We start from the raw sequence: 288,358 nt of genomic DNA, 5'->3' as shown, positions 1-288,358 counted from the left end.
TTATACTGTAAGTCTTCAGAAAGCCAACTTCTATTACTCTGTGCCTAATGTTTACAAATGACACAAACACACACGTTCTTTCTTTGCTTTCATTGCCCTGTGCCTAAGTGTTAGATGTGTTAGGAGTTTTTAGAAACAAGTGTTATTTTATACGAGGCTCAATCAAAAGATGGGTCTTCCTCAATATACTTGCACATTTCAAGATTACATACTAGAATGAAGAAATAAAGATTAATCCTTTAAAACAACGGAAAAGAAAGAATAGATTTTGCTTCCTGAGTTTTACCTTGCCCATGAACTGCTTCCTGTAGATCTTTGCAGTACTGTTTGTTTCTAGTTTAATGTGGGAGGTAGGACAGGGAGGTTGATCTGCCTCTGGTGGGTCTCTAGGTTCATGATTGGTCCCCTCAATCCAGTAGCCTCCAAACTGGGGCAGGAGTATGAGTGGAAAAGGACTGCTGCGACCCAGAACCTGAAAGTCACAGGAAATAATGATAACAGAGAAAAGTAAAGTATAGTACCATTATTAATAGTGAGTGTTTGGCACCATGCACTGCATTGCTTTCACTGCCTCAGAAACTGTGTATTCCCATTTGAATCTTTAGCATTACAGTTTCTGACATCTTTAAAATTGCTTTGTAGTGTGTAAACTATTTATATGGAGGATATGTGGACTATACCTCATGAACGCTGGGATAAGGGATGTAGTCTTCTTCTGTCTGCAGGGACAGAAATGAATATGAGTCAGGCTGACAAACAGCCGCTTGTAGTCATACTTTCAGTTTTGGTTCTTTGGAAAACAACGATGAGCACAGACACTGTGAGAGAATATTAACTACAGTAGGTTTCAGTTCTGCATTGTTCTGTTACTTTTTCTTATTCTGAAATCACGAAAGAGGCCACACTGTCAGCCTTCTTTGAGAAATGTCTTACATTTCACTCTGGAGAATAAACGCTTTAGCTCTTTTTGTTATTCAAGAAACTGTTATCTAAGGCTTCAGTCTGTATTCATTGTCCCAGCTTTGATTACGTAACTATTGAAACTATTTAAACTTGGCTGTCATCTGGCAAAGGTTTACATATTTTATAACCTCCAGTATCTGGGTGTTACAACCCCCCAGGGTCAAAATGATAACAGGACAACCCTTCACCCACAGTTATATTCATCTGGATGTCTTAAAGTTGACATTATAAAGGCTTACTTTCAGTTATTGGTAGCTAATATTTGCTGCAATGTGTGGTAAAAAAAATCCCTGAACAACACGTAATAGCAAATATTTTCTCTCATTTTATCCTCTTACAGTTGTATTCACTTGCTGCAGTATTAATTTTTAATGCTTGTTGCACTCCATACCAACATTCGCTCAATTTAATATACTGGTTTTCTCTTTTCCTCAAGAACGTTTCCAGCAAAGCATAGCAAGATTTCTTTCATTACAAGCTACGGGCAACATGTGGCAGAAGTGACACTGAGAACTTTGTGAAAAGTGTAAATGAAGGTCACACTCCCTTACATAACAGTTCTTGTGACAATGCACAGAGGGAGAGGTCAGAAATGAAGAAACTTGGTGGACCAGTAAGAATGTAAGCAATTTTATGGCAATTTATAAATAGTGAAAGAGTTAACTGATAGATGCTGTCATTCATACATCAAGTGCAGGAACAGTTGATGGAAAAAGCAACTCTCCATTGATGGTCTTTTACATGGCATAAAGATTTCCTGGCTAATGAATTTACCCAAAATATGTTTCTGTTGACATATGTGCAAATAATTTGGTCTCTGTTTGTTTTCATGGTATGAGCTAAAGTTAGTGGGAGAAGTTAATATTAAATAGAGAGCCTAGTACAACGGACATGATACCAACATGATAATACAAAGAAGGCTTGTTTGGCACTAAATAATCACTTGTTTTTTTAATTTCAAGGTATAACCAGATGTGATTATAAAAACCACAAATATCAAAAGCCTTGCATAATTAAATTCTGGCCATCTTCTCGGCCATGTCCAGACAGCTTCCTGCACGGGTGCTATTTTTAGATCGCTCCCTGGATGTCTTGTTCAGACTTACAAGTTATGTGTTACAATTTTACCATGAAACTCAAACATGGGCAGAAAACAAATATGAACTTCTGTTTGACCCAAAATTTATGTGGAGAACTGTCAGTAGTGATAAGTGCTGGGTCCCTGGCTATGACCTAGTAGTTTTCCACAGTTTTTAGCGGAAAAGTCCACAGTTTCCAAGCCCCAAAGGCAATTAAGCAACTGAAGAATGAGAGAAGAAGCATATGCTTTTGTCCCCACCCCCCCTTCCCAACATTCATTGGGTTATGCACCACAGATTCATTTCCCAGGGTGAGACTGTAAATGTAGAGTTCTATTGTAACATCCGGAGGCATCTAAAAGAGATCACTGGGAGGAAATGATCTGAACTGTGGTTTCATGCCAGCTAGCCATCGCCTGCTGTTTTTCTGGCCATGACGACATAATCTTTGCCCACCACCTTGGACTGCTTGCCAGGATTGACACTATGGCATACTGCAGGAGATGCATTGCTTATCACAGAGGAACACAACAAAGCTTTAAGAGGTTTTTTTCCCCCCTAAGAGATCTAAAAAAATGCAGCTGCACTGAAAACAGTCCAGAGGTGCATGAGAATACAACCCTGAACTTGAGAAAGGCCAAATTTAAATCATGCAAGGCTTTTGATTTTTATGCACCTGCTCTCAGAGGTTTTTTAACACACATTGTACATCATTGAGTTTGGGGTCTCTTAAACATAAATCTTGGATAAATACAGTTGTAGCTTGAATCAAAAGATAATAGAAGAGATGTGTGATTCTTTATAGAGATGGTACTTTCCTAAGACGGACTAATAATGATAATTTGTGCGTTCCTAATTTGACCGTAGAATTGTTTTACAACTAAGCTGTACACAGGAGAAGTCAGCCAAACCCTGACCAAATTACAGGGTTTTGCAAGAATTTATGTTCTTCTGTTTGCTGATTACCACCTTTTGTGTGTCTTTTTTTTTTGCCTTGAATAGTACCTGCATTAGGCTGTCTAGGTAACAGGAGGGTAACAGAAGATTTTGCAGTGCTAGTCCCCGTCGAACTCCTAACTCACCCAGTGAGCACCCTAAAGCCTGTCTGACAGCCGATAAGGAAAAGGTTTATAACTTTGCCATTACAGATGCTTTACCAGACTGCAGTCTACGAGGAGATGTGAGGATTTACGACTCACTTTGAGGGGAGGAGGGAGGGGACATCTTTGCTCATCCATTCTGTAACCCTGTTAAGATGAGAAGGAAAAAATAGACAGGATACTGATGGCACAGGTAGGATATCTAAGCAGCTGGTTGACACATATACAAAGAAATACAGATTCAGGACAATGCTGGCTGTCAGTACCTTATGCAGCAGCATAATGCAAGGTAATTTTACAATACGTTCAACAGTTCATTGTGACAGAAAATAATCTAGATCACCAGAGAAAGGTGATTGAAATTACCAGAGAAAGAGGAAGTAAAGAGGACCGAGGAATTAGAAACTGTAGTAGACAGAAAAAGCAGCAAGAACAGAAAGAGTGCTTCCATCAAGCTATACAATTGATTTCACTATCCACAATTCTACTCAAGGGCCATAATAGGGTTATAAATAATCTCTCTCTTCTTATTCTTATTCTTTCATTGACTAACACTGACAGTTCCTAAAACACAGAAATATTTCCTGATCAGCATATCCAGGCAATTTTTTGTCTAAAGAAGACAAATCAAAGGGAAAGTGCACGTGTGTTCACTAAATCCATTCTCTGAAAGCTGTTCATGTTTTCACTTCCATCATCCACTTGACCCTTCTGTGGACAGTACAAAAGACTATATAAGTAATATGTATCTCACCTCATGCTTTTTATGCCTGTGAGTCTTTCAGCACTACAGCTTCATGGATAAACCCGTCACATAGCCTTTATAGCACTTTTGTAAAGCTAAATAATGATTTTGCAACTCTTGGGAATAAGATATTATCACAGTAGACCATTCAGATTAAAATAGCTTCCTGTGTTGACATACTTTGATCCCTAAAGAAAAACATCACGTTAGATGAAATACCCTTTCTCATTTTATAGACTACCTATTCAATGCTAAATAATGTGGTTGATGCCTACATAATTAGACTCTTTTTGAACAACCTGTTTTAATGGTTTTGCTTTCTTTCCAGTGGCTTACTCAGTATCTGGAGTACTTGCTTATAGTTTGTGCTACACTGAAGCACTAGCTCATTGGCTATAATAAAACCTAGATTTCTACAAGTCAAGCTACTTGATGACACAGAGAAAACTACCCAGCTGTGAAGGGAAAACACAAAGGACCTGTTCAGCACATTCAGAAGAATAAGGCTTCTTGAGATAGCCAGAGGCTATCTCTGCTGCAAGAAGACACATTAATAGTAAATACACAGATACATGGACACACACGGAAAGTGTTCCTGTATAGTGGAGTTACAGTGCTGAATACAAAAATAGCAGGAAAAACAGAAAAAAGTGGAGTCTCAAAATAGAAGTAAATAGAGATTTTATGTCCAAAGTGAAAATTCTGAGTCTGTGAGGGAGAACAGGTTTAAGCAGAAAGCTGAGCCAGTAGAACATTTACAGTACCTGCAACCTCTCGATCATGGCAAACAGGTCCGAGGTCTGGAGGAAAGAAATCCAAAGTAGTACATGGTTTTAAAAAGGGTATATTTGTGGTGATATGCTTTCCTTCTTGGTGTTTACTTTGATTTCATCTCTGCTGAGTGAAAAAGCTTCCTGTGCACTCTCAAGGCAAAAAAATTTCCTGTTGGAATCTCTGGCACTATTTAATGCCTCATTTTAGTACACCCTAATGCATCCCACTTGACACCAATATCACTGAGGCTCCCTTCAGTGCCTGGAGAATCCCTCGCTCCTCCACGCTTCAAGACAAACACACTGTAAACAAGTAACTCTTAGGGGGAAATGAGCATCAAAGCTCCATGGTGCTTCTCTCTGTTGCTAAGGCCAACAGCTCATCTGACTCTGTGCAATTAGCTGGAAGACACTCAGGTTTTGGTGTATGAAGCACACAGTCACATTACATGTGTGAATGAGACACACTTCACACTACAACCTATCAGGCAACAGGAAGAGTGTCCAAAACATGACATTAAAATAAATTATCATGCATGATCTGGCAACTTGGTTTGATATCAGCCATGGTGTAATCATGATGCTTGGTAATGAGCATGTGTCCAGTTAGGGAATTGATACTAATATCGCTAATTAGACACACAGATTTCAATGCCACTACTGGTTTTTCATTACACCCTAAATAATTCACTTTTGCTCAATTAGGAGAATCACTTGTTGAGGTTAAGCAAAAGAAAATGCCCTTAGGCATGCACCTTCATCTGCAGAGGCCACATTAAGGATTTTAAGCAGCTCCAACCTGAGCTGAAGGAGGAGAGAACTGCAGCAGCCCTGACAGCAGTGCCTGTTGTGGGGCGAGCCCTCTGTTCACCATGTAACACAAGTGGACTGAAGTGCCAAGCTGATGTTTCCACATGACAGATTAAATTTACTGAGGAGCACTGCAGGGGCTTGCTAAACACATACACACACACAAACACCAACACATACACGATGACAGGATAGAATACACATGTATGCATATAAACATTTCACACATGCATGTGCTAAAATATACTTGTAAACTCATACATATATACGCCTCCACCCATGAAAGCATGCTTCACAAATGCACACACATCTGATCCTGACCTAGTAAAGCCAAAGGTGCAGCCCCAGTCTATTGTTCCATGTGAAAATAAACAGTGCCATATGATATTCAAGGAGATACTGCTCTCTTGACTGCAAAACAAACACCAACAAACACTGTCCTAGGCTGAACAGATTATCAGTGAACCACACAGACTCCACAGCAGCCACGTCAGTGCCGAGTTCTTTTTTTTTGAGAGAGAGAAAAAGAAGCAGTGCACTCCCAAATTGTGGAGGCACTCTATGAGCACAGCAGCACACAAACCGTAACTATGCAAGGAAAACCACCTTATTACGGGACATACAAAATATTTACATAATGAAACCAGGTTACTAAGGTATTTACTATTAACAGTTCCTTCCTAAAAAAAAAAAGATCAGTGAAGTGTTATCTGTCTGTGCAATTAACACAATTTCATTACTTCCTTTTCTACAACACCACACATACTATATTTATATTTGTGTTCCCGAGCAAACTTAAGAATCAAGCAAGATAACAGAAATGACAAACTCAGTTCCAGCAAATGAAAAATACTCACATCACTTAAGCATCGTCTCTTGAAAACAGGCTTACTGGGGGGACTACTGAGCAGTCTATCCAATAAGACATTCTCAGCCATCCTGAGCTCCGTCATTATTCCACAAGTACAGATGCAGTCAAGCAGACAAGAGCGAGGGTGTTGATGTCACTGTCAGCCACAAGGAGAAAGGCGAGCCTGACAATGACACTTTACATTCACTGTCGCTCAGGCAGTGGATTTGTGGGGAAAAAAAACTGATAGCTGTCCATCAAAATCCATATCTGTGTGTGAGGTAAAAGCAGCATGTGCTGTAATGTGAGGATATTATTGCCCTTCCTTCCCCTTTTCACCCCCCACACCCAACCCTCCACACCCCCACACCCATGGCAAATAGAGCTATGGTAAAGGAAGTAGGACGAAGGGAGGAACAATGTTGCTCCCCTCCCTTTGTACTCTGTGAAACCGTCTTCTCTTTTTCGTGCACACACACTTGCATGTGGACTTAAAACTGCATAGTTCTCTTTTTGCTGTATCACAATATGAGAACATTCTCTTCCTCTTTTCATTCATCTCAAATTTCTCAAGTCATGAGTCTCATCATCTCTTTCCCGTTATATAACTAAAGACAAACCTTACAGCTCAAGTTTCCCTGTGGTTTGCACTTTGAGAATCACTTCATTAAAAGACAAAGTAGCCCAAAATAAATGAAAGAGAAAATCAAGAAAAAAGACGATGAACAGAAAGAAAACAACAACGTGAAAGCTCAAAGCTTGCCCCAATTGGGGTAAATAAGTGAAGCTAAAATCTGCTCAGCGAACCTCAGCAATTCTAAAAATCATTTGTGCATAGTTAAAGATGGGTATGACACAAGAGTACAAGAGAAAGTAGAAGAGAGAGAAAGAGATAAAAAGACCAGGGGAGCACACTGGGATGAAAGGGAAGCTGTTCCTTACAAGCAGAACTTTTTCTTGGCTTGTCTCTTGATCAGGCCCTCCTCCAGTATCAGATATCTGCACTGACCCACTTCAAAAAACAGAGAGAAGCTTTCAAAAGGATACATTTTAGCAATATACAGTATAAAAAGCATTTATATTTTACGATCAAGGATGAACATAGCCACTGGTCTTCACTGATTTCCTTTGAGGAAAACTAAAGAGTATAGGGTGACAGGATGATTCTCTTGTATACAGAGGTATACATTCAGTAGAGTGATACTGCACCATACAATTTAAACACTATCCCGAGGGTGCATTTTATTACTTTATTTATTTATTTATTAGTTAATCTGTTTATTCAGGTCTAAACTGGCTTTAGCACTAGTTCACTTACAAAGTTACACACTTGCCCAAATGTCATGTAACAGTGGTAGATGACAGCAATGAAGTTGTGGGCAGAGAGTAGTGAACGCTATTCAGATTCACAATTAGTGTTAACATTGTTTCAGTTACAAAGCATACTGACTGTAAAGTCATGCTGGTGTGTGCAACATTTTAGCTTAAGTCGGTGGGAAATTCAACAAGCTGTTGCATAATCTTGATTTTAATAAGTGCAGTATTTGGTGTGATTTTAAGGAACAGTGTTTACTAAAAAAATGCAAAGACACTGTTGGTTGTACTTCCACTCTTCAGGACCTTCACTCTTTTAAGCTGCTCTTTTGTCTCTGCCCTTAGAGACGGTTTGGAGCTGCTGCAGTGAATGTACCGTTAGCATGAGCTACACATCTCTTTTTCTTTGAGTTGATTATAGCCAATTGCTGGGCCTCAGATAGAGTGTGCAAGTGAAAGAGGCTGAATAATCAACAAATTAATTGATTGACTGATTTGATTGAATGGCTGTGTACATTTAACCCTGGAGAACCCATGGGGTCAAATTTGACCCCATGGTTTCCCTAGAAAACCAATGGGGTCGGCTCTGACCCCATGGGTTCTCCAGGGTTAAGTGTAGTATGTCCATGAAAACATGTACGGTCTATTTACATCAATGACCCATACAATCCAGACTTTTACCCCGCTCTGATTCAAATGCTTACTTCTCATTCTAACTATTCAAAACTAGAGTGCCTTTTGGATTTTGACAAACAAACTGCCAACATATGAGTCCAAAGCAATATTCCCACACCTCTTCACACTCTTTTCATTTATACTCTGTGGGTTAGCTGCTTTCTCAAAGGCAAATCCTTGAGTAAAACAGAAAACTAAACTTCAAGAGAGTCGATCAATGGGCAGAGAAGCCTAGTATTTCAGCCAGAGAAAATCCATTGTGGTCCATTCATCGGGTCTGGCACAAACTAGCCTGACCTTGCTGTGGCCACATGGCCTCAGGGACACAAATGGAGTTCACACAGATGGCCCATTCCACTCCATCAACGCCTCAGATGAGTTGGTTGATTGCCACAGAGGTTAAGGTCTGCAGAACTTCTGCTCAGTTCTCTGTAAGTCCAAGCAGGTTTCCTACTGTCTCACTCCAGTAAAAAGGAAAGAACAAAACATTTAGACACAGATATCCAGCAAGAAAAAAGACGGCAAAGAAAATGAAAATTTCAGCATACAAGAGTTTAATTAATTAGTGCTCATCTATTAATGTTAAACATAAAGAGGTTAATGACATAATTAAAAAAGTACTCTACCAACGTAGCAGTTTTTATGGCGCTTTTATATGAGATAAAGTTTTATTATTCTAATCATTCATCTACCTGTTGCACTGCATCTTGGCTGCAGAGAGTGTATTAACATATTTGAGGGTAAGAGGGTGTTACACTTGGAGCAACTAATGTAACCTCAGTCACAAATGAGGAGTAGGTCACAGAGGTCTGCTAAGCATTTTTTTTTTTAAATGTCAAAATCTTCAAGTTTTTTCCCCCTTTCTTAAACTAGTACTTTTTAGCTCCCTGTGCAACGTGACATTTTTACATTTATCACCTGAGGCTTTTCCCAGCTCCCATTGGAGTCCTGAGGCTTTTTTTGGTTTTACCTGCGTAATATTCTTATATAAGACCTGCAACTGTACCAAATCAGAGTTTGCAGCTATGTCTGTAAGCAAAGCTTAACAGGCCACCATTAGTGTATTAGTATACCTCATATCAAATGAAAAGACAATTTAAGCACTAAATATGTACTTAATAAGTTGCATTCATTATAATGTACTTCTGCATTTCTGTGATTCATCTAATGTGGGTTTGTTTTACTTAAGGAGCTTTTAACTTCAACCACTAACATTTTCTATAGCAATAAAAAAATAAAGCATTACAATATTAATTACCTTCATTGTTTTAACAGCACTAGTGAGTTGAACCTGTTAAACTTTATGTATACATACTTCCTGTAAGTAATCCATTTTGAAAAAAACAACAAAAAATAACAGCTCACTCTCACTTCTTTCCATTTGAGACTGTGGAATTATAAATAGCTCTACATTTTGACACAACAAAACACATTAAGAAACAAGAACATCATTTAAATAATTTGAACAGATGAAATTCTAAATCTATTCCTGAAACTCCATATGTAGATTATTAATGCCTTGCAAACTGTATTTCCCTTACAAGCATGACAGAAATACCCCCACTGTGCCTACACTGGTATGTATGCTATTAGAGAGGAACAACTGCCACAGATCTATATTTGTCCCGTAAGCCTGTGACAGAGGGCACAGACTGTCAGGCACCACAACAGTCTGCCAACCAGAGCTACCGGGGGTGAAGGCAACAGAGGAACTTTTCACCTGGGGGTAACAGTTAAAGAATTTGATGAGCCAAAAAGAGAGAGGACACCAATAAAAAATTAAAGGGCTAGATATGTTACATATATAACATTTCATGTTATATATGTAACATATATATCATATATACATACATATATATCATGTAGCCCAGTTTCAGAGTAACTAGTTGTTAGTTTTATTTCCAACTGTGACAGAATTAAGATGTAAATAACCTGCAAGATGTAAAATTAATCTAAGAAGTGTAATGACTTGCAAATTATTTTTGCAAATCTCATAAACCAGGGGTAGGCAACCCCAGGCACGAGTGCCGGTGTCCTGGAGGTTTTAGATGTGTCCATGATCCATCACAGCTGATTTAAAGGGCTAAATGACTCCTCAGCATTTCTTGAAGTTCTCCAGAGGCCTGGTAATGAACTAATCATTTGATTCAGGTGTGTTAACCCAGGGTGCGATCTAAAACCTGCAGGACACCGGCACTCGAGGCCTGGAGTTGCCTACCCCTGTCATAAACCATATAAACTGTTTAAACTGAAACCATTACATTTTAAAGAAAAATATCAACATCAGGCTGCCAATGTCAAAATGTAAAGATTTTGAATATCTCATCATCTGCAGTGCACAATAACATTAAATAGAAGAGAATCTGGAAAAATCTCTGTGCAAAAGTGGAAGGGCTGAAAATAAATATTGGATGAAGATTTGCTTTCATTGCATTCTGTTTGTATGTATGTGTAGATTTTAGTAAATGTAATGTCAGATTGGTCTTAAAAAACTGCAATGTTAGTCATAGTAATATGTCACTCCAACCAGTTGTCACTGCGAGCTCTTCATACATTAATGCCTGGCTGGAACCATCAGATTTCATGGTGCTGGTATTTAGTTGTACCAGTTTGTGACTACTCCCTACTCCCTACTTACTCCCCATGCCTTGACATGGATTTGAGATCAGAGTGATCAGAGTGAACCCAAATTCAGGATAACTAAAGTATACGATGTACAGAAAAAAAGAGCCTTTATTTTGCTCATTAATCACAAGTCTGGAACAAAGGAAACACACAGCAGCTCTAGAGAGAATACATGTCAGCAAGACAGGAAGCACAGATAAATGATCTGACAAGATAAAAAGGGAGACAGACGTATTAATACACAGTGGGCTGGTTAGTGAATGTCCAAAAGGAGGATAACAAGACACAGGTGAAAGCAATCACACACAGGTGAAGACAGTCAATTGGAGAGACGATTGGGAGGAAATAGAGAGGAAGCAAAACTAACACAGGACAGGAAAGATAACAGATCTTCAAAGTAAAACTGCAAATAGCCAAAGGAGACTGAGAAAGATATTCACAATAACGCAACAAGATTTGCAATTATACACAAAGGAACCAAGGCGCAAACACAGAAATAAGACACGGGAGGCACACTTGATACTACAACTAATAGATGAGGTGTGAACTCAGTATCACAAGAACTACAATTCACTGTAATTAGAATAATAAATCCTGAGTGCACTCTCTGGTTGCTACTGTTTATTTCTAATGTGATAGATGCACACTAGAGCTCTGAAACTTTAAACTGGTTACATTTAAACATTAAAGTCACATAATAAAGGAGAGATGGAAATAGTTTTAGTTTGTTGCCAGATCAAATGAATTAATTTTATTGATTAAGCAGGTATTCTCAGTGTGTGCTCTGTTTTATAAGAGCTGCAATTCCAGCAGCGTAAAACAAACTCAGCAACAGATTAGAATCAAGTAAACTATAAAAACATTCTTACACATTCTGCATCAGCACCTGAATGCATGTATACACCAGTGACAATGCAATCTATAGTTGTTGCTAGTGCTGGGCGATATGACGATATATATCGTGTGGACGATAGAAAAGTGTCTATCGTGCCATTTGTCTTCTATCGTTTCTATCGTTTCTAACCCGAATTTTACAAATTATTACATAAAATATATCATTAACCCTTTACAACCGGTCAGAGCAGGCACACTCCGTTTTCCCTAACTATTTTTAAATCCCTGTAGAACTGTAACCACGTAAGGTAGTGCAATAATGTTTTTTTTTTTTTTGCATATGAAACCGTAGGGGTTGTACTTACATCTTATTCCATTAGCTTGCCCTAGGTCACGGTTTTCTTCCACATATAGCTTTGCAAAAATTGCATAAAAAGCACTTCCAGCAACAAAAACATAATATTCCAGACTTGCAGCAACAAAAACATAATATTCCAGAAACAGGCTTTGCCGATCCGATCAGCTGTTCATAACACTTCCTAGTTGGAATATAAGTCAGCGCAACTATCGCATGTCCGCCATTACCTGTCCGAAACCGGAAGTGACGTCACTTTCGCGGAAAATGTAGTTTTTTAAGCTTCAAAGTCTATGTTGGTGTTTTTAAAAGTCATGTTTGACTTTATGCTCTTCTGTATCGTTTCTGGGATGCTTAGAAGTCAAATTACACTGTTGGAAATAGTTTATTTTGATGCACATGCTGTTTTTTTGCAAATTTGCATTTATTTATTTTCATTTATATATAAAAATTTGTGTATCTCAAAAATAAAACTATGAAGACACTGAAAATAAATAAATGTAAAGATAAGCTCTGGCGGACTTGGTTCTATGGTAGGTCTTAAAGGGTTAAATAGCCTGTGCAAATATATTAGTGTTGTCTTCTCACTATACATACTCTGAACTTTATGCAAGAGAAAATAAAGTATAAAAAAATGATATTTTTCGCAAAGAAACTGTCTTGTGGTTTTGCAACATGGTGCTGCTTTACGTGCACCCGGATTTGCGACATACTTTACAGTAACTCAAAACAAAGACTGCACCCTCTCCACTCGCTGTTTACAGACTTCATACTTTCCAGATGACCACAGGTCAGGTGGTATATCGTGATATATATCGTTATCGTGATATAAAATAATTCATATCGTGATAAATATTTTTTCCATATCGCCCAGCACTAGTTGTTGCTGCTGTAACTTTACAGCTGGACCTCATTTCTGATATTAGAGCAAGGCACAGCTTAATAACTTGCACATAGAAAATATATTTGCACAGCAAATCTTTGTTGCACTTAAAACATGCTGCGCATAAAAGAAACCGTGAAAACATGGTGCTTTCAGATGGTTTCCAAAAGCAGCATGAATCAAATTTCTGAACATAACCTGCTCAAGACCAGGTTATGTGTTCAGAAAAAGGGAGCCCCTTTTCATACGCAAGGTGGACCAGCACACTTCAGTAAAAGTCCTTCAGTTTCTAAAAAGACACCATAAGCCTACAGGTAAAAGCGTTCTGCTATAAGTGCTCTGCTCGTGTTGTCACTGCCTCAGGATGTTTTACTGACCTAAACCAATAAAGGGAGAAGTTTACCTTCTAATGTACGCATTGTAAGAAAGAATATTTGTACACAATATTTTCCTAAATCTTGCAGTAGTTAATTAGCTCAACCTGAACAAAAAGTAACAGAAAAAAGGAGATGGAACATAAAAGCAGTGGTATCAGACAGGAGTCACATTCCTTTCTTCCATCCCAGCTTCCCAGTCACACTCCTTTCTTCCATGTCAGGCTCTCTTTTTTTTTTCCATTGTTATTCTTTCTTATCCAGTAAAACTGTATTCCGGAGCAGTAAACTGCACATCGAAAAGTGACAGAGGTCTTGACCAAGCGTCAGTATGTGAGAAAATGAGAGTGAGAATGTGCTTGTGTGAAATTTAATAAAAGCTGAATCACTAAGACTTCTGTAGCCGTACATACTTTTAAAAATAATTTTCAGTTTGGCCAAGCAGAAATTGCAACAACCTATATGCGCCAATTATTTCAACTGCTGTCAAACTCTAAAACTGTTTCTTTATCGGCTGCTGTCAGCTGTCACTGCGGTGTCTGACTGATGCAACCAACTCCACCCCATTGATCTCTAGTTCCATCAGAGCCAGCTGTCCAGTGGGTCCTTTCCATAAGATAAAGAAGTGTACTCGACACCACATCCATAGAGCCTTACTCAGTCTAGCGTACAACTTCATGATTGAGTTTAATCACATTCATTTCCTGCAGTGCAAACTATGTCAAATGCACAATTACTTTAAATATATTCCAAATGAAAAAAAAGGTCTTTGGAAAACATATAGCAGGATTAAATCATCATTTGTTTGCTCTTCTCACTGAAACATTCAGACACACAGGGGGATCACTAGGAAACAGTAATGTCATTTTTCATGCCGACAGGTTAGTCTATATGACAATATCTTGACACGACCTTTTGACTTTTAATACCACCATACTCATAAGTGTGACAGTATTAATTAAAGCGATATTAATCAGGGCTCTAATTCTTATCCCAGTAAATGCTATTAATCAATCATGCATAGAAGGGGATGACACGTTATGCCACAATTACTAATGTTATCAATGGCACTGAGTTAACCGTAACTTTAAGTGGTAAAACCCTCAGTTTCACATTGTTCATGTGGGATTCTTGGCACTGTGTCTGAATGCAAATGCAAACCTGATTAAAGAAAAGAGTAGCAGCAGCAGGTCAAAGCCTTGTATTACCTTTGAAAGTGAGGGAAAAAGAAATGGAGGGCGGGAGTGTGCTAGTGGGGGCTCTACTTCATCAGAGATACGACGGATCCTTCCATCTTGTTTCCTGTAAGTCAAAGAGGGTGGAGGGAGGTATGGGGACAGAGAGAGACAAAGAGGTTACTAGTAGCCATAAGTCAAGTCTCTAACTTAAGCAATAAGTGCATGGGAAAATGCCTGCAATGCAATTGACACTTCCCACCAAAGCTATTATTACACCACAGTGTAATCTTTTTTTGGAAGTATTAGAAAGCCCCCATCCATTGTGTTTACTTCTTGTGCTCACAAGCAAGGTTGAATCTGGTGAATGTATTCAGAGGCAAGACCTTGAATCAGAAGACATTAGGCGAACTACACAGAGGAAAATGTAAGAGTGGAAATGAGGTGAAACCTGATGAAAATGGATATAAAGCAGAGGAAGAAAGTACCCTTCAGCTTTCATCTGCTAACCCACTGCTTCTTCTCTGTTCTTCTCTACCCTTTTTCTTCTTTGTGTGATTGGAGTGAATTACCAGTCTGACCAGGATCCTGGTCACAGCATATTACTTCACACTTCGTCTCACACAACAGTCAGTTGCTAGAACTGGCAGCCCGTCTGTGCATGCATCCTGTTCGCAAACCTGCAGCAGAGGGCATTTCTAAACACTGCTTGGGAGCAAAAGAAACAAAGAACAATAGCACAATCTGATTCTTTGTGAGAATTCAGTGAGAAATGGTGGAGATGTGTGCACTCACTCTCACATATTTCCATCATTCTGCCATTTTGGCACACGCCACAGTGGTTTAATGCTGCAATAAAAATGATTTACACAGTGCTCTTTCTTCCGAGACAAAATCTGTTATTAGATACTGCAACACCTTGCCTATGTTGTCTGAGAGAATCTATAAGTCTGAGTAAACAGAGCTGCACTTTTATGACAACAGACTGCTGACCTGGAGCTGAGGTTAGGAAATATATTTATAACATAGCACAAAAACAGTGCTTTGTTCTCTGATATCTGCTGAATTCAGGGAAATAACTGAAAGAGGATGCCTGATCTTTTTTGCTGGATCCTCAGCTTCTTAGAACTGACATTCCTTTAGAGTGTGAACACTGATGTTACATCTTTCAGAAAATACAGCTCGAACACAATAAAATATGTCAAATGCCGCTTGGAGCAAAGAGTGATGTATCAAAATCTGATGTATCAAAGAAATGGCTTACTGAGTGTATTAAGTCAGAAATCTGCATAGGCTAAGGTGACATTTTTGCTCAACTATCCGTATATTAAAAGACACAAACACACACACAGACTTTGGAAGGTGTTTTTGTTTTACTTCAGAGAATATTCAATTATTTACTTTACATTCATGCCTTTGCTGAAGTTTCACTTAATATAAATGAAAGCCACCAAGCAGTGAACCTGGCTGCAGTTATGCTCTTGTCTCTCTAAATAAACTTGCATCTTATGCATGGGAGGTTTCCGTTATCAGTTAGCTGTCTCCATGCTAAATATGCACGAAGGTGACTCGAACCAGTAAACCAGGAACAAATAAAAAAAAAACAGCCAAACAAAAATAAGTTGTGTGTGTCAGTTTCTACCATCACCAAAATGATTTATAAGGTAGATAATCAGCGTACATTTACTGATGGGGTAAATGAGGTAAGCTTGATTCAATGAGACTGGACTGCAGCATTCTATTAAAGCAAGCACATGTTATCAAATATCACAATCCTGACATGTGACATGATAACACTGCTGCTGTGAAGGCCTGAGGTTCACTGGTGAAGGGAACATTCACCAGGGATGTTCTGCATTCTCTATTTGTCATTTTGGTTAGACTCTCATTTCTGTGAATTTTGGCTAACAGAAAGCTACAAATTGGTTTGTACACATTGTATGTATACATGTGGAGTATATATATGTACTCTAAATCTTGTAAGTTGAAAAAGAATTACTCAACAATTACAATACTTGGGGCTGTGGGGTTTTTTGGTGAACAGTTACCACCGCGCTATTCATTCATTCATTCATTACTGCGATAATGTTCTTAATGTGGCATCTCAATGTGTTTTAGCGACCAGGATTTCACCAGTTTCCTTTCAGTTTGTTTGATCTTGTTCCATTTCACACACTTCTTTGACCGGGGAGCAGTACTGTTGCACTCTTGGTGCAGGAGCACCTGCATGGTTGTAGTGTACCAGGATGGACCACAGCTTGGTTAAAATCTTTCCACTGGTTCTTGGGTGCCATGGATGAACACTTCCATCTGGGAGATCTAACAGCAAGTGCTTTGTAAAGCAATCAGGCTACATTTGACAGACATGTCTGCGTCGATTTTTCTGAATTAGAGTTGCAACGGTTGCTTGGTGTGCACAGTGTTGGCATACACAGGTGCTTGTAAGGTGGTTGAGCAGACTGACACAGAGGATTTGGTGCAAGCATTTCATCTGAAAGGCTTTAACCTTGCCCTTCTTGTCCTTCTTCAGTAGGATTCAGCACACAAAAGCATAAAGAAGTGCAGCAATAATAACTGTGCTAAAGACTCACATTTTTGTTTGCATAGAGATGTTCACGCTAGAACCCATGCAGTAACGGAAGTTGAAGAAAGCATAGACTTGTCTTTGCCAATATGACTACTGATCTCATCAGAGTTTTGTACTTAAGATGTTGGAGCTTCCTGGCTACTTCAAGAGACTCTGGGGCTAGAATGATGGCAAGTACTGCCAAAGCTAAGAACTTTAATCTTTAGGGAGCCAAAATGACTCAAGGCTGTTTCTAATTGAACACTAACGGTATGCATGAGCTGTATCATCTCTGCAAGGAAGGCTATATTATTCACATAGTTCTTCTACATCACATAGCATCTTCTACGTGCATAATTTTTTTAAAACTCTGAAGGTGGCTACAGTGACTGAACTCATGACCTAGTCAATTAAAACATTAAAGATGTTAGGAGAAAGGGTAGAGACAGCTATCTTGTCTCATAACTCATGATCCTGCAGGGATTACATTACGGATATATTTGATACAATTTTATAAATTAATTTAAATGTGACCAAAAGTCCAAACTAGGTGACTTTCATTTACTTTTGTAGAAGACAGTTAGATGTGTTTAGTGATGACAACCCCATGGGAGAAGACACTGAGTCACAGAAAGACTAGCTTTAATAGAGATGACAAAAAAACAACTTCAGAAACACAAAATCCAAGAAAACAAAACAAAACACAGGGACTACAAGAGGTAGAATAAACATATAGACTCACAAAAGACTGAAGGATACCTACAGAGAGCTATAATTACACAGGGAACTTTTTAGGAATATGCAAACCAATTAAGGTAGGGCAGAGAGGCAAGGGCACAAAAAGCAGGACTAAATGGGGGATTGAGAAACACAAATAAATGAGTACAATTGAAGCCACTAAATATTTCAAGGTCTCTGACAGTGGATTATGCAGAGTGTCAGACAGACATTCAAGAGAAAATAGATGGTGATCCCTTTTTCATCAATTGAATGCCCGTTCAAGCAGTTTGCTACAAACAAGTGTTATTTCTTAATATTAAATGCTACACAGTTTCTCTCATTCATTACATAAAATGGGCCACAGTTACACTAAATACTCTGCTATGTTTGAATGAGCTCTGGATGAAGAACAGGTCACGCCTTTGAACAGCAGCTGGCAGATGTGAGGGTCACTGTGTCATGGTGGTTGGGTGACTGGAACACAGGAAGCTCAACCCAAGAAACACCTATCTAGCTAGGTTAAACAGTGTGAGCTGCCCTGTCTATTACCAAACAGCCAACCGATGATCCCAATTGAAGGGTTTATTCTTTATCTAATTAATTATTTGCACACTCGTATTATTTAGACATATGTGTATACAAAGAAAAGGGGGGAAAAGACAGAGAAAGAAGGTAAATCATGACTTATCACTTTCTCTCCTCTGCTGAGCAAAACACATTGCTCATACCAGTGTTAATAAAAGATCCTTGATCATCTGCTTTTATGGGCTGAGCCTACAGTCACCACCACAAACATAAATTTGTCATAGTTTTTTCTTCTTGACAACACATTCATCTCATAGTTACACCTATTTCTCTGTGGCATACATGCTGTACACAAAGCTTCTCTTTTTTTTCCTTTTTGAGGTTGAATTCTTGTTACAGCTGGAACTGTATAAATGTGTGTGTCACCTAGCAACATCACCTAACCCCTGAATCACTCTAAGATGCTCCATTTAAAAAAAATAAGCCCAAAATCTAGGTTACACATGAAAGCTGGGAGAAATGAAAATAAACATGGGCACTATTAATAAAAATATTTTTTATTTTTTTTAAGTTATCCAAGTAAAACATATTCTTAATTTGCTGAATATTATATAGGACACGTATAAATGATAAATAATTATAAATAATTACCCAAATATGCCAGCTATGCATTTTAATTTCAAATTTCTTTGGCTAACAGACTGTAAAAAGGAAGCAAAACAGCATGACACACAGCCACTTTCGGCTTTCATTTTTGACACGCCGATAACACCTAATAATAACTGCAAAATGCTCAGTCTATGCGACACTACCAATGATACCATAGACAAACAGTGAATCTGCATAAGAACTGATATTGACCTTCAGGCCCTTTAATTTCTGGATTACAGTGTTATTCTAATTTTATTCTTCATTTCTGCTCCCAGAAGTTTCTAAAATAGACACAAAGCATTCTGAATCTAAATCCACCAATTAATCCTGTGTTTACCAGCAGCAGCCTCCACGGACTGCCAGGTCATGAGCTCTGATAAGCATTCCAGCTTCCTGTTCTCCAACCAAGGCGCAGGCTGTGCTGCACCTGCAAATGCCAATGAGCGGGGCAACACTGAATGCTCTACAAACTGGATTTAAAATATTATTTTGAGTAGTTTGTGTTTACAGAGGTACTGTAGTCACAGAGAGCATGCAGGGTCATGGTCAGACAAACAGAGCAAAATGCATTTATTTAGTTTATCAAATTAACAGTGAAATGTACTGGCCACTAAAATATGATTTCTCTTCTCTAAAAGTCACATTTGGATCCAAGACTATGAAACCATACCAGCAAAACTAGATGGGTGCCAAACTTCACTCAAAGAAATAATACATAAATACAACACAAACACACATCTAAATCTTTAAGCAGCAAAATAATAACATCAATTTCACATTAATAGTTATTATAGCTCTGTTACAAATGCCCGTATTCTCAAATAGCTACAGTTCTTTGCATACCCTCCTTAGTGCGGCCCATTAGGTATTTTTTCTAGAAAAACGCAACTGATCTATTCATATAACGAGAAAAGCTGCAGATGTAGTTAATGTTAGTTATTACAAAATTATGAAAAAAAATCAAACATTAACCTTTTGATTCACACCAAAATAACTGCAATGTGCCCTTACCTTGTGCTATGACCCTCTAAAGGTTTAATTAAAATTGGAAAGATTATTTTTTGTGTAATCTTGCTAACAAATAGACAACAGGACAAATAAACATTATTTTATAGCTTGGCACAAAAGTTAAAATATACTGACAATTTGTCTGTTTATCAGTTGTCTAACAGCTCTGCCTTCAGTCAGCCTACGGTCAGGTCTACAAGCATGAAAAAGCAGAAAATGGTTATCTAAAACATTCATCTGAAGGGTCATCTGGGAGGCTCATCAGCGATGATCTACAGTGGTTATCAAACAAACAGTAGAGACCCCAGGCTAAATACTGGCTGAACATGAATATTGCACATGTCCGGCTCAATGATGCATTGTTTTTTTTGGCAAACAAACGATAACCACGGGCACTGCAGGAGGAGTCAGATATCATCTGGTCGAGTGCTGCTATGGTAGAGTAACCTTGCCTATTAATAGTACAGTAAGTTTATCCATTAAAGCTTACCATAATGGGTTTAGGAGACAACTTATGCACAGCAAGGAGACCTCGGTGCATTTAAAATGAGATCACAAATGCTACCCAGTGCTTTGTAACTAATGCCTAAATGAGGTAGGATTAATGTATGCAACAAGAAGAAATCAAACTTTTAAACTTACCTAAAACGAGAGCATCATAATGATCCACCCAGTTGTGTTTGGTCCAATTAATTATTTTAGGTCATATAGTTACTGTCTTTGTAATTAAAACAAAAACACCCTACTATAAATTATCCAACTACATATGCAATTTGCACAGACAAATATAGAGATGCATTTCAAATGCAAATCCCCCAACAAAAAGCAATAAAACAAATAAACCACCACTAAATAAAGTCAGCACAAGAACAACAAGCCCATAATCTAAACCGCAACATATTTATTTATCCCGCTTTGCTTCCACTAGTACCGGGTGTAAAGCAGTAACTGTGTTTTGCTAATATGGTGATCAAAATCATCATCATCATGTCAGCTTTTCCCTTGATGTGTCACCACAAAACAGAGCCTGGAGTTGCTGCAAAATGAGTGAACTAGAGACTTTGCTTTGGCAAAGCACAAACTCTGCAGACACGCTGGCACATTTTCTGCTTGATAACTGTTGACATTACAGTCAAACAAAGCTCAAATGAATGTGAGCGCTCAAACAACAGAATGCTATTTTCCAATTCATCGTCCTTGGAGCGGCTTCAGGTTTCACTCTTCAATAGCTCTGCAGATTAAATTCTTGCTCTTGGCTCGGGCTTCGGAGATTCATAAATACTGAACAAAAATAATATCAGGATCACGTTTTAGCTTTAAGAGTAATGTCCTGCTTGGCTGCATCCTTCCTTTTACCAACAACAACACAGACATGGACATGCAGACACTGGATGACACACACACCCACATGCACACACGCGCAGCCTCAAAGAGACAAGTACACATAAACCCCTAAGCTTTGCAGGTCCACTTAGTAGAGAGCAACTAATCTAATCAAGTACAGCAGCTAATGCACAATGAAAGCAGAGTCATTTACTCGAGATGCCAGTCAGCCACTTCCTGGGTGGACTAGAGAGAAAGAGGGAGGGAGATAAAGAGAGCGAGAGACAAAGTTCAACATTCAAAGTGGCATTTGATAAAGAGATCAATGCAGATCAGGATCAGATGGAAACACCTACACAAGAGTAAGACTGTTCTTTAGCTGTTTCTATTCTGTCATTCGCTTTCTTTCATCTGTCTATCTTGGGTTGAGTTTGGCTCAATTCATCTATCTTTCAGCAGTTCACCCTAACAGAGCCAGTGTGCTCCATCATCTCTTTCCATGCTTACCCGCCCGTAGTACTGGCTCACTTGCAGCTCAATCTCTCCTCAACAACTTGGTGTTCCTCTATGTATCGCTCTCTCCGTTTGTCTGACTCACTCTCTATCCTCCAACACCTGCTGTCGGAGATCAGCCTCTCTTCTGTCAGATGATGCTGAGAGCAGCCCTCCCTTATCCTCTCTCTCCGTCCTGCCCTCCCTGTTTTGCTCTCTCCCTCGCTTCCCATTCCTCACATGCATGCCAGCGTTTTCCTGTCTGGTTTTATTCCGAGGCAAGCACAAACGCTCTCTTCTCTCTGTTTCTTACTCTCCCTCCCTGCAAAGTATCCCCTTTGTTTTTCCGCCTTCCTCCCACTTTTTCTGATGATCTATGATCAAGACGTGTCCATCCAAGTTTTGAGTGCTACTTTGCTTTGCATTTTCCCCATTGCTTGTTAATAACAGATCCTGTTAATTCAAAATGACCAAATGCTGCAGTCGGATGTTGGCTTGAAAGCAAGCTTCTATTTTTTTTTTTTTTATAAAGAAAAGGGACATTACCTAATCTGAACCACAATATCAGATCTCTCTGTCCTATTATCTGCCTCACTCTGACAGCTTGTTTCAACATCATAAAACCCCTGCTGTACAAATTAGCCTAACCATTCCATTGTCCATTTGACACAACAGTGGCAGGCAGTTAGCTGAAAAGCTCTCCAATGTTGCAGATTTTGTAGCAGACTCACATATAATGGAGAAAATCACTGGCTCAGCCCACAGAGGAATAAGCACAGGCACTGTTGGCTAATGCATTACTGAGTAATCACATTTTCCTTTTTGTTAGGAAGCTAGAGACATGTTACAAATCAAGGTACAAAATCTCACACGGATGTTTGAACAACTTGAGTTATTTTCTATCTATGTATTTCACAGGGTATAGTATATGATATATAATGGCAAATTTTCATACTCAAATCATTCATTGACCTTTCAGGATTACAAAACCTCTATCAATGAGGGACAAAAGACACAATTCTGGAAATAAACATTTCATCAGAGTTCATTCAGAAATTTTTTTGTGACTGGCAGTAACACTCCCCTCTACAATGATGAAATTTTACTCTAATTTGGACTGTCACAATGTCCTCTTTTTGTTATTGCCAAAGCGAGGTTTACACTATCACAACATCTGTGGGAATTTTCTAAATAAAAGCTTTCAAAATCATCTTTAAATTGAGCACATTACTGGGCTGACCACAAAGTCAAGCTCAGTCTGCAATCCCAGTATATCAGCTGACAGCAACTCAGCTTAATGCCAAACTACATCAACTGCTGCCTCACTTGCTACCATTCTTTATGCCTTATTGGCAAACTTCACATAGACCTACATAGGTAAAAACTGCTTAAGCCTGACGACAGCTGCTGCTCTCTGCACGTCATGCTGTAACCCAAGACCAAACGAACTCCACCTTCCATATTGTGTCGGACTTAATCTGCTTTGTTCTTTGCTGGAGTCTTGTTCCTGTTCTCCATGACCCAAAGCAAGGTCATAGAACCAAATGCACCAAGTCTTCTTCTGATCAAAGTGTATTTGTCTCTTTTGGAAATTAATTACACTCAAAATGCTAATGTAGAGTGGTGACCTAAGAGTCAGTGTTTATTAAACTATGATGCTTATTATCAACACAACCTAAACATAAACAACATAACAGAACTGACTTTTCCCCTCAATCTAGTGGTCTAGTTTTCAGGTTTTTCCTTTCCTTGTGTCCTCCTGCCCTCATCCTGTACTTTCCTCCTGTCTATAAGACAGTAAAGGACAACACTATGGCTACCGCACGCAGTCACAAAAACTTCTATAAAAGGCATTCACTGGATTTCGTATAATTTCCCAGCTTCTCATGTCCACCTCTCTGCACCAAATATAGAATAGTAGAAGAGAAGTGTTCGTGCTTTCAGATTTTAGAACAGAAGTTATTATTCAAAATGAGTCACAGAAATTTTTTTTGGAGGGGGGGTTGTGACTCAGCTTTCTAACACTCAGTGCTATTTATACAAGACTATCCCACACATACAGCAGTTAGGAAGGTCTGATAAATGATCGAATATTTTAAAGAGAAATAAAGAAGGCTCTACTTTTAGAAAACATCACTGTCTAACTGCTTACATATTTTCTATATGAAATATAAGCCAGGCTGCAAGTATTACAAAAGCTGCGAGAGGATGTGACTCAAGGCTTTTGATGGTCGATGCTAGTTCACACCTACCACACCCATGAGAATATAATGTTCCGGGTAGCACATACACACTTACACAAGCCAGGGTGAAACAATGAAATTAACACAAAAACTCAGTTTTCATTTACTGCCCAGGAGATACTGTTGCACTAGATAACCTATATTTTGGTTTTGCAGCAGATGAAGCTGTGCTACCAGCCACCAAGGAAAGATTCCCCAGGGTTTGCAGGAATCACCTAGACATAGTTGAGCCCCAACAGGTAGAGCAGAGAGGCAGCATGAAGCATGCAGGTTAAGTACAATCAACACCTTTCTGCCTGTTAAAGCCTCTGAGCTGCCAGCGGGGTGGAGCTGGAGATGAAAGAGGATCTATGCTTACATGGAGCACAACAAATGGAAGTCAGCCTAGAAGCAGGTTGACTATACACATTATGACTACTTTTTTCTGCCCCTCAGAGTTAGTTTATGGGAATTCAGTAGTGTTAAGTTAACCATACAATTTGCAATTATGGGAGCAACTATATGTGGTTCATGCTGACTCTTTTTTTTTTCCAGTTCCCCTCTATGTATTTCTCACTGTGACTCTGTGTCTGCACTCAGTGCCCTCCTGAGGCAGCCTGACTAAATTTAACATTTAACATTTACACACCACACACTGCACAGAGTATTCAGCATTTAAAGCAACACTGCTAACGTTTTAATTTAAAAGATTTTTTTCCCCCTTTTGACATGACATATATACTAGCAGACAATAAGATATACTTGACTTCCTCCCTTAAAATGTTATGCAGCCACGTCAGTGTTATTTGGAGCTATCCTCCCTCCATCAGCCTGCAGTTTTTAATTCTCCAGCACCTCTCATGTACAAACTTTACTGACCAATTGAGTATAGCTGAAATATTTTTAACAGTACCTTCTGGTGAATTGTGGCTTTGAAAGTTCCAAAATCAAACCTAGTTTCTGATGTCAGACTGATCTCAGTTCTACCAGTGGTTTAGGGGCTCTGTAACCAGCACAAATATAATGTATGAGGCAGAGCTGTCAGCTTTCACGCCCCTCTTCTGCTGTGGAACCAGCTCCTAGTTTGGATTCACGGACAGACACCATTGCTGCTACTGAGATTAGGCTGAAAACTTTCGTTTTTGACAAAGCTTATAGTTGAAGCAAGTGACCCTCAGCCCTCCCTTACTTAGAATGCAATAGGCCTAGGCTGCTAGGGGTTTCCCATGATGCACTTCTTCTTCACTCGCCTCTATTCTCTCTCTATGTGTTTATACACCACTTTACATTTAAACATTATTATTGATTTCTAGCTCTCTTCCACAGTGTGTCTTTTCTCCCTTACATCACAATGACAGCAGATGGCCATCCCTCCCTGAGCCTGGTTCTGTTGGAAATTTCTTCCTGTTAAAAAGGGGGTTTTCCTCCCCACTGTTGCCAAGTGCTTGCTTATTTGGAGTCGTCTGATTATTAGGCTTTTCTCAGTATTTTGAATATAAAGCACCTTGAGGTGACTGTTGTTGTGATTTGGTGCCATATAGATAAAAATGAATTGAATAGTATCACATAATTATCATTAGTAGCATTAGGGTGCAGGACGTGGCTTTGAACTTTTTTTTCTTTGTAAGGTTGGAAAAGGAAGCAGTCCTTTCACAATAACAGTGTTGTCAGCACTCCCAGAACCCCACTGGCTCCCATAATTACTTAGATATTGTGTGCCCACCTCTATTGATTTTGGCAGTCATAATCTGGACTCAAACTGAGTGTAAAATCACATGACCATGGTGCGGCAGGTACCATATGGTTGACAGATTACAGCTCATCCACAGCTTACAATACTGCAAGTCTCTGTTTTTCTTTTCTCTGCATAAAGTCATATGCTATATGAAGGACTTTAGATTTAAATGAATTTGTATCTCCACAAAATTAAACTTTTACGTTCAGTTTAGGCAAAAGTGGTTTTAAAATATTGTAATTTGTCCCTAAATAATACCATAGCCATGTATGGCTCTTGTTAGTATTTTCTTCTATTTCCTCTATGCATCGGAATGAGGAAGAAAGATGATTTAAGTGAATTTGAATGTGCCATTGTTGTTGTGCTAGCTTGAGAACTTCTGCAACTGCTGACTGAGACAAGTTTCTATGCAACCTTGTCTCATTTCCAAAAAACAATCAGTTAGCGGCAGTTCTATGGGTGAAAATGCCTCACTGATGTCAGAGTTTAGGGCAGAATGGCCAGACTGCTTTAGGGAGGCAACAGTAATTCAAATAACTCGTTACAACCAAGATATGCAAAAGAGGAGTTCTGAATGCACATCATGCTGAATCTTGAAGCAAATGGGTTACAGCAGCAGAGGCCTCCTGTAGCCTATACACACTGGGTGGCACTCCTGTCAGCTAAGAACAGGAAACTAAGGCTGCAGTCCACATGGATTCACCAAAACTTGATAAAAGAGACTGGAAAAAGGTTGCTTGATCTGATGAGTCTTGGCACACTTTGGGCCTCTTACTGACCATCGTTTAAATGCTGGGACTGACCTGAGTATTATTGCTGACTCTTTTTATGACAACAGTGTACTCATCTTCTGATGGCTACTTCCAGCAGAATACAATAACACACCATGTCACAAAGCTCAAATCGTATCAAACTGTTTTTTCAAACATTGAGGTAACTGTATTGAAACATTATCCACAGTAACCAGATCTCAAAACTTTGGGATGTGGTCTAAGGCGAGGTTCACATCATGGTTAAGCAGCCACCAAATGTGCAACAACTGCATGATGCTGTCACATCAATATGGTCCAAAATCTCTGAGGCTTGTTTCAAGCTCTTTCTTTGATTCTGTGATGCAAAGAATTAAGGCAGTGCTGAAGGCAAGAGGGGCTCAATTTTAGCAAGGTGTACCTAATAAAGTGTACCTAGTAAGATTGCAAACTTACACAACTACAAATAAAGTTTTAAAAAACCTTACACTTTCAGGGCCCTAATCATGAAGGAACAGAATCATAAGTGGATTGAAACAAACACCACTCCTAAGTTTCTGAGTGTCTCTGTGACTAATTGGGTGATTAGAGCTATTGGGATTTTATTGGCTTTTCCCTGTGGCACAAAAGGGCACAAAAAAACAAAAACTAAACAACATAGTTAACTTCAAAAAGAGAAGGAAATGATACTTAAAGGATATGATGTGAAAAGGAAGAATATGAAGGAAACTGATGTACCACATGATAAAATGGTGATTCAGGCGCACAAAATCAAGGTAGCACATGATAATTAGAAGTTGGTAAATTTACATGCATAATAAAAGTACGGAAGATGGAAAAAAAAAAAAAAAAGCTCAGACCAATTATCACTACTGACGACATCAAGTGATTATGAGTCATTCTAGAAATCTCATCACCAAACGACATTGTCTTCCCCATTTTACAGACAAAAGAAAGTGCCACGCTTCATCTCCAGTGACAACCTGGGCTTTGGAAATTAGCTTAGAAATATGTGACACTAATTGCATATACGTCATTGGATAAGTGTGAGGACTGATTTGATAGTGTCATTTAGAAACAATACACATAACTGTCACGAAGCAAACCATAGATGCATACACTAGTCAAACAGTTATACTGTTGGTATGATGCATAATTTCCTCCATCGTCATCATCATCATTCGGCTTTTCTTTCTTTCATCCTGCTCACAGAGATATATGCAGGGGCTAATTGATGTGTCTCCTGATGTGAGATGTAATAGAGCTTGATTACATGGAGTTGACCTTCTGATAATTCGAAATGACTACAACATCAGGCACCATTACCCTCTCAATAAGGCCAAGCTTTTCAATTAATTAAATAAAAATGTCTTTATATTGAGACAACAGGGAAGAACGTGAACAAGATGTTTTTGTAATGTTATAAGAGATTTAAAGAGTAGATATTACGCTCAACTCTAAACATTTATTATTGTAATCTCCTTGAGAAGCTTTACCCAGTTTACAGTTCTTCAACTTATACAGGTCCTTTGTGCGAGCCTTCAGTCTAACAAAAACAATTTTATTCTCTTCTGTGCTACAAGAAAATTATTTGAATAGTGAGCAGGTGGGCAGTACTTTAAAAAGATCCTAACATACAAAGTCGTCATTTACCATCCACAGCTGCATGCTAGTATCTAATTAACTGAAGAGGCGTACTAAATACAATAAATAAGGCAACCCCCATCTGGTACTATCACCATCGCACTGCTGCTTTCTGACTTTGGCCTCAGAACAACCTCAATAAGTTGACCAGATTCCAAACACACTGAGTTGTAATTATCTGTGAACTTACTGTGGAATAGACACACAGGGTTGCAGGAGAGGTCTCTTTTTTGATTTGGATACCAGTCAAAATGACACATAGTCAGCCCATAAACAAACAAAAACAAAAGTCAATACCACCTCTTTTTACCCATGATAAAATAGAGCTGTCTGATTTCTGTAAAAAAAAAAAAAAACCAAACCTGTTTAAACAAGTGCTGTGTCACCACTCAAAATGATACAAAAAAGGTTGTGAAAGGATTTTGTTCTGTTCTCACTGAAAGCCTCTAGAGATAATTAACATTAGTCATACTAATTGTATTATGCAAGATATGAATAATAAGATAAGAGGTTCTTATAAAACAAAAGCATATTTGGAGAGGCTGTTTTGGAGTGTGATTTTTTTCTGTTTTAAACTCGAAACATTTAAATTGAATATTACTTTTATTTTCTATCTTCGAGGCATCCTTTAATAATCTCTTTTTCCATAACTGGAAAATCCTAATTGACAGACCAGGTAAAGATGAGGTAAGTATAGATAATCAACAAACCACTGTAAATAAAACTAAGTGCACACAGACTGTGAACACAACTTCAGTTTGGTTACATCAGACTTGTGCAAACCTGCATGAGGCTTGTGTTATGCTATGCTGGTAGAAGCACTCTCCAAAGTTAATATTATATGTTCATGGTGTCAGAAAAGTAAGCAATTGTTAAATTACAGTAGAAGCACTGATAGTTTTTTTCTTTTTGTTCTTTTTTACTGAGATGATTGGGTTCAATGTAGAAAGAGCTGATCACTTACTTGACATATAAGAGTAGCCTTTTGGGCAGAACTGACCCTCTATAGGGCGCAAAACAAGACAGGCAATAGCATGAATGGGGCAGAGTGCTGAAGCTCAAGATGAAGGGAAAAAAGGTCAGAGGAGAGTGACACCAGCTACGCAGAGCAACTGATATTCAAACCAAGTGACGATCTGGTCAAAGTGGTGCTAGGAGACAACCACTGAGCTTTCAGAGTGCACTAGCATAATTTAGAGCAAAAAAGGAACACAAGAGAACAAATAACCTTGTGCACTTCATATTATATATATAATGACAGGAGTTCCAATGTGGAAAATATAAAAGGTTCAACAAGTTTGTTTTTCCATCTGACAGTCGCTGAGCTGCAGTTGGCTACGCTCTCTCTTCCTGTTTGCTTTCTCCCCATGACACTGACCACCATATTAGGATGAATACTGGCCATTAACAGCAATCTGAAGTGGCACGGATACCCAATTAGAGGCCTCTTCGCCTCACTCTTTTTCATCTTTTAACACTGAAGAGCACTTCATTACCACTCATCTCCTAGTGTCAGTCAAAGGCTTGATTAGCCTCATAGCACTTGTACTGTTCAGATTAGATGGCTACAAGGCAACAGCTGTGCACACACACAATATAAATATATCCCACTATCCCAAAATAAAAGCCCCTTCAGGTGTGTCCTGTACCAAATGAGTTAACTAGTAGTGATTTTAATTTATAATGATAAATATAGATGCAGTATAAAAGAAGTACTATTTTTCCAGTCTATCTTCAGTATCACAGTCTGCATACATCACTCCAGCATTATTCCAGTGCTTTCCCTCATTAGTGGAAAACTGAGTTGTTAAGAATGAAAATATGGCCAATTTCAGATTGACAATTTCTTGCAGAAATGCCATGGCATTTATTCTGGCCTGCTTATTGCAGCACAACAGGATCTTTAGACTGAGGAAGATAAGCACCACCATTATTCAGAGCAATCAAGTTAATGAGTGTTTAATTGGGAACTGTGCTGTGAGCAGTTTAGCAGTAACATAAGTGTTTTCTCACTTTTCACAAAGTGAACCTCTTTGTCCAAGTGATTCAGGGCTCAACACGAGCTGAAAGTGCATTCCAGAGTACGGTGACGGAGATACTGGTGCTCGTTAAGAGTGACAGAAAAGTGTGGACGCTGCATGTTTGTCCACCGTCACACTCACTCACACCGACAGTACCCCTGGCTGGTTGAGAATAATGTGATGGATTTGAGGCAGTGGTACATGGCAGGGAATCCAAGAAACCCAGATTTAATGACACACACTTGGAGCTCATATCGTAAATCTTCCCGACATGGTCCTGTGCCTCTTACAATAGCTGTGGGACAGGCTAGGTAACAGAGGTGGAGAGATGCAATTAGTCACACACTAACAATCAAAAGTTTGGAAATATGTATGTATTGAAAAACAGATTTAGTTTTAATTAAAATAAATTAAATTGATTGGGAATGTTGCATATGATAATTAATGATTAATGGAGTCAAATATGAGGCTATTGCATTAACCTCCGTAAGGTTAATGGAATAACTGTGAGCATACAGAGGCTAAGCCTCATTGGCCATCACCACTGTTTTCTGATTGACACATTGTGTTACCTGTTCCAGGTGTGTCAGTTTAAACGTGATTAATCATTCGAGAAAAAAAAACCATTCGCAATTAAACAAGGCTAACAACTGTCATGCTTATTTTAGATACAATACAACAGCGGTCCCCAACCACCAGGCCACGGACCGGTCCGTGAGTCGTTTGCTACCAGGCCGCGAGAGTTGAGGCTCGGGTGTGAAATTTATGGTTTTCGGGGTTTTTATCCTTAACTCGGTTTCCCTGGGTCTTTTCCCATGTGTTATGAATAAATGTTCTATATATTTTCATGTACTTTATATTTGTTTTGTAGTTGTGTGTCTTATTTTGAAAGAAATATTTACACGTTACCATAGCGACCAGAGAACATTAAGGCACAAAGAGGAGGCTGTTACTCTCAATGTTGTTGGCGCATTTCAGGAGGACGCTGCTAATAACGTTACACAATTACACAGTGAATTCGCATTTATTATTATATTTACAAAATGCCACAGTTTTTCTCTTGGTCGTATCATTTTATTTTGTTGTATTTATCTGCGACACCTGAAAGGCCAGTCTGTGAAAATATTGTCTGACATTAAACCGGTCCGTGGTGCAAAAAAGGTTGGGGACCGCTGCAATCCAATCCAAACAACATTATTCCATCAGTGAAACTGATAGTGGGCCTTTAGATCAAAGCAAAGAACTCTGAATAAAAAAAACACTTGATGCTAAACGTGGAAGATAAAATAAAAACGTGATGGCCCGAGGCTGCTTTTTGATGGTAAAGTGGGACATTTATCCAGTATAAACAGGATCTAAGTTGATCTTTCCATTTTGCAACAGCATGACAAAAGCACAGTTCCAGACTATGTAAGCGCTATTCAGACAAGATGTAGCCAGCTGGTTATCTGCTACAGGATATTAACCCTATTGACCTACTGTGTTAGCAAGTTAAATGTGTTTCCTATCAAAATAATCCAAATTGCTCAAACTACTTTATAATCTAAAACTAATTTCTGCAGATTACAAAAATAAATTCACCCCAGAATACTGAAGATCTAAAATGCTGCGCTGCAAATGAATTAAACTTTATTAAGCCTTTAATAAGCAAACCTTGCACTTGCATTACGTTTTTTAACTGATCAAAATGTATAATTTGCTCAGTGACTGCAAACTTTTAGGTGGTTGTGCAGATTTTTCCAAGTATGCAGAGCTGTTAGAACAAAATGTAGTGGACAAATAAACTCCTCAAGAAATCCCTCATTGTGCCCCAAATAATTTGATAGTAAATATCTTGCTGATATCTTGCTTTTTCCCCTCACTTTCTAATCTAAATGCAGCCTGAGACTGATGGAATACACAATTGGCATAATGACTCAGTGATTACAATCACAAAGCAGTGCTGTGGATAACTAGTACCTGCATAGCCCTGCCCTGAGGCGCCATTAGCATCTGCTTCAGACCTGTTTGCAACCGAGAGAAATTGAAATCCTCATAATGAGATTCAGCGGGTGTGCGAGGGTGTATTCTCCTCCAATGAGCTTGAATTATCCATGCACCTTCAATTTCCTCCTTTCAGTATATCCATCTATTGTCCTTTCCAAACTCATTATGACTCAATTTTTGTCTAATTCTAAGGCCTAGGCATTTTTTTTGCAAATTCCCCCTGAAGAAAAAACAAAGAAAATAAAAATGCTATTTTCATGTGCCACATACACATTAAGAAAATCTAAATAGTATTTAGCCTGATTATAAAAAACAAATGATATTGTAAACATGTAAATGATTATTGTATAGTAAACAGTTTGTGATACTGACCTTTGTTTCCTTGGTTTAATGTTTTACGAAACTGTAAAACATTTACATACGAACTTGCATATAAACATAAATGAATCTCAATCCAGTAGAGAAACCTGGAAAGATATACTTGTGTAAAAGTGGTATTATCAATTGTTCTGAGAACTCTCGATGGCTGAGATCTCAGAGGCGTGTGCTCTACATGGCCAGCTGGTATTACACACATTTTTATGCTTCCTGTCTCCTTCCATCTGTTCTTGCCCCTGTATTTCCAGCCGCACATTCCCTGTACATGCTGTGAGACTACCTGCCAAGTATGGAACATTACAAGCTCCTCTTTGATCATATACAGATGTCCAGAGTCATCATAGCAAACAGAGTTTTCCAGTGACAATAAAATTACAAGCATATCTGTGACTTTTATAGCTAGAGAGGAAAGCAGCCTTATTAGCCATTACCATCTTTTACTGAGATCATCACTTTAATATTCTGAAATTATTAAAGTGGATAAAAGTAAGTTTGTGGGTTTTTTTTTCATGTATCTTTTACATTCAAATTTTTATTGCTGCAGCATAATTGTGTTGGCCATGAAAAACTACTGCATACAGAACAGATCTATTCATGTTTAATTCTCTACTGAGACAACTGATGCTTCATATGCATTAACATTTTTGGTTGGCCGTGCTGAATGGGAAGAGAGTCGTAAAGCCTCAGTCTCCTAAGGTGCTGTAAATGCAACATTGTGAAGTGGAGTGCATGGGACCAGTGAAGTGTGAAACTAAATTTTCTTTGCTTTTCATAAGGAGGGGACTTACCATAAACTTCTGGTCCTGGAAAAGGTCTTATCAACTCTAGAAAGAAACAAAGTGACAATATGTTACTTGATAATGATCCTTGATTTTCCTATGAATAAAAAAGTTTGCAAATGTAAACATGGATATTGCACCTTGCTCTTTACTCAGATGTTTTGTACTGCCCCCGTGTGGATATTTTTTGGCCACTTGTAAACACAGACTTGTCAAATTGTTTATTTGCACATGGAGAATATCAGAGCTTTTCTTAACTGTACTGATTCCTCTTTAATTTCCTTTTTACTCTCTGTGAATTTTGTTCCAGAGCGCTTTTTCTCTACATGTTTTTTCTTTTTTGCTAAATTATTGATCATCTAGAACAATGCTTATCACAACTATAGCATGTGGTGTAGCATACTGATAACAGGACCATTAATCTGAATCAGAATAACTTTATTGTCATTGTAACAAGTTCAACGAAATTAAGTGCAGTCCCTGCGGTGTCAAGAAAGAAAAGTTTAAATATAATTACAAAAGAAACATTTAAAAAAAAAAAAGAGGTAAAACACAGTCATTCAGCAATAAATAAAAACTTATTACACAGATAACACTTAACTTCATTGTACTTGTTACAATGACAATGAAGATATTCTGATTCTGATTCTGAAAATAAAAACAAACAAACAAACAAAAAAAAAAAACACTCAAACACACATTCTTATCCTCTTGGGTGATAATTCGCTGTCCCTACCGGGGACCACTGTAACAATACATTTGATCATTCGATACATAACTAATACAACAAATACAAAAACTGTATTGTAATGTAATTAGCACAGCTTTACTATTTTAAGTACAACACAGTGGGCCCACATTAATAATGATAACAATAACTTCATTTATAAAGAGCTTTCAAACAAAGTGCTGAATGGCTATTTGAAGATAAAAAAAGATAAATAAATAAAAGAATACAGAAAAAACAATACAGTTTAAAAACTGATAAAACAAAAGGGAATAGCAATAAGAACCAGTAAAAGCTTTAGGCATAGAATTAAGACACATAGGATAGGGTGAACAAATAGTTCTTTGCTTTGTAAACCTCCACAGGTTTACAAAGCTAAACCTGTGGCCTAATATCTTCAGCGTGGTTGTTCCACAAAGATGGGGCACAGAAAGAAAAATCACGCTCCCCAGTAGTCTTTTTTCTGGTTTTAGGAACTTTTAGAAGGCCAGTATCCTGAGATTGGAGAGCAGGGGGTGGAACATAGAGGTGCAAAAGGTCAGAGAGATATGAAGGTGCCAAACCATTTGAAGCCTTATAGGTGAGCAACAGGACCTTAAATACTGCAAGGCAAGCAATGAAGAGATTTCAGTACTGAGGTAATGTGCTCAAATTTCCCAGTTTTGGTTAAAATGCAAGCAGCTGCATTTTGTACCATCTGTAAACCTCTAAAACTTTTCTTCGGTTACCCAGAAAGCAGAGCGTTACAATAGTCAATGCGTGAAGACACTAATGCATTGTTACGCCCCTCTGCAGCCACTAATCTCCTCAGTGTGCTCAGCTGGTGCTAATTGACACCTAGTCAGGTGTCTATAAAAGCATACCTGAAGCAGGTTTTCAGGGAGGCTCACTAGCCCTTGCCTTGGTAATACCAGCTATTTTAGCCAACTTGCTATGCATTTTAAGATAAAACCTCTTCTCACCTAAATTCTGCTGTTCGTCTCCTTATTTATGTTGCGGCTTTTGAGCTGGATCGTAACAGCATGCACAAGAACCTCTGCAGTGTCAAGTGATAAAACTTGTCTGATTTTAGCTATGTTCTTTAGGTGATAAAAGGCAGTCCTTATTGTCTCTTTTACGTGAGACTCGAAGAGTGCATCGGGTCAAACCACATGCCCAAGTTCATTACCTTGTCGCTGCAATTTATGACATAGTCATCAATTTTGAAGGTGATGTTTTGGGACAAGTACTGAATTGTGACCATCAAATCTGTATAATCAGCATTAAGAACACAAATGCAAGGCAGAAAATGCTTAAAGCTCACAAAGCTATTTCAACAACCACCAAACAGCTAAAACAGGAAATGAGAGCAGGTAAACGGATCCTTAAAAAAGATGTAAACACAAAGCGCCGACCTGACGCATCAGAATCTGTGAGATGTCGGCTTTCTCACCTGATGGCAAATTGGTGCTGAAAGCCGACATTACAACTAACATTACAACTGACAGTCTGAGATCTTCCAGACAGGTAGGATCATAGCCATGATGATACATTTCCTGTATTTCCAAAATAATGTTTTATGTTTCTGTAATGGTTAATCAGAATCAAAATCAATCAGAATCAGAATATATAGAAATTATGTGGTCACAGTTGCTCCAAAACACTAACCAAGTTAAATTAAATAATACTTTGAAGGTCTTAGAAATTAAGGTTTTAATGCTAAAATATAATTATTGTTGTTATTTTCCAATGTACTGGTTTACGAAAAGCAGAAAAAGTACAGTAGTAAAACACATAAAGATGTCAAATTACAGTCATTGTGTAATAGGTGAATCTTACTTTTAATTCATTTCAGTTCAGCAAATTTAGTAATTAAAACTTTTTTTCATTGTAAAAGTTTTTCACAGGTTTCTAAGATAACTCTGTTTCCTTGTTTTAAGGACAGGTGGTCTAATACATTCAACAACAACAATATTTATACACACATACAGAAAAATCAAAGAATTTTGTATGACGTGAATGAATACTTTCATAATAACACATGAACTTAAAAGATTTCATGTCGGTTTTCTTTACAAGAACTCTTTTTCATTACGAGTTCACAGTAAGAATCAAAATCAAATCACTTCACAGTCAAATTCAAGTGGACGTTTGTGCCCAGTCTGAAGAAATTCCCTCAAGGTTTTCCTGACATATCATTTTCACCAGAAAGGGAGGGCTGTGTGGCTGTGCAGGCATCCTCACAACCCAAAAATATCAATCATGTCAAACATAACTTATGTAAAGCTTAACTGCATTAATTGTGGACTGTTGCTGTTATGTGCTAATATGAGGAATGGCAGAGAGAAAGATGGAGGAAATGTGGATTTTGGTCAAATTAGTTGCCAGGGACAGAAAAGAGGAAATATGAGATAAGAGAACAAAGTGGTGATTTTCTTCTGCTGGTTTTCTTCTGCTGGTACATTATAGTTAGTCAACAAGTCAGGTTTTCTGTGTGGTTGGTGTGTTTTTTTTTTTTTTTCATTCATTATCCTGAAATCAAATGATCAAGGACAAATTCCAGAACCAGATGCTAGAGGTGGACAATCAGCCTACTAATAATCACTGCTTATCCCTTTCTTCCCATGGCTAAGCCAGTCAAACAATTACTGTGGTTACTTTATGCCAACACAATCACAGGCATTCATTCCACTTATTGGTAAAGAAACGGAAATGGAAAATATCATCAGGATAATAGAAGCCGTTCTGCTGTTTCTCTCCTTTAAATTTACAAAGAAAAAACCAACTCAAGTAAAGTTCAAGTATATAAAAAGATGATAAAAATGATAAATGAGATTTCTGGGTTTAGGATGTGCAGGTATTAAATGCAAAGTCTAACCCAGTTTTTCTACTGCAACGTATTCCAAAAACTGGTTAAATGTCAGAATCACAGAGGTAGTGCACTTGCCAATGGTAAAGAAAACATTTTAATCCTTGTCTCCAGTAAAAGCAGAAATACTGCAATTTAAAATACTCTATTTCAAGCAAAGCATGTAATAAATATTAGCATATTAACACTTGTATCTATACATGAAAGAGCACTTATGTGTGATATGAAGTTTAGAGTGATTTGCAAGGATGTGCAAGTATCCTCTCTGTTTTGTTAAAGTGAAAGCCTTCTATATATTTGGTAGTTCAACAGAATAGAATATTATTCATATCTTTTATATTCAGCCCTGCAGCTGCCTTTAATACTATCAATACATTTTTCATAGTGCCTTTTTTTAAATGCAATGGGTTGATATTTAGTAGCATGCCCACACCACTGGGTGGCAGGACAGAACTAAGTGGTAAAAATGGAGGTAGATGTCTTATCTGAGTATTTGTGCATGCCTCTGTCTCCACACTGGTGTCTCTGTGATTCCTCTACCTGTGTAGTTCACCAGTCTGTTACTAGCTTAACCTCTGCTTCTCTCCTCCTTCAATAAGCATGTGTGTTGTCAGAATATTGGATAAACTTGTGTGTGAGACGAGGGGTATGATGTAAGAAAGTGAAACACCATCACTGCAGTGTTTGATATATCAAATACGTTATTGCATTTAACATTTGCATGGCACAGACTGCTAGCCTGTGGTTCTGACATTAGATACATGTCACTTTTGTTCATGACTGTAAACTTTACGTACGGAGGACTTTGTTCTTTTTCTTTGCTTGTTGTAAAGGGGAATGGAAATATTTCCATCAGCGATACGCTTGATCGATATCAATGATGTCTTCCTACTGACTCAGCAACATGCTGTTTTGGTAGTAACAGAAGGGGTGAGAAACTAGCCATAACATAAACAATTACGCCTCCATCTTTTGTAGAAACACAAAACTTACTCAAGGGCTGACTGATAGGAGAAACATAACAAAACATCCTGCTATACAGGTTAGTATAACAACTCAAAGCTATGAAACAGACTGAGAGTTTCATTTTGGAGGCTTTTAAGTAGAAACATGTTCCAAGAAATAGCTTTATAACCTCCCATTTCATATCATTTTTGATCTTAAACATTAAACACTGCAGTTGGTTATTTTAATTTTATTCTCACAAACATTTTCATATAGTGTTACACAAATTCCTCAAAGCTGAGAGATTGAAAATGATGCTTAAATCATGGCATATTAACACTTGTGTCCAGAGCGAACATCTAATAATACATTAGCCTGATCAGACAGAAAGCTCTGTGGGTTATTTCCAATATGTGAAATAATCTAAAGTAAATAGAATGAAAGTTATTAATCACTCTTTACTAGTCAGAACCACATATCTTTACAACACAATATCAATAACCATCTGCAAACTTTCAGCTTTGTGATGGTTGTGACTGTGACCTAGAGCCAAAATTTGTCCAAACACCCATGAACACAATTTTAACATTTTGTTTTCTGGTTTCTGTTAGTATATAAAGCTTTGAGACATTACATAATCACACTTGATACTTATGTGCGTAGGAATTGGATACATTTGATACTGTCTATATGTTCTGATACATAATTAATAAAATGTATTTGTCTTATTATATTTGAACGTTTCTCCCACTGAAAACGCTACGTCCAGATGAACAGAATCAACCTTTTGGGATTATATTGAACAGTTAACTGCATTTGTGTTTAAGTTGTTAACTGATGATTTTATTTTGGTCTGTTACTGGTTTTTGCTTTATCTGCCCATTGACTGGGTATAGAAATATATTGGTTGCAGTTTTTTGGGGGAATATATAAGGTGGATAGTGTCCATGTGGCTTTTATAATTTTAGCTGGGCGCTTTCCGCAGTTTTTGTATAAACTAAAGTTGATAAAACAGAAGATGTGTTTTTATGCATTTCTTTCCATTTACAATTTGATCCCCCCAGGGACTGCAGACCGAAATTAGCTCGTAGCTAAACCTCATACAATGCAGCTTTTCTCGAAGAAGATTAATGTTTATTTCTGTTTGTACATGGTCCCTGACAAATAAAGTGAAAATGAAATGAAATGTCTCAAACATGCTAAAAAAAGTTTCTTTAAACCAGTTATTAAATAGTAGTATAGTAGTTATATTGGCACACACATGCATACTGAAAGACACACAAAGTAATACAGTGATAATGCAAATGGTAAACACGTTACTAATATAAACAATGAATCATGTGAATAATAAATGGGAACAAGAGAATGTCAAAAAAAAAATTGAGTGTGCCAATGCACGTGCTGCTGGTTGAGCTGTGAGCAGTCAATAGGTTTCTGGAGGTTGCAGGAATACTGGGAGAAAAATGTAGGCTGCCTGAAATAAAGATAGATAAAGAAAAAGAAGCACATGTTGAACAGATGTTTTAATCTCAAGGAAATTTTATTTTAAAGGTCAAAACATTTCCAGGCATCCTATCTTTACCTATAAGCGTTCTTATCCCAAAAGACTAGCAGATCCCCCTCAACTCCCGGTCTCACAGATTGTTGTTAAAAGAGTGGCAAATATGTCCCTGTCTGAACTTTTCAGAGATGTTTTGCTGGGGTTATAAAATGACTACTGAAGCATCTTTTAGAGCTTCCACCCTCAGCCTTTGTGTTTTCACTTTGTTTTTTCATGTAGGCAGTATAAACACACATTACTAGTTCAAAACATGACTTCATTAAATAGGTGGACATTTTTAAACGGGATATAGGCTCCAAATGCAAAGGTTTTAAAAATGGCACATTAAGAAAAGCTGATAACCCTCGTGTTCACCCACTATTCACTCGTCCCTCTGAACAGGTCATCCACTTTAACTGTTTTCTTTAGTGAAGTCTGTCACCTCAGTGTAATGACTAAAGAGACTCCTAAGCCAACAATCCTGCAAGGCTAGAGTAGTATAATGATCATAGTTTGCTCATGGGTTTTCATTATGTTATAAGTTTAAAAACAAACAACAACTATCCAAAAAACGTATAAACAAATAAAGCTCTACTTTGCATGATGATTAGCATTTTTGACAGTTATATTGATTTTTTTATTTAAATGATGCGATGGCATTTGTTTTTGAATCTTACTCAGAAAAATCATCCTAATCCAAATTGACTAAACAAGTTTTTGGTTTGGCTATTTTATGTGAGGCTGTTCACTTTAAACCCAGTGACCTCTCCAGGTCCATCTCTCCGATCTCTCTGACCATATAACCTTCAAAAGAGAGTAGGAGTTTGACTGTCCAGGCTCTATCATTTGGCTCTACAGTGATTACCAATCTCACACAAAGCACACACACAATCATAGTATTCTCAAGTTTTTAATTTTATATTCATATTTTCTGCGATTTTCTCTGAGGTTTAAAATGTGTAGTATTGATTTAAGAAAAGCTGATTTAGCAATATTTCCACCAGAATCCACAAACAGATTGTGGGTTACTGTATGTGATCACTTTTTAGGGTCCTTAAGAAACAAAGCAGTAACCTCCCCATCAGATTAAGCACAGCCACACAAAAAAAACGACATTACATAATGTTGGAGGGGTGAAAATAGCAAAGAACGAAAGGTGGGCTGTTTGTACAGTCACACTAGCCTCCTCAACACCATTTTCAGGTAGCTACCGTATAATACCTGAAAGGGAAATTGTAACAGAGCAGTCAGATATGTGCACAATCCAATCATCTTTCACATGGCTGAACCGTTGCCATTTGTCTCTAGGCTTAAAGCAGACTTTACTCACCAGCAGGAAACCAACCATCTGTAACCTAAAACCTGTAAACATACCAGCATCATTGGCTTACTCTTTCTGGCTTCTATATTTACAATCACAAGCTCAAATTTAGGAAATTTACTCATCAGCTTGGTATTATATTGTTCAAAGTTCCCTATAGTAAAGTTAAAAATAGCTCAACCATAATCAAGTCTCTATTTTTTTTTTAAATCATCTGTCCTACTTCACATAATTGCTTGCTTTAAATTTACATAGTTCAGAAAGGAAAAAATATCAGCAAGGAAGCTGGCACAGGAGATAGTAAAATTGCTCAAATGGGAGGCAATTTCCAGTTGTTTTCCACCTCGTCCATTTTTCCTTGCAGCTGTTTACAAGCACTTTAAAGAAATAGCCATGTTGCTATCCGCTAACAGCAATTACCCTTAAATTGTATGCGGAAATTAATCTGCTACAAAATAACTTCTTCAAGGACAGGTCATGAAACAAATGCAGAATGGTAATGTTATGGTCTAGGTCTGGGCTCCATCCATTTCTGTTTAAGAATCCTTTCAATGTTATTCATTAAGAATTTATTTCCCCAGAGATACGCTTTTCAACAACAAGGCTTTTAAGAACAGAGACAGATTTCCAAAGCAATTGCAAAACAAACCAAATTAAAATGAAAAAGCTCATTTCTTTTCTTGAAACAAACACACACTAATTCATCTAACACAGATGCATGCTTTTAAAGGATCCCCACGCTACTTTCGATTGTACAGAAGCACATATAAGACTAGACTGGATCACAGATGGCTGGGAAGAGTTGGGGCAAAGTGAATGTGTAAGAAACAAAATCAAATACCAGATAAACACTATACTTGACTGTTCCAGCAGTGCACTGCGAGGACAAAACTGGAGTGGGCCACCTTTATGTAACAACTCAGCCAAGCTGAGTGTTACAATGCACTTTAAGAGTCAACCACTGATTTTGCCGCTTTTATTCCACAATTCGTATAATAATATATAGTTCATTCTCGTGACACCCAGCCAAACAGAGCTTTCCTACAGATTCAGGTTTGGTTTGTGTGAAAAAGAAGAAGACTTGTGAGCACAGTGCTACAAATCTCCTGAATTTAAAATCAAATGTCTCTCGCTTGCTCTAACCAAATTATTGTAACAAACTGAAACAAATGCAAAAGTAATGTTTATATAAATGAGATTTAAAACAGCTGAATACAGCATTTAGTTTTCAGGTGATAGTAACAATTTCATTTGCACTTGTTACAATACCAGCTTACAAAAACCAAAATGTCAATGACTTAGTAGCTTAGCCAGCTTATAATTCAACAAATTACTGTAATGTGTCAAGTACAGAAAGGAAGTGATAAGCTTTTCTTGTCGTTGAATGGCTGTATGCACACACTACTGAGGATTAAAAATCCACTTCGAAGTCAAAGAGTCATATGCCGAACAAATTAATCCCATTCACCATCAAATAAGATTAATTTGTCCAGCAAATAAAAGTGTTTGAGTTGAGGAGTATTATGACAGTAATACAATAATATGACAAATGCATCAGCATGTCTTAAAATCATATTACTGATTGTAGCATGACAGTGATAGTGTCAACCAACAGGACCACTCCCTCCAAAATAATAACAGTATCTAACTTTACTTTATGTCTATCTTTCCTATCTAATATGACATATCAGTATCTACGGCACCCTCCTTCTGATAGGAAATGCACATTTTTCCCCTAAGGAGATAGAGATGCTCTCCATTTCTGGTTTGTGTCACACTCTTCATAGTTACAGTATCACTCAGTGAGCTTGCAGTGGTTTCAAGACAAGATGTTATCTGTCATGCAAACACACAAGTCTGCTAGCAATCAAAGCAATTGCCAGACGTTTTTCAGAGTAACACCATGCACATTTTGTGACCAATTTCACCATCAACAACAAGAAACCTCATGCCACCTGCCTACCAGTTGCAAGTTTATTTTTCTTTATCATTTTGTTCATTATAAATGTATCTCAAACTCTGGTTTTATGTTAATAATTTTACAAAATGGTTTCAACTGAATATTGTTCAGTACTTTAGGAGTAAGAATTTGGTGACATTCCAAATAGCGTGCATAAAGGTTATGCTGTGAAAATGGAAAAGTGCCAGCAAATATGAATTTGACCTTAACCTTGAGCTCAGCTTGGCTGAATCATAAGGTAATCATCGTGTGTAGACCTGATTAACATCTGAACAATACTGTAGGACGAGTGGCGCTTCTTGAGAATTGTGGATGGATGACAGGCGCCTCGTCATGGAATGAGCTCATTCAGCTGGATGAACTAACATCTAAGGTCTGTGAGCATTTTCTCACATACACCCAAAAAACTGGAATCATATCCCATATTAAACTAAAACAATCTCCTTTAAATATGTTAAACAGGCATATAAACACTGATTCAACTCATACAACATCTTATTATTTAAGTCATGCCGTCATCTCTGTGTTTATGTTTTGGAGTTGTTCCTTCTTGGAGACTGTTTTTGTTTCCTCTATTGTAATCTGACTCCTGCCCTTTAAGTCTGACAGAAAAGAAACTTAAACATACAGCAATGTTTACATTAACTTATGTGATAATATGAAAACCATCAAGTTAAATAAAACACAAATCTGTGGTAGGCTTAATAAAAAAAAGAATCTAATGAGTGCAGTTCAGGTGACAGTGAGTGCACTTTCATCACACCACTCCATATCTATTTTGGACCATTCCTTGAATCTCACTGCTCATCTTATTACAAAAAGCCTGTTGCTGTTTCAGAAATGCTGTTTCTGTGCCCCACAAATGTTTCCTTGCCTGCTATTGGTTGCCTGTGTCTGCTTGTGCACTCAGACTACCTTTCAAACTGACTTCTACAACAAAAATGTCAAATTTGGGTCTCATGAGTGTTTTCTAGGCTGACTTGGCAGAACTCACAGGCTGCAAGACACAACATTAAAATAATTTCTCTGCCTCATGAATTGTAATGCACTATTCGTTGTTCATAAACCAAAGCATATCTCACATATCCATACTCTGACTGCTTCAAAATCATCTGTCACATTAATAAAAGTGTGGAACTATACAAAGTCGAGATAATTACCTCTACTCACTGTTTTACCCATACTGATGAAGTATTTAGTTATTCCCTGCCACCAATCACCGACTTCCTTATTCAGTATCAAGTAAGCATCACAAATATTTAATTACACACCATTTAGGTTGATGACAGGCAATCAGTGCTTTATTTGCTGGAATAAAAATGGTTTGCACTTTGAATAACCTTATCGATCACATATCTGTATGGATTTAGAAGCTCTTTAAAGCTACCAGTTATATACATTTAGAATGCTGTGTTGACTATAGTCACTTTTAAATACCTTACAAGTAGTGAGGTCTTTAAAAAGACAGATGAACAGATCACCATGACTGAGACAACCATATGCAAATCTCCCCTTGTGTCAATTTTGTAGCTTCCCCTACTAATGGTTCACGGTGTAAATTAAGAGTGCACAGTTCTGCCAGTCAATGACCTTGTTAGCTAATTCAGCAGCTGCTGAGCAGATGCAGTACTAGTCCCAGAGCAGTCACACCTTCCTCTCACTACTCCAGGGCTGGCAATACAATGCAACAGGTACATGTACACTGCTGTGACAGCAGTGTCAACTGTCAACTGGCAAACTGCAAAATCAATTGATGTTCCGACAGATTAGTCCTCTATTATCTTACCCTCCATAAGCTCCAAATGTGAAACTCCTTTTCCTCTGAGACATCCTGCTGAATGGCTGATGAGGCTTCCCAGTGGTGTGCAGGATATCAGAGCAGACTACAGCACAAGGACTGTCATACCTCTTCCTTTTTCTTTTTCTCTTAGCTTCTCTGTGCGCCTCTCCTTCCTTTCTACACCTCTAACTCTTTCTCTTCTCTCCTCCCTCCTTGACTCAGCCCTCATTGAGTGTGTGTGTTTTTGGTATTTTATGTGTGTGTACACACAACCCAGCCCTCCCTCTTTGTGTCTCCTCTGTGCTCTCTGACTAAGTAGCTCCTATCTCTGCCAGATTAAGAGAAAGGTGCGTCCAGCTGTCTTGTTCTGTTGTCCTGGAAACAACCACAATGATTTCTTGGATTCAAACACACCGTATTCATTCCCACTTCTGACAGCAAGAGGGCAAAAAATCCCTACATTTGCCAGTGTCCCACAAATGGCATCTTCCTCAAGGTGTTAAACTAAGCATTGTTTGCTCAAGAATGGAGGAAACAGCTATGGACACATGTGAATGTGCATTACTGTTACTCCTAAAGAGCTTTAATTATATATATATTTTTAATAGCTATTATGTTCACCCACCAAGTTAGAGGGTCGCTGGGGTAATTTGTACTCCTTCATTTTGAAGTATTCTTGGCCAAGATACTAAACCCCAATAAACTGTTCCAAGCAAATTTTTTGATTTGCTATTTAATGGCAGAAAATATTAAACAGTGTCATGGCTCTGGAGTTTAGTTTTGTCACTTTCTCTCTTATTTTCTATTCTTTCGTTATGGGGGTGATCGTGGCTCAAGAGTTGGCAGTTCGTCTTGTGATTGGAAGGTTGCCGGTTCGAGCCCCGGCTCGGACAGTCTCGGTCGTTGTGTCCTTGGGCAAGACACTTCACCTACCGCCTACTGGTGATGGCCAGAGGGGCCGATGGCGCGATATGGCAGCCTCGCTTCTGTCAGTCTGCCCCAGGGCAGCTGTGGCTACAACTGTAGCTTCCCTCCACCAGTGTGTGAATGTGAGAGTGAATGAATAGTGGAATTGTAAAGCGCTTTGAGGGTCTCGAAAAGCGCTATATAAATGCAATCCATTATTATTATTATGCCAACTCCTGTTAGGTTTACTTCTAGTGTTTTTTAGGCTTCCCTCCAATTTTCTGCTACACCTGTTCCCAGTGCATTGATCATTCTTTTGCCACTTGGTAGATCTTGTGCTTTCTTTTCCTTTTGTTAGACTCCCTATGCTACTTATTCTTTGTTTATAGCCCAGTCATGATTATGTATCGTCCTTTGGAAAGTTCTCTGGAATTTGCCTTTTCCCTGCTGCTCATCTGGTGTGTTCAGCTGACTGCCTCAGTGTGTATGACACACCTGAATATGCGAATTCTGAGATTTACTATGTAAAACTATGCCACAGTGGGGGTAGTCACAGATGATGCATTAATAGTAGCACCTTAATTATATATTTACAGAATTTAACATCTTTTCTAATACTTTGAAGTGAAAAATGTGAAGTGGCATGAATTATATATATGTTTTTCAAGGTGCTATTCCAGCTCACGTCAATCACTCATTTGTCATGACTCATACTAATTTGACTGAGGTCTGACAAAATTATCATTTGCCACCATGAAAATGATTACTTGAAAGCAAATAAACTGTTTGAGTTCTTGCAACTGAAAAAATCTCAAAAATCAAAGTAAAAGCTGTGTAAATAGAAAACTAATTTTGCTCAAGAATATCTTAGTTATCAAATTTCCAGGTCCACATCTGAGCTTACTCCCTCCCGAGTTAGACTTCAAAAGAGGACGAGATCTGATAGATGCAAGTCTCTCATCTTACTTGATCTATTTTTGGCCTGGCAATTCCAGCTCGAAAAAGACATTCACGTGTTTTTCTGTGATCACACATCTCCCAAAAGACAAAAAAAGTCAGATATCGTCACTAAAACCAATATAATTCTACTTGATCCTGCTGAATATTTCAAAAAGAGATAGGTGTCAAAGTGACACACATTAGGATATGTGGAAAATTATATCTCTGCCAATCTGCTGGAACAAGTCTGCTTAAAATGACTAAAAAAAAAGGATGTTCTCTGATATCTCTTCCTCCTTGTCCCCTCTCATTTTCTTTCCTCTTGACTCTCTTTCCTTCCTCCTGTCTGGTCTTGATTCCTCTTACATCTTATAGCCTGTTTATCAGACTTAAATAAAAAAGGTTTCTGCTATGATGACACTACACATAAACACATATACCCTGTCAGGTACACATGCACTGACCGTCCTCATCAGTGCTAATGCTGGAATGCCTTGTCGACCCTTTCGATTAGATATGACTGGACTCTTGCCAGACATGGGCTATAAGATAAATCAGAAACTTAGAATAGTCGACACAGGAATGAGTCATATATATCCAAAGTGTACCTACCAAAATCTATCAGCTAAGTTTTTGATACTGGGTTATACCCTCAGAGTCAGTGTTAAATATATTTGACACTGACTCTGACTATTATACATTTTATTAAATAATCTATAATATATATCAAAAATTAGCTTCTAGAGAAAAATGTTTTATAGAGGCTGCTCCTCTATTACAGTCAGCTCGCCCTAGTTCCTCTGCTGATAATGACATGACACGTCTCTCACAGAATAATTCTCCAGAGTCAGACTTGTGCTAACAAACTTATTATTGGTGACCAGAAATGTAGTTTCAAAAGCTCCTTTTACTGTTGCTTTTCCCTCGTGTCTCTCAAAAGATGCCCTTCGTGATGATGTATTACCAAAAAAAGGGAAAAAAGAAAACTATTCACTCAGACTGATTTGTGTGAGACAGGTGAAAGGGAAAGGGCAGCCAGGTGTAATTAGTCCATGTCTGTCGCTTCATTCAGAGGACATGGCAGGCTGGCTAAACAACGAGCCTGCCTTGACTTTGAGGACTTGACTAGCAATGGAAGGAGGTCCAGAGTAATGAGAAGGTGCCCTCTGTGAGATGAGGTTCAATCCACCCCATCCAGCAGTAGAAAAATATAAATCACCTCCAGCACAGAAGACAGAGTAAGAACACTAAAGACGCTTGTTATCCACACAGTGCAGGAACTTAGTAGCTTTGCAGTTTACATTGCAGTTAGCAATGTTCTTGCTGCAGGCAAGTGTTTTAAATCACCACCTGACATGCGGTAGTTTACCAAGACTCGAAGTTTACTGCTATGTTAGTGGTGCTCTGAAGCTACGCTTTGTTCCAGTGGTGCTTAAAGGTAATGATGAACTGCAAGTCCTAGAATGGCACTGGCAACTGTTCAGGGTTTGATTTTCTTTGAACTTTAATAAGACTTAAAGTGGCACTGTACATAAATAATACAGAAATCAAAGTTTCACAGGTGTTAAAGTACAGCTGGGTTTAATGGGAATAATTTTGTAAGTATTCTTGCCTGTGTGCAGGCTGTAAAATTCCTCTAAATAAGGAAAAGGTTTGACACGCTGGAGACAGTAAAATGTGAGGATCACCAAATCAGATAGAAAAGACAGACAAAACCACTTATGTTAAGTTCTGTTGTGAAGAACCAAGCTGAGCATTTTCAGTGTTGCCATGTTATTATTTTGAAAATGGTCGTGGATCTGACTAAGTAACCAATGCTATCATGCAAAAGTACTGCATGATAGCAGCCTGTCAGTCATAAGGTGAGCTCCACCTAAACCAAGCCCTGCTTTATCATCCTAAATGATTAAAGGAGGTTCTCCCTGCTGGCCATTGTAAAGACAGCAGCTTCACTTTCCAGACCCACTGCTATGTATACCTTTATATAAAAAACTGTGGTTTTGTTAAAACAGACATTTTTATGTTATTGAAAAAATATTTATTTTAAAATGAACCCAAATAAAAAGATCATGCTTTTTTAAATTCCATAATTTAGTGAGGGCAAGCACATTTTGCTCTGAAGCTCTTTAGACATCCAAACTCTATGGGTGAAAATATTTTAAGAGCAGCAAAAGTTCCTCTTAAATAGACTTAAAGGTTTAAGGGGCTATTGCATTGTTACAGTACAGTTCCTCACCAGTGGGAACAGCAAAGCAGGACACCAACACATTAAATATTTACCAGCTGTGCACACAACTACACCCCTGACAAGCTCGTAAGGACACTTTCTGCCTCTGTGACTTGAAATGCCTACATTCATGTTTGCTCTTCCTTCTTGTCAAACTTTCTGCACTAAAATTTGTTTTTGCTATGTTTTGAAAAGCACTGTTAATCTTTTTTTCCTTCTTTTTTATGTCTCTGCAACCGTACAAGGTCAGCAACACAAAAACATCAGCAGGGAATAAAAATTTTAAAATAATAGCTCTCTTTATTTGCATTTTGGAGGCAACAAAAATGACAAATTTCTAATTTACATATAGCACACATTATTCAGTACTCTGTGTGCAACCGAATGATCAACAAAGAAGTGAGAATTTTATGCAGGAACTACACAAAGGAAAGTGAAAATAAAGGGAAGGCATAAGATTAATGAAGTTGGATTGGAGCAACACTACCCCTCACTGTTAGCCAGGGGAACTACTTTTCATCCTCTCAAGCTTCTGAGTGTCTCAGGGGCTGTTTGAGAGCTCTGTTTGACACAGACAACTTTGAATTTTAAGCAGATAGACTGCTCCCTTCAAGCAACAGTCTCTCCCGCCTACGATGAGTTTCACAGCAACGAGAAGGAGCGAGAGTAGGACACGCACTAGCTGATGAACAAAGCATTAAGATTTTATCTCCTTATATCTTCATAACAATGTCCAATATTCTGTTTCAGGCTGCGGACAGATTACTGGTCAGTACAGTTGTAAGGTTACCGAGCAGAAACAGGCAGCACAGAGGTATCCACTCTTCCGTAACCAAATGCAACAAATGAGATTTTCTCTCTACTACAAATTAGAAGAGCGAGATTATCAGAGGCGCTGACATTGAATTACTTGCTCATCAAAGACAGACTGATTCCAGAAGGATCTCGGAAGACTATTCTTGTCCTCCATCATCCTGCCCCACTAGATCTGAATGTCACGAATTTCATAACTTCTCTCCGGGCGATGATAACAGAGGGATGTGGGGGAGTCTCCGGAAAAAGAAAAGAAAATCTGGGAGATAGTCAGAGAAAAGAAAGATGAGAAAAGAAATGGAGTACATGTCCAAGATTGGCAACAGGGGTGTGGGTATATATGGCATGATTAGGCATGACAGGACCCAGTTGTCTCTATTTCTACTCTGTGTCTTTTATACAGTCCATTTATAGTCATTAGACTTGGATTGGAGAGGAGACAAAGAAGAAATGTGAAGTTACAAATCACACCATAGGAGTGGAAGAGTCTGTGAACGTGCCCTTGGAGCAATGTAGACTGAATGCACAGTGTAGCAATTTACAGGGCATTGACACACACAATCCCACTGAACATCCCCAGCACAACACGTAACTCATCCTCCGGGGTGAAAATCAGGAGCAGGAGCCCATTAGAACAAATAAAAGAAAGATGCAGACAGTGGAGGAGCGGGAGAGAAACCAAGATTATTTTTCATGTAACAATGACTGAACCAAATGGGAGAAGCCTGCCCGTGGGTCACATCCTTGGATTAATGACTTGGCAGATGGAGAAGCAACAGATACCCCGCTAGGGCCGGACTTTGATTTATACACATGAGAGGCTTAGATAAGGACCAAGAAGAGGCAGAGATAGATTTCTAATGATGCAGCCACATCAAAATAATCATTTACTCAGACCTCAGGTTCTGTCCTCTGTCAACAACACTGAAATGACATGGACAGGCTGATTGGAGGTTCCGTTCTTTTTGCCATTCAAGTTGTTAGATGTCAAGTAGTAAGCAGAAGGAAAGACCACAGATTATCAGAAACATATGGTTAAAGTTCAATAGAAACTGCTGTGGCTATGAAGTTAGGTTGTTGAAGCAAATGTATTTATCAATACAAAGCTTTACTTGTTCCTTTTCTTCTTGGCATTTTTAGATGTAGCCATGCAAATGACCTGTCACTTTGCAGTCGCCCTACTCTTCTTCTTCTAAGACAGAATATATCTGAATGGTGGACTGTCAGTCAGACTTAAGGACAACAGGGAATAATTTGAGAATATAGTCTTGAGGCTAATTTCTGACAAGCTTTAGGACTGGCAATTTTAATCAAATCCTTTACTTTGAATGAGTTGCTGGAGTTTATCCAAACAAATCTTTTAAAACATACTACACTGCAGCGTACACTCTTGCTAATAAACCCCCCCAAAAACTCCAACTTCTAGAGATAATTTATCAGAATTTCTGGAGTGGGAACACACGTCATACACTCCCCTTTCAATTCTCTGTCCACCCATTTCCATATTCTATTTCAATATAAACTCAGCCCTAAACTCTCACAAGCTATTGGTCCATTATCTCCAGTTTTAATGAAGTCCCAGCATGCTTCACCTTCAGAGCCTCTGTTTATCACTGAGTCTGGCTACACAGCTTCCAGATTCAGATTCCTCTCACTCTTTTGTTGCTTGGTATTTCGCTTGATCTAGTGGCACAGCTACAAATGCTTTCACAAAGAAATCCCTGACCAACTGATCAAAGTTGTGGGAACTATCATTCATATTACATTTTTCAAGACCTTCATAATGCACAGTCTTTCTTTTGGGGGATATCTTCTTTGGCGATCTGCATGGCTCAGGAGCTGCTGCCAGTACTTTCTGAGGCCTTTCCCAAACCACAGCCTAAATTCATGCTGAATGTGCTCCCGGATATTCAATTGGAGATAATTTCTCTGAATTTCAGGAGTGGGTCCACACTTTATAAACCCCCCATTTTGGTTCTCTGTCCTGCACAACAAGCTGTTCCTATTTTCACCTCTCATTAGATGCTTACTCCATCTGCCAAATTAACATGCAGATGCGGTCCCAGCTACTGACTAGAAGAAGACTGTAGTCTGATTAGACCTTAGATTTTGTTCTGATTTTCACAACTAATCAGACATTTTTTATCTTAACAAAAACTACATCTATTTCATGAAGATGCCAAGACAGTCACTGACATCCTGCTTACAAGAAGCAGTCTCATAAAACGCTACTGAAAGCGAGGATGCTGCTGTCTCCCAGCAACACTGGACTTATGAAGCATTTGTAGTCTGTAGTTGCTGTCCACGGTACTGAGAGCGGCAGTACCGTGGACAGCAACAATAATAAGCTCCGATAAAGGATTCACTTGACACTTACTGCAGTCAAACTGTGCGCAGCAAAAATGTTCAAACCCACTTGATGTGATTTTAAAAATGGTTACAAACCTCTATGCTGAACACCAGTATGTGGCCGCGATAGGCAATTCGGATAGATAGTTAAACTGATGGTTAAGACATCAGTTTAGTCAAAATAACATACATTTAATTTTAGCTCCAATTCCAGAATCGCCCTCTTGATTGTGTTATAAGAGAAATAAAAAAAACTGATTGCTGGATTTCACTTTCTTATAAAGAATTCAATGAAACAACTTAAATGATTGAAATATACAGCTTTACAGGCAAATGGCAGCTCATTTAATTTATAACAGACAAAGATGTGTTCCAGCTAAAAGCTAATTTAAAAGTAAAGACATACACATATCCAAATACAGAAGCTCTCACAAAAACTGCGCTGTACATGGATGTTTTGCTTTTAACACACTGAGTTTTTATTTTTCTTACAAATTACAACCCCCTGAGTTATGTTGAACTGTAACAGCATCTGAAGGTAAATGTCCTTTTCACTCCAATGTCTCTGTGAGCATTCACACAGCTTCATGAACATTGGCCATGGCCCTCAACTTCAGTTGCAGCATCAAAGGGAAAAACAGCTCTTTCATTTGCCTTTGTTCCCACTGTGACATTTCAACAAATCTGATGATGCAGGCGATGTCCGATCCCTGACCCTTGTAGGGCTCCCAGACTCCAGCTGGGCATTTGTACAGTTGTTCGAATAAGAAAACGTCTGAGCGTGACACAGTCACTGGGAGAGGTTATCAGTCACCGGACTGTTAGTCAGATCCATCAATTGGACTGTTCTGATTTTGTGCCTGGATATATGCACCGCTTATTTCCCAGTGGGAAAAAAAGGTGCATATGCGTAAAAAATGACAACTCAAAGTGTGAAAATAAATATTACATATCTAGTGAGACAAAATTGGATGTATACAAATATTCAAAATGAAACGTGCGCCACAGGAAAATGTGATTTTATTCAGTAAACAGGTGCTTCTAAAAACAGCTCGCCTGGTGGGAGTTGTTAGAAAACACAGATGTCTACAAGGGCCCTGTGCAGTAAAGTCATAAACAAAACAATCCCCTCCATTCTGCATCCAAACTCTGAAGTTTCGCTGGTAGTAATCCACCAGAGGACAAATGCTTGCAAGGGTACATTAGAGATATAGTTGTAGGACTGTTAGATGAGCTGCTTTCAACATGCATACATTTTTTAATTCTGGTATAAAAACCCATCTCTCTACTGTTCATACAAAAACTAAAGCTCATCCACCATGTCTGAAGCGTAGAGTGATGGATAACAGATAGCACAAGGTCACATCACAGACAGGAGGGGAATAAATGTAAGATTAAATAAATTTTAAATTCACTCTATCCCCAGTGTCTGAGTCCCTCAGTAAAAGAGCAGAATTTAAAGTATGTAATGCACCTATTTAAATAAAGAGCTTCATGTAAATGAAAATAAGTGAATGACGATGAATACATTGCTTTGAGTCATTTCATACAGCATAGATGTAGCATAGATGGGTGTAACTGCAGTGCACATTTGTTCTGCATCCGAGAGATTAATGTGAAGAATGCTCATTTCAGGACATGCAATTAGTGGTTAGAACATAATTTTCAACGCATATGTTTCCTCTTGGAAATAGCTTTCATTAAGGGAATGTAAATTTATTTCTACAACAATAACACCCACATAGATTCGCATTACATGCTAAAGTGTTCTATACTCAGAGTTCTTTTTTTCTTTCTTTCTTTTTAACACCTCAGATTGGTATACTTGCATATGTGATCCTACATCATAGTCATTTCTTATCTCTACCTTGTGACAGCTGTTAATACCCTCAGATCAAATCTCACTTTTCTGTGCACCCGGTAAAATATACATGGCAGAGTGAAGAAAACCAGAGACAAGAAAGATTGTTGGAATCTTTGACTAAAAAGCTGGACTTAGGTGCCTTTGCATTCAAGTCCAATGTCACTGGACCTGGATGTTGCAAGAATTATACTGTTGTTGCACATGGAAAACAAATACAAAACACATTACAATATACTGTATGGACACAAACACCTGACACTTAACTCAATTTTTTTCCTGTCTTTCTTTTCTGTGTATGTCCATGCATGCAGCTCACATTAGATATAAGTTAAGGATGTGTGGTATAGAACCTCAGTGGAATCTTAATGGATATCTATACTAATAAGTACTGTGAAATGTATTAGGAAAGAAAAGAAATCCACATCGTTTGATTGAAATGAAAATGATCAACCTACAGAGGGCTGAATTCAAAGATACCCTGAAAATCAAAGTGAAAAAATGATGCATCAGACTAGTCCATTCTGCAGCAACTCAAAATGGTTTTTCCTGTGCTTTTATGTATGCCTGACAACACTGGGACATGCTCCTAATGAGACAACAGATGGTGTACTCAGGGATCTCCTCCCAGAGCTGGATTATGGTGCCTGGATAGTCAAAGGTGCAACCTGGCAGCGTTGGATGGACTGAAACATAATGTCCCAGAGGTGAAACATAATGTCCCAGAGGTTTTCTATTGGTTTAAGGTAGCGTGAGGGCCAGTCAGTGGTATCAATTGCTTTATCCTGCAGGAACTGCCTGCATACTCTCGCCATTTGAGACCAGGCACCGGGAGGAACCCAGAACCCTCTGTGCCAGTGTACGGTCTGGCAGTGGGTCCAAGGATCTCATTCCAATACTTACTGGCAGTCTGTGCATTGTCGCCTAGAATTAGAGGTCTTTGCTTCATCTACTGGTCATCCTGAATAATGATGCAGGCAGCATGATGTTCTCCAAGGCTTCCTCAAACCCTTCCATGTCTGTTACATTATAGTATTCTATAGCAAATACCCACTGGGCTCCACGGTGCCGGGCAGTGAGCACAGGGCCGAATACAGGATGTCAGACCCTCAGGCCACCCTCACAAAGTTTGTTTCTGAGTGCATGGTCAGAGACAATCACATCAGTGGCCTGCTGTTGGTCATTTTGTACGGATCAGAACTCAACGTGCTTCTTCACACAAAGGAGCAGATACTGGTTCTGCTGATGGCCAGTCAAAATAATTAAATAAGTAAAAATGTCAGTGGCCTCCACCTGCAAAAGCATTCCTGTTTTAGGGGTTGTCTCACTGTTGCCCCTCCAGTGCCGTAGCGCAGCTGGAAGTAATTAACAACCCCCTCTGCTATTTAACTGACCAGATCAATATCTCAGAAGTTTAACTAACTTGATACCTTACTCTGATTAAAAAGTGATCTTTACATTTTTCAGGCACTGTACATATATATATTTGAAAACCTTTTTGCTGATATCCTCAGTGCCTTATTCATTATCTGTTTTACCTGCATCTTAAAAAAATGTGTCAACCCTTAAGGGAATCCAAGCAGCCATTTAGATAACTCCCAGAATAGACTCCACAACATCAGATATAGCTGCTCAGTCATTTATACACACAGTTTATCTTCCAAGCAACAGGCAACATGCAAATTTAAAAATGATGAGATTGTTGCAATTGACTTTAGTTGCTTGCAGTTAAGTATGTTTTATTTAAATATTACACTCAACATAATCCATGGATTTTGGCTACCTGAACTGATCCAGTGTTATTCAGAAAAAAGGTTGATATAATTTCCATAATGCACCTCACTGCTAAGGAAATATTGTCTGGATTCCAATGCTTACAAAAGACTGACAAACTGCCATTTTTAAAAAACATTGGTCCCATATTATTACAGATAATGATATTTTCCTTTGCTTCTTTGAATTTCATTATTATTTGCTTATAGTCTGGCTGGTGGTGAGGCAAGGTTACGCAATCTGTCTATCAGAAAAAGACTAAATGATGGCAATCCATAGAACAAAAATTAGGGGGCTATTTTGAAGGAGGCAATATTCCTCAGAGAAGCCATAACCTCGCATAGTCAAGCCTGTAATGAGTTTAACTCAGACTCTTAGAGGGTTCCTTTGGGCTGCTGGCAATAATGGTGAATTATCAGTGATTCCTTTCACAACCACAAGGCTTTATTAATGACTGTCTGGGGGAAGTGCAGCATTATTGTCATGGGCACACTCAGCATATTTTGGTTAAAATAAAATAGCTTATAGCTGAATAAGAATTTCTATAGAGAATTTGTGAGAAGTGCTTATGACAAAAGACTGCAGCTAACCATTGTGCGTTTAATTTGTATGTAACAACAAAATAAGAAAAGCTTCATCTTTTTATTCATGGTATAATGTAAATATCAATTACCAAAGATTACTTCTCAACAATCAGTTTATGTGTATGTTAGGGAAGGTTTGGGTGAGTATTGAGCTATTTACATGAATGATGGGATCAAACGAATACTAATGGCAAGACAAAAGTGAAATACAGGCATTTCATTGTGCCTGAACATTTGTAATCAGCTTCTGCTGAAACAAAGAGCAACGCAGATTTGTAACAACCTTACACTTCAAATAACACATCCTTCAGCTACTTCACTGCTGGGTGCAGATATTCCCTGGTACACAGCCATATTAACTATTACACAGAGAGCTAGATGGGAATCTAGTACATATAGAGAAAAGAGCTGTCCAGCGATCTCCTATCATTTCAATGCATTGTGAATTAATGTTTTGTCAAGTTTTGTACTACTGTTTTTTTTTTTATATTTGGTCCTGGAATTTATGCAGACAAATAGTTACACATTAATATTTGAATACTGGAAAAGTCAAATGAATAAATGCCAAAAAAAGCCAGAATGTTATTCAGAATTGCACTTTGACAATGTTATTGGATTTTCTGCACACATACCACATCTTGTAATGCAGCCCAGACAAAGAATGTGGCTGCAAATGTGTGAGAAAGCTTTACAAATTAATACTGACAACAGAGATTCATTCAATAAACTGATACCCCTCCTTGCCGAAATGCCTCGTGGTGGTTTATAAAAAGATAAGTGAAACAAATGTGGCTGCCAAAGCTTTAGCAGAAAGTGACAGAAGCACTTGATATTACCAGACTACTGATAGAAAATTGTCCTAGTGGAATTAAATAATCTATACTAAGATGATGCAGTGCTAATCAGCTTAATTATTTAAGATTACTCAATTTTTAAACTAGAAGCATACATTTTCCTTAAAAAATTACATCTGAAGGATGTTCCAATTTTGTCTACCTTGGCTCTGCTGAAGTCCTTGATTAATATTAATTAATATGAAGTTGTATTAAATATGAATTTGAAACAGCGACCAAGACAACAAACTCATCAGGGAAGTGTTTGGTGAGGTCACACATCAAAATACTGTAGCTTAAAAGTCGTTTTCCCATATACTTGAATTAACCAAAGATGCTGCCCCCTACTGCTCACTCAGAAGAATACAGCCACATAATAAAACTGTGTTGCTCTAATAGTAGTCAGGGTCATAGGTCATCTCTTTCTGCTTTACATCCTGGGGATGACACTAGATGAATGGTTACTCCTTAAATAAAAGCAGCTTCTTAGCTCAGAAAATTGTGCAATATGTACATCTACACGGTCTGGTGTAACTGATACTAAGGCAGCTAAAGTCACCCTGGACTGAGACTGAATCCCAGAACATGCAACATATTCTTGACAGGCTCATCTATCACATCTGTGCCAGGTACAACATTTCTTGACCCAAGTTCCAGAATACTTGACTTTCCCTTAACAGAGGTCATAGCCAACTGGGAGAAGTGGGCATTGCTGAGCAAAAATATAGAAGATAACAAAAGATAGAGGCAACATTTCTGGACATACAGTAGTGTATTACTATCAGTCACAGCCCCCCGTGCATAAACTGTCAAGAGGACACTGGGCATTAAGCAAGATAAAAACACATCAATAGTCAAGTCATTTATCAATTTTTTTTAATACACCACTGAATTAATGCAATGATATGTAAAACTCCTTAAAGGTTAAGGAAAAGAGACAGACAACAAAATTCTGCCAAAAACAGGAAATGAAATGTATGAATATCACGTTCACAGATATTACATAAAGAGCCAAGAATAGAAAAAGCCCATTTAGTGTTGACCTCATTATCTGAAAAATAGTCCATGTTTAATATGACAAAAAATATAACCGGTCCAAAACAACATCACATAAGTGACGGCTAAAGGTGGATTTTCTAAGATTTTATTGTCTGTTTCTTTAATTCGGCTTAAAGTACCTCCTACCTTGGTAAAAATGATACAAAATAATAATAATTATAATAATAATGATAATAATAATAATGATGATGATAAATGTAATTTTTCATTAAAACAGTGTTACACCAGCAATGTCTAAATTAAAGCATTATGGCTGACTGTAAAATAACAAAACACAAAATAACAATATATGCAAGTGACAAATGGCAAAATGATTTCTGTCCTAGCCACTTTGTCACACCATTCCATGTAGGAAATAGTATTTGCACTCTGCACTCTGTTGGCCAAATCATGAATTATTTACGCTGGTAATCTATACAGGTTGTTCTGTTGTTTGCTAGAGTGGTTTCCACTACATCGGCTTTCAGTGAATCAAGGATAAAGTCACTCAACTGTAGTACTGAAAATAATATGGAGCTTATAAAGTTTGTAAAACTGTCTATAGTTAAAAAAACAAACATGTGATAAAGGAGACTGACAAAGAGAGCCTGGTTGATGCCAATATTGCATGAATTATACAGTATAGATATAAACTGAGCATAGAATTACTCATTTTATATCATGGGAAACATACAGCCCACTTGGATCTTAAGTCCCTTTTCTACATGCTTGTAAATATTATTATAAGAAAAATAAGTGCAATTTCAACATTACATCTCAGTTTTTCTACATGATAAAGAAATGCTGCTGTAGTAAATAAGATTAATCCCTCACCATGATTTTTCAGGTTTAAACAATAAATTAATGTGAAAATTACAGAAAAAGAAGCTCATTGCTCATCTATAATTATAAAACAGAAAGTTTTTGTTAATTTTCAGGAGGATTCAATTAAAAACAAACAAAAAAACCAAAACATAAATGTTTATAGTAAATAGTGAAATCAGGAACTTTTCTGTCATTTAATTGTTTATCTATTACTTAATTACTTTGGTGTACTGTGAATGGCTATGGGGGAGGTCTTTATCAGTAGCAAAAGTTTTAAATGTATGACAATGCAGTAAGATGTTCAAAATTGATGCCACTTTCATATTTTCCAAAGCCGTCCCATCTGCCGGATTGGAGTCCGTGCTAGGCCGATTCTGGCCCTCAGGCCTTATGTTTGATACCCCTGGTTAAGGCCAACCACAGTCTGCTGGGCTCCTGGCAGATCAACTCATCTCAGAGCGAGCCCACATTATCTAACAGCTGAGCTGATATTGTTCCACGCAAATATCTGGAAAATCTCATATAGTGTGTACTATTTAAAGCAAAAATGAGTTGCATTTCTATTCATAAATGTGATTTAACAAAGGTAAAGGGAACACATTTAACCTGTTTTGTTTATATTACTTGCAAATGGGATGAAGTAGACATCTGCTGAGAATTTTAACAAAAAAGGTTTGAATATGTTGAATTAATAGCCCCAAAAGTCCACCAGACCCAGCAAGACTCCCTGTGTAACCAAAAAATGAAGACCGTAGCAGGGTTAAGTTTAATCATTTGAAATGATGACAAGCAGTAGAAGAAATTAGAGTTTGTCATTAAGGCTCCGGCCTCATTAATCCCTACAAACACATCACACATAGAGTTATGAAAAAATATCCTCCTTGAGCCTGCATGTGGATGCTGGGGAGGTGGAGGGGTTGAAAGAAGCAAGCACTGTTTTACAATTATAGTATATTGTAAAACAGTGGTCAGAAAAGCAGTTAAGTTACTGTAGATTGAAAAAATAAAGCCATATACAGGACATCAATAAGTAAAAATGTAAATGAAATAGAATACAGTTAAATCCTTTGGTACAAGTTGAATGTAACATGTTAAAACTACCTACCTAATGTAGCAGAAAATATCTCTTGGTAGTAGAAGTGCTCAGTATACAGAGTGTAACGTGTTGAGAATGGTCCAGGTTTGTTATGAAACTACTGCGATGAGAATACAGATGATACCAGTGGTGTCTGAATTCACTGTCAGTTCATCTTGTCAGATCTTTCATGATGACGTATGTCTGCTCTGTTATGCAGAGGATGTATTGCTTCAGTTCTGCTCACCTATCGATTTCCATGTATACACATAGCAAAGGATACTATATACTGGGACATTCCATCTGCAGCAATAGCTAATTTGGCGCTATATAAATCAAACTGAATTAAATTAAACTGAACTGAAATAACAGTCTCAATTCTGATTGGGTTCCCATAGAAACAAAAGATTCAACAGCCGCAACAGTATCATCTAAAAAAAAAATATACACAGATCATTTTAACTTTCTCTTTCAGTCTTATCTGTGTGCCCATTTTGTTCAAGATCATTTCAACCAATGCAGCAAAGGAATACATTCTTTAACTGGAAAGTGCAAAAAGTGGCAATTATCAAGATGGGAAATACACAAAGAAGAGGAAGCCAATACGTTTAGTGCAAGGATCACAGCAATGTAAATAAGTACTGTCGCTTTAATAAAAACCACAAAAAGAAGAAAACTTACAATGCACCCTATGAATATGTCTAAAGTAATGGTTCAATCTATTTAAAGTCTTTGCTTAAATGAAAAAGCGAAGAAGAAATTGAACGGTTCATGGAATAAATGGCAGTAAAAGCTCTGTCTAAAGACAAATGCACTGCATAAAAGGCTAGGCAGTGTTTCCTCCCTAATCAGCCACTGAATGGCTCTGTAATTATAAGGCTATGCACCAAAGCCTTTATAAGTATCACATCTTTGTCAAGGTAATTCCAGCACTGAAGCACACATTTTGTATGAACACAAGATGGTTTAAAGAGCTGTGTGCTGCTTGCACAGGCAATAATCTTAACAGATGTCTTCAACAGCCATCTCAAACACCATAGGAAACTACCTGAATCATTACCACTATATTGTAGCTCTTCAAATTCTACTTTCCCTGTTTTTTTCTGGAGTGAAAAATGTAGATGTTTGAATAGCTTACCTGGAAACTGCCAAATATTCTGCTTCTCTTGTCAGCCGATCCTTTAACAAAGAGAGAGGAGATATCTAAATCAATTATGTAAAATAAAACAAACTTTTTTTTAATGTCAGTAAGAGTAAGCAATGTTTTCAGTTAGAGCACTCCATTTCATCACTATGCAGTTTGCTGGCTGAAACTGCCCATTTCAAATCAATTAACAGCACATTACTTGTCAGTATAATACACAGTCATTTAAAGCCTATGTGCTATAAAGATGTGTTCATTACAAATATCACTGCAGTTTGGCTGAGGCTTGACTGATTTGTTGACTTAAATATGGCACACATTCCCAAGCAGATTAAAACACCCACCACGCTTGAGTGTGTACACTGTGCTTAACTAGCAGCTGCAAGAACATACATCATGAATATCAATTATTACTAAAGTGGAGCTGTGAAAATTAGTAGGGCAGTTCCATTGTGTAGGTTAATGGAAACTCAGACAGGCATTTAACTGGAGGGTTAATGCCAGTTCTAAGCCACCGTGGCAATTCTGTCCTTGAGCTTGAAAAATAAATTGAAAATGTGTGTGAATTCATGACTGACTGGCAACATGCAGGAAACATCAGACTCGACAGAACAGAAAAGCAACAAAACACATCATCTTTTCAAAATTATTTATCTCTGAAGAGTTTTGCTTCTAAATTAGGCATCGGTCATTTGAAAACCAGCTTGTAACCAACTCCAAAAAATAAACTGAATCTTCAGGTACTGCTGTTCTTGCAGGCTAAACACACTGCAAACTGAGCCACTTTAACCCTGTCATGCATGAATTATGACAACCTCAATCAGGATTTTTTCCTAAGCATTTTTATTAATCTTTTCATGCCTGAAGATGAATAAAAATACTTAAGAAAAAAAATCCTGATTGAGGTTGTCATAATTCATGCATGAAAGGTTTAAATAACAATAATTACAATGAAACACGTCATACATCTATAGTAACATTAAACAACCAGTGGGTGGCAGGGTATAGAGTGACACATCAGTGTCCAATGTAGTGGTTTATGTGCAAGTATACCATCAACACTGACACAAATACAAGAAAACAGCCTCTGAATAGCTGTCCACTGTAGTGACCACTATGTGTGATAGGGTTAAAACATATTATCATGATTATATTAAATTCAGAAATAATCCATCTGTTTACATTTTTGCTGAAACACAAGTCCATATTACATTTTTTTCATGAAAAGATGCCGACCAACAAAGGGTTTAAAGTCTGTAGTCATATAAAAAATATGGAAAACACATCAGTGACGCTTTGTTACAACAAACACAAGTACGATAGCTTATTTTGAATTCTACATTGTTGTGATCTGAGGGGTTTTTGCTGTTCTGGTAGGCTGAGGTTTGTATTCCTATTTTATTTCTTTATTACTCTCACAGTGAGTTTGATTCCTTGATTGTGATGTCTGTCTTTACCACATGGTGTCATTAGAATTAGTTCATGAAGTTCACTGATTTGTAGATGCCAATGTTTGATTCACTGTTCTGGACGAGTTTTGAATTTTTAGTCTTTATTTAGCTGCAGTTTCTATTTTGAGTTTATTTGTCATCTGTTTAGTTCCTTCAGTGCCTCCCCAACTCTTCTACCTACTGCTCGTCGTTCTGTTGTGTCTTTGTGCTCCAGTGTTCCTTTGTCTGAATGTGCGTTTCCTTGTCTTTGTCTTTTGGTTATTTCCTGTTTTTCAGACCTCTGTGTATAAATAATCTTGTCTCTTTCCCTTAGTCTTTGTCGGAGTTTGTGGTATGTTTCTAGTGTTTGATTCTATAGCCCATTTTACTTTTAGATTTCTGTTGGCACCTGTAGATTTGGTGTATTTATAGGATTACCCTGGCATTAAATAAACATGTGTAAAACATTTACTTGCGGTAAATGTTCAAATTTTTAAGAAGTACATCATAATCTGCAGCTAAAAATACTGCACAGAGCAAATTAGCCCTGTTTAAGTAATGTTAACTAAGCCTCGGTGCACTGCTGCTTTTGGAAATTACAGAGTCCTTCCCAAACTATTCAGAACATGATTTTGAATAAGCAAGTCTTCGGTAAGAATCAGACGGCTTAGGCCACTGGCAATTTAAAATAACACAGGGAGAGACCTACAGATACTGTATGTCTACAGACATGTCTCTGTTTTCATGAAATTTGATGAAAAATACATAAATACAAGGAAGGTTGAAGATTTGGACTGAGATAGTTAGAAAGAAATGGCAGAGATGGTTTGGATATGTGCTAAGAATGAATGGTGGGTATACTGTACTAGGGATGTTGAGTATGGAGCTGCCAGACAGGAGGAAAAGAGGAGACTGCAGAGAAGATTTAACAGACGTATGAAGGAGGACATGCAGAGGTTTGATGTGACAGAACAGGACGCTACGGAGAGCGTACGATGGAGGCATATGATCTGCTGGGACGAACCCTAAAGGGATCAACTGAAAAAAGAAGAAAGAAGATACTAGCTTAAACCTGTCAAAGAGAAACTCAGAAGTAGGTGAAACCTCTTATCCTTTATCCCCTCGGAGTCATTTGAAACTTTGCCATTATATCATTTTGGATTTGAGCATTTATGGTTACTTTATTCAGATACAGTATGCAAGCAAACCCTCACTATGACTTTAACAAATAAAGTCACACTTTCTTAATTAGATTTTAATACTTACAATAATTTATATTTCATTAAATTATTAACTGCTGTTCTGTATTTACCACAGACATACATTCTCACCATTGCCATCAGCAACAGCTCTGCTGGGAACACTAATCCTAATTAACAGTAGGCGGTGATTCTGATGACCCAGTCCAGTTATCTAAATGTACCTACTGAGAAGCAAAGAGCATAATTACGCTAACCCCGACTATAATCGCACTTTCTTGATGAGAAAAATGGGATAATCATCTCTCTTACAGCACGCTTTCAGGCAGAGGGGGAACACAGTAAATGACGTAATTGTGAATAGTGTGATATAACAAATGAACAAAATTACACTATTTTGGAAGCCAAATCTTTGAGCCTTGAGTTTGAGAGAATATTTCAGAGCAACTTGCAGGAGACAAACTGACAGCGCTTCTAGCCATGCAGCTGGGGAGAACTGATCAATAGCAACAAAAATATTCTGCTACCTGCACCTCAAAATACATCTAGTGAACAGTGTTTGTTTGCATAAACAACTCTCCTCCACAGTGCATTAAAATAGCTTTGCTTTATTGGATTTCACCCCCGGCTCTCACAATCTGAAATCAATACATCTGCACCATCTAAACATATAAATTTAATAGTTAACATGAGAGACAGTAAAAGTCTTTCTAAGATGTTTTAACTGCCTTTTAAAAATCTTAACACTGACTAACACACAGTACTAATATTTTCCACTCACAGTAAAGCAAATTCATGCTCACAGGAACCAGCTTGCCTACAAGAATCTAACATCTCAAGGTAGATTTTCCTAACACAATGCAGTGTGTGATGCAGCAGGTAATCACTCTTAGAAGTGTAACAGTGTGACGAATGGATGATGTCTGTAGTGGTCTGTCAGGTGTTAGGGGTAGTCTTGCATTAGTATGCACAAGCACCACTTGATTTTTTTTTTAGCGTCGCTGTTTTTGTATCACACATTAAAGCAAACACCGATCAGGTCAAATCATTCGGCTTAGCTACTCTTGCACTTGTATTTGCAATAAAAATAATTCTTTTTCCAACTTATTGGACAGCAAAGCCTGATGTATGATGATCATTAAGCTATGACACACAAGCCACACATAAAAATCCCACTGTAAACCTCTCCACATAAATACCACCTACACTAAAGCACAAAGCTCAGAAAGCACCGCTCACACATTGGAGCTTAGCAGAAAGCTGTTCTCATCCCGCTCAGAAAGAAACATATTCACAGAAGAATGGAGGATGAGGATAAGAAAAGCATCCCAAAGACCCCAAATGCTACAGTAAACATAACACAGGATCGGTGCAACTGTCTTTGAGACACAACTAAACCATAAGCTGTTAATCTAATACAGCACAAAAGAACAAAATGAGACACACAAAGCTTCCGTTCTTGTGTCTATAGATACTGGGTTACTGAATATGTGTTTCAGTAAACTCACTCAACTGCTCAATTTGAATAAGAAAAATCAAACGTTTTTATGTATTTCTGACACTATGCCGTGTTCATCATTCCCTGAGGATCACCAGAATGTAACAACATGTTAAAGCATTGGTTGGCAGGGGCAGATGTCCCTGAAAGCTGCAGGCATGGAAAACATTTGGAAGATGAGAAGGAGAAACAATAACTAGCCAGAAGGTAGACAACAGAAAATGGAGCACTGGGAACTAAACAAAGTCTTCACAATGTAATGTTCATATTTGCAGAATGCAGGACCTGAGGGTCTTATAGAGAAAAGATTAAAAAAAAATTAATGTAGCAAATGTTGTACAGATTGCCTTTTTATGTATGTTTTAAAGTGGAAAATTATTATAATTGCTTATATTGTGCATAATTTCTATTTATATTCCCACTGATAATATGAATATAATATTCTAATTACAAATTTAAATAAAACCTGAAGAACTACCAGCAAGTTTCCCAAAACAACATATTATATCCTAAAATTCATTTTACAAACCCTCTTGTGGCCAGTTTCTGATCCAAACCACATGACCATGTTTATTTATAAGTTTGTTTTGCGGCCACATGATATCTTAATTATATTCAATTTGATTTGTTTTTCCGAAGTCAGGAGCTGTCCTGCTATTGAGAAGGTCAGATTTGAATAAAAAAATTATACTATAGTTTATTGCTTTTTCTTCTGCCTGACAATTTCGAGTCAAATGACATGCTTGCCTGCACCAGCTATCACAGCTATCTCAAGTTGTCACTTTGGACAGACAATCAGGAGACTAGAAAACATTAAAGACATTTTATAGCCATAGCTCTGGACTCATCTAGCACCTTCCTGATGTAAATGCTGTCTCGTGTAATCTAAATAGAGGCAGGGTTTGGGAATGAGTTTTCTAAGGTAGGAGCTGGAAGCTACAGATGCTAGACCAAAAGGCTGAAAGCAATTCAGACAGTATGAATTTATAAAAAGAAATAGGTGGTAGATTTTATTAGCTGCTGGTATGAGTTACAATTAGGGCATGCCTTTCTAAAAAGGACATTATTACACATTTAATGTAAGTGCACTATTTAAGTTTTCAATCACGCAGCTATTAATGGAGGTCTACCGAATTATTCAAGTGGATTTTTCCAGAAAGACTTGCATAATGTGAAGCAGGTCTGGTTAAAACACCAACATAGTCACTAGTTTACCAATTCAAAGACCTAATACATACACACGGCAAATGTCTCCAATTCTGTTTCATCGTCTAATAACTTAATTTGATGTTTCTTTGCTGTTATTGTTTTTTTATTTCATTTTCTTGTTAATCACAAAAAAAGAATTTAATCTCTGGTTAAATGCGTTCACCAAATCAGGTTTCAGGACACCTGGCTGTCAGTGAGACAATCTTTCTCTCGGTTTTCTTGAACTCTTGAACTGAATGTACCTTCTCATGTTAGACGGGTCTCCTCTCCGGGAGGAGAATAAATTACAAGCAGTGGTACTGACTTGAAGTACTCTGCTGGAGTGAATCAGACGGCAGGTCAGTGAGTTCAAGCTGAACATCACTGAGTCTATTATTCACTTTGCAAGTCGTGATAAAGAAATCATGCTCCCACTCTTCAAATCTTCAAACTGTCTTGTAAACTGACCATGCGCATGGATGTGTAGATGGTGGGCGGATGGTGCGATATCTCTCAGCTTTGGGATGTTGTCTTCATTTGCCTTCAGAGAAGCTCATGAAACCTCTGGCCAGACTATGTATTTCATGTGCAAAAAGCCCCTTGCCTGTGTCCTTGGCCTAAGGCTAACCAGGACACAAGATGAAGTGGTTGCTCTTTACTCTGCTTCTAGCCTAGGGTTATGATTCTCATATGGGGTGTGAAAGATCCCGTGTCCAACTGCAGAACCAGCCACCAAAATTTGTAAATTCCTGGTTTCCCCGGATGAGGGATGGAAAATCTTGCAGTTATGAATATTTAATTTAGCAGTGCTGTTACACCAATAGCAAATGCAAAATCTGCCATCCAGTCTGTATCAGAGAGCTCAGGGAATTTTTTTTCCCCTCACAAAACACCCAAATCTCTGGGTTTTGGTCTTATATTTTAGTCCTCTGCTCAGACTGAGCCATCTGTAGTCTATATCGACATTCTCAGTCACATCCTCAACAAATCTGAAACAAACTATCTGTCATCCAGTGCTCATTTCTTTCTCTTTATCTTAGTTGCAAGAACAACAACATGGTTAACTTGCACAAAACCTCAAGCAATGCCAGCAATAACCATGGGACTACCAGCATTGATGACAGTCTCATTCTTGTCTCAAAGTCTTTCTTCACGAAGACATAAGGATATAAGAAAACAAGTAAGTGGACTGAGTTAAACATCATAGCATTTGTTCAGAGTCAAAGAGGAAAAAAGAAAGTGTCCTCTTTATCTTTCATTTGATGCTCTGGATGTTCTGTGATGTCCTTGTTCGATCTTCAAGCATATCAGCACTGCAGAGTCCACAGAAAACACTATGATAAACTTCCACTCGACTTGTTATTCTTGCAATTTCACTGGATGTTATGCTATGTTAGTCATAGCTAGACCCCATTCTGACGACTTAATGATGTTTCCTTGTTTTCCCTTTCATATTCAGCAACTTTCCTCTGTCTGTTTTTTTCTCTCTTATTTTGTGGATCCTTCACCTGGCTCCCAGTTCTGCTCATTCTGCACACCTACCAGTAATCAGCTCATTAACCTCCCAGCCAGCTCACCTGCCTTCCATCATCTCACAATAAGTAGAGTATATCTAGCCTGGCTCTCCACCCATCTCTCTCCATATTGCATTTTCTACTTCAGGCCACTCTCAGCCCATTTAAGGAGTTGTCTCTAGTCTAGTGTTTAACCACTCTGCCTAACTATTCTCTCTTGTGCCCTGTCACTTTCCTGTCCATCTCTGCTTTCTCTATTCTCTAGAAATTGTCTCAGCTTCCCACTCTGTAGACTCATTCCCCAGGCAATCCAGCCTTAATCATCTCCCTCATCATCTAAAGTTAAGACTTCTAATTTGCAAAATCTCTTGTTTCTGTCCTGTGTTTGGATTGCAGCAGAAACAAGCTGCACTATTCCAACTACAGATGTGTGAAGTTTAGTAAAGACGCTTTGCTGCTTATGCAGCTTATTTAATAATGCTCAAGATGAATTTGATTTGATAAATATTTAAAAATTTATATATATCCTTCTCTATGGTCGCTAAGAATATAGCTGCTATAAAATATAGAAAAAAAAAAAACATAAATCCATGTTTGTTCTGTCTTTAGTGTGAGTTCACATATTTCATAAGTTAAGTAACTAACCTACAATCACTTGTGTCAATGCATAATATTGCTGCATTAAGTGCACAAGAAAAGAGAGTTAACTCTCCAGTCTTGCTTTAAACTTATCCAAATGTTATTAAAGTTTGAAGATGTTTCATTACTGACTTCCCATTGACCTAACAGGCCAATCAAAGATAGCCTGAGGGCTGGATGTGGCCTGTGGGCTGAACAATACCCTGGTCACGATAAAGGTCTACCTGCTGCCGTGAGACTACAGTGCAGACAACCCAAACCCATCATTAACGTAATTGTGTTTTCATCCCCTCTTTGCTCTCCAGTGAGCAGCAGGGCAGCGTTGCTTATCTTGCTGACATTTCACAACAGCCTTGTCTCTGCATAGCTATATGTGTGTGTGTGTGTGTGTGTGTGTGTGTGTGTGTGTGTGTGTGTGTGTGTGTGTGTGGTGAGAGAGAAAGCAGGGTTCTGCATGAAGTCTGACAGTTCCTTGAGACACAAATGCAGTCTTACTACTGCCACTTTGCGAGTTCTGTAAGTAGCTGGCAAAAAGAAAGCTGTATATACAAACACTAATTAACAAACAAATCACACTTTAAATATCCCCGCTGGGTCATGAATACAGAATGTGAATATGACTCTTTATTATCCTGTTAGCAATTGCAACCTTGCTGCTTGTCTTGTTAAACCAGATTTCCCACGTGGGCTCTTTATTTGTGGATAGAGACACTTGTGTCCCTGCATAATTTAATTATGTGATTTGGAAGTACAAATTTTCTGGTCATTTGAGTTTGCTTTTCCTAATCTTTCACAAAAGGCAAGCTTCATCTTTTTACTTTTTCCTAACACTAAATGCATTGGTTTGATTATGCATATCAAAGCATATGACATGCATATCAAAAACATTGTCTTTTCCTACGGCTTCAAGATTAACACGGTCTAAACTGTGCATTTTTGTGCAAGTGAAATAGTAACACAAGATACTGAGAAGTTAGAAATGTATGTAGCGATTGCTTGAGACGAAGGAAAACAGGTCATCACAGTCGTGGGTTCTGACTCATGTCTCCTGAAGGCTTGTAAGCAATTCACTGAAGTCCAGGCTTTCCAAACCCAAAATGTATCTCATTACGTCATCATAATGCTGCATCCCCACGCTGGTCTGGCCCTGGCCTGGATGTCGCATCCATTCTGTCATTTCATTATTTCTGACAAGCTGGGGTTTCAAAAAAAAAGATGGGTTGGATTTATACCACTGGCTTTCCCTTCTGTTCATTAATCACTGCACCATGGAGGCTTTGGCCCAGCTTCCACCAGCTCTGAAATCACTTTGTCACAGAATTAGGGTTGAGGTCTTTTCTTACAACAGAATGACATCATTTTAGTTGTTGTTTGCCTTTGCTTTGGGGGACACAATAAGTTCAGTGTCTAGCTATGACACTAAGTATTCCCATAGACTGTATATAAAAAAAAAAAAAAACAGATGAGGCTTCCAAGTCAGAACACTGCAAATCTCCAATCAGGCAGGCAGACCAGCTGCATGCTTACTAGCTCAGCTGTTGTTACTTCTTTAACCTTTTTTCACAGTGCTCTGTGTCGTTGTAGGACCATCTCCTGAAGCCCTCTCGTTTTCCTCTGCATTTGGAGGCATCTACATGACCCTCAGACTTTGTAAAACATGTACTAACAAGTTAACCCTCAGGTCTTGTTTAAAATCACTACCCTTTCAGCTTGATCGTGGCCAAAAGTGGCCACCTACAGGTTAGGCCTGTAATTTTTTGTTGTTGTTGTTTTTTTGCCATTTTTTCTGCATAAAGCTTTTAAGTAACTTCAGTTCTTTCCATAAATATAAAATAATTATTACTTTTTTATTTTTTAACCCTTTAAACACCAGTTTGTTTGTCCACTGCACCAGCTGGACGACAACCTCAAATCTCGCAATTTTATATAATTGCATTGCTACTGAAATTTCTTGTATTATTAATAGTAGAGTCTGGGGCATATAATTGATTCACATCAACATTGATAATAATGCATTGTTATTTTAGTGCAGAGAGAGCAAAAACATAAAAACTCCCTCTCAGCTTGTTCGTGGCCACAAATGGCCACCCCTTGTTTACATTTACAAAATGCTATAAAATTCATATATATTAAAAAAAATGTCCAGTTTTTTTTACTTGATTTTTTAGATTAGCATCAGTGCTGTTCATGAAAATCAAAATTCCATTCAAATTCTGAAATTTAACCCTTTAAATACCAGTTAGAGCACATAATCATAACAACTCATAAATAGAGAAAATCATAAAATCCCAGTTTTTTTTCTAAATAATACATGCCATCTGATTTATTTGCTAACCATGATGAAGGTTAGATGCATAGCAATAATTAACAGCATCAATGACATTTATGCAACATTGTTTTTTTAGTGCAGTGGCAGATAAACAAAAAAACTCCCTCTCAGCTTGTTCGTGGCCAAAAATGGCCACCCCTTGTTTACATTTACAAAATGCTATAAAATTCATATATATTAAGAAAAATGTCCAGTTTTTTTTACATGATTTTTTAGATTAGCATCAGGGCTGTTCATGAAAATCAAAATTTCATTCAAATTCTGAAATTTAACCCTTTAAATACCAGTTAGAGCACATAATCATAACTACTCATAAATAGAGAAAATCATAAAATACCAGTTTTTTTTCTAGATAGTACATGCCATCTGATTTATTTATTAACCATGATGAAGGTTAGATGCATAGCAATAATTAACAGCATCAATGACATTTATGCAACATTGTTTTTTTCTGCAGTGGCAGAAAAACAAAAAAACTCCCTCTCAGACTGTTCGTGGCCAAAAATGGCCACCCCCTGTTTACATTTACAAAATGCTATAAAATTTATATATATTAAGAAAAATCTCCACTTTTTCTGACTTGATTTTTTAGATTAGTATCAGTGTTGTTCATCAAGACCAAAATTTCAAACAAATTCATAATTTTAACCCTTTAAATACCAGTTAAATCACATAATTTTAATGATTTACCTAGGGATAAAAGCATAAAATCCCCATTTTTTTTCTAAATAATACATGCAAACTGATTTATTTTCTAACCATGATGGAGGTTAGATGCATAGCAATAATTAAAAGTATCAATGAGTTTTATGCATCTTTGTTTTTTTGTGCAGTGAGAGAAAAACAAAAAAAAATCCCTCTCAGCTTGTTCGTGGCCAAAAACGGCCACCCCCTGTTTACATTTACAAAATGCTATAAAATTCATATATATTAAAACATTTTTCTACTTTCATTGACTTGATTTTTTAAATTAGCACCGCTTCTAGTCATAAAAACCAAAATATAATTCAAATTCTGATATTATACCCTTTGAATACCAGTCAGATTATGTATTATTATAGTAAAAATAGTAATAAAGTTCCCATCTTTTAGCATATAAATGGTGAAACCTAATATGTTTTTTATCATCATTGCAGGTCAGTAACAGTAACTGTTACAATGATTTATTTTTTCTTTCTTTCTTTCTTTCTTTCTTTCTTTCTTTCTTTCTTTCTTTCTTTTTTATTTTTTCGGGGGGTGGGGGAGGCAATGAAAGGCCAAAAGCAATGTCACACATGGTGTGTTAGTGGCCAGAAAGGCAATTTAATGACCAAATAATCCCTGCAATCCCCAATAAAATGATCAAAATTTATATTCCAGTATCTGTGTGCTTCTGTGTGCATCCTCATTTGCAGCAAGATGTACTAACTACATTAGAGTGGTTTTTGTTGGCACACTTTCTACACCTGGTTCAAGGGGCTGCTGTTCGGTTCCTTTCACGCATCCTTTGTTCCCCATCACCGACTGCTGGTTCCTTCTGTGTTGCTGTCAAAAGAAGCATATTCCTCCATTGCTTTGGCATGTGGGATATTGCTGTGGTAGTTTTGGTGAAGCCAAAGTCAGACAACAAAATCTTCCTCTGTTGCAACTGGAGGAGCTGAGGAGGAAGCTCTGGCCCTGTGCCGGTTTTCATCTGAGGAGTTCCTCTGCCAATGTGACCGAAGGAAAGACGTTGTCCTCGGAGCTCCTCCGTCAGTTGGAGTCTGAACCCCATGCCTTTTTTACTTCCTGAGAACTTCCAGTGTTTTCATCCAACATGCTATGTATTGCTTTATTCTGGTGTAGGTTTTATCTCCACTTCATCTATAATCCTCCAATCCTCACACCTTGGCCTCCCGTGCAGGTTTGTAAGGGTGCACAGCAGCTAAAAGATCTCCTTTGTTATAAAAAAGTCAAAAGTAGATCTCAGGCTGCTAATGCAGGACTAGGGTGACCCCTAGTGGGTACTGGATTGTGGTGCAGTCTCCCTTCAGTAGTGGGACCCACGTGGTTTTCCTTTCATGGCGGATCCACTGAGTCGCCGGCTCCTCGGTCTCAGAAAATGCTCCTATGTTCTTTTTTTTTGGGGGGGGGGCTCCACCTCCATGCCCCCCAACCCCAGAAGAGGATTCGGGCACTGGCTAGAACTCAACATTAGTGGTGATGCAGTCAGCCTCTTTGAAGATTGTCCCCTCATCTTCTGGAGAGGAGGTTTCTTCATCTTGGGCAGATGTATTTTCTTCCAGGGCAGAGGACTGCTTGCTGTCCTTGCTCTCTGACCAGATCATATAGGCAGTTATTGAAGCAGTGATGATCTAATTGCCATATTGCCAGAATAAATGATCTGGAAGCTGTTAGGCTTACTTACAGCAGTAGCACTGTCTGCACCTGCATAAACTCCAGGACACGTTTACAAATAGTGTTTGTTGTTGTTTGTGCTCCAGCTGCAGCTGCAGGTTTGAACTCTGCAAAATGTCCTGTGATTGGGGTTTTTTTGTGTTTTTGTTTTTGTTTCTAGAGTTGATATTTTGGGTATGGTATCTTTTGATGAAAAATACAAGAGTAAAAGTGCTTTTAACATGAGCTTCAAAGCTAAGTTTGACTGGGAACCTCAAAGCTCAATATCCTGCATCCACAGAAATTCACTGCAGCCTATGTAATGTTTGAATTTATTCCAGTCTATCTTGCAAATACATGTTTGTACTGCAATGTCATGCACAAACACAAACTATTAGATCCTTAAGATCAAACCTATGTCAAAATTGTTTCATTATTTTGGTCCATTGGAGTGTGGTAGGCCATCAAAGGCCGCTACTAGAAACTCAGAATATTACATGAAATTGCTTGCTTGGCCAAAAATGGGTAAATAATGTAATTTGGTAAAAAACATTAAAAACTACAATTTTCATGTGTTGAGTTTAGAATGAAAGCAATTTTACCTAAATCGCATGATATGGTACTGTCAATAACAAGGAATCAAAAAAGGTGGTTATAATGGGTTTCAATTGGCCACAAATGGCCACGATAGAGCCAAGAGGAACAATTTAGTATATAGTGAATATTATTGACATTATTAAGGAGCTGATGTTGAAAATTAAAAAATCTGAAAAAAAATACACACCTTTGGGAAGTTTCATTCCATTTGCATTAACAGAACAAAAATGGTTGAAAAGCGAAAAGCAAAGTGGCCACAAATGGCCAGGATAGAGACCTGAGGGTTAAGAGAATGTGTTAAGAAGATACTCTGAAGAGCTGATGATAGAAAGAGCACTGCAGACAGCATGTTTGCTTTCAGACTGTTAATAGCGAAGATGGTTTGGACAGGTAGACGACAGAGAAGGTTCATGGATGCAGTGAAGGACATGCAGAGGGCTAGGGACAGGGTGAGATGGAGACAGATGTTCCCCTGTGGTGACCACTAAAGGCAGCAGCTGAAGAAGAATAATACATGCATCTATAATTACAATTAAACCTATTTGCTACCACAACCTGGCAACCAACAAGCTGATTCAAGAGCTGTGTACACGGCTAATCTCTGCACAGACAGGCAGACCAGCTGCACTGCCCACTTACCTGCTGTTGCTTTGCTACTTACTTACTACAAACGCACGGTCAGGCCATATTAAACAACATTGGAGGTTCTAAACAGTCAGAAGGCAAAATGCTCCAAAGGTTTGAAGACACGACTTCATGACAGCCCAGAACACAATGACACAATTTCTAGACATTTTTTGAAACATCAAGAAAGTGGAAGAAGGGACGGTGAAGTTCAACTGCTAAATACAGACACCAAGCACACCTGTGCTCTCTGATGGCTAAAACATGTCCGAGTGGTGAATACCATGTCTTTAGTTACTATTTTTCTCCTTTTTGTGAGTGATAAAACTATTTCTACCCATTCGTTTTCTTTTCCCCAACAAAGGTGGGTTGAGATTAATCACCTGAAAGCAAAAGTACAGCCTAATTGATCAATCACCTGCTAAGCTAAATCAGACAGACCCTGACATAGCTCATCTTGTTGTCTTTACTAGATGGCCGCTTAAAACAATTATTCATTAAAGAAGTGGCCCTTTCTGTTTGATGTTGTGCCGCTGCTCTTTTTCCCTGAACCGTGACAAGAATAATATAATTTTTGATAAAAAAAATGTTAATTTTTTTCTGACATTAACACTCCCTGTTAAAGGCAAGGTGGAGTGCTGCTTCTATAAATTGTTATGTATTACAAGGCGCTTTCAGAATAAAATAATTCTACTTTTATCACCTTTATCTGCACCTTTAGAGTTTTCTTTGTCAACCCTTTAGTGGTGCCATAGTGTAGTAGTTTACACATTCACCTAACAATGTCACAACTGCAGCATTAAAAAAAAAAGCGGCCAAATCAAATATGTGGCGCTACGTGCTGTGGTGACCTCTTGTGAGTAAGGCGGCAGCTGAAATTGACTTTCTTTCATTCTTTGTTTCTTTTCTTTACTTATCTTTGTGTGATTTTGTTCCAAGTGTTCCATTTGGCACATGTAAAATGTATGAACTGCTTATTACTGCCAAAGGGTCCATTTCTGAACGTATGTGAAAAATTACAGAAAAATACAAGTTGAAAAGATTGCTTGGAGAGTAAGTGGTGGTTTTGATGCTCTGCGGTGAGTTTTCGACTGCTGATTTGTTTCATTTTTGCTTCACTTTCTGGTGTGTATATTAAAAAAAACACACATTTGGCATAGCTTGCATAACTGATGCAGCAAAATTATGACTGATCTATTCAGGAAGTTCACTTTTTAATTGAAGAGCCTGTTTAACTGGCTTTATTCACTGTATTATGAAGTCAAGAGGGTTAATATTTGCATTTGTTTTCTCTGCATTATAAACTTATTTATTTTACTAAAATGTAATACTAATAATATATTATTATACGTATTTTTGTGTGTGTGTGGAGCTGAAGGTGAATGTCACGTCACACCAGAGGTGACAGAACCGAGGTTTGTGTGCTGTATGAGTAATGGGAAGGTTCGTGCCACCAATGATGCCAGTCAACCCCTCAGAGCACGATGACTCTTATCACTAAACTCGTTTCTGCTTCCTGACCTTTCAACAGTCAACTGCTAACCTTTCTCAACCCCCACAGAACCCCAGCAAAAGAAACCATTTCTTCTTTGCATATGAGGTATGCTGCAGAGAATTGAAGTACAGAAAGCCTGCCAGATCGAAGGAAAAACTCTCAGGATAAAGGAGCGGCTCAATCACTGTTAAATCAAGAATGTCTAGCTGTTGAAAATTACCACCAGACTCTCTTCAGCTCTAAAAGATTTCCATCATATTTCAGTTATTTGGGTTTCGTCACTCAAACATGTATTGTTTGCTTCTTCAGCATCACCCCGGAGCATCAAAGGCCTGTGTATTCAATGTATAGCTTTGATATCACCTCTGTACTACAATGACAAGTGTTTAACTAGCTGGGGGAAATGCCATGAAAACCAATACTGCTATAACAAGTAAATTTAAAAATGTCATAAGAATGAAAATGTGATGACATTTGTTTGTTGTCATGATGACAACATGGTAAACAAAGTGGAATATTTAGCTCTTTGAAAACCAGATATTTTTCTTAGGAGTTGGCGGATAATAGCCTGAAACACAATTCCCAAGTGTTGCTTCATGTCCACCTCAATTACTTTAAGGTCAAAACATATCACTCCATTGTTGACAGCTTTTTGTATTTCCCTCAGGTTACGACAACCATCTTAAAATTTTGTTTTTACTTATCGTCAACTTCCCTTGTTGCAGTCATGAAGAAACTGACTTCAGATTGTTTAAGTGTATTAAGACAATCATCATTTGATGTAATCAAAGATGCAAAAATGCTATTGATATTACTATTATTACTACTACTCCTACTACTACTACTACTACTACTACTACTACTACTACTACTAATAATAATAATAATAATAATAATAATAATAATAATAAAAGGTTTTTATGGTATTAAAAATATATATAAAATGAAGCAATTAATTCAAAAAAAATCCCAGGTTATTTCTGAAACAACTCCAGCCGAGACTGCATTTTTGCAGTTTTCACAAATATAGATGACAAGGAATGTGTCATCCTCCACCGCAGCACAAACCCCAGTCTGCAAATGCTTGTGTTGTTTTATAGTTCCTTCTGTTTCTCTGTACTTCTACTACTTAATTCAATAATTTATCATTGTATACGTTTTAAATTCCAGTAAACATGGCTGCTTAGAGAGATTTGTGAAACATACTGTAACTGATGTCATTATTACAATTTGGAAATGCAATTTTTATTGTTTACAATGTCCAACATGGAAAATTATCAGTAAAAAGATGCAAAATGTAATCTTGCAGTTATGTCTAAATATTATTATTGATCTAAACTGTTAAAGTTTTTCTTGAAACAAATATTAAACTTCACTTCGAGCTTGATTTTCTGGCTGACTCCTAAGAGACCAAAATGACAGTTTGAAGATAAATATTGTGCAGCAGCAAACTGCAGAGAATAAAGTCCCTCTGTTTGGCAGCCGGTCCAGTCATGCATGTGTGTTCCATTTATGCAAAGACAACAGTTAAAAATATCATAAAGGGAAATTTTCAGACAAGTACTGTATAATTTGTATAATTATGTGCAATAACGTCAGCTCAGTGGAGAGTCTCTAGTGCATGTTTGCTGGTATCCTCTGCTCTTCATTTAATAATGGCTCTTGACAAGCCTTTATTCAATCTGCTGGTATTAAAAATGTACAGACAAGATACAATTATATTTTAAATAAAGACAAATATTTAAGTTGGAAAAATAACTCCAATATTTCCAATATTCTCCATCTACGACACGTGACATGATCACATGACACCTGTCCTAATCCACCAGTTTATGTGTGTACGTGTGCGGGTCATTATAATAGCTTCTACTCAAAAATATGCTGACTTTATGGCCCAGCTAGTCTTTTCTTCCCAGGAAGGTGAAACACCAATACCAGGAAATGGTTACCAAAGTTGAAAATTAATAAATTTTTTTGGTCATTCATTTTCCTGGCATCGAAAAGGTGCCACTCTTGGCAGCAAAAATTTCCTCCTCAGTTGCCATATCACAATGGTGAGCGCAGGAACACCAGAGTGCCAGCTTTTAAAACTAGATGACGTTCAGCTGTTCTCACTTTTCAAGCCGCTGGGCTTCCAGAGCATGAGCATCATTAACATGTTTGAGAAAACCAGCACACATGGATTAATACTCAGGTCGATCATGGCACAAAGCAAATTGCAGTTATTTAAACGGGGGTTCCAGGCAGCTAAATTCTGTTTGCTTTTCCTGTAAAGTTATCATATCCCATAAAGTAACTAAAGCTACATTAATGGGAAATATAAAAGCATAAAACACATTTTTATTGGATGAGATGTGCATATAGATGACCTCAGCAGGTTAAATGGACTCCACTTCTTGGCTATTTAATTAATGAATTGCTGCTGCTCCTATTCCGCTGGTGCCTAGCACTGCTCCTCTAGAGCTCTAAACACACCATCTGACATCATTTAAAATCTGGCTATCTCTCAGTGCATCGGGGCTGATGCTTCTCAGGAGGACAGAGAGGGAGATGACTTGGCTGCCTGTAATTCAGGATGAAACTCATTCTCAGTAATTTTCCAGCAGAGAATGTAAAGCCACAGGGTTTTGTTGTGCTTGCAGAAAAATGTGAAAGTGTGATAACATACTCTATAATGACAAAAGTGTAAGTGGAGGACGTTTTGATAACATCACCTGCCTCTGCAGGGGTGCGGCTGACACCTGGATGCTAATGGAAGTACAGCAGCAAAGGCAATCAAAGAACAAATCAGTGGCTCAAGGAAAAGCGAGTCCTCCCAGATGCTTATCTCAGACTGGTCTTTGGGGAAGTGCAAAGTTGACTGGTTGGCATCCATTACATGTGCAGACAAGAGGTGAATGATCAGAGTGCTACAGCACTTCTAGCTGGTAATAAAGCAGCAACATGAAATGGGATCTGTGATAGCAATAAGGAATACTAAACAAGCTTCCTATTATAACATCCCACAAAGACTCTATATTTTACAGTTCTAGAATCAACAGAGTACAAGGAGTTTCTTGACCAGGTAAATATGGACTGTACTGCTAAGCATTAAGGTAGGTTTATCTCATCTGTTTTATCTGTACTGTTTATCAATAATGGCATAAGTTAACTATGTGAAAAATAACTATACAAATGTTACTATATCAGACTTCCACGTGAAAACGAGAGCAAATCAAGTTGTTAGCTTTAGAGAAGCGGCTGTCTATGGTTTGTAATGACACTGCACTTGAGTCTTTTGCAGAGCTCCACAGATAGCTAATATACCAGCTTCACACTCAGACACCTCATTAAGGTCAATTACATGTAGGTGTCTGTAATTATGGAGAATAGAGGGCATTTTTTAGAGGCTCTCTCAGCTTTAGATATTCTCTTCATTTGCCTTGATTTATACTGGCATGAAACTAATCTGCTTATGAGGAAAATTTTAAAAACCCAGTAAATGTTGGAGTGGAACAGAATCACCTTGTTTAAAAATACGTGATTAGCAGAGGACGCATTCTCTGAGTGCTCTTACAGCTCAGTCGCAGCTTCAGTCATTTTGTTTTGTAACTCTGCAGTTTCAGACAGTGTGGCTCTCATCAACCTGCTTTCCCAACCAGTAGTGTCACCTGACATGGTTCCACTTTCCACTTACCTTTCTACTCAGCTAAAAATCCTGCAGTCTACCCAAAGGTTATATATTTGGTTTTTCCACTAGTTCAGCATATAGTCTCCTATCCAGTGAATCAGCCAATTTCAAGTGCTATAAATGTTATCCACTACATGCTGCTCTACACAAAGGCACATTACACACCAAAAAGTAGGGCAGAGAAGTTGCACACTACAGACATCAAACAAGACCTCATGCACTTACATAGAGCTCCTGTGACTCTTCTACCAGCTTGAGAAATGTGAACAGATTTGTATTTTTATTCTAATGTTGTGGAACGAGATATCATCTATAGCACTTGATTATCCAAAAAATGATGGCACAAAGTGAGTATGCGAGTCTTAAATGTAACAAGGGTTTCCTAGGGGGGTCCAGTTCAATTCAATTCAGTTTCATTTATCTAGTGCCAAATCACAATCGCAATCCCCTCAAGGTGCTTCGAAGTATGTAGCAAACATTATATTGACACATTTACACAGACCAATAACCATGTTACAATAATGTGTCTACTATTTTGGATGCGTGACAATGTGCCATCAAGTGAATAACACTCCAATCACAGAGGCTTAGAGACTGGTCAGTGGCCATCTGGCAACTACCTGTTGCTAGGGAAAAGCATATATTCTGTCTTTGTGATTGATTTGGTTGCCAGCATACTGCTGCAATTGTACTTTGAATGGATGGGATGAACTTGTCAACAAAAAGTAGTGAAACTGTGAGAAGTGTGACACGAAGCAACAATAGAGAAGTTTTCCCTTCAAAGTTTCAGTGCAGTGTCGCAGCCAACATGTTTCAACAAGGTGTCACTTTTACTTTGAAGGTGAATCTTTTCCATTGCCAGTTTGTGTCGCACGCTTTTACGTGTTATTACTGCTGGGGCGGTAATTAGCTAGTTCAGACAAACGTGAAAAACTACACCCAACCACATTATGTGATATACATACTTTAAAAAATGAGTGTTATACTGTATGGAAAATAACCTTTGTTCTGTGAATTGGTTTCAGGAGTGGGTAAGACTGCAATTTTGTTCCATTAGGAAGCCCAAGCTAAATACAGTCTTGAGGCAGTTTTATATATCCATTCGGAAAAGCAGCAACTGCTGCTTTGGGCTTTAAGTTTGGTCATTGAGTTGTTATTACTTGTTGGAGATTCAAGGAATTTTGCACACAACCTGGAATTCTAATCTTCTAATGTTTTCAAAGAGGTTAGAAAGGCTGAAAAGAATAAAGCAAATATACCACCTTGAAATATTTTCCAACAACTAGTCTAGGTGAAATATAAAAGGTTCACTGCATCAGTATTTGATATTCAGATGTACTGTACTTTGAATACAGGAGAGGGATGAGCATCTTAAACTTGACTCATTCATCCTGAAACGTCACAAGAATAAAGCTTTTTCATTAAATGAATTATGACAAACTAGGGGCACCGTGTTTAAGAAACAATAAATTTCCACCTGGTGCAAAAGTCCTCTTGCAGCCCAGCAGACTAAATGCTATGACAGTTACTGCTCCCATGGAAGTAAGGCCCAGAGCCACAGATGTTACTCGGGATACAGAAAGAGGTAGGGACACACATGGCTTACAACTAACAGAGCCTGAGAGCTACTGGTGTTCAGAAACTGTGACGCAGGACTCGAGGCAAGGAAGTTCAAGGCAGTGAGTGGGCATTAGTGAGATGTTTTTTTTTGCTGGGAATTCTGATTACTACTTTAATGGGTTATTTGCAGAATATAAGAAAATAAATTATATTCCAAAGCTTATTTGTCTTTCTCATCTGTAAGCCCAATAAAAGAAATTACTGCAGACGAAGAGGAGAAAATGAATGAACAACATTGTACACACAAAAAAAATGTCAGTCAACATGATAGAAAGCAGTTGGGCAGCAATGTTTAGACCCACACCACAGACTATATAAATAACTAACTTGTGATTATTAATGAGTTTCATGTTTTAGTCAATAATATTAAAAACTAGAGATTGAAAAGGAATCGTGAAATTGTTTAGGTTACATTTACACTAAGGAAAATGAACTGATAAACTATTGTGACCAGGTGTGATCAACTTGCAACATCCATCTCTTTTCAAGTGGTTTCAGGTCTGAGACCACTAACCAATCAGGTGCCATCTTCAAACCAACTTTGGTCTATCAAAACGGCCATAAAATAGGGATAAAAGAGCAACAATACAGAGTCAACTTTGTATAACTTTTTAGTTTAAATGGGTCAAGTGGGCAGTTACATTCAATCTGTTTGCGATAATACCGCGATTAATTGTGATATATCACAAATCCGTTGTCGTCTGTTGCCAGCCAAGAGTGGACTCGCAGAATCTGCAATGGTTGCGATTTTCTCAACCACAGACTGGGTCAGATCTAAAGTGATCTAAAATACTCCTGAGACTTGGATGGAGCACAGGATTTATCTGGAGAGTTACTTTGTTACAAACTATTCTACTGTATAAACCTGAAGTTTGTGTGTAACAGATGACATGTACGATGTGTAGACGAAGACAAAGCAGTATTAACAGATAATGTCAGATCCAAAGCCATCTGTGTGTTAATGAATTGTGTGAAACTGAATTGGAGTTATGCACCAGGGCTGCTGTCCCACTTTGTGAAGTTTGAAGCTCTTTGCAATAAAAAAACCTTTGCAGAAATGTTATGCACGCAGTTTGTTGGTTTTGCAACTGATTGCACATTTGCTGTGATGGGCCAATAGAGAGGAGAGACAGACATAGAGAGAGCAGCCAGCCTCGTGAGTGAAAAGATCTTAACCTGATTGTTAATGATGCAGTGAATGACAGTTACAACTTGCAGTCCATGATGCTGAAAATACATTACAGAGCCGAGTCATTTTTGCATATTTTTTAACTCTTAAATTCTAAAGTCACCTGTAAATGGAACAAGATGCTTTCTTCCCTGTAGGGAGATTTACAGATGTTGATTTTTTTAAAGGGTAATGTGCAGCAGATGAAAGTCTGCAGGGTAGAAGAAATTGTCATCAAAGCAGACCATTTTCTTAGGAATTACTGTAGTGTAACATTTAATAATTGTTTCTTTGAACAGACAGGATTTTGTGCTGTTTTGATATTATTTCTTATAAAATATTGAAGTGGAACAGCTGGTCAAATAATGCTCAGTGGATGGAGGGATTTAATTCTGGTAATTCTAAATCATTTGTATTGTAGTATTTGACTGCAAGTGTCTAAAGGGGAAAGCATAAGACTGGGAACACTAAGCGTATGAATTCAAGTAACGCTAACATCTTATAAAACAAAGGTAGAAACATGAATGTTGTTCTGTGTTTGCACACTGCTGAGAAAAGAGGGAAGGGGGTGTAGAAATGAGACTAAAAGTGTGAAACACTGGAAAATAAGGCTGCGTTCACACTGCAGGTCTTAATGCTCAATTCTGATTTTTTGATCAAATCCGATTTTTTTTGTCTGCTTGTTCACACTACAAATAAAATGTGACAGCAAACGCGCTCTAGTGTGAACCCTCAAAGCGGCCCGCATGCACAAAAGAAGCCGTCACACACACCGCGCTCTGTTTAGACCCAGACCAAACAGTATTGTTTGACTGATGGCCCTTAGTATAAAGACTTGTTTCGGACTTTACGTTTCCCAATTTTGCTTTAAGTTATAAAGTTATTTTGTTATTTACATATGGCCTAACAATTATCCTTATTGCTGTTTTAGAGATGAGCGGTGCTTCAAAGGATAGTTGCAGATTTCTGTCAGAATCTGCAGATTATACAGTACAAATAAAATGTTCACGTTTCTCCAACGTTGTCTTCTCAACAGTTTCACTGACATCTACACGGGATGGCTGGGAAGCGTTCACGATGTCTTCTCGGGCGCTTCTCCGGCGCTGATAATTGCCGTCTGTCTTGTGTCAGAGACGTAAAAGATGGATTTAATGCGACATGACCATTCAAACAGCAGTCACTTTCGAAAACATCAGATATGTATCGGATTCAGTACCACATACGAAAGTGACCCAGATCGGATTTGAAAATATCGGATTTGTGCTGTTCACACTGTCATACCATGATCAGATATGGGTCGCATAGGGTCAAAAAAGTCAGATTTGATGCGCTTTCGCCTCCAGTGTGAACGTAGCCGAAGATGCACCTTGCATCAGGATTCCCCTGCTCCCTCTTTCATTTCAGTGCTCCGATAAGTTCAGTTCAGTCCTGCTCTGTTTCAAAAAACACCAGTGTTACTGCAGAGCAGATTTTTAGGGCTCTAAATAGTCAGCGAGGACTGAGTAAAGAGTGACAGTACACTGTTTACTCAGGGCAAAAGTGTTGGCACAGCGCTCACAGCTTTGAGCCATCCACCGGTGCCAATTATGCACCTCTTCGGATAACATCCCCCCCTCAAATCAAGCAAGTAAAAAACTCCTAGCAGCAAACTCACACACATACCAGGTGCAAAATAAGACATGCTTTTCTGCATTCAGTTTAACACAATTTGCTGTAAATTGCTAGCTAGAAACCTCAGGAACTTGGCTTTGTGTTTTCTTATCTGATATAGCAGGTATTTCTGCAGGGTACCGGTTTACACATTTACTTAACAACTGCAAGGATGGTGGTTCGAACTGGTTAAAACTAGCTGGGGACACAAATCCCATGGGGGGTTGTGCGGAAATCTGCAGAATCATACATGAGGACCTACCCACTGCGGCAATCCCCTTGTGACAAAGGAACAGCCAAAAGTAGTTTTTAACCACATGATGGACCAGATGAGTTGTGGTCATTGACATAGACTGACTGACTGATTGCAGCGTGTTGGCAATCTGTTTGCATTTAATTCTTCGTCTAACCTTCACCAGTCTGAGAGTAGTTGCAGTCAGATTGGGTGACCTTTTTTGGAGGTAGCCTGAGTTTGAGGATTCTGCACGCTCAACCTCTAAGCGATCACAACTTTTTCCATCAGTCGTAGAGAGACAGCAATTACTTGCCAGTTAAGGGTTTTCCTGATCATACTAGTGTGACAGAGTCCTTACTGAGGTCACACAATGAGAGGGATGAGGGTCATAACATTTTATCCAGTACCAAGTCTTTTTACAATCAGAGTCACCCCCTGCTGGCCATTAAAGAATGCAAGTTTAAAGCATTTGCTTCAATTTTCAAATTCAGGAGTTACCTCCATCTTTTATACATTTCACATCGTACATAAGTATCCAACAAGCTAGTGTTCAAGAAAATATTTGCTTAGTAACAATACAGTCATAGTCCAGTTTTGTACTGCCAAATAAATGAGACAAACTAGCTATATTATTGCTGGTGCTTAAAGCTTTTATCTAATTAATGCTGTTGATAAAATAGCACAACCTAATGTGTGATAAAGTCATTATAGTAAATATGAGCACAGCTGTGATATGGGCATAAACCACATTTCCACAACAGCCCTTAATCTAGGATTAAATCTAGCTCAAAGGGTTAGCCTGATGTTAGCTTTTTGCTCCCTTACGTAACTTGAGTCTTTGAAGAGACGTGAAATGGATTTTTCATATATAAATTGTTGATTTTGCTTTACCTTGCAACAAAAAATGTGGCATAGACTAGCAAGCTTTTAGTACTGTGTTCTCAGTCAAGATTCCACCGTCTGTGCCTCTTCAGTACAGCGGGAGCTTGTTCCAGGGATCAGTGGGATAACTTCAACGGCATTTTGTCTTGCTATTGTTCACTATATGTTCATCTTCCTGCAAAAATGGATGCAGAGATGATGGTCTTACCGAAATGCAAAAACAAACTAAGCATGCCATGCTTGTACTTACCATGTCATGTAATGTCACTTGACACATTTACAATTTATAGTACTGCGGCTTTACCTCCAAGCCATAATTCTTTCCCCCCTCCCATTCCACTTGTCTTTCATCTATGGTTTATAGGCTTTACATACTTAGATTTTCCTTTCATCTTCCGATCCTTTGAGGAAATCAGTGTCAGCCGACAGAATGAGGGAAACTGTGAGATTCATCTGATTCAGTGTAGCATGAATCAACCTGAGAATCAAATTGACTTGTGTATCTGCAGAAATGCACATGAGCATGTGTGCGCAAGCGTGTGTCTGGATGTGTGATTGGAGGTAGGTCATTTGTTGGTCATAAAAACAGACTCTTGTTCAAAGACAGTTACAGCATCTGACAGGCTGTGTCTAACATGATAATGTGTTTAATGCCCCCGATACATGTGGCAAACTACATATATTTTCAAGGAACAACACTCAGCACTTTGTGCTTTGAATGCATCAAACAAACAAAAAAATAAACTAACCCTTTATCTCTTTCATTCTGTCTTATTTTTGAGATGTAATATAAAAAAATAAAGTGTCTCTAGTTTTATGCTATTTTTCTCATGTCACAGAAATCATTGAACAGTCACAAAGACAGACAAAAACTTGTCTTCATCATCATCAGAAATGCTTTCACCATTAAAATTTATTCAGGTTTCTCGCAAATATGGGAAAAATATAAAGCGGTGTCTCTCGAAAGCTTTGATTTTGATCTAATTCTTAGCTCCATGTTATAAGGGAAGGGAACTAAGCCATACCTGCAAGCGATTCTTTTTGGTTTTTAGCCCAAATCTCACTCCTGCCTTTCCAACAGGTTGAAAATTTAATGTGTTTTTAGGCATCCTGGAATGTAACCAATGTGCACTCCACTGTGTAGAGAGGGAGAATGTAACCCAGTTTATTTTCTGTAGCTGTAATTTATATATTTATGCTAAGTGCCTCACACGCAGGCTGCCGATAGATGCTACAATTTACCAATGTTCCCTAAACACCTTAAAATTAGCCTCTTGCTAGAAGATATTTATTTTGGAAGAGCATATAGAAACAGTCAGCCGAATGGTGCAGCTTCATCAGGCAGTGAGTAACACAGAAACAGACATCTGTTTTTAGAGGGGTGGCAGGAAACAAAATAAATACTTAAAGTCACTGAGACTGAAGATTTTGTTTGTGCATTGGTGCTTTGGATTAGGTGATTCGAGTGAGATTATATAGCTTCCACACTCTGGCACGTCTTGCATTTGGGATCACTTGTGAATAATGCAGGAACCCCTCCAGCCGGTCTATAACACCCGGCACCCTTCCCACCCTATTCATTAAAATCAGACCAGCAGTGCGTCAGTCATGGTCTCGCAGAGTCTTAAAATTGGATCTTTATTAATTGCATCCTTAACCTGCTGGTCTGTGTGATTTTTAAACAACAGAGCACTGCCACTGTCAGAGAAAAGTGTGTTGTTAGTCCAATAGCTCTGCAGGTTTTCTACTTTGATAGAACAATATATACAGCAGCAGAGCCTTCAGCATATATGTACTGTTTACTGTTAATATATACTGTAATATCTTTCTGAATTTGCTTAATCCTGAGATATTAGTAATGGTCTTTATTGAAATAAATGGCATCTTGCTTAATTGCATTGTAAGCAAGTGCATGGAGTTCTGGGTCATTCAAAGAATATTTAAATAAGATAATGTCGTGTAAAAGTAATTTTCCTGGGTTGCAATTCAGTCTGCTTGTAGTTTAAATGTGTAGACATATCTACGTATTTAAAACTGCAAGCGAACGTATCTGAACAACATGGTAAAGGTTTGACGATAATAGCAGGGGAATACCTGCCGAGTAAAAGCTTTTCAGAATTATTGAAAACACTATCACAGCCACTTAAGTAAAAACCATGTCAATAGAGGGGGTTTTCAGTGCAACATTGACGTGGAAGAACAAAAGAGAGACTAAAGAAAAGTAAGGCAGAATTATGTCTGATAAAGACATTTGTTTTTCACAAAAGAAAAAACGGCTTGCTTTGAAATTGTACAACTTTTGGTTTTGTTTACCCAGTAAATGCCAATGAACAAGGACTAAAATTAAGTGTTTCAAGTCTGCCTGCACAGATTATGTATAGTTTTTAATCAATATGTTTAGGCCAAAAGAGTGAAGGGGGTAGAAATATTCCAGATATATCTGAGGTGCTCTAATTATTAGAAGATTGATTATTATTATTATGTGAATGTTGTCTAACACAAGCCTCAGACTAACCCTCACATCCCAAAAAGATAATCTTTAAACCTCAACCACTTGTGAAAATTGTCATCTGACTAAGGGAAAAGTGGCTTTGATTCTCCAAGGGTTTCCAACAATATCTATCTAATCAATCCACTCTGCTGATTGCATCACTCAGTGCGAAGATGGTTCCTTGCACCTGTCATCATTACTGGTATTTACTTTCAGCTTCACCATCTGGGTATAAGGTTATTTTAAATGTGTTTCTATAATAAAACACAACTCCCAACATCAACCAAGCAGCAGCAACCCGTTTACTTCACAGTGGTTTGAGGACTTATTAAACATTTATGATACATCACAGGGGTGAAAATCTATTCTACAACAAACAAACAAACCACATTGTTTAATAGCTATGAACATGTAAGCTAGTTTAGCATATATCCTAATATAGAAACATTTTGGACAATGCATTTTACTATTTGCATATCAGAAAGGTGTCTGGAAGTGGCGAAAGCAAAGGCTCAGCTATAAATGCAACAATTTCAGTACAGCCCACGCTGTACTGCTAATTGTGTTTACTGCTTTTTTTTATTTCCTATCTACATATCAACTGATTATCAAACTGAATTAAAGCTGGGGTGTAACGGAAAGAAAGTTAGAAGTTCAGCACATAGCTTATTAATATTTTAAAATAAAGGACTATGTATTTGTTCCCTTTTTTGGAACATTAAAAGTGAAAACTTTAATAGAATAGGACATAAGATGATTTGCATTATTATGTCAAAACACAATTAATGGAAATGCAGTTTAAGATGGAAAAATGAACACCAAACTTCCTCATTCATAGCCCTGCTCTAACAAAAAAAGAACACGCACAATACCTCACAGCTATTCTTCATTTCTGGACAGAATAATCCAGTTTTTGTATGCTTTTCACCTCTTTGAATGAAGGACAAAGAACTTCATAGAGCATTAACTGAATAAAACAAAGCAAAAGTTAAGCAAAAAAACTACCCATTTAATGAGCTTTCATCTCTATTACATAATCTATAAAAATCAACATCAGTCGTTTGCTCCTTAAAATCATTACGTGAGTTTACCAAAAAGGTGAACAGCCTTGGTAAAGGCGATAGACTTGACCATTCAGAATGCAATCAGGTTAGGTATGAATATATGATAGTGGCCAGCTGGGCATCCAGGATACCCAATACTGAGGTTCCATCACAGGCAGGTCATTGTTAAGATGCAGACAACACGTATCGGCCAGATGGACTGTGGAAGTAGTTCCAGTAATGCTGAACCAACGGAATCAATTCTCCTTCATGCTGTCAGCTTGCACAAGCTGCAACTAGAAACCTACTAAATTTCTAGCCTAATGCTGTTGACAGATGAAAATATGAAGTGGAGTCCTGAGGTGAGAAAGTATTGGTTGTTATGTTTTTATGTGCCAGTGCAGTCAAATATCTAAATGAAATAACCGATTTTCATCACATTACTTCAACACAGAAGCTCCCCAGCACTCCAACAGCCTTTTAGCAGCTGGTTAATCCCTTGTTCAGATGCCCAGTATGATGACAGAACTGTGCAGTTTCCCTAAAAATTCAGTAAGGTTTAGTGAACATTTTTAGGTTACAATCAAATACTTTCTAAACAGAATCGCTGTTTCTGTAACCAGCAGACTGTTCCATAATCAAATCACCAGCAGTGATAATTATCTAAACAAGAACACAAATAAAAATATGGAAAATATATCGATCATTTCCAAGCTTTCTTTTCAGTGGCTCGTGCTGAAAATTACTATAAAAAATGTAAAAGAACCTAAAGTTGGGGCGTTCAGTAGGTAGGCTAGTAAGCAAAAGCTTTAGAGCATTAAAATCAATTGCATTCCCATACAAATTCCCATGTTTAATCAAGCTACTTGGAAATGGAGATTTTCAATTTACTGCCGAAGCCTGAATTGATTACACATCAAATGTTTAATTAAGCCTGCATGAACTGACAGAAACTAACCCTAGTGTCTAAAGTCGAGCGATCAATAAGCATAAGCTGCGATTTGCAGCACTGTTGATGCAGTTTCATGTGTATCACCCTTTGTCAGGTGCGCATGCAGTACTCATCACGCATTTAAATGACTAAAACACAAAACAAATAGATAAATGAAAAAATAGTCTAAACCAGACTTTTAATCGGGTGTCGATGGCGCAGAACAACGCGAGAACACAAACAATCGATCAGCCAATGCAACAAGAATCAATTGTGCTGCTCCGAAAAGTTGTAGCCGCTCTCTTACCTTCACAGAGAATTATAAGGCGGCCGTCTTTACGCGCTTCCTCACTTCTGAGGTGGCAAAGGTCGGTCAGAGCTGAAATTCTGCAGAAGCGAAGCGAGCAATTTCTTACTAAAGCACGGGTGTGGACGCGATTTTAAAAAGAGCTGTCCCTGTTCCGCTGCCAGAGAAAGGAGGCGGCGCAGAGAAGTGCACGGATTCTCTCAGACCCTCATCTGATGCTCAAGTCTCTATTTTCCTTCCTTTCAAATCGCACATGCTGTCATTGTCACGTGACCATTCCCCGTTCGCCAATACGCTCCCTTCTACTCCTCCGTCCATGCACACTGGATAATGGTTCGGCGTACTATGCAGTCTTTAACAACTGGGGAGAACACACATTTGCCCTATATGCACTATTATGTATTCTTTGCATGTAATTAGCGTCTGTGAACGCAGCGCAAGCAAAACCGCAAAAGAACAGAAGTAAAAGTATATAAATGGTTAAGTAATTAATCACACCATTCATTAGATACTCACCTAAAGAGTAATACTGTTCAAATTGTCTCCTGAGAAGCAGTGTCTTTACTTAAAAACTGAGAGAAAACTAAATCACAGACAGCTCACTTCCTTCAAAATGCTTGATGGAACCATTTTCCTTCTCTACTAAAACCACTTTTGAGCCTCATCCTTCGTTCTTGTCATCTGTGTCCATCAGTGATCTGTGTTATGTTTTATTTTGTGCCTCAGGCACTGCTGATGTGAGGGAATTGATGTTTAAAGCTGCCTGGAGCCACATGAATTCAGCTCGTGAAATTATGGATCCCACGTGGCTATGAATCAAAATTGCTGTGGCTGACCCACCAAAGCTTCCATCTATTTTCTTAACCACTTATCCAACCAGGGTCAGTGGCGCTGGAGCCCATCCAAGCCAACGTTGGGCAAAAGGCAGAGTATCCCTCAACATGTCCCTAGCCTATTTGAGAGCTGACACAGAGACACAGACAATCACACATATGTGTTTATTTCAGAATTAGGAGAGGCAAAGCATTACATCCACACAGTGCACAGCATGTCTATAACATGCTTTGATACTGGGTTGTTCATCCACACCTATCACGAATATAGAATATTCTCCAATCAATTTAAAAAATTTCTTTTTAGCAAATATTAAAAGATCTTCAACAGCACTTTGTATTTAAACTATACTGAAAAGGCATTCAGTTGAATAAGGAGAGGAACTTTGGAAGAATTGAACATGATATACTGAGACACAAGACCCCCCTCTTTGGAGCTCAGAGTGACCAGGGTGACGTAGAGATGGGGAAGACTTGGGTTGCATGAATGTGAGTCTGAAAGGCAGAATGGCTGGAATGTAAAGTATGCAGATTATAAACACCTTTTTCTACATCTGAGTGTTTTCTATCTACCATTCACACACATTAATATGAATACATCGAAGAGCAACTTGGGGTTCCTTAACTTGCCCATGGAAACTTAGGCTTGCAGACTGAAGGAGCCAGGGATGTAACCGGGATGTAACCGCCAACCTTCCAATTAGGGGATGACCTGCTCTACCTCCTGAAATACACCCACCCCAATTTATTGCCTTCAACTCCAGATTTTAAGATTGAAACCAGTGTATCAGCATCATCCATTATTTGTGTTTAATGTTAATTCGGTGATATTTGCATGTCGGGGTGTGAGCATGATGGGATATAGTGAAAAAAGACAAAACAAAATGAACAGTTTCATAAAGCTGCTACAATGTATGTAAGTTCTAACTTTTACTTCCTACCAGAAACAAAAATGGTGCCATTATAAAAAAAAGTTTAATTTCTTCCCCCAATAATTTTAGCGACACTTTTGCTCCTTTTAGTCTCATATTTCTTTTTTTCCAAAGTAGTATCTCAGTGATAAACAACATTTTATCTGCACTGTAACTATCATAAATCTGTGGGCAAGATTCCAAATCTGGGCATAGATTGCAAATCCGTCGGATTATGAATCCGAGAGCACGGTTTATAAACTAACAGAACAGATTTCCACGTGCCTTTTTTCATCAGTCAAATCTAGGCGTTCAACATAACTTTTTTTTGAAATATTTACTGTTGCGACTATAGTGCGAGTCAGAAAAATTCATCTGTGTTTAGCTTCATTTACTTCAAATAACTGAAGGCTTTAATGTCTGTTCCAAAAAGGTGCACACACTTACAGTTTGATATAAGTAGCACTTTAGATTTGCATGATAATGAAAGTCTTGCATAAAGACAAATTACACACACATTGCCCCCTTAAGCATGAATTAGCTCTCCTTATAGTAATGTGACCCTTCAGTTATTAGATTTGCTGTAAGTTCACATTTTGATAAGATTGTGTTGCAGGAGGAAAACAAAGAGTCCAAAATGAAAATGAGTTTATCCTCTGGGGACAAACTTTCATGTTAGGGATGCAGGCATCCAAAACATCAAATGGGTGATGCTGCTGGTGCTCACCAAGAGTCACACAAAAACATGAGAATGTGCATTAAATGGAGAATTACATGCAGTTACATCATTCACAGTAATGTGGCAAGTTTTTGTTGTAATACTGTGCTCCTAAAGGCCCTGTCTAGAAAAATGCAAAAAGTGAGTGAGTCCTTTGTTGGTTGGAATAGCACATCTAAGCAGGAGATTGCAAGTATTGTATTGGTTATTGCTCTTGTGCAATGTAAAACTTTGAATGGCTTGTACAGAAAACCCCCAAAACACAATACTGCAGACAGCAGTACAACTACACCTGCAAAACGATTCAAATCACTTGCGTCTTTTTTAATGAATTAAAAGGGAGTAAGATTTGAGAAGGGAACTCTCTGTTGACTATGTCCTCTATAATACATGCAATACAGCCTGCAGCAGGTGAGCATCTCTTGTGTAACAGCATTATTTTTGATGCATTTTAATGAAGAGCGTATTACCTCAGCCCTCAAACCTCACTGTTTGTGGTACAACTTCTGTTGATAGTCAAAGCCTGAAGGTCTTCTCTGTAAAGTCCCAAATTGGGTTTTTGTGAGGTAACTGGCTTGCTCTTCAGCGTTTAGATTGCATCCTTTTGGCATCATACAGATGGTGCCTTTCAATGCACTGCTGTGTGGAAATTAGATTCTAACTGAAAAATAAGGAGCTGCAGTAACAGCTGGAGTGCTTTTTGTGCAGATGTGGAGCCATACTGTGTCCGGAGAACTGCTGCTCTAACGCTCACCTCTGCATGTCTTCTGTGGCTTTAACATTCTTGTCTACTTGTTGGTCATAACAATTTTTTTCCCATGTGTTTTGTTTTCTTTTATGTTCCCCTTGCAACAGATAATCTCAACTTCAACTTTCTCCTTTTTGGAGCACCTTTAAAAACTTAGGTTATTCACTTTCACCGGAATAAAAACTGATCTTCTTAACCGTAATCTTCTTAACAATTATGCAAACCTATCTAAAAGCAGGGACTGAGGGAACTTTCATACACATCCTTCTACTTCCTGCCACAGTTTGACCTTATAATCCTGACCTCTTATGGTTTTAAAATTCTGCTGGGGCTGACTCTTTGCTCTAACGCTCATACAGTTTATAGCAAACATGACAGATATTTCTTGGTTCCAACTTTCTAAAGCTGTTTTCACGGCACAGAACTTTAGATGTCACCAGTGCAAATCATTCGAAAATTGTGTTACTGACATAAATTCATACCAGATAGTGATAAATACTGACTGAATGTAGAAAACGTGATTGTCCGTTGATTAATGGAAGCCTAGTGGAGCTTTTCTACCTCAACACTTCTATATATTTTATTATTTCGACTTTAATTTTTTGCAGTTTTTCTGTGCTTTCAAACAAGTCATATTTCATGTATTGTATTTTACGAGCATATTGCGAGCACTTTAAATGTCTTCAGTTTTATTGTGGTCATATTTTACAATATTGCAGCTTTTATTAAGACAGCCACAGAGGGAAAAAATTCGGATTCTTGTTTCTTGTAGGAAAATGGTCGCTCTTAAAATCATGTTCATACTGTATGAAGTCCAGCTGGTCTGAGATCAGATATTCGGCAAATTGATATTGACTTTTTGGAACACCTGAAGCTTATTGAAAACAATTCACTCATCTCTTCTGACTCAACTGACATTATCTGGGAGGTTATTAGATTTTTGTGGCCTTGGAAAATTGAATCTAGGAAATCACAGTGCAACATTGGGAGCGCAGGCTGCGGTTATGGATGAATGTCATTTGAAAGTTGCGAAAGTAGAAAGGCACTCTGTCTTAATATTGGCCCAGTATGTATGGACTTTAACTGCATTTGCTGCTTGAACATACACTTTAACATGGTGACAGATTACTTTGTGAAAATTGTATTATACTATACAGACATACTGCAATCTTGTATAATTCAAGGAATTGCAAATCAGTTTGTCATCCTAAACTATAATACTGAGAAACTGCTAATTTGCAAAAGGCAATTTTTATTATAGGTTGTTTTTTTTGTTTTTTAATTATTGGTTACTTCCTACTTCCTTTTGTTCCTTTTGTTCCTTTTATATAAAACTGAACTCATTCGCCATTCAAAGCAGTGCACTGTTGTGATTTTCTGTGACGATGTAAACATTGTGGAGATTGAAAGTTATATCCAAGCTGAACAGGCTTGTTCCTGCCTTGGGCCGAGCAAGGACACATTCTGCCTGTCAGGGAAAAGAGCGTCAAGGCCTCCTAATAGATCTGTATTCATTATTCAGACCTTGACTTCACGTTGAACAGACACATTGCAGGGAGATGTCAACATCATGTGCCTGTAACAAGCTGCACTGTCATTCTGTTTTGGAGATCGGGTTAATGAGTGGGAAGGTTTTAGTTTTGCTGTCAAGTAGAACAACCTGAGTGGTCATTTCCACTCAGGTCTACAATCTGATCTAGAACATATCATTTTTTATAATGCAAGATTAGGGATAATTACTCCTCTCTCCAGCACATTTTAATACACATGTCATCAGTCAAATGCTAGGAGTAAGGCAGCTAAAAAAGATTAGATTACTCACACATCTTTCTGTTAAAGCAGCACTGCGTAACTATTGTTGAACAATCCCCCGTGTGAAAACCAGCAGTAAGGCCTCATTTCCACAGACAAAGAGAAGGGTCGGCATCCTCCCGGCAACCGCCAGTTGCTACAGAAAAATGCATATTCACCAACTAGTTAGTGGGTGGCTGCTGGAGGTTGCTAACAGCTGCTAAGCTGCACTGAAAACCTCCTTGCGATTCCTTTGGTCACTAGCAGATTGTCAGTGTTAGTGAACTCTTTAGTGAGAAGTAGTGAAACTGTGAAAAGTGTAATGCAAAATAGAAACAGACCAATTGCCTTCAGAAAAGCACAGTGGTTTACTTTAAAGACAAACATTCTCCTCTTCCAGGTTCCAGGTGGATTTCACTACTGCTCAGCTAGTTAGCAGGTGTTTGCAAACATGTCATTGTGTGCCAAGCAAACTACACTATCAGCAATCAAGGCAACTTGGTAGCAACCAAAGCAATCACAAGGAGGTTTTTGGTGCAAAGAATGATTATTTCAGTGCAAACAGTATGGCCTTTTTACCAGTTAGGGTACCAGTGTTTTTTTCAAATTTTATGCTGATATTTTTAACAAAATATGTGCATGTTGTCAAGTCAAAGTCAATGTAAACTTTATTGTCATCTCTGCTATATACAGTACAGTATATAGAGAGACAAGATGACTAGGCTCCAGTTCCATTCAGTGCAAAAGAACAACAATAAATATAGAAAGAGTAAGAAATAAATATACCCTTTAAGACTAAGGTAAGGGGAGTAAATATACACTTTGAGGTAAAAATGGTTAATAACACTCTAAAATTTACAATTTACGATTGTAACTTTAACTATGAAGCAAAGCTGAGACAGTTAGCTCAAAAACAAGAAACAGTGGGTAAAAATCCTTTATCCTTACTTTTTTTAGGGACATTATCATTCAGTGGGATTAAAAACCCATCATTAAGATTGTTGGAAAACTGATGAAAACATGAAAATAATAAAAGTTCCTGTCTTTATTCAACCATCCAGCACAGGATCTCCATCCTTGTTCTTTTCCAAAAACAAGAATATTTTCTATGTTTCTTGACATTCTCTTTTTAGGGATTTAACATCTTTACAGCTACTACAGTAACAGCTTTTTTGCATCTCCCACTCTGGGATACTATAATCAGTTTGTTTTAGTGGCGGTGTTTACCAGCCCCATCTAATGAGAACTAATCCTCTTATTTAGGTAAATTGGAGATGCAAGAGGGCATCACGACTCTCCACAAGTGAGTCCGGGCTCTTCTCTTAACCAGAGAACATTATGTCCCACTCTGCACTGGCAAAGTCAGTATAAATAGACTCTCTGTGTGAGTCAGGATGCACTTGCATTTCTGAGTGAGAGACAACATGACCCCGGAGGATGGTGAACGTCAAAACGCTGGTAGTGATTGTTTTGCTCCGGCTTTTCGATAGTTGTGGAGCGCAGTACGTCTGCCTCTCCACATGTTCTCTCATTGGTGTTTGTCACCCCATTTTAGAGTCATAATGCCTGAAATTATGTGTTTGATGATGGACCTTTTAAGGCTATTGCCTAGTAGAATAAGTGTATGCTTTCATTTGAAAACATGCTTTTGGAAAACGCTTTTCATTTTCTAAATCCAAAGTAATTACTCATTCTTCCGATTATTCATGTCAGCATGTGTAGTGCCATTGACTTTTCCCTCTACATGAGTCATAATTTATTCACATGTAAGAGTGGGAGACTGCACGGCGCTGGAGAACTGAAGAACTGATGACAAAATTTGATATGTGCCAGCTTTTCAAAAAGCATGCAGCAGAACTGCATTTCTACATGTGCTTTTCTTACTTCATGTGTTGTTTGCTGTTTGGAAAAGCACTTCAGACGTATTTTAGAGATCTCCTATTCAGGACTCAATTCATCTATGAATGTGAAAGTATAAAGCTTCACCCACTGCCGTGTTTGATTTTTGTCGTATAGATGAAAATATTTATTTTCAGCACTGCTTTATGTTTACAGAGAATGTAGGAAACAGCTCATTTAGAGCTATAATCATCTTGGTGATTAGGTGGGTGTGAATTCTTTGATATTTTTCTTTCTACCTCCAGTTTCTCAAAGCTGTATGAATTAATTCCTTTTTTCAATGTCACGCCATATTTTGTCATTAAAGATGATTTGCTTCTGCTGGGACGCATGAGCAAATTGATTTGTCTGAAAAGGTGTTTTAATTTAAGCCCTGCATGATGCTGCCATGTGGGTGATGCTCTTCAGGATAGATGACAGACAACAAAATAGGCTAAGGCATCGTGTGGGAGGAATGTCAATTGTGCATTTGTAAACACAATTGTGCTTGTCAATAAGATGCTCAGGGCAAAATATATGGCTAATTTTAAAATATGCCAAGGTTATCTGTACCACTGAATCCTCAGCTTTGTGAGGGACCTAAAGGATCTTTAATCTTGGGTGGAATTTTAACTAGTGCTGGGTGACATGCAGTGCAACTACAAATATATATGGGTTCCTCTGCTTCATAATTTCACTGTGTCTAGGATGTGTTGTTTCCTCTTGTTTGCAGTTGTTCAGAAGGGTCCTTATTCTTTTCTCTGTGGTCAACATGGCTGGGTAATCTGTGTCTGCTAGTGCTTTACTTAGCCTAGGATCGATAGAACCCAGTTTAATCTTAGCAATAGGGTAATAAGCCAGGGTGTTATTGTTGGGAGACCTTGAAAAAAGACCCTCAGTCACTGCACACAACCCCCTCTTGATAATTGAAAACCAAATGTGTAGTGAGAGAGCACCTTTAGGGGAAAGGGAGGGGTCAATGCATGTTGGTGTGTTAGAGTGGGAGAGTGTGCATTGCTTGTTTGGATGATAAGTTAACAGGCTGTTTGTTGAAAGATATCTAGTGAAGGCACTGAAAGTGAAACTATGTAAGACAACATAATTCAACTTTGTTGAATGTTCTTTTTGCAGAGACAGTTCCAATTTTGGGTCTGAATTAAATTTACTAACCCCTGTGTCGAGCCCATAAATGAGCTGCTCCTGTTGCCTCCAAGGCTTCTTATTAATAGAAAAGCAAAAATATTTCTTTTGCTGCTTCTGCAGTTCATTTCAGCAGCTTCTTTCAGACTGTCATACAACATAAATCCCCTGCCTTTTTCAGGCACATTCAGCATATCATATCTGAGTTTTCCAGAACTGTCCAGCCCCACACCTCACCAAGTAACAACTGGGATAGGGTCCAATTTCCCAAAGATCCTGAACTGGAAAAATGGTTAACAGGATGGATAGTTAAATTCAAAACAAGTAAGAAGAACAAACAGACTAATTCTGTTTGTTCACTCCACTTCAAGGAGCACTCTTAAATTAAAAGAGCCAAGTATGAAGTTGGATTTTTATCTAAGCCAAAGCTGATTGGCAAGGCTGCTATTTCATCTGTAAAGGGCAATATTATGGAGTCAGAACCACTCATTATTAGCAACATTACTGTATACCATTCAAATGTTTGCCTTATATTGATAATCAGATTGATTATCAAGAGAACGCACTTAAACCTAATATAATTATAAATCTGCTCTTTATAATTATAAACTGGCTCTGAGAGGCATTGCAAGCAGATATCACAGAGAAAAGCTTCACTTTTTACTTTACTGTCTGTATTCCCTCAGTGGATATTTCAGAGCTTTTCCTTCATTTCCTTCTATTAACAGGGGCATATATAGCAACTATTTCATACAGATTGTGAATGAAAAACTAAAATATGCTTTTGATAGTCTTTTATTTATCTGTTGGGTCTTGCTGAGATAGGATTTGATGCTGGCAAGGGACAGTACATTAGGACAAAGCCAGACTTAAAGGGATCATATAGTGGCAGGAGCTAAAAGGCTTATTTCAGATGGTGAAAGAAATTAGGGGCTGAATCAAGGTGAAATATAAGTTAAAGAAGAATTTTATTATCATCGAGCTACAAATGAATTTTATAGGTCAAAACTTGGGTCAATTAAATTTTCTTGCCCTTGTTAGTTTACATGCTTAGTGATAACACACACTTTATGCCAGAGTGACCTTCAAGCTGTAGCAGCACATCTGTAACTACTGTCCTCAGAGAACATGCCTGAACAGTCAATAGTGCTATCTATCAAGTTGGGATATTTGTCAGGATCATCAATCATATATGTAGCATGGAACTTATTGATCCAGAGAGAAGGCGGGGGGTCAGGCAACACACTGTTTTTGACATATAATTGGACGGATTAAGAACGGGCAGTTCAGGAGCAGGGTCAAGGCCATGTTTGTGGTGTCAGAAATAACTGACTGAAGATCTCCTGCTTTGTCATCCTCACATTTTTCCATAAACTCTGCACAGCATGTGAATTTATTTTCAGCATTTTTAAACCAGCTGTTTGCCCTGAGCAATGGGTTCCTAAATTACTTTTGTTGGAATGATATGATGCATTTGTGTTTATGCTCCTGTCACTGGTGTGAGGATCTGGTGCAGGAATGTGATAAAATCTGTCTTCAGCCTAATTTGATCACACCACAATTCTTGATGATGATAATCGCTTTTGACTGTTGAGCTCCTGATAAGGGAAAAACAAAATCAAAGCTAAAGAAATCAAGACAACTATCTGCGGTCATCTAACAGGGTTAATGTCCAAATTGAATATTTAAAAACGGGAAAAGTAAATATTAACAAGTTAATGCATAGACAAAGAGAAGTGTATAATCACACATCAAACTGTGTAAAACCTTTGCACTTTGTCACATCTCACTTTTGTCAGCCCACTTTTCTCCATTATTTTAAATTAAGGGTGAATAGGAGGCAAGGTTGAGTGGGACAGTACAACTAAAAAGGCTTTATGTTTATGCCAAATGTGGGAAAACAAAAAAGCAGCAGCTGTGAAGCTTATGCAATTAAAGTTGCATGTACTCATTGGTGTAGCATGCTGTATCTGACACAAAGATGACTTCGCAAAGCAAAGACAGAAAAAAATGACTTAAGCCAATATATTTCAGAAACTATTGATGGCTCTTGCAATTGGGTTTCTTAATGTGCCTCCAAGATCAATAAGAATACTTAACTTGGGTGAATGGACCAGTTCTAAAAAGCTTCGCTAACGAAAAACAGCCTTACAAACCAGAAGCATTGTGCATGTTTTGTGTGTGCCAGTGATGTGGTTTTAACCTCTTCTTGTGTGAACACTCCTGATCAACCACAGATGAACTGTGAGATGTAACCACAATCTTATGAAGAGCCCACTACTGTTTATAGGGTGGTGCTTTGAACCCTTGGCTAACAAGTGAAAGGTTCCCCAGTCTGAGTCTGGGAGGAGACACAAATCTGTCGGGGTTGCGTCAGAATGGGTATTCAGTGTAAAAGTCTCTCAAATCAGATATATGGAACTACCTGCTATGATGAGTCCTTGTGAACAAGAGAGGTTTCCTAAAAACTCCCCGGAAACCTTCACTTGATCCAAAATGCTGCAGCGAGAGTGCTGACAGGGACTAGAAAGAGAGAGCATATTTCTCCTACATTGGCTTCTTTTCATTGGCTTCATTGGTTAAATCCAGAATCTAGCTTAAAATCCTTCTCCACACATACAAGGTCTTTAATATTCAGGCCCCATCTTATCTTAATGGCCTTATAGTAGTGTATTATCCCAAAAGAGCACTTCGCTCTCAGACTGCAGGCTTACTTGTGGTTCCTGGGATATTTAAAACTAGAGTGGGAGGCAGAGCCTTCCGCTTTGAGGCTCCTCTTCTGTGTAACCAGCTCCCAGTTTGGAATCGGGAGACGGAAACTCTCTTTTGTTTTAATATTTGGCTTGAAATTTTACTTTTTAATAAAACATATAGTTAGAGCTGGATCAGGTGACCCTGAGTCCTCCTTCAGTTATGATGCCTACGCTGCTGGAGGCTTCCCATGATGCACTAAATGTTTCTTCTTCACTTATCTTTTTTTCACTATCTGTTCATACACCACTCTGTATTTAATCATTTGTTAGTATTAATCTCTGGCTCTTCCACAGTATGTCTTTTGTCCTGTCTTCCTCCCCTCACCCCCAACCAGTCAGGGCAGATGGCTGCCCGTCCCTGAGCCTGGTTCTGTTGGAGGTTTCTTCCTATTAAGAGAGTTTTCCTTTCCACTGTCGTCAAGTCCTTGCTCGTAGGGGGTCATCTAATTGTTAGTTTTCAGTGTTTTCTCTGTATTTTCTTAGGGTCTTTTCCTTACAATATAAGGCAACTTGAGGTGAGAGTGGTTGTGATTTGGTGCTATATAAATAAAACTGAACTAAAGCTGAATTGTGTTTTACTCTTATTTTAGTATGCTGCTGTAACATCCAACTCTATAGTATTAGTCATTCACTCTAAATGGTCACTTTACTCATGTACATGTCTCTAATCGGAAGGTAACCTAAATTTAAATGCAAGTCTGCATTTTCACATTCATGCATCTAGTTTGTCTAAGTTTGTTTTCCTCTCAATCATTTATTCATGGTCACACCGGACCACCGCGTGTCACTCTCTGCTTATTTTCATCTCATCTTTGCATGGCTCCTCTTTTCATTTTCTTTCCTTTGGACAGCAGACCCTCCCTGATTTCCACCTTGTGCATGCTGGGCAAGCCTCCAGCCTTACGTGACACATAAGAAAGAAAACCTGGCTGTGGAACACATAAATGTGTGTTCCTTTTCGACTTAGGTTGATGCATATTAACAAATGGCAGCAAGCTGTATCATAACAGAGTACATGCAGTCCCAAAGGAGCGGCAAACAAATGCTGTCGATGAGGCACTTCATGTTTAAATAGAGCATTAAAGCCTGTCTCCGTATCATCCCTCCAGTTCACTTTGCATATATCAGGAGACATAGGCTTCTCTTTGTGTATGTGTGTGAGACACTTGGAACACGAGAGATTAAAAGAGAAGGGATTGTGCTTTGCTCTGCAGCTGATTTATGGATATTGGTAATTACTTTGCAAAGGGAACTTGGCTGAAGATAGCCTTCCTTGTTAGTTTCCTTTTTAAAACACAAATGAAATAAAGAACATGCCTTTAAACAGGGTTTGTGCTTCCACAAAGTGTTATTCATTTCACTGTGTGATGTCCTGTATCAGTAACTCTATCTGTTTGTCTGTCTGTAACTCTAACAGTATTTTTGACTTTTGCTTGCTTAGCTTAGATTTTGCATTAAATTAGCATTTTTAGCATCTCACTGATGTTCTCATCCAAAGCTGCTTACACTCAGGGAAGTAGCAGAATACATTTCCAAACTTTCTCTCATGCCAATCACCGCTCTTCCCTGTAGTGTGGTGTTTTAGAATTTTATATCCCAAGTTCGTGGCTTGCACTTACGTATGAGGACCTTTATCAGGTTCATCAGGATGACAAACAACAACAATCTGTGCTTTGAGCTGTGAGTTTCTGCAGCTTTCCCCCATCTCCTGAACACCTAAGGTTGCTCTGCAATCTTTTCCACTGTGGAATGTGACACCAGTGGGAATGCGGTTCCGGCTCAGCTGTACTACAACCCCTCTATGGTTCCTCTGGGATTGAGGCTGGTGGAGTGGAGGATGGGAATCCAGGGCTCACCGTGCCAGAGCTGCTGAATTATTCATATCCCCAACCCTGCTTGCCTCCTTTCCTCTCTGCAGTGCATCAACTGAGACCTCCATAACAGTGTGAATGAAATCTCTCTGTCTCTCCCCTTCACTAAATCTTAAATGTGGTGTTCTTTTTTGGTTTTTCACAGTAATTTGTATGATAGCAGCAGCTAGATACACCCATTGCAATACCGCAGAATATTCCAGGTGCTGAAACTGGACTGAATTAGCATGGAAAATGTAAGCCCAGAGGTTATATTTCCTTGTTTTTCAGTATAGTTCACTGTGTTCATTTTAAATCTTCAAAGGAAAAATGTGAAAAAATACCACAGAGGGAAAAGAGAGAAACCTCTCTAAATCAAAAACATACAAAGTTTCTTTATTATTTTGTCCTGTTCAGCACTATGACAGAAATACCCATACTTAGCAGCTTTCAGGACACAATTCAGTTTGGACACATCAGTAAAGGTTAGTAAAGACAGTTTAACCTCAGGGATGCCTTGGTTTATTTAGTGAGCTTCTTGTTCTCCTGGAAGCTTTCTCTTCTTTCCAAAAGCAAACGCTACCTTAAATTTAATGTTGATTTTAAAATCCTGGCAATGACTTTTAAAGCATTAAATGGCCCTGCTCCAAGTGTGCCTGGGCATGCACTTGCATCATTGCATCATTTTCACCACTTTGTAACTTTGTAAGTAAAAGTGCTACATAATCAAGTTTATTATCATTGTTATTATTATTTAAAAAGCTGCTTTTCAGTGTGCTATCCGTATATAAAAAACAGAACTGAATTTATATGCAGATGAACAAGCAGACACTCAAATGAGAGGTAATGTAAAATAATGACCAAGCTATGCTTTGTATGAATATGGGACTCTAAATTTGACTGACCTTAGTTACTGTGGAGAAAATGGATCTGCTTTAGGGAACACTTGTTCCTTCCCATCAGCCCCTTTCAAAATGTCAAATTTGCTTTTCACCTCGCAGACACAAAGCTTCGACTGAACGAGTCCACCAGCACAGTATTAGGCCGACTAATGAGAAATACTTTTGCTCTTCATTAGTATTCACCAGAGTCCCGAGAACTCCTACCTTATTAGAAACACTCGCCAGGGGCTACTGTTTCCATTTCTATGCTGGATTATGATAGGCAGACAGACCTAAAATGAAGTTTGACTACAAACCTTATCAGCACGGGTCGTTCCTCATATTTTCTAGCTTACGCCCTGAAATTAAAGTGCTAAGCAATAGGTGCTGTCTTGCTGTGCTTTCAGTGCATAAAAATAGCTTTCATATCCATACAACTGTGGTGCCGTACCCAACAGCAGCATCCTCTTCACCCTTTTATGTCCACTTCACCTCCTCGTGGTTCACCCAGTAGTGCCCTGCTGATGTTTAGCTATTTGCTTCTGACACTTTGCGGTCTTACTCTCCCCCTCTCTCCCCCTCTCTCTTTATCTCAAGGTTCATTTCGTTGTCATGTTCCTCGCGCTGTCAGTCCTGAATGTCGCAAGCTGTCACAGTTTGTCACAGCTGATGTGCAATGTCAGAAGTAATTGCTTAAGATAGAAAATGAATAGCAGCATGTTCTCAGGCCATGCCGTCATCTTTCTCTCTCCATCTTTTTACTTTGAGAGCAAGTGTCAATAAGGTACACTGATTTGTGATCTGTTTTATCATCTTTTTATGCATATAATTAAAATGCGAGAATTACTGACCTTGTTAATGCCTTAGGCAATATTTGACAGTTTTTTGTTTTGTTTTTAATTGCTTTGGTGTATTTCTCAAAATACTTCTGGAGGTTCTCAGCATGCATGATGCATGTCTCTAAATAGCTCAAACAAATGCATCAAAGGAGTTGCTCAAACCCTTCAAAATGAAATTTTCAATCAGTGAATGAGCAATGGGAAGCACTGTGGAATAATGGGTATTCCTATTGCCTTACATCAAGAAGGTCCTGGGCTTGAATCTCACATCTGGCTGGGCCTTTTTATGTGGAGTTTGCATGTTCTCCCCAGGTATTTCAGTTTCCTCCCACCTTCCAAAGACATGCTGTTAAGTTAGATCAATTGATGATTGTGTGTGGATGTGAATGCAAATAGTCATCTGTTCCTATTGGTGGCAACATACCCTGAGTGTACCCCAACTACTGCCCTGTGGCCCTCTCTAGAATAGACTCCAGCCGTCCAACAACACGGAATTACATAAGCATAAGAACATTGATGGATGACTGGAATAAGCAGCTGCCACCGAAATGACTTATGCAATGAACTGTGTGAACCAAGGTGAGCAAAATCTTTAGACATTTAGTGAAAATGATGGTGGATTTAAGAAGTTCCATTCCCCATCTTCTGTTTTCTTAACCATGTTTTCAATGACAGCGAATACCTACTGCTGCAGTAGGCCGTGATTTTTCTAAAGATAACTGACTTTCTCTTCATATGCTGATTTCACACAACAAAATGATTTTACATTATAAAGCAAAGGAACATTTACATTTGCATTTGCAAACTATTTTAGTGGTGACATGAAATGCAACATAGGAAACAGAAACACGCAGAAAATTCAGTCAGGGCTAAGCCAAATAAATCATATATAATATCAGTGCTAAAAACATGTATAATGTGGAAGCAGACATAAAATCGTGCTGGGAATTGTTGCGCATGCTGTCGCTCTGTTTGGCCACAGTGTTTCATAGACCTCACATTGAATGTACCAGGGGAAGAACTGCTGTGTACAACCATTTTCTGCCTACTGCTGCATCTTCTATGTTCTGTTCTTTTCCCCTACACTGCCACACATTCACACAGTCCTCTTTGTCGTCCTGTCGCAGCCCATGTAAAATGTTTATTCCAGTACGCTCCTCCATTATCACAATTTCTTGTAATTTTGTTTCAACAGTAAATGCATTTTTATAACACAAAACACCCCTACTCTTATTCATGACTTGGAGTTTGACAGTTAAAATGATTCTCCATGTAATGAATAATGTTTCATAATTTTGTACAGAAAAGCTGTGAAATAATATCATGGAGTTTGATTATAAACATCTATGCAACCAATAATTGTGCAGATTGTAGATAATTATACTATTTCAATTACTTATGTGCTGAAATATTTGCAGATGATGAATGCTCTTTCAGTTGCACAAATAAAACAGAATATTGCGAATGCTTTTTCAAATTATTTCACCATTAGGACTGAGCCTGTGAGAAAATTTGGGAAATGTTCTTTCTTTACAGCCTTTACAGATTAGCTTGCTTATGTCTCATCTATAGTCTGGAAAAAAACGTACAAAGGTAACAAAGTAAAAAAGCCATAAAGGTTTTTTTTTTAAACATAGAAGAAAATATAAAAAAACAAGTATCAACTGGAGGAACATTTGCAAACATTTTAATTTTTAGGACAGTAATATGATTGGACATCAAAAGTGTTACTTAGTAACTCCTCAGAGTGCCTGAAGAATAAAGATGGACAGTGCTTAACCAATCTACAAAAAAACAAAAAGTGTCTACAAATTTTGGGACAATTTCACAATAAACTTCCTACACTGAACAGACTTTTACCTACTGTAGAAAATATAATGAAAGGATTCTGAGAGTCTGGAGAAATCTCTGTGCTCAAGAGTCAAGGTCGAAAATCAATACTGGACACCTGTGATCTTTGTTCCCACAGGCAGCACTGCAGTAATAACAGGCATGACTCTGTCGTGGAAATTGCTGCACAGGCAAAGAAGAAGCCATATGTGAACCCGATCCAGAAATGCCACCATCTTCTCTCACACGTTTAAATGATGGGTCAAAGTGGAAAACTGTGGTCATCGAATCAAAATTAGAAATTATTTTTGGAAAACATCGACACCACGTCATCTGGACTAAAAAGTAGAGGAAACATCCAGCTTGTTAGCACTCAGTTCAAAGGCATCAATCCCTGATGGTATGAGGGTGAATTATAAAAAGATGCTTCTCAGTACTAAATATGACCCTGCACCAACCTTTTTGAGATCAGATAAAAAGGGGTGAAAACTTTTCTGAACATGGTTTAAATTTTTGATATGCTTTGTTGAACTGTGAATAACATATGTGTTTATGAGATTTGCACATCACTGAATTCTGTTTATATTTATATTTTACATAATGCTCCAACTTTGATAGAATTGGGGTTGTAATTCTAGGCAAGAATGTAATTTTCTTCTTTTGAGTGTCCTGGAGAAATGTCAGTGTTTCCTTTCTTTTCTTCGGCATCTTTATATTTATTTGACATGTTGATTATAAATGTGTTTTTTGTCGCAGTTATTTCACAGGCCAGAACAAAATTACTCATTCAAAACATGGTGCAAGCTGTTATTGTCCAGTTTGTTTATATTTGTATATGGTTACCTTTATCAGACTTGCAAATGCACATAACCTTGAGCCCATCCATGTTAACAGTAAAAGTATGTCTCTGTGAAACATTTGCAGGGATTGATGAACTCTGAGCTGCCAAACATCTTTTGATGTAATAAATTCTGATTATTATTTAATAAGTATAAAATAACACAAGCAATCAAACTGAGAGTGCAATGCATGACTTTGTGTTCCCATAGAACCAGTCCTGAAATTTCATATACAGTAGGATCCAAAAGTATTTGGACAGTTACAGGAGTTTTGTATTTTTGCCTCTGTACAAACAGTCAGTGTCATAGATGTGACTGAACTGCACACTTTTAGCTTGAATTCAAGAGGTGCAACAAAAATGCTGTTAACTGTTTAGAAATTACAACTGTTTCATACAGAGATGATAAATTAAGATGATTATCGATACAAGATTTTGTGTTATTTGTGTGAAAATCCTTTCCAATCAGTAACTCTGCATGTGCTGCAAACTTCAGGAAGGCGCTCATGGATGTTGGTTTCTTCCCTTGAGATGCTGTGCCAGGCTTTTACACTTTGGCTTTTTAGCTACTAAAGGTTTTGCTATCTCTTGAAGTGAATAAATACATCATATTGACAGCTGTAGTGAAAAGCTGCCAAATGTTCAACACTTGCAACAACTCAGTCAACTCTAGAGATTATTTCTGCTTCACTTGTAATGAACTAACAAGGCAACAGGCCTCATCTGGCCATGAAACTCTCAGACAATTGTCTAATGACTTTCTGGAAATTGGAAAATTTTTCTAAAAGACAAAAGGCTGTAATCCCTGAACAGTAATGCAATACTTTTGTTAAACACCTTGAAAAAGCGAAGAATCTGCACCTGTCCTAACGGTCTGATGTTGTTGTGTACAGAGGCAAAATTGCAAACATTGTGTCACTATAGGAAACCTTTCAGCAGCTTTCATTTTGTGTTATATCATTTTGTTTGCTGGTACTAATAACCGGCCAATAGCTAGAACTGCCCTGTATTGTAAGCCTGTTCTCAATATCAGCAGCAACTGCTGTGAATCTTAGATCATGCAGAGTCAGGTCTGAACTCAGAGCAAAGTATGGTCTGTACTCCTTATTTAAAAACAAACATTTTACACTAGCTTGTACGGATAAGTCAGTACGCTGGTGTTTTATTTCTCTGAGGGATTTTACTGTAGTTCGAGTTTATCTGTTAACAGCATCTTATGACAGTCTTTGTGCTAAAAGATGTGTCATATCTGTCTAGATGTGGCCCTGCTTGCGTCTGTAGATTCAATAAAACCCAAGGAGTAACTGCAATTTGACTGAGCCCATTGATTCATGTGGTTGCATGACCCCGAGGAATCAAGGATCTCTTGGATTTACACAAGAGTGTTTTGTGTGAACACACTGTTTGCATTTGTTATCATGGGGGGAGATTTTGAAATGGATTTTTCCCTTCACCCTTCCTTGACTGCTGCCTGAACAAACAGCACCTGCCTACTGTATGTTGCTATCACAGATGATGGAGTTCTGCACTATATGTGAGTAATGACTGTGAATAGACACATGAGATGTGAGGACTGAAATGATCTTGAACATTTTTAGTTTATTAAACTGCGGGGGATCGACTAGAGCTGATAGAGCTACATGTGTGACACACTAGTATTTTTTCTTTTTTTCTTTTTTGCTTGTTTAGTTTGTTTGTTCAATGCAGGTACTGAAAAACATAACTGGCATAATTTATTATAGCCTTGGGTAGATTATTTCTAGCCATCGATTCAAATAGGCCACCAACCATCCTTGTTAAATTTTAATCTACCTATTTTCTATTGTTGTTTGAACACACATTATAAATATTTAGCTATATATAAATACTTTTAGAAGGAATCAGTTCAAGTTTTATATCTTAAATCTTGAACCCCTGTATTTAACCCTAAGTAAAGGAACTAAAATAATAAGACAAACCAGTGTCCATTTTGTTTTTCTCTCTGTAGTGATTCGGGCAGTGCTTCTGGACTGCAGAAAAATAGTGAATCCCATCTCATAAAAGTCATAAAAAGTCATGAAATTTGTTATTAAAACTATCAGACGTATCATTGCTTCACATATGCTTTTTCTGCTAGTTTTTCTTCACCTTTATCTTCATCTCAGCAGAAAGGTATTTTTCAAGGTTTTCTTCTTCCTGCTTTATACAAAGTCGTACTTACACATTTAAGTACTAAATTAAAAACAAATTACCAGCAGAATGTACTTAGAAAAACAAAACAAATGATAAGCAGTAGATTTTTTAGGAGACATGGTTGCAAGTGTAGGAGTTTTTTTGCACATTTAAATTTATCCTTGGTTCTGGATGCAGTTTGGGGTCTTGCCCAGCGATGTCTCAGCACATGGTGAGGGGGAGTCAGAGAGCAGAGATAACAAATCTCTGATTTGAATTCATCTTTTTGGAGTACTATATTTTCCAACAGTGGTTTAACACTCTAAAGCATTGCAAATATTACAATATGTTATATATTATTATAATAAACAATGATTTCAGTTTAAACAACTTTTGTGATAAACAGCTGTGTGGATTGTGGATAGCTTGTGGACAAACGTTATAAAGTCAGATCCATAAACTTACAAAGCCCTAAATCCAAGACATAAATATAAAGAAAAGCAGTGAATTCAAAGGCAAGGAAACACAGAAAGCACATGGATTACATGAGTAAGAGACTATGAGACACAACCAATGAAACAATTCATTGGTCATTCAAAATTCAAAAACAACTGATCCTGAAAAGCAAAAATGAATCATAAATTCACAAAAAACCTTGGGTCCAAAACCCAGGGACCATGACGAGTACTTACATTTAGATTTAATATATTAATAAATGTGTTTCTGTTTAAAATTCTTAGTTACTATAATTATCTTCATCATTCTAATTCATAATGTTTACTTCAACGGATTAAGTAAGTATAGTACACACACCCACTCGTGCATGAAAATCAACATTTTGACTTAACAATTTGAATTATGGGTGTCTTATAATGAAAAAATATTAACCCCACCAAGAATATGTTATTAAATCCTTTAATCGTAAAACCCTGTTCACAATTTGTGTTGTTATTCCTCTGGGACCACAGACATCTGTGCCGAATACAGAATACAGTAATCTTTTAAACCTTTTTTATATTACTTAACTGTTTGTGTCATCCCCCAAACTTCATTGTTTTTTACTTTGCACTACCAACAACTCAGTTTTGAACAGCATCCCCCCGGGTCACAGTGATGATGGCAGGGTGCCAAGGGGAAGACAGCGCCTGTGGTGGAGGAGAGCAGGGAGGAAGGAAAGACGACTCAGAGCTGGCATAATCACCAGGGGCATTGAGCTAATGAACACACCGCAGGAGCAATAACAATAACAACAGGAGGGACCAGCACCTCAACTCCTAACAGGAGGGAAGAGGACCTACTGCAACTGTCATTATGGTCTTTTTCAACAGCAGCAGAAACAACAGGAGGGCTGAGCTCCAATACCAAGCAGGAGGGAAGAGAATATATTCTGTATAACTGTCATTAATTCATATTTAGATGTTAATTGTTTAAGTCAACCAACAGGTATCATAAATGCTCTACCAATTAAAACACCAGCATTTCTCCAGGTAAATATTGTTGAATTTGTCCCTTTCTATGAATGTTTTGTGAAAACATATCAACACTTTTTTTTTATTATTACAGTAAATTTCTAAATTCAGCGATTTGCACATTGCAGTGTTAATACAACTAAAGAAACCTTGCTTGAAAAATGTAGGGATTATATTATGTACGGTTTAGCCTCTTAAAAGAATCTATGGACAATGTTCAAAGAACTTCTAAAAGAGCTTAAGAGAAGCACAAAGCATTTACAAATGCAGAGCCAGCAAAGCATCTCAGCTTAATGCAACTTGTAAATCCTCTTTATGTTGTGGTGGGTCAAAACTTGCATATTAGAAGGAGAATTATACTTAATCCCCCAAGTGTTACAAGTGTACACCTCTCTGGAAAGACAGACCCCTGAAACCAAATTAAATGACATGAGATAATTAGGGTTTTTTTTTTCAGTTACAGCCAAAGTACATTGATTGATTATCTTTATTATCAAAGAAAATTTGGTTTAAAATGTAGAAGGAAACTTATATTATATTAACCTATTATATGGGCTATAATAAACTATATATAGCACTCCCCAGATCCATAAACATAATAATTCCAAGGCAGATTGGAAATGAGAGAGAACTGAGAAAATGCACGCAGTTGCACACTTGCATGTTAAATATAAAAGACTGACCATGCTGTTTTTGGATTATTTTCTCACAATGCAAGGCAACACAATTAAGGAGGTGAGAGAATTAAATCAATTATGTAAGATAGTGAAAAATCTTCAGAAAGATCTGCAAAACAAACAATTTTGCAGATCAGTTTTTTTCCCCTATTAAATAATTCATAATAATTGATTAACCTTTATTTCTAGCATGATAACTACAAAAAAATCATACTGTGGCAATCAGTACAGTATGTCATACACACAACACAGTATGTGCTAGAGAGCACACAGCTCATGTCAGTCAGATACTCATAATAAAGAGCAGCTCTTGTGCTTATAAACTGCAAAATTAAATTATACATCTTAAAGTTCTGCCTGAATGCAAACACCTGACTCTAAAGACTTTATGTAACTGTGTCACGTAGCCACAAGCTTCTGGTCTGAAATTACTTCCTGCAGCGAAAGATAAGATAACGCAAATATTGTAACACAGCATGAGAGAAGGAACGCCTGGAGGAGAAAAATTGGAATTTTCCTGTTTCTGAGGTACGTGTACGAAAATTATATTATAGAATCAGGAAGGTAATGATTTTATTTGGGGAATTGTTCATCTCAAGAACTGGTAAACAAAACACTAAATGGATAAGCTTTGTACCCCACTCTGGATGTTTGCCTTGAGTCAAGGACACAGATTATTCCTGCTTGAGCCTGAGGCTATTTTCTCATATGTCCACCATAAAATAAAATCAGTAAGAGCTCTGCAACTGTAAAACCAAAGTGGAACAAACATGAGCTCCAAAAATATAAAGGAAATAAAAAGTCACCTTGAACCCATCCAACAAAAGAGGTTCTGCCTTATAAAAACTGTAAAACTGAACACTAAAGTCAGCATTGATGTTATTGAGTCTGTTCTCAACATTAACTGCAACTCTATAAAATTAGATGACCAAGAGTCCTCCATCCACTTCAGTCAAAGTAGGCAGTCTTTTCAGTAAGCCCGCCTCAGTTGCAAATATTAAAAGAAAACATTTTAAAACGCAGATGGCAGATCTTAGCTTGTTTATAATAAAACCTGCTTGTACAGTCAGGAAAGGTTAGGTATAAGAACTATATTTTTTTCTATAAATAGGATCCAAATAAAAAAAAAGTACACTCCCAACCTGCCAGCTGATCAGTCACACTGCTGCTGGGCATCGAAATGGACTGACTTGACTGCTGTGCTGGCCAGAGATGGGATACTGAGCTGTTGCTATGGAGAAACAACAAAAAAAATAATTAAAAATAGTGGTTACAGAACCATGCAATATTTAGTATTATCATATAATAGAAAATACAATGTATATTATTCAATGTTTCCAATCATGTTTCCATATGTACGTACGTATGGTTACTTCTAGATTTACTTGTTTAATACAAACAAATTCAGGTATGGAAATTTTGATAAATCACTGATTTGTGAGGGAAACCTTCATATGCATGATTTGCACACAAATTTGTGTGTGCAGGTTTTTTTTATAACTGCTTCTGGTATGAAAATTACAACCTGCAGAGAGAGATACGATAAAGAAAATACTGTAACACAGCATGAAAAGCCTGGAGTATCAGGAGTCCTGCTCCCAAAATAAGTGTGAGATTCCTGGAAGTGGAGCAATGATATTTTCCAAAGTTACAAAGCGTAATTAATCTTAAATCTTTAAAGATTGAAACTGTTTTTTGGAGTATTGTTCACATCAAGCACATCTTAACCAAAAAAATTAATGAATGAATTTGTCCCCCACCAACAATACTTCCCTGGGGCAAAGGACAAAGCTTTTTCCTCCTTGAATCAGAGGCGATTCTTTTAAATGTCCACCCGAAAATAACATCAGTAACAGCTTCACAATCGAAGGGGGCTTTCTTTAACCCTTTCATGCATAAATTATGACAACCTCAATCAGGATTTTTTTCTTCAGTATTTTTATTCATCTTTAGGCATGAAAAAAAGATTTTTGAACTTCATTATTTTAAACATGTAAACACTTTTCAAAGAGTTTTTTACATGTCCACCTAGGTGGACAACATACATTTTGACTTATGAATTTGGTATGGAGTGTCCAATGTAGTGGTTTATGTGCAAGTATACAATCAACACTGACACAAATACAAGAAAACAGCCTTTGAATAGCTGTCCACTGTAGTGACCACTGTGCGTGAAAGGGTTAAAATAAAAAAAGAAACTTTTTTTGAAAGAGAACTTGTCAAATTCTGTCAAATTAAAACTGTAAAGTTAAGACTGATTTGATCAAACCCATTCTTTCACATTTTCAATGCCACCTCCAACTCTGCCAAATCAGATGCAACAGGAATGACGCACAGGAGCGCTCAATCCACTTCAGTCAGAGTAGGTGGTCTTTTAAACCTGTAAATCTGAGTTAATTGTTGGCAGGTTTTGTTTATATCATACAGCCTGGAACTACAGTGATCTCTGAGGAGCGTCTTAAGCACAAGAGCTATTTTCTGTCTAGGAACAAGCTCCATACAAAAACATCCTACTTCGATCCTGCAAGCTAATCAGTCATACTGCATCTGGATTGTTGTGTGCCGTTAAAACCTTTCTTCATACACTCTCTCAGCTGTCTCTCACCCTGACATTTATTTCTCCGGGGAAGAGCTGTATATCCCCTTGTCCAGATCCACCTGTTTGATGTCCATTCTCCTCTGAAAGCACCACTGTGTTAGTATTGGCTGCTGAGCAGTTTGCCTCAGAGCAGCCAGGGGTCAAATATCTTATTTAAAGCCAAATCGACACAACGTGGTTCTTGTTGACTTTCTAGATTTGCTGATGATCCCATTCTGCTCACAGCCAAGCTTTTATTCATTTTAAAACAGCACCAGGCACCCTTTAGAAACCCTTTAGGACATGTGGTGAGATCACAGAGAGTTTGGCGCTGTTGGCCTACAGAGACACCACCCATGCCTCTAATGGTAGCTCCACAGCTGATCTGATTGTCTTGTAGTACTTCTGCTGGATCGACTTTAAGTCAACACCAATTCCGCATTTCTCTCACTATCCATGTATCGATTTCCTTTGTGTCTCATTTTCATAATCAGTTAAATCCTAGTCATTCATCTCACGTATGTGAGTTTATAGCTTTTGGATTCTGTATGTTGGTTTGGAGATAAGTTATAAAACATCTGCTGCCTGTTATTGATTTGTGGTTTGGTTACATAAGCCGCATGCTGCTGATTCAAATCTACAGTTTGGGTTTTATTATAGTTTTTTCTTTTTCAAGCTTTAGTTTTTACCTGGATTCACCTCGGTAGTTAAAGCCACAATAATGTTTCATAAAGATATGAGCTGAGCTTAAATTTCCAACCATCTGTTTCTGTCTCACTGTGAGAGCAAGTTTTACAATAGATTAAGACATATAAAGGATATAAATATGAATAAATACGGTGGATTAGGGAACAAAGAAGATCATCAAACACAGAGGCTGCTAACAAATTTGCATGCACAACTCTGATCTGAGGAAAAGTGTAAATTTGCTTACAACAGGGGTCAGCTAACCCTGTGCGCAGAACACCTTCTGACCTCTGAGGATTTTCCTACCCTCCCTTCTTCCCTCTCGCTGTAATCAATAACAGCGGGACAAGAAGCAATGTCATAGTTATATTTAACCGCAAACATGTCTGTGAACTGGCTGATCTAATCCATCAAGGAGTGTGAGGGATTTATATTCATAATAACAAGGGAGGTAGATATGGAAGTTGCACCGAGAGTCCCGTGGACTGAGGGCCCCTGTGCTTTGTTCCACCTTGAAGGTTCAGGCTGCCTAGCTGCCTGATAGGCAAAGAATGCCCATGTGCCACGGCATGATCAAACATATTCAAATACTTGTATTTTCCAGGGCCTCTCCTGTATCTCATTAGTCTGTATTTGACTCTGAGTGACCTTGAGAATTGTAGAAAAAAATCACAGGAACAAAGCAGGATTTCAAAATGCATTATTTGTTCTCAAGTTCTTTTTGCTGACAGTTTAAATGTTAAAGGTCAAAGATGATGGATAGTTATCACATTTTAATGTTTGTGGGTGTGTGACTGCAGCTCTGGAGAGAAACTATATCCGATAAAGGTGAAATAAGAGATGTCTCTGAAAGGCACTAAATGATGAAGTGGTTCTCTCGCTCTTTACAGATGGCTAGAAGAAATGAGTGAAGTCAGGCATGTCGCAGGTAATCACAAATGCAATTGCATCCATTTTGAGGTTAGCCATGGCACTTAGCAACAGCTCATATCCTTTTCATTGACCTCACTGTAGAGAGAAGCGAGGAGACTCAGGCCAACAAACAAGTAACTTTCCTGTGTAACCAAGGGGCAGGGTTTGGGTAAAGTTGGATTGAACAAGCCTCAAGTGGCCACTAGAGGAACTCCAGTTTTTGGTAGCTCTGCCTTATTTTACAGCCACTGAGGTTGCTGCCTGGAAAAGTCAAAAAAGAGCTAAAAACTGAGCCAAAAAACTTCAGATTAATACTTGTGATTTCTTTTATTAAGCCAACACTATTTCATCCATTAAACTGCTCACTGCACCAACCACCGCAATTTATATTTCTCCAGCAAAAGTAGCATTCCAACCCCATACACACACATTTTCACTATTACAAATGTTACAATATGCTCTGTGCTCTAAAACGCAAACACTACTGAAAACAATCCTAACATGTAAATTCTGGAAAAGTATGATAGTATCATGAGGCCACAACAGTATATTCAGGCAACAAATCAAAATGATACAGATACAGTAAAAGATATCTAGGTGCAAAACAATGTACATCACTACAGTACTAATAATTTAACTATCAAAAGGTCTTCTAAAAGGTAAAGATTTCAGACAGTAGGAGTGAGTGAAGGTTAACTGAGTGATATTTACAACATCCCATGTTTTCAGTCCACCAACCTGAGCCACAAGATTTTTGAAAGGCCACATAAAAAAATTCAATGCCCAAGCAGATATGTGACTATGTACATAAAATACAGTTTTTATACTTGCAATAGGCATCTGTTTGCGTGGGGAAGTGCATCTGCTGGTGCCTTTACATGATTTTATTGCTGAAGATGTGTGAAAGCAACACAAAGGCACACAGTGAATAAAGTGAATGCTTTCTATGCGAATGAAAAGGCAAATTTGTGCTTTAAAGAGCTACTATATACAACAACTGACAACGATTTATGGAATGATTTTAAGGATTTTGACTACTGTGTTTGAGTTGGATCAGTGTTCTCATCTACCAATGAATATTATCATATTTACACACAAGTTTTCTAGGTGAGTACACAAAAACTGTAATGAATATAAACAAATGGTACAACAGCAATTCTTTCCATTCACATAACATTAAGCAGTCCATCAGCAGTACTTCAGTCTGTTTTTCGTAACAAAGACTCCACCCTGTCAGAAATATGTTGAAAGAATCTCATTATGCCTGACATATATAGATATAAAATCAGGTGTATAATATAAATGTGAATAATAAAGTGCTGCTAACGGGTAATTTTCCTCTAATTATGCATTTAAACATATGATACAGCAGTAATTGACAGCAACTTGGCTATTTACCTAAGCTGCACAGGTAAGTTAAGTAAAATAGATGACCAAAAGAGAGTTTGAGCTACTCAATACTGCAGAATTCAGAAATAAAAGCAAAAATACAGACCTTGCAGAAACACAGACCATAATATAGTTGTTCTGAATGTTTGACCCAAGAAAGATGAAAGCAGTTTTAGAACAACAAAAGATCTCCAAAAGGCTGACATTCATTTTAGTCCACATTTTTTCTTTTTCTTTCTTTTTGTTTTTATGAAAAAACGTTTGTTTGTCACTGAATAACAGCATGTAACACGAGAATGCATGACGGCTCTGAAGCCAATTCACCAGACTATGTTAGCTCAGGAGGTAATCTCACCACAAAGATACAGAGAGAGAAGATCCTACACCGAGAGAGAAGAAGCTTTCTGTCTGGATCAGGTTAGTCTAACCTTAAGCCGTACCAAAGTAATAAGGCTGAAAGACTGAGGGTTGTATTAGACAGGCACTTAAACGGACACGTTTTGTGGGGAAGACTTTTGGTTTTGTGGCTGCTGATTGCGAGTGGGCACTTATGTCATGGATGGATGATTTATGTATTCAACATTACTGCCAAGTTTAGCTCTCTGGTAGTGATCTGTGTAGATACTGTTCCCTATTTCCAATTTCTTCATTTGAACTCTGAAATAGGAATGGTGTAAAAAAAAAAATACAGGAATGGAGAATAAATTTTGGATTTTGGTTCTTTTTGCATATTTATCTAGATATCATTGCCTCATGAGCAAAAATATTGTACAAAAAAATACTATGTTCTATAGTTTTCTACCAACAAAGAGTAAAAAGAGTAGTAGTTACAAATATGTATAATTTGTGAAGTGTTGTTGCTAATCTAAATTTCATCAAGCAAAAATTAACATTCTCATCATCTCACACCCAAATATCACAGTTTTTGTATGCAGTAACTTTCTCTGTAAAAGATACATAAATAACTTATTACTTTTCAGAAGAGTATTGGGACCTTTTTCTAAGGGCAGTGCCCCATCTGGTGGAGTGACATAGTCAAGTTGTGCAGCATCAACAGTGCCAGAGTGTACAGTAACACAGCAATACAGTATGATCATTTAAAAAAATACATTTGTTGCACAGTGATCTTAAGCTACAGCACTCTTTAACCAGATAGTCGCAAAAAAATCACTGTAACAGGTGACAGAACAGAACAGAACAGCACATATCAGTAAAATATTTAGTGAGGGAAAAAAAAGATGTTAAAAGAGGCCAGTTGATTGCAGACTCGGCTTTTCCTTCTGTAAAAATATCTTTAAAAATATTAAAACCTTCCCCACCATCCTAATCTCTCCTCTGTATATTTTCTGCCAGGCGACACGGTGCCCATCGAGTTCTCGTTTCTATGTGTGACATGAAAAGAGCAGCAGAAGACGTCCGGGCAGAGCGAATCACACAGGTCTGTTCTGTTTGGTGGCGATGACACCTGAAATGTGGTGACAGTGTGAAGAATATTCTATCAGTGTATCCGTCTACTTCTAGTCAGCAGACTCTTCTCGTTTGCTGTTGATCTGAGAAAGAGTTTGTTAGAAAGTTCAGTCCCAGACGCTCAGAGCTGCGAATCAGCTCCCAGGCTGTTGAGCTCCTCCGGTGTGTGCTTCTCTGCCATGGCAGCAGTCTGACGGAAGCCGGCCGCAATATCATCAAATGTCCGGCCCTTGGTCTCTGGCACTTTGAAGTAAGTGAAGATAAAGAATATGACCAGTAGCACAGTGAAGATGACAAAGACGTAGGGACCGCACGCGTTCTGCGAAGAGACACAAGAAGCAAAACAAAAGATATTAGATTGATCAACTTATTTCTTTGTACTTGGAAGCAATTCATCTTTCACAATTCTGTTTTGTATCTTGAACTCAGTATCATACATAAGCACTGATTGATTGACTACAATAACAACAAAATACACTTTAACAATAACGAAACAAAGAAAGAGTTGGTACAAACAGACTTAAAGGTAAACATTTGATCCTACCTCAATATACAATATACATGTATAATTACATACAGTTATATAAGTCTACAAACAGATTTCAAGCATAAAAATCCTAATAACCACAAAGCTAAATGTTGGGTTTAACTGTGCCTGTCTGTAGAACAAATGAAATGTTTTGCTCAACTCATATCTCAAATCTGGCTACAAAGTATGTGTTTCATTTACAGTGACAGACTCTTGGTATAAAATGAGGAAGTCATCATAAAGAAGAACCTAGTTCAGCTTTACTATTTGACACAACCGGTCCAATAAATTAAGTCAGTAACAAATGCAAGAGCCTATGTTTTTGTGATAGTTATGTACTTTTACTCACCGCAACATACTGGAAGCCCATTCCCACTATAAAGTTGGCAGTCCAGTTGGAAAAACCAGCGACAGCAATGGCTGAAGGCCTGGGTCCCTGCGAGAACAACTCTGCCACGATGAACCAGGGAATGGGACCCGGCCCGATCTCAAAGAACGCCACAAAGGCAAAAATGGCTACAATGCTTACATAAGACATCCATTTGAGTTGCTCCTGCAAAAATACAAGAGGAAAGTTTTTGAAAGTTGCACGTCAAAGTCATAAATCTGGTGACACTGAAGTGTGCCTTTGTCAGGAATACACCTACCAGCAGAGCCATAGCAATAGTCATGAGGATGGCGGATCCAGCCATTCCCAGCAGCCCCAGTAGGTGCAAAGACCTGCGTCCTGCTCGTTCTACGACAAACAGCTACAAACACAAAGAAATGAGGAGAAAGGTAAACATGCTTTGTATCACAAATCTGATTACAAGGAACCAGAATAATTTTTGAATTGTGCTTTGGTAGAACACAATCTGATGTTTTTGACACCTGTAATGCTATTTTGTGTACTGCTGTACTTACCGACACCACAGTGAAAGCTGTATTAACCACACCGGCTCCAATGGTGGCATAAACGGGCTGCTCAACTCCAGCTTTCTCAAAGATACTAGTGGAGTAGTAAAAAACCTAAAAACAAACAAGTTGACATGTAGGTTGGTTCAGGATATCATCTCCTGATATCAACTTCACAATTTCAGTGGCAGTCTTTAGAGGGAATAATGTGAATGACATGTTGGTCTTGAAACTTACAGCGTTAATACCAGACAGCTGCTGAGAGAGCTGCAGCATGACAGCAATGAGGAGGGGCTGACGGTAGAGGGGCGAGCGGAAAAGCTCCAGGATGGTCACCTTCTTCTCCCTCATCATCTGACGGCTCTCCTCCTTCATTTCCTGCATGTCAGCACTCACATCTGTGGTGCCCCGGAGCTTCTTCAGCACTGAAAAATGTAAGAAAAAAACAACAGATGATTTAAAATGAACTTATGTTTACACATATGCTGGCTTGTATGACTTGTATGTATGTGCTCACCGGATTTGGCCTTGTTCTCTTCATTCTTGTTGATGAGCAGGAATCGGGGGCTCTCTGGGCAGAGAGGCAGCAGGACGCACTGTATCACAGCGGGGATGAAGAGGAAACCCAGGAGGAGAGGCCACAAGTTGTCGTTGCCCATGATCACTTCCAATCCAAATATCTAAAACCCACACAGACACTAATGAACCACCTGCACAGCTCCTAGCAACCACCAGTAGAAAGAGTTTATCACAGGATAAGACATATATGACAAGACAACGAATGCCAAAACTACATATTCACCAACCTGTGCAATAAGGATTCCAATGACAATGCCCAGCTGGTGTAGCGTGCCCAGGGCTCCTCGTAGGGCTGTTGGGGAAATTTCACCCACATACATGGGCACGAAACCCGTGGAGAGGCCACAGTACAGCCCAACCACAAAACGGCCAATGATGAGCATTTCCCACGACTTTGCCATCTTTGAAAAACCCATCAGAACGGCCGAAATAAAAGCCAGAATATTGGCCATGAGCATAGAGTTCCTCCTGTAGACATCAAAGAACAAGATACAATTTAGACAAATTAAATGCAGGCAGGCTCTCAGCAGAGCACTAACATGCTGTTTAATACTAGCAGTGATTCAGTGTGTTGTTTACCTTCCCAAGCGGTTAACAAAGAGTCCAACTGAGAACGAACCAAAAATGCCACCGACAGAGAAGACAGAAACAGCGATGGACCACACAGCTGTCAGGGAGCTTTCGGAAATGGGCTCATTGTAACGATGATACCACGTTTCATTGATGAAGTTCTCAATAATCTAAGAAAGACACATTTCATTGTTACTTTTGTTTCCAAGGACTATAGGATCAAAATTTATCACACAGAATCATTAAACACATCCACAAGTCCCACTGTTGTCATAGTTGTAATGTGATCATTCCAGTTAAATAAACATGTCTGCATCAGATCACAAGCTTTAGATTTTCCTCTTCTGAACCCTGCCACATAGCTGAAATGCCACTTTACAGCCAGCTGATGGCAGCACTGTATAATCACCAGCATTTCCTGGCCACCAGGAAGTTTATCAGACACGGGTGTCAGGTTTCACGTCCCCTCCCTTCACTGTGTCACCACATCCCAGACAACTTTGTTGACAAACACACCCAGGAGTGCGGGTGACGGTGCTTAAATAGCAATGCCTGCTTCTGTTTCTGTGTGTCACGCTGACACCTCTGGCATGATTTAAAAAGGTCACTACCCAGCCCACAACGCCCCGTAAATGACTTCACCAGTATAGTTCTACTGCAACCAAAATCTAAGTCTGGATCTTCTGGATCATGTGCCTATGAGCTCGTGCAGCATGTTTTTTGAGGCACTCTGCAGTTAATCTAGTCCTGGAGATCGTGATGTACTAGAGCTCAGTGACAGCATGTGGAAAAAAAAAACAAAAAAAAAAAACTCTGAGATGTCCTTATAAAGCAGTTATGAATAGGAGGCTTTGGCTTGTCAAGAATAGAATAGAATAGAATAATCCTTTAATTGTCCCACAAGGGGAAATTTGGTTGTATCAGCAGCAAAAACACACATATACAAACAGAGCAGGACACAGAACAGAAGCACAATTTTTACATATTTACATCATGGACAATAGTTACCAGAGCAGAGTACTGTACAGTTGTTTAAATTAGCGTACACATAGTGTGCAAACGGAGCAGGATACTGAAAGATGTTTAAATAGTTAAGAATATTTAGAATAATTAGAAAAGTGCAGATTGTTTATTGTACCTGTGCATTAAAAAGTAGACATGTAACTTCCAATAAGTTAGTGAGAAAAGTAATGTGCAAGTTATAACAGTAGAAGTTGTTACAGCGCTGATGTAGACATCTGTGTTTGTTGGGAGCAGTTCTGATTGTACAGTCTGACAGCTGCAGGGAGGAAGGACCGGCGGAAACGCTCCTTCATGCATCTAGGATGCAGCAGTCAAGCGCTTTTCTGTAGTGGAGGGATCATATTAAATGACACTCTGACACTGTTAACACAGAGTCTGGGTCACATCCACTATCAACTTACACTCACAAGACCTTGTTGGTGATAAGTATGTATGCTATCATATACTGTACTGTCCACCTGACCTTCATCCCATCACGTCTGCCCTTTAAAACCTGCTTTATTTAGAAGAACACGTTCACAGAGTTTATGCAAGCAGAGATCGAACATAAATAAGTACGTTACTTAGGTGCTGGAGTTTAGCAAAGCTGATGGAAAAGAGCAAAGGAGAAAGGAGAAAAGTATGTATTTACACATGAACTCCATCAGCTTTTAAGTTCATATGAAGCTGGTTGCACACAGTTGTTTACTTATGCATTCAGAATTACGAGCAACACAATCTCTCATTTGGTAGTAAGACATTTTAAGGTAAGGCCTTATTCACTGTCAAGGAGATGTACTATGCAAAGTCATCTCTTTTTGGTTTTTTCATTACATTCGCAAGTCAAAGACCAACACAGTATAACTTTTTTTCCTTTATCCTTGGATTAATAAACGAATATCTTAATAAACTGCAGTTTGCCATTTTATTTTTCCCCTTTTTTAAAATTCCGTGTTACTCTGAAACGTTGTATTCCAGTTCTGTTTCAAGCACGGTTGTGTTTGTATTACCAGCTTTATTAGCTCTCCTATTTCACTGGTCCATGAAATAGGACACCATGACACCATCAGGGAAGGTACTGTCCCCTAATAGGGGGCGTGGTCAGTCTATCTGCTTTTAAAGCTACAGACACTAAAACGCAAAACCTGTGGAACAGAAATAAAAACCAGAGGTAAACTGGTATGAACTAGGTATGAGCTGAAGAGTGAAAGGCACATCCTGGGCTCAGGTGAATCTTAAATTAAGTTGCAAGGCTCCCGTTTTGGTCTCTACCAACTCCTAAAGGAAAGCATCTGGCTCATTAGGCTCCTAAATGCTCAAACTACTTGTCAACTAACTTTGTTTTGAAATTTGTGCTGGACCGTGTAGTTTTTCTGTGGGTTTTTGAAGCTTCGTCACTGCCTGTATTAACAGTTTGATCTGAAAAACCAAAGAAAGAGCTCTGCAAAACTAAAAGCAAACTCCAGGTTCAAGTGATGAAACAGTGTTTTCAACTCTACAAACAATGTCTTATACATTTTTTTTCCACTGCCATCTTTTAATGGTTACTTTAAAACTCTCACTAACTTTAACTTGTTAGCGACAAATTACAAGGTGGCCCTTGAAAAGTTACATAATTGGTTTTTGTTCTCTAATCTCAATAGGTTACACAATCCAAACCACCAGCTGGCTTAAAGTACACATTGTGAAAACCGTCTATTCATGCTGACCGGCCTTCAGCCTTGGTGATGAAACTGGCTGGGGACCAGGCTGTCAAGGTAAGCACTGTATTCAGCATGCACAGGATAAAAATACTGAAAAAGGCAACAATAATATAGTTTCTCTTGTTTTAAGACCTTTCTAATTAAAAAGCACTAAAATAGATGTGGACTACATAGTTATATTGTTTCAAAAGGAGAAATGTTTAATGAAAAGTGAAGCTCTTAAACGTAGAGCCCCCCCCCTCCTGCAATACATCCAATGAGCCAAGTGTTGATCAGGCAAACATTCAATGGCAGGAGCACAGGACAGCCCGAACAAGGCCCTTGAAAAGGCGTATCTAATCAGAGACACTCCAACACAGTACAAGGCTTGCGTCACAGGCAGTAGCAGCATTACTGCAGCCTTTATCACACATATGAACTGAAGAAAGAGGTGGTGGAGATAATCTTAGGTTCTGCTACTATAAAAAAACCACAACTTTTTTGTGAAATTGTAGCCTCAGAGGTCATAATTAGTCTTTACTATTGCCATTGCTCAGACATGTGCTTCCATGTGTCTGTAAGCTTAAGAACTTGGCTGGTTTTTTGGGAAGGGAAATCAAGGGGACAGGTTCACACTAGCCCAGTATGTAATAATTACCACCACAGCCCCTCCCTGTGCCACTCACAAGACACGCTGTAGGTGATTATATGACGATGAACACGTGTTGTTGAAGATTTGAACACCATTAGCAACAATTTGTGATATTTTATTCTTGAAAATAACACAAGACTGTGTGCAGGTCTAGATCACTTTTTAGCAAATAAGGACAAGCTTGCGTCTGAGTCAATCAACAGAAGGTGAACTCGGGCAATTTTTCTGCTAAAATCCTTCACTCAGCTTCTTAGTTGTGACGATTTAACACATTTTATAGTTTATGCGCTTTAATTATTTTTCTTTTACATATTTTAGACCACATTACTATCATGATAACCTAATATCTTTTAATCAGACTCTTAGTTTTATTTCATGCCACACTTTTATTAATATTAAAGGAATTTAGTGGACTCAAAGCTTCTCTAATTGAAAAGGGTCCTTCATATCAAGGTTGAGCATAACAGAGAACAGCTCAGTTTAGGAGGGTCTGTCTGGGCCTCCTTCCTAGTACCTCTGTGTGGGTCAAAGATAGCATAAAAGGAGTGGAGCTCTAGCCTGTCTGGAGACACACCTATTACCTGCAGAGAGTAGTTTGAGTAGCCATAGGGTGTGTTCAGACCAACGCAAACTGAGCTGACAGTAGTTACTCACACGCAATGCGACACGGGCATTCCTTAGGAAATGAATGTCTTTGGTGTACCTTCCTGTTAATAAATCGACTGTCTGACTTAGTCTTCTGGGGGGCTTGGGAACATTTTTTTTGTGATCTTCTTTTTGTTACGGGGATAAGTCACTGTCTGCCTCCTAAATTTCATTTCTAAATTTCATTCTCAAGCATTTCCCAGCTGGCTTCTGGTCAGAAGAGGTCCATGTTTGGGCATAGACACTCTCTGCTGCTCTCTGTTGATCCAGATGTCCTTGGACCCATTAGGCCTAAATTCAGCTATTATTACCTCACCTCTTAACCTACACCCTCCCTTTTCTGCGATGTTCTTCAAGGCAGCGAGTGAATTAACAGCCAACTGTGGAACAAAGTTGGATAGTTGGAAAGCACTTGATTAGCTTGATTGATTTTTGCAGACCCGGAGATTCTGGATCTCTTCAGGTTTTTTGGAAACCCTGGTTATTTTATGGTTATTCTGAAGGCTGTACTTTGTGTTCCTTCGTCTGATATGACAATAAACACTGAACGAACACCCGTTGAAACCAAAAACTTTCAATTTGAACCTTTATGACAACAGCCTCTCGTTCATGCCTCACTCTCCGTTAGCTTTTTGTAATAAAACAGTTTATAGCTCACCTTCTGAGGGGCGTTGATAACACCTGTGTTGTAGCCAAACTGCAGGGAGCCAATCACCGCAGTTCCAACACTCATCAACAATGGGAACGTTATTTGCTGAAAGAGAACAGAGAAAATATTGTCAGTAAAGAGACCAGTCTGACCAGTTAATCACATTTTACCAAGCGATTAAAAAACATTTGTGTCCATGAGCTGGCACAGCATTACTTGCCCAGAAAATCCCACAGATCTCAGTTTACTGACCAAGAATGGAATTGATGACAATTACTTTTTCCACCCTGATGTACTGAACACACTGTTAAAATTTCCTGAAATATTTTAAAGACACTTAATATACTGCTACAGTACATAAAACTGTGAATATGGAGCATAAAAGATGTTTATTCCAAACAGACAAACAGAGAAAAGAGAGAGAGAAATCCACCTTTGAGCTGTAACTATGTCTGTTGAAGACATTATTAACAGACTGAGATGAATAATGGATCATACAAACATTTTTAGGTCTGAGGGGGGTCACAGGTTTGTCCTTTGCAAAGCTTTCCAGATTTATGAGTAAAGCTGCCTAGTGAAAAACGTCCAGGTCAGACTCAGGTCTACTGATGTTATTGTCTGTGCTCTTATTCCTGTTATTACAGAGTTCATTTTTAGCTTGATCTCACCAGAGCCCAGTAGATTAGAGGAATACCAAGAAGTTAACAAACCAGTGCATGGTATGTCGCTCTCAGTTTCCAGTTCGCAGACAAGGAAGCAAACGCCTCGAGCTACTGTCCACCAACACCGACCCCTTTTATCATTTCTGCTTCAGCTAACTGTGCATATGACCACCTCTGAGTGCTAGTTTTCTGAAAACGTCGGTTATGTGTATACCTTAACATTGCATTTTCTTATTTATCTCAAAAGCCTTCACATACTCAAGATTAAACTTCGATTAAATCAAGGTGTTGCTTACTATTCCAATCCTTCATTTCCTTAAAACCAGTCATCTTGTTGATGATTAATGTTTTTTTTTTCCTACCCCGCGTGATTCGTGCTAAATCCTTTAGTACAGTGATTCATAACAGATACCTTCCTTGTATTTAGGCAACAAAGGATCTGACCTTTATGAGAGTAGATGTCACCTCAAAGTGCCATTGTTTTAACCTGAGTATCCTGAAGAAACCTAGTTTTAGTTTTAAGTATTTTTATATTCAAACCCACTGAACTGATTAAGAGTAGACACAAATCAAGGATCTCTCCTTTGCTTAGCTATTACATTTTTTTAATAATCTCAACTCCACCTTGAAACACCAGCAGAAAAAGTTTCCAATGGCCATTTAAGTCCAAGAAGTCAAGCTCGTAAAATGAACAAACATGAGGTAAAAAGGAGGTGAAAAATCACCTTGTCTAATATGGAGCAGTGCAGAATGAAATTTGTTCCTAATTTTACGGCTAGCGAATTTACAAAGCTAATCAGGTAGAAAATTTGAAATACATTTCACATTGCTCTTACCAAGAATTTTTATGAGGAAGCCATAATAATGTGCCATTGTCCACATCTCAGTGATGTTCTACAACATTCCGATCTGGCGACTGAAAATCAATCGTGGTGTTCGTGACTACAATTTCAGATTACTTCTATTTTTATCACTCTGGTGGTGGCCATCAGAAGACTGTCAATTATGGCCAAAAAGGAAAGCACATAACCAACAACACTCAGATAGGCTGTGGCATTCAAAGGTGAATGAATGGTATTTAGTGGCCCAAGAGTTGCCAAGAAAAGATTTCCTCATGATTACGCCATCAGTCACCTGGACTGCAAACACAAGGCTGATTGGTTCCATTGATTTGTGTTGTTGAACCAAATGCCTCAGAACTGAGATTCTTCTGATAAGCCTATGTTGTTGGGTTTTTTTTTTTTTCCAGATTATAGCTGCCCAATTTCATTTAACTTCAGCCTGCTGAAGCCTTGTATTTGTCTTGGTTGGTATATGTGTAACCTCACATGGCCTGCCTGTCTGCTCATTCATATATTATTCTTACACTCTACTAGAATACCTTTGCATGAATCACTGTTTAAATGAGACCATATTTATCTCATAATCTTACCTGGATACAGCTACTCAGATTATAAATATTATTAAATATGAACTTTTAAAAAGAAATCTCCTCTCTGATTAATAATCCCCTTCCTTAAAGTCGTTCTTCTCTTTCCACTTGCAAAAAGTTTAGGTTTAAACAGCAGGTGACCAGAGATAATCTGCTTACAACTTAGGTGATCAAATCCTGCCACGAAGTCGATATTGTTTCCTAGAAAGTTGATTCTGTTCATCTAGACGTTGTGTTTGACAGGAAGAAATGTTTACTCACTCATCCAAGTGACTGATGAGTTACGAAATGTTTCTTCCTCTGAAAGCGCAACATCCAGATCAACCGAATTGACTTCCTGGAATTTCCTTGCTTGGATGACTGAGCATGCAACACGATCAGAGAAAAGTTGGTTTAAAAGGGGGATGAAGAGAAAGATGGCACCAAGATTGAGTATAAGATTGAGAATCTTTAACTGTCACTTATGCAAAGGCACTTGGCTTGAAAAGCACAGAATTGTTCTCCTGAATTAAATCTTTCGATATAGTAATGTTTATCAAATTGACAAATGGAGTTGCAGAAGTTTGTGATTACTTGATGAATGTAAATCCACTATGAGCTCTCTTTTTTGCATCTTTGTGGGTCATAAAATCAAAACAGTTTGGTAAAAGAAGCTTTCAGTAGTTATTCCAGCCTAATTTCACAAAATTTTCCAAAGAAGAACATTAAAAAAAAAAGAAAAAAACCCAGCCCAACAGGTTTCTTTTTAAAAAAACAAAACATTCAAAACAAAACAAAGGATTTGAAAGGACTGTGCCTGTAATCAGCTCTGCAATGCCGCAGGTATTTAAACACAGGTATTCTTTGTGTTGTAGGCAGCTTGGTTACATCTAAAACTGTTTTTTATGAGGGCTGAAGCTCCTCCTCCAGAGCAGGAAGAAGAAAAAAAGTCTGTGTGTGTTTTGAGAGGCAGTAACTTAAGCTCTGCTCAAACCAAAGAAGAAAAGAAAAAAAATGAGGGCTTGGCTGAAGTCATTTACAGACCAGCCTACGCCTCTGAGCCAATAGCAGCTCTTCTCGGGAGCATGTCTAGGGAGGGTCACTAGGTTCATATATGTGTGTGTAAACACAGATATACACACTCTTTTCAACACTGTGGGCAAATGAGCAGACCAATCACGACTGATGTCTCTCAGTTTCAGCTACAAAAAAGACAAGAGGCAATTCAGTGACCTACCAGCTGTTTTTTTACTATAAACAGCTAAATCTTGACTGCCCCCTTGGGGAAAGTCATGCTTTGAGTTTGTTTATGTCCCCTTTTGGGAACAGCTGCAATTATCTGCAAAAAAATGTAGAGCTGCAACAAAAAAGAAGGGAGAGCAGCATGTGTCCAAGTGAAATTGAAAACCTCTCTGTAACATCTTTACCTTCAGCTTATAGGTGTTTCTGTGCAAGCCAACCATTTTTATCCAAACATATACTCATCCTTTTATTATGCTGGAAATTAAAAAGTAGGTATTTGTTCAATAAAACGGATTAATTGGCTTAGCCCAAAACGACTCATGCAAGTTTCAGTTAAACCTCTTATAGGTGAGATTACTTGCACATAGGAATGAGAAGAGCAGTATAATGGATGACTTTCTCAAAGAGGAAACAATGAAGTCACACCCAAAACAACTCTACTCTATGTTTAAAACCTCAGTGGTGATGGCTCCTCTGCTCTTGCTTCAGCTCTCCAACTTAAAATCATCTCTCTCTTTCTCTCAAAATATGTAAGCCAGCTTTCACCTGTGTTTACATTTATAAATAGACTTTTTATGTTTGTTTACGGCTCAGAAAGGCATGACAAGTGCTGGTCACCACACACTGCATACCACAGCGTTTAACAGTCGGCTCTAATTACAGGAATTCACACTCTGGGGCGGTGCTACCACGAATATTCAAAAGCAATTCCAAAGAACTGTAAAAGAAAATGTAGAAAAGATAATACTGTGTCTGTGACAGTAACAGAAGACAGACAGAACTTAACACACACTTTTCAGATATAGATGAAAAAGTTTTGAGTTTATAAGTATGCCATTAAATGCTTGGAAATCTTTTTTTTTTTTTTTAACTTTCAAAGGTATAAAAAGAAAGAATCTTACAAAGAAAACACAAAACATGGATCCTGGGGTCAAAGTATCATTACTTTCCTCCTCCCACACCTTTAAATATGCTCTAGGTACATGCAAATGTTCCCTCTTTGCATGGACAAAGTAAAGCAGCCAAATGCATGTGCAGTGAGGAAAAACCTGCTGAGTCATGGCTGTGGTAAACACTTAATGCTGTTTATGGTAGCCTGGTTGCTTTGCAGCCCTTAGCTTGCTGCTCTTCCTGAGTGTAAACAGACAGACATCAGAGCTCTTAAAGAATTATTAAAACAACCTGCTGAAATGGAAAAGCACAAGATGTGGATTTGAGCAAATATTAGCACATTAGCAGCTCCCATTCAACCATGCTGCTCCTTTTCTTAACCCCTAGAAAACCTTTAGACAGTTTCACTGTATAAACGTCTAAAAGACATAATGATTTGTTCCCCAAATTAGGATCTATGCAACCACACAACAACAACAACAACATCCAGAACCTTGTAAAAAGTTGAAATTCAACAGACATGAATCATGACATTGAATCCTCACTTCCTACAACTATTTTTTTTAACAATATAGTGTCTCTTTGTTCAGTTAAGCATCTAATCTGCTTAAACACAAAAAGTCAAATGAGGAAAAGGAAACTTGAGCTCTGATAAACAAAACCAGCTGACATGAGGGTGACGTAAAACTTTGAAACCGCAGGGCGTTGTGATAAAATAAATATTTAAAGAAAATCTGGGGTTTGGCCACAAAATAGTGTCAACAGGAAATCTAACACTGCTGCAAAGACCACTGAAGCAACGAGGTGCAGACAACCAACACCAAAAGTAACAGTTTACAGCTATTGTAGCTGCAGCAACTATAAAAATAATACTAACCAGTTCTATATAGTGCTAAAGAAGTAGACCTTTTCCAGATACAAGAAAGTTAGTGATCAAAATATGCATTCTGCAGAAGCAATTATTTATAATTTATAAATATATCACACTATTTTTTAAATAGTGCATCTTTACTTATTGACCTAGTTACAAGATACTGAACTAAAAGTACATTTCCCTTTTATCTGTAGCACAGCAGAAGTGTAAACTCAAATCAGACAGAATTTCTTCAGAAGCAGGTATGTGTGTGCCGAATATGAGGAGATAATTTCACTTAAAAAAAAACCCCAACAGAAGCCTGAAGCCCTGAGCATTTTTTAAAAACGGGGCCATCGGAAAAAATCCATCTAGGCAGTTGTAACATTTTACTCCCTGCCAAAACTCAATAAGGTATTTTGGACACTGCTGAATCTGTAACTCATCACAGCCACACTCCAAGAGGTTTCTCTCTCGTCAGTGCGTGCTAGAGTCATGGTGTGGTTTACACACCTACCATCACGTCCCTCCACCACTCCAGGTCACCGCTGCAGTCTCAGCTTACACTGCTGTAGGGAACCCAATATGTGCCCTCCTCCTAAAGTCACCTGACTGAAACAGCACATCATGCTCTGTGAGCACTGTTTCCAAATAAATTCCATGCTTCTTATAAGGAGAAAAAGTAAAAATACACCCTTGACATTATAATCTGGACCTCACAGCCCAGACACTATAGCAGACATAGATGCGTGCACTGTATTTATTATGGTATGTAAACTCCAAAGTAGTTTCATTCTATGCATGTTATGCAATTAATAACACATGACATAAATACTGCAATAATGACAGTTTAGCTTAGTAGATCCTAATATGGAGTATACTCTACTGTTGTTGTTTCTGTTATAGTTGTTGTCATGTGAGATATTAGTCACCTACATGTTTGTCCTGTGACCCTTTACTGTCATCGTTAAAGAAATCTTTAACCTCTAAATGCTGTATACACTTAAAGTAAACAACATTTCAAGAGTGTCCGTTAATGCCTTATCTACCAGTACCAATGAAATTTCTGCCAAGCTCAAGTGAGATCAGATAAAATGTATTTATAGTTGTGCTCTATGCTTGGGAATGTTAGTCTCACCATTGAAACAAAAAGTGTTTTTCCTGTACACTAATAATGTGTATGTGGTCCTTTATTTACTATATCATCTTAATTTGGATGTCAGCTGTTAAATGCTAAATAAACACCAGGAGACACGAGTCAAAGTTTAAATAACTGTTCACATGTTCCAAAGACGAAGCATTATTGTCAGTATCAGTATATTTAAAAGAAGGAATAATATATCCAGAAGCAAATAGGTAGAATAGTAATTACAATAAATACACGAATATTGATGCTGGATGGGTATTAATGATATAATTCTTAGACAAAGAAATAAAAGTGTATTCCTGGGCAGTAAATACTGCATACTTTAGTCATATATCTTTTTAACCCGCATAAATAAATGAATACAACAGACAGTTTGTGCTGTTTCTGCTGGACAGTCAGAAGTGAGACCAGACATTAAAGGTCAGACATAAAAGTAATGCCCTTGGTCAGATCTGATTTGTTAAATAGAGCTAATCCCAGTGGAAAAATGATGTCAAAAGAAACCCAAAGGGACACTGTATTTCAACAGTAATTTGCAGAGTGACCAGAGGTGGGGATGATGTAGTACAGTGAGCACTAATGAAAGTGAATTAAACATGAACTCCTGCTTCCCTGTTCATCTCAATTAAAACCCCCCTGGATCTCTTAATCCCTAGTTTTACAGTAAAGCCTCATTATGCCCCATTAATACATGGCTGACAGTTACATTATAAGACATACTGAAGAGAAGTAGTCACGCAGATGAAAGTTAATCTACTGGACTGTCTTAAAGACAGCAGGAACTGGCAATTGCCTGAAAGGCTGAGGACGTAGAGGAATCAATCGGGTGCAATTAAGTCTGTACAATGTGAGGCTGTTTTTTGGCACTGGACTCCCAATCAAAATACCTGCTGTTATGTTAAGGCTGTCAGGAATTTGACATTTTAAAGGGCCTCTCATTTAAACCAGAGCAACCGTATACTTGTTCCCAAACAAACCTGTCATTCAGGATTTTTCTCTCTAGATGATGCCGATGGCAGGAAAAGAAAAAAAATACAGATAACCAACATATTTCATGTGCTTTAGTTGCCGGCTTAACCAAAATTTGATTTAAGATAAGAGTGAAATTGAATCAAGATTAAAAAAAATTAGATAAAATAAAATGAAGTTGTGTAAGTTGGAACTACAAACCACAAATTCACAATCTGGGCAAAGTCCAATGTGCGAAATCAACAGGACCACACCTAGTACTTATAACTCTTTCTACAGTTGGTCATTTCTGTAAACAGTCCAACGCAATGCTAAGCCAGGCATGAAAATCCTGAGCACGAGCTATCGATAAGCCCACATGTGCACAACTACAGTGCTGGAAGTAACAAATCGCAAAGATGACGTGAACAGTGCCTGTGAGGAGAAAGCTCCAAGCTTCACAATCCTGGAGTTGGCAACTGTGTATTCCCTTGGTGAGCTCCCACTCTCTCTGGAAATCTGATGTGTTCATGTCACAGTGGAAAGTGGGAACAGTGAGAACTTTTCCCATCATGTCAACTGCAACCCATCCAGCTGATAGGCCACAATAGCACAAAGCAAGCAGTGAAAAAAGCATGAAGATATGAAACAAACAGCTAAGGAAACATTTTCTGACCACCATGTCAGACTGAGCTGCCCTGGTGCAGCTCCACTGGGTTTAAATGGGCTTACATCAATGAGAAAGTAGGAGGGGGAAGATGATTGAAGTCCTTTGCCTACGTGCCTGACTGTGTTGCATGCAAATGGTGACCAAAAAGCCACACGAGGACAGAGACAAGGTTATCAGGCGGCAGATAAGTCCGGCTTACTTCCTGAACAATGAGCATCACAGTCTATAACGAAAACTGAGTGATACCTTTAGATTGTCTAATCACCAGCCTGAAATCCAAAAACATGAGCTGATAATTGATTAGGCAATTAGTAGATACTGACAATAGTTAGAGTTCATCACTTATGTCACCAATCTGGACAAGTTGAGCAAAAGTACCCAAAATGTGCTTGTTAGTTTTTTGTTTTTAATCAGTGAACTGATGATGGAGCAAGTCTGAAATCATCATATGACTGTCTGAGAACAAAACTTGGATATTTGGTCCTTTTTATCCAAAAAGTAATGAATTGATATCTACACAATAACATTTATTTGAGACACTTTTTAAAATTAGACAGTTTGTAAAAGATGAAACTGTCCAACAGCATGATAATTAGTGAGAGAAAAAAATTCACACATCTGGATACATGAATAATAATATTTAAATTATATGTAATATTCAGCTGACAGGATTGTTGATTACACAGGACTACCTTAGATGAGGATTTGTTGCTTGACTTTATATTACATGTTCGATTTTTATTTTTATTACATTAATATCATTAATATTATTATAGCCTCAAGTAGCAACAGCTAAATTGATTCAAGACCTAAAACACATGGCATATTGACATGAATTATTTTTGCTTTGAGATTATTTTGCTATCACTTTTCCTGCTGTAAAAGTTTTAATGTATAATGTCCATGTATGTGTATCAGAATCAGAATCAGAATCGTGTTTATTGGCCAAGTATATGTGCAGACAAATACAAGGAATTTGGTTCCGGTAGATGGTGGCTCTCAAGCACAGCAATGTAAATCACACACACACACGTGTCTATATATACATTACACATGCATACACATACATACACAAAGCTGTGTAAACCAACTATAAATAACTAATCTAAACGTATATACATAAAATACAGAATGTACATGAGGTGCAGTTGCAGTCTGGCAGTGGGAGCAGTGTGACAGTTCAACTGTTTAGAAGGGAGATGGCGAGGGGAAAGAAACTGTTCCTGTGTCGGGTGGTCCTGGTCTGCAGGCTGGTCTGCAGGTATATATGTATTTCAAGTAGGCTTTTTACAGGAATAGACTCCCTAAGCTACAGACTGCAGTGACAAATAGTGCATCACAACCGCACACATGTATGGAAGGCTGACACATGGCAGTGCCTCTCATCTTGTTTCAAGGAAGAATTAAATCATAAAAAATCCCCTATTAAAATTATGGCATCAAATACTGAATCATAATCCACATTTTGTGCAGGTACCTAAAGAAATACTTTATATTAAATATTAATCAACTTTGACTTTAAGTTCAGGAACAATATCTTAATATTGATATTTGTAGCAAAACAAAGTTGTTTCCTGGGGTGTAAGACACTGCCAAGCCTTTACTTGGAATGCTTTTTGCTTTGTTTTTGTTGGAAAATTTAGCAGTATAGTGTTACGTGGATTGGGGTTTTTCCTCCATATACAAAAACTGACACAGCCCGGGGAGCTTTTGACCTTCCACTAAAGGAAAATTACCAGAAGCATGATTTATTTTATTTTTTTTTTCAGCTCTTTTACAGGTGTATAATTTTCATTGTTCTGTAGTTATTGGGACAGAAAGACAGAATAACAGAGTGTAAGGAGAGTATGATGAGACCCTAAGCTTTACCTTCCATTTATGTTGTTTCGCATTTACAAAGTGACAAAGTGAAGGAGTTGCAAAAGTTTAAAAGTTTCATTCAGATAAAATACCATATTTCAAATGACACCTCTTGGCACAAATATTTTAGGCCCTAACACACACACACACACACACATATATACATATACAAGTAGCCATCAACTTGAGCTTTAAAGTATGTGGTTATATATACAGAGAGAGGAAGAGATTATTATTATATTATTATTATTATTTATTTGGTTGTTTAGGTTGCCTCAAAAGTGTCACAGAAACTGGGCTGGACCCTGAATGCCCCAAAATGCCACATGGCGATGACTACCACAAGTGCGACGTCACGCACAACAGTGAGCGATAACCCTTAAAAGCCCCTTATTAATATCATAGTAATAAAATAATAAACCATAACTAAGGTTGTGCGCAAATAATAATAAAAACATGAAAATGCACGTAAAAAGATGACTTGTAGCAATATAGCAGGTCACCGGGTTCACCCCAGAATGTAAATATTAGCTGTATCCTCGCTGACGCCACATTTAGGAGAGGCGCGCTGTGAGCGCTGAAGCTCTCGTTTACAGACTGAACGAAGCTAACACAGACCGAACAGGTTTGACAAGGAGTGAACCAGTGAAGTGTAATTACCTTTCCTTGATCCATGGCAGTGCAGGGAGTTATTTCTTCTTTTTCCTCTTCTACTTCTTCTTCTTCTTTGTTTCGGCTTTTCTTTTGTCGGAGCTGAATGCGATGGAACAACTTCCTGGGGGTGTCCCAGTGGGTTTCGTTCACAAATCAGTCATCCCCAAAAGTTTTTGTTCCGCGGAAATGACCTCAAACTTCAGTCCAGTTCTTTTTGCTTTCTTTCCTATGAAGAAATTATTCAGAGGTCTTTCTGTGATATAAAAAGAAAAAAGCCGGGGAAGCTGTGGCTGGAGATCCGCTCCCGTTATTTGCCTCCTGCTTCTTTTGTAACTTACGACCTTCAGCTTTAATGTACAGCTTCGAAGATGGGTAAAGTTTTCCCGGATGAATGTCTTTTGATGCTGGAGTAGTACCGCTGTCACGATTATGAAAACAGCTCTTAGGCACATGAGCCGGTTTAGTGTTCATATACAATTTGTTTCTGACGCAATAAGTAGTAGGCGTGGCGCAAATGAAGGAGGTTGGTCCTGTTTGCAGCCAATGATGGGCATCAGAGGCAGGGAGGACGCATGGTGAGACTGCACGCACGCTGTGGTGGAGGTTGAGTTATGACTGTCGTACTTTCTTGTTGAATTTCAGATCAAAAATGTTAGTTTCTTGTGCTGATTCTTTCAGCTGCTGTTACCAATAACTACAAAATTAATATTTTCTTTAACGTATGAAGTGCATATGAAAGGATAGATAGATAGATAGATAGATAGATAGATAGATAGATAGATAGATAGATAGATAGATAGATAGATAGATAGATAGTATTGTGTTATTCCCAAATAAAAATAAAATCGTACAGTCTATGATAAGTAAACAAAATAGTCCAAGTTAAAGTGCCATGTGCTCATAGTGCAGGCCTTATATTGTGAATTTTGTATATACAACAGTGAAAAAACACCCAAAGAATATAAAAATAAAAATACTGGCAGGGGCCAGTGGCACCCCTCAATCTAGTAGATATGCCAATGGTATCAGTTTGAAAGTTCGTACTCAATTCGTTCTCAAGTTATCACATTTACAAGATTTTCAAAAAAGCCTGACCTTTGACAGCCTGACCTTGAGGGTGAGGTCACTGAGATTTGAGCTCATCCGAGATTTTTAGAAGATACTCCTTTGGTATCTTTTTCAAAATCGTAGGTGACATCATTCTTGATTTATCACATTCACAAGATTTTCGGAAAACTTGACCTCTGACCTGTGACCTTGAACCCAAGGTCACTGAGATTCAAACTCAACGGATATATTTAGTAGATACCCCTATGGTAGCAATTTGAAAGCCAAAATGTGACCTTCCTTGCTAATGTGAACCCCAATTATAAGAAAGTTAAAGTTTAGTCTAATGCAGTAGTATTTTTACTGAAATACAATTCCCCCCCCCCCCCCCGTTTATTTTTTACAGTAGCCTTTAAATGGTGATGGTAACTGATGTTACCTGATGCTAGATTAGGAGACTTCCAGTCCAGACTTGATTGTAGCTACATTTATTTTTATTTGTGGTAGTTTTTATCCTAGTCCACAAAAATCTTCATAAATTGTGACCTTTTAGTGACTTATAATTTTCAGCCTTAGTTGTAGCATAGCTGATGGTTGCATGATGACACCCGTTCAATAAAAAACAAACTTAAGAAAAGTGACATCCTATGTTGTTGACCTTTGGAAACTAGAGCCAATCAAGATGTGAAATATTGTCTCTATATGTAAAAGTAAAAATGTTTTGCAGTAACTTAAAGCACCAGTTTGGCAATATTACTTATACTGGGTTGATCAGATCCCCACAAACTAAACGTGGGGCAAAGTGTGTGCTTATGTGGGACACACTGAGAAGTTGTCTGAAATTTTGATATTTATTAAAAATAAACCAATGCATTATATTTAATAGCAGGTTTCTGTCTGGGGTTTGAATACTCTCACCATCCAAAGACATGCATGTTAGTTTAACTGGTGATTACAGTGGTGTGAAAAAGCGTCTGCCCCTTCCTGATTTTCCATTTTTTCGTATGTTCATCACACTGAAATTTTTCAGATCATCACCCAAATTTAAATGTTAGAAAAGGATAACACAAGTGAACACAAAATGCAGTTTCTAAATAAAACATGGCCCTGTGCGAAAAAGTGATTGCCCCCTAAACCTAATAACTGGTTGGGCCACCCTTAGCAGCAACAACTGCAATCAAGTGTTTGCAATAACTGGCAATGAGTGTTTTACAGAGCTGTGGAGGAATTTTGGCCCACTCTTCTTTGCAGAATTGTTGTAATTGAGCCGCACTGGAAGGTTTTTGAGCATGAACCACTTTTTGAAGGTCATGCTATTGAATCCAAACAGGGTGAGGACTTTGACTAGGTCACTCCAAAGTCTTCATTTTGTTTTTCTTAAGCCTTCAGAGGTGGACTTGCTGGTGTGTTTTGGATCATTGTTCTATTGCAGAACCCAAGTGTGCTTCAGCCTGAGGATGGCCAGACGTTCTCCTTCAGGATGTTTTGGTAGATTGTCGCTGTGCTTTTCAGGTAATTTTGGTCAGCTGGCCACTCCTGGGAAGGTTCTAAACTCTTCCATGTTCTGTGGAGTCCCACAGCTTTAGAAATAGCTTTATAACCTTTTCCAGACTGAGAGATCTCAATTATCTCACAATTATCAGTTTCTTTCTCATTTGTTCCTAAATTTCCTTGGATCGTGGCATAATGTCTGGCTTAGATCGTGGCTGTCTGGCTGTTTGTTTGATGATCTGAATCATTTTAGTGAGACAAACATACGAAAAAAATAGAAAGTCAGGAAGAGGGTAAACACTTTTTCACACCACTGCACATATTGACTGTAGGTGTGAATGTCAGCGTAGCTGTCTGTCTTTATGAATTAGCCCTGCAATATATTGCCGACATGTCTCGCCCAGTGACAGCTGGTAGGCTCCAGCTCACCACATCTCCTGAAAACATAACAAAATGGATGGCTAGATGATGGATGGATGTTTCCCTGAAATTATAAGATAGATAAGATAACCTTTATTAGTCCCACACGTGGGAAATTTGTTTTGTCACAGCAGGAAGTGGACAGTGCAAAAGTTATATAGCAAAAATTAGAATACAATACAAATAATATACTGTACACAACTGTACAGAATAGAATAAAATAAAATACTATATACAGTAGAATAAAATAGAATAAAATATACAATAGGATAAAAATAGAATACAAATTCTATATACAACTGAGTAAAAATACAACACAATATAATATAATACAACTTATAAGTATAAATGGAGTCTGGAGTTGTTTTTTTAATGCTCTTTAGATACCCACATAATCTCTTTTCTATTGCAATGACTGTCAATTGTTATTTCATCTGCCGTTCTATCTATCTGGGGTTCAGTTGGAGTGAATCTTTAAATCTTTAAATCACAGGTTTCTTGTTATACTCACATGTCAACATTTGGGAACTAGACAGTGAACATATATTACATTGGGTTAGTCTGTGAGATGGGGCTGTTGATTATGTATTATTATTTGTTTTAATGCTGTAGTTATTCTTTACCATTTTCTCTTGTCTGTGTTTGTTTTGAAAATGTGCTTCTAAGTGGATGAGCTGCTGCAAACCAAATCTTACCTGCAAGTAAAAATAAAGTAACCTGAACTTTTACCTGAACCTGAGAGGGATAAAATGCTGTGCCTGTGTAAAGTGGGACACCTGGCACAGTGACTCATATGTGTTGTTGTTGTGTTTTGGTATTTTTTTTGCATGCATGCAAATAGTTTTATTTTGTACTTTGAATAGTATTGTTCCGTGTTATGGATGTTTATTTGTTCTATATCACATTCAGTTACTTTTTTAAATGTTATTTGTAATTTGTACATCATTAATAAACACAATATATGCACTGTCTCGCGATTTCTGTTCAAATAAAATAATAAACCCAAAGAAGCATGTGTGAAATGTCAATACTAATAATAACTTTATTTGGATAGCACTTTTGCTTTATTAACAGTTACAAAATGCTTCACTGTACATTAAATAAGTGTTGATATCCCATCAATCAGACACAGTCAGTTGTATGTTTTTACATTTGTTCATACATAAATACTATGTTACTATTAGTAATACTCATTTTAATATAAATTACTGGTTCTTTAAAGGAACCTCTCTGATGGCTTGTTGATTAAAGCTGCATGTCTAAAGAAAAGCAGGAATAGGGTCATGTTTACCACAGTGTAGCATCCCCTCATCTTTAACAACAATCTGTACACATCTGGGAACTGAGGAGATTAGCTACTGGTTTTAAGAGAAGAATGGATGTCTCACTCTTGTCTGACATAGGATTCTAGCAGCTCAACAGTCCTTGTTTCATGATGGATCAATTTTTTTTATTTGGTGTAAGCTCCAGATTGCCAAGCAGGCCAGTTCAGCACCCAAACTCTTCCAGTGCAAAGCTATGCTGTATTAGTGGATCCAGTATGCAGGACAGGGTTGTCTTGCTGAAATATGTAAGGCCTCATCCGGATGCGAGCGATGTTACTCAAAAACCTGTATATATGCCTTTCAGCATTGATTGTGCCAGATGTAGCAGATTGTTTCCAGATGTGCAAGCTACTAGTAGTTTCATAGGAACTAATGCAACTCGAGATCAGAGATCGGGCCAAGTTTCTGGATCATGTTCACGTGTGGCTTCTTCTCTGATCCAAGTCCAATCTCAATTTATTTACAAAGAACATTTAAAAACAACAAAATGGGCAAAGTGCTGCACACAAAGGAAAAGGCTACACAATAAAACAAGACTTGCACCATGCATACATATATACTGAAACAGCCTAAATGTCTAAGCTCTCACTGTGGTTTGAAAGCCAAAGAATAAAAATTGTGAAAGGCGAGGGGCTATGGAGAGGCAACTTATTCCTCAGTTTACAGGCAAGAAAGCTCTATCTTGTTCTTTAGTCTGTGGTACACAGAGGAGTAGCTGGTCAACAGATGTCAGGGACCTTGTAGGTACATAAGTAACACAGTAATAACCTCTATGCATCATAGAGCTTTAACTTGATTTGTGGATTGTATGGTGAACTGTATTCACAGACAGTGATTTCTGAAACTGTCCTTGAGCTTATGTAGTGATTTCCATGACCGACCCGTACGTATTTTAATGCGGTGTTGTTTCAGGGCCTGCAGTTCATGGGCATCAAATGCTTATTTTCATGTTGCTCACCAGTTGCCAAGTAAACTTTCTTTTCTTTATTTAGCCTTTTCTTTGACAATTTGATTAACTGAAAACCTGACCAGTAAGGCATCACTGCACTGATTAAGAAATTAAGAAAATTAAATACAAAAAAAGAAAAACAATGTGGTACTAAAATAGTGTAATTTACCAGGAGATACTCTTGGAAAGTGTTATGAGCCTAGATGTCTAGACTATGAGTCTATCATCTATGACTTATTTGTCTTTCACCACTTTGGTGAAATGTCTTGTCTGCCCTCTCTTCAACCCCTCTGCTGTGATGTTGGATGTTTGTTATCTAAGGACTGAAACTTTTTTTTTGAAGAGGAAAACTGTGTGCTACCTTTTGTCTGGGATTGAGGAGAAGTGTCCGGTTTGAGTGTGCGCCACAAAATTAAGTAAATAATTAGGAGCAACCAAAGGGAAATGCATGTGTTTGCACAGTGCTTGAAAGCAAAGAGAGACGGTTGAAATAGTCAAAATTTGTTCCCTTTCCATTTTGTCTTCAACCTTTGAAAGCTTGGGAAAACAATAACAGGGAAATATTGAGGAAAACGTTGAGTGATCCCTAATGAACTGACCCAGTTTTTCAAATAGAATCTGAAGCAAAGGAAACCTCAGAAAGTTTATGTGTAAGCAAAATGTCGCATTGTGACAACAGTGTTTCCATTGTCACAACAGTATATCCAGGAAACAATCTTGTCATTGTCACTAACACTTCAACAATGACAACAAAGACATTTTCCCACTTTTTAACACACTGAAATATGGATTTTTAATAAAAGTGCAGAGCAAATACACATCTTACTCCTCTTCCAAAAGCACATTGTCCAGAATTACTTTATTGCACAGTGTACAAGCAAAGACACATATGATGCACATGCCTCTTTCTATAGTTGGTGGCGCTGATATCCTGTCCCAGTATATTGAATGTAAAAAAAATAATCATGATTGTAGAGGAGGAAGGACCACTGTCGGGACAGCTGGGAAAAAAATGACACGTTATGGAACAGTTTTGTTATTGTTTGGTTTTGACCTGCAAATCCTTTGAAAGCCCAATAAAAACAATAACAGACATTTTTCTGGAACAAAGAATAAATGTTCTGAAGGATGGTATTGTGCACTAAATCAAACACTCAGGATGCCAGTCACAAGGAGTCTGAATGTCATCCTGTTTCTGCTTATTAAAAAAAATAAAGGAGGATAAACCTCCTGGAAAATTTTTTACATTATTAATCTTTTTTTCCCAAGAATTCTCTTTGAGGTTTGAAGCCTCAAGTTATGGCCAAAAGAATCGGTTTCCTCATTTTTTCCTCATTGTTTCCTTACTTTGGAAACAATTTGGAGTAGTGACCAGTTTCAAAGAAATATCACATTTTGAAATTTATTCCAGTTTTTTGTAAAGTGCTTTGATGTGTTTATTGCAAAAGTGAGGTACAAAAGAAAACAAAGGTCAAAATTAACAACTGTAAATATATGCCCAATGAACAGGTTATGTCATGCAGAATCTTAAAAAAACCACTTCAGCTTTTATTTTCATAAATTACCATGAAACTTGTACAAATCTTCATAAAAATGTCAGCAAATTTCGTTCGTTTTGGGACAGAACCGGACTGGTTGTTTCTGCCTGGTTTCAGCACTGGTGCTGAACTATTAGATGCCTTCCAGCCCTTTCTCCATATTTACCACACAAACATGAAGCGGGTATCAGTGTTCTCATCTTCCTCGCCACAAGAAAGCAAATGATAGCTTTCTGTCTGACCATTACTTTTCATACAATAAAGTCCAATCTGGTCCATTTCTTTCCACGTCTTCTCCTGCAGCCTGGTCCATTTGTTGAGCTTGCATGCAACTGACAGCACCTCTATTGAAACCAAAGCTATTTTTCACCTGAATAAATGGGCGGATCAAGTTCTCCAGGTCACAATGAAGGCCCGAGAGCTTGCCTGTGCCCTTGTGCACGTAGGCTCTCCTGCTTTGTTATTCTCACGAGTCAGTGTCCATCACCAGCCTTTGTGCCAGTGCTAATCTCCACAGGACAAGCCTACAGTTGCATGGCAGCCCACAGTTTTTCTGTCAAACACTTTGAGAATCTTTGTCTGTGCTGTATTAACACAGGACTACACCCCCTTCTTCCTCATACAACTGATTTGATTCTTATTAATCCCTACACTTACAGTAATGTGCAAAAGTCTTGAGCCAACCCTCATTTCTTTATACTATGCTAGTAAAGGGGGAACTATATGGAAATAGAACAGAACAGAGTTTATACAATATTAATGAGCTAGCAAGTCAATATTTAGTGTGACTACAATCTAAACTCTTTTACTTAGGTTTGCTTTTACTATAGTGACACAGTGTGTTCTGGCATCATTTTCTAGCTTTCCAGATGGTATCACACTCTGGATGGTACTTTTCTGTGCTCATGCTTCAGTTTTAACAAACCTCCAACACCTCTGGCTGAAATGAAACCCCAAACCATGATAGCGCCTCTACCGTGTTTTAGAGATGACCATAGACAGTCACTTTTCTGCTTCATTCTCGACCTTTTCTGTACATATTGATGACAAATTTCAACTTCATCAGAAACTGTTTATTTGTTCTAGATAGCTTTATAGGTCTGCTACTTCTTCTTTTGCCCTCAATTTGTCCAGTTTACTCACATTTCTTTTAACCCTAGAACACTATCGCTATAAATAGTAACACAATCACTAATGCCGGGTGATTTTTACCCGATATAATATGACCAACAAAAAGTACTTGTCATCAAAATATATCAAACACATGACAAATCAGAGTGGTCAGCTTTTACTTTCAACTGTGCCATGTCTAACAAAATGAAAAAAAGTGTCATGGGGGATGCTAAAATAATGCTCCAAAATTACAGAAAAATCTGGAATTCAAGAACAAAAAATTCCTAAAAAAAAAAAATGACGCTGGAAAGCTGGTCTTTGATACACCCATTCCTGGGACATTTGAGACTTCCCTGGTGAAGGCACAATCTCCTCGACACACTAACAGCTGCAGGAGAGGGAAATCATGTAAAAGTATTTGCTCGGGTGAAAATCACCCAGCGATAGTGTTCTCGGGTTAAGACACCCTACACACCTTGCCAAGATATGGCAAGTTTTAAAGTAATGGCTCTCTGGGAATCACTTTGTTGGTGCAAAATACTGTTTTATACCTGTCAGGTCAGGTACTGCTATTTTTGCATTTTTCATAGATTTAGCTAAAGCATTTAGAACAAGTGATGTGGTTTATTTGTTTGTTTGTTCAGGGGTTATAAGGCTGCTAGTAACAAAGTGCCTAACGGTACAATTTAAAAATGTATTCTTTGCTAAGCTGTCTGTTATGTGTGTGTGTGTGTGTGTTTTTTTTTTTTTATTTCACAGTGGTAGAAGAAGTACCACTACAGGGATGCAAAAATACCCCACTACAAATTAAAGGCCTCTGTTAAAAATCCCACATAAGTAAAAGTACATACATTTTAGCAGCAACATGCATTTAAAGTCAAATCACTCGTGTGGTCTCTCTGACCAGTATGTTATTACAAATGACATCACTGGATTATTAAAAATGAAACACCTGAATGTGTAAGCAGTGTATTGCCGCTGTAGATGGTGAAGTTAGTAGTTTAAGATACTTTTTTTTAGATTGTTCTAATAAATCATCATGAGCAACGTGATTCTTTCTAGTCTAGAGATATTACTTTCTGCCTTCTGAAGCCTTACCTTATTACCTTATTATACCATTAAAGGTCCCTTTGCTATATATTCCCCATAGGGTTAATTATTGAACCCCAGGGTAATTATCTCTACCATTTTATGAGCTAGAAAGGTATATATATTCCCAAGAGGGATATTCTGTCTCAATTAGTGATAGTAAATAACAGTATACATTACATTATTAGGTACCACTGTGCCCACTGTTGACATGTCAACGGGATAACAGCAGCACCATCCCAGTTGCAAGCCACTGTACCCCTGAAGATACAACGAGTTACTTTTTTTTAATGAACATTTATAGTAAATCCTGATTTATTGCTAATAACTAACTAACTAACTAACTAATTGCTAATAACTCAAAGACAGTGTTTTTTAAGACATATTTAATAGTGTGTGGTAACTTAAAAGCTTGTTTTATGAATCATTGTGTAGAACATTAAATGCAACAGAAGCTATTAATTGGAAAGTACTTCAGAACTGTGCTATAGTGCAATATAGTTTTGTTCCAGTGCTAGAATTGAGGATATTATCAGCTATCATGGGAATAATGGCAATTATGTAAAATATATAATTAAAAGATCACTAATAAAATATTATGTTCTTGACTGATCCATATGTTAGAACTGCAGGTAGCTGGCCTTACCTCGAAAACTAGACTACAGTTACACGCCTTGTCTTGTCTGGGCTAAGATGGCCAGATTAGTATGACTAGTATAAAAAATAAAAGTATTACAGCTTTTATATCAGCAGTGATTTGCATTTAAATGTTATTTTAATTTATAAGTCTGCTTTATTGTTTTGATGTATTGATACTGTTATTGATGACACGTAAAGATAAGCAGGCCAGCCTATTAGCGGAAATGCGACAGCAGGACGACTATCTGCCTGTCCGGCACACTTTGCATCTTGCTGGAGCTTTTTACGCAAACGGAACTAAAAGATGCAATATCAACACTCCCCAGAGCCTGGCCCTGAGGTCTATCAAAAAACAGATTTGCTTCCTGATCTGCACACCCTGCGTTGTGCTCAAGCAAAACACAAACGCTTCAAAGGCCTTCTTTCATCGTGGGGTCACAGCAGGACATCACATCACAAAGGTTATATTGTGAACACTGAGGTTACTACAAACATTTTAAAAAAAAATTGTAATATTTTATAACCATTACATTTCCTTTACTTGAACATTAAAAAATTAAATTAAGAATTGTCTTCTTTCTCCTGAATAATATTGTTATTAGGAAGTTCCTGCTTTAAAATCGGGCTGAAAAATGCAAGGCGATCATGCAAACAAGATCAATAAAGAGCAATAACATTTCTCCCATAATAGCTTCTCTTTACTGGCTTCCTGTAAAATCCAAAATGAAATTTAAAATCCTGAAGAGTAATGTTCCTATATGTCCCAGTACCCATATATCATATTATCCCAACAGAGCCCTTTGTTCTAAGAGAGCAGGGTTATTTGAGGTTCCTAGACTTTCCTTAGTAGACTGGGATGCAGAGCCTTTAGCTATCAGAACCAGCTCCCAATTTGGGTTCAGGAAAAAGACACCCTCTCTCATCTGTAACAACAAGCTTAAAACCTTTTTTTTTTTTTTTTTAAATAATAATAATAAAGTTTAAATTTACAGCTTCTCTGGTCCCAGGCCGCCAGGAGAACTCCTGTGTTTTTCTTCTCTTTTAACTATTCATAAGCCACTTTTGCATATCATTAAATTTTGTCTTCGTTTTCCTGTAGTCTGTCTTTTTGTCTGTTTTGTAATCTCTATTTTCACTGTTGCACTTCCCCATACCTGGCAGAAAGCTGCCCGCCCCAAGTATTTTTCCTCTTGAGGCTGATCTGTTAAAGGTGAGTTCTTCCTTGCTACAGTAGCAGTGCAGTGGTAAGCATTGTTGGCTCAATTCAAGAAGGTTCTGGGTTCAAACTCCATGGTTGGCTGGGGCCTCTGTGTGTCTCAGGATGCTCCAGTTTCTTCCCACAGTCCAAAAACATTTATCTTAGGTTGACTGGTGATTTTAAATCAGCCTTTAGGAGTGAATATCAGTGTGAGTTTTTGTCTGTCTCTCTGTGTTAGCTCTGTGATGAATTGATGAGATGACCTGGGTGTACCCTTCCTCTCAACCGAGGCTCCACCCCTTAGACAGATGAGTGGTTAAGAAGAAGGATAAATGGAAGGATTTGCTCACACAGCATTGTTGGGGGGTTTGTTGTTGTACATTGGGTTTATTTATATGATAATATAAAGTGCCTTGAGATGTCTGTTGTTGTAATTTGGTGCCTTACAGATTAAACAAAATACATTTTTTGATTGAATTAAATCTTGCATAACCATGAGATCATCTAAACATTTCAGGAACTAAATGAACTTTAAATTCTAGATATTTACATCACAGGCCAGTGATTTGATGGCCAATTTGGTGATTTTTACAAAGGAGTGACCTTCCTTTTGACCTTGCTTTTCTTTGGCTGCTAAAGAGTTATAGACTTGGACTTGGTTTTTTTGGAACCGTTCCCTTGGCTCATCACTGAAAGCACTGCTAGGCCATGGCTACCGGCTGACCTGTCATTCATCTTTGTAAGTATTTGGAATGTAATCAACTAATGCTTTGCTCTGCCTATTACTGTTCTGTTCAAATAGTTGGAAGAGATCCCTTGAATCCCATGAGTGAGACTGTACGTGGTATCATTAACCCCTAAGGCGATGCGTGCAAAACCATGGATACAACCAGTCCAGTGAAATGTACAAAGGAACTGAAGCAAAGAGGACTACTTATTTTAGCCATGCTACCAGCATGTCTCTAGGGACAACAACATTGGTCCGCCCCTTTGTTCCAGACTGAAATGTTGTAACAGCAACTGGTAAGAGACTGCAGTGGCATTTTATAGAGACGAAACTCCGCGAGGAGCGAAAATCTGTCTGACTTTGGTGACCTATTAACACTGACTAAACTGATAATGCAATCAAAATGTTCGCTTCCTTATTGTGAGCCGACTTGATTTTTCACTAGCCAACAGTCATGTTTTTATACATTGCTGCAATAACCCTATTCAGATAAAGAGAAAGTTTTTACATACACTTTTTAGTCTACACATTCGGACTTTTCTTCTTACATATCTTCACTTTATCACTTACAAAACAGTGGTAAACAATTTGTTTCAGGACATGTGAGCCAAAGTTACATCACCCTGTTAGCACAGAACAGCAAAGTCATTCAGTCACACAATAGCTGGCTTTACCCTAACATTGCACACATAAAGTATAACAGCTGTCCAGAGTCTACAATGATCCCTCAGTTCAGTACCTTGCCACTTCCATCACGCTTCCCCAAACACTGAAACCTGAGCAGCTGCAGGGCAGCACGTCTAAAACTGGGACATCTATTTGGCTAATCTCCATTGTGCTGTGCATATCAGGAGTGACTGATAACCTAACCTATTTGTGAGCACACACTCAGTCATTCTCATTGAAACATCCACTATCTGTTAGTGAAAAATAGATAAACCTATCCACAGTGTTGTCACAGGCCTGTTAGGAAACATAGTAGGTTATATCTACAGTCAACAGGACATGCATTTGAGTTATTTAGCCATGCCTGCTGGATTTATATGTTTCCAGTGCATTCCAATGGAGCCTCTGTTTCATAACAGCAGTTATACTTAACCCCTTAAGCCCTACCACCGCTCCACCTGAGAAAACTCCTGCACATTATGCCAATAACAGCTCCCCAACTATATCAATAACCTTTGGCTCCATGGATAAGAGACTTTCTTTGGGAGAATTTTGAAGCACATTACAGGATGACTCCTTAGTTGTAGCAGGTGAGGGGGTGATTTGATACAATTAAATAGGATCAGTTCAGGTAGTGCTATCCACCCTCTATTGTGGGCGTGGGCAATTATTTTCCCCAAGGCACCACTAGACACTAGGACTGCTGTGAAAAGTCACACCAGTAAGTTGAACTCAGTTCTGCTTAATACTAATTTTTTATCTCTTTATAGGCTTATTGATGACCCTCTCCACAACAGTCCCAGTTTCTCATGTGGCCACTGGGGACCCCTGCACTACAGTGTTAAAACATAATTCTGTCCTGGCGCAGACAAAACATCAGAGCAGAGTATGTGCAGCTATGCACACACACAAGTGATAAGGAAGACAGAGAGACACATCAGTGAATTTATTTCTGGAAAAAGTAATGTATGCATACTAAATCACAGCTGATGTCCTTCACATACAGCAATGAATGAGCTAGGCTTCCTTTATTTGTGGACAAAAGTGGGTAAAATTGTTCTTTAATCATTTTTTTAGTCAGATTCTTTATATTTATTCTTTTAACTTTTTTATGTGTAAAAACGGTTGGGGGATAGAGGTAGTATAAAAAAGTGCTGAAACCTTTTTGGTGGGCGCTAACATTCTCGTATGCAGGAAAATTTCTTGACAACAATCCCACACTGATTGTTTTCATAGTGCTATTAGGCGGCCTTTTCACTTAATATGAAAATTTTAAGTAAAAAATGGGCTTCATTTTAATAATATGTAAAGCTTGGTAAGGGAATTTCCAGTGTGGAAGGTGACACACAAAACCAGTCAACGTGACAGAGTCTAAAGTCACAGTATCCATCAAATTTGTCCCTTAATAGAAATACAAAATACAAATGCAGCTGTTTAGTATGTATGGATCAGAATGAGTCCTTCTGGTATAACAAAAAATAAACAGTTTATGATTTCTTTGATTTATTTATAGAACATTACTGAAACAACGACAGCAAATGAAGCGATTTTGTGGTCTGTGATTTTGTGGTTAATGCAGCTGTAAATGCAGCAGACAGTGAGGACTACCAGCTGGGCCCTTATGTCGCGTGCCCTTCCCCACCTCTCTCTCCTGCAGTTTCCTGCCACTCTCTACTATATACCATCTACTCTCCAATAAAGCCATAAAATATGCCCCTGCCAAAATGACATGCTCAGATTAATGGTAAGGTCAAGGAATGGTTGCACTATCACCTTATCTTTTAGGAACTTTGAATGTGTGTATGCTGTTTAACTGCAAGCCGTTTAGTAGTTTAGTCTGAACCAAAGTGTCAAACATATACACAGCCTTCCCTAAAGCCAAGCTAGTACAGCTAATGTCTAAAAAGAGTAATAATGAAGTGAAACCGGAGGCATTATGAAAACAGAACCCTAATGCCAAGGTTCTGTGACAAATTCTTCTTTTTAGCTTCCTAAAGCATCAGCCAAAAGCACAAATATAAAGCCTTGTTCTTTTGTCTTAAAACTCCATGTTAATTAAGCGATGCAATTTATCAGCAATAATGTGTTTAAGTTGCCATATATTCACTGATGTTTTCTGCTAACCTTTAGTTGACTGACCTCAGCCCATCAGCCATAGCTGACAGTGTTTTAATGCTTTCACAGCTTTTAGATGTTAATAATGTGAAAACTTTTCTTTAAAAAAAAAAATTCTCTCCTTATGTTAATCCTCTCTTATTCTCAGAAGTCCCATACAATTGAAGGTCTGTTGTGACCTTCTAAAGCTGTGGTGCCCAAATCTGAATTCCTCTGAACTGTTTAAAACTGTGGCTCTCATCCAAGAAGTCTTACACAGCCACCTAGAAACAGGTTGAAACAATTTTTCCTCATAAACAGAAAACTAGAAATGGACAGCATGCCAGTGGGATTATTCTTCTGCCGCGAGCAAGCATGCTGAGAGGAGGAGTGAGAACCATAGGTTTTGTAAAGCCTGCTTCCACTGTTTGTATTCATGTTGGTATTATACAACTTTAGGGATTAACACTAAATATGTTACATAATCAAGATGGAATCCAAAAGACTGGAAAAAAATCTGAAACCCTGATTTATGTTTGAAATCATTAGATTCAATTTCATGTGTTAACCTGTCATTAATGATGTTCCATTAATATTAACAGCTGAAAATGCTACAGTTGTGAAAACATGTTGTGTAAGGAGGAGATAGTAATCTTGTTACACATGTTATATTCACTTATCACCAGTTAACAAATTATTTGATTGTGAGGGCTTGGGTCATTGCCACAGTTTATTGGCTTGAGCTGCTCTCTGGCAGAGCTTCTCATCTCTACTTTAGTAAAGAACAACTGCCAAGTCTTTGGTAAGTTGGCAACACACAAGTCAGGTGATTGCTTTGTGGTGTGAAGGCCATCATTTCTGATGCAAAGAGCTGTAAAGCCTGTTGCCTCAGGGTTCAGTTCTAGGACCACTGCTACTTATTTTATGTATAAGCAGTCTTGATCATCGGTCACTCTCCGTCACAGGAGCAAACTTTTATTTTTATGCTGATGACGTGTTGATGTACCGCTCTGCACCTACTCCTGAACAGGCTCTCTGTCAGCTACGATGGGGTTTTTATAGCTGGTGTGGTTTAAAACTTATTTTATATGCTGACAAAATTGATGAATTTCTTGAATGTAAAATCAAAACCGCTGAACCTTTTGCGTGTTACCACACTCTGAAGCTCTAAGGTTGGGTTAGTGTGTCAATGTAAGTATTATAATAGATTACACTGTCCCTTCTGCTCCTTACATTCACACTGATGCTGAAACTCAAACTGAAACATTGTTTTAAAATTTAGAATCAAGTCCTGTTTGCCGGTTGAGGCAAAAAGACACAGTTTTATGTTAGTGCTGGCTTAGGGTGAGGTTAATTATATGCATGTATCTCCTCAGTGCTTATATGAATGTGTTGGATACTGTTTATCACAGAGAACTGAGATTTATTACAGATCTTATCCACCGTTGTTTAGATGGTCTGCTTTATCATTTTGTAGACTCAGTCAGTGGTACACTCTTATTTATAAGTCCAGTAGTTACCGCTCACAGCAAGAAGATCCTGGGTTCAAATCCACCATCTAGACAGAGCCTTTCTGTGTGGCATTTACTTTACAGAACATTTACATGTTCACGCCACATCTGCATGTGTTCTCTCTCTCTCCCACAGCCTAAAGGCATGCAGTTAGTGGGGTTAGATTAGTTGGTGATTCCAAATTGGCCAAAGTTGTGAATGTTAGGGGAAATGGTTGTCGGTCTCTATGTGTTAGTCCTGCTACAGACGTGGGTATAGCTCACCCTATAGTAGCTGGGATAGACTCCAGGGCCCACACAATCCTGAACTGAAGAAGCGAGAGGGATGGAGGGATGGATGGATTCTTGCCTTGCTCGCATCTCACTTACTGATTTACGTTCATCAAAGAAGTCTAAAGTGTAAAGACTACTGTCTTTGGCCCCTCATTTCTCCTGTCACTCCCAAAAATTCAAGGTGAATTTGGGAAGAGGGCACTCAGATTTGCAGGTAACCCCTCCTGGAATTAGCATCAACTAATCAACCAAAACTGTAAGAGATGGTCTCACTGAAGGAATCTAAGGTGATTTTAGGTGATCTGAAGAAAGCAAATTGAAGGAAAAAATATTTTCAGTTTCAACACTCTTTATGATATTTCATCATAAAGTAACACTTCCTCTTCTAAATCATTTGTGGATCAGTTTGCAGGAAATCCTTTATAAACATTTTAACAACAAATACAGATCAGTCTCAGTGAGAGCTCATTATGCTTTATATAACTTTCCTGTTAATGATATTTACATTACCGCTAAACATATACTTTGGTAAACGTATACATTTGTTTCTGCCAAATATGAAAAAACAAAGCTGGTTGCATTTGTTAAATCACCTGGTTTGATTAATTACGTCTCCTTCGTGGTGCCTTGAAGGGGGGGGGGGGGGGGGGGGGGAGCTACAATAAACAACAGACATTGCCTAAAATGCAAATCTTTACTGCAATGAGCTTCCAGCACCACCTTTTTCACGATGACGCCCAAAAGAATTTTGCAGCGGTACAAAATTTTGTGCGTAAGATTTACTGTCGAAACAAAAATCAATGGTTTAAAGTGCATTTTCCAAAAGTTTCTATATCAGTGCCTGTGTTTCAGTTTAGTGCAGTGTGGACTATTGAAATGCTCATACTGAGAACACATGCACATTGTTTCTCCAAGACTGATAAGCTCTTACTTCACCAATACAAAGAAAAGCATTGTCTTCAGACATTTGTCAGCATTTTTGAATAACTTTCTTGGAAGAGTCTCTGCAGAGCCTTATGATGGCTATTTACATCATAGGGTAAATCTGCATTAATATCCATATTTTAGAGAGATGTATGTATTATTTTGTTGCTGAAAACACTTCATAATACAACCATGCAACATTTGCTACATTCTGCAGAGCAAGGGTCAGGGAGATTAACTCTTTTCATTCATTATCAAAACAAATGACTCAAAATAAGTAAACAAGTAAAACACCCCAGAGACCTTTCAGTTCTCTAACAGTCTACCCCAAATGATAAATGTGGCAGCTTTCAATACACACACACACGTGTATATATATATATATATATATATAAACACATACAGAGAGAGAGAGAGAGAGAGAGAGAGATAGTGTGACTTAGTTTACAAGATCCATTTGAGAAGACTTTAGCAGCACATATTTGTACTTATGCAGATCTCGAAACAACATGGCCATGGTCCAGAGATTGCTCAACTCTTTCTTTTCTTTTTTTTTGGAAAGCCTTGTGATTGCAAACAGCACTATAGAGAAGTAAATGTAGACCTGGAAATTTCATAGAACTGTTGTCCTTTTTTTAGTGAATAATTTGTGATTGGTTTCTGTATAAAAAGCATAACTGAAATAATTATAAATGTCTGCATGTGATTTTAACAGCATTTGTGTAGCAACACAAATATCTTGAGAAACTGGTTTTAAAAGATGTGTCTACACTAACACAAACAAGGCGTGGTAAAAATGCGATTCTTGCATTAACATTCACCTAGGCTATGGACAACAGAGTGTTGCAGTGTGCCAAAGTGCATGGTTGCCTTTACAACAGTTGGCATGTTTCTAACATTCTCTCATTCCCATTCACCTCACCCATTGCCTGAGAGGTTGTGAAACTGACAGATAAAGCAGACTGGCTAACAAAAGATTGCATCTGGCAAAAAATAAAAATTACACCTAAGTGCGTAGCATTTAACTAGAATGCTCAATCCTATCAGCTTTACATATTGGCCCCTCATAGTATTTGTTATAAAGAATAGGTCACACTGTTGCTTCATACTTTAATTCTTCTCCCTTATGTTGTCAGATTTAAATTGGGTACATTACAAAAATTAATGCAGAAATATGTTCAACTGGTATTTAATCAAATAGATTTTTGATAATGTTTTACTAATTTAAAAATGTAGTGCTTCATGCCAGTTTTGTGCAAACTAGAAGATGTGAAGTAGCCCAAAAAACATACCGGCTTCCAGTATTTCTCAGTCTTTGGCACTGTGGTCACTGAATACGACACAAAAACTAACCAGAATGAACCGGCTGGCACAAAAGCAGCCAGAATCTCAACACAAGGACCAAAGACCCATTCTTTTTCTCTCTATTGTACCGCTTCCCTCTTTGAAAACACACCTAAGTCTAACAAGGTCTTGATTCACTGTAACTGGCTCTGTCACTTTGCCCAGTGCCCCTGCAGAAACTCAGTTGACCATGTGGCAGGCAAGAAGCCAAACACGGCTCTAGCGCTCAGCTAATTCGCTGACACACTCCTTTCCATTCTTTGCTGTGCTCAGAAACTCTGCACCCCTGGTGCCCCAATAAGATGCCCGTGAGGTCCTCAGAGGGGACTGAGAGCTGAGGATGCTAAATGTATCTAATCCTGGAGTGACTGAGCAGCCAGAAACAAAGGGGGGCAGTATGAAACATTACACTTTGTCATGAATGTTTAGTGGTAAACTTTCCCATGACCCTTCTACCATTGTAACACCTTGTCTGAAATTTACACTACCCAGAGTTATTGGTTAATGCATTTAGGTTTCCACTGTGTATCTGTTGTGTGAGTTAATTTATATTCACTGGTTAAAGAGGGATTCCTATAACAGCAACCACTACTGTCGGTTTAATGCATGTGCTTATGTCAGGACACCCACTTTGTATTCTCAAGGTCGACAAGAAAAGAAATACCAGAAATATATCCTAGGCCTTTGCCAAATGGTGTCACATCTGTGAAGATGGAAAACACTGAATGTGAAGTGTGCTCTTCAGATTTAAGTGAAAATTTCAAATAATTTGGTACAGAAAAATAATAATCTGCTCAGATTTTTCAAGAGTCAGAATCACATATACGTACAAGAAGAGCAAAAGAAGCTGTGGATAATGATATGAGATCATTATTCTTCTATCAATTCTGTGGCAGCACAAGACGAGTTCAAATGTGTATACTGCCCAAGGAAACTGGGCATACAGTAATCTCAAGTGGGAATCCAGTCTCCACTCCCTCCATCATTATGTTCAATTATAAAAATGTCACTCCTTCTGCTGCCTCCAAAACTGTGCAAAATGGAAAAACAGAATGTCACATTGCATTAGCATGGTACTGCCCCGTTTGCTAAAATTCACTGGAGCATCTCTGAGGTCTGCAGCTCGAGCCAAATGAGGTAAGAAGGGACTGAAGCCAAATATGGAGGACATGCAAGTCTGCTGTCTCTTTCAGAAATCTTCTTTTGTTCATTTACTGTGTAATAAAATTGGGCTGTTGTCTGCTGCATTATCACAGGATGCCCAAGCCTAAGAACGAAGTCTGATACTCAAGATACAAGATAGCAGGACAGTTGTGCTTTTTAAGGCCAGGTTAAAGTCTGTGTGTTTGAGATGTTCTTTAAATGTTCTGAGAAAACATTGTTTTATGTTTCAACCAAATTCAGACAATAAAGGCGCATCTTTCAATAACTGGAAAATATTAAAAAGTTTAAGACATGTTATTTTTGACATCTTTTTGATTACTTTATGCTAGGTGTGATTAAATTAGGTTTATGTTTGTGTATGTCTTTGGACCAAATCTGAATTAAATGTAAATTAAAATCACAACTGGCAGACCACGGTTCACCAAAAACACAATGTTCATAGCATCTGGTGTTTGGTGGGATATCATTAAGGAAACTGAATTGTGACAATCACATGCTGTTCCTCTTTTATAAAGTGTCTGCACATTATTGACATTGTTCCAATAGAAGTTTAGTCCACATCAAGTCTCAAACAGACCCTCCTGAAGGACACGGTCTTGTCTAGGAAAGGGAGTTCTGCTCTCCCTATTACCTTCTGACAAATCACGTTGTTAGGGATTTAGTTCAGGGTCATCTCTAGAGGTAATTACCTCATGGTTCTCATTTTCATACTTTGACCTTTCATTACAGAAGTATAAAGACACATAATTGGGCAGTTTGTTAAATCTGTTAATAAAAATTATATTTTTAAAGGAAGAAAATGAAAAATATTGACAAAATCTGAGATGTGCTGCTTTACATTTTACATTCATCTTGCTAAAAAAAAGATCTCAAAAACACAACACAGTAATATATTAAGTGTAGAACAAAATTAATCATGCTTTAGGAACCATCCATATTATCTGTACTCAACTTTATAGCACATGTCGGGGTGCTGTGAAGGTATCTTGTTCTTTAATTGCAATTTGTGATCTGGTATGGTGATGAGAGGCCTGGAAGTGTGAAGTCACATGAGCTTGAGGATAATAATGCATTATTAAAGCATTAGTAAACTAGCACTGCTGGATTGGCCGGCCAATTCAGGACTACACCGGTTTAGTCCTTCCTCTCATGTGACCATGAATCACACACATGACTCTTTGTCTTTTTCTGATGTGGTTTTTGATTCTTTAATTACTTATTCCTCTGTTAACTGAGCTTTATTCATTAAAACGGGTGTAACCTAAATATACTCAGAACAAAATAAAAAGTATTATTGTTACTAACATTTATGTTAGCAAAACATTATTGATAGATTCAGCACTTGTGATAGTCTGAGACTGAACAGCTGCTCAGCTAGCTTGTGAATAGAAAAAACACCAACTTCCCATTTTCTTTACCTTTCATTTTCTTTTGGATTACATCTGTGTGTTGAGTTTTGATTGAAATTTAAAAGTCTACAGTTGTATTCCAACCAGCTGTGCAACAAACTTTTTGCCCAGTGAGAGAGGTTCAGTCTGGTTTATGATATTACTATGATACAGTTTGTTTTGTTTCCAAAGAAACATTGAGTGTTAACGGTGATGCAACATGACATTTTACAGTTCTTAAGAACTGCAGTGGTTCCACTGAATTCATTACATCAGTGACTGAGACTCCTTTTTCTATTCAAGTTCTCATTCTCTCAGCCATTCATGGCATACGTGCACTCAGGCTCATCTACACTCTGACGTTTTTTCTCTCTGACTCACTCAGTGGTTACCAGCTTGCTGAAACTTTTTCTTCACCATCTACCTCTTTGCAGATCACAAGCCCCTGTGGTTTTAACCCACGTTTTTTGCATTACTGGAAATAGAAAATGTGTGTGTGCAGACAGACACTGTGTCAGTAACCTGCTGCAGCTTTTAATAAACTATACTGTAAATGAAGTGGATGTCATAAAGCAGATGTGAACTCTATTTTACCAGTATGTCAGTTTCCTTATTCAATTAACATGACTTAGTTCCTGTTAGACCATCAAGCCTGAATGTAGGTCAAACCACAGCAAGCTTTACAGTGGCTCTTTGCATGCCCCGCCTACTCTTCCTCTTTAAGTCACCTTAGTTAACCTTAACTAGACAGACACACACACATAAACAAAAACACAAGAAAAGAGAAAGCAATGTTCTTTGCAGATAATAATAATACTAATAATGTTCAATCAGTCAGTATCATGTTTGGTTTGGCTAGTTTGAAGAGAGAGAAACTGATTCTCACAGCCATATTTGGGTTTATTCAAACTAATATGCTCTGCCAGTCTCTTTTTGCACCTCTTTTTTTGCCCTTTTTTTCTTTTCTTTTTTGAAATACAGATTAGAATAAAACATTTAAAGAGTGCACAGGCAAGACAAGGTTTGCATTGATATTGAGTTTAAGGGGGTATTTTCGGCTTTCTTTTCAGGGTTTTCAACGTCTTCAGAGCAAGTCGAGTTTATGAGCAGTTTCTCTTTCATACTTTCAGCGTCATTTCCTCAGGCACTGAGTCTTTTTTAGGTGTGATTTACGTCTGTGGAGTCTTGGGCAGCCTTTGACTGACATGCCACTTTCACAATGAGACATGAAGTTTCATCTTGAGAAGCAAGGAATAACTGACAGTCATGCCACTGTAGTTACCTTAATATAATCCCTGCAAAAGATTCTTGTTTTACACAGTTTAGATAATAAAATCCAAGACTTCTAAATCAGGCTCCACATTTATTCCTCCATTGGTTGTGGTAATGTTTGTTCGTAAGACTTTCTGTAAGATAGAAAAACTAGAATTTCTTGAGTAAGGCTCACTTATTACTTACCATAAATGTTTTTCTATTTATCAAAGGATAGGCTGGGGCTGCCACTGGGTAAGGGGCAGGGCACACAGACTGTCACAGTGCTAACACGGAGACAGACAACCACTCACTCACATTTATGGGCAATCCAGAATCACAAGCTGTGACTCACTAACTCCACTAAATGCATGTTTTTGGACTGAGGGAGGAAGCCAGAGAACCTGGAGAGAACCCACACAGACATGGGAAGAATATGCTAACACACAGAAAGGTCCTATGCCAGGATCGCATTGACTTAAAAATGTCCTTTGGGCTCTAATCTCTAAGTGGCATTCCAGGATGAAAATGCTTTTACGGGTTTTGATGTAACTGTTAATCATTTATCCAGGAAACTTGAAGGAGTGACACATTAAGTATCATGATGTGTCACAGCAATGACAAAGTCCTATTATTAGAATAGATGGTAGCACAGTACAAGCAAGTAAACTTATCACATTAAATCACTTTTGTTTTGTTTTTTTACTTTTGTTTATATTTCTCTTTTTAACATAGCTCAATCCCAATATTAGCTGTTTCTGTGAGAACTGGCAGTCCTGGTTTCATCTACAAGGGAAAATGATGAAAGTAAGCTGAGCCAAAAGGGAAGCCTCATAAACAGCTGATGGACCGCTCATTTGCAATAGGAACCCTGGAAAACACTGGACCCTTGTTCTTCCACACACATCGCTGCACACAACCCAGCGTGTCGTAATGTTGATGGCAAAAATCCTATTATTCTGATCGGGTGCGCGAGAATTGAAGTAATGAGAGTGTTTGGTCATTCAGTTTCTGCAGACAGACAATTTAAGCTTCTGTAAGTCCAGTAATGCCACTTTAAAGAACCACGGGGGGGAAAAAAATCAATACAAGGAGAATAAATGCAGCTATTCTCAAGTAGAGGTGACAGAGCAGAAAAGGACATTTTACAAAGAAAATCCTTCTAAACTTATTCCACAATGCCAGAAAGGAGTAATAAATCATTTTATACATTGACAACAACAACTGTAAAGGTCAAGAGGTTGTTTAAAGTCTGGGTGAGTGGACAGTGAATCTGCTACATGTTCTTGTTTCATACTGACTTGAGAGTCCCTCTTATTGCACAACACTCTTTAATAATAATTTTAAATACGAACAATAGTAGTTCAGCCACATCATGATTAAGGGTCCAGTTGCAGAGGGCTAACTACAAGGTGCTTGTAATCCTTTTCTGTGAAGTTTGTGTGCAGCAGGGAGTGGATGTCTGCTGGGACTGAATCAGACTAAATATCCTTCCTCACAATAGTCATCTGTGCTGTGTAAACAGCAGCGCGACAAATCTGAGAACTTCAACACAATGAGGAGAAAACTGACTAATTCTTGAACTAATAAGCAAACTTTGATGCTAAAGGCCTCTCTGTCGTCATTCCCAAGCACTTTCAAGCATTTAAAAAAAAACAAATCAAAAAGGCATCAGGATGGTGGTCTACACTGTCTTTGAAGAAAATCATGAAAGCAAACACAACAGGAGTGACCAGAGAGGAAGTAGCAGCACACTGCCTTTGACTTCAGGAATTTTCATTGTTTCACGGGAACAATTTATCTAGTTCCTGGACGCTAAATAAAACGACCCTTACCTGACTGGGTGATGACGACATCTGAGAAAAGATCATTTCAAACGTAACTTCTCCTGACTAAGACTCTTTGAAGCTTTGTTCTCCAAATATCCTTTAGGTGTCTGTTTTGAAAATGAAATAATGGATTTTAGGCTCACATAAACATACATTCTCCAGAAAGCAATAACACAACACCTTACTGTTTAAAAACGTTAGGGAAGGCAGATATAGGTAGTACTGTTGTTTTATTTAGTTGTATTTGATTTTTTTCGTATTAGTGCAGTTTTAAATGAATCTGGGACTGTGCAAAGAAAGGCTTTTGCAAACTAGTAGCACGATGGCACCCCCTTGTGGATAAAAGGAAACTACACAACCGCTTACCATGGAACTATTGCAGCTGGGATAGACTTCAGTACCTAAATGGAAGAATAACACAGAGCCTATCTTGGATTAATAAAGGTGTCAAAGAACACGCCCATCTTGTTTTATGAGGAACAGTTAGGGCATTGTTTGCATTGGTGTGTGACTCCCTTAAATGTTCATAAGTCTCACTGTAAGTAATGTAATCTCTGGGGATAAAAAAACAAAAAGTTCTTTCTTGTGGGGATAATCATTCCAACTTTATATTGTATTGTGTACACAGCAGATGATGTAAATGACTGAAATTAACAGACACCTTGGTATACCCTTGGTTTTAAGTGTGCTTTATAAATAAAGTTTATTATTATTATTATTATTATTATTATTATTATTATTATTATTATTATTATTATATGTCAAAGTATTTTATATTATAAGGCAAAGACCCCAAAGTTCAGTGAGCCCTTCTGATTGAGCACTTTGTGATAGTGGAAAGCACTTTTTAAAAGGAAGAGTCTTGCACAACCAAACTCACGGAGGGACTGCAATTTGTCTGGTGTGAGGAGAAAGAGAAGAAAGAAAGGCAGATAGATTAAAAAAATATGTATGGGAGTTGGAAAGGAAGGAAATAATGAGGTCCTTTAGCAGCCTGAACCTAATGCAGCATAACTAAGTGATCACTCAGGGTCGATTGATCCACCCCTAACTATAAGTTTCATCAAAGATGAAAGCTTTACACTTAATCTTAAAAGCATAGTCTTTCTGTTGCCTGAATTAAAACTGGTTTCACGGCATAGGAGCCTTTAAAAAAAGCTGCCTTGAGACAAGTGTTGCGAATAAGTGCTAAATAAAAGTGGAAGGCTCTGCCTCCTATTTTACTTTTGGAAACTCCAGAAATCACAATTAAGCTTCCACTCTGAGAGCAAGATCCTCTATTGGATTAATGTGCTCTTTAAAGTATCATGGGGCCTGATCATTCAGGGCTTTGTATGCGAGAAAGCCAGTAAAGAGAGGTTAATATGGGAAGAGTATCACCTCTTGTTCTAGTCCCTGTCAGTACTCTCACAGGAACTTTTTGAATCAGTTGAAGGCTTCTCAGGGAAACTGCCACAATTTGTAGAAAAGAAGACCCATTGCAGGACTCAAAATCAGGCTGAAGTTAAAAGACAGAAAAGCTTTTATTGAGGTAAATTCAGAACATAAAATGACATGCAGTCATAAAGCAAGAACACATACAAGGTAGGAATATATACAGACAATAAGCACACTGACAATACAGAAAGGTACTTAGGGCAGGGTGGAGACACCTGGGAAACCAGACACAGCTGAACCAGACGAGGCCAGGGGAAGTAAAACTAAAACCAATGCGCAAAAGACAAATGTCTATTTAAATAAAACAGGGAGTAGCATTGCAGAGGAACATGAAACACAGTGACAAACGCTTGAAACAAAACAGAAAGGCACACCAGAAAGTCTAGACCAAACTAAAGCAAGAAATCGAATCTAAATAACAACTAAAAAACACCAAAGAGAAAACAGAAGAAACTAAAGACTAAGAATCCTAAAGACCTGAATCAAACTGAGAAACAAAAGAGAAAGAGATTAAGAGAGGAGGCCATGAATCAACTGGAAGTTACATAGAACTAGAATCAATAAATGAAACGTACGCATAAGCAAGAAAACAAGAACCAAAAACAATGAGACTAAGTAAGGAAAATCCAGAATATAGAGATCATAACCAGATAGAGACTACTTCATAATTCTTAATAATTACGTCATTCAGGAGTCCAAAATCCAGGACCTTAACACAATATAACAATTGGGACAGCTTAACAAATGGCAATAGTCCAACCAAGCAAACATCAGTATAGGGCTCAATAGCCCAAGAGGCAATATCCTAAATTTGTTTCTTTTTGGCTCCTATTCTGCTGTAAAACATTTCTAATCTACTGTAAACTCTTCAACAGACACTTAATATCTGTAAACTGCATGTCACGCTCTTTTAAAGATCTCTTAAAGCTCAGCAGACACAAGTGCCATAGTAGTTACAGAAAGCCCAGCAGTGAACCTTTCCAAATTAAGTTCATCATTTCACACATGAATGTAATGTTTTCAGATGACAACTGTTAAAGAGTATGACTAAATACCAGTGGAAACAGTGGAAAACAGAGGACGGATTTTCTGAGTACTATTTACTGCAACAATACACAACCTGACATACTTCCTACATTTTAGGGTCATGGGTCTAGTAAGATTTTATGTTACAATAAAATCTTCTGTTCTGTTCTCTTACAGACCACTTACTCTTACCGTAAAGGGTCTTTACTTATTCTTATTCTTTCATTATTCTTATAAGATAAAAGCTTTTCATTTTCAATGTTTCAAGTTAGATTTCTTATGCTATATGTCATTGTCCTGGGTGTGACCCAGTGTTTTGTCTTCAATTTATATTTCTTGTTAATTGTTATTCATGGTTTAAGTTCTCTTGATGTTATATTTAGTCTGTTTCTCAGTGTCATGTCTGCATCTTTGTGAATTGTCTCATGTTTCCTGTTTTATTTTGATAGTCCCAGTCCTGCGTGCAGTGTATTTAGTTTTGCTTCCCCTTGTCTTGTTATGTTTGATCACTCCCAGCCATGCTGTCCTTCTGTGGCTTATTTCCTCCTTATCTCTCAGTGTATTTAAGCCCTGTGTTTCTCTCTGGCAGTGTTGTGTCGTACCCTCATCGTGCTGTGGTTTCCCCTCTGTGTTTCTGGTAACCGTCTAGTTCTCTGTTCAGTTTTGTTATAAGTTTTCCCAGTTTTTCTGGTTAGTGCTACATGCTTTGAGTTTTAGTTTCATGTTCAAGTTCTCCAGCAAATGAAACTGCATTTTGAGTTTAATTTTTCCATCTCGTGAGTCCTGCAATTGGGTCCTAGTTCCTGCCTGCCACACAGCAAACCTTGACACTAAATGAGCTCAGTGGGACTTGAAAATTGAGGTGCTATGAAACGGGGTATGTAGTGCCTTATTAAAAACATTACTTGTATTACAAAGACATGGTGTTTGCCTCTGTTGAAACAAATTCAGTCCCGCAATTTAAAATTTGTCCATAATAATATAATATTATTATATAATGCAATATAAATCTTCTTGTTCTTTTTCATCTTCTTACAGCTCGATCCTTCAGGTGTCACCACAGCTCCTCTTTCATATTGAACCTTCTGCATATAATCTACCTCTGTGTACTTTCCTCCATTTATGTTCCTTTGTCTTCTTGAAATATATTTTCACCATAGTCATTTTGATTCCTTCCGCTAAATCTGCTACCATGTGTTTTGTCGCGTTTCTCTCCTTAACAACAATTATAATCCACACCTCCTCATCTCCTGTCTTCTCTTATATGCCTGCTAAAGTTATCACTCTCTGCCCCTGAGAACACTCTCGCTCTTTCATCCAATCCATATCGAATTTGCTTCTTATCTATAGTAAGAAGCAATAGTAGAAGAGTTTGAATTTACTAATGTTCCCCTGGGCATTGTTTCCCTTCTACCTGGTCTCTTGCACATACAATATATCTACGTCCTTCTCTCTATCTATCATATCATACCAGATCTCTCTTTTTACCAAGTCAGTGTCCCTATATTTAAAGTCCCTATGCCTCCCTTTCCTTCTCTCTTACTGCCTCTCCCCCTCGCCTCTTTTGTCTCCAGTGGTAAGTTTCCACCGGCACCCCAATTGCTCAAAAGCACTGGATGTGGTTGCTGTTATTCTGGCTTGAAATGATCTAGAATGTAAGTCTTATCTGCGCATCTGACCCATTCACCTTGAAATTCATTAAATTTATGAACAGAATCACTGAGCCAGCCCAAGCAAAGTCCAACTTCCACAGAACAGGTCTGACTTATTGCTATCAATATGAACCCAGTTCTTAGTATGGTTGCAAAACGACTGATACCCCACACTCCCAAAGTGCCATCCACAGGACAACCCAAGGGACGTGATCAAATGCCTTTTACAAATGCGCAAAAAATATGTAGACTGTTTGAGCAAAAACCCATACACTCTCAAAGATCCTTGGGAGGATAAAGAGCTGGTCCAGTGTTCCACATCCAGAACAAAAGTTATATTGTTCTGCCTGATGCCAAGGTTCAGCAAAAGGACAGGCTTTTCTCCCTATTACCCTGCCTACACACAGTTTGATGCACTGAACAACACACAAGCGAAGAAAGCCACGCCCCCAACCAGACCATATCTCTGCCTGCAGGAGAACTTTCACCAAGGTCAACCCACGGAAAGCTGCTGGACCAGACAACATCCCAGGTCCAGTGCTGAGAGACTGCGCTGATCAGCTGGCCGATGTCATCACAGACATTTTCAACTCATCGCTGAGCCAGATGATCGTCCCAGATGCTTAAAGTCCACCACCATCATCCCAGTGCCAAGGAAATCCTCAGTACCCTGCCTGATGACTACCGTCCCATCACCCTGACCCACATCATCATGAAGTGCTTTGAGAGACTTGTCAAGGCACATGTGAAGAGCAACCTCCCCTGCTCACTGGATCCGCTGCAGTTTGCATACTGGCCGAACAGGTCGACCGAGGATGCCATTTCCACTGCACTTAACCTCTCCCTTTCCCACCTGGACAAGAAAGACACTTATGTCAGAATGCTGTTCATAGACCTTAGCTCAGCATTCAACACCATTATCCCCCAATAACTGTTTGAGAAACTCAGCAAGCTGGGACTGAGCGCCTCTCTCTGCAACTGGATACTAGATTTCCTGTCAGAGAGGCCTCAGTCTGTCCGAATCAGTGACATCTCCAGCACCATCAGACTGAGCACAGGAGCTCCTCAGGGCTGTTCTCAGCCCACTGTTGTTCACTCTCCTGACACACAACTGCACCGCCCTACACAGCTCTAACCACATCAAGTTTGCTGACGACACAACCGTGGTTGGACTCATCAGCAGCAACGACTAGTCGGCGTATAGAGATGAGGTTCAGCATCTCAACATCTCAAATGACCTCACCTGGACAACCAACACCACCTCCTGTTCATCCACACTGAAACGACTGAAAACGCTTACGTGCCTGTACTGCGCATGCATGAAACATAAGACAATTCGACCTGCCTCATTTCTGTCTGACGTTTATTTACTTTCTGGCTCTTTGAAACATCGCAGCAAAATGTCGAGGAAAAGCACAGAGTTTTTTAAATGGACTAACATTGAGGTGGAGTTGTTGCTGCCAGTAACACAAAAGTACAAAGTTGCAAAAGCGAGTGACTATTAAAGAATCTGAAGAAAAGCTATCTGGAGCATGTACATTTGATATTAATCTTTAATAGGGCTGTCAAAATTGCGCGCAAACAAAACAACTGCTGTATAATGCCCTCCGCTATCTTAGTTTAATTGGTCACATGACTGCATCACATGACTAAAATGTGTCATCGTTTTCGAAAAGGCTCCAGGTTCGCTATCCACACTGAGATGCAAAAACGGCGTTTTCAAATGTATCCGCTTTGAAGAGCGTTTTCAAAACGCTGCGTTTTCCTTGACCGAAAATGCCGTCTCAGTGTGGATGGAAGGCCAAAACGGAGAGAAAAAGATGCGTTTTCAAACGAAAACGTATTAGTGTGGACATGGCCTAACTGCCTCTATTGCACTCCGATGCTGCTCTATGGACAATCCTACTCTCAAGAATCCTGCTCATGTTTGCAAGCTGCTACGTTTTCTGGTCACTTTAAATCATTCAACCTTTAAATTGTAAATTGTCATTTGATCCTTTTACATTAGTCTTAAGTGTATATTTATTCTCTTCTTATATTTATTGTTGTTTTTTGCACTGAATGGAACTGAAGACTCGTTGTCTCGTCTCTCTATATACTGTACTGTTTATAGCAGAGATGACAATAAAGTTTACTTTGACTTTGATTTTGATAAACTTTCCCAGGGAGGCTGAGGACTTTGATCCCTGTGAAGTCAGAACACACCTTCTTAAAAACAGAGTGACCCACTACCCCGTCCGCCAATCCAGAGGCATTGCACCATCAACCCCCATGCAATGTTGAAAAAGCATTGTGGGATACAAATATGTATGGATAGACATTCACTTGAGGCCAAAGACAATACAATATATGTTTTATTTTGTTTTTATGTGTTTTGAAAAGCTGAGCATAAAAGCTACTGGTTCCATCTATGTGAAACATAATACTTTAATTAATGCTGCTTGTCCACATTTTATCATTTTGTTTGGGGCTTTGAACTCCCACATATTTTGAAAGGCAGTTCATTTGGTAAAATTACAAAAAAAAAGAAAAAAAAAGAATAGCTTTTTTGTAAAATCCATGCACAAGCAGCACTAATTTAAACAATAAACCTGTGTCCCTTTGCTTGTGGCTTTGGTTTAATAATTGTACGTCTGTCAGTCACTAATCAGACTAACCACAAAAAAGTCACATTTTATGTTTGAAACCCTACTTAAAGCAATAAAGAAAGAACAAAGAAAGCTAACTAAATTATTTTAAGTTTAAAATTATTTGCATCACTGTAAAAAATATAAAAACTCCATCTCTGATTTTATTGGTCAACAAAGCTGAATGGGAGCCACACATAAATATTCCATTAAGATTCTCACATTATTATCAGCACACCATTACCGCTAGTCCATTATGGCATACAAGCGTCACATTGAAGGTATGTTCCAGTCCAACAGAGCAGTGTTTGACTTCACTGTTACCTCTGCTATAACATTAATATCACACATTAATCTTGGCTGCAATCCCACAGCATATCTTTGGGGACTAACTGCATTACTGGAACGATGCTGTGCTCATGCTGATGCTGTGAGGGATGTATCAGGGGAGCTATGAAAGACCAGATAATTAACTCGCGGGCCAACCAAATAAGTCATATTCAGATAAATTATTCAGTATTTGCAGGCGGATGAATGTGCTGCCTCCTCATATTGCAGGCAACACAATAGTGACTTACTGAAACATTAGCAGTTCATTGCTGTCCAATTTATTACAATGCTGGGTCATTTCCATGAGGATACAAATTACAGATTCAGTGGGGCCTACTCTTGCATGCATGGTATGTGGAATGCTAAAGAGTCTGTGCAGAGAGCAAAGACAACCACAGCCTGAACCTGTGAAAGACAGGAGTTTTTAAGGAATCTAGAAAACAAAAATCACAAAATGATAGAAAACTACAAATGTGTGTGTTGAAAATTCTAAATTGAAACAAACAGAACAGAAGAACAGTACAGAAACGTAAACACTTCCTTACATTTTTGTTGTTCTAGTCAGTCTGTGTTTTACTTTCTGACATTTCCTCTCATCCCCTCTTCTTCTGCAGATAGAGCTGAGTAAATAAAACGAGTCAATAAAATGTGAAGGCCAAAACTGCTTTTGTGGGGTACAAAATATTTGCATAATCACATTAGTTACACCTGCATTATCATAGACACAGGTGTAACTAATGCAATTGACAGTGCCTGCATTCCAGTGTCAGACTCCTATTGGCTTGCATATCTTACTGCCATTCAAATGAATACAGTTTATATAGGTATTTAAATATTCAAAACTCTGAACTCTTTGCGCATGCATCTTTATTGTATTTAAAGTTATCAGTCTGTCTTTATATCTGCTTTGACTGGTGATCATACACATGCAGTTTTTTATGTCCTGTTGATTGAAATCTATTAGCAAAATTAATTTAGATAATATAATTAGGTCAGTAAGTGTTTGGACAATGACTCAATTTTTATATTTTTGCATCTCTACAGTCTTCATCCTTCAATCTTCATTCAAGAGGTTTAAACAAATTATTGGCAATTATTACCCTTTCATGCATAGTGGTCACTACAGTGGACAGCTATTCAAAGGCTGTTTTCTTGTATTTGTGTCAGTGTTGATGGTATACTTGCTCATAAACCACTACATTGAACACTGATGTGTCACTCCATACCCTGCCACCCACTGGTCATTTAATGTTACTATAGATGTTTGACGTGTTTCATCGTAATTTTTTATTGATTGTTTTATTGTTTTGTTTTAATTGTTATTCAACCCTGTCATGCATGAATTATGATAACCTCAATCAAGATTTTTTTTTCTCAAGTATTTTTATTCATCTTTTCATTCCTAAAGATGACTAGAAATACTTGAGAAAAAAATCCCGATTGAGGTTGTCATAATTCATACATGAAAGGGTTAATTCTAAGGATTTTTAAATGCTGCATTTTTAAATACAGTCAATGAATTTCTTATCTCTACAGCCCAAAGACATCATGAAATGCTGCTTCCTCCCTTGAGATGCTCTGCCAGGCCTTTATTTAAGTAACTTTCAGTTACTGCTTGTTTGTGGGTCTCTGTGCATTCAGCTTTGTCTTCAGTAAAGCATCCTCTGATTGGTTGGGATCAAATGACTAATTGACAAACGGACAAATATCCCATTTCTTTGCCTTGAGAAACCCTTGGGTCACTTTTTACAGTATGCTTTGGGTCATTGTTTGCACATGTGAAGCACTGTTGGATCACTTTTGCAGTCTTGGTTGTATAAATCTGAGCAAGAGAATAACCTTGTACACTTCAGAATTCACCTGCTGCCTCTATCAGCAGTAACATCATCAATAAATGCCCATGCCATAAGATTTACATTATGAACTGTTTATCTCCTTCGCTGTATTCTCTGAATTTAATTTGGTATTAATTAGTTAATTTTATTTAGTTTCCCCCCCTGCATTAAAGTCTAACTTGTTTTACAAATGAAGAAACATTCTAATAATGACGACTGAAAATTCTGAAAAAGCCAGCACTTCAGGTTAGATTCATCTTCCCAGCAAACATGATCAAAATAATACTATTTTACGGCAGAATGGTGAGCGTGCAAGAAAAAGAGTCCACACGCTTGTACGTGAAAGAATTTAATAGCTGCTAAGCTTACAAGCCAAAGAAGTGGCCCGGAACAAAACCCTGAATCAAATGGCTCCAGGGGTGCTGTTTTGAGGTCGCTGATGTTGACCTCCGTTTTGAAGAGGGCCAAACAAAGTGTGACATATCTTTAAAGCTCCTCTGTGGCCCCGTAGCTGCACTGCAAACAGAGCACAGTGCAAAGATTAAAGCTCTTTGTTACCATGGAGATCAGGACAGAGGCCGACACTTGACAGGTGAATGGAAAGAGAGGAGAGGAGGGGTTAATTGACAATAGGGGGTGGGGTCAAATCTCATTCGTTACGCTCATTGGTCCGCTTTGCATCACGTTGCCTGTATGGAATGCAAACGAAAGAGTCGCTTCGGTCTACCCTCCCTAGGCCAGGTCTCCTTTGCCGCTGTTTATTTCTGCTGTTGCTGGAGTGCTCCGAGTCTGTTGGGCGCAGCGAGCCACCGTCCAGTGTAGAATATCAGGAGAAACACTGAGCGAGAGCAGTCAGGAGAAGCGACGAAACAAGGTTTTCGGCAACGGTAAGGTCACGTTTATTTGGCTTCTTGGCGCAGGATGTCACGGTTCGTGCAAGGGTCACATACCTGTTTATATGTGTTTATATGTGCTTCGGAACGCGTGAGGTTAGTCGATAGCACAAGCAGACGTCTACACGGGCCCCAGAACAGCAGCAAGCGTTTTTCTAGCTGACTTGCTAACGTCGACGTTAGTTTAAGTGCTAAGTTTAGTGTTCAAATCCTCATATAGGAACAAAATTGTGTTATTATTATGAATAACAACAATCCAGATGTAGCTAACGTTAGCTAGTTTTGTAATGGAATTCATTGCCAGCAGGAAAGGAGGAAAAATGCTTATGAATGAAACAGCGCATGAGCGAAACGTTTAAATGCAATGTTTTGGCCAATAATAACGCCTCCTTTTTTGTTTTTAATTTACACCAGTGTCTGTAGGGTGTAGCTTTGCTAATTTTGAAATGCTAGGCAAAGTTGGCCAAGTGGATACAAACAAGGAGCTGTGGCCCCTCAGGTCATGACATTTGGCATAAAGAAGGAGGTAGTTATGTTGACAAGTGAAGGTCAACACAGCCGATGGCCCGGGCCCTTTAAAAAGCTGCATGGAACAGTCTGTCCATTTAAGGAAAATTAGCAGTGCTTTAGGAGCACAAATCTGTGAGGCAGAAAAACAGAAAGTGCAATTACACTTAAAATTGGCTGCAACAAATGGAGTGTAAAATGACTAAGTATATAGCACAATAGTAGCAATGTACTATAATGATGCATCGTAGACTTATTTCAGCACTGGAACTGTGTTCACCCTAAGCATATGTGCATAAAAGGTTTAATCAACATCTCAGCTATTTAACATATTTTCTTAATTTGTGTAATAAAATACATTTATTTTTTTTTAAAGTTTTTTTTTCCAATATATTTGGATCTCAATATGAGTTCAGTGAACTTCACATATAATTAAAGCAAAACACACAAATCTGCATAAGTTGAGGAAATTGGGGTTGGGACAGTACTTATGCACAGACTAACTGGTGTGTTTAATCATAAAACTTCACATACGAAGGAGACCTGCACAGTAGCCATAGATAGAATAAAAGAGGAATGTAGCCATTTTTATGTCACCCACTGTTAATTAGTGCTAAGTAATAAGGTAATAAAATGTAACTTCACTCACCCAAACTAAAGCACAACCTCTTGGATGGTCTCTACTACACTACAAGCCATGATAATGAGGTCCACTTTAATGACTCAAAAGTAGTGGAGCTTGGTCTTTGACTTTCATGGGCTCCAGATGTGTGTGTTTGAACACCTGTCAGTTATTGTGGCCTTCCTCCTGAGTTGTAAGAAATTCACCTCTCTTAGAGTTAAACTGAGGCTAAAACCATTTTTTGTTCCACGCTGTAAATGTGGTTTTAGTGCTCTAAATTTGGCCATTTTAACATGGAAGTTTCCGGGAATTGCCTTCGTTTTGGAGCCAGCCTCAAGTGGCACCTAGAGGAACTAGAGGGGTTTTTTTTTTGTTTGTTTGTTTTTTTTCCTTTTTCTTGTTGGCTTCATTTTTCGGCTTGACAGTAGTCACACAAAGTGATGGAGAGCCTGTCACTATTGCGGCTAAAAGACCCTCTCCATCATGATCCAGACACCAGCTGCAGCCACTAATGGTTGTTTCATGGAGTTACCTAGATTACCTTTACAGTTTCTTCCAGATAGCTCTTGAACAAATGTTGGATTTCTTTTAAAGCCACAGTTATAATTGAAATTAAAATCTGATTAAGCAGAAAAACTACAGGTCCAGGCTTGGTTTCTATGTTTTATTAAAATCTTATTAATTTTCAAAGTTCAGGTTATTAATTTACAGAGAGTGTTGTGCTTTACTTGCCTTGTTATGGCCTTGGTTTGAAGGTTATTTTGTGCCTGATTTGCATCTGTTTCCTGGAGCCAGTGAGTTGAGACGGCCACTTCAAAAGGTGCTGCAAGACGGTGCAGAATATCACTGTATAAAAACTGTGAGGGGTCAAAATCTAAAAGCAGTATATAATTATGATGAGAATAATACTAAACTGTTAAATATAGGCATGGATATAGGTTTAACTTGCAGTGAATCTTTTTTACATTAGGGATGTTTACTGATTCGTAGCTGGGGGGGCAAGCATTTACATCACTTCATCTCATACAAACAACTGACTAGTTGTGTGCAGCAGAAAAAAACACAACAGGCTTAGAGAAGAAACTTGTAGATTTTCTTCAGTGACACTGGGGTTAACTGAAGAAGAATTATGCATTATCCACTTAAAAGCATGTCAAGCTGTTGTAATAGAGTAGAGGCTCCTTTAAAAACCTGAGATCAGTCAGCCAGCTGTGAAAAATCAAGCAGAGATAATTAGTTACCCTTCAATTCTTATAGACAGCACCTGATCTGATGCTGTTATTCAAATTAATTATGGGCTTTTATCAGGGAGTTATGAAAAGGTTTATTTGTTTATTTCACAAGAGAGAGAAGCCACACTTCATTCCTATGTTATGTTTAGAGATGAACTCATTTACATATTAGATAGCCATGTTGTCCTTCATCTATATCTGCTTTACATTTACTTGTGACTTGCAACTGCCTGTACCCTTCAGTACACAGCCAGCATATATTGCATGTCATAGCTTTCAAAAGATCCACCTGAGGCAAAATGCCACAACAGATGGCTGACGGACTTCCTGATTGATTGTAGATACTTGCAAGCTGTAGTATAGTTATCAGTACAGGTACAAATAAAGCAGTGATATGTAGTTGTGTTTATCTGCACCAGTAGGCACGGCTACAGTGGTAAGTCTTTCTGTGGGGTCACAGTTTGTTCATTTTTATTATTATTATTTTTAAACTGCTTATTTATTTCAGGGTCACATAGTGGCTATAGCTGACACCGTATGAAAATTGACTTCTTCATTAAAGTAGATGACATAATGCTATGACACATTGATGACCTTAAACTGCATCCCAAGGCCCATACATAGGTGTAAATTATTAGGTTGGCCTTTGGCTACATCCACATTAGCCCAGATAAATTTGAAAACGGCGTTTTCGTCTGAAAACGGCGTTTTCGTCTGAAAACGCTCCGCGTCCCCACTATCGTTTTCAGTCGTTTTCACATTGTTGTTCATCCACATTGAAACGGCCTAAAATGCTTACATTCCAGTACTGCGCATGCGTGAAACGCAAGACGATTCAACCTGCCTCATTTCTGTCTGCTGTTTATTTACTTTCCGACTCTTTGAAACGTTGCAGCAAAATGTCGAGGAAAAGCACAGAGTTTTTTAAATGGACTAACAATGAGGTGGAGTTGTTGCTGCAAGTAACATAAAACTACAAAGTTGCAAAAGCAAGTGAGAATTAAAGAATTTGAAGAAAAGCTATCTGGAGCATGTACATTTGATATTAATCTTTAATAGGGCTGTCAAAATTGAGTGCAAACAAAACAACTGCTGTATAATGCCCTCCGCTATCTTAGTTTAATTGGTCACATGACTGCACCACATGACTAAAATGTGTCATCGTTTTTGAAAAGGCTCCAGGTTCGCTGTCCACACTGCGACGCGAAAACGGCGTTTTCAAATGTATCCACTTTGGAGAGCGTTTTCAAAACGCTGCGTTTTCCTTGATCCAAAACGCCGTCTCGGTGTGGATGGAAGGCCAAAACGGAGAGAAAAAGATGCGTTTTCAAACGAACATGTATTAGTGTGGAAATGGCCTGTATGTCTACTTCAGTGTCTTTTAACAATATAAACATTGACTAAAGCTTTCTGTCAGAATGTCAACATGTGTTATGTTTTTCATAATTTTAAACCTGTTGAGTAACACGTCTGTTATTTTGGGCACAAGATTTTGCTTCTGAAAGGTAGTAAATTAACACAGTTAAGCTCTCTCGGCTACTTCAAAATGACGAAGTGGCTTCTCTGTTATCCTTTGGATAAGCTCTAATTTTTGTTGTCTCTCTGGTTCCCTGTTGGCATTGATATATATTTAAAGGACTTTAAAGGATTTAAAGGAAGCACTACATTTCTGTTTGCCTCTGCTCATACCTGACCCAGTTTTCTCTTTCTTTTTTTTTTCTGCTGGCATGAAAGACTCCTGAGAGTGATGCCCGAGAGACTGCTTTGATAGAATAGTTGGGATTGAAAAGCGTTGCTAATCTCCAAGCTTTACCAGAACTATTTAATGGTGATATTTATAGATCAGAGAGAGACTCTTTCATTTCTCTGTCGGCACCACTTCAGCCTCTCAGTCTATGTGTGCTTTTCTGCCTGCTTTTGCTGTGTTTATTTTGAGAGGCATTAACAGTCTGAGACATTTTTAGCATCTACTGGAGCATTTTGCACCTTACAGCCTTAGCCCTTACTAAATGAAGGAATAAAGCCAGGGTCCTCTCTGGAGAGTAAAGTCAAAGTGTTTTGTATCTTCGCAGCATGAGCCTACATATGCTGGAACTGCACACACTCTCAGCACACTTAACCTGGAAAGCAGCCAGAGTCTCTTTGTGCTGGTCTACTCAGCTGTGGAAGGCAAGGTCCACAGCTGAATCGGAATCAGATGGCTCAATTACGCTTCCATGGTCGGCCTTTCCTTGGGATCAGAGGGTATCGCTATCTTACACACTTTAGCGAAGGCAGTGGCCTGCTTGCTCTGTTTGGACAAGCCCATCAGCTGTCATCAGGCTCAGGGGATTCTCCCAGCATCACCAGAGTTCTCCAAGGAAATGCTTTTTCAGAACAAATGATCTTGACACTGACTTGAGGTTCATTCCACTGAAAGAACAATGAAATCTGAGACCCTCTGTAATTCAGGTCCTTCTGCGTGGTCAAATAGCATTGAAGAGAAAGTTCTTCAGGACCTAATGTTGAGGACCTCCCACACACAGTGATGTGACCCTCAAAGGTTTACCCACAGTGTACTCTTTGAAGTCTTCTCCAATTGATCATAAGAAAACAAATACGAGATGCAAGGAATCACCATTTTTATCTGTTACACTGCACTGTAGACATTAAATTGGTGCAGTTCTACTATGATATTGATACTGTGGTATATCACGTGATATTAAACTTTATTTTATCTACAAAGCGCTTTAATTCTGAACAAAAATTAGATTAGATTTGGGCTTTAGACTGTGGCGTAAAGTTTTGGGGTTTTTTTTTTAATCCGTAATTCTGATTGCTCAAATACTGGGGAAATTTCAACTCCCTCCATTTATGTTGAGCTTTTTTTGCAATTACTGACTGTCAAAGTTTGGCCTTTAATACACTAAAATTGGGTGGGAGGTACTGATTGGAAGGGAATGACCCATTAAAAGTTTAAATACATAGGCCCAACCCTCTAAATTGATATTTTAGTTTCTTAGAGGTAAGGTCTTTGTGCAGAGGTTTTATTGTAAGAGGCAATCTTGTACTTAACAAATGAAGCCATTAGGTGTGAGTAATAAAGACAGTGGGTCCCCATCCTAAGTTGGTCTTTTTGAACTTGGTTAGTTACTTTGACTTTAGTCAGAGCTGTTCTGCTAACTAGAGAGAATTAGTTTTCTCAATTTATGAAGTCTAAAGAAAAGCTTTTGTGACCTAACCAGTGTGTCAAAGGTAGCTCTGTTTATCTTTCTTTTTTGTTTATCAAAAAAATTGGTAACATTGAAAATAATTATTGGCATTGATAAAAATGAACTGATAAAATCCTATCAATACCTTTTGAATAGTTAAACTAACACCAGTTATCAGTTTATCATTATATTGAATTTATTCCTATGTTTTAGGTTTGTCCGTCTTTATTTCTTTTCATTACCGCAATACATTTGGAGTGCCTTAAATTTTTTGCCACATTTTAAATTTTGCAAAAACTTTCCTTCCTAGACTTTTACCATCATAGCTCTGGTTAGGGTCTATTAGGCCCCTGGCTGAACCACCTTTTATACCTCCTTGCATCGTAATCCCTTTGTTTTTGATAGCAGTTTTGGAGACTGAGCTTTAGGATGTTGAATTTTATCATCAAAGAGCTGATATCTCACTGAGCCACACTATTGGTCTCTCCTTCCTGTTTTTAACCCCCCCAACCCCCCCGCCACAGCTCTGTTAGCCAAGTGTGAGATTTCAGGCTTGCACTTCTGGATGCACTGCCAGCTAATCTATATGCTAATGAGAAGATGATAATCAATGAGGTTCACGCATGGTTGGCCCCAATCAATACTATATTGCACCAGCAAACGACTCAAATAGCCACATTTCATACCGCCAGACAGTTGGGTGGCGTGTTAATGTTGTGGGGTAGAGCATAAGTATGCCATTATCCTTTGGTTTTTATCTTCCCAATTCCATGTAAATGAATTCTGTTGTCATTAAATAGGAGTTTAAATTCAACTCTAAAGCTATCTCATTTCATTTTTATGAGGGGTTTTGCTGTTTTTCCTCTTTTGTTATTTTGTTTCTAAGCTTAATGTCCTTATAGAAATCTTTGGCACCAATTATTCAAAGCCTTCAGTAATGAATCACTCTAGTCTAGTGTGTACACTGTTATTATTTTTTAAAAACTGTCAAGACATGCTGCAGATGAATAGTGTCACAAAAAAGTTGCAAAGGTTGAGAATAACAGTTGAATAGTTTGAGAGCTCATGTCAGCAGAGATAAAGCAGCACCATGTCATGACTAGGGCTGTCAAAATTGTGCGCAAACAAAACAACTGCTGTATTATGCCCTCCGCTATCTTAGTTTAATTGGTCACATGACTGCATCACATGACTAAAATGTGTCATCGTTTTCGAAAAGGCTCCAGGTTCGCTATCCACACTGCGATGCGAAAACGGCGTTTTCAAATGTATCCGCTTTGGAGAGCGTTTTCAAAACGCTGCATTTTCCTTGACTGAAAACACCGTCTCAGTGTGGATGGAAGGCCAAAACGGAGAGAAAAAGATGCGTTTTCAAACGAAAACGTATTAGTGTGGACATGGCCTTAGCTGTTCCTAGGACTGCGCTCTTCTGGACAGAGATCTCTGATGTTGTTCCTGGGATCTGCTGGAGCCACTCGCCTAGCTTGGTAGTCACTGCACGTAGTGCTCCGATTACCACTGGGACCATGGTTTCCTTCACCCTCCACATCTTCTCAAATTCTTCTCTGAGCCCTTGGTACTAATTCCAGCTTCTCGTGTTTCTTCTTCTTCTGTAGTTATTTTTATTTAATTTAATAACTGTACAATACTCTGTATATAGTAACCATTGTCCTTAATGTAAATATTTAAGAATAATTGTGTATGTTTCTGTTCTGTGTCCTGTGTACTGTCTGTTTGTATATGTGTCTTTTTGGCTGCTGTTACAACCAAATTTCCCCTTGTGGGACAATTAAAGGATTATTCTATTCTATTCTATTCTATTCTATTCTTCTTCCTGATGTTGTTGTCATTTAGTATTGCTACATGTATCACTACGGCCGTCTTCTTCTGCTTCTCTACCACCACTATGTCCGGTTGGTTAGCTACCACCATTTTGTCCGTCTGTATCTGGAAGCCACACAGGATCTTAGCTCGGCCATTCTCCACCACCCTTGGTGGCGTCTCTCAGCCTTGTTCCTGCGCTGCCATGATTACTGTGTTGTCTTTCAGTCCAACTTTGTCCAGCCACTGGTAGGACCTCTGGATGTCAGCCACTTCCTCTATCTGCCAGTGGTACATACCGTGCAGGGGTCTATCCTTCCATGATTGGTCCTCCTCTTTCTCGGGTTTCTGCTGCCTGAGGTATTTACTGAGCACGTGGTCGGTTGGGGCCATTTTCATGATGTATTTGCGGATGTTTGTTGTCTCATCCTGGACTGTGATGATATCCAGTGTTGGTGATGATATCTCCCCCCTGACTGTCGTCCTGGCTCCTCCTTCGTAGCATGTGTGTTGTTCCTCGTCAATCTCTATACATGAGAGCAGTCCCTTCTTCACAATGTTGGAACACTGAGCTACTAGTTTCGCCATCAGTGTAGATGTTGGGTATCGAAGATTCCATAGGTCCCTCATCCTATTCATGTAACTCCTTCGTTGTTCAGCCTGTGACTCACTGTTCCTGTCCTTAGCTGAATGCTAAGGAAAATGGGCCTATTGCAACTGCAGGTTATTTGTGGAAATTGTGCTGCAGACTTAAAGTGAAAACTGAAATACTGAAAAGGAAATGAAGCCTTCGGTTTTCCACTGTTCGGGTCTAGACTAAGCAAAAGAGAAGAAAAAGCATTTCAGGGTTATTTTTATGAAATGCCTCATTATCTTGGATTTTCAGCTATTTGGAAATAATTTGGGCGATATGGGGGGGTTAGGGTCTAAGCATCCTAAAAAAAAAAAAATTCAGTATTCAGGAAGCATCAGAGGGGGAGGGGAGAGTAAAATCATTACCATCATCTTCATTAAAGAGGATCCTGTTGTCCAATCAGGATGCGGCTCTGCATGGGGATTCCATAAGCGCCCGTTGGCTGTCGCTAGGATACCACATAATCAGGAGGCAGGCTGTGGCCTGGTTGGTGGACTTGGGTGTTGATGCTGGGACGACGAGCTTGCTGTGTGTTGGGGGTAGACAAGAGGGGCAGGGGGTTTGGAGACGGCACAGAAACACCCTTGCACGCGCTCATTTATTCACTCAGTCAGCCAGGCAGCCAGCCACTCACTTAGGCAGACAAAGAGGAAAGAGGAGCAACATCCTGCAGGAGGACAGCACGCTCCCCGGGGATGGGGCATCATACCCCTGCATCGCGTTGGGGGTGTCGGAGGAGGTAGGAACACCAGGGTTAGGGGGCTTTGTCTCAGAAGCAGAGTACCCCTCTTCTCTCACACACACACACACACACACACACACACACACACACACACACAGAAATTTATATATAAAAATACACACAGGCACACATTTCTCTGTGGATCTTTTAGCTATTAAAGCTATTATCACACATCAATCGATTAGTGGAGCTGACAAATGCATTCTCATAGTATTTTTTAATGTGGGTCATCAGAGTTGTATGGACACTGATGGAGGTTTCTGCACTTCCTTACTGTGATGTAAGCTCTGTAGAGACAGCCAGTCTGTCTGACAGTCTCTTAACAGCTCTCATCGTCCTGCTGGATATGCGAAACGGATCACACGCAAAGCTGACTGTCAGTTCTTGTGGTCTTGTTATGCTAGCATGAGGGGATCAATATGCTCCAACAGCACGTAAATTACATTGTTATGGCATTGACTGGCTCTTTGCACTGTGTTTCATGCTGCTGGTGCTGCTTTGATGTTCTCTTAAAAAAGCTGAATAGCACTTTTCATGGGTGCAAGGGGTCCTCCATGAAACCCAATTCAAAGCCAGATTTGTGGATGTAACAATGTAAAAGTGGTACTTGGATGGGGCTGAGCAAGGGGTGATCTACATGGCACTGTTTACTGATTGATGGGTGACTCCTCTCAGAGGGACATGGGTTGCAGGGATCATTACCAGAGGGGATTCCCTCCCCTCTCCCCACATAAGGAGGCAATATGAAGCACACTGTGGGATGTAGGCTAATGATGGCATACAGACAAGCAGGCTTTGGCAGCAGTGGTGCTTTGTTTACAACCTGGACCCAGCACTGCCTGACTGCATTTCAGTTTTTCAGCCACAAATATGAAAACATCAAGTTTTCAATCAGTGACTGGCACCGCTGCATGGGAAATAAGGGTGTTTTTAATTTAGGAGATCTTGGAATATGTATTTTAGATTTTTCCATTTTTCATCCAGTTTAAATTAGTATCCAGTTCTTTGCTTTAATGCTGTTAGATATATCAGGTTAATATGTAAAAGAATTTTTAATTGATACTTGTACTGCCCTAATTTGACTGTTTGCTACCTTTCTTGTTATGCAACCTAAGTTTTCAATTAAAGCATTTAAGCTGTTTAAACAGATGTTAAAAAAATGTCTTTTAACTCACTCACTGGTTTGCTCAAATATTTTGTAACCTTTTGTGGGCTGCGTTTGCCATTTTAAGGAATAGCATGTGGTTTAGTGAGATGGCAGATTGTTTCCAAGTCTCCTTTGTAGCCTAAATGGGCTGTAGAGCTTTGCTTTGGCTCCTAATCTGCTCAAAAGAATGAGTATGTGGAGGAAATGGCTTAAGAATTGCAGCATGGCGGCAGCATTGCTCCTTATTTAATTACTTCCATTACACACTCGTCCCACTCCTGCCCATTTAAAATCCTGAACCTGTTCACTCAACCTTCACCTCTCTCTTGCTCCTTTTTCCTTGTAGCTGCGGTGACTTAATGTGAACCTGTATAACCTGAAGGCTAGAAATTCCTCCCTCCCTTTTTTTCCCTTTTCTAACTCATACAGTGATTGTTATTCTTTCTGATCCCCCCCCATCAAACATGCTCATTAATCTCATTCTTGACACTAGTCAGGATCTTAATGAGTTCAGATTCTTTTCTTGCTCTGAGAGCTTTTTTTTTTTTTTTTTTTTTTTTTTTTTTTTTTTTTTACTTCTTCTTTTTCTTTTCTTTTTTAAATTAACTTCTGGACTTTGTTTAAACAAAGGAATCTTTGACTTTTTCCAAAGATTGCTTATTTTCCACCAAGGAAGGATGCTTGATCTCCTTCCATCATCTTCACTTTTTATCAGCTGCCATGCTGAAATCTTCTCCACCTCGTCTGCCCGGAGAGCTCTGAACCTTTTTCGTTCTGTGCTAATGGATAGCAAAGCACCAAGGGACCAAACCTAAAAAGGCTTTTATGGAAGGACCCTAAATCATTCCTCCTTATTCTTGTGACTGACTGAATGGAATGGATTCATTTTTTTATTTTATTTTTTTAAATCTCATTCACTCAACACTCTTGGACTGAGTGTTGACTTAATTTAGGCTTGTAGTGTCTGCTTACCCCTTATATTTATGCTAAATTTAGTGGAGTTCACTGGATTCCTGAAATACAATTTTATGTGTTTATTTTTACATGAAAACAGAGGTATCATTTATTTTCCAGCTCGTGTTTGTATCCTGCATATTCATTTCGTGCAGTCGGACAGCATATCCGTCTTTGAGAACAGACAGCAGAGGTGTGACTTAAGCAAGATGACAAGAGATATCCTTATGTTTGTTTTGTAACTTGTACTGAATTTATATAACTTTAGCTTGGCTCAGTTTATTGAATACATAAATACAAAGTAAACAATGAGATGAAAACTCCCTTCTTTGAACAGTAAAAGCAAAGGGAGTATAAACTGTTTGAAACTTAATAAAGAGAATGGCATAAGGGGCGCTTACATAACCCAGCAGCAACAAAATGAAAGCGGCTCCCCAAAAAGATGGTATGTCTTGTTTTGTATGAGAGAGAATGCTTAGTATCAGAACATATATGTATATTTTGTGTAGTTTGTCAAACTGGGGGCTGGACAGTCATGGCAACAGGAATGTGTGCGTCAAATTAAGTCGGGGTAAAAAAAAAACAAGAAAGTTAATGATTGGCTGCAGAGTTCGACATGATCTCTTTCATGGTTTCTGCAGTGAGAGATTATTCAGGTAGTTGCCGTAGTAAAAGATTGCAGTGACCTACAGCTTACACTGGGCTGGTTTGCAGCTGGGTGCGAAGGATAAACTGAGCACTGAAATGCTCACTGAGCTGGGGAAAAAAAGTGAAACTGGTAATTCACTGGTCGATCTGCATTCCTAACCTCACCTATGGACACGAGCTCTGAGTCGTGTCTGAAAAAATAAAATCATAGATACCAAAATGGCAGAAGAGTTTCTTTCAAAGCATAATAATTTGGTAGGGGCTCGAAGTAAAACGACTACGCTTTCATGTAAGGTGATTCAGGCATCTGACTAGTGTGTTTTCTGGACTCCTCCTGGGTGAGGTGTTTTGAGCCATGGGAATGGCTCAGTGTATCACAAGAACTGGAGGTAGCAGGGGAGAGGGAGGTCTAAAGGTATTGGTTTAGACCCTGATCAGGAGCAGAAGATGGATAGGTGTGATAAAGATTAGTTTCAACTGTAAAAGTTATAAGTAAAACAATGATTTTATAGTTATGTAGTAAATGTTTTTTGAAGTCAAGTACTAATTTGAGCAAGCTGAAATTTTGAGACTATTTTTCTTTACATTAATATAAAATCCACAAAACTTGGACCTGGTGAAATCTTCATAACCAGAGTTCAGAGTTTTTATTCAGAAGAGATTTTACTTAATTTGAGTTCCTTCTTTGGGCCTTTTGATCATTTATGAGTCTAATTTGCATTTTTTTTTTTTTTTGGTGGCAGGGTGATGCACTAATTAGTACTTACTTATTTTTCATACTTTAAAGGGATTATGGCAAATGTGTCAAACTGAAGACGTAGGGGTTCAATCCAGTCCTTTGCAAGTTTTAATCCAGCCTGCCAATCAGTTTAGTCTTTGAAAAACTTCTTAGTCATTTGTAAGTTTTCATGTGAATCTCCTTTTTCATCCTAGAACCCCGTGGAATTCATTTAGTTTAAAATTTTCAAAGATCTTTAAGTTTGACTTTTTTTTCTTTGAAATTCCCCACATGTACTGAGTTTTCAGGTTCATGCTTTTAAGAATTTTAAGATTGATTATTTTACCTTGAGATATTTGTGCTTGACTAAATGATATGACATAGTTAGGGATCTTTGGACAAGTTGTTGTTAACAATATCTGGTATATGTAACCATAATAAGCTGTAAACTGTATATGGCCTTGGATGTGACCAACTGTGGTAGAATTAATTTTGTTGTCTTGACTTATAGTGCAACATGAGACTAGAACAGTTTGGGTATTACTTTGATGCGGTAGATGTGTCACTGGTATTACATTTACCTGGTGTTGAGTGGTTTATTGACAGCCATGTTCAGGTGCATCTTGTTTCGACTACTTTGTCTCCATTCAGTTGTATGTAAACGTAGAAACCTAAAGCATTTTTGCAATCCATGAGCCAAAACTCTGGGTTAATAATTATTGAGTTGGTTGTCTAAAAAAATTACTAATTCCAACTTCTGTATCAGTGGCAGAAACAAGCTTCCATACATTCATCAGGTTTTTTGCTTCTTTCTTGAAGGCACAGGAGAGCCATTCAGAAGAGCCGGGGGTCAAAGGTGAAAAGAGCAGAGGGCACCATGGAGAGTGAGCCAGGGGCCCCTGCTTCCACTGCCAGCAGTACCGGGACCACCGCAGCCACCACCACGTCCACCACCAATTCCTCCAGCACCACTGCTGTCAGCAGTAGTAGTACCTCTAACACTACTACGACTACTACTAGTTCTACCACTTCCACTAGCATTAGTAATAGTAGTAGCAGCAGCAGTAGTAGTAGTAGTAGTAGTACTAACACTAGCAGTACTTCCAGCAGTAGTACTACAGCTGGAAGACCGGCAGTGCCTCAGATATCGGTTTACAGTGGAATACCTGACCGTACAGTACAGGTGAGTGTTTTGGTTCTGTAATAAATCTGCTGAGAGCTTAAGTTGAGGTATTCTGTGTAACATCCTGACACTCTTTGCTCTACTGCCCTCTGTTGGTGTTTAAAAGTGACATACAAGCTTCTAAAATTGTTTTTGATGTTGCATCGTTTTTTACAAAGGGAATTGATGAAAAAGGGAATTTGTCTTCCCAGTAAAGGATCTCAAATGTGTGGTAATGTTGGAGCATGTCTCCAATTTGAAGGAAAGAATGTTTTCTGTGCTTTAGTGCTTTTGACCCCTTGCCCTCGGGGTAAGCCTCTACACAGGCTTAGCCTCCCTCTGAATTAGGTCCACTCAACTTTGAGTGCTGATGGTTTGACAGCAGGGTTTTTGTTAGATTGAGTCCTTCTTTTCACCCCCTCAGCATGCTGACAATCACAAGGCAATCACTATTGTCACTGAGCAGCACTGTGAGCATAAAGGACCGCTGGAAATCAGTTCATGCATCTATTAAATCTTTGCTACTTGTGCCCGTCAGCGACACGTTGTGGGTCCGGATGCTTCTGTGACACTGTTGACTGCAGGTCAAAATCCTTGGAAACATGGCAGAGGGCACTTGGGGAGGTGGTTTCCCAGTGGTAGGGGTTTAACTTTCTTAGAGTTGTGTCTGGCACAGGGTGAAACCTTTCTGTCCCACATTTAGGGAAAAAGAATTGTTTGTGTGTTTGCAGTAATTGGAGGTTTTGAAACCCTGACTTCTGTCTCCCGATTAGTCTGTTAAATAGGCAGTGATGCAATCAGTTCAGATTCAACACATTTTGATTGGACCACATTTAGGATTCGATAAAGATATTGCATACTAATGACTATTGCTTAATGAAGAAAAATCAGCAGTTTGGTCTGTAAAGCATTTTGAAATACTATCAGGACAAGATTTTTAAGCTCAAGTGATAAAATAATTATAAATCTAAAACTTTGTAAAGTTTGTAAAATATTAAATTCATAATAACTTAGTTTTATTTAGAGCAGAAGTAAATGTCTAAAATAAAGCATAAGGGTATTATTATTATTATTGTTAGGGATGCCGCTATTATATCATCTGAACATATTTTTATATCATAGATATTTACGTTACGGTAAACGTTTAACTTGGCAACAAATTTGTTTTCTAAAAAAAGTTATTAAGCCTCATGAAATTCCAACACATAAATCAGAAAATGCACCATGCAATCAAACTGACATTTCTTTATGTTGTTTACTATTATCACACAATTTTCTTTTCATTTTTCCCACCAGATAATCTGCATGAGCAAAGATCCTAATAAATAAAACTGCATTTAATATGGGGACGTATTAGCAACTGTTACTGGTATCAGAGTTTTTGGGTTGCCTGCTTTTTTTTGTATGCCGTTGGCATGGTTCTAGCACCGCTCTATGTTTGTAAAAGAGCAAATCATTTCTAAAAACCACAGGTAAGGCTGTACAAAGAACAGAACTATTTTTAGTATAGGTGTGATGTTGGTGGCTTTAAGCGGTTGTATAATAGAAGAATATGGGAGAGTGTAGAGGTGGGTGATACAGCCTCAGATTATATCACAATATTTCAAAGAAATTTGCAACAGTATTTCTGGTAATACAGAAAGCGTTTTATTTGTGAATGAAGTGGTGCCAGCAATAGCAGCATTATGGTACAACAAGTCAAACAGGTATTGTTTTCCAAGGAAATTTTAAGTAAGTCTAAAATAAGTGTTTAATACTTAAGCAAAAACTAAAGTAACCTTGTAACTCTTCAGAAGCCTGCACAACATTGTCACACAATAAAACTGAAGCTGAAAAATATTTTCCACCTCTGATGTAATTTGGGTCTGCTCTTCTTTCATTTTTTTTTTTAAATCTGTTGCTCCAAGGCCTGCTTTTCCACTGGTTGAATTGGCCAAACAATATGCAACTGCCTCAGTAATTTCTATCCACTGTTTGCTCTTCTTGTCATATGAACTCCAACGAGTGCTCCAGTAATGCTTGGTTGAGACAGTTCTTTACTTTTGTGTCGTAGATCACCAGCTGCTCCAGTTTCCTCTTTGCATGCCTTCGTAGCATGGTTATACTTACGGTGTGTTTTTGGTGAAACAGGTTTGCCTTTTCCATGTTCAGCAGGGACGGTTTTCTTGCATATTTTGGAAAGCATTGTTATGTTGGAGGATGATGAAGTAGCTCCCTTTTAACAAATCATCACTGTAGGCGGACACATGGCTGTGGCTGTCAGATATATCTGGGCTTGTCTACTTGTTGTGCCATTAGATAATGTAAACACATGGCGTTGCTATAGAAATAAAATTATAAAACCCATTTTCTTTTCTTTTTATTCATCATGTAAAAGTTTGTACTGAGATTACCCACATGGTAGAGGCGCAGAGGCTTTGGTTTGCTTTGTTGACATATCATGAAGAATTGATCTTGTTTCGAGGTGGCTGAATCTGTGATTCTTTGGATTTTATGAAAGTTTAGTTCAGATGTAAAAATCAAATGTTTTTGCACCTGTTTTTATTTGCAGGTATTCCAGCAGGCGTTGCATAGACAGCCCAACACAGCAGCACAGTACTTGCAGCAGATGTATGCAGCTCAGCAGCAGCATCTGATGCTGCAAACTGCAGCCCTCCAGCAGCAGCACAGCCTCAGCCTGGCTGCTGTACAGCAGGTCAGCAAGCAGGCATCACAAATAATTCATTCTCTCAGTTTAGAAATGATGATTGCAGTTATTGTTGACCTGCTGCAAGACATGTTTCAGAAATTGTGCATCACTCACCCTGTCCCTTCTGCCTCTCTCTTCCTTTGTGATAGGCCAGTATCGCGGCTGGCCGGCAAAGCTCTTCACAAAATGGCACTTCATCTCAGCAAACAGGATCTACTCAGGCTACGGTAAGTGCAGTTTGGAGTGCTGCCTTCCTAAAAGCCTCTTTAAGTTATCTTTGTCCTGTTGGATTATCATCGAGTCAAGTTGATTTTTAGCAGCAGGATGCTAGCAGCTTGGTTGCTCCTTCTGTTTTACCTTTAAAAAGATTCAAGTTTCTTTTTGATTTTGAACATATTTAGCTGTAAGAAATATTAGCAGAATGAACACAGTTCAAACAATTAAAAAAAAAAATTTTTAACTATTAAATTTGATGCTGTTAAATTTAATAGTTGGGGATATGATGTTTTTGTCTCAGAACTCCCCACATCTATTCAGGACTTGTATGTATAACCTAATAATCCTGATTATCTCTCCCCATAGATCAACCTGACCACGTCTCCAGCAGCAGCTCAGCTGATCAGCCGAGCTCAGAATATTAGCTCAACCCCCACCACTATTTCCCAGCAGGCTGTTCTGCTGGGCAGCCCATCGAGCCCCACTCTTACACCCACCCAAGCACAGATGTACCTGCGTGCACAGATGGTAAGACTACAGAGAAAAGAAATGGCCACAGGCACATTTACATGATCCTCCACTTTATGCATAAACACTAGCACACTCGTAGTGCTTGATTTAAATAGGCACAACTCTGTTCCTTGGAGGCCCTGTGTGTGTGTGTATGCCATTCAGATTTCTTTATTGTCATACAGTCAATACATCACAGATGCATTACTGAACAAAATTGCATGCACAGAGAGAAACTCGCAATAAAAACAGGGCTGAGTTAAAAAAGAATAAATGAAGGTGTTATTGCACATGTATAGAACATTACATACATAAACAAATAAATAAAATATACAAAATACATATTGTGTTTGTAAGTAATTCCACTGTAAATGGCGTGTTTTGTTGTCATCTTGCAATAGAGTAGGTGGTCAGGATAATGCATTTGCCTACAGAGAGCTCTTTGCAAACATGGAACTCGATGTCTTTAACGTGAATGCTCAGAAAACATTTTTTGGTTTGTGTGTGTGTGTGTGTGTGTGTGTGTGTGTGTGTGTGTGTGTGTGTGTGTGTGTTCTCTTTTTCTCTTGTTGAAGGAATAGAAAGTGGTTATTTTGGGTATAGCTGGTTTTGAGTGCTTGTCAGTTGGAGTTTCCAGATTGTACAACTGATGGCAAATTGAAACTGGCAATGAGGTGGTAGAACAACCTGCTTATTACAAGCAAAAACACAACGTTATCAGATGTCTGTGATGATTGAGGCAGGAAGCAAACTGCATGTCAGTTTAGTCATGGACTTTATTTCAAGTACAATTTCCTGGTGTTACATTTACTCATATCAAAGTGTCCCAAAATATTTTCTTTAGTTTCCTGTTTTGTCTTATCATACACCAGAGGTTAAAAACTAACTAAATATACACATGCAGCACCCCATGATTAAATGATTAAATGATCTTCTGTCTTGTTAAGTTTTTGTAAATAGTGTGTTTTAACATTTATTGGGAGCCTGTGGCACTTATTCAGTGTCATGTTCAAGGTACTGAGTCATATTTTCTAAAGCAGAATGGATGCTTCTGGCACAGCTTCACCTACTTCATAGGTGCATGTTTTGGCCTGTGGCTTTCATCAGGTCAAAATGGTTATGGCCATTATTCAACACCATGCCCTGGGTACTGAGCCAGTTTTCACAGGTAGTTAGATACTGATTTGGTGATACAAGTCTTTGTCATCAGCCCATGAGTCTGGGCTGATGAGGATTAAAATTGCAGTTTCACTAGTTGGTGGGGGCATATGATCAGTAATGACACAGGAGAGTAATTTTAGTTTACAGTTTGCTTCTCCTATTTTAGTTCCCCGTTTTTTAATGCGTGTCATACTTTCCAGGCCCAGGTACAAGTGGCGAGGAGCCTGGGTCGTGCTGTTCCTCTGTCCCCACAGCTCATCTTTACCCCAGCTGCCACTGTGACGGCTGTGCAGTCTGACAGCTCTACGCAGGCCTCCTCACAGGTAATATTGCTGGAACGTATATTATCACTAATAATACAAGAGCGGTCTTTTATCTCGCCTTAACATCTTTTCCAGCTCCCTCTCGTAAATATAACTTTATACATTTTACACATATGTAGCAAAGCAGTAATCCATAAAATAAATATTAAACTTAAGAGCTTTAAATGAATTTCCAGCATTTTACAAACAAAATTCTTTTGAACATAGTCAAAAAATCCACAGCTTGAGCAATTTGTGAATTTTGTTTGTCTCTCTTTTTGTATTTTGTCTTAAGAATCAGGTACAGAATCTGGCCATCCGTGGCCAGCAGGGGGCGACAACATCCTCCTCTCAGACTCAGACGCCACAGGCTCTCAGTCTGAAGCAGGCCCCTGTGCCTATCCAGCCTGCCTCACTGATCAAAAACCCAAGTCAAGGTACCCAGGCCTCAGCAGGGGGGAAGACCAGCTCCTTAGACATTCCCTCTGAAGGAGGGAAGAAGGGGGACAGTGCAGCAGTCACAGAAGTCCGAGCTATAAACATGAGCCGCAGTGTCACCGCTGTGAATGCTCAGCCTCTGCTTGCTCCAGGTAAGAGAAGTTTGCATATCCACAACATTAAATCCCACCCATTAAAGAAATGTCTCTCACACAAGTGAGAGAGAAAAAAATAATAATGATGAATATTAGTGATGCAAATAACAAACCCAAAACAAATGGTTGGTTAACAGGTTGTTTTGTTTGATCTTTAAAAGTACAGGAAGTAATACTTTTCTTGTTCTACTTACTGCTCTCACTCTTTTTAATCAAGAAAATTGTCTGCAGCTCAACCAATATTTATTGATACGTGCAGCCTTAATGTGTTTTAAACCTAATGCTTTGTGCGCTTGCCAAATTGTTTGCAACACAAAGTCTTAAAAAACAGCAATAAACTCTGTGTAAGATATCAAGATGTGCTTACTAGGTCTCGTTGAATATGAGTGTTGGTATTAAATGGCAGCATTGTGGTTCAGTTGATGGCACCATTTCCTCACAGCAAGAGTGTCCTGGGTTGAAACCTTGACAGGGCCCTACTGTGTGGAGTTTTGTCTGGGACCACTTAATTCAAGTTAAAACTTGTGGCTCCACAGTGTAGTGGTTAAAACACATTTAACATGTGGAAGTTCAAGACCAGGAGAAGGAGGGTTATGTCAGGGAGGGCATCTGGCATTAAAATCTCTTCTAAAGGCAGTGGTGACACTGCCATACACTCTAGACAATCTAACCAACATGTGCAAGCTAATGAAATAGGGTTGTTATATTTATAACAAGTTATTTTTAGGCAACACTGTAGCATAACAGATTACATTTTAATGTCCCTAATCATGTATTGTAGCAACTTAAAAGCAGTCTTACAAACCAATGTTTGTCAGGTCACTGCTTTGATTCTGACTAAATTATATCAGCAGCTCGACTGGATTGCCATGAAATTATGCAGAGCAGAGATTGGTGGTCACAAGAGCATGAATCCTAGTGTCTCCACTGAGTTTCCTCTTCTGTGTTTCTTCAATCAAATTGTCTTATAGCCAGTAAAATCTTTAATCTTAGTCTATTTTAAATGCTGTTTCTGAGCACATCTTAGATAAAACTTCTTGTGCTGCTCATGCTATGTGTTCTGAATGCACCAATGTTTTCCTCTGAAAAATAAGTCCATGTGGTCCACAGAGCATGTAAGCTCTAAAACTGCAGTGAAGTTATGGTTTCATTTTTGTGGACAGAAAAAGGAAACTGACAAACTGTTTGCCGGCGGCTGCATGCTTCTGTTATGTATCAGATGTACATTTCAAACCTCAAGAGAGATTTTGGCTTTGTGACAGCTGTCTTATATACATACACAGAGCTGTGCTCTAGTGTTTATAGTGAGATTAGATGAAAAGACATTTCACACATGGACGTTTGAAAGCTTTTTCTTGGCTGTTGCCGTGACTTGTCGGGGCCTGCTTCACAAATCCATTCACTCACTAAATGGGTGAAACCAGCTCTATTAGAGACAGCGTGTTGGTTTTGTGTCTGGAACAGTCTAGCTGCTTTGTGAATTAGAAGCTGTGAAAGGCACACTGCCATGCAAGAGTGTTTTTAAACCACTTATTGTGTAATTGAAAGTCAGCAGCTGTTTTTTTTTTTTTTTTTTTTTTTTTTAAATGTTTTTTTTCCCCTTTTTAGCGTGAATGGTTGTGAATGTTCTAGCAGCACAAGCTGATTACGTCAAATTAAGTCCCATTTGTTTGCATGATAAGTCCCTTTAGATGCATTTTAAAGAGGGTCCTGATAGGAAATCACATCTTACAAAATAATTTGTCTGTCTGTGCATGTGCCATATTTATGTCTGTATGACTGCATGGCTGTAACCCTCTTTACATTTATGGTTGGTGGTGTGTGTGTGCGCACTTGGGCTCGTGTGTTTGTGAAGAGAGGGGGAGGTGGGGATTATCTGTGCACGTCGGTGCACAACTGTGTCTTGCTTTGTTTCAGTAATAGATTCGCATAAAATGAAAGGGAGGATGGAAGCTGAAAATCTGGCAGCATGCTGTCTGGGAAAAAAAAATTACCATGGGTTGCCATAGCAGCAGCCCACGAGGGACAGGTGTGCACATGAGATGCTGGGGAGTTATTACTCTGTGGATCAGGAAGAGAAGAGGCAGTGTGGCTGGCTGATGGGATTCGGATTAGGATAAAAGCTTGGATTCAACTTGACTGTGGCTGGGTCAAGATGCACTTTGCTTTAGAGGGTAAAATCGGTAATAGAAGGGAGCAGCCATTATTTTTAGCTGAAGGAAACAAGAGATTTTGCTCCATGTTGTTGGTGGGTAATTTCAACCCCTGAGGATGGTTTTGGTTCATAGAGTGAAAGATTGTAGAGGTAATTGCTACTTAGCACTTTATGTAATTGATCAGCAATTTTAGTGATTTTAGTCTTATTAAAATTATGACACTTAACTGTTGCATTTCAAAAGTAGCTCATTGCTATAACGCGCCAGGAAAATTTAGATATGAACTCAGCTAGTGGTTGTGCACAGTTCACATTCATGATATCAATTATTAATGGTTTCAGTTGGCAAATGAACCACCTATAACGTTACAATCTTACTAACTTTGTTGCTAGTTACTACACTGACGTTGACTGATATTAGACATTCAGCCTAAATTCACCTAACAAAATGGGTGATGAATTTATGCAGTAGGCCTGCAGACTTAAAAAGTGTTTAGAAGTGTAATATGGTAATTATGGTTTTTGCACAAGTAAATGGAATAATTACATCAATAACCTTGCTTTAATTAGTTTTTTATGTTTAAAAAAAAAATACAGTACATAAAATACATAAAAATTTGCAGTCATTTTTGTTTTAAACAGGACACACCCGGCCAACCAAGGGGCGAAAAATATCCATCATAATTTCACAGATTGATAAATGGATTCATAAGTAGGCTCAATAATTCACGTGAAGGATGCCGTATAGTGTCTCAAAGTGAAAAAGAAAGGAATAATAGACGCAGTTAAATGGTTGGTGTGCACAGCATGTGTTAGCATGTATTAGCAGCTTGCCCTGGTGCTCTATGGTCTTCATTCCGGCCTTTCACCCAGTTTGCTCTTGTGGAGGTAGTCCACCTGTCAGCTTTGTCTCACAGTCAGACGAACTCCAGGTTTTGAGTCCTCTCCCTGCTCTGGAGGGCCACTCCAACCAGAACCTGCAGCAGGCTGGAAAAGAGTTTCATGTGTGACAAAGACCCAAAAGATGTAGTTGGAGTAGATCCACTCACAAAAGTGGCAGCTCATTTGTGCTAATTATAGTCATTGCATTGCTCTATAATTCATTTAACAAAACGGAGGTGCACCTCCCATCAAAAGACTCCTATGCGCGTACCCTTGTTATCGCCACAAATAGAATCTTAAGAAAAAACAAACACCTGACGTGTCTCATTTCTACCAAATCTGTGTTAAATCTAACTCGGCACAGAACAAATTGATTAATTGTGCTTACTCTGAGAGTTTGTCAGATTCACATTCATGGAAATTGGGGAGGAAGCAAATGTTAGGCCGTCTGGCTTGGTGCAGCAAGTGTATGTCTGTCATCACCTTCTCTCAGCAAGAAAGAGCCGGCACCACACTATAAAACCACAGCAGGGAAACCCCATCAGCACTATTCTCACAGATGAAAGGATGAGATCTTCACACGATGTCTGTGTTATGGCATATAATCATGTAACTGTTGGCATCGCTATGAGTCACTAGCTTTATATAGATACAAAAAAACTGGACAGATGAAAACTTTTTTCTTTTTCTTTTTTTAAGGGTTACTTATGTATAAAACCTTTACTGTACTGTAAGTTTTGAAGCCAGTTGGGAACCGGATTCATGGAGCTAATTTTCCTTGATAACAATCTTCAGTCCTTATTTGGAATTGTATTAAAATTAGGAAAGGTGACTCAAGGTCTACTGTTGCTGTGGTGTTGTTGGTCAATATTTTTCAAGATGGTAAGCCAAAGCAGGAGTCAGTGAAAATGTGGAAACTCTGGGGTTTTCCAGGGCCTGGTGCTGCAAAAGCTGGAAGGAATGTATACTGTCCTCAATTTCAGGACATTGCACGGCAATACACAGAGTAAGAGGTCTACAAACATTCACAACCTTGGGGGTGGAGAGAGTTGGCTTCCGCATACTTTAGACTATATGATTTATATGTATATATTGGTGTGGGGTGCCTGAGTAATTCCAGTCCTTAATCTTAAGACCTTGAGGCGGAATAACATTTAAATGAATTTCCCAATCTTCCTCTTCTTTCGAGACCTCTTTCTGTTACTCATTAGAGGCTTGAGAAAGATGTCAGGATTCATGAGTAGGGGCTGATTGTATCTGGTGTGTACTGATTCAGAAATCCCCCTCCTCCTCCCTTACAGAAGGCTGAGAGTCTCTTGATACTGCAAGTTTGACGCAGTTTAACCCCCGCAAGGGAGCTTTCTGCTGCTGTTTTGTTCTTTGATCACATTACAATAGAATAATCATTAATAAAATAGGTAAATGTGCACACCATTTGTTAACTATTGAATATGGCAACCAACAAGTTAAAGATAGACATACATGTAGCAGGCTCTGCTACTGTAATTGGTCCTTTCCTGACTGTTTTATATCTTAAGATGGTCAGTTTGTAATGACAGAATTATACTCAGTCTCCAATACCCAATGATCAGTTAAACTCAACAACAACAAGCACTAACTTTGAGTAGCTGCCTTCTTGTTACATTCAAGACTAAGAACAGCAGACTGTGGCTCCCTCATAACTTTGGATGAAGATTGTAAAATGGCAGATGCAGCAACCAACTTGCTTTTCTTGACAGCTTGTGGTGTTTGGAGGTAGTAGGTTGACTTCACAGCCGGAGCTGTCTTAAAATTATTACACTGTCTTGTAACGTCAGTGGATCTTACACCACAGTGGGTCATACAAACTCACGTTTCTGCTGTGGGAAGATGTCCGATGTTAAAATCAGTTCAAAACAATCTCATTTTCTGGTCCATTTACTTGGTATTTACACAAAGTATGATTTTATGTAGCACGTCTATCATCATCGTCATTCTACCACTTTGTAGAAAATCCAGTTTGAAGAAATATTTGAGTTCAGAACAAATATTAATGTTATCCAGGAGATTAAGAATCACCACAGTCAGTAGGTTTATTTTTATTTTAGTGCAACCATAAGGCTGCACTAAAACAGGGTTTGTGTCTTTAAAAAATGGATTTCTATGGAATTTGATGCTCGCAATCATCGTGTAGAGCAGGGGTGTCAGACTCATTTTAGCTCATGTGCTGAATACAGCCCAATTTGACCTCACACAGGCCTGACCAGCAAAGCCACAGCATAATAACCAATCAAAAAAAAACCTAAACTCTCAAACCATTCCCATTCAGCTTTGTCTCAATTGTTTCACATTTGGTGTGTTGCAATTTTTAAAAAGCTACTGTTTTAACTTAAAGAAACGCGTCAGTGTGGCTCCTTGGCTTAACTATCTTTGGGGTGGTTTTGGCCAGCAGTGTGTAATGTCTTTGTCAGCAGGAAGGCTGTAAAAACTGGACATGATTCAGAGCTCTGGCTTGAATGGCAATTAATGATTAGGACTAACACTCTCATGATCTATTCTTGCAGTGAAAATCTAAAACTTGTGCTCCCCTTATCTGTAGTTTTCACACTTTACTAACCCTTACAGGAGGCCTGATCAGATATTTTTAGGAGACTTGTTGTAGAGTTGTTGTAGACTGTTAACTTTGCTTTTCTATACTTATTTATTTTCGCTGTCTCAGACAAGAAGACAGTTGAGTAAACTTTATTTAGTAAATTAAAGTTGCTAAAATGGGAATGAGTGGACTTTTGTTTGCCGTGTCCATGACCAACGCAAAACTTTAAGTTTTTATTCTCTTCTACCATGCAGACTCTTTACATTAAAAAGATGCTTTAAATGAAAGGCTTTGGGGCTGTGATGCTTGAGTTGACAAAAAAAGCATGTCTCCACTCATTTCTTTTTCCCACCCATAGGCATAGTTGTTGAGTTGATGGATATAATTTTCCACGGTCTGTTTTTAAAGTTTGTTTTTTTAAAAATCCCTTTAATGGTTAGCATCTAGCTGGCTTTATCCACCCATCCACGTCTTATATTTATCCTTCTCTTAACATAATAAATATTAACTGAAGGTTTTCATCGACGCCACAGCTAACCAAATTTTCTGTCAGTGGGTTCCACTGTGTCTCACCATGTGAAAATGAAAACTCTTCTCAGCGGTCCTCGTACCATTAGAGGGACTAATGACATGCAAACTCTGCTGGATAGAAATGTCTATATTTTCCACGGCAGGGTACAGAGTGTGGTTACTGCCTCACAGGGAAACTTTGAAACCAGATGGAGCCTGTCCCACACGAAACAATGCGAAAAGAACAGGGGGGCGGAGGGAGGGGCCGAGGGGGATCTAAGACAAACACTGATGCACTTGGCAGTTTTCCACTCTGGGATTTACTGTGATGTTTATTAACATAACCAGATGCACCTCTAGGTTCACATGGCTTATATAGCAGGACCTGCTGTTTAGTAGTTTTCAGGAATAACGCTTCATTTTTGGGGGAATTTTTAGTAATCAGATTTTTTTTCTTTGTTTATAAAGTTCTTAGAAATCAAGGAGGTGTGTGAGGTACTGGAACCCACTGACTCATCATTAACTCTATACAGGGTGTCATAGACAGTTGGCTCTGCATGTTTCTTCCTGAGGCATTTCTAATATTAGACTAGCCTCAGGCTACTTCCAAAGAACACTCTCCCACTCGCACATGCTCCCACAATACAAGATTGATGTGCCGTGTCTTGGGCTTGGGGGCAAGTTATGAGCTCAGGATGTCCTTTTACCCACAGCAGCACTGACAGGTGGTGACAGGCCATTTTAAAACGATTTGTGAGTAATGGTCTGGCCAACACTGCAACAGTGGGCCTCTCTATGCACCTTTCAACAAGCTCTTAATATTATATCCTGTCAACAAGGGACTTACAGGTGAAGGCGCTGCAAAACAAGCTCTTTTGTGCAGACGTCTACATTTTTCAATGTTTATGAGCCTGAGGTGCAGTTCTCCGGATATCAAGAGTTTGGACAGTTGTCAGCATGCATGAAATAAAGAATGCTCATTGTATGACAATGACTTGCTTTGTAAGGATATTTATGAACAGTTCTTTTTCTTACCAAATAGTTTTAACAAATAATCCTAGCTGAAATATAATCACTTTCAGAAATAAGTGTTGGTGTTCTCGTTCCAGCATACACCCAGATTCAGCCGCATTCTCTGGTTCAGCAACACAAGCAGCAGCAGCAGTTTGTGGTTCAGCAGAGCCAAGGTTCCCAAAGGACGACGAGCCAGCTGCTGCAGACGGCCTCCGTTCAGCCGTCACAGCATCCTGTCCCCGTGCTGCCCAAACCTGCTCCTCACCAGCCTTCTACACCGAGCCAGCAGGCTACCATCTTCCACTCCACTATCAGCCCACATGCCCTTCACTCCTCCCTCAACCATGCCAAAGCTCAGCCTGTCCAGCTCACTGCCATCAACCTACAAATCCAGCCAACGGTACGTACACAAACGCAGATTAATGCCACACACAAAAGAGCTTGAAGACAGAATTTTTCTAGGTTGTGAAAATTTTGCAAGTTTGACACAAATGGGCAGCCTACCCATAAATTAACAGTTATAACAGGTCAAAAACTCCACAGATCATTTTTCAAGGAGGCTTCTTATGCTTTACCTTATTGTCTCTTGTTTATTTGCAATGACAGTGGTGGGCACTCATATTAAATGTGGTCATTACTTTAAATAATGACTGTGCGTAATCCCTGTGAGTCACAAACTCAGACTTAAAACTGCTCTAAATGCTCGGTTTTAGACATTTTTTCCCATTCTTGGATCTTTATAATGGCAAGGTGAGCAAATATGTCTAATATGGTGATCTTACTTAATTACCTGCTGTTCAAACACTATGTCTGACTGCTAGCTCATCTGAAAAAGTTGACTTTAACCTGAGAGGATGTGGTAGCTGAACCTAGGGGCTACACCAAGTCTCAGCAAAATGTAAATGAGGATTATTTTGAAGAGTGAAAATATGTCCTTGAAATGAATGTAACCCATCTGCTTTAATTAAAATCATGATTAGATGTGCAAAGCTATTTGCTTTCATATTTTTGAGACTTTATTTTCTAATATGAAAAATGTCAATTCAAGAAGTCAATTCTCCAAAGTGAACTTTTCACCTGTGTCCTACCTGTAGATATAAAACCACAGGAAAATATCTCTCTCAGAGTAATGCTTTCCTTTTCAAAATTGCGTAATGAATGTGTTTAAAGTATTTTGAGTTCTGGTACATGTTCTGCAATTTGGTATTTTGACAGTGGCAACCAGCTAAACAAAAACTACTTTTACAGCAGTGCCACAGTCTTCATTTCTTCTCTAAGAGACACAAAGGGAAAAAAAACCCAAAAAACACAGGAATCTTCACAGTATTATATTTTCCCCCTCATGTGATGTTTTCCAAAGCTGATGGATTTCAATTTTTCAGTCCCTGATGTTTGTTGTCTTATCTCAGATGTCTTCTTCTCACACTTTTTTCTTTTTGTTTGTTTCTACTGCACTTCCCAGGCCTCCCGACTACTTCAGGACAGTAAAGATAAGCCGACCTCACTGGTAGTCAGAGAGACATGTCAGACCCCATCCACACAGCAACAGCAACAACCACAACAGCAGCAACAGCAACAGCAACCTGCAGCTTCTCCATCCCAACCCTCCAAGCCTGTAGAGCAGTCCAAGGTTGACTCAGCCGCACCAGCTGTTCAGCAGCAAGGTAGAGACTCAGTGGGATTTCCTAAGCTGAAAGTCTTATTAAGAGCATAATTTATGTACTTGCCTCTGGGACGACATTACTAGTAGGAGTTTAACAACTCTGTTAGCTACAAATTTGCGCCTCGACAATTCAGCCATCTCACATCTGATATCTTTAATCTGTTCACTTGCATAATGAAGGAAGATACATTTTTGTTCTTACATCAAAACATGTGTTATCAGCTCATTCACACTGCTCTTCTTATTGTTTTCCATATCTGTGGTCATGACTTCACCCTAACCACTCATCTTATGAATCAGAGGGGGTTTCTGCCAAAGGTGTTATGATAATGAATCCAGTTTTTCACTCTTTTCCAGCATACATCAATCACACAGACATTTGTTGATTTTATTATGGGTAAACTGATACATCAAAATGATAATAGAAACTTTAAAACGTTTATATTATATCCTTAATTCTGCTAAGTTCCACTGAGATTAAAAATCTTTTTCGAGAGGTACACCGTCAAGAAGGAAACGGATATTCTAATAATTGTAAGCACAAAAGAGCACACAGTGGTAACTGTTAAACGCTACAGATAATTTAACACACAATTCAGATTATAAGCAATTTTACAATCAAATAAAATCAAGATCAAAACTGGTAGAACAATGTGCTCAATTGTAACCTCTTCTGATAATGTCCGGTCCTTCTGTAAGGTCCTGCCTTGTTTTGGCACATGCTGTCTGATGTCGAGTTGTGTAATACTCATCTGGCCAATAGGGAGCAGTTGACATCGAAATGTGTTTACGTTTGTATAGTGTGCTAAAGTTTTTACACCACAAATATACCAGATCCCACTAACTATGGCCTTAGTCCTACAGTATCAGCTAACCTAAAGTATAGCAGTCTCTGTTCTTTTGGATTTTGTTATATATTGTATTATATATTCAATAAGTAAATAAACTGATAGATGTATGAATCTATATTTGTGTTAAAAATGAAACCAGGAGTCAAATGCAGCTAAGAATGTTGTTACTTTCATATTTTATGTGTTACCTGTTAAAATGTTACCTTTGATGTTTCCTGTCCATTAGAGAATGCCTGAGTCTTGAAACAAGCTCTAAAGTGGTGGATCTGTTTTTCAGTCACATTTTCTCTTAACAGTTTGCAAAAGGTTACCAAAAGCTGTATCTTGAAAAATTGGATGTTTCTTGAGCCACAAATTAGGCAGTGAAGCAGATGTTATGTTCAAAACAAAGAGGAAGATTGTTATAATCCACTGGTTGGAGGGTCTGTTAGGGCCCAAACTTAGGACAGAGCTGTCCCAACAGAAGCTCCTTTTTTCCCCTCTCTTGCCACTAGCTAAGCATACATATTTGATAGCTACAAAAATTATCTGCACTGTATTTTTTGGTCAGATTTCCTGCTCTGTGCTAAAACCACTTTCGACTATAAAATAGAGTAGTAGGAATTGATCAATCGGATACTGTGGATTTGAAATTACCAGTGGCCCCTTTTGTAACCGTTTAATATTTGCTAGTTATTGTTTTATTAATATCCCCCTTTGACGTGACAACCCAGACCCTTTTTTCTGGATTGAGTGATTTATAGCTTTCCTTGTAATTATCACAGGGAACATATGAAATCATTCTTGCACTGATAACATTAAACAGTCACTCAGTTGCAGTGTTTAAACTAATTGGACTTCATCTTAAGAGTTTCAAGTGGCTTTACATTTAATAAGTGTGTGTGTATCAATTTAATATATAGTTCAGAGTTCAGAGGCTTTCTGTCTCTGTGTTAACCTCATAGTAGCCTACCAACTTTTGCCATATGACTGTTAAGATGGGCTCCAGCCCCACTGTGACCCTGAGTTGATAAATGGTTAAAATGTTTCCCTGACACTTGGGGTTTGCTTTAGTCTTAACCTTTAAAATTGTTATTTTAATTGCATGTTTTTCTAGTTATCATTTTGATTTTACTGGGGTTGCATCCATTCACTGGCACATCTTTTTACTTTGGGCAGGAACTCTGGGATTTACATCTCATTTAGTTTCTTTCACTTATGGGAAGTTTACCGGTCCTTTTTTGTACTGTCTTTTTCTTTGTGGTAGTTTTCAAGTCTTGCACCTTCTCTTTGGTGACGGGCAATTTGACACTATCGTCATGCGTTTCCTACACACTAATCTTTATTGTCTAGTTCATAGTCATTTAGTAAAACACATACTTTCGAAAAGTGTACGTCTCTGACAAAGGAGACTCAAGTATTGCCTTAGAATGTGTGGGGTGGAGATGCACAGTTCCACATAAGCTCCTTGTCCATTAGTACCAACCTTAGGTGATGATACCAGGTACTGTTTTTGTACTTACTCTGCTGGGGTTCCAAACGATTCGAGGGGATGTCAGCACACTGCATGCAACCCATTGGTTTGTCAGTGGCGTCACGCAATCAGTTATGAGGGCGTCTCCTTCACGAAAATCAAAACCACCACTTTGTTGTGGCGTTCGTGTCACAGGACGCTTGGCTGCATTGCTATAATGACCCCAAGCACATTAGGTGGTACTCGATTGTAACAGAAAATGAGTTGAGTTGTGCCCCGCATCGAGCTGATCTGAGTAGGTACTAATCGAAAAGGGGCGATAAAGGATATTTAGGCACCCATTTGGGGAAGGCTTTGAGACCATGTTTTGCTTCTATGGAGTAATTCATTAAATTAAGTGCGGATCAAACTGTCTAAATAGTGTGGAGATGATGCCAATATGTGTTCTGGGGAATTTTTGTGTGTGTGGGGGTGGAGTGTACATTGGGGGACTTGGATGGCCTGTGTAACTCTAAAATCCTTTTTGCGGCCCTGCTGAAAAGCATGCCTTTTGTGGCAGGGTTATTTGAGGATTGCTTGCATTTTCAGTGAGAGACTGGTTGAAGTCTGTGCCAAAAAGAAGATATTTCCTGTAGTAGGTTGAAGCTGGAGGCTCTGTGCTGGTTTGTGTTGATGTGCAGCAGCAGCAGCAGGCGGAGTGAGGAAGATCAGAGCTACTAACGTGGGAGGAAACGGGGAGGCGGGGAGATATTTACGTGAAGCGGCGCTGCAGCTTAAAGCCGCGCACAACAGCGGCAGGCTGGCGTGTCGGAGCAAAAACAAACAGCAAACCGCACGTGCTTTCTGACTGAGCAGAGCGGAAGTTGCGCGGTAAGAAAACGCTTTCTCATTCAATCCAGCCGGATTTTAGGGTGACAAAGCGCAGAGGAGCGGTGTTTACTTTCGCTTTGGCGGGGGTTTTCACAAAAAGCCGAAGCGTCTTTGTGGCGGTGCAAGCGACAGATGTGGGGTGGTTGCGTTGATGTTGACTGGTACACTGTTACAGGAGGTCAGTGCGGGATCGTTTAGGTCTGCCGACAGATGAGCAGGTGGATATGACTGCGCTAATTTGCCTGAAAGTGACCGTAATTTGACATTTGAGATTGCGAAATGTAATCACATTAGTCCTTGCAGCCTCGGTGCTGTTAGATGAAGACAGACATTTACGATGTTGCAAACAATATACTACTACTACTACTACTACTACTAATAATAATAATAATAGGATTCGTGTTCTCAAAAGTTTGGCCTTTAAATTTATGGCTGCAACTAATTACGTTATTCATAAATTTATTTATCTATAAAACATAACAAACAAAACAAAGTTTATGTTTGCTTGCTGCAGACCTCCGAGGTGTCAACTCCATTGTTATCGCACACTCAATGGCCACTTTGTTAGGTACAGCTTGCTACCTTTTTGGCTTTAGAGCTGCTCTAATTCTTTGTGCCATAGATTCAACATAATGTTTGACACATTCCTTAGAGTTTGATCAGTTAACGATGTCAGCATCACAGGTTTTGCAGATTTATCAGCTGCACCTCTATCAGATGAATCTTCCATTCAAACACATCCAAAAGGTGCTCTGTTGGACTGAGATCTGGTGACTGTGGAAGCTATTCGAGTACACTGAACTCATTGTCACGTTTAAGGAACCAGTTTGACTTGATTGGAGCTTTGTGTTATCCTGCTGGAAACGGCCCGCAGAAGATGGGTATGCTGTTGTAATAAAGGGATTTGGATTTAGTCAGCAGCAATACTTGGGTAGGCTGTGATTATTAAAGGATGCTAAAGTTGGTAATAAGAGGCTGAAATATTAATTTCAATTCATTTATTTAGCACCAAATCACAAAAACTGTCCCTAGCAGTGGGGAGGCTGAACAAGCCAGGATGGATCCATGCTTTCATGTTGTTTTTGCCAAATTCTGGCTCTACTATTTGAATGTTACAGCAGAAATCCAGACTCCTCAGACCAGGAAACCTTTTTCCACTCTTCTGTTGTCCAGTTTTGGTAAACACATTAAGTTTGTTGCTTCAGTTTCCTGTTCCTAGTTGACAGAAGTGGCACCTGGTGTAGTCTTTTGCTGCTGTAGTCCATCTGCTTCAAGTAGAGCTTGACCACTGTTTGACTTTAGATACCGATGCCAATGTTTGATGATTTACAAGTCCCATATTCCGATATGTTGTTTTTTATTTTCTATCTTTCAGACACACAGACAGCTTTTCCTAACATTTATTATTTATAGTTATTTCTTTCTTTTTTTCATTCATGCCCTGCTTTGATCAGCTGATTGTTTGTAATGTTCTGAACTTGCCAACAGGGGAGTTTGCAGAGTGCCCTCTGGTGGTTAACATGGTTGGGGCACTTCTCCTGTGTCTTATTTACTTTTAAAATGTTAATTTATTGGCTGTTATAAACGCTAATACTGGTAACAAAAGGCTTACGGCGGCTGATAGTCCAACAAAATCGGCCAGGCTTGAGTTCTTAACTGATAAGAGTGGCACTTGGTAGGGTCTTCTGCTGCTGTCACTCATCTGCTTCAAGACTCTACGTTTTGTGGGTTCAGAGATGCTCTGCTGCATACTTTGGTTGTAATGACTGGTTATTTTGGTAAATCTTCTCTGACCGCTGACATCAACAAGGGATTTCTTCCCAGAGAACTGCTGCTCACTAGATGCGTTCTCCTTTTTGGAGACCCTTTGTATAGCCTAAAGGTGGTCGTGTGGGAAAATCCCAGTAGATCAGACATGTTTAAAGTCACTTAAATTACCTTTGTTCTCCATTCTGATGCTTCAATGTTATTGGCAGATTGCATTAAACAGTTAAACTGATGTTCATTAATGGAATTCGCCAAAGTGGATGGTGAGTGTAATAAATTGTAATTATTAAAATTTAAGAAACTGAGATGGGTTACTGTTGAACATTTTCACTTAAATGTGATGCAGATTTGATGACATGATTAGTCGATTTTTGTTAAATATGCCTGATAAAATTTTCCCAAAATTAAAATGGGAATGAAATGCTTGGTTTTACAGCTGAAGTTTTGTTTGTTTCGTGTGTTTTTAAACATAAAATTATAGCAAATCGCATAATATGTCCAGTATAGTGTCTGCAAATCTGTTGTTTGTAATGATCTCAGCATTGTCTGCAGCACATGCAGCAGCGTAGCATCACAATAAAATTATTAATTTTAAGTACATTGTTGGGAAAATTCTTAAACAAATACCCTATGGTTGCCTTTTCAATGTTACTCTAACACACTGTATTTATATTTATGTGCATAAATATGCATACAATCCAATATATTTATATTTCCAATATAGTATATTGGATAATTATATTAAATTTGATATAATTATGATTATATGAAAATCTGACATTTCTATTGAAAAACAAACAAAAGGAAAAGGACTCCAGCTCTACTTGTCTTGCTTAACCAACAATGTACAACCAAAAAATATTCAATTTGTCGTAGAAGCATCAACCATTCAGATCTGAAAATGTAATCTGTCTTTTCTGCTTTTCTAAATGACTGAAACGATCATCAGCTACTTCTTTTTAAGCTTTAATTTCATTCAAACTGAAAAATTTCTCAATGGATACATGCTCCTTTGTATTAAATGGACCCATTTTGTTTTTGTTTTTTCTCTCCATCAGGTGGGGGTACAGCGAAGAGGCAGAGTGCAGCAGTGGGGACCCCACCTCCAGCCATGACCTCAGGAAATGAGAGCGAGGCGCCCACCGTGACGGGCAGCACGCCACAAAACGGAGAGAACAAACCACCTCAGGCCATCGTCAAGCCCCAGGTCCTCACACATGTCATCGAAGGCTTTGTCATCCAGGAAGGAGCTGAGCCGTTTCCCGTGTGTGTAAGTGCTCAATCTCGGCAATACTGGCAGACAAACATGATAAACAACCCAAAGCCAGCACCGTCTCCAGTGTACACGCCTGCAGGGAACTGTCAGCAGGCAAACACATACCCTCTGTTACTGCTAGCAGTGACATCGTACAGCTTCTGTTTGATTCAATCGTTAATTACAGGGAGATGAGACCCTGCGAATGGGAAAGAATACAGATGGAAGAAGGTAATGAGCAGCGCTCTGTAGTCAGTTCATTTAATCAAGGGCATTAAAATCCTTCCTTAATCTGTGTAGTCATCTCCCTTGAAATTGGTTCATTATTATCTCATATTGTTTGTACAGTTTAACATGTGCTTATATATTAATGTTTGTATCTTCTCAATTGTATTAGTCATTAGGGGGGAAAAAAATGTAGTTTTAATTTCTAGGCTTTGGCCTCTCTGCCTCCTACTGGACATTTTGTGAAAATGCTCTATATACATGCACACATGGCTAAACCAGCAGATTACATTTCCAACTTTTATTTAACAGACATGAAAAGAAATAAAATGCAGTATTTATGAAGATGCGTACACACGTGATGACACTCAGAGTTGAGGATTATTTTTCCTTTTATAGTAATATGTTTTTTATTCATTTTATGACTCAAATGAATCTGATTACATTTTCTACCTCAGTGTGCTGTCAATTTAAAAAAAAAAAAAAAAAAAAAAAAAAAAGAAGAAATTAAACACTGAGTATATATTTCTTATGATGCCAACACTGTCCTGTAAAAGAACTCGATTGTTAACAGTTAACTGTTACTTTATATACGCTGGTATTCAAGTTGCTTTATGTGCCGTATGGACAGGAGAACTAACTGTATGCAAGCTTCATGTGTGCGACATGCAATGCTTGAAAATCAGACTACATTGAAGTGAACACGTCAAGTCTACATTATCAGTTTAAACGGTCACTGTGTGTGGTGGTTTAACAATGATGGTGTTTATCAGTTATTTTTGTGATCGCTATATATTCAAACATTAATATCCGGAAGACGAAAACATTCACTTGGTATAATATTTTATGCCCCACACCAGGTGGAGCGTCTGCCCATTCTCATCGATAGTCCAAAGAAGCTGGACCATCAGCTCTCATCTGACCCGGACAAAACTCCGGTCAGCAACGCAGCCAACACCGACTCCGAGCCCGAGGACATGAGCCAACCAGGTGAGACCAAACGCATTACAGTGTAGATTGTGTATATTTCTTTGTGTAGCTTCACCAAGTTTTGGAGGTGTTAGTCTGTCGCTCCTGATTTTTCCTGCCAGGTTTTCACATAATGTTAAAGGAATTCACTTTACAATGATCATCCTCTCATAGTATTGGAAGGTGTTACGAGCAGACACCGACCCAACAGACAGAAACTCTGACCCTGGTGTGTCCGTACAGTTTATTTAACCACGTAAACTGCATTTTGCTCCTCTTCCCCAACAGTCAAACCCCACACTTCTAAATAATGTAAACCCTCTGGAAGTGTTTTTAACTCAGTTGCTAGAAGTTCATTATTAATTAGATGTTCTGTCAGTTCCTGTTTCCTGATACATGCTTCTTTTTTTTTTTACCTTTGTCTAACGTGTTGTAACAAGTTGTCCATTTATAAGTTAGAAAAAGACCTATGTAGAAAAGTGCTGAAAATATTGGAAACGGTGTGGAGTAGATATTTGGCAACATTAGCTAATGTTGACATTGGTGGTTTTGCTGCAAATGCCTGTTTTTTTGCCTTCACTTTAATGTGGAACACTTGCAGGAAGTGGCATCAGTAGCTTTACAAGGGTTGACCAACTGATGTAAACAAAGCAGACCAGACTCACTGCACTCGCAGAGAAATGTCTTGAAGGAGGTTCAAAACAGTGTAGGTTTGTTTGTATTTGTGCACAGGACGCAGATACGAATTTTAAGTTGTAAATAACATCTGCACCCTGAGCCTTAACCATCTCATGACTCTCCATCAGAAGTAGAAATGATGCTCTAACATTGGGCCCCGAATAGTTTAGATGAGCTTCATTTACTGCATATTAAACACGCTGAATACACTTAGTATTACGTCTGTCCTTTTTTTTTTTTTTTTTTTTTTTGTTCAGAAGAAAGTCTAATACTTGACATGTGTGTTGTGTTTATGCTGCTTCCTCTCCCCCAGAAAAAGATGAGCCCAAGCTGACGTGTGAATACTGTGGCTGGGTTGATTTTGCTTACACATTCAAAGGCTCTAAAAGGTTCTGCTCGGTGGTTTGTGCAAAGAGGTAAGTAACCTTGGCTTTTGTTCTTTCATGTGAGAAAATAGCAATTTTTCCATTATGTTCACAAAAAAGGAGTTAAAAAAAAAATATATATATGTATTTGTATGAACAGATACAACGTAGGCTGTACGAAGCGGATTGGACTTTTCCGTCCAGAGAGGAACAAACCAGCAAATCGCTGGCGTCGACGGTCTCAGGGCCGCCCCAGTATTGAGGCAAAAAAGCAGGTAAAAACATGCTTCTTAACTGTCATAAAACTTCCTCATCAACACTTTACCTCTCATCAGATACTGCTTCTGCTGCACATTTTAAACCCTGCACTTTTCATGCCTCTTGCTTTTTAATGAAGTTGAACATAATTTGTGTGAGCCCGATTATCTCCCTCTGTCTTTAAAGGGTCATTAAGTACTCGATGATCTTCATCAGCCTTTATTGGTGACCGGCAGAAATGGGAGAGCATTAGTAGAGATTTTCTGCCTTCTGCACAAGTTATATAGATGTAGATAACAACTGGATTCACAGTTTTCTCCCCACACGTCAGAGCCTTCTTTTGGGACGTAACACATTATCCTTTAACTGATCTTAAAGAGAAGCAGTTTAGGTAATTACAGCAGAAATTCAGTGGAAAATTAGTGGAAAAAGCAAGCATTTTACACCACAATAGTAAAATGTGGTGTAAAATTTTCTTTTTGAATCAAGAGCTTTTTAATATTTTATGGCCAGCTTATGTAATGTTATAAGGATTCAGCTTTAAACCTCCAGTGGGGGGTGCTTTTGTGTCATGTTTACACCAATATGCTTAGGGCTTTGCAATTCAAAGACAAAGTGATCTTTGAGGTAATGGTATTGATCCATTAATCCCCATCATATCCCTGCAGGTGTATTATCGTCATTTAAACCTATTGTACCCTACAAATCTTACTTATTACCCCGTTAATCTTTGCGTTGACTTTTATATTGACCTGGGAGTGTTTTACTTATGCGCTATCCTTTTCTTAAATGTAACAATTGATGTCACTCCTGTTTGTATTGCTTTGCAGAAGCTGGCCTTGTCACCACAGCAAACTCAGGGCGGTTCTGTATCCTCACCACATCCCTCCCAGCCCAGTCAGGAGGAATCCAGCCCGTGTTCAGACATGTCGAGCTACGAGGAGCCACCGTCTCCCCTGTCAGCAGCCAGCTCTGGACCTTTGGCTCCTGCCCCGGCTCCAGCCCAGGTCCCCGTCCCTGTCCGCCGTCAGCCGAGCAGGGCCTCGGACCAGGAGGCCTGCGTTGGGAGAGATGGAGCACCGCTCTGTCAGCGCTTCGTACCCAACGACCCCACCAAGTGGAATGTGGAGGAGGTTTATGATTTCATTCGTTCACTACCAGGTGAGTAGGCTTTGCTCAGAAGGCACAATCATAATGCTTTATACTCCGATGTGCTCCGTGCATGAAACCTGTTTACCTGTTATTAACTGTAGCTCGTGCCTCTGCTGTTTTCACAGGTTGCCAGGAGATAGCAGACGAGTTTCGCTCTCAGGAAATCGATGGACAGGCCTTGCTCCTGTTAAAGGAGGACCACCTGATGAGCACTATGAACATTAAGCTGGGACCTGCACTCAAGATCTTTGCACGCATCAACATGCTCAAAGACTCTTAGCAGGAAACCGTGTGTGTATGGGTGTGTCTGTTTGTGTGTATTTGTATATTATAGCACTGATGGCACAGAGTACTGACTGCACTGTGAGCAGGCCTGCTCCATTACTGGACTGGTTCCTGTCATCAAGAATCTCACTCAAGCTTGACTCGACCTCCCAAACCAGATCATACTCACCGGCATCAGCTCAGTCGCCTTGTGACCATTTATGCTTCTGCTTGGTAACGTTAGAGTGACGTGTCAGACACTTCAGTCTGTGTTTACATGCAATCACAGGAGCAGCTTTTCAGTTGCTAAACCTTAAAGGAGCCTGTACAAAAGCTGTGCCAAAATCTTTTATTTTTCCAGATGAAAAGAATTTATACTTTAAAAGTATACATGGTTGAAACCGCAGACGCATAAGTTTCCACCTGGTAGTGCACCTGGTGAGTTCTTTCTGGGTTAAAAACAAAAAAACAAAATGAGTTGATGTGGGTATAACTGTTAGTAGAAAAGACATCAGATGTCAAAACTGGAGACAAGTTAATGGCAAGCAGCAGCCTCTGGGGCTGAAAAAGGCAACGCACAAGTGCCAAAAACTGCAGTTCTTCTACAGTCACTGGCTCTAAAAGCCATTAATCCCCCTTACCCAGTTTATGCTTCCCGTTGTCGCCCTCGCTAACAGTGGTGCTGGCCAACAGTGACATCACAATTGCTGGCAAGCACGACGCATTGGTGTCGTGTAGGCTGGTGTGTACTATCATGCCACCATTTCAGTGACACAGTCGTACAGAAGCTCGGAGATTCTAGAGGGATTTTTACAGCAAGGCAGATGCAGCAACAGCTTAAAAACATGACTTTGCTGTAGCTTTGCATCCTTTTTCTTCTTCTCCTATACCAATGCTCCTGTGAAGGATTCTTCTTAATAGGAGATGAATCTGATGTGCGTCAAGCACCAATATAAATGGGTACAGGGCTGTAATGACATCACGGTTGGTGTAACAAGCAACTTGATAACCATAAGCTAGACTTAAGGCCCCAATGTTAAAATGCTCAACTTTACTGTATCAATAAACATGTCTGCAGCCCTGTACAAAAAATGGTTTGGTCTTTCTGGATAGATTACACCTTCAAACAGCCTAACTGTATCTGATAGCTCTTGGCGAAGCTTCCATTCAGCTAAAGAGTCGCTATATTTAACTTCTCAACTGTGTTTGGTGCCTTTGGGAGCTTTTTTTAATGCAGTTATCTGACATTTTATATGGTATTAAAGCACTGCTGAACTTCATATCTGTGCGGGTATCTGTACTATAGATGCAGCTTACTAACCAAGCTTGCCAGCAATAACTGATAGCACTCTTTGCTATTGAACAAATACATTCACCACAGCTCCAACACAACATGGACATATAGCTCAGAGTTTAAAGTGCAAGTCCATAAGTTGATAAGTGATGTTGCACTACATCCATCAATTACATAATCTGCTTCTCTGCCATAAACAGACGACGGGGGAAAACACCTCTATAACGTCAGCTTTTCAAGCTGGGAAATGATAATCTTCTATTACATGTGTAATCTGTTAAGCTGTGATCACAGTGCAGGAGAATTAAGATAACAAGAGTGTCCTTTTAGTACCAGATGTAACAGCAATTATCAATGTCATTAAGCAGATTCCAGATGAAGATCCTGATCCTGTGATAATTACAGAAAAATGGAGTGTCATGTTTGCCCTGGAGAAGGGTTTAAAAAAAAAAAAAAAAAGTCTATAAAAGCTTAACTGAGGGAAAATGTGGCTAAGAGAAGAGACAGTGCCAAGGTGCATTACCTGTTCAGTTATGATTGGGCCGGGTCACACTGCAGCACAGTCAGTGCTGAATGGAGGCATTGGGACAAAACATGAGAGAAGTCTGGATTTATTATATTATTAGACATGTTTTTGTACAGTTTGGTTAGCTTGTGAATGAGAGCGAGGTGGCTGTACGTGCGGCTGGGAACAGAAGATTGCATTCATTAATTTGCCCATTTTTATTCACTTGATGCTCCTTTGCCTTTTCTCACAATAGACTCTCACAGCTCTCGAATACAAAGCTTGAATGCGAAGAAACCATTTAAGCAGCCTCTTTTGTGACATCGATTTTTCCCTTCCATCTGCCAGTTTTCTCCTCTGAACTTACACTGCTTACAAATGATTTTTTTTTCCAGCTGCTCTTTTTGTTGTTGTTGTTGTTGTTAAAGATTTACTAAAATATGATATTGATTTCTTGTATGAGATTTGTAAAAGTACACTAAATTATCAAAGGAAAAATTTGGGTACGCTGCTCTCTTTACGTAACAGCTCCGTTTTTGGCACTTATTCTCTCTTTTGCTTTAATGTTGGGGAAACGCTTCACCTAAAAGTGAGAAATTGGAGTGGCATTTGTGAAGCGGTGCCAAAAAAAAGTTTATATGTGCATCACAGCTCAAGTGCGGAAGAAGAGTGTGAATCTGCTAAGTTATCGTTTTGTTTTTTTAACAAAAGTATAAAAGGTGTTTGATATTTTGAAATATGCAAATGTATAAAGTACCATTGGCTTGGGAATTTTGGGTTTGTTTTTTTTTTCTATGGGGAAAAAAATGTTCATATTGTTTTGTGGGCGAGTTTGGAAAGTTGACTTTTTTTTTCTTTTTTTTTTTAGATACTGCTTTGTTAAATGCTTGTATTTATCAAAACTGTTTGTTACACATTTTGCAGTCATAAATAATTTGCTATACAATTCTGTCTCGGGACATTTGTGTGTCTGTGGATTTTATTATTTATTTATTTTATTAATGGGACACCTCTAGTTGTTAATTTATATACAAAGCATTTAATTTCACAAATTCCATTTGAATGAATGTGCTTGTGTTTCTTGGAGCATGTTATCAGAATTTTATGACCACTGTTTCTTTCTCTTGAAGCTCCAGACTCGTGAGGACCGAAACTTCAAATGCTGAAATATTGTCAGCTTTTTTTTTTTTATATTAAAAATGGAAAATGGTTTTGAAAATGGGCAGATTTGGCAATATATTTCGAGATTTCTTCAATTAAGCACCGAAGATCAAAATATAACTGGGCACTAAAGCATTTTTTTTTAAAAGGCACATATTTCTTCTTTTGATACATGTTCAGTCTCCCTGTCTACATTAAGTATTTAAAGAAATATGCTAATCTATAGACTGATCACAAATGAAATCCAAAAACGATTAACAAACAGAACACCATCTGAAATGATGGCGTTATTATTATTATTGGGATATGATATAGAAAACATGAGCTTGAGAAGACACGCAAAAGCAAATGAGCTTTTTTAGTTCCATTTGTGTCCATTCTATTTGGCCTACTTGATGAGGGAGGTGAGGAAATTGAATATCATATGAAATAAATAAAAAATCCTGTATGTAACAAACCTGGAACCTGAACACACACACAATATAAAAAAATATGGATCGTCTGGTTTATAAAGCATAAAGTAAACAGATCATACACTTAAAAAATTACTAATTATAGAACAGGCCTTTTAAAAGTACTGGTGCAGTATTTGAGTGGTTCGGTATAACGCACTGGTTGACTGTTCACGTTCCGAAGCTGTATACCTGCTCTTTCTCGAAATTGGAACAAAGATATTTCCAGGTGTTGAGCTCTTATAACGTTTCGTACAATGGCTGACGGGAGGTTTCCTTTTTGTTTCCACCGAACTATAATGAAGAAACAGGTAGCTCGAGTTTTGTTTCAAACGCAGAGACGAGCGGCGTACAGTTCAGAAAACTGCAGCACAGACACGCCCACTGTTTTGATTTGAGAACGGACCAAACCAAAAGAAGTAGCGGCTTTTTTAATGTCTTGTCTTTTTCAAGGTAGAAAATAATTTAGTTCAATGGTTTATTATGTTTATAGCTGCATTTTTCTATGTGAACACAGCCACGCATACAGGATAGATGTTGCTGTGAAACAGGAAGGACGTCTATCATTGTTTAACCCCCCACCCTAATTGGTGAAAATGGTTTAGTCCAAGTTTGAAACGTTGATGTTTTGAACTGGAGGTTTTTAAACTGCGGAAAGAAACACTGTAACGTTTCTAACATACTACTCACCTCTAAAGCCTATACTATATTCTTTAAATAACAGCAACAGGTAAGTTCGCCTTTAGAAAGGTGTCATATTTTCATTTCTGTGTAGTCTTATTTTTGACTTTAATAAATACGTTTTTACTAATTTTATTTTATGTATTTTTTTGTTAACACTTTAATCTTTAATATACACATGTAATAGTACATTTTCTGTGTGTGGAGTATAGGTGTACCCAATTTTACCCAATTTCATTAGTTTTCATTTTTTTTCCTAATAAATAATGTTTAACTTAAATATTTATGTTTATAGCAATAAACATATTTATATCAATAGTTGCTATAGTGTATGTGTGTGTGTGTGTGTGTGTACATATGTATGTGTGTATATATAAATATAGAAAAATGTGTGTTTATATAGATAGAGTTCAATATAGATACAGGACTATTGTACATTTATAGAAAAAGGTGAAAACCCCTTATAATTTCCTAGATGTAGTCACACTTTGTTCTTTTTGATCACTAGTCCCCAAACCAGGGGGCAAATCTTAACATTTGAAACTGTAGCTGTGCTGTTTCTCATTAAAATATTACTAAAACTGTTGCTTGATTGTTAATCAATTGACGAACAGTCTCAACCATGACCATTTTGAGTGGAGGCGTTGTTAAAACCTGACAAAAGTGACCATTTTTACCACGTTAACGAGTGATTTAAATGTCTAGACTGCTTCTGAAATGCCAAATCAGAGAGAGGGGGCCACTGATGATTCCCCTGCTGACCTTCCCTGTCTGGAAAAACTTGACTCTCCAACAGGTACGTGGCAGTTATTACAGCAGTTATTGTTTTCAGGCACATTCAGGGGCCATTAGTAATTGAAATATTACCACCGTGGCAGTTTTAATTATCTGTGGGTGTGTGTGTCCTGTCTGTGGTGTCAGGGAGCCCACCCACTGCCTCATTATCCACTCTAATGGAGCTGGAAAATTGTGTTTCCAACCTGAGTCTTGCACATGAGATAGTGGTGAACAGAGACTTCTGCTTTAAACCCCGAAATCCTTCTACAGACAGGCAAGAAAACACTTAACCACATCTACAATGACCTTGGTTATTCTTAGTTCCTATATTAATGAGTGTTTTTAACCTTCAGCTGTTCTTTTAAACTGCTTGTCTGCAGCCTGGAGGGTAGAGTGACAGAAATCGTTCACCGGGCCTTTTGGGACAGTCTTCAGGAGCAGCTGAACAGCGATCCTCCAAACTACAGCCACGCTGTCCTTCTGCTGCAGGAAGTCAAAACTGTGAGTATCTGGCATTGGAAGGGTCAAAAGGAAAGCACAAACATGATCACCAACCTTACAAAAGGAGAAATTAGTGCTATCTGATCAAAAAAGCATTACTTTAATTCACAATGTATTTGTTATGACGCTGTCAAAAATATTCAGGTTTAAAAGAAATGTGAAGACAAAAAAAATCTTACATTTTAGATCTTTTAGGGGTTTTTTGTAACAATTAAAAAGTCATTTTTAAAGTGACATAAAACAGAAAAATCAGAGAAATACATGTCACAATGATATTACAACAGATTGGGTTTGGCAACTGTGTGGCAGTCCTTTGAGTTTATTTGAGTTTGTACATCACTTCGATGTGTAGAAATCCTGTTGTGGGCAGATGTCCCAGTCCTTTTCACACAAGAAAGAAGCTGAACAGCTGCTTGTTTCAGAGTTTCAAAATTGATGAAATCTTTGTGCCTTACATTGAATGAAAATGTTGGTGGTTGAAAATATACAGTACGAGGAAAGTGATTATCCAGCTCATTTCTTTGATCATACTGAAAAAACAACATTGCATATTTTGAGATGAAACATTAGGTCACTGCAAAGTGTATTTGTAGCTTCTGGGAACCCAAACATATATACCCAGATGTTTATCTTTAATATAGTCACAATACTGCGCCTCCACCATTGACAAGGTTTGCACAACTTTATTTAAAACAGGTGAAAGGTTCAGGTTTGGCTGCTTTGAGAGTGTACATTTACTTAGAGAAGCTCTGTCTTTGCACAATCTTCTATTTCCTGTAAATTTAAATAAGAAATGGAATAAGATCCCTTGAACACATATGTAGCTTTTCATATCTTCTCTTTTGATTCCAAAAAAAGGAGAAGAAATGAAAAAAATAGAAAGAAACTGGCCATGTCATCTTTAATCAAACCCATATACAGTACTACTCTACTTTTATCTTAGATGTGTTTGCTTGTATTTTATAGCTTGTTTAAGATTGTGTTTATCTGCCCAGGGATTATAAACTTGGTAGTAGCTAAATCTTTATTAAATAGACTTAAAAAACAGTTCCAAGTGACTGTTTGCAGTGTATTATATTAAAAGAACAGGATAAACAGAATATTTCCAAACAAAACATAACATGTTAGTGAAAACAGACATTTTTCTTCACATTAGATGCTTCAGTCCCTGCTCTTGCCTGCTCACGTCAGACTGAGGTCTCAGCTTGACGAGGTGCTGGATATGGATCTGATCAGGCAGGAGGTCGACCACGGGGCTCTGGACCTCCACCGACTAGCGGAATTCGTTATCAACACCATGGCATCTTTATGTGCTCCGGTGCGCGACCCAGAAGTCAGAGCACTGTGGGATCTCAAGGAACCTGTGGAGCTCCTGAGGTAAGAAGCAGGTTAACAACACCTTCACCGAATAAACTTTTGTCTGACATGGAATCAGTGGCAGGCTGTGGCCGTGTGTTAAATCCAGCATGCAGCAAGCTGTATTCCTGTAATGACATCACTTGCAGATCACATTATTACCACGAATTAATAAACATTCACTGATCAGTTTTCTGCTTAGTAATGCAGTGTCAATGTAAGATAAATACAATCATTTTTTTCAGTCGGTGTGAGTTTGGATATACAGATGTTAGATTCTTGTTTTAAAAATAGTATAAATCCCTCCAGAATTAACAAAATCTATTAAACGAATTTAAAGATGGAACTCTATTAATTTATATCCAAAGCATCTATATATTGTGCTATAGAGATTTCAACTAAAATTAAACTTTGGCCAAGCTGTACTATCATGTAATACCAATTTGCACCACATGATGCTATTAGTTGTGTGACCTTCATTTAACTGGTCAAGTCCCTCTTATCTATAGTGATGACCTGTTATTTCTTGAGGAAATGCATGTAGAGCTAAAAAGAAGTATCCAATGTTTAAAAAATCTCTAAACGGGTATTAAAATTCTGCCCCCTAGTGGTTGAGGTTGCCTTATTTCCAAGAACGTCAAAAAAGGTTTTACTCAAACATTATTCCTCCCAGGGAGATCTTCCGTGTCTTGGGTCTCATGAAGACCGACATGGTTAACTTCACCATTCAAAGCCTGAGGCCTCATCTCATGCAGCAGGCCATACAGTACGAGCGGGCGAAATTCCAGCAGATCCTGGACAAGCAGCCAGGTGAGAAGGGATTTCATTTCCAGCACTCTTCAATCTTCAACTTCACTGGTGCAACGAGTGATAGATGATAAAGGTGACTTTGTGAGTGCTACATTTATGGTCGCTAGATATTTCAGTTTTCAATTAAACCTCTTTTGACCCTCGTCTCTCTAAAGTACCATCCTGCCATTTTTCTGCGTCTCATATATTGGGTAAGGAGTGGGATAGCCAATCCCTGAACTGAGTTTTTGGCTCATGTACTGTGCTTCTGTAGCGCTGGCTAATCAGAGTAACTGGCAGCGTGACAGTCACTGGTGCTGAAAAAGCCATGTTAGCATCCATCCATTTATTTTGTTAATCGCTCATCCAACTTAGGGTCATGGGGGGAGTTGCAGCCTATCCCAGCTGTCATATGGTCAGAGTCAGCCTTTACAAAAGGCTGACAAAGAGAAAGAGAACCACACAGTCTCACATCCACACTTAGTTGTTTTGTTTTGGGTTGTTTTTTAATGTAATTGTTTCATCTAATAAACTCCAGAGTAGACAGCATGCTTATGGAGTCACTAGACAATAATCAGTAACAGCCATTTAGGATATTGACCCCAAGTGGTCAAAGTGGGAATTAGAGTTGTGTAACTCCCCGTGGTTTGATTTTCAGGATTAAAAAAATTTACCTGCAGTGGGAGATTTTGGCCAAACAATTTTTTCTCACTACTCTGGTGAGTAGTTTAAAGACTGAAAAGTCTAAATAGTAAGCAAGATCATGAGTTAAGCAAAAGAGTTTTATCACCTGGGAGAGACACCTGGTGCAATCCCATGTGAAGCCTTTGTTGGGATGGCTGGAGCGTATTGCAAGTGTCATCGAGTGACATGTCGAGGAAAAGGGGAAGACAAGACGGGTCTTTTTTAAGAACAGCAAAAGAAAAAAAAAGAGCGATGGTAGCCAAGGAGTACAAAACCCAGAGAATCCGTTATGGACATCAGTTTATTTATAAGCTAGCAGTCCAGCCTTATATTATGTGCATAGGTACAACACTCTTAACAAATGTTCTAGAGCAGGGGTGTCCAACTCCAGGCCTCAAAGGCCAGTGACCTGCAGGTTTTAGATATCACCCTGGGTCAACACACCTGAATCAAATTATTAGTTCATTACCAGGTCTCTGGAGAACTTCAAGACATGTCAAGGAGGTAATTTAGCCATTTAAATCAGCTGTGTTGGAACAAAGACACATCCAAAACCTGCAGGACACTGGCCCTTGAGGCCTGGAGTTGGACACCCCTGTTCTAGAGTCATCGCAGCAATCAGGTTTTCACCAGCCGTCTCTAACCAGAAACCACCTTTTACTGGGTCCAGCTCCTCCACCACATCCGACACCAGTTCCACAGACTTAACTCCAAGGCTATAGTCCCAGGTCAATTGCAAATGTAACATAAAAGGTCAATATATGCTGATAGATTACTCTTCATAAAAAGACAAAGTGGGATGGAGATGACTGACTTTTTAACAGAGCACCACAGTCTTAGACTAAGGTAGGTGTGGGGAAAACCACAGAGATAAATTTAACAAATTAAGGTGCAAATATGTAAATAATAAGTGCAAACACATACAAGGTAAACGCAGTTTTAGCAAAATAACTCGAGTATGAATTCACAGCTAATCCCTACATGAGTTTCTAGTTTCTACTGAATAGAGCATGTTTATTTTTTTTGATGGTCTCATTAGTTTAAAAATTGATGATAAAGCAGGGGATGCTTTAAGCTGCATGGAGTTATTGCTCAGTTTCTCAGTCGATCTCCGCCTCAATCGTCACAAAGTCTAAAATGGGGATGGTGAAAACGCTCAGCTCGAGGCTTGACAAACCACAGTGACATAACCATGGCTACATCCATCTTTAATGAACAGTCTATGGCTCTGTCTCGCTCAGTAGCCACTAAAATCCATGATTCACTTAGTCGGTCTCATCTGTGTAGTTTCAGTTTTTTAGTATATTCTTAATCATTTTATAATTTGTCACTTCTCTTCAGATTCTTTGAACAATACCACCGCTTGGCTTCAGGCAGCAGCGTCTGAGGTGGTGTCGCCGTGTGAGGCGCAGTCTGATTCTCCCGGTCCTGACAGCCGCAGTCCTTTCAGCCCCACCGCTGTCCTCAACCGGGCCTACATACGTCTTCTCCACTGGGACCCACAGGACCAGAAATATCCTGAGGTCAGCTGCCGTCTGAAAAATTACATCACGCCCATGACTTTCATCGGACCCGGTGATATTTTATTGATTATGAGGGAATGTTCAGTTTGCCTACCCATTCCTCCTCACTGGTTAAAAGCATGTGAACTGATTTTAGACGCTGCATTAATATAATTGATGAATCATGACAGTTTGCATTTATATACTCTATGACCCCTGGAAATTCATCAATTACCTGTGGCTTTCGCAATCTTATTTAGGGTTATAGCCATTAGACTCTTTATTGAGGTATTGATTTCATATTTATGCTGAAAACATTGCCCCCTTGTGACCCCAATCTGCCTTCCACGCACAGACCATCCTGATGGATCGGGCCCGCCTGGATGCTCTTGGTCAGCGGCTCAAGATGTTGGTCCTGGAGGCGTCGGTGCTGCTCTTGACTAACGCTCAGTGCGGCCGCGTCGTTTTCTCCCTGCAGGGGTTTGTAGGTAAACTCAGGCAGTCCATCACTGCCCTGCTGGAGGGCAGTCACACCAGGTAAGAGGAGGATGTGGTGATGCATGTACTGGCTGTCACAGGGACCAGGTATTGTATGAGAAAGAAACCAATGGAGGTGACATGAGGCAGCTAGCTTGTCAGAACAGATCCAGCTAACCTCATTCTTTCTGTTCAAGAGAGGGCGTGTCATGATTAGCGGATAAATGTGGAACAGCAGCTTTTAATGTTCGAGGTCTGCTTGCACTCTGGACTGAGCTGCAATAAAATGCAGCACAGGCTGTTTCTGCCTTAATCGCCTTTGTTACAATGTGGCAGTATTTAAAGACCACCGCTGTTTTTTAACCCTTCGTAATATGTTCATGCGATCATTATTTAAATGCCAGAAGAGAAATCCTGAGCAAAATTAGAAGCCATTGCCATGGTTGAACATTTCTGCCTTGGTGTGTTGTAACAATGAATATCTCAAACTTGGCCTGGATTCATAGTTGACAAACTTCAAAAACTAAACCAATCATCATGTGAGATGAGGCTGACTTGTTAGAGCTGTTTAGGGGTACGAGGTTTATCTAACATTAGTGAGGAATTATCAGCTATAATCAAGCCTGAATGTTCAGATCATCTATGAACTCTGTGAACTGGATCTGTTTTACCTGACTGTCTTTGATGCATATACTGTTACCATGGTGGATGCTAATATTAAACATGACCAGAGTTTCAAAATAGAGCAGTCCTAGACCGCATATCTCCGCCATGGCTGAAGACGACCTCAAATCAATTTCATAGATTTGAAAAAATGTTTGAATTATTTTGTGATGTTTTCTTGAAAAAGTACAAACAATGTTTGATATTTGGCAAGTTCTCCAATTTTGCCAGACATTGGTTTGTTTTGTTGTTTTTTTAAAACTCTGGCTCTAAATTTTGTCAACAAGAGCAGTTATCCTTAATATGGTCACAGCGCAGCCTGTGAGCACAGAAGCCCCACCTACCTGCTGTTCAAACCGTCTGTTTGACAGCGACAGCCAGTCAGAAGAAAGTTGGCTTAAAAGGGAGCGTGGTCTTAGAGTTAGAGGAGCTAACACTGTTTGTTTGAGACAGTAGAAGTAGTAGAAGTGGAGTAAGGAATATTTTGAACTTCCCCAACTTTAAAATGATGGAGCCTAAATGAGGATAATAGTTCCACTTTAAAATTTCTAACACTGTAGAAGCTGTTTTGAAAAATTGAGTTCCAGACAATCTGGCATTTGCTCTTCAAAATCTATTTCCATGTCAAACATCTGTGGCTCAATTACTCCTACGTTAGTTTTATCATTGCATAGCAGAAAGTAGTCTTTCAGTGTTAACTGTCAGAGCAAAGCAGATATGCCTCAGCAGCAGGCAAGCAGCAGAAGAGGTGAGAGGAGACAGAAGACGACACTAATTTGCATTTTCATAAATACGCATCTACTAAAAAGAGGCAAGGGTGTAGAATTATATCGAAGCCATTTTAAGGAGTGCGCTCATGGAAAAAAATGTGTAATTGTGAAAAACAAAGATGAGTTTGTAGGAGTTTAATCAAAATCCTGCTCTTGGAGAACTCCTTTATTACTTCCATCAGTGTCTAAAAATAGATGCGTAGGCCTGTGAGACAATATATGTCTGATGAAGAATGCTGATGGTTGGTCTGATGCCGGTTTCTGGTGCTACAGGGAAGCTGACCTGAAGGGGGCCTTGTTGGGGATTGGGGAGATAGTATTGCAGCAGATGTCCCAAGCGCTGGCTACTCAGGGAGGAGCAGCACTGCCGCAGGAGAGCCAGGATCTGCTGAAGGGACAAATATCTGAGCTGTGGAAACACAACAACCCAGTCTGCGTGCTTATAGGTAAGACAGGATGGGGGAAATGAAATATATCCACATATTGGACTTACATCAGTGTGTATTACTATACAATGTCAGTTGTTTACGTTTTGTAAGGTGTGAGTTGAAAAAAATGGCCATTTAAGAGTACTGGCAAAACATTTTTAAAAGAAGTATATTTTACGTTGCAAAAACTCATGTTTGGAGAATCACCATTTTCAATGGACAAATTAAACTAATCAGTTAATTTGATCTTTTTTATGTGTGTAAAATGTCACAAAAAAGACCATGGTGATATCAGGATGTAGAAGCAGATCATGTTCCTTGAAAAATAAATCCTCAAAGTATTTATTATAAAAACTACAGAGTATTTGCATATGTTTTTTCCTTCTTTTTAAAAAGCAATATTATCTTGTATTTTATATATTATAAGATTATAATATTTATAATACAGATGAGCATCTACTCTGCATTTCTTTATATATTGCTTCCAAAAAGCCAGACTTTATTGTAGTGGTCTTGAGCAATGGTTCTCCACGCTTTCTGAAGGTCTTTTAAATGTGTGCTTTGACCATTGGCTTGTTTTTCCACTCATTTTCAGTCCACTCCTTGTACCTGACCATTTTCACAGGAATATTTTTTGTTTGTTAAACCACTTGAACCTGACTTATGAATCATTCAAATAAGCACTTAAGGGACAAACCAGTGTTTGTCACACTGTTATTAGCAGCCTGTTCCCATGTCTTCAGTTGAATCTATAAACAAGAAGATGATTCCAAAGAGCTATTAGCTGAAAACTTGGCATATGTTGGCATGATGTCCAGTATGTCCTCAAAGACATTGAGAAAGCATCAGGTTTTTGGTTAAGTTCTTACTTCATTAAAATTTAGGACAACCTGGCCAAACACAGTGGTTAAAAAAAAAGCGGTCATGAAATATATTTTCATTAAGATAGATAAGTACATGTTCCTGCATTTTAATGCTGCTGAGTTTAGATAATCTCTGTTTAAACTTGGATGTGTGCTGCTGCAGAGTTGACTTCTCTTCCTCCTTCTCTCCATCAAACAGGAGAAAGGGTACAGGGTTTCCTCCAGGACACGCTGCGGGGCGGCCCTGCTAAAAGGAGTCCAGAGCTGCCTGCTCCCCTCGGGCTGCTGAGTGCTGAGCTAGTTGAGCTGGGGACGGCCTTCGGGCGAATCGTCCACTTCAACCAAACAGTCTTTGGTCCCTTCTATGCACCCATCCTCAGGAAACTGCTGTTCCAGCCAGTAGGGGCCGAGGATGGGGAGGACTCGCGCTAAACTGAGGCTGACCCTTTCAGTTTGTAGCTACATTCTTAGGCAATTTAAAGAAACAAAGGCACAGAACCAAAATCCCGTGTTGCCTTATACATATTTACTGCCTTAAAAAAAAACAAAAAAAAAAAAACGTGAAAGAAATTTTAGTAATTCTGACCCAGGTGAAAGCTATAATTATTATATTTAGCCATTTTAAGACGCTGAATGTGAATGATTTTAGAAATCAGAGCACCAAAGAACATATGCTAAGTCTGTAAATAATACTTAAGCTTTAATATGTAGCTCTTCATGTTGAAAAATGTTTATGAGTAACTTACCAAAGACAGCATGCACCTTTTCAATATTTTTATTATTATTATTTTTTTCTTCTTGAATCAAAAATATACTTGTGTTTCTTTCAGTCGCTGACATTGGAGAGGGTATGTGCTACTAAACAAATACCAAAGTGATATATTTTTTCCACCAGCCATTCAAAGACATGAAAACACGTGAGCTTGAAAGAAATCATCGTTCACCTTGTTACATTTTAAGCAATATTTCAGAAAAAACTGTTACAGGATGCACATACAATGGGATAAGTTAAATCCTAAAGGGGTCTTATTTTAAAATCTGTATTTTTTTTTTCTTTTTAAAAAATACTAAAACGGTTTTTAGTATTTTCCCCCCATTACATGTTATTGTAGTGAAGCTTACAAGAGTCCTGTTTTAAATGTATGTACACGCTAACTTTTCAAATGTTTGGAGTGACTGTGCTATAGCTGACTGCCAACAAGGAAAGGAAGTGTTCAGAAACCAGTTTGTGCCCTTTTATTTGCTTCTGGCACTATTTTTGTAACCCATTAACAAACTGTATAAAAAAGATGGACATAGCCCTGGGGTCTATAAAGTAAAGCCAGTGCATAAACGCCTTAAACCTACATTCTTTATAATGGCCAGCAGGGGCCAATTCTGGAAGCAGCCAAAAAAGTCAGACAGTGTACAAGTGAGAAAAACTGCAGTTCCTTTAGTGACCACTTGTGTCTCCATTGACTCTCATGTTTAATCCACAAGCTTGGTACAAAAACAGATTTGGTCACAACTATACAGTTTTTTTTTTCCTGCTCATACAGTAAATAATAATTATAAATGCAGAAGCAGACAGTTGGTGATTTCATTGGTCGCTACCTTAGTGATGCACCCAATTGTGATGATATGATACCTGGTAACTTGTATCTCTTTTTTAAGAAAAGACTTATTATACTTTCAAACATATTTTCCATAAATAAAATGTTATCCGTCTAATTTATTCAAATTAGTCTTATTTTAGTTCTGCGAGTGACCACTGCATACTGTCGTCCTTTATAGTGACACTTCTCAAAGTGCCTCGAGGCTACTACTGCTGTGATTTGGCGCTCTATAAATGAAATTCAATTGAACTTCTCCTTTACCTGCTGTCACTGTGAGCACACCTTTTATGCATGCGTGGGGTAAAGCCAATAACAGAAACATGAGATGAAATAATACCACATGGAGTTGACAACATGTTACTGTATGTTACTGTAGTAATGCAATAAAAGCTTTTTAACAAGTGTTACACTGAGCATAACAAGAGTGAGGACCAGCGAGAGTGGGCAAACAAGAGAGAGAAGCTGATAGAGAAAGCATCTGTCTGAGCTTTTCAGCAAATAAGTTAACTTATAAGTCATAAATAAACTGCTGTTTCTTTGCTTTTAGCTTCCTCCATGTTAGCTTCCATGCTTTTGACTCATGAAACACAGAAATGAAATTAATTCAGTAAAATATAGATTTAAATTGAACAGAATGACCCATTGGTAGCAGATCCAAATATCAGATCAATCCACCCCTATCTACATCCATCTTTTATATTCAGTCAATCAATTTCAGTAAAGATAAAGTTTATATTAACTTTTCCCAGTGTTGCTTTATTGTTTTCTAATACTTCATGCTACAGTCACACTAGGTAAAGCAGTGGTAGGAGACCATGGCACGACCAAAATTATTGCATCACATGGAATCTTACTGCCTTTAAAATGGTTACTTTAAAGACAGGGAGCACGTCTGCAGTCAGGTATCTTCAAAATGACTTTGGTGCTTCAAGAAAGCGCTAAAACAGCACAGCCAGTCTGCTATCAGTTTGTGGCTGAATGGAGTCAAGTTGGCAGTTACATTGCGTTTGTGAAAATACAGCGATTAAATGTGATAAATGAGTGAAAATCTCAAATGCTTCAGGAATTCTCATTAAACAGAAACCGACATTAACTTATATTCAGTGGGACCCAGTAAGCTCCTCATAGATTTGAAATTCCTCCTCAAATACTCACATAGTTGCTGCAGGACAGCAGGCAGGTTGTACTCATCGGAGTAGACTAACTCAGACTGTTTGCCAGTCTGTCTGCGCTTATAAATTAAATGGCAATTATTTGACTTTCTGGGGATTATCGGTGACCAATGCAGTCGTCTTGCAGTCCAGTGTGCTTGTCCAGAGGTTTAGGGTGCTGCTCGCTCAACCTCTAGTTGACCACTTGGTCGCCACAACTATAGTCAATCAGTCTCCAGTTACAAAAAATAAATAAATGAATGGATTCAAACACAAAGCAATGGGCAATTTTTTCCTGCTTTTACTCTAGTGTGACTGATCTGTTAGGTTTGAGAGCTATGCAGAATGACCCAACGTGCATTTTAAAGAGTCAGCTTTTCATTTTCTATTTAAAATAAATTTATACCCATAGCTGGAATGTAGCTAAAATAAAACATTTCTAAAACAATGTCAGTTTTGAAGAATTGTATTCATAAGGTTAGCAAAAACATGCAGAAAAAGGACAGGTAATTCTCATTTAACTTTGACTTTGCTACACCTCCCAACAGAACTGATAAACATATACCTGACAGAAAAATGTTTCTTCATGTTGTGCAAATGCTACGTTCACTGTGTTGAATACTGATGTGTGTGTGTGTTTTCACCAGGCACCTGGATGCTTGGCTCTGACTTGAATGCAGTTGGAGACATGAGAGACACAGAGACTGGGGGCTAATCGTTTGTTTAGAATAAAAAGTTGCACCACCCACTAATCTCTTTGGCAGGAGAAAGAGTGAAAGTATAATTGTACATTAATTACCACGTTTGTTGTATTTGTCACTTTAAATTTTAAACAGCTGGTGTAATGTTTCTGCTTTTAACTACTCAGCCATATAAAAGAAATCAATGCTGACAACAGACGTGAGAGGGATTCTTTAGTCTTTGTATTATTTAATGTCATTAATATAATATTGCTTTGAAATTTGAAACAGTATCACATTTTCATTGACAAACCATACTCTGTCCAGAAACATGGGCAAAGCATTGTATGCTGGTACAGTTTTTTTTTTCTTTTCCTCTACATTTTGTTACCCTTTAATAATAATTCCCACATTTTCAATAGACCTGAATCAATAGAAATGCTCATTAATGGTCTATATCATTAATGGTCTACAGTGCTCTAAACATTACAGTACCTACATAACAAGATCAGAAAGTCACACGGAGGCCAGGAAATAGACTTGACCTTTCTGAGTGACCTTTCTCAAGACAAGAGTGATACACAGGTCCTGTTTAGCCAGTGATGTGGGATTACCAGTTTACCTTTTAGTCTGTGTTGGGATTCATCTCAGGGGCAGTGGAGGAGCAGGGGATATACGGAGTGAGATCTAAATGTCAGAGTAAGCGCTGGTTTGGCCCTGCACATTGCATAAGGCTTACCTCTCAGTTTCTCTCTACCTCTTTCACACTGCTCTGCCCGCTATAACTCAACACACACAAATACACTCGCATCGGCTGCTCCCCTTCAACTCACAGCTTGGTATCCGGAAACTTGAACGCTGGGGCGAGCTACACAAGGAAAACACCAATGTTAAAAAGAGCGGTTACATGCACAGCGATATCATGCCACCAAAACTTGCTTTATATAGCTTGCTGCTCATTTAAGTGTAATGCTTTCATATTGTGCATCCATAATAGAGCAGGTTGTTTCGGTGACACACAGAATGGAAGAACATACGTGACAAAATGTTGGACGACGATGGCAAAACGGAGGGATGAGGGTGAAGCGCTGAGTTGGCGTGTGACGGGGAGAGGGAACGTAAAAAGCGAATGGCAAGTGAGTGAGAGGAGACGAGACACTGCTACGGTACATACAGAGAGACTGCTCAGGCCAAGTGCATCAAAGGGTACGAAAACACAAACACACTGCCAACATGCAATCGTCAGTGGAAGCTAACAGTTAACAGTCAGAAACAGAGTGGCAATGACACAGCCACGGTACCGCACGCAGGCCGGTTACACCGTAATAAAAAAAATAAAATCAGTCAGCCTCCACGAGCTCAATCCTTCACTTCTCCCGCAGCACACAAAAAACAAGGACAGTGGCCAGTGATGTAAGAGTCCAAACTCCCATGAGGACAGACAGAAACAAGGCATACAGCACGCACAGCAGGTAGTGCACACAGGGGAGAACCCACAGATATGTGTCGACTTCACGACGACCTTTTTTTTTCAGTCACAGTGCAGGAGGAAAATCTTTTAAGGAAAAAAATAAATGGTACCACGCTCTCAGCATTACAAATCCACTCGCAGTAACACGACACCAGAGCAACATTTAGATTTGGCTCTTTTAATGTAGTGGAATAAAATCTTTTCACCCCCTCAAAGTAACATACTTTGCATGTACTGTACCTAATTCTAAATTGGAGTGAAACAGCATGGATACCTACTCAAGTAATCATGATAATAAGATGCTATGACGGGAAATGTGCATCAGATTGTGCTAGAGGCTCATTAATACACCCAATATTCTTTTTTTAAACTTTGTTTATGTTTTGGTTTTTTTGCCTCTGGTAGTAATGTTGGGATTCTTTACAATCCCTTCTTAATCATTCCCCCCAACCTGCATTTCAGTTATGCCCCGTCTATCAAAAAGTATCACAAAAATCCACTAATGTCCCATTTGCACCATAAGAAAAAAAGAAAACAAGGTCTTAAAAGGGATAGTGCCATGTTTTTAAACACAGTGTTTCTTTTCATTTTTTTTCTTTGCTTAAACTGACAATAAGAAGAAGCTGTGATTTTCAGGCTCTCAGTGCTACCACGACTGCTGAGAGGCACTGGGCAGTACAAGGCCAGAGCAGACTCATCCTGACAAAAACTGTACCATCTCTGCATCAACGTCATCCCAGCTAGTCACAGTCAGTTTAAATACAGCAGGAAATAAGAAATGTTGCCTTTTTTTCTTTTCTTTTTTTTCCTTTAAAGTCTTTTAGAAGCAGGGTGGAGGCGTGCAGTTGTTGGGTGGTGGTGTTCGGGCAGGTCAGGGGATTTTAGTTGATTATAGATAACCGTAATGATGTAAGGCTGTTGTCCTTGATATTGTCCTTCTGGGTGTGTATGTGTGTAATTGTGTGAGTTTACGAGGTCTCAGTTTTTGGTCCGTTTTGAGTCCAGACATCAGTGATTAGATTCGTGACCGATTCCTTGTGGTCTTTCTATGAGTATTGTACAAATGCGTAGAAAAAACCCCAACAACAACAAAAAGAAAACACAAGTTGTTTGCTGCATGTTGCTGTTTTGTCTTTCATTGATTAATTGTCCATCTTGCATCCCATGCTATCAAAGCAGCCTCCTCATAGTGCTTCACAGTGGTAGATGCCTGGTAAGACAGGACAGGCTACAGATGGAGAAAGAAAAAAAATTATAACTGTCGAGAGGCAAAACAACCAAACAATTGTGTAAATGAAAAAGATATGTTAATAAAAAAAACAAAACCTAAATATAAGCTACAGACTTGAAATCTATCTGTGTGATACCAAAAAGACACAATAAAGAAAAAGTTAACATTTTGGAGAATATGCTTGCTGGGAATTATGCAAGAGGACACAACTGTACACTTAATATGGAGCTGACTGGATTTACAGGTAGCAGAGCACCTGCTTAATTAAGCTCAGCTGCCACAAGAACAGATACTGAACTGAAAATTTAACTTTCTTTTCAGTAGTTTTTGCTTTATTGGGGTTATTTTGTTTGGTTAAGTTTTATTTTTATTGTATGAATTTATTTAAGCCATTCTGTTTTTGGTTTTTTGTTTTGGTTGCTATAACACAGACATTTCCCAACTTTTGGGATAAACTAAGTAGAAATGCTTTAATCTGTTTGGCATACAATCTTATAACTAGCTAACCTGGCTTTAGAAAATGAAACACAATCAGCACCACTAAAGCTCCCTAACGATGTGGCTTGTTTAACCCAGCAGTTCTTAAACTGTGGATGGCATACCCTGATGGGACTTTCAGAGCCACTGCAGGTCAGGTGTGAGTGACTAGAGAAGGAATGGGGAGGGAAAGTAAATTGAACAACTGTATAGGGAAAATAAACATGTTTATCTCCTGATACTGCTGTAGTGACCTTTATTTTGTCAACATTTAACTTGGTTAAGGACTGGTGAGGGCTTATTGAAATTTGGGATGCGGACTGAGGTTGTTATAGTTAACTTAAACTGAATGGAAAAACAAAAGCTAGGTTGGAAAAAAACACATCTCAGTTAGGCCTCAGTCACACAGGCCTAGAGACTGGTTCCCCTGGCAACCACAGGTCGTTAGTGGAAAATATTTAATCCCCAACTAGTTGCGGAGATTTCTGGCTGCTGCTGGGTGAACTTGGTTGTTAAAATGGAGCTGCATCAAAAACTTGCTTGTGATTGCTTTGGTTGTCAAGACTGCAAGTTCACCTGTACTTTACATCAAGGAGGGTGACTTGTCTATAAACACTTGCCACAGCTACTTCCCGAGTGGTAGTGAAACCTTAGAAAGTGCACTGCAGACTAAAACTGGAGACTGTTCACCTTCAAAAGTAAAAATTGCTCTTTTCATGCAAGCAACACATTTCAACAGCAACTTTTACTTTGAAAGTGAATGGTCACTCTGTGCATAATTAGCAAGTGTTTGCAATGAGTTGGCATCTTCCATGTGAACAACGGACACCAGTGGCAATCTGCTGAAAACCAAAACAATCGCAAGGAAACTTGCATGATGGGCTTTAGCAACCAATTTCACAGTGCTATTTGTTAAATAGCTGAAATTTGTTAATAATCAGTGGGAGAATGCTTTGGTGCATGTGCTTATTGAGACTGGTATATGTAGTCTGTGTGATTTCTGTTTCAGCTTCATATTAACTATACACCTGTGAGACTGTTGTCAATATCCTCACGTAATTCTCTGCTAGACATATTTCGCAAAACTTCAAACTGTTCGTCTAACAGAAAACCATTTTTAAAATAATATAAACTCAACACTTCTGGAAATACTTCAACTTGCCTTTAGCCAGTGTGAAGTCTAGACAGAGCAATAGAAAAAATGAGCATGCCTGTTTTGCCTGTGGAGAATCAATTTAAAAAAAAAATGGCTTGAAAGAGGAAGAATAATAAAGATGCAACCTCTGGGAGCTATTGGGGATTTGGAGGCAGATGCAAGTTGTCAGGAAGAGGAGGATGAGGAGGAAGAGGCAGTTTGGTTGAGAGAGCGGGGCCACTGTAAAATGAGATCAGTCCAGGATCATCCGTTCCAGAGCTCCGCCATTGGCTGTAGCAGCAACAGGCGACGGAGGCTGCCAGGGGGTGTTGGGGAGGCATGGGGGAGCCGCAGGAGTGTTTGTCATGGCAGGTAGGAGGTTGGTTTGGGTCGCTGGGCAGGGCAAAGGAGGGTGCAGGAGTAGGCAGCCCTGAGGGATGCGATACCATCACAGTGAGAAGGCACGGGGCTCACATGTATATATGTGTGAGTGTGAGAGATAAATAGAGAACCGGATGCAGGGGCAGAGGAAAATACAGGAGGGTGCAGAGGGGCGGCTGTGGGAGTCCGGCCTCAGAATATGGTGGTCTCGTACTTGGTGCTGACAGGGCGCCTGTTGGCGTCCCGCTGGTCCAAGAGCCAGGTGGTGCTGCCCAGGGACTGCATGTCTGGGTCCATCTCCAGGGGGTCGATCTGCCGGGGGAGGGAGGGAGGAGGGACGAGAGGAGGGCGTGAGACGTGTGGCAGTGGAGGCCATTGCGCCACACTGACAAGTCCTCAGCTCACACACGTGCATGTGGATTAGAAGTACAGTCCAGTGATCATGTTATAATCACAGACACTCAGGGCTCAATCCACAACATGGATGATGTCTGACAGAAAAGACCCTCAGCCTGTATAAGCAGCGGCAGTAAAACCAACAATACGACCCTCTGGGAGTTAAAACATACGCTGATTAGTAGTTCAAAATCACCATGCTCTACACCATTAGCTACTGTCATAGCACAAACGGCAAAGACACATAATTCTACATGCATTACGTGGAGTAATTTACTTAGAAATACATTTGACTTTTAATTAGCTTGAAAAAAAAAATCTCAATGTAGGCGTTTGGCAATCTGAAATTTCCTGCTTATGAAAGACACCTTCAGTTGAAAATATCTTAAAAAGACACAAGAAATGAGAAACAGTTTAAAACCATCGAGCAGAAACAACTTCAGCCATCATGTTATTGACGCAATGGGCTAAACCCACACTGGCATAATTTAGCCAACAGTCTTCATATAAAGACGGTAAATCACATCAATGAGTCCCTCGTCCCCGAATGGGTTTAACCACAGAGCTAATTGCATTTTAACACTAAAATGTAAGATGAAGATGAGAGATGGGAAAATAAAAGGATGAGGTTCATGGTTGAAATACTAAGAACCACACAACGTGGAGGCGAGGTGCACCGAAGCACTCAGATGCAAGAAAAATAAAGAGGAGAGGGAATTGTGTGTAAGAAGATGCATGATTAAGGATTGAATAGAGGAAAGGAAAGAGAAGGACCTGGACTCCAGGGCTAACAGAGTGCAACGGGAGGAAGGAAGGACGGTGGGTAGTACACGTGTGACAGTGACAGCAGCGGCATTCGAGCAGAGGGGCACCCTGGGAAGCAGGAGGACCAAGAAGACAAGAATAAAGACATGTTAAAAAAAGAAGAGCGCAGAGGGACAGAGAATTTATATGCACTAAACGGACAGTGTAGAAATCCAGAAGCAGCAGAACGAGCAGTTCATTATCTGTCCTTAAAGCTCAAGAGGGCAAATTTCTCAGCATCTTTGAGTTTTCTTGTCATTGACTGTTTACTTAACCCTGTCCATGAATAGTGACGGTCCAATTATAGCTTAGCAGCTCCAGCTAGGCATGGCAGTATTTATTTATACTTGTGTCATTTTTGGCCCTCCATATGGCAGGTCTGTGAAGCGTTGGATTTCTCCACTTGCTCAAGTGGCGTGCATGTGGCTATAGTAAAGATGGAGCAAAGTGTGAGGAATTCATTTACGAGTGTTTATACTGTTTAAAGAAATCAGCAGCATGCCCAGATGACTAGCTTGGTACCTACAAACCTACAATAACTGTGCATGCATCTGATTTGAGAAATTAACTGTCCAGGGTAACAGTATATCTATAAATTGTTCAAATTCACATATCTATATTTGTCAGTGATCCCAGTGAAGCAATTATATACTGGAAACAGCTATGAAGGTTGCATCAATGTTGTTTCTATATTCCAATTTAAAAAGCAAACAAACACACCAAAGATTACAAACTTATTCCCAAAGCCAAGAAACTCAAGTACATACATCATTATTAAGAAATCCACTTTGTACTGTTCCTTTACTGAGTGCATCCTGGGGTCTGTAAAAGGTTAACATTACTGGTTAGGCCCTTTTCTTTATTGAATATGGGCACATTTACACTCCAGCTAAAGTTACTCAAGTAAGCAACATTTGATCATCACGCTCATTAACAGTGGAAGCTTTGTAAAGCATTTTTCGAAATATTTTATCCACAGCACAGATAAAATACTAGGGTTAGTTAGCTTTAGACACGACAAAAAATATTCGTGCATAGATGATGAGCTGGCGAAGTTTGTGAAATTGAGCCAGAGGTGTGCAGCTTTTGAATCTGTCTTAGCACACTGGTTTAACAGTTGTTTTCACTTATGTTTACCATTTTCTGCTTTATTTCAAAGCTCTGACACTAAATGGGCACACACTCAAATATTTTGGTTTCCTAATATGTCATGTCATTGACTACAGTTTAACCCAATAACAGTAATGTATACATGTCATCTAATGACATATGTTTTAGTCGCTGCATTATTTCTGATAACTATGTATTTTGATGATAATAGTAGGGTGGGGCTTTTCCTGGCGTAAGAAATACACCGACCAATCGCAACTGGATTTCTTTAAGGGAAACAGCCATTAACGAATCTGGCCAATGGGCATACACTGGACTTTTTTTTCATTTTGAGATGCATACTTAAGATTCCTTTACAATACTTTTGTTTTAAAACAAGAGGGAAAAAAACCTGACAGTAACAGTTGATTAATATTTTTTGTTTTAGGAAATATTGTCTTTATGCAAACTACAGAGGACAGGGCTTAGCAAACAGTCAATCTCTTCTTAGGTAAAATACATGAGAAACCTTCATGATTGTCACAGTTTTTGTTTCACTTCACTTGGTAGCAGCGAAGTGTATTAAAACAAATCGCAGCTGACAGAAATCAGCCCCCCCCCACTCTTCTCATCTAAAACTTAAACAACCAGCCAGGCTCATTATGCAGCTCTGTGATCACTCCATATATTATCCTTGCAGGCAGGTAGTAAAACAATATGATTTGTGTCTCTGAATAAGCAAGTGGTCCAGCAGTGTGTGTGTGTGCGTGCTCCTAGCGGCGGCTGTGCAGCGCTCTCAGGTGACAGTGATCACTGAGTGCTTATTATATGCAGCCTGAGAGGTCAATGCATCAATGCTCAGGGTATACGTGAACATTTATGCAGCACACTCAATCAGAAGTGAGGAAGCAGCGGGTGGTTCTGACCAACGAGGCTGTGCACAGGCTTAGAAAAATCCCAGAGGAAATCACACACCTCCTCCCACCCCCCTGTTAGCAACAAATAAAAGGAATCATTCATCACGCTTCACATATGCACAAAAAGAAAGTCTCCTCTGATTGGAGTGACTCACAGAGCAAAGTAATGACTCATCACTTTCTACCACACGCACAGCAAATCCTCCTTTGTAGGTGGCCCATTAGGGGTTCAGCAGTGGAGAAAAAGTGGGTCACAGGGTCTGTCTACCTATTTTGAAGTATGACTGCACAATATGTTCCTTCACACCCGCTTTCCTTTTAAAGTGTAGAGTAACCTCACCACTCAAATGCACTCAGAGATGCACACATTCGCCACGATTTTCTTAAGGTTTTATAGGCTGGTACTCACTGCTGATCTTCGCATGCTGCTCCAGGACTGAGATACAGGACGGCTGGTTTTGGTGTCTATGACCTCAGAGCCCAGAGATGAAGGAGGCATGTAGTGTCTCGCCCTGGACTGAATCGCCATCTGATAAGCCACCTCAAATGCCTGTCCCAGCGTTAGGATGATCTCGTAGGTCTGTGTCTGTGTGAGTGGAAAATAAAGATTCATTTTACTGAAATATGTGACGAAAAGCAAAGCAGGCAAAAACAACTTTTTAACAGCTGACTTTAAATGACCACACACAACAAAGACAAAATCTTTATGCGCTTTGCTTGTGTGCTCAGTAAACATTTAATTTCCATAAAAAAACACAACTAAGCACCTTGTATTAGTTACACTACAAAGCTTGGACTAAAAAAGTCTTCTGAACGTGTTACAGTATTTGTTTTGAGTTAACCACTATTCAATTTGGTTTGCAAACACTTGTTTTCAGTAAATTCACAGCACACAAAAGCGCTGCTCTTCACATTTTTAGGATAATTACTTTGTATAATTATCCACAGGCTCTTGTTTGAATATGATGCATTTACAGAGAAAAGCTAAAGCAGTTTTTAATCTGACATTCTGTGCATGGAGGAGCTGTGTGAAGTATAAATAATCGAGGCTCAGTAGTGTTGTTTTTGGCCCTGTAAAGATCTTTTTCAATGCAGTTCATTTAAAAAAAACCCCCCACACATAAAAAATGTTTCCCTGCAGTTAAAGTGCCCCCACAGTGGTCGATCTGCCAAAAATGAAACATCACTGCTGACCTTTTAACAGACCTTTCGACTCAAATGACAACATAATTTGTGCTTGTGCATGGAAATGCCATGCATAGCAGGAGTGGGTCTTCAATCAAGCTATTTGATGAGCCAATCAAGAAAATAATCCATAGGATGCTCCAGGCAGGTTTAACTGCAGGATATCTGACGTCCTACAAGGGGACATTTTGGTTTTCTTTCTTTATTTACCAAAAAATTTGCAAAACGTTACACAATGATATGGAAATATGGGGCTGTCTATAGTGGATTATTTTAATATATTAGCATAATTACAGTGTATTATGCTTATATGAGTTTATAATATATGGTTTATAATGGAGCACTGTAACAAAAAAATAATTTCCCCCAGGGATCAATAAAGTATTCTGATTCTGATTCTGATTATAGTTCTAATTCTATTAAATCAATCACAGGGCTGATGTTACTCACCACTTCCACAGTGCTGAAGACATGACAGAAGTGGTGGCCGCTCTTCAGATCCTTGGTAATATATGCAAATGTGCAGAGGTCATCTGGGTCTTGCGCAGCACATGAGATGTTCCTGATCTCATGTTCTGCTACTATAGTCTAATGAAGACAGGAATGAAGTGAGCGCTAAATGGGAATCAACCACTAATGGACAGTCAGAAAGTCGACAGCAGTGTTTGCGTTGGACAGGTCAATAATCAATAATTCCCATTACCTTTGTGGCTGCATCAATGAACTTAACACCTCTATAGGTAATGGACAGTATGACAACTGGACCCTTTTTGGAGTCCTTGGATTTCTGGAATAGATACAATAAAGAATAAGTGAGAAGAAAGAAAAAAATCACTGCCTATTTTGGGGAGTTTATTAATTGTTATGACAGATAAAAACACTTCAGTTATTCTTGAAAAAGATGGAAAAATTAAGATTTTGTAGTAATAAACCCAGATAAAGCTGTAAATCTTTGTCCATTCTTCTACAATTTAGGCTTTGTCCTGTTTTATATTTCTGGTCTCTCTATGCTTCTTTTTTCTCTCTTCTTTCCCCTCATGTTTTCACCAGTTGCAGCAGATGACTGCCTCCCAACCCCCGAACCTCGGCTCTTTTGGGCCAATATGCCTGATCATCTCCTTTATAATAACCTGAACACAGATCATGAACCAACAGTATTGCTGCTCACATGAAAGCAAGCAACCAAGCTAAAGATTTAGTTTCAGCTGTTTTCTGGCAGATACATCTAGTTGTTACTTTAGTGTATTTTAGTGGACTTAAAAATGTAGTTATTATTGGATTGATGGCATGAACTAGCGTGGTGTTTGCCCACAATGTAAATTAAAGTAGTAAAAAAAAACAACAACCGGCAAGAACCTGTAAGACAAAAAAGCTTTTTAAACCTTATTTTGGGAAAATGCCACCAATTTTTTCAAAAAAAAAAAAAAAAAGGAACTGGTTATTCTATACATAAAGTTATAGCTCTCTCCCCAACCACGCGTCAGCGTTGGGTGTTACCACGATGGCTTTTACATTTGCTCTTAGAAGGACACTGATAAATACTTACCCTAATTTTAGCACAGGCATCTTGTGTGGACTCAATCCCTCGTAGATCCCTGATTATCAATGATCCTAGATACTAGAGGAAAGAGTCAAAACACAATTTAAAAAATGATTTAAAAGTTGGTGCTGGCAAACTAAGTCAACTACAGACACAGACGGGCCATCGCAAGCACAGGATGTATTTGAATTAAAATGTCCTACACTATTTCTTGTTTAATAGTGTTTAATAGTCCATCTATAACATATATTTACAGCATATTCTGGCATCTATGCTGAAGACAGTAAAAGTGACTTACTGTTGCCTCGTACCCGCAGGAGTCCAGAATTAGTTTCTCAGGCTGGTGATGCCAGGCGGAGACCGTGGCATAGGTAGCAGAGTGGCTCGGCGGCCGGAGGTTTAAACGAGACTCTTTATGCCGGTCGCTGTGTCTGTCCTGCACAGATGCAAATGAACAGGCTGCTAAACGCAATAAAGAGAACAGACTGATCCAAGAACAAAAAATTCTCTACTTTGTGTTCAATTTTTGTAGATATTAAAGGGGATAAAACGCTATTTTTTTTCACTGTTTTGCAGGATCTTTGTAACCACACTCATTTCAAATACTAATTTGTGCATCCATCAAGTTGGCAAGGTAAAGGGTTTCTGACCGCTGAACATTAGTGTGAAGGCAAATGTCTGGTCAGCAGTTTAATGCAAGTCTTTTATGCTAGGAAACTAATAAATATTCATGCATGCTGGGCCTTAAGGTCAGTGTAAGCTGTGCTCAGTGCTTTCATGAATCACTGTCAGAGTAAAATATACTTATGATGATCATTACACACTAAGGTTTTATGGAAATGGTAAGTATTGATTTTTATACAGCAGTGGTACCATATTCCCTTTCCTTATTTGTGGATGCTCCTGTGTGCTTCCAGATTGGCCTCAGTGAGTCAGAAAGCAGCTATGCCAGCTTGACTGTTTGTGTTGCAGTTTGACCTTTAACAAATGCTAAGATTTGATCACTGTGTTATTCTTGGTTTCTTCTCTTAAAGAAGAAACCAAGAAACTGAATTCACAATAGTCTACAAAGATTTAAAAAAATGCTCAATGGCACTTCATGTCTTTTTTGTTTTTTCTTCCTTAGACTACTTCATCACAACAAACATCAATTTATTTTTTTTTATATTTTACACATATTTTCTATATTCTATTTATCAGTTTGGGGACTTAATGGAAGTTAAGATTAGCTTAATTAGGTAAAATTACACATATTTATATATAAGAAATAAACTCAAGTTTTTGCAGTGCTTCAAAGGTTTATTTGGACAGGGAGAAAATATCAGACAGATGATTAAATGATATTGAGTTTTCCAACTATATTGATTCAAAATGTCAGCTCCAAAATGTGGGTTTCCAAAACATTCCATCGACTGTATTTTCTACGTACATCTGAGCACATCCTTAAGACTAGAGCCACAAGGTGGGATGAGCTGATCAGGATATCTCCAGGACATCTCCTAGTTGAGGTTTATCAGGTATGTCTAATCAAGAGGAAAGCATCAGGCAGACCCAGGACATACTGGAGAGTTTATATATCTCCAGGACTAGGGACTAAGCAAGAGCTGTAGGAGGTGGATGAGCAGAAGGATGTCTGAACATCTCTGCTTAGACCTGGCTACGCAGCAAAAATACAATGTAAAAAACCCAACAACCTTGAATGCACCTCTGCTTTTTTCACTGGTTCTAGTTACATTTTGCTTTAATCAATCACTCTGCACATCCACCCTTCAATGCAAAACTTAGTTTTACATCCAGACCAGCACAACACATTTAACTTTCGGCAGCATTTATTTATTTGTTTCTTTTATTTATTTATTTATTTAAAAAAGAAAGAAGAGGTCAGAGTGATGTGATTATTTAAAATGAAATACCAATACCCCCAAAGTTATTTCTACTTGATAACAAGCAGCAAACAATATGAGCCTCAGTACCAAGAAAAACCTAAATGTTAGACACTGGATAAGACAAATGATGTCAAACCTATGGCTAGAAAGACTAAATATACTGTAAATATTATGTACGTTAGATTGAAGGTCAAACAAGGGTTTGTAGAGAAGGCTTGCAATTAATCTGATTGACTTATTGTCAATGGTTTTCTGTGTGTAGAAACAGAGAACAGGCTGTTTTCTTTTCATCTTTGTTGTTTCTTTGTGCCTGATTGTGCTCCTGCATCTGCTGAAAGATACAGACATTGTTGGAAAAAAGCATTTAGGTAAAAGGTGGCACTCACTACAGAACGTGGCCTCTCGCTATAAGAACGCAGAGATACACTACAGTCTTGGTCGACTCCTCTTCGCCTCCGATCTGACTCTGTCAGGGGAAGGAGCATGTCCATGGAGCGACTGGTGTAGGGGTCCAGCTGACTGAGGGGAGATGTGGTCTGGGATAGGAGGTCATGGAACTGCCATACGCATCGACACACACACACACACACACACACACACACACACACACACACACACACAGATTAATGATTTGAAAGCACTGTCTACACAGGCTGGTTTTCCTGATCTACATCCAAGCCTAATCCTCGACAAAAAGAGCCTCTTCCATGGAGATTCTCAATTCTTTTTAGCCCAGTTTAATCTGCCTGGGAAATCAGCCCTCAGTATTTAACTGTTGTGAACATAATGATATTGAAGAATCTCATTCCAAAATTAGATTTCCGCTGCAGAAAGAAAAAGGATCCATTTTCTCACAAAATGATGTCGGTATAGAAAAACAGCTCAACCGTGCCATGCTGCTTTACACTTCAGCTCTGTCTGGATTGTTGTACAGTAAGAAAAAAATAAGCTAAAATATAACAGCACACAGGAACAAGGGTAAACATGCTGAGGAAAAAAAAACATGCTGAGTGACACAATATGTGTGTTATATCGAGGGTATGAGCAGAGCTATCCTTCTTACTAAGCACATTAAGCATATCTGATCTATTAATCGAATAAGTGTCGACAGTGGTTAAATAGCAGCACTAACACTGCTGCAGTCTGGCTGGTGCTTTAAATAAAAACATCTTCCATCTTTTAGAGCTGACCGTATTTTTGTGAATTCTAGAGAAAATGTGAGAAAATGTGAAATGCATTACCATAATTGGGGACAGACGGCGGGACTTAGACGGAGCCTCTTCATAGGGTCTCTCTGCTAGAGAGGCAATGATCCTCTTCCTGTGACCCAGAGGACCAACCTTAATAACCTAGAGAGGACAACATCAGGGCATAGCATGAGACTTTCCACTGTACCCTTACATCCATATCTTGCATACAGGAGTTTATCTAGACTAAACTAATATAGATACTTTATATTCAAAATAAACTGACACAGAGTTGGTGGCAAGCACCCCTCACTGGCAGGCATCCACAGGCAAACAGAAATGACTCTCGTCAATAATTCAACCTCAATCTGTTTTGCCGTAAGCTTGAAGTACCGCACTGTCTCCTTCTCGGGACACTCTATAATTTACGACCCATTTTTGGACATAGTGCTTAAAAAACACACAAGACTTTACTGATTTATGTACGATAACATGTGACATATGAAAAGGATAAAGCATAACAGTGTCACTATGTAAATACACACTGTGTTTGCCATTCACAGTATAAAAACACTGCTCGTCTATCCACAGCATTTGTCTCGCTAAACTTTTTTTTTTTTTTTTACAAAGGCCACTGCAGCTAGTGAGACTAAAATCATCACAAAAGGAACAATAAGCTAATTTTATATAGTCAAAACCCATCACCCCAAAACTGACAATTTGCATAATCGGCTATTAACATTCATGCTCATCCAGTAAAGGTGGATGTTGAGTGATTAATGTTACATTTGTAATTATGTCACGGGTACAAAATATTCCATAACAGGCTCATATGATTCTTTGTCTAAAGCTTCAATTATTTATTCAGTGGGAGTTGGAGGCAGAAGAGGCAACTGGTCTGTGTGCTGGATTTCTGGTGCTGTTTTCATTAAAACCATGTACAGAATCCCAGTGAGGCCTGTGTGCATGAGGCCTGTGAAATGAGACAAAATTTAAATAGTAATAAAGAACACCTTGGGATTATACAGGGAACCAGCTCATAGATCATCTCAGTGCTCGATGCTGTTTGCTGTGAGACGCTGAGGAGGATGTCGGAGATGTAATGGGCAAAGTGAGTTCTGCCAAGATGCTCAGAGGCAGTTCTGCTACTCTGCACACTGAAAGTAATGTGCCCTGCACTCACACCCCCATCCTTCTGCATCGCAGTCTGCTGGACACCATCCCTCGCACACTGCATAGACAGTATGCTTGGCTGCTGCTCGATTGTTGTTGCTGCTGCTGCTGCTGTGACTGCAGCTGTTGCTGGTTTCTGCTAATTTACCGCCACAGTTTTTTGTGTTTTTCATAACTATGCGCACAAACAAACGGAGTGAGAAGTGCAAAAAAAAAACAAAACAAAAAGAAAAACGATGACTCAATATCAGCTTCGTTACGGTGCTCTCTTTGCGTATGAGCCATATTGGATCATCTCATTGCTGGTATTTTTTTATGAGTCACAACAAGAAAAATAATATTTTCAACACAATCTGTTATAAATTAGAAAACACGGAAACATTATCACCACATTAAAAACTGACAGACAGATTTTGATTCCATATACATCAGTGATCCAGTCAGACCCTCTCTCAGAGTAAGAAATATTGATCACATTATTGCAGTGAACAAAGGAAATGCACATTATACTGTTGATTGATTGACAACCATTTGGTCAGATGAGATGGCTGCAATCAGACAGCTGCACAACACTCACTCCTCAAACAAAAAAAAATTGTATTGGTATATAGATGGAATTTATGTATTGCTTTATATAACGCACATTCCTGTCTCATCACATTCTGTCCGACGAACTTGCTTGTATTGACTCTCACAACCCTTGTGTCTCTGCTGCTCCAATGTCAGCAATATAACCCTATGACACGTTTGGATTATGCTATTTTCACATATGAAGGTTGGACAGTTTTGGGAAAATCGAGTTGGGATATTTTTCAGTTGTCGTTTCTCACATGCAGCATGCATAAGGAAACAGCCCACTTCAGACATGTTCTAGTTTGGACATTTACTATATATCCACTATGATATAGACAAGAGATCACCACTCTCTCATGGTAAATTACCTTTTTATGAGTTTCGACGATATCATAACACTGAATTTACACAAGCTTCTCCTTCTTATAAAGTGCAAAAAGGAGATAATGCTGCAGACATTGCACAGCTTTCATATTAAACCAATTGATCAACAATAAACTTCCACTTTGCAAGATCTCCAACATCAGTTACAAAAAGTGACATTTGTACAGTGTGAATAAACCAGGTATCAAGTAGCAAATGGAAAAACATCAAAAGGATGCCTATAAAGTTGTTGCAGCTCAATACTGCTTAAGCACTTTGATTTGTGACTCCAGCAGACAAAGCGATGGCTATTTGCAAATCGTCATCACAGGCAGATTACTCCATTTGGATAATTTACATGTAGCCAATATTATCAATATTTCATAATAAATTATTTTTTAAAAAGAGCGCCGTCTTGAAAAATCTCTAACTATGGATCATGTGTTTTTCTACTTCCATATTCTAGTAATAATGTTTCAAACCTGTCAGGAAAACTCTGTTCTCCATGTACACACAATCTGAGAAATCAATCCTCCTACACATGTTGCACCCATGTTTCTAGGCAAAATTAATAAGACCACCTCTCTAATCACTAATTATCATAAAATGTTACACTATTTACATACGGATAAAACCAAATTACATTTCTCCATGTCATCAGTCACAACTTTGCCTCTTAATTTACACACATCTGTTAATTATCCACTAATTACTGTGTGGTGATATTGTCTCTGCTATAGTTTTATGCAAATGCTTCCATCACGAAGCATTTCTGATATTTCAGCTCAGCATTTTAAAGTGCTGCTTAACTTCATTGGGAGCCACATATTAAGATGGCCTTGTTATTAAGGCTATGAGAACTGGCCCACAGCATCACAGATTCAAAAGCTGACGACTTCATCCAGCCACAGAGTTAATCAGTGCTGGACCTTAAACCCCAAAAAGTTCATAGAGCTTAATATAAAGGCAACTAATTATCAACTAAGGCAAACTTAAATCAAATGTTTTCTGAATTATTTTCTGAGTACATGCTATATATCTGTACTTTAATTCTAATAACTGTACACTACTGTTTTGGTAACTATTGTCCATGATGAAAATATGTAAAAATGTTGTGTGTTTCTGTTCTATGTCCTGTATCCTATTCTGTATGTATATGTGGTTTTTTTTGCTGCTGTTCCAACCAAATTTCCCCCTGTGGGACAATTAAAGGATTATTCCATTCTATTCTGTATCCATTTTTGTATGTCACATTTAAATACAATCAATATTCTTGTCTTGTATAAAAGGTATGGTGAGTGATTATGTGATTATTTATTATTAAAAAATGTCTCAATTTATTTTAGTTTTCATTCATTTAGTCTTAGTTATGACGGGCAGTTATAATTTGAGAATATGATTGCAATATAATATATTATCATATAAACTTACCTTTTTCAGTTTCTTTAGATTGCTCTCTCTAATGTACCAAATGTCTCATTTCTTGCATGTACATTAATACAACAACAACAATCCAGAAACACTCACGCAGACCTCTCAGTCTCAAAAAAACTTCATGCTAGCTGTGTTAAAAACAATTGCCAGAATGACAAGAAATGAAAACAAACTACATTTCCTCTACCTTTTAAAATTAGTTTTGTAGCTATACAATATAGTTTCTGTGTGTCCCTTTTGTTTAGAGTGCATGTTTTCCTGGTGCAGAGTGTTTTTTCTTGCATCTGTGGTTTTACCTGACATTAGAAAACATGCTAGGTTAATCCTGCTTATGTCAGCCCACGACACTCTTATGAAAGATATAATCATAATCTGAAGAATTTAACTTCCCGGTTATAGAAAAGCTTTATATAAGACAATAACCGTTATGATTGCATGCTCTTGATGAACATCAGCAAGACAGCTTAAAAATATTAACTTTAAAGATTTTCTTCCTCAACAATGAGCAGAGCATGCTCACTCCTTGCGGTGCCACAGTGTTAGTCACTAGCTCACCTACCCACCTCAGCCATGACAGCTTTGTTATTCAAACATGAAGGTAAATAAAACACGACCCAAGCAACTGAACTGTAAACATAATGGTACAAATATAGAAGTACTAAGGAGAGTAGAGCATACAATATTAATGGGTGAGCACTGACTATTGTAGACACAGTTAAATACTTAATACTTACTTAATTATATTTTTAGGCAGTATTTATTTTATCGGAAAAAAACGTTTTCGGACTCAGAAAGGAAAAAACGTCATAAAACATTGCAAAATGTCACAAAACTCAAAATATTTTAGTAGAAAAAATTAAAAAAATTTTTTTTTGCTACTTAATGCATTTAAATGCTCATAGTTTTTTTTTCGCGGGGTTTATTTCTGTGTTATACTTTGAAAATTTAAAATAAAATTATCAAAAAAAAAAATGCTCGTAGTGCATGCATTTATAATCTGAGTAATCAGTGGCCTCTTACATTGATGATCTCCAGTTCCCACAGGTTCTTAACACACTCCAGTGTGCGGTAGCCGCTGGCAAGAAAGTTGGGCAGATATTCATGAAGGCCAAGGCCATCCAACCAAGTGGCAAGAGATGTGCTGCCATCACACCCCAGTGCTTTTACCTACGGAGACAGATGCATCTAAGTAAGCAAGAACTGTGACTTTATGGAAGGACAATTTGGGTTTTCTACCCAACTAAAGCTGACTGCTGCAGCGGCCATGCTAGGCAAGTAGCTTAAGAAACAGCAATGTCAGTTCAGCTCTTGACTGAAACATCAACGATTGCCGGATGGAGTGCTGTGAAATCATATACAAACATTTATAGTCCCCGGGGAAGGTTACTCCTGACTTTGCTGATCCCTATATATTCCATCTAAACTTTTCTCTTCTCTAGAACAAAAATGTAATTTGTACAACACTGCACAGCTTATGATCTTAGGTGACAGTATATCAGCTGCTTCCACTTCTTTAGGTACACTTGTTCAAGTGGTGGTCTAAAGGAACTAGTACATGCCCATGCTATAGCATTGTTTGACCTGTTCATGCTGGTGGCCATGAAATGAAAATGATATGATGCTTTGCTGTAGGCACGTAAATAGGTAAGTTTAGCCAATTGCTATTTGGTTGCTAGGCAACATACAATAGATCATGTATAATTCAGTTTTTGTGGATATAAATGAGATGCTACTATAACACTAAAAACAAGTCATTTTAGCCTGTTGCTTAGTAATTGCTAGGGAATCTGATGACATCAGAAACCTGATATACATAATAACCTTCAGGAGCCTATGATGTACCTGCGTGCCAAGTTTGGTTGCTCAACTCCTGACTGTGTAGGAGGAGTTAGCAGCCAAAAAAACAAACACACAGACAGAGATTTGAACAGTAAATCAGTGGCACGTAGACATAGTCAAGATCTGCTCAAACCAAGTTCAAACCAAGAACATGGAAAAGAGTTGCTTTTAATGAAGCTTATTTGAAAGCCAGCAGTGTTCTTTGCACTGGACAGTTTGGATAATATTGTTCCATTCTTAAAATAACTTCATCAGCTTCCTTCATAGTCCACCTCAAAGTAACTATGCAAGAAATGGACCTTGGAGAAATGGAGGTGTAGCAGTATGCAGACTGTAGAAGGCAAGATCAGAATGATTCACTGTCGTACTCACGACGGTAAGAACAAAATTGGCCAGTGCAACTGTTACATGAATTTAACAGTAATTTCGCATGCACAGTTGGTTTTTGTTCAGTTTAACAACATTTCTACAAACATCTTAGTGAAAGAGGCCAAATGAGTTCATTAAACTGTAATGACTTCCATATTAACCAGAGTTCAATCTCACAGAAAACATCTGTGAACTAAAACGGGACTCACATCACGAAGGTGCTGGACCAACTGCATAATGCTATCATTTCAATGTTTTTTACAGAGTCACCGGTTCATTTGTGGATTAATGTTAAAATGATACTAGCGTAGTATAAAACATAATTCACTCAACCATACCTTATATTTAATTTTTAAATTGTAAATGAGGAGAAAAATTGTCTTTTAAAAATGGACAGTTGTCTAAAAAAAGTAATAACTAGTGTTTTATGACTCGTTTTTTCATTTGCAGTGATATCAAACAGATATCAGAGTATAACAAACACAAATAAAGCCACTCATCCATCCATTCATTCAACTATCCTCTTAATCAGTTGTCCAGTTGAGGGTCACTGAACTGGAGCCTATCCCAGCTATCATAGAGTGAAAAGTGTGTATTCCTGAATGAAAGATAATAGGTTTTAAATGAACCCACTCTGTCATTTTGTTTGCTTAGACAGCTTTGTTGCTTCAGGCTTAACCCACTCTATGGACAACATGAATACTCCTTCAACACTATAACACATATCAGGGTGCCATTTATCTATTTTTAGCTTATTTGCTATTGTTAGTGAAGTACTTGTCCTTATTGTTTTTTTGTTATTTGAGATCCTGTCAGTTGCTGGTCTCCTTAGTGCTGAAGATAACCCAAGATATTTAGTACCTTGGGCAAGCTGCGTGCCGCGTGGAGGATTTTCTTTCGATGTCCTGGATCAGTGATCCCGATGTCTCTGAGATCCTGGTCCTCCATCACGTTACTTCCCTGCATGTGCACAAACACAGGAGAGACACACAAATAAACACATTCACACACAGGCACACCCAAAGGCGTAGTCATCAGACATACGTGCATGCAAACAATCACATACACACAAGCACGTAGACAGTACGCAGAATGGAAATGGATATACAGAACAATAGTATGCAAGAAAAATCATTTATAATACCGTGTACATATTTGCACAGAAATAAACAATCCACTCAATAAAAGTATCATGACTTGCTCCACAGCCTTACTGCAAGGGTAAAACTATGACTGAAAAAATACACACTTGCTCTTAACACACACCGCATGCGCAAACACGCAGAATATGCACATCTCTGACACAAGCAGTAACAGCAGAGTGGGAGGACAATGAAGTCAAATAAATTGTGCATGCCAAGAGTAATCAATCTGATCTGGTGCGACTCAGCAGGAACAAAGCCTTCAGAATTGCTGCTGCATCTCCAGGATCCCTGTGCTGCTGTGCTTCATCCAGGGACACCAAACAGTCCAAGAGGAAGTATTCCACAACAATTTGAGACTATTTGTTAATTTAGGGTGTGGAAACAATGAACAATAGAGTTTTTTTCTCACATCCTTTAAGCTTCAAAAAGAAAATTCTTCCCTTATTCAAATCACAGCCCCACTTGCTTCATCGTCTTATACTGGTTTATAGGTAGGAATGTAAATACAAGGAGAACCATGAAAATGAAGAGCTAAGCGTTTTTCCCTGAGGACTGCTGCAGATTGATTCTCTCTGGCCAAGAATGTTAAAATGTTCTGTAGTCTTTACTCAATCTGCTCTCACTGGATTGGTTTCAGAGCACAATGCAGCAGTATTCACAGGCCTCTATCAGGGTGCAGTTGGGAGATTACTCACTGATCGCAAGAATAAAAGGTCAAAATGAAGCAGGCCTGATGTAAGGGAGGTCCAAAAATAGATCCTCCACTTTTATTAACACGGTTGGAAGTTTGATGATGCCTCGGGAGACTTTGCAAACTTGTTATTTCATGCCGCATTTGAAACATGTGACAGGAATGTATGGTTCAGTTCTTACATAGCTTATAAGCTATGGTAGTGTGATTTGATCTGATATGCCTTGCAGATGTAGCCATGGTAGAAGTCCTTCATCTCACTAAATGCACTCAGTTAAGGCAACAGTGAATTAGAACTGCTCTATTCCCCTTCTCCACAGAGGAATAGTTTGGAAGCATAAAGATTTTCCATTTTTAAAGCGGACGTAACAGGAAAATGATAAAGAATAAAGAGTTTACGGATCAGAATGTTTATGTTTGGCTCCATATTATGATATTTGAAAATGGGGGGGAATGTAGGGTCTGATGCAATATTAATGCAGAAGAGATGCAATACAAGTGGATGATGATGGACGAACTTCTAAGATGTTCTCCTCCACTAGATTGTTTATCTCAAAAAAAAAAAAAGAAATGTGTATTTTTTCACTCAAATAAAATTTGTGGCCATGAAGGCCAAGAGAATGAAAGCTACGGGTGCCCCACTTTTGGTAGTGCAAAAATGATTATCATCGTGTAAAAATTATGAGAATGGGCACACAGCTGTTCATAATTTATGATCCCTCAAAAGCTGCATCTCAGAGCAATCATCACATGCAGAGAGCCTTGCCGACTCATGTGAGCGGCTGCTCTCGTGCGCTGACGGGCAGGCACAAGGAAACTTTCCAAGCAGGACTATACAGTGTATCTTAAGCTGTGACAGCAGTGGGTTGTGGGCACAGTAAGGCTTGCATGCTGAGACTCCTGTCACTGCAGAATTAAACTGGGAAGAGCTTTCAATCCCCTCTGGGCTCACAAACGATATAGTGTTTAAAGTAAAATCTGCTCTGGGTTTACCCTGATCTTGTTTTTATGTCAAGTGATTTCCAGAAATGGTTAAATACTACTACACGTTCCTCTGGGCTCCATTGCATTGTTCCTAAATACAGTGTTAATACATAAATGAAATCAAACATGACGGGGAATTGAAAAGGAGCCACAGTACTGCCCTCTACTGATCACTTTACTCAAATTTGCAATGAATCCCACAAATGAGTTCTGATATTTAAGTTCAGTTAGATTGATGACATCTGAAGCAAGCCTAGCACAATCTAAAAGGTCAATATTAAACATTCACAGTGCCTGCCTGCCTACTCTGACCTTTCTTCTTGTTTGCAACCTCCACATCCTTGTAAATATCCATGGCTAATTTGCCTTGTGAAGCTAATGATTTATTTCCTTGATGCATCAAGTCTAGCAGACACATTAGCTGTGGCATGAACACGAACATCAAAAAGGCTAATGAACCAAGTCCACATCACATTGTATCCTGGAAATCTTGATCTACATGGATTCATTCAATCCCAATCAGACGGTAAAGCTCGCTTTTTGTTCTCTAAGTCTACTATATCTACTAAATGATAAATGTTACATTTTGGGCAAAATAACAAAATACAGGCAGAGATATTGCTTAGTCAATTGAGGATGACAGTTATTCTACCTGGTTGTTGCATCTGGCTTTTGTTGGCTTATGTTGCCTATGTAACAAATCAATAAGAAGAACAGATTTCTTCATCAACTAAATGAAGTACCTGCTAAATGAAGTACATGGTCATTTACAAGAGGACTAAAAACATATCATGATTAGATTTAATCAGTCAAGGTTAGAAATCATCCTTTTTTTAGTGCCAAAGGACTCATCCCCCCAAATCTTATACATTGAAGTCTGGATTTAATACAGATGACCTGAGTTTTGTACAGTACAGTACAACTGGCTGAATCCATAATGTGTTTTTTGCTGGACATTTTCTGACTGAAAAAAGTCAACTTGCCCTTTTGTTCCTAGTGTACTAATTACGTAACAGCATTTCCAAATCTCTCAGTGTGTAAATTACTTCCAACTTAATTAACTCCAGTGTATTATTCTGGAGATAACTGATGTATTAGTGTAGCTGTAATCACCTCCTATCAAATACTGTATTCCTTTATTTTTACAACCATGCTCTTATAGTTGTGTTATCGCCTCATAAACGAATATAAAGCTGAGTCCGTCTGAATGGTCACATTCTTATAAATTTCCACTATACTGCAATCTCATTTCTACCCAAATTGGGAAAAGAAATCCAGAAAAGACAGCAGCACTTATAAACTATAGTGATTTGTGAATACAACCACTCTTTTTTTCTGACCTCACTGGTCTCACTTGACTGAACTCCACTGTGACATCAGACGCACTGTATCATATAACCCATGGTGCTAATGCAGCTCTGTGGCCTGAGAAATGTTATCCCCAGGCCTACTTATTTACAGCATATAGCCATGTTTTCAGAGAAACATGACTATCAGATGGAAAGTGATGTTTTTGGCTATCCCTGTCAAATGCAATATCAGGTTCCCTCACAATGTTCTTTACGGGAAACATGATAAAGCTTTCAGACAGATTGTGGACATCATTTGAGCTTTAGTATGAATATATTAATATTAGATTCTTACTGGAGCATTAAAAAATGCTAAATTGTATAGAATTCTTCAATAACTTTTTATGTTTTAGGAAAACTTATCTCTGGCATCATTTTTTAACCACCACAGTGGAAAAAACTGTGATTTTGATCATTTTTTACAGTTTAAATAATAAATTAGAAAATAGAAAAATAGATGCATGCAAACATGTGTAATGCAATTATAGCATATCATTGTAAAAAAAAAAAATACAGCACAACAGCATGCTGCTGCAGTGTAATCATCTCTTGTACAGTAAATGCAAGACAGGCCCACCATATGGATAGTATAGAGAATAATCTGTGGAGGATTTAAAAGGATTTAGCAATCAACCATGCAAAGTGTATCTAGGATAAAACATGCTGTGCTTATATTAAGAATTGTTTGTCCTGGTTAAGTGACTATATCTAAACAGAGGTCAAGTACAGTGGCTGTAAATCAAGGGAATCGATGTGGAGACGGACATTTGAATTTTACAGTAAATGAGATGACTGGCAATGCTGAGAAAAAAGTTAATGAATGTTGGCTGTCTGTGTGTTCCCACTGGTGACAGCTCATACTCTTTATAGGGATTCAGGAAGAGGCCATAAATTTTAGCTGGGTCATGCGTTGCACAGAGGTGAGGAGGAGTTATGGAGAGGAGATGGGAAAGTGTTATAATGGAAGAGAGAGAGTGGAAGGGTGAGTGAGAGACAGAAATAAGGGGGCGTGGAGTTACCAAGAGACAAGCAGAGTGGTGACATAAAAAGACTAATGCATCTTGTTTGACAGTGGAGAGACAGGGTGATGTAAAGTGGAACCGACCCTTGAGATGACATGCTGCAGGTGACTCACCATGAATCGTAGGTCATCAAAGCCATTGAGCAGGAGCTTGCTCTCGTACTGCGGCAGCCCCACGTGCTCCAGCCACTCTCCCACCGGCTGGTCCAGGGCTTTACCACAGGCCCCATCTGCCGAGAGAGGGAAGCGCTTCAGCAGGGAGAAGCCGTTCAGCCGGTAGCAGCGGCACTCAGAGGACGACACATGGCATTGCCACATCATCCTCGGCCAGCAGAAGCAGAGCCGAGTGCAGCAGCACCAGGCAGGGTAGGGGGGAGACAGGGTCCAGGCCGGGGGTGAGGGGCTCCCACAGTACAGGCGGGGGCCCGGCTAAACTCAAACACAGGAGGAGGAAAGGAAGTGCTGCAGGCACCGCTCAAGCCCTGCAGGGGACTGACTAGGCTAATATACACCCACTGGTGTTAGTGTGACTGACTAGATATGTCAGGCAAGGGTGGAGGTAGTGCGGGGAAGGGAGCCCATCTGAAGCTCTGTATTGTTAAGTTATGTTGGACTGAGCCACTACAGCATCTTCCAACAAACCGAGCTCACTAAGCATTCCTTTAGTGAGCAGATGAGCAAGTGTAAAAACAAGTGCCTAGTTCGTCCAAAATCATTACAACACACCACTACAAGTCAAGAGACTAGATCATTTTCAGACTGAGTGGAAATGGAAATTATGTTTCACTAAATAAGACATTTTCATATACCTGACATTATTTACTCTGTTAAAAATATCCCCGTCACTTATTCTAAAATCAGAAACTACTCCATCAGGATGTAACACAGAAATACTCAGCTCCCCCAAAATGAATCTGTCAGGGTTTTCACCACATACTTGTAAAGCTCTGGCTGAGTCCCATGGCTTCATTGGTCAACCTCTTTGAGAGCTAGGACAAGGCTCATACAATGAAGGTAGCAGCATTCTAAAGTACTGTTGAGGTACGCGTGTTATTTTTGATCAAGGAATAGACATTTGCTTAAATCATATTTCGTCCTTACTCCACAGCCACACGGAGTACGGTCAGGTAGACATATTGTAAATCCTACATCAAAGAAACGTTGGCTTAGGCTTTCCACAGTGTGCTGATTCCAAACTCCTCAATTCATAATAAAATCCAAGTTTAGATTCCTTGATAAAGCTCCAGGTAAGCTGTCTGCCAAAGGAAAAAGGCTCAGTGTCCTTGGTGGTACCAGTGCTCCCTGTGCTGCCCACATTCACACTTTTCAGCAAGCTGCTGGATGTGCGGCTAAGCCAAAGAACGTGCTTCTCATCTCTGAAAGCAGTAAATCCAGGTTCAGATCCAACAGATGGCAGGTGAGCCTCTTGACTCTGAAGCGAGGATCACTGCAGGACCACAGTGCCGGTTAAGGTAGCTCCTTCCTGAGGCAGGCGCCCCCCACTCCCTCCCCAGCCCACCTGGTTCTTCCCCTTGCTGGGTGCAGCTAGCAGCCTCTGTGCTCAGGGCAGAGGTTTGCTGCATCCCCTGCCTGTCGGAGACACGCAGGCAGCGCAGATGCAGTCACAGCAGCTGCTCCTGGCTCACACACGCTACCCCTCACTGCTCACAGGGCATAGCGTCCTCACGCTGGCTACTTCTACACAGGAGACCAACGATCTGCCTTAAGCTCAGCCACTGCCGCCACGTCCTTCTCACATCCACGACAGCCAACAGACTCACTGTTCATCCCCCCCTTCTCATCCGAGCAAATCCCTCAAGCTCTTCTTTGTAACTCCCCCCCCCCCTCTTGTCTCTCTCGCTTCTCTCAGCTTTCTTTCTCTCAATCTCATAGCCCCATACCCATACTGTGTGATCGCACTGCAGGGCTGCCGTATGCTGCCTGATGAAGTGGGGTGCTGCTCCACGTAACCACCTCTCTCTCCCACTATATCACTTCCCCTCCCTCTGCCTCTCTCTCCCTCTCTGGCTTGCACTCCCCCTTACTCTGTCTCGCTCCTTGCTTCTCGTTCTCAAACACACAGACAGATGCAAACGCACGCACACTTTCTCTCTGGACTCATCGTCTGTCTGTCTACCCCTTCCCATTATATCTTGCTCCTCTTTCTCTCTCAATAAAATGCACACATACTCACTCTTTTCTGGCAGTGTCTCTCTAACCTTAACGTACCTCTCCCCCTCTCTCCCCCTCCACTGCACTGATTAGAATTGCACAGAAGCACTCTGATCTTGCCAGTGCAGAAAGGACACCACCATCAGAGGCGAGGAACAAGCTCCGAAAGCCCAAAATCACAGTCTTTTCCAGCTAAGAATGACTAGAATTTAAAGGGATGATAGAACCTCGATCCAGTTCTGCAGGAGCCATGCCAGTTTTTTTGGCTAACATGGGATATTGAAACAAAGACTCTGCTCAAATCCCTGCTTATTACCAGAAGGCTTTAATTCATTTACATCTTACTTTGATGATAGGACAAGGGGGGGCAGCATTGATTCAAGTCAGCAGAGTTTTTAATACACTTGGAGAAGAGAAGAGAAGAGAAGAGAAGAGAAGAGAAGACAAAAGGACATGTCGAGACCTGCCTCTTCTCCATCTCATCCAGCATGACAGAAAAGAGGCAAATTCCATTATGTACTTCCAGATGCTCATGTCATGTCAACCATTTTTAGAGCACAACAGAGGCTTCTTACAGGAAAAAGCCTGCATAGGAAAGTAAGATGACATAAAATTTTTAGAATTGGGGTTAAAAATAAATAAATCAGGTCATGTGTGGCATTAACATGTCTTTAGTAATCTGATCACAACTGGACAACTGCGGAAGTTCAAGTTATCGCTTTTAATCATAACTACAATTTGCAACATCCCAAGACATTTGAATTGGAGGTAAAGACAATACAATATAACCCCAATGATTGAGCCCCCTGTGAGCTAACTCTTAATGATGGTGGGAAGTAAGGAACTTCTTTTAACTGGAAAAGACACCCTGTAGAACCAGTATCAGGAAGGGGCAGGCATGTGCCTTGACTGGTTTGGGGGTTGAGGGGAAAGAGAATAAGGGGAAAAAGAGAGACAATGACAAAAATGTGAAAGGGAAAAGTCAAAAACTAATGATAAGACTAAATACCAGACTCCTGCTGCAGTCTAATTTTTCAAACCAGCATCTCACTGCTCTACACAACAGCAGATTACTGTAAGCTATCACTAAGTAGATGGCAGCCCCTTCCTGAGCCAGGCACTGCCAGAGGTTTCTTCTTGTTAGAAGGGAGTTTTTCCTTCCCACTGTCACCAAAGAACTTTCTCAGAGGGGTTGGGGCCTTTTCTTTCTTTGTATTATTGTAGGCTTTACAATATAAAGTGCCTTGAGGCAACTACTGTTGTGATTTGGTGTAAATTTTTATGTAAATAAAATTGAACTGAACTAAATTGAATTGCATTAAAGTGCCTCTCACAAATTACGAAATCATCCAATAGTCTTTTGCAGAAGTAATAATAAATAATAGCCACAGGTGTTCAAACTGCTAAAGCCAACGGCAGATGCACAGCTGTATTTAAGTGACTAGCAAAGCTTCAGCTGACTAGTGCAACTCTGCAGTCAAGTGGCAACTTCCTAGGCTGAAAAATGAAGCCAATGCTAAAGTATCTGAAGTAGACAGCTTATAGTTATTGAACTGTAACTTTCTTTGTGGTGTTGGTGACTTTTTGACATTTAAACAGTTCAGGAGTCTGTGCCTCAGTTTTATTGCATGAAAATCTATTATTTTATGTACTATTAGAACTAATTCGTGAATATGTGTGGTATGTGCTTTGCACCTCCACAGTTTATGGAAGCATTTGCTAACCAAGTTTAGCACTTCATTTTTTCGTCTAAATATGTCCATCTTTCATTATTCTGTCTTTTTCCCACAACATGTCAGGACCCACTAACCTAACACCTGAGCTTTAAAATGCAGTCTACACAAACCAATCCCTGATGTCCCAAATGCTACGTTCATCTTTTATATACAAAAAAGGTGGATCAAACCACCTTCAATGGAGGTCTGAGCTATGTGATCTCGGTACATCTTCAGTATATTCACACCTGTAATTAGAACTGTCCACTTGTGATCTTGACCAAAAATGCATGTTAATGACAGGTGAACAAGGCTTGAAAGACTCTCTCACTCACCTATGCAGGGTGTCCAGTGGTGTTATCCCAGTACAGCTCCTGGCAAAGCATTACTATGCAGGCTTTCAAGCAGCCTGCAATCACCTCACACATTCCCCAACGGGTAGCCAGCCAGTCAGTAAGGTAGAGAGGGCGAGGAGAAGCAATGACACACAGGGAGGCAAAGTGAAGGGCTATTGATTGAACCTTCTCTTTAATTGGCCACGTATACCTTTGTTTCTTCGCCCTTAACAATTAGGTGAAAGGCCAAGTCAGGTCTCAATGACCTGTCAGTCATCCACAAGGACCGATGCTCATCATTCGTTATCAGGAAAAGAGGCTGCTATTAAATTTTCTGTGACTGAGGACAAGAATGATGGATAGGGGGAAGGAGAAAGGAAGGGAGAAGGAGAGAATGTGCAAGAGAGATAAGACGGAAAAAGACGAGGAGGAGGCGAAGAAACATATGGGTGAGATAAGATGGTAATAGGAAGTAAGAAGGATTGAAGTGGACTAATTATGATTCACTACAAGATCCCACAACTCCTCCTTCTCATACTTTACACTTTTCTTCTAAGCCTCATACCAATCTCAGCTTTTACGATACAACAAAACTGCTCAAAATACCATCCACCCCACCCAATTTCTTCCATTCTTTTGGGACAGGAACACCTCCCACGATAGTAAAACCTAATTACTGACTGACAGAGGATCCAATTCTCCTTTGGGGGGTGGGGGGAAATGGGTCACTGTCTTATCCCCTGTTAAACAGCCCAAGCTGTCAAATCTGTCCAAGTGGGTTTCTGTGCTGTGTGAGCACTATGAGGTCTAGACTTGGCTCCACGGAACACCCCGAATGGCCTATTTACCGAAGAAGAGGTAGAGGTTGTGTGTAGATAAAGCCATGACTCTTTATCAGAGCAGGAGAAAAGCAGTAGCTCCTTGTCAACACACCCAAGCACTGGAGAAAATGAGCCGCAAAGCTGAATTAATTCAGAGAAACTGAAGGCGGACTCTTTTCCTTTGAACGTCAGAGTGTGCCTGTACACAAACCGAGCCGATGCCTCCTGTGTGCTGTTAGCTGTGCGGTCTCTCTCTCCAGTCCCTCTCTTTTTCTAAGCACATTTACTCAGTGAACTCTTAGCATACAATCAAGGCACTTGTGATGGGCACACAACACAAACATCATTATCTTTGAGGATTTATATGGTACAAAACTGCATTAAAATTTTGCTAGCCGAGAAAATCTGATTCTTTTCAGAAATTGCTTCCAGAAGATGAATGACCATCCTTCACTTGTGTTATGAAGTGGATAAGGTTTTCCTCATCCTGTCACAACAAAAGCTAAAAGTGGAATAAAGATTTACAATTTAGGTTTCCATCTTTGTGTAATCCCTCCTCTCCTACGTCTCTCCCCTCCTATCTATGTGTACCTCCTTCCCCATGTGATTACTCTGAAGGGGAGCCGATCCTTCCCTTACACAGTGAAAAAAGAAATATGACCTTTTTATTAAGAGACGCACAAAAAAAGCATCAAAAGCATCCTGGCAACCATCAGAACTAGTTGTGCACAATCTCCGATTTAAATCGGAGCAGCAAGTGTATGACTCAGCTGAATCTGGGACACTTTCAGCATGTCATTCTTCAAACAAGGACTATTAATAGCACACACCTATAAGTGTAGAGAAAACAAACACCATATTTGCTCTTACGTAATGTGGAATAACTCCAGGTCTTAATTGCTTAGATAGCATTTAATCCAACACTGCTCACTGAGCTGGAATTTAAGTCAAAATTAAAATGATAAATTAACAAGATTTCCTTAAAAAGATATATTTGAGCTTAAAGATAATGAATGAACAGAAATTATCTTTAAAAGACTTGCATTGTGATGAAATAAGTACATTTAATGATTTCTAAGAACAGTTTATTTTTTATTGTTTTTGATATACTTTCGTCCTCTTCTTTTGAAAATGTACATTTCTAAATTGTGAGTTTCTTAAAAGCACTTTGATCTGCATTTTGTTACTTTAGGGGAAATCATAAACATTGAGAATTTTCACCTTATTATTGCCACTCAAAAAGCTGTATAATGTTTATTTACTTTTACAATATAGGTTTTACTTCTCAAGGCTAAAAGAAATCGATTGTCTTCCTGACATGATGACTGAAAATAAAATTTAACGCTAAATCCAAAACAGAAAATTTACAATCTTCAGTATTTTATATTAAAAGTGGTCAAAACAATCACATAAATACACCAAATGAACATTTGTAAGAGGAATACAGGAAGATGTTATGGAAGAAATGACAGCATGGAATCAGAAAAATGATGAAAGAAACTCTCTCTCGTTGCTTTGGTCAGCAGACACTGCAGCCCATAAAGCATACTGCACATTAGTAATGAAAATGTTATCCCAATAAATCTGATGCGACACGTAAAACGCAGTCCTGTGCAGAAAAACACCCTTACACAGTCCTGTACGACAAAGCCTCCTTTCCTACAGAGTATGTAATGGAGGTAAGTTTACACTGTATCAACTCAGTTGTGTTATCTAAACAAACTGAGATGATGCCAGCTGGCTTCTCCCTCTGTACTACCTGAAGGACACTTGATGAAGCGTACTATCAAATCAAGCCCTATTGAGATCTACAGTAACACGAGAAAAAAAATTACAACACTGAGGGGAATTTAGAATTTGATTTCCCATGAAGTGGAAACCTTGTGAGTAATAAATAACAACAATGATGTGCCAAACAAAAGTCAGCATGAATCACTGTAACTTGTGAGAACAATAAAAGTGCTCTCCGTCCTTTCTGAAGGCGTGTTTAAATGCCATGAAGGAGCTCTTGCTGGTGTAAAATGACTGGTTGCAGATAATATTATATATAAATCGAGCTCAATTAACTCATCAGTGGTAAATGAGTAACATTCCTTAATACCTCAGACAGTGTTGTTATTTTGCATTTACACCACAAAGTCAAATCTGTGGAGAAGAAAAGACTCCAAATTCAAGTTGGTTACTGATGGATTACCTGAACTTGGTATGGGCTGCTTGTTTTTGGATGTTTCAATTCCTGCTCCAATTAAGTTCATGATCTTCTCAATCTGTTGAAGAGAATAAACGTGAAACACTGGTGAAAAATTACCTTACCCGAGACTGACATATTAACTCATGACTTTAAAACAGAAGGCAAAACATCATAATGGATCGACTTTAATGCATTAATGTAAAACACACATCCAACCTTCCTTTATCCTACCTGAGCCAAACCAATTATAAAACAGGAAGCCTGCCTGAAGAGTTAGGTCTGTGCACTGCTACTGCTGGGAGTGTTGGAGAGAAGGCAGGCTACTTTGCATTGATGGATTACGAGCAACAGTCCAACGTGGACAGTAATTCAATGACTAATGCTTCACTCAGCAAAAACACAGATGGTTGATTAAGGTGAAGCAAGAATATCTAGGAAGTTCTGTAACCAGGTCCAAAATGCATAAACTAAGCCCCAAGAGAATGAGAGCTGCTGTTGACTGTTTCAGGGAGTAACTGATTGCCCCCTCAGACCTGTGTTATTTAGGCTTCGGAGAATAAAGCAATAGCTTACTGCAAGATTAAGTGTGCACAATGCTGCATGCAGGAGATTACAGAACAACTCAAAGAAGAGTTGTTCTGGGGCTTAGAGCTGAGCGTGTTTATTTAAGAGGACTCTGATTTTCCAGAGCCAAAATATATTTTAAGGTTCTTTGTTTGTTTGTTTTTGTTTATTTTGCTGAGTAACAGAACATTTGTGCAGATTCTAGTGAAATGCTTTTGGGGACTGATAAAGGTATCACAGCTGATATTTGAAAGGCAAGGAAGACAAGCTATTAACATTATTTTGAATATGCATAGATTATACACTGAACCTGTGGTATATAGGAAGTACATTTCAGCAGTTGAAGAATACTCCAGTATTTTATTATTGCACTTCATAGACTTGATTTAAAGTTTTTCAGTGCTTCAATTTTTGACAAAGGCAAGATAGAATTACTTTCTACATTTTTCATTGCATAAAAATTATAATAAACAAACAAGCTTTAAACTCTACACTCCAAAGTTTGAAACACAGCATTTGCTATATACTCGAGATAGAGAATCCCAGCTGTGCACAAAAACAGTCAAGAAATGACGCAATCAAGAATAGCAGGACTTTCCAAGTGTTTTTTCTATCTTCACTGGCATAAAGGTAGTTTAGAGGTTCAACTTGGCCTGCCAGCTAGTGAAATCTGCAGCCTTAGTGAAGCTGGAGATTTTTCCAGCTTTAGCCAGAGGTGATAACCCTGTGTGGATTATCTGCAATTTCTTGTTGTTTTTATCAGTAGTTTAATTATCTGCAAGTGACTATTGCATTGTTACTAAACACAATAATTCAAAAATGGAACAGTTTGACAGCTTCAAGTTGAAATTCATAGAAAATAAACTAATAAAATTAAATCTGTTTTCACATATTAATCTAGAAGTTTTACAATTTTAGGAAATGTGAAAAAGAAAAAATATCTAAAGTTTGGACTTCAGCCTGGTGAAATAAGCTGAAATGGCTCTGAAACATCCTCTTCATGAGACTGACATTTAAATGAAGCTTATGCGTAAGTTCAGTAAGGAAGATCTGTCGTCACCCATCTGTCTGCTTCCCAGGTGTTGACAGATAATCTAAGATTTACATCAATTCCACTTTCCCACGCTGTCAAGTTGATTATGACATCACAGGTCTAGTCCAATCAGTTTTCTGCTGGCCTCCTTCAGGCCGATCAGCCTTTACTCGGCTACTTTAAATCTCACCGCGCATCTGTCATTCTTCCTTGCAGTCGCCTTCATGCAACCCACCTCCTCCCTATCACCGCCTCTCATCACTCAGGCTCCATTCAAGCCTCCATCTTCATCTCCACCACCAACGTCTAGACTCTGGGGGGGTCCTGCCCTTATCCCTATCACAGCTGGGATTATGTTCTGCTGTGCTAGGCCATCGGGGTCTGAACGCCAAATACCTCAAATTTTGGCTGAGTGGTAGTAAAACTTGAAAACGTTTGATCTGTTTGCTGACAGGTCGGTTCAATACAAACTATAGACAACCTTGCAAATCTGCTAGCAATCAAAGGAAATCTGTGAGGCTAATTTTGCACAATCACTCACCAAATGGCCGGGGAAAAACATTTTTCCTAGTGACCAGTGATTTGCCATTGGGTCGCCAACTGGTTTCTAGACTTGTGTATTTGGGGCCTTCACCTGCTAAAGAAATTTGGTTAAAGCTTAAAAAATAAAAATAGAAATCCAAAGATGAATAGATGTGAATTTTATTTGTCTATTTCTTCATTTTGTTAACTACTTCTCCAACCTAGGGCTGTGGGCGGGATGTGTTCTATCTTACCTGTCACAGGGCAAAAGAAAAAGTACATCCTGGACAGACTGCCAGTACATTACAGGGCCATCAAATGAACATCCTTATATTTTATTTATTACAACCCTATTCCCCATTCCTATGAATAATAATCACTGTAATCACTGGCCAGGTGTATAGTCATGCATCAAGAACAACAAGGCAAATGATCTGTACCAATCTGTTATAAAAGAACTACTACAAAAATACCATTCAATATTCTTCAGCTATTGCAGACAAGTGTAAATCCAACTACAAGTTCTGACAACTTCAAGCAAGCCAATTAACAGGCTGGGGTCACCTTAAAATGTATGAACACAGTATTGCGAATCAGGCTAGAGACTATATTTAGAAACACTGGAGTAGTCTATTCATAATCAGCATGAAGATTTTTGCAAGCCTGAAAAACTGATTCTGCTTCCACTAGTGACACCAGAGACACAGCCAGGCTTATTTGATGTAATATTTAGTGTTTGAAAAAGCCCTATGCACTTCGCTAGTGGCATCAACACTGTGGATTGCCTTGATTCATTTGGAAGTCAGGCACGTGGGACACACAGCATATGCCTCCAGCAATACAGCCCTCACATTACTTTATGAATTAACCCAGTTACATTCTATATCACATAGACACACTCATCAGGATTGCATTACATCTAAGCTTAAGTGCACCTTTATTAAGACCCGTCGCCAAAAAATGCTGCTTCTGAGGAAATTAATTACGTAATAACTAAAGTGCTGAAATGTCTTCATGTGCATATAGCCTCATCCGGTGCATACAATTCCCCAAACAACAGTTGCAAAAAACTTTTAGGGTATTTTATGTAATTTCAAAAAGAGAAAGTTGCCATCATATATGTTAAAACACACAGCACTGTGCAAACATTGCACCCACCAGAAGTAAAGGTTGCTTTCAAAAACAAAGTCATGAATAGTTTATCAATTAAGTTCATATAAAGTCCATCTGTTGCTTTTAAAACTGCATTAATTCTCCCAGGTGCACTTTTACATAGTTTTATAGAGCGAGTAAGATGTCCCCAATATCTTGGAGGGCTTGCCATAGTTCGTCCTATCTCTTCTTCCCAGACTTAGCCGCCATAAAATCAGGGCTTTATTCTTTGGCTTTTACTCTGGCTCTGTGTTTGCTGTTTGTACCCTTACCTGATGCCCAAAAGGTATTTCTCACGAAACACTTACCATGTGAACTGTGCCAAATGTACTTATCCACTAACAAGTAAGTCCACTTTATCCCCAAGCCAAAGTTAAAAATGGTGGTTACGAAAGACTGATGTTACAGAGGAATCTTTACACCACAAGAAAAATTAAAGCAATAGTTCTACATTTGGGAAAATGTGCTTGTTGGCTTTCTTGCCATGAGTTAGAAGAGAGGATCAATAAAACGCTCAAATCTGCACACAAAATATGAAGTTATAGCTACAATTTGGTTTCTTCAGGTTGGAATAAAGGTGGGACACAGGGAACAAATAAGCCTCGCTCTGTCTAAAGTCCACAAAATCTGCCCACCAGCACCTCAAAATCTCAGTAATTGTTATATCTCGACTCCATACAGAAAATGAACGCTCCCAGGAACAGCTCCCAAGAAGTCAGCAAAGACATCAGGAAATCACCAACAGCCAAAACACATAGTCTCTATTTCCAAACTTTGGTTTTTGCATGAATAAAATATCTGATTTTATTGTATAATATATTAATTGGTGATAAAATAGGCATAACAGATGCTCGATGGAATATTTTGTTGGTTTTAGACAAAACTAATATAGCCAATAAACCTGTTTCTAGGTTTAATGCCAAGATAACCAGCAGTAGGCTGTTCTATCACTCAGTGTAACACCAATCTAACTCATATTAAGAAAATTAAGACATTTATTTCAGTGTCAGACATTTCCCCTAATCACTACTGTTTACTACCGCCTGTACACCTCACAGAATTTCTGCATCAACACAAAGCAAAACCTACTTTAATTCAGTTTATTTATACAGTGTCAAATCACAAAAAAAAATAAATTATTAAAAAAACTAATCTCAAGATGCTTTATATAGTATAAGGTAAAGGCAGTATAACATGAGACACAGAAACCCAACAATACCCTAGAAGTAAGGGCTTTGCATTACTGAAAAGAAACAAAAAAACAAAGCTCTATTTTAACAGGAAGAAACCTCCGGCAGAACCAGGCTAAGGGAGGGCAGCCATCTGCCACGACCGGCTGGGGTGAAGGAAGAAACACAACAAACAAATCACAGAACAAAGCGCAAACTACAAGAGAGAGAAGACACAAAGCTAATTACATGCAGTAACGGTGTACAAATACATGGGGAGTGAAAGAGAGGAGAGGTGCTCGGTGCATTATGGGAGATCTGCCTGCAGCTTAAGCCTACAGCAGCATAACTAAGGAATGGGTCAATTACTAGCTTTATCAAAAAGTTATATATTTGAATTCTAATGTGTATAATAGACACCGTGTCTGACACCTGAACCCAGCCTGATAAAGATAAAGACCCACAATGGAAACTCCAGGAACCTCAAGTAATGCTGGAGTTTGGAAGCAGTGCTCTGTTGGCCTAATACAGCAGTATAACTAGTGTGCATCAACCTAACCAAATGGGTATAAAATAATAATTTATAAAGTCACAGTTTGTTCTCTGAATCCAGTTAAGCACTGCTTTTTCCTTAAGTATTATATCTGAAAGGTGAAGTTAACCCAGCCTTTTCTCAATGGTATTAAGTTTAACTCATAGCGTAGTTTCTAGAAAATGTCTGGGAGTCAGAGGGGATATGATCAAGTAGATGTATTCACACTGAAATGCTACTGATAATGCTGTTATGAAGCACTTGGAGGTTTGAGTGGGCTGTATCATAAAAATCGGTGCTCAGCTGAATGATAGCACTAAATCCTGAAGTGATTTAGATGTTAATACAGTTTAAGCCGCTCCTCAGTTCATGCACATATTGCAAAAAATTATCCACTCTGTGCCACCTTTTCATGCTCGAGTGCTTCAGTGAAAAAGATCCGATGGTAAAGGTGAAATCATTTTTGCTTCTTTCCAATGCAATCAACTGCCCTACTGAATTCCTGTGATCACTCCTTCAGTCCTTGGCACTTACTCTGTAACACCTCCAGATATCATGACTTATTCCTCTCAATCTTGAAACAAGCTTTTTTCTGAAGAGGTTTTAAATCCTAATTACTGACCAAAGGACAAGTTAAGATCAACATTTTTTGAATTACACTTGCCACAACAATGTTTTTCTCCGCTTTGTCTCAGAGACCAAATTTTTGGAGGACTGGTCTTGATCTAATTTAGGAGATTAAGACTCAACTCACCCCTACTCTGTGTGGGTGATATAAAGGCAGGTTCTGTTGGTTCAGAGGCATTTGTTTGACAATTCTCAACCAATGGTGGGTAAAAAAGTATATCAGGCAACTTGATTGCCCAATTTTTCTCCCCATTCAGGCCAATGATTGCTTTCTGCCAATAACAGTACTAAAAAATGCTTTGCAATTTTTATTTTCCTGTTGTCTGTAGCCTATTTTCATTTTAAAGGAAGCAGTTGAGGTTACTGAGATAAAGAGGCTGTTCTTAGCTGCATGGAAAACTAAGGAGGAAGGCACGACAGCATGAGGATTTTGCTTGCATGCATCTAAAATTAGATGTGTGCATACTGCAAAATGTATTTAGAAGCATAGGTGTGAATAAAATGTAATATACTCCACTCAAGCTGGTTGGTTTTTCTCAACAAAAAGGTTTACAACACAGCAGCAGTGGGGATGATATTGTAGTTTATGGTGGAGCTGGAGCCTCGCCCCTCAGACACAGCAAACAGCAAAGAGGCAGAATTGCTGTCGTTACAAGAACAATGCCCCTTACTGTAATCAGAATCAAGACCTCTGCTGGTAAAAGGCCAAAAGTATCCTTTCAAAGAAAAGCAACTTTTTACCTGCTCCCATCTGCAAGTTTATTTAAGAAACTAACAAAGCTGTTTATTAGAAACCAGGTGATATGATGTATATTTATATAAGAGGACAGTAAAACTGCTGTAAATATGGAAGAAGCAGCGCTTTAACTACAGAGGATGATGCTCAACTCTAGTGAGCTTATTAGGAAGACATAGCATCAAGTCATTTTTGATCTCTTGGTGCTGCTTTACTCGTGAGTCAGAGGTTTTGCACACAGGAAAAGAAACACAAAAATCACGTTAGAAATCAGGTTTGCCTATGTGGCGAAGGTGTGGTCCCTGGCTCGGCTGCAGGGGTAGGGGTGGTGCAGTGAGCTCAATGGGGCGGTGCTGGGAAGGCAGGTGAGAACACAGCTGGTGGCGTTTGGTCTGATGACAGTTTTTCCCCTTTTTTAGTGAGACGGGAGACGAGAGGAGAGAAGCTTGAAACAGCTGAGACCGGAGCTGACCAAACTGTGAACTGTCACAAAAAGCAAAGTCAGAAATAAACGTGGCATCTTGCTATATCAAACTCAGGGCTCGCAAAATTTCAAAATCCCTGGTAGCCCTTCGGGCAGGGACTCTTCAGTTTTTGGTAGCCCAAAATAAATTTAAGTAGCCCGAATAAAAAAAGGGAGCAATTTTTTTTAATGTTTTGTTTCCGTTACAATATTATACTTTAATGTATAATATTGTAACGGAAACAAAACATTAATCAAAAAATTGTTGAAACACAAATTACAATATTGTATAAAAATTACAATCATCAACTCAAATACTTGGTTGTAATTGAACAGAAATTTCTATGAACTTGTAAGAACTGTACAACAGGAATCAGTCTGTGTCAGATCCTGAATTTGAAATTTCCACTGAAATCACAGGTAAGAGGCAAGTGGAACCAAGATCTAGGCCATTTGCTTTTTGAAGTTTGCAAAGACTGCTAAATTTTGCCAGTGGTAGTTCACTCTTTGCAACATAGTAGGCTGTTCTAAACAGATTTTTCAGGTTGATTTTTAGTATGTTATTTGCAGACTGAGCAATAATCCATTTCTTGCATTTCTCATGGGTTCTAATGGGGGCCTTTCTTAAAATTACTGGTCCCAGTAACAAAGGCACTTGTCGACTCAGAAATCGAGGGAAACCAACAACACACCCGGCAGAACATTATGTTATTTACACGGGTGCACATAAGTGGTCCGCATGTGCGCATTCGCTGTCAAAATAAAAGACGCGCACCAGATAAGAAGTTGCAACGCGTTTGCATACATATAAAAGGCACTGTTTTTGTCCGCTAGAGTGGGATTTTCATGGCACATTCTGCACCAAATCTCTGTGCATTCATCATTTGTTTAAAGCCAGCTCACCTCCTGCAACCACTTTTCCTAGAATACGCGCTTCTTTTGTGGTTCGGACTCCATCTGACATTTCTTTGGAGGTGGAGGAACACCAAAGTAATTGCTTAAAGGAGCTTCTTCGACATCTTTAAGAGTTCTAAACATATGTCTGTCCTCCTCCAGAAAATCTTATGGACGCAAACACGCGTTGCAACTTCTTATCTTGTGCGCGTATTTTATTTTGACAGCGAATGCGCACCTGCGGACCTCTTATGTGCACCCCTGGTTATTTAGCTTGTCATATTCCAGCCACAGAAATTCTTTTGTCCATGAAACCATAAAGCTGCACTTTCTTTTTGCCTTATAGTCTGATTTGTCATAACTTTTCCGTTTTGTGGTAAGCTTTTCTTTGGCTGTCACTTCTTCACCCTGACCGGTCTTATTTGGCTCAGCAGAACTAAAATATATATCCTGCTGCCTTTACACACGCACTCACATAACGCTCAGCGATTCTCTGCGCGATCAACCTCTCACATGTTTAAGCTTCCTGCAGGAGATTTCACTTGTCATGTTTGATAGTAAACTAACGATTGATAAGACGATGTCAGAGGAATTGGTGCGCAAATTATCGTCACTCACCAATCAGTACTGTCGCTCTCTATACACAGTTCGCGCGATTGCAAAGTGAAAGCAAAAAACAAGCGCAAATTCAAATGCGATTTCAATATGTCACATATAGGGCTGCTCGATTATGGCAAAAATGATAATCACGATTATTTTCACTGAAATTGAGATCTCGATTATTTGATGATATTTATTTAACAATACAATGTATTGAATAATGGCTTTAAAGATTGTCAAAAATAGTATAAAATAGTGTGCAAATACTGATAACAGTGCAAATGTTTGCAATATAAAAAATAAAATGTAAATATCTATGTTTAGTGAACTTTGCCATGTTGCTCTGTGGTGCAGCTAAGACACCAAAGTTTACACACTATGTCTACTTGATCCACGTCTGACTCCGCGAACCCATAATGTTTCCACAACACTGAAGGGTTTTTTTTACCTCTCTTTTCAGCCAACGGCAGTCACTCTCCTCTCCAAATAACTTCTGCTTAGCTTTCCGAGCTTCCCTCTGTTAGCTCCTCTTAATTGTTGTGACGCGTGTTCGAAACGCAGAGAGGTGCGCTCGATTTGCCACACGGAGCAGCGCGAGAGTAAAGCACGAGGGAGGTGCTAATAATCGGCTCAGTCATTTTTAATGATCGTTGAAAGCCCAGTTCGTAATTTAGATTAAAATTCGATTAATTGAGCAGCCCTAGTCACATATTGACAGTGGTTCACCGATGCCAATGACATATTTACCCAGCTACATTTCCGAAGGAATGCAAAAGCATTGACATATATTTTTCCTTCCTATGATAGCCCGACGGGCAGGGCAGGGATAGATTCTGGTAGCCCGACTGGAAAAATCGCTAGCCCCGGGACGTCCGGCTAGCGATTTTGCGAGCCCTGAAACTGTGTGTGCCTGAAGTGCATTTTACAAGTGGTGCTGAAACCCAGGGACCACACCTCTGCCACAGCCTACATTTTATCATCAGCAGAAAGTCAGTTATCAGAACTGTAACAATAACTCAGTTGTGTTGCTTTACAGCCTGGGATGTATTGTGTATCCTTTATATCACTGACAAATCAATACAAATAACACATTGTTGACTTAAATCAATGGCACTTTAACATGCTGGTGACTAAGCCTGTTATCTTTAAGACAGGCCTGTTATTTGCCAGGGTTTGGACAATTTTATCCTGGGGTAGTCAGCCTGAGTGAGTGTTACTCTACAGTCTTTAGATACTAACTCTCATCATTAGTGCTTTAGTGCACACAAGATGAGAAATAAATACATGTGTGATGACATTCCAGAGTACTGCTGGAAACCAGGAGATGGAATATTTTAATGTTTATACAATAAAAATGGAAAATTCCCCAACATCAGCTAGAGGCAAAAATTACAGACAAATTGGTCGCACAGCAGCAATGATTTTTTTTTTTTTTTTTTTTTTTAAGTCCTATTAGGGTGTGACTTCTATAGGGTTTAGTTGCTGTTGGACCTGCTTGTCTGGGGACACTGTGTCAAACATAAATAAAAACAGAGTGCAAATTAATTAAATTCAAAACATTTAAAATCTATATTTAATTGAAATTGTTACAAATGCAACATGTCAAATGCACAAAGTGACAATTAATATTCTATTCGGTTGTCCTGTCCCTTCCACCAAAGAGCCAATCAACAGGCAAACTGGGAAGTACAAGTCAGCAAACAGCTAAGGCAGCTCCAGTAGTGTGCTGGCAGACATACTGCATCTTTATCACAGTGTAGATGTGTATATTTACCATGCTTTATGTCCCATAAAACCCCATGAAAAGGGCTTAGATTTAAAAGCATGATTAAAAAAGCTGGTCTAGAGCAGGTTATATTTAAGAAAAGAGAACAAAAAGCTGCAAAATCATCACCTTCTGACCAATCAGTTCTCTAGAAAATAGCGTCAACAGTCCTGCGACATCCCTTTGACCTCATAGATACCAAGAATGAGTCTCACATTTCTTTTGAACGTCTAAAATCTTTGTCTATCTTTGCTAAACATCAGTAATAAATAAAGATTCAACTTTAATCCTTAATTAATTCCTTAAAATCCTTTTTTCTTGTTCATTCAATCAATCAATCAAATCAGTTTTATATTTCTATAAGCCTCAATATATAACCCTAAAACAGGAACCCTATTTTTACTTGTTGACCCTAAATTTGCCTAAATTAATTAGTCTAAATTAGATTAAGTCTGCAACTGATTTCTATTTTTACACATACTCTTTACTTGGTCTGAGACCATCAAACACCACCAGCGCTGCAGAAGAAAGAATAAAAACTCAAACTGAGCATCAGTTTAACTGAATAACTATTATAATCTATCATATTTTCCCTGTGCAAGTGGTATGTCTTACTGACAGAGCAGTCTGTTAACTTACAGTCATATTTTTTGGTTTTGTCTGGCTCAAAAAGGCAAAAATCATTAATATAGTAGCACATTTTCACTTGCCAAAATAGTAAAGCACACACACACATTAATAACTACTGTACAGCACTATTTCAATTATACACACAAACACCACTAATTTGTCTGCAGAAGATGTAATACTTGCTGGCTCTACATATTTAACATATTCATATTTTTCTAACATTATAGATTTATCTTTCTTTGTAGCATGCATCAGTCTGTTGTAAGCAGACTTATCCATGACTGTGATTGATCAGATGAGGCCATTGCTGAAGTGGTATAAGCTATATTAAAGACCCGATGACAAGCTAAGCTTGGCAAGTGTCACACACTTGATCAGCACCATCCTTTGTTAATTTCCCTTTTTCTGTGCAGCAAGAACACAAAAAAGTACAAAAATGCTACAATATACACATATTTGCAGTTCAGCTAGTTTTGTAACAACAGTAGGCATTTAAATTCCACAAACTACATACTAGCTAACATGTTAGAGACACTGTGAAATGATCCTAAACAATGCGCTTTAGAGAGCATTATTGTTCACTGAGCCAGAGTCTGAATGCGCATAAATGATGGCTGCAAATCCAGAACAGAAAAGACAAAGAAAACGATGGCTGAATATAGAAATACTAAAAAGACTACTTAGAAAGGCTGCCTGCTTCACTGTCGCTTGTCTGGAAACAGGATTAGCACCTCAGTATCACTGTCAATAAAGACAGATGGCCCAGCAGCTCCACAGTATACAAGACCAGCAACACATAATTCTATCCACCAGATTTTATTTGACAGCTCTGAAACCACACAGCATAAATAAAGCCTGCGAGAATAGTAACAGTAAAGTCAAGAATGCCTTTATGGTTCAGCTTATTCATCTTTTCAAGTATCATTCAAGAATCCATATGATGTAAATATAGTTATATATGAACAAGTTTGAAACTATTTTTTCACAAGATTCTAAAATTCTTTTGAGGAAGAAATATTTTAAGGTTTATTGTGAAAGCTGCTAGCTTAGGTTGAGCTCACATTGCAATAAATTTAAGGGCCACTTAAATGTAACTTTCATAATAAAGTTTTATTTAATCCTGCTTGTCAAAAAAAAACCTCCAATTAAATATCTGTGCCAAGTCACAAAATCAACCAAATTTGAAAAAAGGGTGTTCACTTTTATGCAAATACAGATTTTTCCAGTGAATTACCAGAAAACATACAAAACATCAAGGGTGCTAATATGTTTGTTTGTTTTTTCTGTTACTCTAAATCATAGATTTTAAATTGGTGCAGTTTTATAATTAAAACTATGCTACATGGACCTGCTAATGGAGCTGAACTCATGCCATGAAGATCATGGGTCACAGTTTTTGTGGTGATCTTAATGCTAGAGGAGGCCTGGAAAGAGTGGGATCGGGTAATAGGAGAGGATGCTGATTAGGCTCCACAGTTTGGGACATCTTAAAATGTACAATCTGAAATTTCTATTTTCAAAATTTTAAACTCCCATTTTTGAAAGGAATTATAGTTTCAGCTCTTGCACATGTGCAAAAACAGCATTAAAAAGCAGTTTGGAAGCAGTGTGGAAGTAGTCTCCTGCATCTGATACACCTGTTGTGAAATTTTACAGACAACACGGCATCAGAAGCAGGACTGTGCCTCACCCCACCAAGCCCCCTGAAAACACCATTACTCTCATATTAATGTACCACATCTGTCAAACCAGATCTTGGAATGTGTTCACTCTGCTGTAGCTCGCTATATAAATTATGAACCAGCTTGCACATACTGTAAAAAACTTGGCACCAGCTGTAATCTACAACATTAAGATATTTTTGTGCCCTTTTGATTTTTTTTTCACGACATGCATAAAGCATGTGAATATTTAACAGAACCAAATTAACAAGATAAAAATATATTAGAGGGCCACATCAGCTTGTGTGATTTATAACCACAGAATAATTTGAAACCCCAGAAATACCACTGGGAAACTTTGAGTACATGCAGAAATGAACCCAGTTAAGCATCTGTAATATGTGGCTGTGTTAACCTTTGGCTTTTGAGCGTTCAACACATGTACTGACGATGCCAGTCACCTTAATGACATTAAGATGACTGAAGTGAAAATTACTATATAATTGAAGTTATTTGTAGCATTACGTCAAAGGGAAAAGGAGAAATTCACAACTAAATCCACATGTAAAAGTAGTGAAAGGTGAAAGTAGTCAGTTTACTGGGAGAAATATTTACATTTGCTAAATGCCTGCTATTGATAATAACCATCAAACCAATTTAAAAATGTTGTTTAATTTTACAGGAACAGTAATGGTAAAACTGGATAGTAGTTTATCTTTGAGTAGTTATTAATAAATGTTATTAAGGTCTGCAAGATGTAGTCTAAGATGCATTTTTGAAGCTTAACGTAGACGCTCAAATCACATCACTGACAGATAATCTTTTTTTTTTTATTAACAGGCTAGTGCTTTTTTCCCTATCCTCAAAGAAAGAAGAAAAAAACTTGCTTGTTCCTGTATAATTAAAATATACATTCAAACGAAAATTCAAACGATTTTATGTCAGCAGGATGCTGACATAAAATCATGTACTGGAATATTTAGATTTGGTGGGATGTTCATAAAACATATAGTTGTGCTTGAAAAAAAGTATAAATCAGGTTTTAAAATAAATATCACCACTTACAAGCCATTTAAATTATTCTCAATTAATAATAATTACCATAACCCTTACCATAAAATATTAACACTTTCTACAATTTTATTTTATTTATGAGACATTTTGACAAGTTTTTTAATGTTAGCAAACTTCAGCTGCACCTGTTTTAAGCTAGCTAGCTACTAGTTTAGCTAATTTGGGCTGTAAGATTTAACCTAGATGTGTATGCATAAGTAATTTTGTTTTACACAAACAATTAAAACCAAATTTGAACTTGAATTTTGTTTTACAAGACACCACAAATCAATAAGAAGTAGTTTACCCTCAAACTTTGCTGTCATCAGTGGTGTTGAAGTTAATGTCGGTGTTCTGGAATCCATCCTATCTTACAAACCAGCCTACCCCTTGTTTCTGCGCATGCGCTGCATATGCGCACAACACAAAACCTAAATTTACTTCATTTTTTTAAGCTATTGTGAATATTTGTTATGGTTAGGGTTAGGGTTTGTCAGAAGTCAAATTAGCCTACAGGTAGTCTACAATTTGCCAAAGTAGGACGGTTTCTCAGAACACCCGGCTGTTATATTCCTCAGCTTTCCTGAGTGACAGTGAAGCAGGCAGCATTTCCTGGTCTTACATTTTATTCGTAGTGGGAAAGAAGTAAAACGGAGAAGTGGCTAACAGAGTCAAATTCACAAAGGAAAAAAAAATTAGAGAATCAAAAGAAGGAAATGCTTCATTACAAGGTCATGAAACCTGTTCTAAACACTGAAAAAAAATCTCACCTGTGGTTATTGTGCTTGACAGAAAGGAAATAAAACAACTTTGCAACCAAGGTATATCGACTAATACAGTTTACATATTTAAACTGAATTTGGGACAATTACAAAAATATGAAGGATGTAGGAAATGTCATTGTTCATCTGTTTTCAATAAAACAAAATTATATGCAGTCAAAACAATCTTACTTTAGGCAGAAATTCTGATGATGGGTGCAGGTCCTAGGCACATGTCAGCAATATCATTTAGTAATCCAGCAACAGCTGACAGGACAAGCACAGGACATTATGATTCATGTCATAAATGTGAAACAACAGATGCAGCAGCACCACTCACCCTGCAGATGTCTGCTATTTCAGGGCTCTGAAGTTTTCTGCTGAGTATTTTCCTTAATTAAAGCTTAGTTTAATCACACTACAGACAATTCCACAAGGATTTGTATGCGTCAAAGCATTACACAGTAGTATCACTCTCTACACCAACAACTTTAAGTGCTGAACAAATACCTAATCTGAAGATTTTTGATCCACAGTATCAGAAAGGAAAGCTTTCTCATCACAAAAACTAATGCCTGTCTTTGTGTAAATAAAAATTTCATAGAATATCAAGTCTTTTCACAATAAAGGAGAACAAAAAAAATGCTTTATAGTTATATAACATACAAGATATAATAATGTTTTAAATGTATCAATGGGGTTATTGAGCTCAAAGGTTTCTTTTTTTAATGAGATCATCTGAATGCCAGTATGTGTATACAGTTTGGTTTTCTTTGTGTGCATGTACTGCCACAAAAGTGTTTTTATTTATATGACCTGAAGCCCAGTCCCCCTCTAGGCCTGGTACGTTGCATTAATGTTTTCATGTTTAATGTGGTGGTTGATTGCATTATGACATACATTGGCTCAACAATTGGATCAGCAGACTTTCAGAAAGATCCATAAGGCAATTTCATGCTTAGGGTCACTGGTTTTATACATTTACTATAAAAGATCTTTGCCTAGCAACTGCAGATTTGGTAAACACAAGAATCATGTCACGCATCAACAGGAATAACAAGACAAATTCAGCTCACAGGCCATTTGAGTAGAAAGAGCAAGCACAGAGGTAGAGTGATATGACAGAAACCGTTTGTAGGCCTAAAGAATAAGGCTTCAAGGATTAAATTTGCAAAAGAACATGCACAGTAAGGCTTTTTAAAACTTGTGTTATTTTTGGATGGTTTTTAAATTCAACCTACAAGGATCTAATGCTAGAAAGCTGGTATGGAGAAAGCCAGGGGGGGAATCTTCAGTCAGGCCACCTTGCTTTGGCACATTATGACAAAGCAAGGTGGTGGATGCATACAGGTTTGAGGCAGTGTTCATGTGAACTTGTATATATTCACTGAAGGAATCATGAACTCTGCATTTTAAGGGCAGCAACCAAAATAAGCTTCTTCTTCTTTCTTTTTTTTTATATCAAGATGATGACTCAAAAGAGACTCTTCAAGAGTCCTTAGAGCACCTAAGGGAGAGAAAAAAAGCCAGCTTGTTGACATGCTTGTCTGCATGAACTGAAAGCTTTGCTGACTGAAACATGATGGAAAAACTTCACCATAGCGATTAACAGAATGCTGTCAAGCTGATCTACAAGTAAAAACACAGAAAGCAAAGACTAAAATATTATGACTTTGATGCTAACAGAGAGCATCCAAGTACTTTTTTGTCCTTATTTGAACTTAAGCATAACAAACATTTTGTGCTTAATGTAATGCGTTGATAGCTGTTTTTTATTTGCTAATGCAATAAAAATGTGGTGTAAGTCTCCCTAAGTGTTGGTGCTATTGTATATATACACATAACGTATATAAACACATGTATGCACAAACTGATTTAACTTTTGCCCTGAGCCTCACCCATACCCATATCCCCAACCCAAACAAATCCCTTGAAATGTGGAAGAGAAACAGACACTCCAGGACAGCTGCAAAACAGGATGCCCTTGAGAACAGGACACCCCACCCAACATAGCCTGGGTAAACAGTCCTGTCAGAGAACAGGGGTGGAGTGGAGAACAGGCACAGGGCATGCAGGGCTGACAAAGAGAGAGATCCAAGTTCAAGATGTCTTGGACCCCTAAACTGCCTCATTGCAGCCCTTGTTGTAACATATGGTACAAACCATACTTTTTTAATGTGAACATATTTTTAAAAATGCTTTCTTTAAAACATGAGGCGAAATTAGTTTAAGATAAATCTTTTAAAATTGAATCAAGTCCAAACAGGCTCGAAACTGAGTCAAAATCAGGACAAACAAGTCAGCTGTCTTACTGATGGTCACAGTGAGACAGATTTAGGCAACATTTACTGTAACAACTCACTCTAAGCATTCTTTAAGAAAAGCTTAAAGTGCTGTAAATTGATTAAAAATATAGAAGAAAACATGAAAAATAAAACTGATTTCCCCAAAAGGCATATGGCACTTTTGAACTTTCCAGTGCAGTCAATATACATACACTTAAAATAACAGTAAAGGCTTTTAAACTTTTAGGAAGCAGTCGTGATTTCTGGAGCCTGTGTGGCCATCATTGACATCAAGGGAGGGCATTTTGTGTTTAATTGTCATTTAAAAGTCATACATGCAAACATAAGTCTCCTTTGAATTTGCAATCTTAAATAATTAGATATATAAAATTATGAAATCAATGAAATCTTAAATAAACTAAAAAGTGCTGTCCTTCTGGTGCACGTTGCAAATTCTAAAATCTTAAAAATGAATTTTACTTTGTTTTGTGTTAGATTTACTTACAACTGATAATATATGGAAAACAAGAATCACAGGCATTGATTTACAATCACAGAGAGCAGAATGTGAGGAAAACTTTCTTTTGGATAACTGTAACCTGACAATAAAGCAGTGTCTTCAGATGCTGGATTTTGGAATAGTCCCAACCTAACCAAAAATAATGGATGACAGACTGAATATAAAAGATGGATGTAGCGAGCACAGTGTGACCCAATGTTAAGTGAAGTCCTGTTGTGAAACATTAGCTGGTCTATGGGCTTTAAACTGGATGTAACAAGCAAGATGTAACAGTTACAGGATACTATATCCTGCTTTACCGTCCTTTTGGACCCACAAGTTACAACTTGAGCATGATGATGTATTCAATAACACTTGAAGCTAGCAAATGAGATTGTAACATTTAATAAAATTGAGTAAAAGAACAGAAGCAGTGTTTCCTCAAATACATGTGTATAATGTGACTTTGTTTTGCAACCATTCTACCCTGCTGGACATTAAGGAATGCACATTTGCATTACAGTGACTTTATAGATCGATCTTTTATATCAAGTCTTAGAGGATATAATGAAAGAGTATCCACAAAATAAAGGGTTTCGTATTGCTCATTTGGCTGCCCAATTGTAGTTTCTCTTTTGTTTTGCATAAAAAGATTGATTTTTAAGAAACTAATCGGTCAAGTTGTAATTATCGGTGGAGCCAATAGCTTTTGCTTAAGCACTGATAGCAAAAAATTCATGCAAGCAGGAAGAACTGAGTGCCCCAAATAAATTGCAGACAACTAAAGCCTTTTCTTAAGAGGCATTTTAGTTCGACTTAAACCATTTGCTAGCCAAGATATCAGCTGGGTTTGATGACATATGGCACTATGCCAAAACTTAATCTGATAATCTGATTAAAATCCTTCACGTTGTTATTGTGATGGGGAATAATCACCAGGCATGAAGCGTCAGATATGTTCTACTTTGCTGTGGACATTTTAAAAAAATTGTACTGCTCTGCCTCTAAGCTGTATAATTTAATAATATATTATCAGTCGTCAGCCATTGTCTTCATTGTCTCCAACCATTTAAGTTCTGCTAAGAAATGATTATTCATTCCGTGGTCTTTGCAGTGCTTTAGGGTGTACTGCATTGATGCTCCAAAGTGCTCAGAAATCACAAGTTAAGGCTTTTGGGGATAATGGGGGGGGTGGAGGACCATTCACATTGGGCTGAAAGTAGATGGCGCAAGACGTAGAAAAGGAGCCAGAAGAGAGCAGGAGACAGTGGAAGCGTGGGTTGGCCCTTGAGACATGTACTGAGTGGATATGGAATGACAGCACAAGCCCAATTAGTCTTGGATGCCAGGGCTGCTACAGGGAGGTCGGTGCAAGTGATCAAGCCATTCATGCATTCAAGCACTCGCCCGCAGGCATTCTCCGCCGACAGCCTGGGTAAAGTTACTCTATCACTGCTTCTGCTGGACTCCTGATCGCTCTCATAGCGCTGCCTCCGCTCTCCCCCTCTCCCTTCCTTCCTTCCTTCCTTCCTCTAGCATGAAATGCACTGCCTCGCCCGTTCTCATTTGTCTTTTTTCACACTAATCCAGAGTTACTTCTCTTATTGGTTTTCTTTTTTTCCCCCCTCACACATTCACACTTGCTAACACACTCTCTCTTAAAGACATTAACACCCTCCACTCGAAAGCCTGTCCATGCCTGAACAGTGACAGTACCACTCCCTCTGTCCTCTACACCCTCCCACTTTTTCCCCATCCCTAGAACTTGAGTATTACCTCATCCCACTCAGAGGCAAAGGAAGGCATGCGCTCCATGGATGGCTGCCCAGAGCTGCAGTTAGACACAGACCCACTTCGGCCAACCAGACCTCCATCCTCCTCTCCGAGTGGCGATGCCAACAAATCAGAGTCTGACTTGGACAAACTTCGAATCAGCCCCACGTCTGCAGGTCTGACTTTGGCTGCTCCCGCTGATGCAGACTCAGCCGAAACCTCACTCAGCTCCTTTATGTCAGCCTCTGGATTCTGGATCACGTTGGTGGGGTTTACATCCGGTGTGCACTCTGCCATTGCTTTTGGAGCTGCCAAGTGCAGCTCAGTGCCCTCAGTGTTTTTCTGCCGTACTCTAACTTGTTCAGTCAGTCCAGAGAGTGATCCAAAGTCTTTGTGGAGTTTTTAAGCTTGTAGTTGTGGAAAGCCAACAGATGTACTGGAAGATGCAGATTAATAAAATATAGATGTTGAAGGTTCAGGTAATCTTTCTGCGCAGCAGCTCATTCAAAGTCATTCAAAGTTCTCCTGTTTTGAGGTAAAGACGGCACAAATGAGAGACTTGTTGTGCACGGAAACAATAATCAAGGTCCACCCACTAGTTGTATCCTGTAGCCCTCCCCTTACTAACTGGCTGCTCACTTTGATACTCCTACACTTGCTTTTATCCACACATGCAGCCTTTTTAAAAAATAAATAAATCAGTTTTTATCATCAGTTCAAGTCATTTATTTAGTTATGCAAAGCCTAAAAGCGAATACTCCCAAAGAAATCTGGGAGGGTAACTCAGGATTAGATAGAGCAAGAAGCACATGTGTTTATACTGTAAATATAAAACATACAGGAAAATGTGTCTACTTTAAGATATAATCTTCTCCTAAATATTTAAGAAACTTAGACTCACCAGAACCAAAGAAGCCAGAATCAAAGTTTTAACTACTGCATCTTACCTGCTGGCTTTTTCTGGTCCTACCAGTTCTTTCCCCTTCCCCGTGATTGTGTCCGTCCTGCTCTGCTCCAAAATCTCAAGGAGGACTGCTTCTATCCTGTAGTGAGGATCAGAGGACGGGAGGATCCCGAAGCCTGGCCTTATTCAGACTGACAGCTGGGGTAATCAGGTTACTGACGCACTGGGTGGCTGCTCCATTAGAAAAGGAGGGAGAGTTGGGATTCCTGCGTTGTCGTTCATGTGTGTCTACCAGTGTGGGTGCGTGGAAGAGATTGAGGTTATTGAGTTACTTAGCTTTGTTACTGTAGAGCAGAAAGAGTCTAAAAAGTATTTCAAACCTTTACTGAACCTGTATGGAATACCAATGAGATTTCTAGCGTTGTACCTTTGTGCAGTATACCTATTTATACACAGCGTATTCCTATCTAAAACTCTTTTCTTGGCCCAACTCTGCTCTGATGTTGTGACCTAAAATCTTGGCAAAAAAGTAAGGATGTTCCTCCGGGAGCTTCTCCCATTTTCTTACCTCTGCAAATTCTCCCTGACCTGAAGCTTTATCGCTAACAGACTTACATATTCATATATTATAATCACAAATCCATTTGAGGCCCAAATATTCACAGTTCAGTGAAACTGATTTTGGTGCCATTTTCATTGTTACTATCATTTATGATTATATTTTTAATCTAATCTTCTTTGCAAGAGCACTCACTAAGTTGTAGGCAGCAGCTCAATCAGGATTATGTACAATACACATCCAGTGTGCACACAGGTATTCACATTAAACACGTATGCAAATGGAATGAAACATCAACTAAGCATAAAACAGGGGTAATGAGGGTCATGCATACAGCTGCAGACAGATGTGACTGCTTCTTCTAGTCATTTGGTGAGACCAACTCACTAAGATTGAACTGATTTTTGCAACTGATTCCAAGCAGCATCTTTAAAAGTCCCCTTCTTTTTTCTAATTCATCCTTAAGACCAAAAACACATTTTTTGTATACTTTTTTGAAGGATATAACTCTGTAGGCTCTGCAAAACCAAATGTTCTTTTTCATGAGTTTACAAGAGGACAAAACAGTTCATCCACTTCAAGCATACAATGTGCAATAGCAAGAGTTTTGAGTTTTGTGATGAATCCATCAAGCTTGTGTAAACACCGCGAGGATGCCTGCAGACGAATAACGTCAACATAATCCAGCACAGACATAAAAGCCCTGGGAACAACTCTTTTTCTGGCCTCAGAGGAAGGCAGGACTAGGAATCTAAAATAAATACCAAATTTTATTTGATATTTTACTAACTGGTAAATGTGAGTCTTTGAAGAGCGAGAGGTAGAGGCATACTGAGATAGTAACACAATTTTAGAACCATGTAAAGTAATGATTAAAAAAAAAAGCTGAGTGGATTTCATGTGGGGAGAGTTTAAGATGACACCAGACAGTGTTTCTGCTAGAAAAGGTGTTGAGATATCACTCTTCAGACAGGGTAGAGATGAGTGTCAGGGATGATTTGTGACAGAAAGAGAACAGCAAGAGTGAAAGGGAATATTTACAAGATGGTAGTGAGACCTACCACGCTGTATGGTTTGTTGACGGCAGCACCGACAAAAAAAAGACAGGAGAAGATTAGACATGCGTAGATCAGAGAGGGAGCTCAGGTTGAGCCCTTTGGACTTGGTGACTTAAAGAGGCAGGGTTGAGATGGTTCGAACCAGTAGTTGATGCTCTGGACAACAGGTGGTGAATATGAAGCTCAGAAATAAAAGAGCAAACTCACAGAGAAGGCTCATGGATCTAGTGCAGAATCAAAAGTAAGCCTTTATTTTGGCTGGTGAAAAGTTCATAAACAAAGTCCATCAGAAAACTAAACAAACTCCCAAACTGGCTGGAAACAGAGAGAGGAGGTTAACAGATGCTGCGACAAAAGACAAAGGAAGAGCTTGAGTACACACAAGAAAAAAACTGGGTGGACAAAACTTTTCAGTCTGTGGCTCCAAGCCTCGGGAACAGTTTACCACTCCAGCTCCGTTTAGCTGACTCTGTGGAGTCTTTTAAAGAACTCATTTAAATCCATTTATTTATTTGTATTCTGTTGTAATGGTTCTCCGTTGATATTAGTTGTGTTTTAATTATCTCACTTTGTGACCTTTGTGTCTGTGAAGAGCACTATTTAAATAAACTTACCTACTTACAAAGTCGTTATGGGGAAGTGGACACAGGAGGGTCAAGAATCACAGGTAATAGTAATCAAATACAGTTACACAGGAGGGGAAGTGAATTAAACTCAAGACACTGGAAATGAGAAACTATAAAAATAAAACAGGAAGTGAGGACCATAACTAAATGGAGAATGCAGGAACAATAAAAATCTTAACATAAAGCAGTTGACACGGGGGAATAAGATGGGAAACACCGAGGGAATAAAATATACCAACAGAGAAAGTAAATGGAGCTAAACACTGAAGACTGAAAATGCTAAGGAATAACACAAAGATGACAGCATAAATAATGAGCAAACTAACTGACAAACAGAAAATATTTAACAATAAATTCACTAGCTGGGCCCAGGTCCTCATTTTAGGTTTAACAGCGTTTTAGTAGGTAAAAGTGAATGCTTTGACATGAATTGAGCTGCGGTTTGGGGAAGGCCTCGAAGGGGACTGGCGATGGCTCCCGGCCCTGGCAGATCCCCGTGTACTAAATAGAAGTGAAGAAGTTAAAGAATGGAGAACAAGGAGGCAGGGAGGGTGGGGCACGAACCTATATAGATGACAACCGGAAGGAGTGTGTTTGGAGGCTTGGTCCTGCTCCTGAAATTCCGATACATAATCTCCAAAAGAACCTGAAAGCCCCAAACTCAAAGAGGTGGGTCAAACACCCAGGACCATAACACATGCAGAGGGTTGATGCGACAGAGGAGGATGGCTGGGATAGGGTTAGAGGGAGTGAGGGTGAGGGAGGCAGATGATCCACTGTGGCAACCCCTAAAGAGAGCAGGCAAAAGAAGAACACTCTTTCATCAAACAGAGCCAAGAGGTGAAAAAATGTATCAAAATGTGTTTTAATATGATTACCCCTCACCGTGTCAGAAAGTAAGAACATTTTTAGCTTGACATAATTTATCAATTATATGTATGAGTTTTTGTTAAGTACAAAGGTTTTAAACATTGAAATAGGAAATCTTGATGATATGGCAGGAATCTAGACAAGATCTCACACCCCCTGTGCTATTTATGACTCTTCTCAAAGGGCGCTGACGCTGACAAAAGATTCTCTTGTGAGACATCCTTAGTATTCACAGGCAGCCATAGCAGTGCACAGCTCGCCTCTGTGCCCTGTGCCCTCAATCAGCCAAGTTCCTTGCATGCTCACCTCTTCCCCATGGGCAGTGCTGGTATGAGCATGACAGAAAAGATAACATCCTTCGTTCGCCAAGGAGGGTTCATACAGCCACACGCTGCTTAGGCTCGCAATAACAAAACCCTTTCCTAATGACGCACGCTGGATTGAACGTCTAATGATGAAACAGTTTAAGTTATACACGTATTCAGTGCCATTTTAAACAATAAAAGCTCTGGAAAAAAATGTTACGAGATAATGATGTCTTCACGCCATATTAGAGAGACAAAAATAAAACATGCATCCCCTCCTTCAGCTGGCTGGATGCTGAGCCTTAGGGTAAAGACAGTGGTGACTCATGAACACTCTTCTAACAAAGACATGCACACTGTGCAAGTCACAGAGAGGCAGTGTATACAGTAAACGCACATGCTGAAGTGCAGTGTTTTCAAGTGCACGGGGTTTGTGCCTGTGAATGTGGATTTTGTGCCCCTAAATTGTTTGCACACCGTGACACATGAATGCCTTTTTAGGATTCCTCTGATTCTTCTTGTTTTATCTGCACCTGCTGTATGTGTCTCCAGGTCTATAACTGACATTTTTAATAACATTTCAAAACTTCTAATACCATTTTCTCATCACTCCAGTATGTAAATCATTATCCTTCTCTGCAATTTGGTGCCCTGCAGTTCCCACCTAATCAGTCAGCATTACAGACACAGAGAATGAGGCCACTGGGTAAAGATCTAATAAAGTTAATCAACCGAGGACGCTATTACCTTCAGATAAGTTCCAAAACAAGTGCTGCAAATCAGCGTCTGATGAAAATCGTAAAAAGTGAAATACAGCTCCCTGCATACCTGTGAATGCGTAGATCCAAATGCCATTTTTTCACGTGTTTGCCTTGGAGAGATTTAGAGTATATTAACCCGAGAGTCATGGACCCAAATGCTTTGATGCTAACCTCTGAGGTCCTCTGGTCCCAGAGGCAGCAGGGATGCCATTCATGCATGCTATCATTTTCACATACCCCAAAAGTGGGAATTATTACTATTTATCATTGGTGTAGCAGAGCAGTCCAAGGATTGATATCATACTCGATCCAGTTGTGCTTAGCAGACTAGAAAAAAAAGGTCATTTAGAGGGCAACAACGCAGCAGATACGCATTCTGAAATAACCCCGAAACACGTTCGGGACCTCAGCAGCAAAAGTCATGTGTTTGCCATCATTTTGGAGCTACTGAGAACAAGTGTTTCTCTCTGAATCAACACTCGGCAACACTACAAATGTTCCTTCATTGTAAAAGACACTTCAAAGTCAAGGGATGAAATGAATCACTTCAAATAGAGGCAACAGCAAAACTACCTGCTGTTAGCTCAGAGTAGCTAAAGATGAGGCTCCTGTGAAAGCTTTCCAGCAGACACGAACAGCACTGACCTCTCAGCAGGGAAATGGGAGGGCAAGTGTGCACGGCTGAGTGAAGACGTAGTGCTGGATATCCGTCAGTGTTAGAGGAGGAGGGCAAGAGAAAGAGAGACTAGAGGGTAGAGATACGATCTTTTCTCAGAGTTTAGTGGGGTTTTGTCAGTAATCTCACTTTGCTGTTTTGTGAATTTTATCAGACTCTCTTTTACCAGTAAGATCTGAAATATTTGAAGGATATGGGAAATGAGGTTTCCTAAACTGAAGGAGGCAACAGTTGGCTACCTGCTAGTGTGTTTCTAATTAAACAGCTTGGAAATGGTGATGGCCAAAGAGTTTGGTGGTTAACAGTTTTCACCTATTTTGTAAAGTGTGGTAAAAGAGTGGTTCACCACTACAAAAAAAGTCAATTATTTTTTTACCGAACATGTGCAGCTATTAATTTATTACTGTGCCTCTCCCAACGAGGTAGCATTTGCATGCATATATACATGTAATTCTTTCTGTCTGTAAACACAATAGCTCAAAAGGTTTTAAATGGAATCTGATACCACTTTGTAGAGGTGTAGAGTTGATTCATGTTAACAATCCTTTTAAATTTGGCTTACGTCTTTCAAGGTCTTCAGAGTCAGCTTAATGATTTATTCATTGAAAACTGACAAAAAGCCTTATAACTTAGAAACTATGATTTTTACAAGTGTGCTGTTGTCAACAAATAATACGTACCTTATAAAGCGACCTCTGACCTCTCCTTCAAAGTCAATAGACCAATCATAAGTAAGATGTCTCTTACATCCATTGTTTGTATTGACAACATATAGCCATATAGGGAATGATATATGGGGGTTCTAAGTATCCCGTCAGAGTTTGTATCCAAATATCATGTCACATTTGACCTCTGACCACTGCCTTTCTTTCATGTTGGCCCCCAAATATGTTATTTTTACTGCACTACAAACCTCTTAAATTATGCTTAAAAAGAATAAAGAACAGAAAATGAATATACAAAAAACAATACGATTCCCTTAAAAGTAAATACTGCCCAGACAGTGAGCTGCCTCAGTGGAGGTTTGCAGTCTTGGAGTGCTTCTTGTTTAGACTATTTTTGACGTAGGTTTCCCGTTTTTGGAGATATCGCCCTTCTGTTGAATGTGTGTTTTGGTTTTCACATGGAACAGGGTCCTTTTATGTCTGAGATGTAAATTTCATCATTGGACAGCAAGTGCTAGGATCTGTGTGTAGATGTCTGCATGCCTGCTGTTTTTTTGTGACACATTGTGATACTACACTCTAGTGATTACAAATGTGCCCTTCAGTCAGATTTTAAAGAAGCATTACAGGAATGATGACTCGTCTGTGCGCTGCAGTCCGTATCTGCAACTGAGTATAATCCCAAAGTCCAGTTTGTTTGACAAGTATGACTGCTGCATGCCACGTCCAGGCGTGGTTAAGTGTACTGCACCCTGAGTTGCTTAAATAAGTTTTTCCACGCATGGTATGTGTACAGCCAGACCACACCCAAGAAATGAACTCCAATGATTCCTGAACTACAGCTGCTTCTTCTAAGATGGAACTAGATGGCAGTTACCTTGTGGTCTTCAAAACACCATAAAAAATACAGTGGAAAACTCAGCAGGCATGTCTCTTTCCAGAAATCATGACATGTTTCCAAAGACCTTATTGAGAGCATTTTTATGCAGACAATATTTTGTTTTCGCTGTCTACAGGGGCTTTAATCTGCAGAATGAGTGAAGTTGTTGGCAGGTGTAGTAAAAGAGAAAATACTTGAATACATGAAACAGCTCACAGCAGGTTCATGATTTATGGAAAGAGACTTTGCTACAGAGTTTTCACTTATTTTTTTATTTTTTATTTTTTTGGCACTTTGGGCACCACAAAGCAAGTATCATTTAGGGTGCATTATATTAAAGAGAAATCAAATATTTCTTAAGAACGTATATCCAAATTTAGGCAATTCTAATGTACAAATTAAACTTAATAGGCACAGAATCATGTGCAGACATCCATGGCTCTGAGGTGATGGTCATGACTTTGATGATCCTCATTTTTCACCCTTATTTAACGAGACTCTCTTTTGCGATTGTGACGAAAGGGTTCATTACAGTTTTTGAAGGGATTTTCACTGACCTTGGTGGTCCTGTGGTACTTTTTCTAATGCCATTATCAGATAAAAAGTGAAATATATCTAATATTTTAGATTTATATTTTCAACTGGCACATTTATGTAAAGTGTAGCTCTGCCACGTTACACCAAGAAGGATACTGTGTGGACTCCTCTCTGTTCCTGCATGACTTCCCTCCCTCACACAGCCCAAAGACATGCATGTCAGGCTAACTGGTTTTCAACTTCTTCTTCCTCCCGTCTCCACCAGCTGGTCATAGCAGATAGATGCCCTTTCCTGACTCTGTTGGAGGTTTCTTCCTGTTAAGAGGGCGTTTTTCCTTCCCACTGTTGCCAGGTGGTTGTTCAAAAAAGGCTTTTTGATTGTTGAGGTTTTTGCTGTGTTATTGTAGAGTCTTTACACTCAAAAAACTTAAGGGATTTGTTTGATTACTTAGATATATAAAAATGCCTGATTAATATAAATCTATTATGTTTATGGTTATTAATTGATTCCTTCTTGTTGGTTATATTTGAATTAAAGAAATTCAGATCAACTAGATTTATATGTGTTCACTCACTGACAACAGACTCTGTCATTGCTAACTATTACGCATACTCCACACCCCAGAAAAAGTTCAAATCAAAGCAAGTGGGAAGAAACATTGGAACGCTGATAAGCAACACATCCTCAGAACTACCATTTGCAGAACTACTTTTTTGCATCCTTAATACCAAGGGTAAATAATGCATAAGTAACGTACAATTATAGACCTGAATATATTCATTTCTGTAGGAGGGATGAGTAAATCTTTTATAAGTTTATAGTTAACAATGATACCTCAACCCTATGCTGTGTTGTTTTGTTTTCCAGTATACTCCATGCATGTTTTTACTCTTACTGATCTTACTGGTCTCACTGTAGATATTTTACAATTATTAATTCCTTTAATGGTAGTTAATATCTTGCTCAGTGTCAAATTTGTTTTCCATTCATGAAAATATTCCTATTTTCCCACCTCTGACTGATTACAATCATTAAACATCTGATGTGTCAAGGTTGAAACGAGAGTTCTTTGTGTGTGTTTTACAGTTGAAATGTAAGTAGAATTTATTTGATTATTCTTGACTTTACCAGAAGTACATCACAAAATAAACGAGCCCTTCATCTGCTCGTGGGCACCTGCTCTTTAATCCATGGTAAGGTTTTTACACATTTCTAATTAGATGCACATTTATGTACTTGGGGTTCAGGTAAGTTTCATAATATTATCCTTGGACTCCACTAGAGGATATTGTACGCATTGCATGGTGGCATTGATATGCAGTAACTTATACATGAATACTGTGCTGAAATCATGTACTTGATTTGCCATTTTAAATATATGGCTTCAGTAAACTAATCAAAAATATGGGGGTGTTAGTCTGGTTAGGTTAAGATTAACAACCAAACTGGATGAAATGGTTATTTACAGTATACTGTATGTCAGTATATACAGTATGCTGTGTTTGTGTGTTCATAAGGAAATAGTCTTGTTGCAGTGCAATTTTTAAATGAATTATATTACTTAAGATATTAAAACTGTATTCTATATCACAGGACAAATAAGGATAATTCATTTGAGGGATTCATGAGAATTCATATTTAGATAAGCTTTGTCTTGCCTTCAGATGTTTGTTGAAATGTCTGTATTTCTTCTTTTAATAGTAGATTTATGTTTTTATCAGACACAATACAGACATGGAGGATAAAGGCGTGAGAACAAAAACAATGTTGGGGCTGTATGTGACAGAGAAGATGCCCGTTTGGATATCAGTGTCTTCATTCAAGCTCTGGTGGTCCTCACTGGTCTGGCTAGAACTGCACAGGTCTGCTGTTTGGACTTTAGCTATTAACCAGAGTTCAAATACATGTTTGAAGATATTTTGGAATCTTGATGGACACAAATTGTTATCCACAGCACAAACTCTCAAAACCAAGCTTAGTTTTAGGTTCAAGATAGTTATAAAAAATATAGGCAACTAACTCAGTTTGCTTGGAATTTTTAAAAACATGTTGAGTCTTGGAAACTGTTGTGGAAAAGTCTCGAACAACCCATTAATTTGTTTTTCCCTAGAGAAATGATGAAATAGGTGCAACACCCACGAATGCTAAACTCGAGTTTTTTTTTAAATGAGACTTCACAAACCCAATTTTTGCCTTTTACTTTTGAATTTATGTTAAAACATCAGTTATTTTTAAATGGTATGTTTTAATATTGACTGTTGAACTAGTTATAACAGTAATGCTGGGTGTGTTAATAATGTAATCTATAATTTTTTTAAAATCTCATTAAATGAATCTAACTGAAACAAGATTGATATTCACAATACTTTCCAACCCTGTATCAGTTCATTCAACAAGAGTGACACTTGTTACACAAAGTAAATAATAGTGTTTAAAATAAGGCAAAATTTTGTTGCTCTGAAGTATTTGATTGAGGCTGAGTAAATTAACACAAATTCTGTTGGATTTACAAAAGCCAAATATTTGGACTCAATGAAAGGTTAATAAATTAAAGCTACATAATTGAATAAGATTTTTGAAGAATTTATTTCATGTTCATATAACTTAATCAAGATAGATTAAGCAAACGTGAGTTTTTAGATAGAAATATGGTGGCATGATAAAATTATGGTTATTCAACAGATGAATTTTTTGAGTATACCTTACAATATAAAGCCCAATGAGGTGACTGCTGTTGTTATTTGGCACTATATTAAAAAAATTGAATTGAATTAAAATTGGCCTTAGGTGTGAATGTAGAATGAATGATTGTCTGTTCTTTAGCCCTGTGATAGACTGGCAACCCATCAAACTCCACATATCACTATTGCGGGAGGCTGCAACCCCTAACTCGATAATTAGTAAGGAAAGTGGATGGTTATTTGCAGAGCTGTGATATTGACACAGGCGTCAGCTGTACTTACATTTCTTGAGTTTATATGAAGGGCACATAGCGGGTTGAGAGCGGGTTGTCTATAAATCAGAAGGTTAGTGATTCGATCCTGATCTCGTTGGGTTCACATCAACAGAGATCTGACCTGAAGGGTCCTTGGGCAAGATACTAAACCTAAGTACCTGCTGCATCTGTTGGAGTGTACTTAAAGACTCAAATTGCTGTTAGAAGGTGAATGTGGCTTTGCTCAGTTTCAGAAGAAAAGTGCTACAAGTAGCAGTCTATAAGCTAGGTAACACTTATTTGCATTTTAAACTAAACTGGTGACTACGGGAAACATACCCAGTAAAGATCATGCATTTGTACTGTCGTACATCTGCTAGCATGGCTGTTAACTGATCAGGGAAAAGAAATAAGGTGTCAGAGTGCTGCCCTGCATTTTCTTGCACTAAAGAGCATTCACTCAGTGGAAAATATAAGTTTCCACTCATGTTTAGTGTGAAGGCACTGGACAACAGCAGTGTGATCTGAATCTGAAGGCTCAGGAATGTGTTGATAGGCAGCAGATGCCTTTGAACAAGTTGTTGTGATGGTGAGAAACAGGGAGAGCTGTATCCTTAGCAGACATTTAAGGATTGTTTCCAATAAATGTACCAGCGAAATCTGCTTATATGATCAATGCCATTACAGGTTTTATATGCCATCATTGTCAAAAGGATATAAAATACATTTTTGGTGTGGTGTGATAAGGGATTGCTCATTCTTTGCTTTTACACTGCGAGGAGTCGTGTGAAACAGTAAATGCTGCCGGCCACATAAGGACAAAGATAAAATTAACAGATAAACATAACAGACCGGAAAGATCAGAATCAAAACACAACCTGAATTCTTACTGTATCTCTGTCATTTGCATGCAAGAACAGAAACAGTAGTATGTTGGCTTGTGTGTCGGGTGGGTGGGTGTTTACCTGCAGTGTTGTCATGCATGAATGCACGCATAAGCGTTTTATGGCCGCACGTGTACGTATGTATGCATGCAGGGTAAATGTTTGTGTTGGAGAGCCAGAGGCATGCAGAGCTTCCTGTGTTAGGTTAATGCTCCCTGTGCCGCTCTCAGTGAAAACAATGGGCACAGCTCCATGTTTCTGAATTTCCCATCAGGGGGACGATGATGACAATCGCCACTGACAGATTAAACACATTCCCTGTTTTTACTGCGGCTGGCTCAGAATATCACGGTTAAAGAGAAGAAAAAGGAACACCACAGATTTTCCAATTGTATTTAAGTGCTAACAATTTTCTGCTTCTTACTGGAGGTACATGGTGAGGCATTGAATGGGGAACACATTTATATTCAGAGGAAAGATGGGACAAAGGGAGAAGACGCAATCTCATTCTCACCCTACACAGGTAGAGTGAGGATGAGAGGGCAGAGTAATTAATCCACAGATAATGCTGACGGTTCACAGCCAGGTCACTTTCAGTGTAACATCACCATAATAGCTGCCCTTGACAAGCTCCATATTCACTGAGCACCGGAAATGTATGTCTAAATGATAGTAATGATATTGGCAGTCATGAATCAATGAGACATGCTCAATATATCCAGCAAGAGAGAGTCGAGAAATTTATTCTCAGCGATGTGATAGTGTCAGACAATGCACTTCCATTATGAACCGGCTCACAAAGCACTTTAAGATAGATTAAGAACACAAGTTGAGAATAAAGACATTAATCACTGTTGATAGCTGAAGAAAAAAATCCATTTATAAAAGAAAGGTTTGCACATGTTTAAGGTACAAAATACTACAGGAGCTGCTTGCTATCGTCACCTCTTTGTTGGACAAACTCTGGTCCAAAACCCTGGCTAAATCTGCCTTCATCTTTAGATACGCAACACTAACTCCAGTGCTTTTAGCCTTTTCAAACTTTCTCAACAACAAAGAGAGCAAGAATCCTCTCCTTCTACAAAAATAGACTCTGCCCTTGACTCTATATTGAGCACATTTTTAGAAACAACTTTACTTGTTGCTGGAGTAAAAGGCGGCACAGCACTCTAGCATTCATCCTCGCTGTGATGATGACATCTTCAGATTCAAAAGGTGACATTACAGGAAATGTTTTGTTTGAACCTTGATTTACCTGCTTGTTCTTATTTTTAGAAGGAGAAATGTCTCTGTTGTTTTATGTGTATAAAACACGTTTTTTTAGTCAGTAATAGCTGCAAATGTGCAAATTAGTATCTCCTCAGAGAAGCATGCCTTGGCAATTCGAAGACACTAATGACAGTAAAAACTCTGAATTCTCACAAACTGTGCCTAGAAAATGGTTTCAGTTTTGTTTTAAGGGACTGAATATGTTAATTTAGCAGAAAGCTGATTATCGGATCAACAAATCTTTGGCAAATGAGAGACGAGAGAGAAAAGAAAGCACAGAGTGGACAAGCAGTCTAAAGTACACTTTGATAAAGACGGGCCTTAGCTAATTTCTAACAAGAGCCAAGTGCTTGTATTAAACACCATCACATGCATGAGTGAGATAGTAACAGATGATGGCTTTTTCAATTTCCACGTTGGTGCATATTGACTGGCAGAAGAGAACAAGAGAAATTTCTATAGGAGAGATAAGCTATTTGATTGCAAAGACAGCACCCAGCAGAAACAATTTGCAAAACTTGAGGCAGTTTCACATGTGCCTCTGAGGCAAAGATTTTTCAGACTTCTTTCTTTTCTGCTGTTAATCTTCCACAGCCATTATGGATAAAACTGCAGATTTTGCACCTTCGCTTTGTTCGTTTCATCTTCTGTGTGCATGAGCAAGTGAAAAGGACTGTACTGGAGGGCATTAAGTTGTTCATGATCCTGATGATAAGAACACAGAATGAACATGAGCAGGAAAGCCTTTATGCCTGCACCATGTGGGGCTGCTGTCAGTCAAGTGAGTATTATCATTCTATTTTTAAAAGAGAAGACAGAAGAGAGAAAAAATGTTTAACGTTTTCAGCATTTGGTGAAAAAACATTTAAAATGCCTTATTTTTTAGGCTTTTGAGGTTATTATGTATATAAATGAATATACTACATCCTGCATTTGGAAAAAGTTCCTTTATATAATTTACATAGTTTATCCAGAATAGCCAAAAACAGTCACTGGACACTTTATTAGGTACACGAATTCAACTGTGCATTAACACACATCTAATCGGCCAGTCGCATGGCAGAAAATCAGTTCATTTGGGCATGTAGATATGATCAAGACACAATGCTGATGTTCAGACTGAATGTCAGAATGGTGAAGAAATGTGATTTAAGACATTCTGAATGTGGCATGGTTGCTGTTGCCAGATGGGCTGCTCTGAGTAATTCAATAGCTGCAAGTTTACTGGGATTTTCCCACACAACCATCTCTATGGTTTACAGAGAACGATTTTATAAACCAAAAAACCCCGGTACGGCCAGATGAACAGAATCAACTACCTCACAAGTGTTGCTTTATCATGTTCATCCCTTCATAACCACACTGTACCCACCTTCTGATGACTGCT

The 288,358-nt window shown here is 38.6% G+C and overlaps 5 protein-coding genes across 24 annotated transcripts in view; 2 read left to right on the top strand and 3 right to left on the bottom strand.

The window, feature by feature from the left end:
- rap1gapb (RAP1 GTPase activating protein b) overlaps positions 1 to 89,905 on the bottom strand; it is a 107,226-nt gene extending 17,321 nt beyond the window's left edge. For 2 of the 14 annotated variants that reach the window (XM_063473554.1, XM_063473555.1), the window contains exons 1-4: positions 4,652 to 4,687; positions 3,242 to 3,289; positions 681 to 719; positions 287 to 472 (exon numbers count right to left, since the gene is read on the bottom strand). In XM_063473554.1, coding sequence (XP_063329624.1) covers positions 287 to 472; positions 681 to 719; positions 3,242 to 3,289; positions 4,652 to 4,669 — 291 coding nt within the window. In that variant the 5' untranslated portion in view covers positions 4,670 to 4,687. Of the gene's footprint in view, positions 1 to 286; positions 473 to 680; positions 720 to 3,241; positions 3,290 to 4,651; positions 4,688 to 6,327; positions 6,586 to 14,588; positions 14,683 to 20,667; positions 21,500 to 21,562; positions 21,595 to 21,855; positions 21,993 to 33,363; positions 33,400 to 60,836; positions 60,878 to 89,707 lie in introns of those variants that run through there. The other 12 variants (XM_063473563.1, XM_063473560.1, XM_063473567.1 and 9 more) reach the window with 12 other exon arrangements.
- Positions 89,906 to 115,499: 25,594 nt separating this feature from the next.
- slc2a1b (solute carrier family 2 member 1b) lies at positions 115,500 to 136,049 on the bottom strand. The gene is made up of 10 exons (XM_063473551.1): positions 135,594 to 136,049; positions 125,259 to 125,354; positions 120,629 to 120,789; positions 120,277 to 120,517; positions 119,988 to 120,150; positions 119,708 to 119,895; positions 119,480 to 119,584; positions 119,224 to 119,325; positions 118,926 to 119,129; positions 115,500 to 118,366 (listed from the first exon to the last, which is right to left on the bottom strand). Exons 1-10 carry the CDS (start codon positions 135,606 to 135,608, stop codon positions 118,169 to 118,171), a joined length of 1,473 nt encoding a protein of 490 aa, XP_063329621.1. The 5' UTR covers positions 135,609 to 136,049; the 3' UTR covers positions 115,500 to 118,168.
- A 33,159-nt stretch (positions 136,050 to 169,208) lies between these two features.
- Positions 169,209 to 209,836, top strand: phc2b (polyhomeotic homolog 2b (Drosophila)). Its single transcript, XM_063473550.1, has 15 exons — positions 169,209 to 169,361; positions 182,403 to 182,766; positions 185,297 to 185,440; positions 185,584 to 185,661; positions 186,017 to 186,178; positions 187,522 to 187,644; positions 187,919 to 188,213; positions 195,445 to 195,749; positions 196,812 to 197,013; positions 203,012 to 203,223; positions 204,294 to 204,423; positions 205,394 to 205,496; positions 205,606 to 205,720; positions 206,534 to 206,864; positions 206,981 to 209,836. Exons 2-15 carry the CDS (start codon positions 182,461 to 182,463, stop codon positions 207,133 to 207,135), a joined length of 2,661 nt encoding a protein of 886 aa, XP_063329620.1. The 5' UTR covers positions 169,209 to 169,361; positions 182,403 to 182,460; the 3' UTR covers positions 207,136 to 209,836.
- A 1,349-nt stretch (positions 209,837 to 211,185) lies between these two features.
- Positions 211,186 to 225,641, top strand: LOC134627461 (T-complex protein 11 homolog). Its single transcript, XM_063473549.1, has 10 exons — positions 211,186 to 211,261; positions 211,918 to 212,008; positions 212,134 to 212,263; positions 212,370 to 212,490; positions 213,647 to 213,867; positions 214,520 to 214,656; positions 216,661 to 216,842; positions 217,177 to 217,358; positions 219,005 to 219,177; positions 220,222 to 225,641. The coding sequence occupies exons 2-10, from the start codon at positions 211,930 to 211,932 to the stop codon at positions 220,452 to 220,454; spliced, it is 1,458 nt and encodes a 485-aa protein (XP_063329619.1). The 5' UTR covers positions 211,186 to 211,261; positions 211,918 to 211,929; the 3' UTR covers positions 220,455 to 225,641.
- Positions 225,642 to 225,750: 109 nt separating this feature from the next.
- anks1ab (ankyrin repeat and sterile alpha motif domain containing 1Ab) lies at positions 225,751 to 275,070 on the bottom strand. Of its 7 annotated transcripts, none has more exons than XM_065470794.1 (16): positions 274,989 to 275,070; positions 274,045 to 274,566; positions 255,326 to 255,398; positions 248,203 to 248,318; positions 243,760 to 243,858; positions 241,711 to 241,857; positions 237,202 to 237,309; positions 236,347 to 236,517; positions 234,373 to 234,510; positions 234,081 to 234,152; positions 233,238 to 233,321; positions 232,985 to 233,122; positions 231,759 to 231,935; positions 229,314 to 229,412; positions 227,790 to 228,455; positions 225,751 to 226,147 (listed from the first exon to the last, which is right to left on the bottom strand). In XM_065470794.1, the coding sequence occupies exons 2-15, from the start codon at positions 274,336 to 274,338 to the stop codon at positions 228,336 to 228,338; spliced, it is 1,836 nt and encodes a 611-aa protein (XP_065326866.1). In that variant the 5' UTR covers positions 274,339 to 274,566; positions 274,989 to 275,070; the 3' UTR covers positions 225,751 to 226,147; positions 227,790 to 228,335. The 7 variants fall into 7 exon arrangements, with proteins under 7 accessions (XP_065326866.1, XP_065326867.1, XP_063329614.1 ...); XM_065470795.1 differs by having other exon boundaries at positions 227,909 to 228,455; XM_063473544.1 differs by having other exon boundaries at positions 228,358 to 228,455.
- Positions 275,071 to 288,358: the final 13,288 nt, after the last annotated feature.

Source organism: Pelmatolapia mariae, linkage group LG5 (genome assembly GCF_036321145.2).
Source record: "Pelmatolapia mariae isolate MD_Pm_ZW linkage group LG5, Pm_UMD_F_2, whole genome shotgun sequence".
Classification (NCBI taxonomy): domain Eukaryota; kingdom Metazoa; phylum Chordata; class Actinopteri; order Cichliformes; family Cichlidae; genus Pelmatolapia; species Pelmatolapia mariae.
The sequence above is the reverse complement of the archived record's forward strand: the minus strand, read 5'-3'. Positions and strand labels throughout refer to the sequence as shown.

Bases quoted from the DNA above. Each gene is read 5' to 3' on its own strand.
- LOC134627461 (XM_063473549.1), top strand. From the start codon at position 211,930: ATGCCAAATCAGAGAGAGGGGGCCACTGATGATTCCCCTGCTGACCTT. The intron at 212,009-212,133 runs GTACGTGGCAGT...CTGTGGTGTCAG, and splicing joins AAAACTTGACTCTCCAACAG to GGAGCCCACCCACTGCCTCA. The intron at 212,491-213,646 runs GTGAGTATCTGG...TCTTCACATTAG, and splicing joins TGCTGCAGGAAGTCAAAACT to ATGCTTCAGTCCCTGCTCTT.
- anks1ab (XM_063473544.1), bottom strand. From the start codon at position 274,338: ATGGCAGAGTGCACACCGGATGTAAACCCCACCAACGTGATCCAGAAT. The intron at 237,310-241,710 runs GTAAGAGGCCAC...TGTCCTCTCTAG, and splicing joins GGGAACTGGAGATCATCAAT to GTTATTAAGGTTGGTCCTCT. The intron at 228,456-229,313 runs GTCCTTCTCTTT...CTCCCCCGGCAG, and splicing joins CTGTTAGCCCTGGAGTCCAG to ATCGACCCCCTGGAGATGGA.
- phc2b (XM_063473550.1), top strand. From the start codon at position 182,461: ATGGAGAGTGAGCCAGGGGCCCCTGCTTCCACTGCCAGCAGTACCGGG. The intron at 187,645-187,918 runs GTAATATTGCTG...TTTTGTCTTAAG, and splicing joins CTACGCAGGCCTCCTCACAG to AATCAGGTACAGAATCTGGC. The intron at 205,497-205,605 runs GTAAGTAACCTT...TTGTATGAACAG, and splicing joins TCGGTGGTTTGTGCAAAGAG to ATACAACGTAGGCTGTACGA.
- slc2a1b (XM_063473551.1), bottom strand. The intron at 120,151-120,276 runs GTTGGTGAATAT...TGTGGGTTTTAG, and splicing joins TTGGAATCCTTATTGCACAG to ATATTTGGATTGGAAGTGAT. The intron at 118,367-118,925 runs GTGAGTAAAAGT...GTCTCTTCGCAG, and splicing joins TGGGCTTCCAGTATGTTGCG to AACGCGTGCGGTCCCTACGT.